Below are 288358 nucleotides of genomic sequence, written 5' to 3' on the forward strand. Positions count from 1 at the left end.
TTTACAAGCCCATTGTTTAAAAATTAACAGTAACAATCTCTACATATTAAAAAAATGCAGTCCCTAAGGTAACTATTTATGTATTTTTTTTAATTTGTAATTTATATATATATATTTTTTTTTTTTTAAATGCCAAAAAAATTGGGGTGCTTATGGGACAGTGTGGGAGGTAAAGTGTTAATTTTAAATGTATTTGTGGGTCTTTTTTTAAATATTTGTGTGTAGATGTAGTTTTACTATTTGGCCACACGATGTCCTTGCACATTTCTTCCTATTGTGTCTCTATAGTATGCTAAATAGGGAGTAATGCATGCATGAGTTCTGTCGGTAGTAGACAAATGATTGCAGCATCACTTTGATGCCTGCGATCATTCGCACTGGGACAGAGATTAGTGAATGGGAACTACATACCCATTCATTAATCTCCTGTCTAACGATCAGCGATGATAACGAGCACGTGGTCATGTTACCCATTAGTGTTACATGGTCTCAGGTGTGAATGAGGAGCATGTGTGTTAAGTTTGGTGTTATCAATCTTACACTCTCTCATACTGGACAGGTTCCACTCAGAACAGGCCTCACCATGGTTGAACAAAAAAAAAATGAATGGTTCAGCGTCATATTCAGAGGTTGTCTTTTACAAATAGAGTACAATTTTTACAAATACAGTATGATTACAGGCAGCATTGCTGAAGAGGCTGAAGGGGTGGGGATTCAGCCTGTCAGTGGTCAGACCATACGCTGCACACTGCATCAAATTGGTCTGCAAAGTAGCTCAAACTGATTCACAGTCCCTAGAAGCCCAATGGAAGACCATTCCCTCCTTAGCAAATAGAGCTCTGAGAAATAAAGCCAGGACTGAGTGAGACCTCCTGCTCAGTGAACAGTTCAAAAAACAACTCAGTTGGCAACTTCAGTTCTACTACTTTAATGCTAACAAACCCCTGACTATGCTAGCACGCAGGCTTAAGAACACCACCAGTCACACCTATTCACAGAATACAAATGCAATTTGGGGCAGTCACGACTAATCCTAAAACGGTCACTGAAATCTTCTCCTCCTTCCTGAAAAACCTATACACACAAGAAGAATCCTTCCCATGTGAAAACCTTTTCTCCTCTATACCATCTACTCCCCTCTTGCCAGGGAGCATAGAAGTCCTTAACTCTGAAATATCTCTTTCAGAAGTCCTTCAAGTCATTAAAACATTGAAGCCACACAAAACCCCAGACGGGGGTCCAGACGGATTCTCAGGCCAATACTACCGCCAGTGGCATAACAATCAGGGCTGCAAGGGATGCAGCCATGGGAAGGGGGGGGGGGGGGGGGGCTCTGGGTCCCATCCAGGGCCGTTTTGGGGGGCAAGAGGGGATGCAATGCATGAGGGGGAGCAATGCCCACACACAGTGGCGGGGAAGGGGGCCCACTCCCCCCTCCCTTACCTCGGCTCCCCCTTCAGCGCTCTCCCTCCAGCACAGACGGTGATCTGTCTGATCAGACATTACAATGACAGTAGCAAGCGGGCATGGAAAAGGGAAGGCGGACTTACTTTCGATTTTCACGCACCGGAGGTTCTTCTCTGTAAGTGCCCGACGCTACTTTCTGTGTATCAGGAAAGATCAGACCTGTATGTCCGCGTTCCCTTTTCCATGCCTGCTTGCTGCTACTGTTTTAATGTCTGATCAGACACATTGCCATCAATGCTGAAGGGGGGAGCCTATGGTGAGGGAGGGGGGAGAAGGACCCCCCCCCCCCCCCCGCGCCACTGTGTTAGAGCATTGCTCCCCTGTCATGCGCTGTGCCCCTGGGTCTGTGGCACCTAACTAGATAACTATACCTGGCTATACTGAGGGCACCTAAACCTGGCTATACTGAGGGCAGCTAAACCTGGCTATACTGAGGGCAGCTAAACCTGGCTATGCTGTGGAAACCTATGCCTGGCTTTACTGAGGGCACCTATACCTAGCTATACTGTGGGCACCCATGCCTGGCTATACGGGGGCACCCATGCCTGGATATACTATGAGCACCTATACCTAGCTATACTGTGGACACCCATGCCTGGCTATACTGAGGGCACCTATTCCTGGCTATACTGAGGACACCTATACCTAGCTATACTGAGAAAACCTATATCTGGCTATACAGGGGGCACCCATGCCTGTCTAAACTGTGGGCACCCATCCCTGGCTATACTGCAGGTACCCATACCTGGCTATACTGGGGGCACCTATGCCTGGCTATACTGTGGGGAACCTATACCTAGCTATACTGAGGGCACCTATACCTAGCTATACTGAGGGCACCTATACCTGGCTATACTGGGGGCAGGCACCTATACCTGGCTATACTGGGGGCGGGCACCTATACCTGGCTATACTGGGGCAGGCACCGATACCTGGCTATCTATACTGGGGTCACCTATACCTGGGGTGGGGGCTAGGGAGGGCCATCCAGAGTCTCGCAGGGGGCCCAGTGACTTCTAGTTACGCCCCAGACTAACACAAATTTGTGGACCTCCCTGTTCTAGTCTCTTGTTTAAATGCCTTATGGGAGGGCCAAGAAACCCCAACCACTATGTTACAGGCTACAGTCTCAATGATTCAGAAATCTGCCCAGCCCATCCTACAACCTTACCAACTTCGTCCGATCTCTCATAAACAATGATCTTAAGATCCTTGGGAAAGCACAGGCCCAAAGACTGAACTCCTTCCTCCTCCAAATCATTCACAAGGACCAAGTGGGCTTTGCACTGGGTAGACAAGCCAACGACAATACCATGCGGGCAGTGCATCTCATCCACATGCTGTTTGTTACATTGAATGTACGACTGTAGACATAATGCTTAGTAGCTGTTGAAGTGCCCTTTGTGCCTTTGTTATCAGAGTCTATCGTCTTATGTACGTATGTTTACATATTCTTTTGTAATTTTTGAAACATTCAATAAAAATATTGAAACCAAATTGGTCTGCATGGCTGTCACCCCAGAACAAATGTTCCTCTAAAGATGATGCACAGCAAAGGTCCCAAACAGTTTTCAGAACACAAGCATACCAAGGATTACTGTAACCATGTTGTGGTCTGATGAGACCAAGATAAAAGTATGTGGTTCAGGTAGTGTCCGGCATGTGATATTGTGGTGAAACCCCTCCCACAAGAAGCTCTGAGGATCGCGGTGCTCCTGGCAAACTGCCACAATGGAACAATGTTCAGAGACAGGAAATACAGCGGTCTCTAACGGCCAAAACAGCTAGCAGCAGCTACATAACCTGCCCACAGTAAAAATGTCACCATGTGATAAATGTCAGAATGTAAATCGGGAAAAGGAAAGATTTTACAATGAGCAAACACTGACTAAATCATTTGTACATAATTATTATAAAAATGAAGCACTTTTTTTATCACATTATTTTCACCGGAGTTCCTCTTTAACTCAAGTTTGACTGGCTTTGCTGCATGTTTGTTTCACATCAATGATCTCTACTGATGCATGAAAGACCAGCATGTTGCCAGACAACTGGTAATGCTTAAAACGAAATAAATATGGTAGCCTCCATATCCCTCTCACTTTAGGTGTCCTTTAACACACTTGCTGAGTAGTTATCCACTACCACTTGGCATGTTCATTCCAAAGACTGTGCAGAGGTGACGGATAAGAATTTCAGATGTTTGCAAAGGTGCCCATACATCTACTGATTCTGATCAACCATCTGATTTGATAATCAGATGAAAATCAGTGCCGCAATATGTCTGCCCAATCAATGATTTCATACATTTTGGGTTGAAATTGCTCATATGCATTGTTTGGAAATGCTGGAAATATCTCGGATGAAAGTTTTTTTTATCAGGTGCATGGCAATAACAGTGTTAGATATCATGATGACCAACAAACCTGATGGAAACCGGGTACTGTCCCCTTAAGTGAAAAATGTTCCCCCCTCCCCCTGGTGCTCATGGAGTGTTAAATCTCACCTGTCCCACTGCCGAGACTCCCGACCTCATCCATGTGACACCATGTGACACCAGGTGCAGGGCCGGATTTAGGCCAAGGCCGCCTAGGCCATGGCCTAGGGCACAACAGGAGGAAGGGGCACCAAAGTAGGAGGCTAAACTGGTGCAGCATTTTAAAGCTTGCAAATGCTGCAATGCAGGGAGATCAGGAGAGCGCCTGACCGCTGTACTCTGCTGCTAGCCACCTGTGCAGCAACCATCTTGCTCTCTGTGCACGTTTGCATTGTGGCCAGCAGTTATGGACTTGGGCAGCATTGGAGACGGAAAGGAAGAGGAAGCTTCTGCACTGAAGATGAGTGGAGAAATGAGTGACACTGATGGCTGCTGCAGTGTGAAGGCGAGCTGGCTACTTATACTGAAAGGGGGTGGGAAACGGAGGGATTCAGGGAGTCATCTGTCTGCCTATACTAGAGGGAAAGGGGGGGGGGGGGAATAATCTGGCTACATATACTAGAGAGAAGGGGGAGGGGTCATCTAGCTACCTATACTGGAGGGATAGGGGTGAGGAGTCATCTGGCTACCTATACTGGAGGGGGTCATCAGACTACCTATACTAGAGAGAAAGGGGGAGGGGTCATCTCGCTACCTATACTGAAGGGGGGCGGCTGGTGACAGTGTCCTAGGGCGGTAAAGAGTACAAATCCGGCCCTGACCAGGTGCGTGTGTGACGTCACACGCATTTACAATTGAGAGGCGACCAGGTAGGTGGCGAACACGGCATCGCTGTGCCCATTCCTGATAGATTTCATGCTGAAATCTGAGGATAGTAAAATGTTCCATATACCTTTCTGATATAAGAACAGGAGGAGGGGGTGGCTTTTTAGTGCAAACCTATCTGGGCAGAAAACCCACTCCCAATACACCTCCAGTCACACCAACACCTCTACTTAGTGACACTTCTATCACTTCTACCATCAGGCATGAACAAAGACATGTCTTCATTATTCCAGTCACACTTAACCTTTTCTCCCTTACTAATCTTTCTTTATATTAGCAGCATTTAGAGTCTGGACATAACATTTAGCATTGTAGGCCTGATGCCCTATGCAACCATAATGTTGCTGTGCGCAGGCAGTGCATGCCAATTTTATTGTTACTAATGGCCCGTACTCACGGGCTGCAGAAGTGGCCTGTCGCCAGCACACGTGAGCGTGTGGGCGACAGGCCGGCGACAGCTCCTCGCCAGGTCCCTCCGCGTACACACGCGGAAGAGGGACCAGCGGCGAGACGGAAGCTGTCGCCGACGTTCCTCCTCCCCCCGCCGGAAGCTCCATTTACCACAATGGAGGTTGCTGTCGCTAGTCCGCGTACTCACGCGGACTAGCGACAGTTGCGGGGGAGGTGCGGCGGCGACTGTCGCCTTGCGATTGAAACTTTCAATCGCATGGCGACATGAGCGACGGGCGACAGTTCGGGGTGCGGGCGCGCGCGATGGCCCATACTCACGGGCGACCTGTCGCCGCAACACGTGCGCGCCGCGTGTTGAGGCGACAAAAGTCCCTCGTGAGTATGGGCCATTACACTAACAGTGTGTGTGTGTGTGGGGGGGGGACCGCCCAATATCCCATTAGTGCACTATGCATTACTAGGGTAATGTGCCTGTTCCCATAGCAACACATACGTTAATGTGCATGGCAACTTTACCATAGTGCTTCAGGCCCGCTGTGACAACTTTTTTAGTAGTTGAAAAACATTTATGAATACAGAGTTGTATATCTTGCCAAGAAGAGAAGATTAGAGGAGTAAAGAGGGACAGTTGTGAGCTTCCATCCCATGCTCTTCCATCATGCAAATTCTGCTGGTCTCACACTGCTACTTCTACAATGTGTTAGTAAGATTGCTGCCTTTATTAATTGCAAATTCCGTAGCTCATTTATCACCATCAGCAAGAAGCTTGCGCTTCTATGAAGATGGATGAAGAGAATGATTCCTGCAAAAATGCAAGTTAAAGTCATAAAATCTGCACCTGTTCCCAAGTGATTTGATTATTGCAGTGCTCAAAGTTGTCAGAGCTTCTGAGATTATGCGTATCAATATTAAAATGGTTCTCATATATCTGTGGGCATAATTATGTAACTGTAAAAGCATAGACACTGATTTGACATCATATTTATGGAAAGTAACTTGAAAGTATTAAGTATACCCCCCCCCCCCCTTCTCCCCATTACCCTTTGTATAGTCTGTTCTCCCCGTCCAAGTACTTTGGTCAATTTATGAACAGAAGCTATTGTTATTTCCAAGTTATATGATCACTCTGTCATTCATGATCACCCTATGTACAACGTTTTGTATTATATGAGCTCTGGGGGTTTTTACCTTCTTTCCCTCTTGTTATCCGATGTTCATGTAAAATTTTCAAAATTTTCAATAAAAACTTTGAAACAAAAAAAAAAGTATTAAGTATACTTAAAATGTACCTGAGATGACATGTGATGTGATGAGACAGACATGTGTATATACAGTGGCAAGCATACATACACCTGTGCTGTGCTCTTTTTCTATTTTCCCTGTCTGTAAGTGATAATATTTAGCTATGAAACTTACAGTCAGGTCCAATCGGGCTACAGCATCCCTCACTGATAAAGTACAGCTATAAAACAATTTCCGAAGCAGAGAACTGGGCTTCTGACAGAAAGGGAGAGATAAAAAGGTGAATAGTTAATTTTTTTTCCGCTCTGGGACTCTTGAGACACTGCAATTGAGCAGAGACAATAAAACATTAAATCTGCTTTGTGTATGTTTATACATAAAATAAAAACATGGGATATCTAAAAAAAGGTCATTTTTATGAGTAGGAAGATAATTTAGGTTGTTTATCTCATCAATTTATTTTCACCTCGGGTTCACATTACGTATCTTGTCTGAGTTCAAAATTCATAGTCACCTTGTTTTTCTAATAAAGGTACTAGTGGGGTTGATTCACTAAAGGGAATAGCATGAGTAACCTTCTGTTACGCACGCTATTTCTGTAGCGTGCTTTAAATGTAATGTGCTGGCCGAATAGCACGCGTATACACAGGAGCGCATGCTATGCAGCTATGCTGCGGGAAGTGCTATTAATTTAAGCCTCCTTGCAGGAAATAAGAAGTGCTCCTCTTCTCCCGCCCTTCGCCCCATTGCATCCAATCACTATAAAGGATGTGATACCCGCACTCTGATTGGCCCAATAGGCTGCTTGTCAAGTGACAGGCAGCCTATTGTGCTAATCAGAGAGCGGGGATCACGTCCTTTATAGTGATTAGACGCGAAGGGGCGAAGGGTAGGAGGAGAGCTCCTTATTTGCTGGAAGGATGATTACATTAATAGCGTTCGCTATGCTGCACTATCCACAGCTTAGCGTGCGCTCCTGTGTATACGCACGCTATGCGGCTAATAGCGCGCGTAGCGTGCAGCCCATTACATTTAAAGCACGCTATGGAAATAGCGCAAGTAACAGGAGGTTACTGGCACTGTTTCCTTTAGTGAATAAACCCCACTGTGGTACTAAAAGCACAACTTTAGACTGCATAACCATACTTGCACAGTGCACCCTGAATTAGCTATGCTAATACCAAGCTAACACAGGAAGTTGTTAATCAGGTGATACCATTTATTGGTCAACTTGAAGGACATCCGATGTAAAGACAGTGGGACAATGTGGTTCAGTGTCCCACTGTCAGCCCCGTTATTGGTTAGCAGCTTCTGCACATGTGTGGGCATGTGCATGTCATTTGCGGTCATACTTCCACTGACAGGAGCATTCTACACATGCGCAGTGCTACTCTGCAAGAGGCTCGTGCATGCCCAGAAGCTGCGATCCACTATAGGGCTGACATCGATACCCTGAAACACAGCGGAACTGCGACGAGGGACACATGGGGCTTGATTCACTAACCGGCGCTAAGCCGGTTAGTGTGCCTTATCTGAGGTTAGTGTGCCTTATCTGAGGTTAGTGTGCCTTATCTGAGTTAGTGTGCCTTATCTGAGTTAGTGTGCCTTATCTGAGTTTGTGTGCCTTATCTGAGGTTAGTGTGCCTTATCTGAGGTTAGTGTGCCTTATCTGAGTTAGTGTGCCTTATCTGAGTTAGTGTGCCTTATCTGAGTTAGTGTGCCTTATCTGAGTTAGTGTGCCTTATCTGAGGTTAGTGTGCCTTATCTGAGGTTAGTGTGCCTTATCTGAGGTTAGTGTGCCTTATCTGAGGTTAGTGTGCCTTATCTGAGGTTAGTGTGCCTTATCTGAGTTAGTGTGCCTTATCTGAGGTTAGTGTGCCTTATCTGAGTTAGTGTGCCTTATCTGAGTTAGTGTGCCTTATCTGAGTTAGTGTGCCTTATCTGAGGTTAGTGTGCCTTATCTGAGTTAGTGTGCCTTATCTGAGTTAGTGTGCCTTATCTGAGTTAGTGTGCCTTATCTGAGGTTAGTGTGCCTTATCTGAGGTTAGTGTGCCTTATCTGAGGTTAGTGTGCCTTATCTGAGGTTAGTGTGCCTTATCTGAGTTAGTGTGCCTTATCTGAGGTTAGTCAGAATCAGAATCAGAATCAGAATCAGAATCAGAATCAGTTTTATTTCGCCAAATACAGCAGAGCTGTAGTCGGAATTATTTGTGGTACACATGGCATAGGTGACGTAGGCAGACATACAACACATACAGTTATAAAAATGCAGTAGACAGATAAAATAAAATAAAAATAAAATAAAATGCTGTTTAAGGGCCCCGAGTCCATATTCGGATAGGAACAAGGCAGGCAGCGTCCGGGGCCGGCTAACCCGGCAGTTAGAACAGCAGGCCGGGCCGGGGGAGGTTGGAGTTCAGTGACCGTACAGCTTGGGGGAAGAAGGTATTCTTCCGCCTGGTGGTTTTGGATGGAATAGTCCTATAGCGACGTCCCAGTGGGAGGAGCTTGAAGTAGTGGCTGCCAGGGTGGGAGGGGTCACGGGAGATCATGGAGGCCCTCTTCCTCAACCTAGCGAAGTGGAGGAGATCAAGAGGCGGAAGCGGAAACCCGATGATTCTCTCTGCATCAGTTATGACTCTCTGCAGTTTCTGTTTGTCGCTGGCCGTTGCGCCCCCGTACCAGACAATGACTGAGGAGCAGAGGATGGATTCTATAGTGGCAGTATAGAAGCTGGTCAGCAGTTCCTTGGGCATGCCGAATCTCTTCAGTTGGCGCAGGAAGAACATCCTCTGCTGGGATTTCTTCTGAATTTTGGTGGTGTTGTGCTCCCATTTCAGGTTGTTAGTGAGAGTCGTGCCCAGGAACCGGACCGATGACACAGTAGAGACTTCCGTTCCTCCAATGATGACCGGACGGAGGGGGGGGGATTCCTCCTGAAATCTACCACCAGTTCAACAGTCTTTGCTGTGTTAAGAACTAGGTTGTTGTCTCTACACCAGTTGTCTATTCTCTCGACCTCGCTACGATATTCCTGCTCCCCGTTGCTTCCAATTAGGCCAATGATAGTGGTGTCGTCTGCGAATTTTATGACCTTCACAGAGTCAGTGTATGAGATGCAGTTGTTGGTGTACAGGGAGAACAGTAGAGGTGACAGAACACAGCCTTGTGGAGCCCCGGTGTTGGTGGTACGTACGCTGGAGTAGTAGTTGCCAAGCTTCACCTGTTGCGTTCTATTTGTCAGGAAGTCCTTGATCCATGCTCGGAGAGTAGGATCAACTCCAAGTTGCATCAGATTGGTGATCAGGATGTCTGGGCATATCGTATTGAACGCCGAGCTGAAGTCTAGGAACAGGATCCTGGCGTAGGAGGCCGGGCTGTCCAGGTGCTCAGTGATGTATGCCATGCTGACATTGATGGCATCCTCCACGGATCTGTTTGCCCTATATGCAAATTGGAGCGGGTCTAGAAGGGCGTCCGTGGACCCCTTAAGGTGGGCAAGGACCAACCGCTCGAGGAGCTTCATGATGTTAGAGGTAAGGGCCACTGGTCGGAAGTTATTGTGCTCAGTACTGCCTGTTTTTTTTGGAACTGGTACAATTATAGACCTCTTTAGGCAGGAGGGAACTGTACCGTCAGATAGTGACTGCCTGAACAGGGAGGTGAGCACAGGGGCTAGCTGGTCGGCGCAGGTTCGCAGGCAAGTAGACGACACACCGTCCGGGCCGGAAGATTTCCTGGGGTTCAGCTTCCGGAGGTGCCGGAGTACAGCCGATTCCAGAACAACGCTAGGAGCCAGGGCGCCGAGTTCGCCAGAGGGAGGGGTCGATGCTGGATGACCCGCGGGCTGGTTGTGGTGTTGCTCAAACCTACAGTAGAACTCATTGAGCTCCTCCGCCAGTCGTTGGCTAGGGGTCGCCGATTGGGATGCTGGTTTGAAATTCGTGGCTGCTCTCAGGCCTTTCCATACCTCCCGTGTGTTGGTAGACTGGAGGCAGAGCCCCAGCTTCTCGGCATAGGCCCTCTTTGCCGCTCGCAATCCTTTTTTCAGGGTGAGCCTAGCCTCTCTGAATTCCTCTGGGGAGCCAGACCTGTGCGCTTCCTCTTTGCGTTTCCGAAGTCGGCGAAGCTTGTCGTTGAACCACGGCTTGTTATTGGGGTAGACTCTGAAGGACTTGGATGGAATACATGCATCTTCACAGAAGCTAATGTAGGAGGTGATATTCTCAGCCCATTCATCAAGGGTGGGTGCCTCCAGAGTTCCCCAGTCGGTGGTTTCAAAGCAAGCTTGGAGCTCCAGTTTGGCATCTGCTGTCCACTTTTTAATAGTTTTGGTGACGGGCTTTGATCTCTCCAGGAGCCTCCTGTAGGTGGGGATCAGGTGTATTGTGTTGTGGTCAGAGTTCCCCAGGGGGGCTCCTTGGATGGCCTTATAAGCGTTCTTGTGGACCGTGTAACAGTGGTCCAGGGTGTTACAGTTCCTGGTAGGGCAGGTGATGTGCTGCTTGTAGAGGGGCCTCACGTACCGAAGGTTTGCCTTATTGAAGTCGCCCAAGATGATGAAAAGGGCCTCAGGGAGGGCTGTTTCCCACCGCGAGATACAGTCGTTGAGTACTTGCAGGGCAGTCTTTGTGCATGCGTCAGGGGGAATGTAGACCCCAACGAGGACAAGGGAGGAGAACTCCCTCGGGGAGTACCGAGGCCTGCATTTTATGGCAAGGAGCTCAACATCTGGGGTACAGGCCTTGTGGAGAGTGGTGGTGTTGGAGCACCAGGAGGTGTTTATGTAAAAGCAGATACCTCCGCCTCTCGTTTTCCCTGAGAGGGCTGCATCACGGTCTGCTCTTTGGAGGTCGTAGCCAGGTACCTGTAGGGAGTTGTCAGGGATGCTGTCGCACAGCCAGGTCTCGGTAAAACAGAGAACAGGGGTGTTCTTGTTGATCTGGGGTTTGCTGCCGAGTAGGAGGAGCAGCTCATCCAGTTTGTTGGGGAGTGAGCAGACGTTAGCTAGTAGGATGGCAGGGACAGGGGAGCTAAGGCCTTTCCTTTTGAGTCGGACCTGGGCCCCCGCCCTCCTTCCTCTGTGGCGGCGTTTGCTAGGTGCACACTTGGCGGAGAGATCTTTGATGTGTGCGGTGACGGCATTCCACAGGGAAGAGCCTGATGGGGGGTACTGGCTGGCCGGGGGTTCCCATTTAAGAAGGGCTTCTCTGGAAAGGATGGTAGTCCGTACTGCACCCATGGCATACTTTCCCCAGTACATAGCACAGTGTGCGGGCCGGTAGGTGGGATGAAACAGGCAGCACAGTATATGAAGCAGCCAGTAGATGTGATGCGAGGCAGGCGGTGGTATGGTGCAGCGGCACGGCCCAGACTATAGCACAGATAGATGGTATGGAGCAAGCAGAACGGCACAGTGGTGCGAGGCAGGCGGTGGTATGGTGCAGCGGCACGGCCCAGACTATAGCACAGATATGGGTAGCACAGGTAGATGGTATGGGAGAATAGCAAACAGAACGGCACAGTCAGTGGCACAGGTACATGGGAGGGAGCGGGCAGTACAGCACGTGCTAAGGCACACAAGATGGTATGGAGCAGGCACAAGGTGGTGTGTGGCAGGCACAGATGGCATGGAGCAGGCACAGATGGCACAGAGCAGGCACAGATGCATAGAGCAGGCACAGATGACATGGGGCAGGGACAGGCACAGATGACATGGAGCAGGCACAACACAGCACAGTCTATTTCAGTCAGAGGATGGGGGGGACGAGCGTCAGAAGCACACCCAGGGCAGAACTCACCAAGGAGAGGCTTGTGGCATGGAGTCCTCCAGGCGGGCGATGTGCTGTCCCGGAGGCCAGGTTGATGGTGTGCAGGCCGGTGGAGCGGAGCCCTTCCTTCCCCTCTAGGCGGGATGCAGCTCCAGAGTTGCTGGTGTGCAGGTCGGCCCACGTGGTTGCTGGTGTGCAGGCCGGCCCGCGTGGATGCAGGCCAGGCCACGTGGGTGCAGTAGGGGGGGGAACGCTCCCACAGATGGATGGGGAGCAGGCCAAGGAGGTGCTTGTTTGTCCGGGAGGCAGCCGAGGGCGGCGAGCAGGTTGCTGGGGCCGCAGGGCAGTGTCGGGATCTAGAAGCTGGCAGTGCTGCGACAGTCCGGGAGCCAGAGTGAGCTGGGGATGCGGCCTTTGGGAGCGCAGCGGGTTTCCGGTGCAGCGGCAGGCTATGTGGGCGGACACCGAGGAGCAGCGGGCACGTTGCAGGAGGCGGGGGGTGCCGACAGCCAGGATCCGGAGAGTAGCAGCTGGGAGATCCACTGGGTGCAGCGACGGGCTGTGTCCAGGAGCCGCCGGGAGTCAGGAAGGAGCCACCGAGTGTCGAGAGCCGGAGCGCAGGAGGTACCCGGTGCAGTGGGAGGCTATGTGGGCAGCCAGAGGAGCAGCGGACAGGTAACAGGAGGCTGGGGGTACCAACATCCAGGATCCGGGGAGTTGCGGCCGGGAGACACTGGGTGCAGACCGAGAGCCGCCGTGTGCCCGGAGGCGGGAGCAGAAGCGGCAACAGGTACCAGGAGAGCCTGTGGCTAAAAACTGCTAACTAAAGCTAAAACTTAACTAACTTAAGATAAAAAGTATCTAAAAACAACTAAAAACATCTAACATTGTCGGAGCCATGTGACCGAGGCGACCTGCGTGGGCGCCATCTTGGTAGTTGCCTTATCTGAACTTAGTGCCCCTTTAGTGCACATTAAAAGATGCACAAAGCTACATCGCGCACTGCATAACATCGCAAAATAACATCGCACCCACTATACTGTACATGATGCGACCTTAACCCATTCAGGTTCCGTCGTTTTCACGTTAGAAATGTTCACGTCATTCATTAGCCTATAACTTTATCACTACTTATCACAATGCACTGATCTATATCTTGTTTTTTCCGCCACCAATTAGGCTTTCTTTGGGGGGTACATTTTGCTAAGAGCCACTTTACTGTAAATGCATTTAAACAGGAAGAATAAGAAAAAAATGGAAAAATGCATTATTTCTCAGTTTTCAGCCATTATAGTTTTAAAATAATACATGCCTCCATAATTAAAACTCACGTATTGTATTTGCCCTTATGTCCCTATCACAATGTATGGCGACAATATTTTATTTGGAAATAAAGGTGCATTTTTTCCATTTTGCATCTATCACTATTTACAAGTTTAAAATAAAAAAAAATATAGAAATATTTCATCTTTACATTGATATTTAAAAAGTTTAGACCCTTAGGTGAATCTTTACATTTTTTTTTTATTATTGTAATGGATTTTTTTTTTATAGTAAACATTTTATTTGGGTACTTTTTGGAGGGTGGGAGGTAAACAATAGATTTATAATGTAAATGTGTGTTAATTATTTTTTTTTTTTCAGGTGTAGTATTACTTTTTGGCCACAAGATGGCGGCCATGAGTTTGTTTACATGACGTCACTCTAAGCGTAGAATGCGCTTAGAGTGACACATCGGGAAGGGAACGGCCAGAAAAGGCGCAGCTTCCGAGAGAAGCTGTTGCTTTTTCAGCGGGGGAGAGGAATCAGTGATCGGACTCCATTGCCCGATACATTGATTCCTTGGCTACCGAATCCGCGGCCGGGAGTGCGCGTGCACGCGCACAATCGGCCGCGGTTGCATTGTTCCTGGACGTAGAAACTACGTCCAGGAACCAAAATAGGTTAAAGTCGCATAGGATGCGACCTAAACGGCGCATCAGTGCACAGTTATCGTTGCATTCTATGCAACCTTATGGTCGCATCATATACAGTATAGTGGGTGCAACGTTATCGTCGCACCGCACGCAAAGATCGACGCATTACGCTGTGCGCGCTGTTCAGTGTGCGATGTTGCTTTGTGCATCTTTTAGTGTGCAAAAAGCTACTTAAGGGGAACTAAGTTCAGATAAGGCACACTAACCTCAGATAAGACCACACTAACTCAGATAAGGCACACTAACCTCAGATAAGGTTAGCGCTGTAGTTTGTGCCCACTAAGTGATAAGGCACACTAACCGGCTTAGTGCCGGTTAGTGAATCAAGGCCCTGGACTTCTGAGGGCTGGAAGAAGCCCCAAGTAAGCAAAGCTGTATATACTGTCTTCATCTCTGATGTCCATTAAATGAAAAAGTGTACGTTTTCTACTAAATAGCCTTCTTCACGCACAGCTTACATACATTTGAAAATCAGATGGAGCGACTTAGATTTTTATTTTTACAAATATAAATGTCATTAAGATGCATTAATTACAACGTGACATAAAAATGTGGCTAATAGGCTGTTTTCCCCAACAGAACAGAAGACAGAACTTCACTTCCCCTGTGACACTGGTCAGCTTGTCAATAATTCACTCATCAGAATATTTCCCTGTGACACGAGGGCAGTGGGAACTCCTTTTTGCCTCAGGTAATAAGATTATCCCTACCTCCTCCCCATTGCTGCTATGTAATTCTATCCACTCCCCAAGTACTTTATTTTCAAGGTTAAAATTATGGTCATGTGACCATGATGGCTATGCCGTCTAGGTGTATGTTACCTCAAGCAAGCTATTCATAAAAAGACATTCAATCTTACATTGTGCTGTTAGTGCGTTTACAATTTATGGACGTTTCATAAAGTGCATGCCGTGATTTGCACACATAGCATAGTATGCACCCAATGCTAATGATACTTCTTTTATATGCATAATCACTACAGGTAATAGGGGCAGTGTATGTGTTGGGCGCGTACAGCTCTTACGCTATCTGTGTAAATAGCAATACGCAGGTTCCCTAATGCCTGTTAAAGCTTGCCTTGGCTGTTTTACCAATGGACTTTGAGGTGTAGATGTTTGAAAAGGATAAGTGGATATCACAGTACAGCTTTGCTGCAAGCACACCAAATTTCAGCAAGCCATATATTTATTTAATCCATAACAATCATCAAATCCAATATCCTATAACGGCTCATTTCAATGCAATAGACAGATAAATAGAATTAGCCATGGCCAATGCACTCACAACTATGGCGATGTGTACACTGCAAGCGGCTGGTGAATATTGCTGAAAATCTATATTTGGGCATTCATTGTGACCATGTAACATAAATCTCTCCCTCTTTTGTTCCCTCTGGCTCAGCCTAAGTGATTAAGTGACCACATGACACAAGATCAAGACATACATGTAATAAAGGCACCTGAAAAAAAGGGTGCCAGATATTACCGCTAGTAGAATGCCAGTAAAATTACCGATATTCTACTACATAATTACCATAGTAAAATATCGGTAATATTTTACTATGACCTAACCGTACGCTCACACAGAACCCTCCCTCTACCGATATATAATACTTAACCAATCCTCTACCAATGCCTAACCCTAAACCCCCCATGGTGCCTAACCCTAACCCCTCCTCCTGGAGGCACCTAACCATAAAAAAGAAACCTGTGCTTAACTCTTAACTCCCCCCCCCCCCCCCCCTGCAAGACCGTGATTAGCAGCAATGAGTGGAAATGTGAGCAGTTGAGGTGTCCGATAAAATAAGGGTCTTTTTTTTTTTTTGTGGCTTTTATTGTTGCCGTGTGTGGCAGTGCCCTTGTTTCCAGGATTCCTTGGGTGCCCTTTTTTAGCATTTGAAAGTACCATTCTTTCACTCTGTAGTTCTGGTTTCTGTTCCTAATAAAAAGGTAACGATTGTGGGCCACTGAATGGACCTTATAGACACCTTTATTGACCCACGTTTCCCCAAAGAGTTTCCAAATGCAAAAGTAATCCTAAAGCTAAATCTGCTACACATCAAAAGAGCTGAACTAATTTTAAGCGTTTTACTCACCACTAAAAAGAAATAACAGCTCTCTATATATAAACAGATGTGTTTATGCATTGTGGCTGGGAATACCCTAATGTATTTTTAGAGACAGAGGAAATTGGATAGTGAGCTAGGTTCTTGGTGCATGTTATAAATGAATAGCTGTCTGCAAGATGGATGCCTGGGTATCGGAAACTGATATATTCCTCTCCCTGGTGTTCATGTGCTACTAATCAATGTGACACAGAATCTCATGTGCTCAGATTTTCATCCACAGCCATTTCTCTGCATGTTTGCCATCTGATCCCAGATATTGCTATTAAAGTACAAAGCATGTATAATGTATGTGCAGTGCATGCAGCTGTTTTCTGTTAATGTCATGTGATTGCTAGAGACAGGTAGTCTCAGAATAGCATCATTTTATTAGTTTATGTGTTTTAAACCATTTATGTTGGACATGTGACCTGTGAGCCCTTCATTGATTTCCATAGTGGATCTTCTGCCCTTAAAGCTGAACTCCATTTCAGTAACAATAACAGCAAGGCGTTACTTCGTTATAAGAGCAATTATTTACGTAACTCCAAGTCAGCATTTCTGTAATGATCGATAAGATCTTACTTACTTACATGTATTGCTTGGCAGTGCTTCCTCCTAAAGAACCCACTACCAGAAGAAATGTACATTCCTGTAACTAGTGGGGGCCCCCAATGTCTTACTATCCCTCCAATACAGGGTTTACATGACATTCCCCAGTAGGGCTGTGCTCACATCTGACTCTAAGTTCTCCAGAGCTGCTCTGTAAACATGCTGCTTCTCCCTCCAAAGTCAACTGTAGCAGGGAAAGAAAGGAGGCAGTGCTGTGAGCTGCAGGATACCGGCAGACATTCTGGTGTCTCAACTTGTGCCTGACCCCAGACACTGCACTGGCCCTGGTCTGAGTGGGGATTCTGGGCAGCTGTCTGCGTTTTCCTTTGGATTGAATGTACCCAGTGGTGGAAGGTAGTATACACACTCCATGCTCTGCTCGTCATGAATGAAAATGAGATTGTGCTAAAAGGTAGGCTCACAATGGCTGTTTTTCTTTTTTTGTCTGTGTGTGGGGGGGGTATCATGATGGCCAGACTTGTTATGGTAAAGAATAATAGTTGCATCTGTCATGGGGGAGAGACGGAGGGGAGTCATGGTGGCTGCATTGTTAAGGGGGTCATGGGGGCAGGACTGTTATGATGGAGATCTTGATATCTGTACCAATTCTTGTGGGGGTAGGGGAAGCCTTCAAAACCATTAGTGATGGCAGAAACATTCACCCAAACAGTCACCGTTCGTCATCTCGCCATAGACGCTAACAGAACAGGCCGTTCGTGCCCGCCCTATACTTTCCCATAGGGCCATTTTTTGACTCTTCACCCTAAAGTCAGGTGACACAGGATGGTCAATCTGACCTGATTCCCGGCGGCTATTTTCACTCTTCCTGTAGTCAGTGTAGGGAGAGGAACTGTTCCTTGCTGTGCTGCAGATACAGGAACAGTGCTAGATAGACTGTATTGTTATATTGTGCTGTTTGGCTTGGCTGCTTCCTATGTGCTCTGCAGCTCGCAGTGCACCAGCTAGGGACCCCCAATAGTCCTTTTAAGGGACTCATCCTGACTAGATAGGCTGCCACCAGCTCCCCCCCCCCCCCCCCCCCTATAATCCTTTTGAGGACTCATCATGACCACAAAAGTAATCCTGTGTACTGACATTGACCCTGCTGTGTGCTGTACTGATATTTTGTTGCATTTTGTGGTGTGTGTTGTAGTAACTCACTGTTGTAGCGTCACTGTTATAGCCCACTGTCACTGTGCATAAGTGATTAATTGTCACTTACCCCCACACAGTGTCAAATTTACCTTCTGTGCATTACTTTCAGTGATATATCAGACAGTCAGTGTGTGGTTAAAAAAAAATTGACAGTGTTACGGACATTTTTGTCACTTACTGATTGTAGATTAGCATACGTTGCTACACCAACACACCCTACTGTGCGTTACTTTCAGTAAAATATTAAGCAGTCAGTGTGTGGTTAAAAAAAAAATTACAGCGTCACGAACATTTTTATCACTTACTGATTGTTGATTAGCATACGTTGTTACAACAACACAACTTACTGTACAATGCCTGATTTTCAAAGTAATAACCGTGGCGCCCCAACAAATGATAGGTGCAGTGCTGCTGTGTGAGGACGAATCCTTGCATCCAAACAGTCAATTGTATAAAGTAAACACAGCGCTACTGTACTCTTCTGGATAGTTGATATGTTTCTCCACTCCTCCACCTGTATGCACTCAATGTGCAGATAGAGCAAACAGGGAGGCTTTTTAATGGAATATACACAACTTTTATTTCTGGATAAAAAGGCACATACAGGCAGTCCGAGGATAGGCACTTACTTTAAGAGGGTCCCAATCCACTTAGGACCCTCTCTGGATGATAGCGCTTCCCACTCAAGGTGGTACTTAGGCCCCTCAACTCGATCCTGTGTCTCTATTGCCCGCTCCTGTCCCGACTAGTTTCGGCTATTGCCGTCTTCAGGGGATAAATAGCTCCTACTGTGGAGGCAACTAACAATGTTAAGGGCTGGTTCACACTTGCAATAAAAATGAATCCGTTGGTATGCTTTTTGGAGCAGACAAAAGAATATGAACGGATCATAATGTTAAAAATATTGGCAATCTTGACTCAATAAAAACGGAACTGTTGGATACGTTCCTGAAAACTGAGGAGAGAGTCCAAGCTTGACTCTTTTTTCCGGGGAGTGGATCCTCATGGAGGCAATGAAAGCCAATGCAAAAATGGATCTTCTGTTCCCGCAAGCCAATGCAAAACTGGCTCTTCCGTTCCCGCACAGAACTGCACACAACTTCCCGCACAAATCTGCACACTGCACACATTTATGCCAAAGCAGATTGCCTAAACTTCCTGCTCCTCTCCTCAGGGCTCGAGCAGGACTACAAACATGCCGACCAAGCTTTTTTTTTAATGTGAACCCTCCCAATCATACGGGGTTGCAATGTGTTGTTCAGAAGATGCACTACCAAATCGACTCCCAAAACCCTCCCAAGTACATTGAACAAGGCTTTATATAGTTAAAAATCTGCTTGGTACAGCATAACCACTCCCACGTTCTTCCTATTGGTCAAAAAAATCCATTACCATGATAGAAACACCCATAAGGAAGTGCACATTTTTGCCATTTGTTTAAATGGATTGGAAACGTGTGCTACAAAAGCACAAGATTGTGAAAAACGGATCAGTTTTCAAAAAACTGGTTCCGTTTTTAAATGCACCCGTTTTGATGCCCTGCAAGTGTAAACCGGCCCTTACTCTGCCACATTCTTCTGGCCCATGCTACTGACTGCAACTAACATGCCATTAGAGTGGAAACATGTTGATGACATAAAATTTTAATTGTTATAGATAAACTGGCAAAACCACATATTTCAGGCCTCTCTGAGGACTGGAGTTCTTTTCTGTCAGGCAGGAAGGATGGTGTGGCTGTAGAGTAGAGATGTCGCGAACCTCCGATTTTCGGTTCGCGAACCGGGTTCGCGAACTTCCGCGGAAGGTTCGGTTCGCGGAAAAGTTCGCGAACCGCAATAGACTTCAATGGGGAGGCGAACTTTGAAAAATAGAAAAAATTATGCTGGCCACAAAAGTGATGGAAAAGATGTTTCAAGGGGTCTAACACCTGGAGGGGGGCATGGCGGAGTGGGATACATGCCAAAAGTCCCGGGGAAAAATCTGGATGTGACGCAAAGCAGCGTTTTAAGGGCAGAAATCACATTGAATGCTAAATTGCAGGCCTAACGTGCTTTAAAACATCTTGCATGTGTATACATCAATCAGGGAGTGTAATTAGAGTACTGCTTCACACTGACACACCAAACTCACTGTGTAACGCACCGCAAACAGCTGTTTGTGTAGTGACGGCCATGCTGGACTACTACACAACATGGCGAGATTGCTCTTCCTCACTCAGTGATGTCAGGTAATGTGTGACTTCCTTCTCAACTTTCCATGGCATTGTTAAAAAGCTTACGTTTTGTTTTTAAATTACATTTTCTACTTGCTGTGTACTTGTTCAGTACCGCTACAATGAGAACCCTGTGGAGGCGGGCAAGTCTGCCATTGTGACCCCGGGTAATGGCCGGGGAATAAGGGGTTTGAATCCGGTGTGGAGCTTGAGCAACGGCTACCACTACACATCCAAGGAGGGCAGCGGGAAGGCATGCACGCCCGCCCGCCCCGAGGTAGTGACCAAAAATAACAATACAGGAGGAGGACTTTCGAGGCCCTGCTGTGTATTTGAAATGAATGTACTTTAAATCCTTTAACGAGAACCAGTTATGGCGGGCAAAGATGACACCACATTCCTTTCATGAGAATCATATGGAGGCGGGCAAGTCTGCCATTTGTGACCCCGGGTAATGGCCGGGGAATGAGGGATGGAATCCGGTGTGGAGCCTGAGAAACGGCTACCACTACACATCCAAGGAGGGCAGCAGGCAGGCATGCACGCCCGCCACGAGGTAGTGACCAAAAATAACAATACAGGAGGCGGACTTTCGAGGCCCTGCTGTGTATTTGAAATGAATTAACTTTAAATCCTTTAACGGGAATCCATTATGGAGGGCGAGTCTGCCATTGTCACCGCGGGGAATGAAGGTTGGATTCCGGCCCGAAGTGGGAGCCTGCTGAGACCCATGCTGTAGCTGCCCTGACCGTGCTTTGCAGACCAGGCATCTGTGGTCAGATGGACCCTTGAGCCAGCGGAAGACAAACCAAGTCGAAAGCATTTGCCAAGAATGTTGTACGGAGGGCAAGTTTTTTTGCCCTTTTTATACATTTTTTGAAAATGATAGATGGTTGTATTTTTAAATTGTTTGAAAGTTTAGATGGTTGTATTTTTAAATTGTTTGAAAGTTTAGATAGTTGTATTTTTAAATTGGTTAAAAGTGTATCCATTCTTCCTCCCCCCAGCCACGAACAATACCATGGGAACGTGGAGCAGCAGAAGCCCCCTGTGACGGCTGCCGCGGTTGTTCTCCGCGGCTTGTCTTTTGAGGGGTGCTGCTTTTCCTCAGGTGTTCTTGCCATAGCTGTTTGTGCCTTCTCTCCAGGTGCTTTCGTAAAGCACTTGTCCCTACGTGACAGTTGGCCTTTCCACGGCTCAATTTTTGCTGGCAGAGACAACAGATGGCTTTGCTCCGATCTGAGACACACACGTGAAAAATTTCCAAACCGCTGAGCCCCCCTGGGCTGATGGCGCTACGGTGGCATCAGCAGCTGACGTTGAAGGGCATGTTGGCTGTCTGGCCATAGCGGGCGATACATGACGCCGGACACTGGCCGGAGTTGGAGCCTGATCAACGTCTACCACCACACATCCAGGCAAGGAGGGAGGCAGGCAGGCATGCACGCCCGCCCCGAGGTAGTGACCAAAAATAACAATACAGGACTCAGGAGGACCTTTTGCGGCCCTAATTGAAATGAATTAACTTTAAATCCTTTAACGGGAATCCGTTATGGAGGGCAAGTCTGCCATTGTCACCGCGGGGAATGAAGGTTGGATTCCGGCCCGAAGTGGGAGCCTGCTGAGACCCATGCTGTAGCTGCCCTGGCCGTGCTTTGCAGACCAGGCATCTATGGTCAGATGGACCCTTGAGCCAGCGGAAGACAAACCAAGTCGAAAGCATTTGCCAAGAATGTTTTACGGAGGGCAAGTTTTTTTGCCCTTTTTTTAATTTTTTGAAAATGATAGATGGTTGTATTTTTAAATTGTTTGAAAGTTTAGATGGTTGTATTTTTAAATTGTTTAAAAGTGTATCCATTCAAGTGCAAGTTATGCACTGACTGCCAGATATAATGTGCAGTCACAGATGCAGTGAAAGGTATGCAGTGACTGCAAACAGCCGTTTGTGTAGTGACGGCCGTGCTGGACTGGTGCGCACCATGACGAGAGTGCAGGTGATGGTGGCTTTTCAGCCCATGTGCTCGCCCGGCTGATGTAGCTGAATGACAGAACAGTGACTGTCCAGCTAATCAAATTTGGTCTGACCACAATGAAGCAACGACCTTATTATCTTTTGTGTGCCACCCCCACCCGAGATACTCAAATAGCCAGCGGTCATTGCTTCATTGTGATGCGCAAGCCCCTTCACCGCGGCAAGGTAATGATCACGAAGGGGGATGGGCACATGTACACGCACCAGAAAAATTAGTGTAGCGGCCGCTGCTAGCAGCGGCCTTAAAAATTCAGGAATCCGCCTAGAGTCCTGGACCCTGTTGGTGGTGGCGGAGAAGGCAGTCAAGCGGCCTGCAGGCAGAGATGCTGTGTGTGGGGACTGACTTAGTCTTCGGTCATGCAGTAGCCCACCGTGATCCATTCCTCATTCATTTTGATAAAGGTCAGGTACTGAACACTGTTGTGACTTAGGCGACTTCTCTTCTCAGTAACTATGCCTCCAGCTGCACTGAAGGTCCTTTCTGACAGGACGCTTGCGGCAGGGCAAGAGAGAAGTTGTATGGCAAATTGGGACAGCTCTGGCCACAGGTCAAGCCTGCGCAACCAGTAGTCCAAGGGTTCATCGTCGCTTTTCGCAGAGTCTACATCCACACTCAAGGCCAGGTAGTCGGCTACCTGCCGGTCCAGGCGTTGGTGGAGGGTGGATCCGGAAGGACTATGGCGAGGAGTTGGACTAAAGAACGTCCGCATGTCCGACATCACCCTGAGATCGCTGGAGCATCCTGTTCTTGCCTGCGTGGACTTGGGAGGAGGAGGGTTACTGCCAGTGGTACCTTGATTGCGTTGTGCAGCCACATCACCCTTAAATGCATTGTAAAGCATCATCGACAGCTTGTTCTGCAAGTGCTGCATCCTTTCCGCCTTTTGTTGAGTTGCTAAGAGGTCCGCCACTTTGTGCCTGTACCGAGGGTCTAGTAGCGTGGCCACCCAGTACAGGTCATTCGTCTTGAGTTTTTTGATATGGGGATCGCTCAACAGGCTGGACAACATGAAAGAGGACATCTGCACAAAGCTGGATGCAGACGTACTCTCCATCTCCTCTTGCTCTTCCTCAGTGACGGGACACAACTCCTCTTCCTCCCCCCAGCCACGAACAATACCACGGGAACGTGGAGGAGCAGAAGCCCCCTGTGATGGCTGCCGCGGTTGTTCTCCTTCTGCCGCCTCTTCCTCCTCCACAGAAACACCTTCCTCATCATCACCATCATCAGAGTCTGACTCCTCTCCTTCCCCACACGACTACTCTTCTTCCTCCTCCTCCCCCCTCTGTGCTGCCGCCGGTGTTGTGGAAACATCGGGTTCGTGTGTAAATGGCTCCCACGACTCCTGCTGCCCTAACTCTTCTTGTTCACGCTCCGCCACAGCTGTATCCACCACTCTAAGCACGGCACGCTCCAGGAAGTAGAAGTAGGGGATCAAGTCGCTGATGGTGCCCTCATCGCGACTCACCAGTTTGGTCACATCCTCAAAGGGCTCCATGACCCTGCATGCATTTCGCATCAGTGTCCAGTTGTTGGGCCACAACATCCCCATCCTCCCAGATTGTGTCCTTGTACTGTAATGATACAGGTACTGGGTGACGGCTTTCTCCTGGTCTAGCAGGCGAGAGAACATCAGCAGGGTGGAATTCCAGCGAGTCGGGCTATCGCAAATCAGGCGTCTCACCGACAAGTTGTTTCTACGCTGAATTTCCGCAAAGCGTGCCATGGCCTTGTAAGAGCGCCTGAAATGCCCACACAACTTCCTGGCCCTCTTCAGGACGTCCTCTAAGCCTGGGTACTTGGACACAAATCTTTGCACGACCAGATTAAGCACATGTGCCATGCAGGGTATGTGTGTCAGCTTTCCCAAATTCAACGCAGCTATGAGATTGCTGCTGTTGTCACACACCACGTTGCCGATCTCAAGCTTGTGCGGGGTCAGCCATTGCTTCACCTGTTTGTTAAGAGCAGCCAGGAGAGCTGCTCCAGTGTGACTCTCCGCTTTCAGGCAAGACATGTCTAACACTGCATGACACCATCGCACCTGGCATGCAGCATAGGCCCTGGGATGCTGGGGCTGTGTAGCTGGAGAGGAGATGGCGGCACGAGCCAAGGAGGAGGAGGAGGAGGAGGATGACGACAGCGAAGCGGTGATAGCAGGTGGAGAGGAGGTGGCTGGAGGCCTGCCTGCAAGCCGTGGAGGTGTGACAAGTCGGTCCTCTGCGCAGCCACGTACTACCTGCTTGCTGCCATCAGTCACCAGGTTGACCCAATGGGCTATGTAATGTAGTGGCCCTGCCCGTGCTTGGCAGACCAGGCATCCGTGGTCAGGTGGACCCTTGACCCAACTCTGTGTGCCAGAGATGACACCACTTGCCTCTCAACTGCACGGTACAGTTTGGGTATGGCCTTTTGTGAAAAATAATTGCGGCCTGGTATCTTCCACTGCGGTGTACCAATGGCCACAAACTTACGGAAAGCCTCCGACTCCACCAGCTTGTATGGTAATAGCTGGCGAGCTAATAGTTCCGCCACGCCAGCTTTCAGACGCCGGGCAAGAGGGTGACTGGCAGACATTTGCTTCTTACGCTCAAATACTTCCTTCACGGACAGCTGGGTACTGCTGTGGGCAGAGGAGAAGGAACCGCTGAAGGGAAGAGGTGGTGTGGAGGAGGGTGGCTGTGAAGGTGCAAGGGAGAAAGTGGATGAAGACGATGCACCTGAAGGAGGAAGAGGAGAAGGAGGGTGGCTTGTCTTTTGAGGGGTGCTGCTTTTCCTCAGGTGTTCTTGCCATAGCTGTTTGTGCCTTCTCTCCAGGTGCCTTCGTAAGGCACTTGTCCCTACGTGAGAGTTGGCCTTTCCACGGCTCAATTTTTGCTGGCAGAGACAACAGATGGCTTTGCTCCGATCTGAGACACACACGTGAAAAAAATTCCAAACCGCTGAACCCCCCTGGGGTGATGGCGCTAGGGTGGCATCAGCAGCTGACGTTGAAGGGCATGTTGGCTGGCTGGCCATAGCTGGTGATACATGGTGCCGGACACTGCCCCCAGCTGTTTCTGAGGACGAGCTCCCTCTGCTTCTATCATGGAGTTGTCTCCTCCTACTCCTCTCTGACTCCTCCTCTGAACTTTCCCCCTGGTCATCTCCTCTACCGGGAACATATGTGGTATCGGTATAATCGTCATCATAATCCTCCTGGCCAGCTGCGCTTTCCTCAGACACCTCCTCAAGTGCACTAACTTCAGGTGGTCCACCATCATCCCCATCCACACACGTTACGTCCATACTATCGCCACCTAACTCAGACGTATGAGGTGCTGTACCTGCGCCTTCTTGTTGTTGTTGCAGTAGTGGCTGGGAATCAGTGATTTCATCACCACCACCAAATAACTCCTGCGAAGTGTCAAATGCAGCGGATGTGGTGCTTGTTGTAGCGCTGGTGGCTGCGGGAGATGAGGTGTTCTGTGTTAAATACTCAATCACCTCTTCATGATTTTGGGAAGTGATGGCACGTGCCTTCTTCTGAGCACTGTATTTTGGGGCAGGTCCTGCCGGTGCCTGGTGGCCTTCCTCTGGGTCTGCCTATACCTCTTCCTCTACCTGGTTTGTCCATTTTGTCCATCTCGGGGGTATGCTAGCTATATGCAGTGAGGTGGGTTCTCACTCAAAACAACAGGTAGTTAGATGCAGTGAGCTGGGTTCACTGAACAGTAAAGGTACTTAAGATGCAGTGAGATGGGTTCTCACTCAACACAACAGGTAGTTAGATGCAGTGAGGTGGCCAGCAGGTGGGTTCACACTCAACACAACAGGTAGTTAGATGCAGTGATCTGGGTTCACTCAACACAACGCTAGGTATATGCAGTGATGAGGTGGGTTAAGTAAACACAACAGGTACTGGGTAGTTAGAGGCAGTGAGCTGGGTTCACTGAACAGTAAAGGTACTTAAGATGCAGTGAGGTGGGTTCTCACTCAACACAACAGGTAGTTAGATGCAGTGAGGTGGCCAGGTGAGTTCTCACTTAACACAACAGGTAGTTAGATGCAGTGAGCTGGGTTCACTGAACAGTAAAGGTACTTAAGATGCAGTGAGGTGGGTTCTCACTCAACACAACAGGTAGTTAGATGCAGTGAGGTGGCCAGGTGGGTTCACACTCAACACAACAGGTAGTTAGATGCAGTGAGCTGGGTTCACTCAACACAACGCTATGTATATGCAGTGATGAGGTGGGTTAAGTAAACACAACAGGTACTGGGTAGTTAGAGGCAGTGAGCTGGGTTCACTGAACAGTAAAGGTACTTAAGATGCAGTGAGGTGGGTTCTCACTCAACACAACAGGTAGTTAGATGCAGTGAGGTGGCCAGGTGAGTTCTCACTTAACACAACAGGTAGTTAGATGCAGTGAGCTGGGTTCACTGAACAGTAAAGGTACTTAAGATGCAGTGAGGTGGGTTCTCACTCAACACAACAGGTAGTTAGATGCAGTGAGGTGGCCAGGTGGGTTCTCACTCAACACAACAGGTAGTTAGATGCAGTGAGCTGGGTTCACTCAACAACACAACGCTAGGTATATGCAGTGATGAGGTGGGTTAAGTAAACACAACAGGTACTGGGTAGTTAGATGCAGTGAGCTGGGTTCACTCAACACAAAGCTAGGTATATGCAGTGATGAGGTGGGTTAAGTAAACACAACAGGTACTGGGGTATATGCAGTACTGGGTAGTACAATGTGCAGCTCCCTGTCACACACACACAGGTAGTCACTGAATGTGCTGGGCTGCTGGCAGTGGCACACACAATATCAATTAGCAAGGCTGTGCATGCAACAAAAGTGTCAGTTTGACACACAGAAAAAAAAATGTACAGGTTTAGCTCTGAAAAGAGTTGTTGCTGGGTGCTTTACAAGCAATAATAATCAGTCAGGAGCAAGCAAAGCAGCCTAGAACCTAACTAATCTGTCCCTAGGAGAAAAAGTCTGCAGCAGCTGTCCCTTTCCTCTCTCTAGCAGGCACACGAGTGAGTGTAATGGCCGCCAGACCCTGCCTTATATAAGGGGGGGGGGGGGCTCCAGGGCTTAGTGGAGCCTGAATGGCTACAATGTGCCTGCTGACTGTGATGCAGAGGGTCAAAGTTGACCCTCATAGTGCATTATGGGGCGAATCGAACTTCCGCAAAAGTTCGCCTGGTGCAGGCGAACGCGAACCCCCTAAGTTCGCCTGGAACCGTTCGCCGGCGAACCGTTCGCTACATCTCTACTGTAGAGTGGCTTTTCTCGCACCACACATTTTTCAGGCCTACAGTGGATGCAATTACAGTGTTGTAATAGACCCCATTTGACATGGCATATTTAAAACAACAAATTTGGAAGACATACAATTTTTAAAAATCGAATACATAAATTAGGAATGACAATTTCTTCAGGCGTCTCTGAAGACTGGAAGGATGGTGTGGCTGTGTAGAGTGAAGTTGTGAAAAACGTGGCACGTTCAGTTGAAATATTTGAAATGTTGAAATTTTAAATTTCACAGAAACTTTCAAACTGTAGTAGACTGGGTACCAGCTATAAGTGTAGGGGTGCTGGGTGCAGGTACTGGGTGTTATATGGGTGTAAATACTTGGTGCCATGCCTGTATTGGTTGCTGGCTTTGGGTGGGCATTTTGTCATGTGCAGGGCCGGTTCTAGACTTTTTGCTGCCTGAAGAAAACTTGTGACGATGCGGCCCTTCCCCCCCCCCCCCTTGACTTGTAATGATTACACGGCACCCAACAATTGACACATCGCTTTATCGCTGCCGTGGGGGGGAGTTTGAGGGCAAAAAAACACCCTCCGTATAGGTAAGTAGCCAGGTATAGTTGTCCCCTGTATAGGAATCCAGATACAGGTGCCCGCAGTATAAGTAGCCAAGTATAGGTGCCCCGGTATAGGAAGCCAGGTATGGGTGCCCCAGTATAGGTAGCCAGGTATAGGTGCCCCCCCCTTATAGAAAGCCAGATATAGGTGCTCCCAGTATAGATAGCCAGGTGTAGGTGGCACTTGGTGGGAGGAGGTGGGTGACACTGCTGGGAGGGGGCCGATATCATTCCTCCATCCCTCTCCATGGGCCCCCTCCTGTGTCCGCTGGAAGGGATGGCTCAACGATGCGTTTTGTAAATTTCTAGCCTGCTCCATGCAATGTGTCCATGCTTCTTGTCTGTCGGCCCCACTATGGCCACTAGATCTCTGTATGACACTTGTAATCACGCGTCATGCAGGGAAACAGGAAGTGGAGAGGATCCAGCTGCTGGAGCGGACACATCATCGCATGGAGCAGGTGAGTCATTTACAAAATGCACCGCAGCGCCAGCACTGCAGGGGGACACAGGAGGGGAACCCATGGAGAGGGAGGGAGGAATGCTGTCTGCTCCCCTCCCCAATTCTTCTGGGTGAGTGTCACCCCGTCCAAGCCTGCACCCCTGCTCACAGTGCCACTGTCCTGGCTCTGCCCCCAGGTAATTGCCACCTGAAGAAGGTGCTTCAGGCTGTGTCATGGTACATTTCTCCTGGTCATGTGGGTTCTGAGTGCAGGTACTTCAGGTGTGGGTACTGGTTCTGTGGGTGCTGGGTTGTGTTCAGGTGTGCGTACTGTGTGCCATTTCAGGGCTGGGTGCAGGTACTGTGCCATGTGGGTGTGAGTACTGGGTGCCGGCTATAGGGGAAGGAGTGTGGGTATTGGGTATTATGTGGTTGCTTAATGCGAGTACTAAGTACCATATCACTAGCGGCCATGCTAGTGAAGTATCGCGGTAGCCAATTAAGGCATCGGCCGCTGCTAGGTAACAAATGCTACGTTGCCACTAGCGCACGTAGTGTGCAGGGAGAACTCATTAATTCCCAGTGATTGACTAGCACGTGTAACAGCAGCTTACTTGTGCTGTTACGCTGCCGCGCTATCAATAGTGAATCAATCGGGTTGTTACACCTGTGCCAGTTTGAACAGTAATAGCTTTTGAGGAAGTCCCTGTATTTAGACAATAGTTTAGTGGTCTGACATGGGAGGTACGTCTATGATTATAGGGAATCTAATATGACACGTGTGGGGAAATGACAGATGTTTCATGCTTGCATTTTGAAGGCAAGGCAAGCATAAAAAGAGATTATTTTCGTAGCCCATCTGTGTCAGAGTGCTGCAGCAGAAGATGCGAAACAAATAATGCTTTGCCACTGACAAAGAATCTCAGTCTTGTGACTTACAGATAACACAAACTAAGTATGGTACGGAGGTGATAGGAAAAACTGCAATGTTATAAATAGCAGATCCAAAATGTGTGATTAGTTTCAATGCAAATCACTTCTGTTCTATGGGTTTTTCTGCTTTTCAAGTGAAATGTCACATTTATTGAAAAAGAAAGCATTACCTTTATTTTAACTGTATATATTTCAAGAATTAATTACCTAGAAGTTTAGTTTCAATGTAAAGCTATTCCAGTACTCCTAATAGAAACTGTATTTTGGGTGTGTTAAAGTCATTGGCCAGTTAGATATGTAGAAGCAAAGGATTTACACTAGAGGGGTGGAGACAAAGCTCTTTACTGACTTTCAGAGCAGCGGAAGCAGAGCGTGATACTTTACCAACTTCCAGCAGTCCCAAACCAAACCCCCTACCCCCCAAGATACAGCAGAGCAGCAGCTGAGTGTAATACTTTACCTGCTTTCAGTGGCAGGACTGGTCCTCACTCCTCTCTTCAGTGCACCTCCATACCGTACAGTCTATCTACAGATAGGCTGTATGGCACAGAGGTACATTGAAGAGAGGAGTTAGTTCCTGTCATGCTGCTGGAAGCAGGAAAGGTATCACACTCTGCTATTGCTCTTATACTGTATTTCTTGAGGGGTAGGTGGTTTGGGAGAGACAGTGGCTACGCAATAACATGTGCGGTTTTGAGGAAGTGGGAGACAAGGCTACCCAATACACCTATGGGGACGGGTAACTGCTACTTAATGCTGCTATTCTGGTGAGGTGGTGCACAGAAAGTCTACCAAATACTGACAGGGGGGTCCAAAAAGAATATTTAATAATTACCTCTGGAAGGGGAGCACAAACATTATCTAATGCTGAGAGACTAGGTGGGTGGGAAATTGGGAATCTATCCAAAATGTTGCTGAGGGCCCAGACATTTCTAGTTACGCCCCCTAGTAGAGGGCACTTCTCCACTTGAAAAAATGCAATCAGATTTTCAAATTGTTCCTGATTTGCTGATCCCGAGGGCACCATGGTTAACATAGCAATCATGGTGCCCTTTTCCCACTTCAATTTGTGTTTACATTTTTACCTAAACTCCAATGCAGTGCATGCTGCATTTTTCATGCATTGGCATTAACCTCCCTGGCGTTCAGTTTCTGCTGGATTTCTGAGCAAAAAGTAATCCAATTAATTTTCATAACCTTTTGTCCTGTAACTTAAAATGCATCAAGCTGGGGTTGTAGGGTGACAAGGCGTCCTCTTTTGCCCGGACAGGACCACTTTTTCTGACCTGTCCGGGGCGTCCTGGCGGGTTTTTGAAATGTGCTGCCAATCTGATTCCATTTGTGGGGAAATCTGTTGCCAATCTCATTGCATTTTGTGGGGAAATCTTCTGCGGATCTGATTGCATTTTGTAGTCGGCCGGCCCTCCACCATGTGGTCTGGGGAAAAAAAAACGGCCCTCCATGCCCGCGAAGTTGGACAGCACACTGCTAAGGTCTTGTATATTTGGCCCCACCCATGACCACGCCCACATGCTGTTGTGATTGTTCCTTTTTTGGAAATCAAAGTATGATCACCCTAGTCTAGTGTACATTTTTAGTCCAATAAAAGCTTGAAACACAAAATCTAAACTACATTTCAAAATTACTCCCCAAAATCTTTGATCATTTATACTTCCAAGCTGCAGCTGCTCAACCTGCACTAATACAATAGAGATGATGGGCAAATTCGACCAAGAGACAGATCTTTATCTAATCAAATCTGATTAGAGAGAGATCGGTCGGCTGCTCATACTCCACAGGTTGATTCCCGATAAATTTCAACATGAAATCACTCGGAAATTGGCCGCGCCTGTTGCCTCGTCGCTGCCCCCCCAATGTAAAAATGTACTCCCGTGTGTGCATTTATACATTACCTGTCCTGAGTCTCACACCGCGTGATGCCCATCTGTCTTTTGAAATCCCCCGCAGATTATTGTAGGTAAGTAGCCATGTCTAGGTGACCTCAGTATAGGCTAGGTAGGTACAGGTGTCCCCCAGTATAGGCTAGGTAGGTACAAGTGTCCCCTAGTATAGGCTAGGTAGGTGCAGGTGTCGCTCAGTATTGGCTAGGTGGGTGCAGGTATCCCCCAGGATAGGCTAGGTAGGTGCAGGTGTCCCCCGGGATATGCTAGGTAGGTGCAGGATCCCAGGATCGACTGGTTAGGTGCCCCCCAGTATAGGCTAGGTAGGTGCCCCCCAGTATAGGCTATATAGGTGCCCCCCAGTATAGGGTAGATAGGTGCCCTGAAGTATACGGTAGATAGGTGCCCCCAGTATAGGGTAGATAGGTGCCCCCCAGTATAGGGTAGATAGGTGCCCCCCAGTATAGGGTAGCTAGGTACAGGAGCCCCACAGTATAAGTTAGCTAGGTGCAGGGGCTCTCTGTACACTATAGGCAGCATAAGGAATGTAAGGCTTAGTTCCCCCCCCCCTAGTACCCCCCAATGCAGCCGCTGCCCACTAGATACATACTGAGCCTCTTTTAAGCGAGTGACCCAGCCGGTCTGCACAGCTCCGCATATCTTCCGGTATGCGGAGGATCAGGGCTGAAGTCATGTGACGTCAGTACACATCCTCTGCATACCGGAAGATATGCGGAACTGTGCAGATCGGCTGGGGCGCTCGCTGGAACGAGGCTCGGTATGTATCTAATGGGTAGTGGCTGCATTGGGGAATATTAGGGGGGGATCGGGGGGCGGGGGGAACTAATCCTTACATTCCTTATGCTGCAGATAGTGTACAGGAACCCCTGCACTTAGTTACCTAATACTGTGGGGCTCCTGTAGCTAGGGAAACCCCTGAGCGGCATGCCTGACACTGTGTCGAGCATACCGCTTTCAGCAAGAATTCCTTGCCCCACACAGTGTCGAGCATACCGCTCAGGAGGTTAAGGTCAAGTCAATGAGAGCGCAAGAACATTGATTTGTATTGCTATAAAATGGAGAAAAGAGGCAATCAACAATGGAAGAGAGATAGACCACTGTAGCCATCCTGCCAACATGGCTATTCAGTACCCACACAAAGTGTTTTCTCTGTGTGATCATATCTGGGATTTGTAGATCTATGCAGTGGCGGACACAGCCAGCAGTGGGCCCCTGTGCAAAATTGTAATTGTGGGCCCAAAAACAGGTGTGGACAGAACCTGCGGCGCGTAGCGGCGCGGCAAAAAAATGGGCGTGGCAATGACCGGATGTAACTTAAAGCGAACCCGGGGTGAGGGTTTATTTCCTTTTAAACAAAGGAAATATTGATCTGATCAATTTGGCTGCAGTAATAAACTGAATTACACCAGCAACAAGCATGCAGCTAATCTTCTCAGTTTTGACAATATTGTCAGAAACCCCTCACCGGCTGCATGCTTGTTCAGGGTCTATGGTTGAAAGAATAAGAGGCAGAGGACCAGCACGGCAGCCAGGCAACTGGTATTGCTTAAAAGGAGAGAAATATGGCAGCCTCAAGATTATTCTCACCTCAGGTTCCATTGAAAAGTGCAACGCAAAGACAGTGGGCCCAAGTTTTGGTGACCCTTTCCCCAGAAAATTCACATAATTGTGCAGGTTTTCTCAAGAAAATACACATCATGTCGGCAGATATGCCCAGAAAATACGTGCAATCATGTCGGCAGATATGCCCAGAAAATACGTGCAATCAAGTCGGCAGATATGCCCAGAAAATACGTGCAATCAAATTGGCAGATATGCCCAGAAAATACGTGCAATCAAGTCGGCAGATATGCCCAGAAAATACGTGCAATCATGTCGGCAGATATGCCCAGAAAATACGTGCAATCATGTCGGCAGATATGCCCAGAAAATATGTGCAATCAAGTCGGCAGATATGCCCAGAAAATACGTGCAATCAAGTCGGCAGATATGCCCAGAAAATACGTGCAATCAAGTCGGCAGATATGCCCAGAAAATACGTGCAATCATGTCGGCAGATATGCCCAGAAAATACATGCAATCATGTCGACAGATTTGCGCAGAAAATACATGCAATCATGTGGCAGACCTGCCCAGAACATACACCTGCTAATATAAATAAAAAAACAAAAACATTTACTCACCTGCAGCAGCAGACCTCCTGTCCCAGCCTTCATCCGGCGCACAGCTCCCATGGGTGGTTGAGTGGATAGGTAGCCTGGTGGGTGGGTGAGTGGGTGGGTGGTTTGGTAGCCTGGTGGGTAGGTGGGTAGGTAGCCTGGTGGGTAGGTAGCCAGGTGGGTAGGTTGGTAACTAGCCCGGTAGGTAGGTAGGTAGCCTGGTGGGTGGGTAGGTAGGTAGCCGGGTGGGTGGGTAGGTAGGTAGCCTGGTGGGTGGGTAGCCGGGTGGGTGGGTAGGTAGCCTGGTGGGTGGGTTGGTAACTAGCCCGGTAGGTAGCCGAGTGGGTGGTTAGGTAGGTAGCCGGGTGGGTAGGTAGGTAGCCGGGTGGGTGGTTAGGTAGGTAGCCGGGTGGGTAGGTAGGTAGGAAGCCTGGTGGGTGGGTAGGTAGCCGGGTGGGTAGGTGGGTAGGTAGCCGGGTGGGTAGGTGGTTAGGTAGCCGGGTGGGTAGGTAGGTAGCCGGGTGGGTAGGTAGCCTGGTGGGTGGGTAGGTAGCCGGGTGGGTGGTTAGGTAGTCGGGTGGGTGGTTAGGTAGGAAGCCTGGTTGGTGGGTATGTAGCCGGGTGGGTAGGTAGGAAGCCTGGTGGGTGGGTAGGTAGCCGGGTGGGTAGGTGGTTAGGTAGCCGGGTGGGTAGGTAGGAAGCCTGGTGGGTGGGTAGGTAGCCGGGTGGGTAGGTAGGAAGCCTGGTGGGTGGGTAGGTAGCCGGGTGGGTAGGTAGGTAGATAGCTGGGTGGGTAGGTAGCCTGGTGGGTGGGTAGGTAGCCGGGTGGGTAGGTGGTTAGGTAGCCGGGTGGGTAAGTAGCCTGGTGGGTGGGTAGGTAGCCGGGTGGGTGGTTAGGTAGTCGGGTGGGTGGTTAGGTAGGAAGCCTGGTGGGTGGATAGGTAGCCGGGTGGGTAGGTAGGAAGCCTGGTGGGTGGGTAGGTAGCCAGGTGGGTAGGTGGTTATGTAGCCGGGTGGGTGGGTAGGTAGGTAGGTAGCCGGGTGGGTAGGTAGCCTGGTGGGTGGGTAGGTAGCCGGGTGGGTAGGTGGTTAGGTAGCCGGGTGGGTAGGTAGCCTGGTGGGTGGGTAGGTAGCCGGGTGGGTGGTTAGGTAGTCGGGTGGGTGGTTAGGTAGTCGGGTGGGTGGGTGGGTGGTTAGGTAGGAAGCCTGGTGGGTGGGTAGGTAGCCGGGTGGGTAGGTGGTTAGGTAGCTGGGTGGGTGGTTAGGTAGTCAGGTGGGTAGGCAGGTAGCCCTTTGAGTAGCTATCCGGGTGGGGGGCCCGACTCCTATCCTCCCTCCCTCCCTTCCTTCCTCACCTCGGGGGGGAACCCCTCCCGATATGCGCGGCGGGAGAGCGAGCGGCAAATACAGGAAGTCTTCATGGCTCCAGGCAGACGCTTGAGGCCCAGCCGCTTGGTCTCCAATATGTCTCCAACTCTGTCGACATATTGGAGACCAAGCGGCTGAGCCCTCTAGCGCATGCCTGGAGACCCGGATTTGCCGCTCTCCCGCCGCGCATACTGGGAGGGGGGCCCCCGAGGTGAGGGAGGGAGGGAGGGAGGATAGGAGTCGGGGCCCCCCGGGGGAAAAAAATAATAAAAAAATAAAATAAAATATATTAAAAAAAAAATACTGGTGCCACAGGTGACTCGCAAGCAAGCCGACTCCCCAACTTTTGACCCCCTTTTTGGGGGTCAAAAATTCGGCTTGCTTGCGAGTATATTCGGTATATATCTAATAATCCAGCTTGTGTCATCTCCCTACTGCTGCTCTCCTGAGTGAAGCTCCTTGTGGATTACAAATATTGTATGAGCTCTAATATCTATGAGCTCCAACTGCCAGCCTACTACTTACATTAACACTGGCCAGTGTTTGGGGAAATTAGCTTAAATGTTTATCTGAGTTTGATTATAACCACACCTACGGGTGTGCTACACCATCATAATAATAAAAAGAGATATCTCAGAAAAAGTCAAGGTGTTTGAGAGTACAGTCTCCTTCACCATCAAAAGGCCGGAGGTGGCTTCAAACTAAACCCAAGGCAAACCTTGACTAAAAAAAAAACAGATACTTATCTAGGTGTAGGGAAGCGATCTGGTTGACCAAAAGTCACAAAAGCATCAGGAGACACGTTTTTGACAGTCACAAGCTTGCATGATAGGTGGCTCATGCTACCACAGCTTCAAGCATAGCCTAATAGTTTTAATAAGAAACTCTCGGTTTCAACAGCAAAAAGAAGACTGTGAGATGCAAGTTTGACTGAACAAGCAAGAAGCCATTGCTAAGACATCAGAATAAAAAAGAGGCTTTCCTGGGTTATTGAATACCACCAATGGACTACTAAAGACTGTAAGAAAGTGTTATGGGCTGAGAATCAAAAGTTGACATTTTCAGTTAATCATTTTTGTATGCCCTAAAGTAGGCAAAAGTGTGGTTCCTCATTGTGTGACATAAACTGTAAAACATCGCGTAGGAAATATGATGGTCTGGGGCTGTTTTGCTGGATGCAGTGTTGGTGACTTGTACAGAGAGAGAGGCACCCTTAGCTACCACAGTGCCATGCAGTACTCTCTGATATACACCTAGCTGGTCAGGGGTTCATCCTACAGCAAAATAATGCACCAAAACATAAGCCCAAGCTATGTAAGAACTAGCTTAGGAAAAAAGATGGTAACCTTGTAAACGTGAAGTGGCCAACACAGTCTGCAGACTTAAAGAGAGTCTGAAACCTTAAAAATCCACTTTTTTCTTGACATTTATGTTAAGCAATATGTGCAGAGCTAAAATGCTTCATTCCCAAGGCAGAATGATGTAATTAAACCCCCCAAATCCCGGGGCAAAATTTGGGGCTCCTTCCTGGTAGAGGCTAAGCTTTGTGCAGTAGCTCTGCCTCTACTCGTGTCAATCTCTACGAATCTCTGCCTCCTCCTGCCCCTCTCAGTCTTCTTTCACTGAGAGGGGTGGGGAGAGGCAGAGATCCATGGAGATTGACGCGAGTGGAGGCAAAGCTACAGCGCAAAGAAGCATCCTAAAGGTGCCACATATTTATGGGAAATTTTGCCCTCGAGTTGGAAAGAACTTTTTGAAAATATTCGATTTCCATTGTAGAAAGAATGCCACAATTGTATTCAGCAGTTATATCTACCGCAGTTGGTTACTTTGATGAATCAAAGCTTTACACATTTTGATTTATATCTTGTTTTGTATAATAAAATGCTCAAGGGCATTTGTGGATTCCTTTCCTTGTGATGCCCCAGCTCAGCTGACTAATAATCCTACACCCTTGGAAAATTTGGGTCGAGTGGTCTCTTTTGTATATTTTGAGTCATACATGGATTCCATTTTTTTTATTTCAATGTTTATTTGTTCTATGCTTTCATTTCAGAGTACAAAGAGACATTGAACTGCTTGAATTTAAATAAAAAACTAGAAGTTGGGATGTTCTTAAAATCTTTTACCAACAGTGTATATGTATAGCGATTTTTCAGCAAAAGCAGACTTTTACTTTAAAGGATAACTGTATCCTGTAAAACACAAAAACTTACATACTTACCTAAGATGAAGGAAGGCTCTGGATCACTTAGAGCCTTCCCGGTCCAATCTTGGACTCCTCGTTCCCCTTCCGGGCCCCGGGTTCTAAGCAATCTACAGCATTCCTTCTTCTTAGGTGAGTGTATCGATTTTTTTCCCATAGCTACAGGTATCCTTTAAGGATGGATGGGTGGTGAGCAAAAAGTATGTTTGTTACTTCCTGTATTAAAGGCCAGCTCAAGGGGGAGCACGGTAATGTAGTTGTGGAAAGGATTTACAACCTCGTCTACAGTTTTATTGCTGTCTCTGTCCCTCACTTCCTGTTTCTGAAAGCTTTAGGGACATCCATGAATGTAATGGGATTGGTGGACCCACCCAAGGAAAGGAAAATAAGGGTCAAATACGCACACAATAACCATTTATTATGCTAATTCTGGTCACGGCTTGCCTCAGAAAAGCCTCAGTTCTATGTCATTAACTAAATCACTGAAATCACATTTTTTCCCCCATTGTGGTGTTTGATGGAAATATTAACTGAAGCTGCTGACCTGTATTTACATACTTCTAGGAATTACATTGCTGCCACATGAATGCTTGATTACATAACGGCATGAATAATTAGGTGTTCCCAATAAAATGGCCAGTCAGAGTAAATATCATTGGGGTAAAGTAATAGCTTCTCTTGGACTGAGCAGGAAGGCTGATGACGATGAAGGACACAAAATAGAGGATTAATGCAGATATTTTTTTCCTGTAACAGCAGCACCTCATCATAATATTATAGACAAAAAGCAGCATCATTAATTTACTGGACAGGGAGGCTGATGAAGAATAACAATGAGATAAAATAAAACCGTGTTATGGATTTCTCTCAGAGTAAAGCAGCAGCATCTACAATACATCTTGATGCAGGACAAGCAGACAGGGAGGCCGTAGTGGATGATAGCTGTGATACTAGACACTGCATTCACATTCAGGCCAATAGTGACACTGTGTGTTTTCTGTTCTGTGTAACTGGCAATATGTATGACCATCCTAGATCTGGGCTTTATATATGTCTTTGCAGCTCATATTGCTTGAAAGGAACATGCATACCTTTCAATCTGTAACCTCTTGTTTAGCTAACTAAACAAGGACAAATCATTGATTTAAGTATAAACCAGGATATTATTATGGTTCTCTTCCCATTATAGTTCAGCTAATATTGGCTCCCAAGCCTTCAGCTCTACCGCCATACTGGCCCCCCTGGCAACCTGGTTCCTCCACCTGCAAAGTGCACATGTTAGCGGTGATTAATATATCTACCTTTCCTTGCTCCAGACACTGTAACTATAATTTAGCTAAGAATTGCCACCATATTACAGCACTTAACTTCAATGATACTTTAGGGTGGTGGATGCAGTAGTGGGCAGCGGGCAATGGGTGACTGAATACTTGAGTTCCATGAGCTGAAGTGAGGAAAGATAGCTATACCCATCACCCTGGCACACTCTTTATGAATGCTGTGCAGATGGAGTGGGGTCCAATGGCAACTGTCGTGTATTTTTTTTAATGATTTTGGTGGTGGGAAAAAAATCTTATTTTATACTCAAATATACACAAATCACATTTTCACTGTTGTCCATAAAAGGTTACACTCTTGGACAGTCTGCGAGCAATGCAGGATTCTTATCTGCTTACAGTAAATCTTGAAATAAATCTGCAGTGTGTCTACTTCCTACTTTCAGGGAAGCAGACAAAGGGTTACAATCCTGTGTTTACATATTAACTGTGCTGAAGACTGTCGAATTTCTGTGCTGACACAGCTGAGAGATCAAATTTCACTTGCGATTACTTGAAGATGAGGGGGAACTAGACAGGCTCTTCTCCGTAAAAACACACAGGGTTCATTTGTCTTTGTTTTCCTTGAGTCCTGTGCAAGAGTAACATAAGAAGGGTAGTTGGTAAAGCCACAATGTAAGAACAAGGAGACATCCGTAACTATAAGTTGCATAAACACCAAGCTGCTTATGAATAATAGAATGATAGATTACTCCAGTGGACAGTTATGCTGACTGCTGCACTTGTTGCTAATGTGACTATCAAGGCAGGCTGACGATAAAGCCTTAGAAATATAATTAAAGGAGAAGTTAGATAAGAAGGAGGATCAGCATGGGAAAGGAAGGAGTTTTGGATTTGGGCTTGTTGGGTCCCAGGCTCATTGGACTCATCACTTGCCATTGCATGTTACTGTGTGAGGATTCTATGGGTCTCTTACAGTCAGAGAACTCCGGGATCGAGCAATGACTTGTTTAGTTGCTGTAAAAAGGTGAGTAGCCACTAGCCAAGATTTATTGAGATTTGTTCAGCTCTAGCCTCAGCCGGGATCTGGTAGATTAGGTGCCATCATTTCCTGACTTTGCCATATAGACAAATGTGCTCTACTTAAACAGTGTTTTACATAATCTGTGCCTCGTAGGCTCACAATCTAATCCCTAATGCTGGGAATACACGTTTCGTTTTTGCCTTCGTTTTAGCCTTCGATTCGTTCAGTAAACGAATCGAGTGTTGAAAACGTATGTGAAAATAGTCATAATCTCATTATAGTTTCGATTAATAGACCCTAAAAACGAACGACTGGTGATCGAACATGTTTGATATTATCTCTCTTTATCCATCTAATCGAGCTATTGGTAGGCTTGATGGCTGTTCAGATCGATTATATGTTCGTTTATGTTAGTCCGTCCCTGTAAAAAGGGATTTTCGTTTCGTTTCTTTGCAGCCTTCGATCATTGGAAAAACGAAACCATCAGAATCGAAAAAAAAAAACGAAACCGTGGGTGGTGATATTAACCGTACGTTCGATTATTTCAGGAACGAAAAGGACAAAAGGCACAATCGAAACGAAGGCTAAAAGGAAGGCAAAAACGAAACGTGTATTCCCAGCATAACATGTTTTGGGGATGTAGGATGTGCATGAAAGAGCCAAGCAAACACAGGGAGAACATACAAACTTCATACGAATAGTGTCCCAGTCCTAGGAGCAGAGGGGACACTTTAGGGCAGCCAAAGAGCTGCCTGTAGGCACAAGCCTACAGTGCCTATAGGTAAATCCGTCCCTGACATCAGTGCTATCCGTCCAGAAGAGTGCACACTCATTTGAAAAAGCAAATGTTTTGTTATACATCTATCTACAAGTGTCCCTATGTGGTTGGCCTCCACGCCAGTGATTTACCAGGGGGATCCCTCTCACCTGACCCCTATTGTTACTGGTACCTCAAAGAAAGTTCCCTTACCAGCGTGCCAAACACACATCCTATCTCTGCCGCTCCACAGAAGGGAACACAGTGCTTGGCTGGTAGCTTGAAAGTATATCTGTACAGTTGAGTTCTCATTCTAAAACTTCTGCTTTTTGTCAGAAATGTTGAAAAAGTAAGTTTAATTCTTCTCCTCACAAATCCTTATATGTTACGTTACAGGACTTACTCCCACACAAATGAGTTATTTTTAATATTTGCTATGTTTCTGATAAAACAATACATCAATATATCTTTGGTACAGAACAGAATATGTAAATAAGAAAATATGGTACAAACACTATATGTTCATATTCCCACACCCTATCTCCCATGGTGACCCCCACAGCCTTGGTACCCTCTGTCTGGGGGAATATGAGAACTCTGAAAACCATGGCCCCTTCCATAACAATGTGGCCACTATGACTCCCACACCCATAGCAAGTGTGGCTACTACAATAACACCTGTTCTGGAAAGCAAAGCCTTGTATCGGATGGAAAATAAGAAGCTGAGCCTCCCCTCCTCCATGGCACTGGCCTCTACCAGCAGTTTACCCTTCTTATTCCCTTTCTCTCCTCCCACTGACAAGTTCATACAAGGCCACCTCTTGTCCACATTCAGTCTCATGTTTGTGAGCACACACATGGGGATACCCCCACCCTGACCCCCCGTGTTTGACCCGCCGCCCTATACATCATTATTGAGCTAAACTTTGACCTCTTACCTCACAGTCAGCAGACACATGGCAGCCAATCTGCTACCAGTAGCACCCCATCCTGGACCCCACCCCCTATCAAAAAGCAGTTGTGGTGGCCATATTGGATTCATTCTCTGCTGGCTGCTGACTATTAGTGAGAGCAGGGTCAGACTTGCTGCAGATAGGTAGGGAAAGCATTAGCTAGGCCTGTGTTCTTGTTCCTCACTTCCTGTGAAAGCACCCCAAACAGCCCTTTTGAGGGCTAGCACATCGGTCTCCTATGTTTTTGTTGTGTGTGTGAGACACTCCACAGCCCTCTGACACCCAGAGCTGTGTGCAAACTACTGCTGCTGCTACATTAAGTTGCACGCACAGTACCACTCCAGTGCATTATTATTTCACTGTATTCTGATAGTACTATTGCATTTTTCTGTGTGTGACACTCCACAGCTCACACCCAGAGCTGTGTGCACAGTACTGCTATTGTTGTTGCCTCATTAAGTTGCATGCACAGTACCACTCCTGCGCATTATTATTTCACTGTATTCTGATAGTACTATAGCATTTCTCTCTGTGTGACACTCCACAGCCCACTTACACCCAGAGCTGTGCATAATGTGATTTCTGCCCTTTAGGGATTAAAACCCTACTTTGCGTCAACTCTCTTGACGCAAAGTTCTCTAAATTTTGGTGGGACTTTTGCCATGGATTCCCTCTGGCATGCCCCTGTCCAGGTGTTAGACCCCTTAAAACTACTTTTCCATCACTTTTGTGGCCAGAAACAGTCTTTGTAGGTTTTAAAATTCGCTTGTCCATTCAAGTCTATGGCGGTTCGCCAAATTCGCCTGTTCCCAAACATTTGCCGAAGTTCGCGAACGGAAAACTTGATGTTCGCAACATTTCTAGTGAAAGGGTGACAGAGGACAAGGAGTGAAAACAAACAACGTTTTGGCTTGCATTCTGTCTACAGTATATTTTTGTTGCCCCTCCGATATTACATGTACAATTGCAAACCTAAATTTTTTGGATTTACAGTCCGCCTCATCAAAGTCCTGCCATGGTTGTATATTGTTACATTATTAAGTAGCGGAACTTTCATTAACTGCTTTTCTAAGGTCTCAATATACCCCTTTCACAATGAATTATGATGTGTTCCCCGAAGGCGCATAAATCCTCTTTTAATTACATGTTTTTGGAAATGGTGACAGAGAGTTTAAATCAGATTCTCCTCTTTCCCAATCAACAGCTGCAATTTTAAATAAAAACGGTAAAATTCTAAAAGATGTGACATTTTCAGACGCATTTTTCCATCTGGGTACTAAAGGCTGCGATATGATAAATAATGCCTGTAATTTAGACGTTAATGGAGACCGGGTATTAATAATGGATACGGGAGATGGAAAGAAATAACACATCTCAAGTTCAGCATAAAATATGCAATGATTTAATCTGTCAGCCCAACTTAATAAATGCTGTCAGACTAGTTAGACTAATTTAACTAATTTTATGCTGAGGAAACAATTGTGAAATGAGCCGTGCACACAGGTAGCCTTGCAAGTTGTCAGATCAGAGCTAAATTTGTTTGGATAGATGAACACCATAAAACAAGTCCCTAAATTGTGTTGTTAAAATGTTTTATTGTCACATTCTGGTGTGGCTGCGATGGTAAATCCTTACCAGGGCCGCAGATTTTTTTATATCTCCATATATTTGGGTGATGTGAAAGGGCTGGAGCGGATCCATTTGCCAATGTTGATTCTTCTACAGTCATTTCAGTGCAGGTCATTTGATTGCATTGGGATAGTCTTAATGATACTAGGCTCTGGCTGTGTGCAGGTCGAGGCAAGCAAGGGGGCATTTTACCCCCCACCCTGGAAAGCTGACCACTTACTGCTATAGCTAGCCAGAAACCTTGGGATCTGTCATAAGGGCATGTTTATCAAAACCAGTGCAAGGAAATTGGACAAGGAAAAGGATAAGCCAGTTTAGCCCATCAGTCAGTTATTTTATATCAGACATTTCTGGAGAGGCTGTCATCTAAATGACTATCTGAAAGCCCAGGGAATGTGAAAGGCCATCATATGAATGGAGCAGACACTGGGGACTACAGACCATGTGATATGTGTGAGCTTGTGTCTGCTCTAGTAGGGGACTGCTAAGTATCTTGAGACCAAGCTTCCCCTTCTACTGCCTCCTCTGGGCCCACAGATTCCCTGTGTTAATGTCCTCTTTACCCAAGTAGTGTAGCTCCAACTCCAGGCCATAGTTGTGTTGTTCCCTTCCTTTAACTAGTTTGTTAACCCTATTTTTGCTGGAACTGTATGCAGCGTGTTTATTTAAAAGCATTGTGAGGAAAAATGGGCGCAAGTTATTGTCCGTAGTAGAATCTCGAAAATTTTACTGATATTCTGCCATTATCTGTTATTGATCGTATAATATTATTAGTATTGTTATTATTGATTTAGATAGGGCCAATATCTTGCATGGTGCTGTACAATAGAATGCAAGGTATAACAATACAACATAAACAATACAACAGTTAACAATACAAGACAATGGTGAATTACAGCTGATGCAATGAACAAATGAACTACAGATTTTACATAAGGGTAGAAGAAAATGGTAAAATGGTGGCTAGGGCCAAAGTGTTTTAGGTAAGAGAGTATACTTGCCTGAAGAGGTGCATTTTCAGGTTGCGCCTAAAAAGAGTAAGTGAAGGTGAGTGACGGATGTGTTGAGGGAAGAAGTTCCAGAGGAGGGGAAAGGATCGAGAGAAGTCTTGTAAACGGGAGTGAGAAGAGGTGACAAGAGAGGAAGACAGGAGGATGTTAGTAGTGCGGAGATTGCGTGTAGGGTGGTATGTGGAAATAAATTCATTTAAATAAAGAGCTAGGCTGTAAAGAGCTTTGTAGGCGAGAGTCAGGATTTTGAATTGTATTCTTTGTGTAACTGGCAGCCAGTGAAGGGACTGCCAGAGCTGTATAGGGCTGGGGAAGCAGGGGGGGAGGTGGATGAGTCGTGCAGCAGAGTTCATGATGGATTGTAGTGGGGCCAATTGGATAGCGGGTAGGCCACAGAGCAGAGAGCTGAAGTAGTCTAGTCGTGAAATAATCAGTGCATGCACCAAAAGTTTGGTATATTGACCTGTGCGATAAAAGGGCAGATGCGGGAGATGTTTTTTAGGTGGAGAAGACAGTAGGAGGTTAGTTTGTCAATGTGTGGTTTGAATGAGAAACTCGAGTTCAGTATTACACCTAGGCAGCGTGCCTGGGCGATGGGGGTTATTGAAGTGCCTTCAACAGAGATTGCAATGTTTGGCAGGGGGCGTTGAATTGGGAGGTGGAAAGATTACCATTTTAGTATTGACCATGTTGAGTAGTGTTACTGACACTCTACTATCGGCCTATCTTAGCCTATTCTCACACTAACCTTCCATGCAATCTATTCTCACACTAACCTTCTTTGCATCTATGCCCAACACTAACCTCTGCCCTATTTTTGTCTAATATTAACCCCCCATCTATGCCTGCCTAACACTAGCCCACCTACCTACACCTAACAATAATGTTGTACTACCTATACCTAACTTTAACACTGCTGTTACAGAGTTTGGCTTCATGGCTTTACAGACACTATGATGCTTGGTGTTCTTGCTACAAAGTTCCAATGCAAAGTAGCAGAGATTCCCTGTCACTATCTCCTCCTTAACACCTTGCCCCAGGTGCACAATTGTATTGTTAGGTGGGAAAAATACTTGTGTCGATCAAGTCCATCACGTTCAACCTTTTAAGCCTCTCAGTACTAGTGTTGGGCGAACATCTAGATGTTCGGGTTCGGGCCGAACAGGCCGAACATGGCCGCGATGTTCGGGTGTTCGACCCGAACTCCGAACATAATGGAAGTCAATGGGGACCCGAACTTTTGTGCTTTGTAAAGCCTCCTTACATGCTACATACCCCAAATTTACAGGGTATGTGCACCTTGGGAGTGGGTACAAGAGGAAAAAAAAAATTTAGCAAAAAGAGCTTATAGTTTTTGAGAAAATTGATTGTAAAGTTTCAAAGGAAAAATTGTCTTTTAAATGCTGAAAATGTCATGCTTCTTTGCACAGGTAACATGGTTTTTACCGCCAGGCAGTCATAAATGTAATAAAGATAAGAGGTTCAATAAACAGGGACCGGTAACGCTAACCCAGCAGCAGCAGCAGCACACGTGATGGAACAGGAGGAGGCGCAGGAGGAGAAGGCCACGCTTTTTGAGACACAACAACCCAGGCCTTGCATGAGGACAAGAAGCGTGCGGATAGCATGCTTTTTACCGCCATGCAGTCATAAATGTAATAAAGATAAGAGGTTCAATAAACAGGGACCGGTAACGCTAACCCAGCAGCAGCACAGAGCACACGTGATGGAACAGGAGGAGGCGCAGGAGGAGAAGGCCACGCTTTTTGAGACACAACAACCCAGGCCTTGCATGAGGACAAAAAGCGTGCGGATATAGCAATGCTTTTTGCCGCCATGCAGTCATAAATGTAATACAGATGAGAGGTTCAATAAACAGGGACTGGAAATGCTAACCCAGCAGCAGCAGACGTGATGGAACAGGAGCAGGCGCAGGAGGAGAAGGCCAAGCTTTTTGAGACACAACAACACAGGCCTTGCATGAGGACAAAAAGCGTGCGGATATAGCAATGCTTTTTGCCGCCATGCAGTCATAAATGTAATACAGATGAGAGGTTCAATAAACAGAGACTGGAAACGCTAACCCAGCAGCAGCACACATGATGGAACAGGAGGAGGCGCAGGAGGAGAAGGCCACGCTTTTTGAGACGCAACCCAGGCCTTGCATGAGGACAAAAAGCGTGCGGATATAGCAATGCTTTTTGCCGCCATGCAGTCATAAATGTAATACAGATGAGAGGTTCAATAAACAGGGACTGGAAATGCTAACCCAGCAGCAGCAGACGTGATGGAACAGGAGCAGGCACAGGAGGAGAAGGCCAAGCTTTTTGAGACACAACAACACAGGCCTTGCATGAGGACAAAAAGCGTGCGGATATAGCAATGCTTTTTGCCGCCATGCAGTCATAAGTGTAATACAGATGAGAGGTTCAATAAACAGGGACCGGAAACGCTAAACCATCCCAGATGTTCATTGGTCATGTTACTTGGTTGGGGTCCTGGAGTGTTGCGTAGTCGTTTCCAATCCAGGATTGATTCATTTTAATTTGAGTCAGACGGTCTGCATTTTCTGTGGAGAGGCGGATACGCCGATCTGTGACGATGCCTCCGGCAGCACTGAAACAGCGTTCCGACATAACGCTCGCTGCCGGGCAAGCCAGCACCTCTATTGCGTACATTGCCAGTTCGTGCCAGGTGTCTAGCTTCGATACCCAATAGTTGAAGGGTGCAGATGGATTGTTAGACACAGCTACGTCATCTGACATGTAGTCCTTGACCATCTTCTCCAGGCGATCGGTGTTGGAGGTGGATCTGCACGCTTGCTGTTCAGTGGGCTGCTGCTGCATGGGTGTCAGAAAATTTTCCCACTCCAAGGACACTGCCGATACCATTCCCTTTTGGGTACTAGCTGCGGCTTGCGTTGTTTGCTGCCCTCCTGGTCGTCCTGGGTTTGCGGAAGTCAGTCTGTCTGCGTACAACTGGCTAGAGGAGGGGGAGGATGTCAATCTCCTCTCTAAAGTCTCCACAAGGGCCTGCTGGTATTCTTCCATTTTGACCTGTCTGACTCTTTCTTCAAGCAGTTTTGGAACATTGTGTTTGTACCGTGGATCCAGAAGGGTATAAACCCAGTAATTGGTGTTGTCCAGAATGCGCACAATGCGTGGGTCACGTTCAATGCAGTCTAGCATGAATTGAGCCATGTGTGCCAGAGTCCCACCAGAATCCTCATCATCCTCTTGTGAGCGTTGTGATAGTTGTTGTGATGCATCATAGTCGTCACCTTCCTCCTGGTCTGCTTCTGCTGACCATTCGCGTTGAATTGTGGAAGTCCAACGTGCACCGCTCTGGCCCTCGTCAGTGGTGGCATGAAACTCCTGCTCCAACTCCAGCTGTTCCTCCTCCTCTTCTTCGTCATAGCTGCTGGGGCCAGCGTTCCCTGAGGCGGATGGCCTGATGTTGGTACCATCACGCTGATCGTTTTCTCCTTCAGATTCCCCCAGTTGCATCATGACAGCTGTTTCCTTGATTTTTAACATCGACCTCTTCAGTAAACACAGCAGTGGTATGGTAATGCTGACTGAAGAGTTGTCACTGCTCACAAGCAACGTGGATTGCTCAAAATTTTGGAGGACTTGGCAGAGGTCCAACATGTTGGCCCAATCGGTTCCACAGAAGCTTGGCAGCTGGCCGGATGCGCCTCGGTATTGCGCCGTCATGTACTGGACCACTGCACTCTTCTGCTCGCAAAAGCGGGCTAGCATGTGCAGCGTAGAATTCCAGCGCGTAGGGACATCACACAGCAAGCGATGGTGGGGGAGATTGAAGCGCTCCTGCATCTTGGCGAGTGCCCCCGAAGCAGTACTGGAAGTTCTACAATGTTTGGCCACTCGACGCACCTTCAACAGAAGATCGGCCACGCCTGGGTATGTCCTCAGGAACCGCTGAACTACTAGGTTCATCACGTGCGCCAGGCAAGGGATGTGTGTCAGCTTAGCCAACCTTAAAGCGCGAATGAGATTACTCCCATTATCACACACAACCATGCCGGTTTCAGGTCCAGCGGTGCCAGCCACAAATCCGTCTGTTCCTTTATTCCCTTCCAAATTTCCTCCCCTGTGTGCTGCTTATCCCCAAGGCAGATTAGCTTCAGCAACGCTTGCTGACGCATGCCAACAGCTGTGCTGCACTGCTTCCACGATCCTACTGCTGCTGGGTTAGCGTTTCCGGATGAGGTACAGCTTTGAGATGCGTTGGAGGAGAAGGAGTCAGAGAGGTAGGTGCTGCTGTTATCCAGTGTGAGGGACGGCGGTGCAGCTGTTTGTGGCGTGGGCAACACCCGTGCCGTAGCAGGTGAGGAATCGCTGCCAGGCTCCACAAGGTTCATCCAGTGCGCGGTAAGGGAGATGTATCGACCCTGGCCGAACGCACTCGTCCAGGTGTCAGTGGTGAGGTGAACCTTGCAGGCAACGGCATTCTTCAAGCTTCGGGTTATTTTGCTGACCACGTGCTCATGCAACTCAGGCACTGCAGAGCGTGCAAAGTGGTAGCGGCTGGGAACCACGTAACGTGGGATGGCCACTGACATCATGCCCTTGAAGCTGTTTGTCTCCACCAATCGATATGGCAGCATTTCGCAGGCCAGAAGCTTGGCTATGCTGGCTGTTACTGCCACGGCCCGGGGGTCATTTGCTGGCAAATTCCTCTTGCGCTCAAACATCTCCGACACAGACAACTGAACCGTAGCGCTGCACACGGAAGGGCTGTTGGTTGTTGTGTTTGATGAACACTGGGAGACCTCAAGAGCACTACTCCGGAAAGTGACAGTGTCAGCGTCGTCTGATGTTTGTGAATGTTGTGAACCACGCAATGGCTGGGCTACTGCTGCTGCTGAGGCGGGTCTGGTGAACCCAAGGGAGGCAGTGTTGTTTCTGGTACCCTGTCCTGACGCGTTTGCCCAAAGAGTGGGATGTTTGGATAGCATGTGACGGCTCATGCTGGTGGTGGAGAGGTTGTTAATACTTTTCCCCCTGCTCAGGCGGGTCTTGCACACCTTGCAAATCGCCATGGTAACATCCTCAGTGCAGTCTTCAAAGAAAGCCCAGACTTTGGAGCACCTGCCTCCTTGCTGGCGATTTCTGTTTGCTCCTCTTTTGCCTCTCACTTGAACTTCCACGCTTGTGGTGCCTGAAATTGCGCGCCGCCTACCTTGTGGCACAAGGCGAGCTCGTGCAGCAGTGGGTTCTTCAACAGACTCATCTGTGCTGCTGCTACGACGGCAATGTTCTCGTTCACAAACAAAATCTGGGTCTCTGTCCACATTGTCCATACCCTCCTCTTCCATCTCCTCAAACTCGTCATATGTCATTGTGGGCCGCCGCCGTGGAGTAGAGCTCCCCACAACAACCTCTGCGCAGCACACTCCAACGTCGTCTTCCAGATCTTGTCGGCCGACCTCCTGCAATTGCAACCCCTCCTGCCCAAATTGCTCTGGGATTTGGGTTTCCGAGTCCTCTTCGGACTCGCCTTGTATTTCAGTGCGCGGTGCATTTCCCACAGTTAACGGTTGTGAATCCAGGCACAACATTTCTGGCTGTTCCTCCATTGACCTTTGAAAGGTGGAAGTTTGTTGGGCTGGGAATAGCTCCTGCGAATACCCCATTGTGTCCTGAGGTAATTCATCGGACTGGTTATCTGGCAGTTGTGTGCGTGGTGTCGCTGCCGGTTGTGTCAGCTTTGTGCCCACTGGCTCCTTGTAACTGGCTGAGGACTCGGACCTCGTGCGTGATGTGCTGGTGCTGCTTAACCCACTGCTGGACGCTTGAGAGGTCATCCAAGTAATTATCTGGTCCTGTTCTTTTGGATTTGTGAGGGTTGTTGTCCTGGACAACATGGGCGGTATTGAGTGGGTTTTCTTGGGTGCTCCCCTGTGGCCTGTACGTGAACCGTCAGGGGAAACACCTCTTCCCTTGCCCCTCCCTCTTTCACTGGATTTCTTCCTCATTTCACTTATCCTTACAGTACACGCTGACTGGCAGCAGTACAGTGGCAGTACAGAAATGCTATACAGTACCACTATTCCCAGCAGCGACACAGAGCACAATGCTATACAGTGACGGGTGAGCGGTGTACCACTATTCCCAGCAGCGACACAGAGCACAATGCTATACAGTGGCGGGTGAGCGGTGTACCACTATTCCCAGCAGACACAGAACAGTACACAGAATGCTATATAGTGTGGCTGAACGAGCGGTGTACTACTGTTCCCAGCAGACACAGAACAGTACACAGAATGCTATATAGTGTGGCTGAACGAGCGGTGTACTACTGTTCCCAGCAGACACAGAACAGTACACAGAATGCTATATAGTGTGGCTGAACGAGTGGTGTACCACTATTCCCAGCAGACACAGAACAGTACACAGAATGCTATATAGTGTGGCTGAACGAGCGGTGTACTACTGTTCCCAGCAGACACAGAACAGTACACAGAATGCTATATAGTGTGGCTGAACGAGCGGTGTACTACTTTTCCCAGCAGACACAGAACAGTACACAGAATGCTATATAGTGTGGCTGAACGAGCGGTGTACTACTGTTCCCAGCAGACACAGAACAGTACACAGAATGCTATATAGTGTGGCTGAACGAGCGGTGTACCACTATTCCCAGCAGACACAGAACAGTACACAGAATGCTATATAGTGTGGCTGAACGAGCGGTGTACTACTGTTCCCAGCAGACACAGAACAGTACACAGAATGCTATATAGTGTGGCTGAACGAGCGGTGTACTACTGTTCCCAGCAGACACAGAACAGTACACAGAATGCTATATAGTGTGGCTGAACGAGCGGTGTACCACTATTCCCAGCAGACACAGAACAGTACACAGAATGCTATATAGTGTGGCTGAACGAGCGGTGTACTACTGTTCCCAGCAGACACAGAACAGTACACAGAATGCTATATAGTGTGGCTGAACGAGCGGTGTACTACTGTTCCCAGCAGACACAGAACAGTACACAGAATGCTATATAGTGTGGCTGAACGAGCGGTGTACTACTGTTCCCAGCAGACACAGAACAGTACACAGGATGCTATATAGTGTGGCTGAACGAGCGGTGTACTACTGTTCCCAGCAGACACAGAACAGTACACAGAATGCTATATAGTGTGGCTGAGCGAGGTACACAGTGGCAGTAAACAATGCTATATATAGTGTGGCTGAGCGAGCGGTGTACTACTGTTCCCAGCTGCGACACACAATGACTGGGGGGGACCCTGGCTAGCGTGGCTGGAGCGCGAACTACCCTGCCTGCCTACCCAAAGCTAAACCCACAGACAAATGGCGGAGATATGACGTGGTTCGGGTATTTATTTACCCGAACCACGTGACCGTTCGGCCAATCAGAGCGCGTTCGGGTCCGAACCACGTGACCCGTTCGGCCAATCACAGCGCTAGCCGAACGTTCGGGGAACGTTCGGCCATGCGCTCTTAGTTCGGCCATGTGGCCGAACGGTTTGGCCGAGCACCGTCAGGTGTTCGGCCGAACTCGAACATCACCCGAACAGGGTGATGTTCTGCAGAACCCGAACAGTGGCGAACACTGTTCGCCCAACACTAGTATGCAGTGGCGGGTTCACTGAACACAACAGGTATGCAGTGGCGGGCTCACTGAATACAACAGGTATGCAGTGGCGGGTTCACTGAACACAACAGGTATGCAGTGGCGGGTTCACTGAACAGGTATGCAGTGGTGGGTTCACTGAACAGGTATGCAGTGGTGGGTTCACAGCACAGGTATGCAGTGGCAGGTTCACAGAACAGGTATGCAGTGATGGGTTCACAGCACAGGTATGCAGTGGCAGGTTCACTGAACAGGTATGCAGTGATGGGTTCACAGCACAGGTATGCAGTGGTGGGTTCACAGAACAGGTATGCAGTGGTGGGTTCACAGCACAGGTATGCAGTGGCGGGTTCACAGAACAGGTATGCAGTGATGGGTTCACAGCACAGGTATGCAGTGGCAGGTTCACTGAACAGGTATGCAGTGGTGGGTTCACTGAACAGGTATGCAGTGGTGGGTTCACAGCACAGGTATGCAGTGGCAGGTTCACAGAACAGGTATGCAGTGATGGGTTCACAGCACAGGTATGCAGTGGCAGGTTCACTGAACAGGTATGCAGTGATGGGTTCACAGCACAGGTATGCAGTGGTGGGTTCACAGAACAGGTATGCAGTGGTGGGTTCACAGCACAGGTATGCAGTGGCGGGTTCACAGAACAGGTATGCAGTGATGGGTTCACAGCACAGGTATGCAGTGGCAGGTTCACTGAACAGGTATGCAGTGGTGGGTTCACAGAACAGGTATGCAGTGGTGGGTTCACAGCACAGGTATGCAGTGGCAGGTTCACTGAACAGGTATGCAGTGATGGGTTCACAGAACAGGTATGCAGTGGTGGGTTCACAGTACAGGTATGCAGTGGTGGGTTCACAGCACAGGTATGCAGCCAGCCAGGAACAAGTTAAGCCTAACTAATCTTTCCCTGAGAGACAGTCTGCAGCAGCTCGCCCTACTCTCACTAACGCAGGCAGCACACGAGTGACCGTAATGGCCGCCGCTGCCTGCCTTATATAAGGGGGGGTGGGGCTCCAGGGGCTAGTGTAGCCTAATTGGCTACACTGTGCCAGCTGACTGTGATGTAGAGGGTCAAAGTTGACCCTCAAGGTGCATTATGGGGCGAACCGAACTTCCGCAAAGGTTCGCCAGCGGGACGCGAATGCGAACCACCGAAGTTCGCGTGGAACCGTTCGCCGGCGAACCGTTCGGCCCATCTCTAACAAATACCTGCGGAGCAGTGGACTGTGCAGGCGGCTGCTGTTCCAGCTGCTTCAGGGCCTCCTCTCCCAAATCTACCAAATCGCCAAGTGCCCTGTCCAGCAGACAAACAAAGGGCACCCACTGGCAGAGGTATGCCCGTTGTTCACTCACCAGGTTGGTTCCCTGCAGGAAGGGAGCCAACACCAAGCAGACCTGCTGCATCTGCCCCCATTGCGCGTTGGTGAGGAGTAGTGTTGGGCGAACATCTAGATGTTCGGGTTCGGGCCGAACAGGCCGAACATGGCCGCGATGTTCGGGTGTTCGACCCGAACTCCGAACATAATGGAAGTCAATGGGGACCCGAACTTTTGTGCTTTGTAAAGCCTCCTTATATGCTACATACCCCAAATTTACAGGGTATGTGCACCTTGGGAGTGGGTACAAGAGGAAAAAAAAATTTAGCAAAAAGAGCTTATAGTTTTTGAGAAAATCGATTTTAAAGTTTCAAAGGGAAAACTGTCTTTTAAATGCGGGAAATGTCTGTTTTCTTTGCACAGGTAACATGCTTTTTGTCGGCATGCAGTCATAAATGTAATACATATAAGAGGTTCCAGGAAAAGGGACCGGTAATGCTAACCCAGCAGCAGCACACGTGATGGAACAGGAGGAGGGTGGCGCAGGAGGAGAAGGCCACGCTTTGAGACACAACAACCCAGGCCTTGCATGAGGACAAGAAGCGTGCGGATAGCATGCTTTGTACCACCATGCAGTCATAAATGTAATAAAGATAAGTGGTTCAATAAACAGGGACCACGCGGCAACGCTAACCCAGCAGCAGCACACGTGATGGAACAGGAGGAGGCGCAGGAGGAGAAGGCCACGCTTTGTGAGACACAACAACCCAGGCCTTGCATGAGGACAAAAAGCGTGCGGATAGCATGCTTTGTACCGCCATGTAGTCATAAATGTAATAAAGATAAGAGGTTCAATAAACAGGGACCACGCGGCAACGCTAACCCAGCAGCAGCAGCAGCAGCAGCACACGTGATGGAACAGGAGGAGGCGCAGGAGGAGAAGGCCACGCTTTGTGAGACACAACAACCCAGGCCTTGCATGAGGACAAAAAGCGTGCGGATAGCATGCTTTGTACCGCCATGTAGTCATAAATGTAATAAAGATAAGAGGTTCAATAAACAGTGACCACGCGGCAACGGTAACCCAGCAGCAGCAGCAGCACACGTGATGGAACAGGAGGAGGCGCAGGAGGAGAAGGCCACGCTTTGTGAGACACAACAACCCAGGCCTTGCATGAGGACAAAAAGCGTGCGGATAGCATGCTTTGTACCGCCATGTAGTCATAAATGTAATAAAGATAAGAGGTTCAATAAACAGGGACCACGCGGCAACGGTAACCCAGCAGCAGCAGCAGCAGCAGCAGCACACGTGATGGAACAGGAGGAGGCGCAGGAGGAGAAGGCCACGCTTTGTGAGACACAACAACCCAGGCCTTGCATGAGGACAAAAAGCGTGCGGATAGCATGCTTTGTACCGCCATGTAGTCATAAATGTAATAAAGATAAGAGGTTCAATAAACAGGGACCACGCGGCAACGCTAACCCAGCAGCAGCAGCAGCAGCAGCACACGTGATGGAACAGGAGGAGGCGCAGGAGGAGAAGGCCACGCTTTGTGAGACACAACAACCCAGGCCTTGCATGAGGACAAAAAGCGTGCGGATAGCATGCTTTGTACCGCCATGTAGTCATAAATGTAATAAAGATAAGAGGTTCAATAAACAGGGACCACGCGGCAACGGTAACCCAGCAGCAGCAGCAGCACACGTGATGGAACAGGAGGAGGCGCAGGAGGAGAAGGCCACGCTTTGTGAGACACAACAACCCAGGCCTTGCATGAGGACAAAAAGCGTGCGGATATAGCAGCAATGCTTTTTGCCGCCATGCAGTCATAAATGTAATACAGATGAGAGGTTCAATAAACAGGGACCGGAAACGCTAAACCATCCCAGATGTTCATCGGTCATGTTACTTGGTTGGGGTCCAGGAGTGTTGCGTAGTCGTTTCCAATCCAGGATTGATTCATTTTAATTTGAGTCAGACGGTCTGCATTTTCTGTGGAGAGGCGGATACGCCGATCTGTGATGATGCCTCCGGCAGCACTGAAACAGCGTTCCGACATAACGCTGGCTGCCGGGCAAGCCAGCACCTCTATTGCGTACAATGCCAGTTCGTGCCAGGTGTCTAGCTTCATGCCCGGTTTCAGGTCCAGCGGTGCCAGCCACAAATCCGTCTGTTCCTTTATTCCCCTCCAAATTTCCTCCCCTGTGTGCTGCTTATCCCCAAGGCAGATCAGCTTCAGCAACGCTTGCTGACGCATGCCAACAGCTGTGCTGCACTGCTTCCACGATCCTACTGCTGCTGGTGCTGGGTTAGCATTTCCGGATGAGGTACAGCTTTGAGATGCGTTGGAGGAGAAGGAGTCAGAGAGGTAGGTGCTGCTGTTGTTATCCAGCTGTTTGCGGCGTGGGCAACACCCGCGCCGTAGCAGGTGAGGAATCGCTGCCAGGCTCCACAAGGTTCACCCAGTGCGCGGTAAGGGAGATGTATCGACCCTGGCCGAACGCACTCGTCCAGGTGTCAGTGGTGAGGTGAACCTTGCAGGCAACGGCATTCTTCAAGCTTCGGGTTATTTAGCTGACCACGTGCTCATGCAACTCAGGCACTGCAGAGCGCGCAAAGTGGTAGCGGCTGGGAACCACGTAACGTGGGATGGCCACTGACATCATGCCCTTGAAGCTGTTTGTCTCCACCACTCGATATGGCAGCATTTCGCAGGCCAGAAGCTTGGCTATGCTGGCTGGCTGTTACTGCCACGGCCCGGGGGTCATTTGCTGGCAATTTCCTCTTGTGCTCAAACATCTCAGAAACAGACAACTCAACCGTAGCGCTGCACACCGAAGGGCTGTTGGTTGTTGTGTTTGATGAACACTGGGAGACCTCAAGAGCACTAGTCCGGAAAGTGACAGTGTCAGCATCGTCTGATGTTTGTGAATGTTGTGAACCACGCAATGGCTGGGCTACTGCTGCTGCTGAGGCGGGTCTGGTGGTGAGTCTGGTGAACCCAAGGGAGGCAGTGTTGCTGGTGGTACCCTGTCCTGCCGCGTTTGCCCACAGAGTGGGATGTTTGGATAGAATGTGGCGGCTCATGCTGGTGGTGGAGAGGTTGTTAATACTTTTCCCCCTGCTCAGGCGGGTCTTGCACACCTTGCAAATCGCCATGGTAACATCCTCAGTGCAGTCTTCAAAGAAAGCCCAGACTTTAACTGGCTGAGGACTCGGACCTCGTGCGTGATGTGCTGGTGCTGCTTAACCCACTGCTGGACGCTTGAGAGGTCATCCAAGTAATTATCTGGTCCTGTTCTTTTGGATCTGTGAGGGTTGTTGTCCTGGACAACATGGGCAGTATTGAGTGGGTTTTCTTGGGTGCTCCCCTGTGGCCTGTACGTGAACCGTCAGGGGAAACACCTCTTCCCTTGCCCCTCCCTCTTTCACCGGATTTCTTCCTCATTTCACTTATCCTTAAAGTACACGCTGACTGGCAGCAGTACAGTGGCAGTACAGAAATGCTATACAGTGGTGGGTGAGCGGTGTACCACTATTGTCAGCAGTGACACAGAGCACAATGCTATACAGTGGCGGGTGAGCGGTGTACTACTGTTCCCAGCAGACACAGAGTGGAAGTAAACACAATGCTATATAGTGTGGCTGAGCCGTGTACACAGAGTGGCATTAAACACAATGCTATATAGTCTGCTATATAGTCACCCCGAACAGGGTGATGTTCTGCAGAACCCGAACAGTGGCAAACACTGTTCGCCCAACACTACTGGGAGGGAACGCAGATTTTAGTACCTAAACACACGATACAACATGTTTTCCGGGGTCGGACTCTGAGGCACATACAGATGGTCCCGATCATCATCCTCATCATACAACTCTTCTCCTGAGTCTGACCCACCCACCACCTCTGCCACCCCAACATCCCCAGACACAGACCCCTCATCGTCCTCAACATTAACTTGGGATGCTGGCCTGAGCCAGACCTCCTCCTCCACATCAGGCCCCATCATCTCCTCAATGGCAGCCCTCATTAATCGCTCTGGCGACGGACTGATGGACACAACGTTCTCCTCCGGGGAGGGCTGCTGCTGACCACTGGCTGCTGGGGTGGATGTTATAGCTTGCGTGGGGCGTTGGCTGTTGCTGTTGTTGGGAGTGCTGCTCACAGCGGAGGTCTCTGGGGAACTCATGTTGAGCTCATATAGTGGTTGACGGTGAGTGGAGTATTACTGATCCCAGCAATATACACACTGACTGGCAGAGTACGCAATGCTATATAGTGTGGCTGAGCGGTGTACACAGAGTGGCAGTAAACACAATGCTATATAGTCTGGCTGAGCGAGCGGTGTACTACTGTTCCCAGCAGAATCAGAGTGGCAGTAAACAATGGTATATAGTCTGGCTGAGCGGTGTACATAGAGTGTCAGTAAACAATGGTATATAGTCTGGCTGAGCGAGCGGTGTACTACTGTTCCCAGCAGAATCAGAGTGGCAGTAAACAATGGTATATAGTCTGGCTGAGCGGTGTACATAGAGTGTCAGTAAACAATGGTATATAGTCTGGCTGAGCGAGCGGTGTACTACTGTTCCCAGCAGAATCAGAGTGGCAGTAAACAATGGTATATAGTCTGGCTGAGCGGTGTACACAGAGTGTCAGTAAACAATGGTATATAGTCTGGCTGAGCGGTGTACACACAATGCTATATAGTCTGCTATATAGTGTCAGTAAACAATGGTATATAGTCTGGCTGAGCGGTGTACACAGAGTGTCAGTAAACAATGGTATATAGTCTGGCTGAGCGAGCGGTGTACTACTGTTCCCAGCAGAATCAGAGTGGCAGTAAACAATGGTATATAGTCTGGCTGAGCGGTGTACACAGAGTGTCAGTAAACAATGGTATATAGTCTGGCTGAGCGGTGTACACACAATGCTATATAGTCTGCTATATAGTGTCAGTAAACAATGGTATATAGTCTGGCTGAGCGAGCGGTGTACTACTGTTCCCAGCAGAATCAGAGTGGCAGTAAACAATGGTATATAGTCTGGCTGAGCGGTGTACACAGAGTGTCAGTAAACAATGGTATATAGTGTGGCTGAGTGGTGTACACAGAGTGTCAGTAAACAATGGTATATAGTCTGGCTGAGCGGTGTACACAGAGTGTCAGTAAACAATGGTATATAGTCTGGCTGAGCGAGCGGTGTACTACTGTTCCCAGCAGAATCAGAGTGGCAGTAAACAATGGTATATAGTCTGGCTGAGCGGTGTACACAGAGTGTCAGTAAACAATGGTATATAGTGTGGCTGAGTGGTGTACACAGAGTGTCAGTAAACAATGGTATATAGTCTGGCTGAGCGGTGTACACAGAGTGGCAGTAAACACAATGCTATATACTCTGGCTGAGCGAGCGGTGTACTACTGTTCCCAGCAGACACAGAACAGTAAACAGAATGCTATATAGTGTGGCTGAGCGAGCGGTGTACCACTATTCCCAGCAGACACAGAACAGTGAACAGAATGCTATATAGTGTGGCTGAGCGAGCGGTGTACCACTATTCCCAGCAGACACAGAACAGTAAACAGAATGCTATATAGTGTGGCTGAGCGAGCGGTGTACCACTATTCCAAGCAGACACAGAACAGTGAACAGAATGCTATATAGTGTGGCTGAGCGAGCGGTGTACCACTATTCCCAGCAGACACAGAGTGGCAGTAAACAGAATGCTATATAGTGTGGCTGAGCGAGGTACACAGAGTGGCAGTAAACAGAATGCTATATAGTGTGGCTGAGCGAGCGGTGTACCACTATTCCCAGCAGACACAGAACAGTGAACAGAATGCTATATAGTGTGGCTGAGCGAGCGGTGTACCACTATTCCCAGCAGACACAGAACAGTGAACAGAATGCTATATAGTGTGGATGAGCGAGCGGTGTACCACTATTCCCAGCAGACACAGAACAGTAAACAGAATGCTATATAGTGTGGCTGAGCGAGCGGTGTACCACTATTCCCAGCAGACACAGAACAGTGAACAGAATGCTATATAGTGTGGCTGAGCGAGCGGTGTACCACTATTCCCAGCAGACACAGAACAGTGAACAGAATGCTATATAGTGTGGCTGAGCGAGCGGTGTACTACTGTTCCCAGCAGACACAGAACAGTACACAGAATGCTATATAGTGTGGCTGAACGAGCGGTGTACTACTGTTCCCAGCAGACACAGAACAGTACACAGAATGCTATATAGTGTGGCTGAACGAGCGGTGTACCACTATTCCAAGCAGACACAGAACAGTGAACAGAATGCTATATAGTGTGGCTGAGCGAGCGGTGTACCACTATTCCCAGCAGACACAGAGTGGCAGTAAACAGAATGCTATATAGTGTGGCTGAGCGAGGTACACAGAGTGGCAGTAAACAGAATGCTATATAGTGTGGCTGTGCAAGCGGTGTACTACTATTCCCAGCAGACACAGAGTGGCAGTAAACAGAATGCTATATAGTGTGGCTGAGCGAGGTACACAGAGTGGCAGTAAACAGAATGCTGAGCGAGCGGTGTACTACTATTCCCAGCAGCGACACACAATGACTGGGGGGGACCCTGGCTAGCGTGGCTGGAGCGCGAACTACCCTGCCTGCCTACCCAAAGCTAAACCCACAGACAAATGGCGGAGATATGACGTGGTTCGGGTATTTATTTACCCGAACCACGTGACAGTTCGGCCAATCAGAGCGCGTTCGGGTCCGAACCACGTGACCCGTTCGGCCAATCACAGCGCTAGCCGAACGTTCGGGGAACGTTCGGCCATGCGCTCTTAGTTCGGCCATATGGCCGAACGGTTTGGCCGAGCACCGTCAGGTGTTCGGCCGAACTCGAACATCACCCGAACAGGGTGATGTTCTGCAGAACCCGAACAGTGGCGAACACTGTTCGCCCAACACTACTCAGTACCCTAATCCAAAGGAAAGAACAGCCACATGGGTACATTTTTCTTACTGCCCGGATCAAAGCTGTATCCTAATAATGATGGCTGTGGATGCTCTTCAAAGTAAGGAAAGTATCCAATCCCCTTCTAAATGAAGATTTGATGTCCCTATTTCCTTTGGTAATATACAGTATGTAACATCCTATGCACTTTTACAGTAAAAAACAAACAAACAAACAAACAAAAAAACTCTCTTTCTAAACAGGTGGCAAAATTCCTTTCCTCTATAAGCAGTTTCTGTTCTTATGTCCTTTGTACACGTCTAATGGTGCCCATACATGGTACAATTTTTTTTCATTCAATCTTACCATTTGTTTGTAGTATAAGGGTAAATTAAGTGGATATACTGAAAGGATAATTAGGCAGTTCCCTTATATTACATAGGAATGGTAAGATTGGATGAAAAAAATTGTACCATGTATGGGCACCATCAGAGTAAAAATCTTATTTGCTAAGCATTTGTATTGCCCTGGAAGTATTCATACGTCTTAATTAGATTGCCCGCATGTCAAGTTTTCCCAAGCTAAAAACGCCCTTTGCTTTTTTTATTTTCAAACTCATTCCAAAATTTGATCTGCTTTGGCTGAGGCTGATGAGCATTGATTATGGTTCCTCAACCTAATATTAATCAGTACTTTTATCATGTGCTTCTCCAAGTCCTTTGTCCCTAACTGCATCCCATTTCATTTCATGTTTCGACATTACATTTTCATCTGCCATTTATGTATCTGTATAACTATAATTTAGTATTTTCTACAAAGATATAATTGTTACTTTATATCTCATTTTCTAGTTCATTGATAAATACATGGAAGACTAATGGCCCTAATACTGACTCTTGTGGGAACCCACTGTTAACTTTTGACCGTGTTGAATATCATTTATTACCTTCTATTCTTTGCCTTCTGTCCTTTAGTTGGTTATTTATTCCTGCTTATTAGTAGGAGGGCTTTTCGGTCTCTTTTATCCCCTTATACATTCCTAGTGGTTTGGGTCACCCCGAGCTGCTTGGTTACTCTGTTATTTATTCTTGTAAACACATTCTTCTCTAGTCCCAGCAACCTCAGCTTCTGATCCAGCATTTTGTGGGGATCAATATCAAAAGGTTTATCAAATTCCTTGTATTTTATGTCCAATGTTTTCTTAATATCTAGATTTGCATTTTCCACTTCATAAAACCTGAGCATATTGGCCAGGCAAGACCTATCTTTAGTAAACCCATGTTAATTATGTGAAATGTGATTATTCTTTGTTATATAATTTGGTAACGCATCCCTTGAGATACCTTCAATCAGTTTACACACAACTGATGTTAAGCTTACAGATCTATAGTTTCCTTATCTTCATTTTTTCCCTTCTTGAATAATAGGAAAACATCAGCTGTCTGCCAGTCACATGAATCTGACCCACTTAAAAGATAGTCACAGAAATTAAGATGAAGTGGCCTTTCAATAACTTCATACCTGGGGATGGAGGCCACCTGGGCCAAGTCTCGTATTTATCCTTAATGTATAATCATTAAAATGGACAAGTACACCGTATTACATACAGCAATTAATGTTCAAAGAAGAAGACAGGTAACAACCTACAGCTTTCTAGTGAAATGAATTTGGCACCTTTATACATACAGCACAGCATTCAACCTACTATTCACATACCGTAAGTAAATGTGTTAAACTCTAAATTGTGCTCCAATTTATTTATAATGCCAGTTTCATTCAATTATTTCCACCTACTTTAACACTAATGGTAACCAAGTCTCAATCCTAATATTTCCTAAGCATTCAAAGTCAAGAATATTTACAGTTCTTCACAAGCAGTAATTTTAATTATTCACTTGACACCTTGAAAGAAGAAACGTGGCATCAAACTCTGCTTGGAGAAGAGAAAGAGGGGAAGAGGGCAGATTGCATACAAAATAGATTTAAAAGCTGGGGAGATTGAATGTACAGGCATCAATACAAAGCCCTCATGACCTTATCCAGATGTAAAATGGAGACCATTAACCACCTTAGCGGTATGGACTAGCTCAGCTCTTCCATAACCGCCGCGGTGGATTGCTCAGCCCCTGGTGGGTCTTTTTTTACAATTTTTTTTTTGCTAACTGCGTGTTTAGTTCGATTGCCGCCGCTCGTCACCGATCCACCGCTATGTGCCGCGAAAGAGGGCCCCCCAGACCCTCAGCGCAGCCTGGCCAATCACCTCCAGGCTGCGCTACGGGGTGGATCGGGACTCCCCCTGACGTCATGATGTCAATGATGTCATTCCGATCCTCGCCATGGCGATGAGGGAAGCCCTAACAGGAAATCCCGTTCAGAGCGGGATTTCTTGTTGGGTATGATCGCCGGCGGCGATCGGAGGGGTGGGAGGGATGCCGCAGGGAGGGGGAATCATGTAGCTAGCGCTAGGCTAGCTATATGATAAAAAAAAAATTGGTTAAAAAAAACCTACCCGCGGCCGAGAGCCACAAGAAAATAAACCTGCCAGGGTGGTTAATTGTTGTCCATCATTGACAAAGGTGGATAACTCTGTGCAATGAGTAGAGCAAGCAGCACTTCACAGTCACACTTTGCCAAAAAATTAAGTAGGTGAGAGCAAAATTTTTTCTCCAAAAGGTCAGACATTTAGGGCATCATCATGGATCAGATCCCAAAATATGTTATACACAGCCAAATACTTAACAAATTGAAGATCGACTGAGGATCATCTTGGATGCTGAATGCCATAAAAACCAAAAGAGAGACGAGAGAAGAACACTGATACAGGCTTTCCTCACCAAACTCCTTGTTGACTGACCTATGGTATACTGCAAAAGATATAACAACAACAATAACAATTCTATAATGCTTTTATCCCTTAGGACTCAAAGTGCGTAGGCTCTCTCAGATTCAGTAATTGGTAGTAGGATATATGGTCCAAAGAACCCTCTGCTAGTCTCAGTGTATGTTAAAGCCTAAATCCTCTGGAAGCTCCAGTGATGATGCAGTGTTGAAGCTTTTGACCATGGTCCACTTGTACTGTGGTAAAGAGTTTCTACATCACTGTAGTGACCAAGCCTCCTCCACTGCATTCTGACCTGGGGATGCACACCACTCCTCCTCCATACCATATTGTAGGTGGCTATCACTTGCCCAAACCACCCACTCCCTCTGTGGTGAATGCGGGTGGCATGTCTTTAGATTGGGTGGGACATGGCCAGAATGTGGCATTGAGGCTCAGCAATTAAAGGTATGTGGCACAGATAGGTGAGGCAGGTCCAGGGCCGGATTACTGACCAAACAACAAAAGCAATCGCTTGGGGCCCCATTCAGAGTCAAAGGGGCCCCATCAGCACATAAACCAGCCCTCGCCATCCTGTCAGCGGTGGCTGGATGGTATAATGGTTAAAGGGACTCTGAGCAGTGTAGTAACTATGGAAAGATGGATATCATTTTAAAGCTCTCTTTCTCCTCTTTCCAATGATATATAAACTGCCCTACGCCTTTTAGTTTTCGCTATTTTCGCAATCGAAATTGCGACCATGGCAATTTCGATCGCGAAAATAGCTAAAACTAAAAGGCGTAGGGTGGCAGTTTATCTATCATTGGAAAGAGGAGAAAAAGAGCTTCAAAATGATATGCATCTTTCCATAGTTACACTGTATTACACAGGACGACTTTCCTCCAAAGTCAGCAGCTCGATTCAGCACAATGCAATGAAATATAAGGAACCCAGCGGGATATAATTGCAAACATCATGCTGGTAGGTGTGAGGATGTAATTAATTAGTTGTGGGTATGCTTAAAGGCATACCCACAGGCACTGCCCGGAGTCCCTTTAAGGGCTCTGCCTCTGACACAGGAGACCAGGGTTCGAATCTCGGCTCTGCCTGTTCAGTAAGCCAGCACCAATTCAGTAGGAGACCTTAGGCAAGTCTCTCTAACACTGCTACTGCCTATAGGGAGCGTCCTAGTGGCTGCAGCTCTGGCGCTTTGAGTAGAGTTGGGCCGAACCTCCGATTTTAGGTTCGCGAACCTGGTTCGCGAACTTCCGCGGAAGGTTCGGTTCGCGTTAAAGTTCGCGAACCGCAATAGACTTCAATGGGGATGCGAACTTTGAAAAAAAAAATAATTATTCTGGCCACAAAAGTGATGGAAAAGATGTTTCAAGGGGTCTAACACCTGGAGGGGGGCATGGCGGAGTGGGATACATGCCAAAAGTCCCGGGGGAAAATCTGGATTTGACGCAAAGCAGCGTTTTAAGGGCAGAAATCACATTGAATGCTAAATGACAGGCCTAAAGTGCTTTCAAACATCTTGCATGTGTATACATCAATCAGGTAGTGTAATTAAGGTACTGCTTCACACTGACACACCAAACTCACCGTGTAACGCACCGCAAACAGCTGTTTGTGTAGTGACGGCCGTGCTGGACTGGTGCGCACCATGGCGAGAGTGCAGGTTTTGGTGGCTTTACAGCCCATATGGTCGCCTGGCTGATGTAGCTGAATGACAGAACAGTGACTGTCCAGCTGATCAAATTTGGTCTGACCACAATGAGGCAACGACCTTATTATCGTGGGTGTGCCCCCCGAGACACTCATCTAGGCGCCGGTCATTGCTTCATTGTGATACGCAAGCCCCTTCACCACGGCAAGGTAATGATCACGAAGGGGAATGGGCGCATGTACATGCCTTTTCTTTTGTTGTTGCAGCTGCCCGCAGTGCAGCCAGAAAAATTAGGCAGTCATGTACACGCACCAGAAAAATTATTACAGCGGCCGCTGCTAGCAGCGGCCTAAAAAATTCAGCAATCCGCCTGGAGTCCCGGACCCTGTTGGTGGTGGCGGAGAAGGTAGTCAAGCGGCCTGCAGGCAGACATGCTGTGTGGAGGGACTGGGAGCGACTTAGTCTTCTTGGGGCAGGCCAGGCAGCCAGTCACACGGCGTGCAGGCAGAGATGCTGTGTGTGCGGGGACTGACTTAGTCTTGGGGCGGGCAGCAGCCCTCCGGGATCCATGCCTCATTCATTTTGATAAAGGTGAGGTACTTAACACTTTTGTGACTTAGGCGACTTCTCTTCTCTGTGACAATGCCTCCAGCTGCGCTGAAGGTCCTTTCTGACAGGACGCTTGCGGCAGGGCAGGAGAGAAGTTGGATGGCAAATTGGGACAGCTCTGGCCACAGGTCAAGCCTGCGCACCCAGTAGTTCAAGGGTTCCTCATCGCTGTTCACAGCAGTGTCTACACTGGTTCACAGAACAGGTATGCAGTGGCAGGTTCACTGAACACAACAGGTATGCAGTGGCGGGTTCACTGAACAGGTATGCAGTGGCGGGTTCACTAAACAGAACAGGTATACAGTGGCGGGTTCACAGAACAGGTATGCAGTGGCAGGTTCACTGAACACAACAGGTATGCAGTGGCGGGTTCACTGAACACAACAGGTGTGCAGTGGCGGGGTCACTAAACAGAAACAGTGGCGGGTCCACTGAACAGAACAGGTATGCAGTGGCGGGTTCACTGAACAGGTATGCAGTGGTGGGTTCACAGAACAGGTATGCAGTGGTGGGTTCACAGCACAGGTATGCAGTGGTGGGTTCAATGAACAGGTATACAGTGGCGGGTCCACTGAACAGAACAGGTATGCAGTGGCAGGTTCACTGAACAGGTATGCAGTGGTGGGTTCACAGCACAGGTATGCAGTGGAGGGTCCACTGAACAGAACAGGTATGCAGTGGCGGGTCCACTGAACAGAACAGGTATGCAGTGGCGGGTTCACTAAACAGAACAGGTATACAGTGGCGGGTTCACTAAACAGAACAGGTATACAGTGGCGGGTTCACAGAATAGGTATGCAGTGGCAGGTTCACTGAACACAACAGGTATGCAGTGGCGGGTTCACTGAACAGGTATACAGTGGCGGGTCCACTGAACAGAACAGGTATGCAGTGGCGGGTTCACTAAACAGAACAGGTATACAGTGGCGGGTTCACTAAACAGAACAGGTATACAGTGGCGGGTTCACAGAACAGGTATGCAGTGGCAGGTTCACTGAACACAACAGGTATGCAGTGGCGGGTTCACTGAACAGGTATACAGTGGCGGGTCCACTGAACAGAACAGGTATGCAGTGGCGGGTTCACTGAACAGGTATACAGTGGCGGGTCCACTGAACAGAACAGGTATGCAGTGGCGGGTTCACTAAACAGAACAGGTATACAGTGGCGGGTTCACTAAACAGAACAGGTATACAGTGGCGGGTTCACAGAACAGGTATGCAGTGGCAGGTTCACTGAACACAACAGGTATGCAGTGGCGGGTTCACTGAACAGGTATACAGTGGCGGGTTCACTAAACAGAACAGGTATACAGTGGCGGGTTCACAGAACAGGTATGCAGTGGTGGGTTCACAGCACAGGTATGCAGTGGTGGGTTCAATGAACAGGTATACAGTGGCGGGTCCACTGAACAGAACAGGTATGCAGTGGCAGGTTCACTGAACAGGTATGCAGTGGTGGGTTCACAGCACAGGTATGCAGTGGTGGGTTCACAGAACAGGTATGCAGTGGTGGGTTCACAGCACAGGTATGCAGTGGTGGGTTCAATGAACAGGTATACAGTGGCGGGTCCACTGAACAGAACAGGTATGCAGTGGCAGGTTCACTGAACAGGTATGCAGTGGTGGGTTCACAGCACAGGTATGCAGTGGTGGGTTCACAGAACAGGTATGCAGTGGTGGGTTCACAGCACAGGTATGCAGTGGTGGGTTCAATGAACAGGTATACAGTGGCGGGTCCACTGAACAGAACAGGTATGCAGTGGCAGGTTCACTGAACAGGTATGCAGTGGTGGGTTCACAGCACAGGTATGCAGTGGTGGGTTCACTGAACAGGTATGCAGTGGTGGGTTCACAGCACAGGTATGCAGTGGTGGGTTCACAGCACAGGTATGCAGTGGTGGGTTCACAGCACAGGTATGCAGTGGTGGGTTCACAGAACAGGTATGCAGCCAGACAGGAACAAGTTAAGCCTAACTAATCTTTCCCTGAGAGACAGTCTGCAGCAGCTCGCCCTACTCTCACTAACGCAGGCAGCACACGAGTGACCGTAATGGCCGCCGCTGCCTGCCTTATATAAGGGGGGGTGGGGCTCCAGGGGCTAGTGTAGCCTAATTGGCTACACTGGGCCTGCTGACTGTGATGTAGAGGGTCAAAGTTGACCCTCCATGTGCATTATGGGGCGAACCGAACTTCCGCAAAGGTTCGCCTGCGGGACGCGAACGCGAACCACTGAAGTTCGCATGGAACTGTTCGCAGGCGAACCGTTCGGCCCAACTCTAGCTTTGAGTCCGCCAGGAGAAAAGCGCGATATAAATGTTATTTGTCTTGTCTTGTCAAATGATGCCACGCGCTGCTCATTGTCTTCAGAGCCAGGCTCTCCTCCTAGGTCCCCCTCCTGCTACTGTGCGCTCTGCCGCTGCACACTCCTCCCTCCCTTCCAACAGAGAACCACAGCTGCAGCAAGAATGATAGCAGCAGATGGCAAACGCTCACTCACCTATCCATGATCCAAGCGGTAGAGATCCCGTCATCTGAAACCCATCTGTCTCTACTACAGTGCAGCCGCTCGCTCTGAACCTCCTGATTCTCAGATCAGACGAAGTAGGAAGTAGTAATAGTAGAAGTAACAGAGCGGCAGCACTCTAGAGGAGAAAGATGGGCTCCGGATGATGGGACCTCTATTGCTTGGATCGCAATAGGTGAATGTGAGTCATCTGGTGCTGTCATTCTCCCCCACTGCGGCTGCCTTCTCTGCTGGACTATCGTATTCACTGGGATAGAGGCTGCATGGTGGCTGTCTAGTTTGGGAGGAAATCGGTTGTTCGGTGGTGGGGGTGGTTATGTAATTCTGTCTGGGGAACGGCTTCCGGTTTGGCGGTGTCCAGAGCTGTCTGCTATTGCCAGGCTGGAGATGCAGGGGGAAAGAGCTGCTGCTGTGATATCTGGCGCCCTCTTCACAGGGGTACCCCAGCCCCTGAGTGCAAATGTCCCAGCCATTCATCTCTCACTCTGCATTTTGCCGCTGCTATTCCCTGCATTGTGCACCCACAGAGGAAAGCGGGCTGTTGCCCATAGCAACCAGTAGCTCGGCTGCCCCGGTGTGTGCGGCATGTCGCTGTGCAGCTGCATCTTCTAAATCTATTACGACATGATGAGGGGGGGCCCAAGTCAGTTACTTTGCTTAGGGCCCCATTTAGCCTTAATCCGGCTCTCCGGTTCTGGGCAGGTCTAGGATGACTCTCAATATCCCTATGTGAGGAAGGATGTATGCGCGGAAGGATGATAGGACAAAAAATGGCCTTAAAGTGAACCTGAACTCATAACTTCCTCTCTGCTCTAAAACATACGCAACAGGATAATAACCTTTACAGAAACATTCATTGTTACAACTGATACAAATTCTGCAATAAATCTGTAAAGTTTGTCTACTTCCTGCTTTCATGGAAGCAGACATATTGTTAACATCCTGTGATTATCAATAAGCTCCCTGCTGTGACAGAGCTGACACAGCTGAAGAGATCAAATTACAACTTATGATTAGTCACAGATGAGGGGGAATTAGACAGGCTAAACTCTCTAAATACATACAAGGTGCATTTCTCTATATTTGCCTTCTGTCCTGTGCAGGAGTTCAGGTCCACTTTAAAGTGGATCCGAGATAAACTTTTACTCATTGCATAATTGTGTTCCTTTCATATAGTTTATAGGGCATTCCTCAAGCCAAACACTTTTTTTTTGTTTTGTTTTAATACTCTAATTCTATATAAACTAAAAAAGCCTCGCCCACAGCTTCTCCAGAGAGCCTGGGCACTTTGACCCTTAGTAGCAAGGGCTTATGGGAGCTCAGTCTGGGCAGGAGGAGGAGGAGGTTACTAGCCAGAGTTTTCAGAGGAGGAGGGAGGAGGAGACAGGAGTGAAGTTTTCACAGAGTGAGGGCTGGAGATGCTATCAGCTTGCCTGTGTGTAATGAAGACAAGCAAAACATGGCTGCCCTCATTGTATCACACGAATAAATAACCATAAACTGTTGAAGCTGTTTGCAGCTAGATTTGCTGTGTAAACTATCTAAACTTTAGATAAGATATATAGACAAGTTACTTGTTATAGTCAGTTTTTCATCTCGGATCCGCTTTAACAGGAATTGGGCAAACGTATACCTGTTTGCCCAGTTCCTTATTTGCACTGGTGTAACAATAGGGGATGCGACCCCTGCCGTCGCTATAGGATGGATAGGGGATGCGACCCCCCTATTGCCCGCTCAGGGACTTTTGTGGGGCAGGAGGGGTCGCAGCATAAGAGGAGAGCGTGGCTGCAGATTCAGAGGGGGTTCAGATTTTTTTTTTTGCAGGGGGGCCCGGGGATTTCTAGGTACGCCCCTGCTTATTTTTTCAAGATTCTATTACTTGTTTATTATCCTGAAATCTGTACAGATTAATACTGCATCTTTATCACAGTTTTTCTACACACTTTACTTCCGTAAAGGACCACTATCGCAAAAATCGTAAAATTTTAAATACACGTAAACACATACAAATAAGAAGTACATTACTTCCAGAATAAACTGAGCCATAAATTACTTTTCTCCTATGTTGCTGTCACTTACAGTAGGTGGTAAAAGTCTGACAAAACCGAAAGGTTTTGGACTAGCCATTCTCCTCATGGGGGATTCTCAGAGTTTTGTTTTCTTTATTTTCAAAAGCACTTGGTGAATGACAGTTGCTCTGTCCAACTGTCAAAAAAGTGTGCAGCAAGCAGGGATGCTGGCCAGCATCATTATATAAATCCTTTTTAGGTAGTGTCTTTATAAAGCATACAAGCCATGCTGAGAATCCCCCATGAAGAGATGAACTAGTCCAAAACCTGTCGGTTCAATTAGAATTCTACTACCTACTGTAAGTGACAGCAACGTAGGAGAAAAGTAATGTATGGCTCATTTTACTCTGGGAGAAACAAATTCCTAATTTACATGTGTTCACATGTATTTTAAATTTTACCATTTTCGTGATACTGGTCCTTTAAACAACTGTCTTTGTGTTTTAACTCCTCCGGGCAGCAACAGTGAGTTGGTGACACCTCTAACACAGTTAACAGAACACATCTTACTCTCTCATACAGACCACACATGCCTTAAATAATTTCAAGGACAGAATCCCTGGGTTATTGATGGGCAGACACACCATTTTCTAGAGGCATCTTGCAAAGCTATTGATTGAACAAGCTGTTAAGATGCTTCCAAGTCGATAGGAATAAATTTGAAAATCCCCTGTCCTCTTGAGACGGTTTAGAAAACACTCTTTCCATTTAGAAATTCAGTTTTCCCCTTTCATCATCCTAACCACAATTTTCACAGAGAAATTACACGCAAGATATTAGCTGAGCTGAAACATCAATAGTTATTCATTTTTCGACTTACACTATGGTCAGTTTTCTACGGAGTTGTGTTTTCATTGCTGCAAAACACTGCCTTTGTGGTTTAGTCCAATAGATTTAGTTATTATAAAGAAATCGGTGCACTAGATAGGTGAATGGAGTGAAAGTAGGTCATTTCGGTGTCAGTGAATTTGGTGCCATTATTTGTTTATAAAATAGCTGGGTGGCTAGGGTGTATGTAATTCTTATCGGCATCACTGCCAAAGCTCCAAAAATAAATAAATAGCTAGGGTGTATGGACTTGATACTAGCTACCAGGATGAGTATAGGTTAGGCTTAGAACTTAGGGTAATTTGTCTTTTAGAGTGGTTAGTGCTAGGGTAGACAAGACAAATACTATTTATATTGCACTTTTCTCCTGGCAGACTCAAAGCGCAAGATTTCCAGCAACTAGGATGTGCTTTATAGGCAGTATAGAGCGCATCCTAGTATAAATTACCTGGATGGACTGAGGGTGGTACACCTGAGGAAGGGCACCGCCCGAAACGTTGTGTTATACTCCAATACAGCTTGTTGCTGTTCACAGCCCTCTGAGTGCCATGTCTTTTGTTAGCATTGTTGCCATTACTGAACAAGAGTGGTGTACCTGTTGTGTCTCTATAGGCAGTAGCAGTGTTAGTGAGTCTAGCCCGAGGATTTCTTACTTAATAGGTGCTGGCTTACTGAACAGGAAGAACCAAGATTCAAAACCAGGTTGCCTGTGTCAGAGGTAGAGCCCTTAACCATTACACTATCCAGCCATTAGTAGAGGGTACAGAGAAGGTTAGGTTCAAATGTTAGGCTTAGGAAGCTAGGGATGAATGTCAAAAAGGGCACAGAGTGAAATGTTAGTGGTATATGTCAGAAATATGCTATCTTTTGGGGCAATATGAGTTAGATTTCAGGAAAGGAGGTTAGTGTCAGGGAAGCATTAGCTTAGGCATAAGGAAGCTGTTGAAGTTGAGGAGGTAAGGAAGGCGTTACCGTGTTATGGCTCTGAATGAGGAACAAGGAATGGCCACAGTTTGCAGGAATACTGCCCAGAGACCAGGAAATAAGGTGCAATAAAGTGTTAATTGCAAAACAGTAGATAATCCCCTACTCGTCCAGTCCCTCCAGTCCATGGGCATTCACGATCTCGCCTTGACCTGGCTTTCATCCTACCTCTCCAACCGCTCCTTCACGACCTTCTTCAATGAGTCCTCATCCACCCCCAATCACCTCTCGGTGGGAGTCCTCCAAGACTCGGTCCTTGGCCCCCTACTGTTCTCCCTATACACATCCTCCATTGGCATGGTTATCTCCTCCATGGGTTTTAACTATCCTCTGTATGCAGATGACACCCAAATCTACCTCCACACCCCTGACATATCCACCACTACCATGGAAAAGGTCTCCTCCTGCCTTTCAGCCATCTCCTCCTGGATGTCCGCTAGGTTCCTGAAACTAAATCTAGACAAAACAGAATTTATGATCTTCCCACCCCGGCCTTCCCTGAACCTCCCAGATGTGCATGTCACTGTTAACCACACTACCATTCGCCCTACCTCTCAAGCCCACTGTCTGGGTGTCACCCTGGACTCTGCACTCTCCTTCACTCCCCACATCCAAAACCTCACAAACTTTCACCTTCGTAACATCTGTAAGATTCGCCCTTTCCTGACCTCTGCCACCACCAAACTCCTCATCCATGCCCTCATAATTGCCCGCCTCGACTACTGCAATGCCCTTCTGTCTGGTCTCCCTATGACCCAAATAGCCCCACTGCAGTGCATCATGAATGCAGCAGCAAGAATTATCCACTCCTCCCATCGCTCCACTAGGACGGCTCCCCTCCGTGAATCCCTCCATTGGCTTCCTATCCAGTCCAGAATCAGATTCAAGATATTGTGTCTGACCTACAAATCTGTCCACAAAACCTGTCCAACCTACATTTCTGATCTTACTCAGAGGTACACACCTAGCCGCTCACTCCGCTCCTCCAATGAACTTCGCCTGACCGTCCCCCGCATCACCCAGTACCATGCACACCTCCAGGACTTCTCAAGAGCTGCTCCAACACTATGAAACTCCCTACCTCCACCCATTAGGGCAGCCCCCTCCTTCAGCATCTTCAAGAAGGCCCTCAAAACTCACCTTTTCACTCTGGCCTACCACCCCTCACAATTGCTCTAAACCCACAGCTGAACTCTGGTCCCCCACCTTTCGTGTCCCTACCTCTCCCTCTACATTGTAAGCCTTTGGGCAAGGTCCTCCTCCTTTTGTGTCCTACCTGATCATGCACCTCCAACACTGTAAACCCATGCTATGCATTTGAGTGAACATAACTTGCCTAATCTCCATGCCCCCCTCCAGTGACACACTAAGCATTACCTTGTACTCATACTGTGCTGTGTGATCTGGTTTTCTTGTATTCCTGTATTGTCATATTGCTGTATGTCACCCCTAAATATTGTCTGTAACCTAAATTAATGTCCAGCGCTGTGTAATATGTTGGTGCTTTATAAATACAATAAACAAATTATAAATAAACCAGATTGTGCATACAAAAATAACAATGCAAATTAAAAGCAACCACATGCATTGTATTTGGGTTTTGTGTGTAGGTAAAGAGTTTTAGAAGTGAGATTGTCAGTTAAAGATAAACCGTAACCAAGAATTGAACTTCATCCCAATCAGTAGCTGATTGGATCAGTTCATTTCGGTGCGCGGCTCTGAGAGCCGAGCTCCGAAACTGGGCGCCGTCATAGCAGCAATGCTATGATGCGCGCCCCGCGTAGCGGCAATTCGGGGCTCTGGCGACCGCCAGACCCCGAATTACATCTCCCTCCGAGTTGCGACAACTCAGAGGGGGAATAGTATTTAAAGCTGCCTTGGATTTTAGCGGCAGTGGGGAAAGCCGTCATTCGGCTCTCCCCGTGCCGAATTGAGCGGCGCCGACATAACATGCACCCGTAGCTAATACCCCCTTTCCCAATTAAAATCTTTACCTTTTCGCAGATGGATCATCGGGGGGCTCTGTATGGCTGATATTGTGGTGAAACCCCTCCCACAATGTGATGTCAGGACCATGGTTCTGACATCACACTGTGGGAGCCTTGTTGCATTGTGGGAAATAACAGCTGTTTCCAACTGCCAAAAAAGCAAGCAGCATCTCCTTCCACTGACATCACCTGCCAGCAGTAAAAATGTCACCATGTGATAAATGTCATAATGTAAGTCAGGAAGAGGAAAGATTTTTCAATGGGCAATTGGGAAAACACTGACTAAATCAGTTAAACATCATTATAGTAAAAATGAATTACTTTTGTTATTACATTATTTTCACTGGAGTTCCTTTTGTAAGGTTAGGTGAGTAACAAGAAGGCATAGTGCTAAAATACTGATGAAAACAGCATTGCACAACTGAAGCACAAAAATACTGGGAATACGTTATACCCCTATGGAGGACTCTTTAATTCTGGTCAAAAATCCTAATAGGGCTTTACGTAGTTCTGCTACATAAGGGGTTAATAGACCAGAACCTCACTAATAAGGGAGCCCAAAGGAGAAAGTAGACAGCATTTGTGAGTGTGAAGGTAATGGGATTCCATGGGACTCTCACACAGGTTGAGCTTTAAAGATTATGTTTAACCATGGGCACATGTAATAATCTGAATCCTCACTTGAGCTCAGTCAAGTGTTCAAAGAACAATTTGTGAATTTAATTTGCTTTTATCATGAGAGGAATCTGAGGATGTGTGAGGCAATGTTTCCTGAGGACAATACTTTAACCCATACCTGGAGTCAATGTTTATATATCAAAGGGAAGCGTGAAATAAAGCTCACTATTTTTAAAGGGAAAGCACAATGCTATGGTTGGATGTTACCACCAACATGCTCTAGATTGTAAGGGCAGGGACCTCCTCATAGTGCTTCAGATTCTGATTTAATTTATCATATGCACATAAACAAGTATTGGTCCCAAACCACACATCAACAATGTATGTATTTGTATTGCTGGATGTCCTAATTGTATATGTACTCATGCTCCCCACTAGTTGTTTTGTACTATGTACAGCGCCAAGTACAATGGGGGTTCAACCTAGAAATGTTTTTTGCACATAAAGGGTGGTGATGGTACAATAAAAGAAAACATATAGCTCAAGTACAGTAAAATATACATAAAGTAGTTGTATACAGAACACATTAAAGTGTAGCTGTTGCGCATAAATTGAAAAATCAATTCTGTATTTTTATCTGGTAAACAAGTAATAAGGATGCTAATCAGACAATGCAAAAGTTAAAAATCACTCTTACTTTTCTTATCTATAAAACAACATTCCCCAATTTCCCTGGCTCCTATTTGGTACACCTGCCACACAAATGAAGTTGCAGGGCATGCTGGGTTGTCTGCTTTGCTTCTTTACCTTCCCCTCAGATTTAACTAATGCAGCCTGATTGGCTGAATCCTCTTTCCCTCCTGTTTTCCGCTCCCACACATCTGTTTCTCTCAGATAGGCCAACATTTCTCATGCTGAGACTATGCACTTTCTATTGCAGAGCTGGGTGGGAGTGCCTGAAGACTGGGAGGAGGGTCCGCCACTAGCTATGGGCTCCATCATCTGTCCACATGCGTGCCCTACATGCGTGCAGGTAATACATATAGTGCACTAGGCCCCCGGGGTCGGGTGTTGGTAGGCATATTGAACATTAGGGGGACAGCATCGGGCCGGCGACACGTTGGATGGGGCATCACAAGGCTGATTCTGAATAAACTTCAGCATGAAATTGATCGGGAATCTGCCTGTGGTGTATGAGCAGATGACAGATCTCTCTCTAACAGGGCCGGATTTCCCATAAGGCACTGTAGGCACGTGCCTACAGGCGCCTTACATTCCAAAGGCGGCTCTCCTCCCTCCCCAAATGTGTGCCTCCATATGCAGTCGATCTAGTGGAGCGCAATGTCAGTCACCGCTGCTCATCAAGGCAGCCGCATAGCCAGCGTCCCCGGCAACCATGCACTCCAGTTGCGTAGCGTTCGTGTGCAGCAAGGGGCGGCACGTGCTAACATCTATTTGGTTTTTTTCCTGCTGCAGCCGCAGGAACTTGGGGGATTGGAGTGTACCATGAGGGCTTTGGAAGGGTGGACAGGGAGCGGAGCTAGGCTTTCAATGCAAAATGCTCTGCTCCCCGTTGTCACAGGGTCTGGTCTTGCTGGCTAGGAGGAGCGGAAGAGGAAACATTTGCAGAATGAATGGGGCCACCCCAGGATCGGCCCAGGACGGAAGGAGGCAGAGAGAGAAAGTTTGCAGCGGCAATGCTGCATGGGATGCCTGCCAGGAGGAGAGGACAGTGAGGCTATTGGAAGGTGAGGTGAATGCTTCCTGAACACTCTCCCTCTCTTTGAGTTCCTCTTTCCATGTTCCCTTGTCACCGTAATGTCTATCACTCTCTCCAGACAAGTGGGGATTCACAAGCCTCCTGCTGCTGGAGCCCGCCCCCCACAGCTTCAGGTTTCTTTGCCTCTCTCGTACACACCGCTGATCCCTGCCTGGTGGATGAGAGAGAGAGAGAGAGAGTGTGTTTGTTTGTGTGATGTCTGTGTGTGAGACCCCTGTGTCAGTGTGTGTGTGTGTGTGTGTGTGTGTGTGTGCGCACGCGTGAGACCCCTGTGTCAGTGTGTGTGCCTGTGAGACCCCTGTGTCAGTGTGTGTGCCTGTGAGACCCCTGTGTCAGTGTGTGTGCCTGTGAGACCCCTGTGTCAGTGTGTGTGCCTGTGAGACCCCTGTGTCAGTGTGTGTGTATGTGACCCCTGTGTCAGTGTGTGTGTGTGTGTGTGTGTGTGACCCCTGTGTCAGTGTGTGTGTGACCCCTGTGTCAGTGTGTGTGTCTGTGAGACCCCTGTGTCAGTGTGTGTGTCTGTAAGACCCCTGACTCAGTGTGTGTGTGTGTGTGTCTGTGAGACCCCTGTGTCGGTGTGTGTGTGTGAGACCCCTGTGTCAGTGTGTGTGTGTGTGTGTGTGTGTGTGTGTGACCCCTGTGTCAGTGTGTGTGTGTGTGACCCCTGTGTCAGTGTGTGTGTGTGTGTGTGTGTGTGTGTGTGTGTGTGTCCCCTGTGTCAGTGTGTGTGTGTGTGCGCGCGGCCCCTGTGTCAGTGTGTGTGTGTGTGTGTGTGTGTGTGTGTGTGTGTGCGCGCGCGCGCGACCCCTGTGTCTGTGTGTGTCTGTGTCTGTGTGTGTGTGTGTGTGTGTGCGCGACCCCTGTGTCCTGGTGTGTGTGTTTGTGACCCCTGTGTCGTGGTGTGTGTGTGTGACCCTTGTGTACTGGTGTCCTTGTGTGTGTGTGACCCCTGTGTCCTTGTGTGTGTGTGACCCCTGTGTCCTTGTGTGTGTGTGACCCCTGTGTCCTTGTGTGTGTGTGACCCCTGTGTCCTTGTGTGTGACCCCTGTGTCCTGGTGTGTGTGTGTATGTGACCCCTGTGTCCTGGTGTGTGTGTGTGACCTCTGTGACTGTGTGTGTGTGTGTGTGTGTGTGTGTGTGTGTGTGTGTGTGTGTGTGTGTGTTTAACCTCTGTGACCGTGTGTGTGTGTGACCCCTGTGTCCTGGTGTGTGTGACCCCTGTGTACTGGTGTGTGTGTGTGTGACCCCGGTGTCCTGGTGTGTGTGTGTGTGACCCCTGTGTCCTGGTGTGTGTGTGTGTGTGTGTGTGACCTCTGTGACCGTGTGTGTGTGACCCCTGTGTCCTGGTGTGTGTGTGACCCCTGTGTCCTGGTGTGTATGTGACCCCTGTGTCCTGGTGTGTGTGTGTGTGACCTCTGTGACCGTGTGTGTGACCTCTGTGTCCTGATGTCTGTGTATGTGTGACCCCTGTGTCCTGATGTCTGTGTATGTGAGACCCCTGTGTCCTGAGTGTGTGTGCGACACCCCCGTGTCCTGATGTCTATTTGAGTGAGACCCCTGTGTCCTGGTGTGTGTGTGTGTGTGTGTGTGTGTGCATACAGTGTGTGTGTGTTTGTGAGAGAGACCCCTGTGTCCTGGTGTGTGTGTGAGAGACCCCTGTGTCCTTATCTCTGTGTATGAGAACCCTGTGTCCTGATGCCTGTGTATTTGAGACTTCTGTGTCCTGATGTGTGTGTCTACACACAAGTGCCCCCTAACCCCCACTTATTCCTAACCCTAATTACCCCCACCAACTTTTAACACTAAAAACCAGTGCCCCCACTATTTTGGGGACATAGCCACTAATTCATTGTAGTGGCTATTTGTGCCTTACGGGGCAGAGGCAGCTCCCTGAATGGCCCTATATACTTCAACAGTAGGAAGCGTAATGTTACTATCACCCCCCGCGGCCCGCCCCATCCTGCCAATGATCGCATCGCCCTTCCCAACCAGCCCCACACAGTGACAGGCTAGTGTCCTACCCCCCAGTGGCCATCCACCGCATTCAATCATGCTGCAACTATAGCTGGGTGCATAGGCATCTGGGAGCAGCGCGTTTTGGTTCGGTCTCTGTCTACTGGTGCTGGGAACCATGTGGGAGAGAGAGCAGAGGTAGGCTGCTGATGCAAAAAAAACAACCTGTAGGCTACAGCTTTGCCTCCACCCCTCCACACGTGTGTACTGGTGCAGCCTGATGCAAGCGACACAGTGCATGCAGGCCATCAAATTACATGCCTACAGACAGTACAGCCACGAGTCATCAAATCTGGGGACACTACCAGATGGTCAGCATCAGCGGGATGTCAACAGATGTCACTACCTGCCGCCACTACAATGTACCCATCACTACTTGCGGGCAACTGCAATCTGCCTGTCACTACCTGTTGGCCGCTACAATTTTTATTAATATAATGTCCTTGTTATTTGTATTATTATCTGCTTGTTGTCGGTAATATCCGCCTTTATTTGGTAAATTATAGGTCATTGGTAATATCTGCACATTGTTGATATTCTCTACTTGTCTTTGGTAATATCTACATTACTTCGTGTAGCTTTATTTAATAAAGGGGGTGTGGCTTGGGGTGTGGTCTGTGTTAAGGGGCGGGGTTTAGGGCGCTAGCACTTAAGTGCCTATAGGCTCCTGAGCTCTAAATCCGGCCCTGCTCTCTAATCAGATTCAATTCGAGAGAGATTTGTCTCTTAGTCGAATGTGCCCATCATCGCTAGATGTATGGCTACCTTTAGAATCACTATAAGATCAACATCAGATTGGAGATTCAAATTGTTACAACCCTGTGTGTGATAAGTTTAATGAAAAAGTAAAGTCACAATCAGATATAGAGACTGGTAGTAAGAGTGTATTCTAAGCCATTCCCCCAAGTGGCCTCATGGCACTTTCTGTGGTGCACAAACAAGATTTCTTTGCAGGTTCATTCTGAATGGATTTCTTTGCCCTATTTTTAAAACGTTCTACCTTCAAATGATCTCTTTTTGATAATTTGAGGTGGTCTTATATGAAGCAACCATTCCCCTGAATGATGTGAACCAAATCAAGGAGGTTTATAATGATCCTATAAATACTTTTGTATTCTTGACTTGGTATATTTTATATATTATGTGGCAGATCAAATATTCAGGTTAGAATTAAGTCCCACTGATTTTCTTGTATTGTTCCTTAACCACTAGCCGCGGCAATATATCTACGCTCCACAGGAAGACTGTTCCCATCCCAGGGGCATAGATCTTCGTCTATTGCCTCCACTGGCTCCTGCTCGCTCTCGCAGTTTTCATTCATTGAATAATAATAGTAAACAAAGAAGTTGCTACTAAAATGTATACACCAGTACTTAGAAGCACTTCCCAAACAATTCCTGTGTCAATTGAAAAAAATATGTGAATCGATAGTATTCCTTTAAGAGAGTACTGTGTATTAGGCCCAGTGCACACCAAAACCGCTAGCAGATCGTCAAAACGCTAGCGGTTTTGGGAGCAGAGAGCCGATATTTGCTGGGTGCACACCGAGCGGATTTTGTATGAGATCCGTCGGACACATCCGCATCAGCATCTGTGTGGCTAATGTATCTCTATGGGCTGGTGCACACCGGTGGTTTGAGGTGTTTAGCAAACCGCAAACGTGCAGCAAGAGGCACGTTTGCGGCTTGGTAAAAACCTCAAACCGCCGGTGTGCACCAGCCCATAGAGATACATTAGCCACACAGATTTTCAGGCGGATCCGCCCGGTGTGCACTGGGCCTTAGGCCAGGTGCACATCAGAGGAGTTTTTCTGATTGTTTTGAGTTTTTTAATCTGCTGCTAATGTTATCCTATGTGTCTGTGCACACTGGAGCAATGAGGTTTTGTAAAAAAAAACCATAGCGTTACATTGGGAAGAGCTTTTGAAACCTTTCAAAAGCTCTTCCCAATGTAATGCTATAGGGTTTTTTACAAAACCTCATTGCTAAAGTGTGCACAGACACATAGGATAACATTAGCAGCAGATATAAAAACTCAAAACGCTCAGAAAAACTCCTCTGGTGTGCACCAGGCCTTTCTGTTAAATGCACCTTTATTTCCAAATAAAATATTGGCGCCAAACATTGTGATAGGGAAATCATTCAAATGGTGGAATAACCAGGACAAATGGGCAAATAAAACAACATGTGAGTTTTTATTATGGTAGTATGTATTATTTTAAAACTATAATGGCTGAAAACTGATACGTAATTTTTTTTCAATTTTTTTCTTATTATTCTCGTTAAAATACATTTAGAATATATCTATTTTAGAATGTGGAAGAGTTGCAACCCTTATCAATATCAAGCAATCCGTGGTACTTTCTGTTTAAATTTGCAGCATTTTGAAGCAAGATAATAATTTCCAGAACTTATCAGAAACGATTAAAGCGTAACTTTTACTTTAATACATAAAAAGATTCTAATTATGAAAATGTATTACAAATCAGGGCTGGATTGTATTTGTACACTTGATCATAGAAACCTACTACTAGACAGAAATAGGATATTCTATGATCACAACCCTAAACCCTGAATAATTGGCTGATTTACTTCCTTACATATAAGAAAAAGACCCCCCACCAAACCAACATGTTTCAACCCCTCAAAATGGAGCCGTCGTCAGGGCAAAGTGTAAAGTGCTAGGGTGCTAAGTGCATCATAGAAAGAAAATCAGAATTATAAATACATGTCAAGAAAAATAACAAATGAGAGTGTTCGCTCTCTAGTAAAGTCAGCAGCGAAATGACCATGCTCTGAGTTCAGCCTTAAATACACTTGGGGAGGGGTGGGAAAGGGAACAAGTACCTCCCATTTTTTATTTTTCCCCATTGGTCAGAATCGCCTTCAATCAATTTTGCTGCATGGCTATTGGTTAGCCTATCTAGCTCCACTATATTTCAAAAGTGCCTTAAACATGTTTTTTTACATTCCTAGTTCACTAGGAATAAACTCTTCTACCTACGGATTATATTCCACCCACAACCGCCAACAGGGCTTGCTTCTAAATATGAAAATGCCGTCCTATATTCCTTTTCCCATAGAGAGACACTGGGAGCCTCCCATTGGTGGATTCACAGCATGTGATCGGAGTCCCATTCACCACCTCTCCAACCACGATGCAGAACGTCATTCGTTTATTTGGTTGCTATAGCAACCCCTCGCACTGCCGCATATTAGCGTTAGCTTATCCAATCAAGGATGATTATATACGCGGGCAGCCTGTCATTATCCACTGCAAGCCAGGCACCACCAAACCACCTCACTGTCATAGCACTGTATACTGGCAGACCACTCCCCCATAGCCGGGCGAGATCCAACTCCGCCCCTTCATTGCCTCCTATGCGACGATTGCGTTTCATTACTTCCTATGTGATGGGTGCGTTCCAATCAAAATTAAATACTTTTGGAGATCATGTAAACCAGCCAACAGTGTACTCTGTCAAGTGTACAAATACAATCCAGCTCTGATTTGTAATACATTTTCATGATTACATAGTTACATAGTTATTTCGGCTGAAAAAAGACATACGTCCATCGAGTTCAACCAGTACAAAGTACAACTCCAGCCCGTCCCCCACATACCCCTGTTGATCCAGAGGAAGGCAAAAAAAAACCCACCAGGCATGGTCCAATTAGCCCCAAATGGGAAAAATTCCTTCCTGACTCCAGATGGCAATCAGATAAAATCCCTGGATCAACATCATTAGGCATAACCTAGTAATTGTAGCCATGGATGTCTTTCAACGCAAGGAAAGCATCTAAGCCCCCTTTAAATGCAGGTATAGAGTTTGCCATAACGACTTCCTGTGGCAATGCATTCCACATCTTAACCACTCTTACTGTAAAGAACCCTTTCCTAAATAAATGGCTAAAATGTTTTTCCTCCATGCGCAGCTCATGTCCTCTAGTCCTTTGAGAAGGCCTAGGGACAAAAAGCTCATCCGCCAAGCTATTATATTGCCCTCTAATGTATTTATACATGTTAATTAGATCTCCTCTAAGGCGTCTTTTCTCTAGACTAAATAAACCCAGTTTATCTAACCTTTCTTGGTAAGCGAGACCTTCCATCCCACGTATCAATTTTGTAGCTCGTCTCTGCACCTGCTCTAAAACTGCAATATCTTTTTTGTAATGTGGTGCCCAGAACTGAATTCCATATTCCAGATGTGGCCTTACTAGAGAGTTAAACAGGGGCAATATTATGCTAGCATCTCGAGTTTTTATTTCCCTTTTAATGCATCCCAAAATTTTGTTCGCTTTAGCTGCAGCGGCTTGGCATTGAGTACGATTATTTAACTTGTTGTCGATGAGTACTCCTAAGTCCTTCTCCAAGTTTGATGTTCCCAACTGTATCCCATTTATTTTGTATGGTGCTAGACCATTGGTACGACCAAAATGCATGACTTTACATTTGTCAACATTGAATTTCATCTGCCATGTATGTGCCCATATAGCCATCCTATCCAGATCCTGTTGCAATATGACACTATCTTCCTGAGAGTTGATGATTCTGCACAATTTTGTATCATCTGCAAAAATAGCAACATTGCTCACTACTGCATCTACTAGGTCATTAATAAATGAATTGAAGAGCACTGGACCCAGTACAGACCCCTGTGGGACCCCACTGCTAACAGTCTCCCATTTTGAGTACGATCCATTGACCACAACTCTTTGTTTTCTGTCCATTAGCCAGTTCCCTATCCATGCACACAAACTCTTCCCCAGTCCTTGCATCCTCAACTTTTGCACCAGACTTCTGTGGGGAACAGTGTCGAAGGCCTTTGCAAAGTCCAAGTATATCACATCTACAGCATTCCCAATATCCATATTAGCATTCACTACCTCATAAAAGCTGAGCATGTTAGTCAAACAGGACCTGTCTTTAGTAAACCAATGTTGATGCTGAGAAATAAGATTATTTTCTACTATGAAGTCATGTATAGTATCTCTTAGTAACCCCTCAAATAGTTTGCATACAACTGATGTTAAGCTTACAGGTCTATAATTTCCTGGATCAGATTTTTTGCCCTTCTTAAATAATGGGAAAACGTGGGCTGTACGCCAATCCACTGGGACTCTGCTAGTTGCAAGAGAGTCACAAAAGATAAGATAAAGGGGCTTAGCTATAACTGAACTTAATTCTCTTAGGACCCGAGGATGCATGCCATCCGGGCCAGGTGCCTTGTCTATTTTTAATTTATTTAGTCTTGCCTTTACTTCTTCCTGCGTTAAGTATTTAATATTACAGTTAGAAGATTGAGACTCTTCTGCCTCTGTAATTTGCAACAGTGCTGTTTCCTTTGTGAAGACAGAAGCAAAGAAAGCATTTAATAACTCTGCCTTACCTTGGTCGTCCACCATTGAGTTCCCACCCTCATCCTTTAGGATTCCTATACAGTCAACCTTTCTTTTTTTAGAGTTGATGTACTTGTAAAACTTTTTTGGGTTAGATTTGATATCCCTAGCGATTTGATTTTCAGCTTCGATCTTTGCCAGCCTAATTTCTTTTTTACAATTTTTATTGCACTCCTTGTAATTGCTTAGTGCAGCCTCAGTCCCCTCCTGTTTTAGGACCTTATAGGCATTCTTTTTCCTCTTCATTTTATCCCTAACCTTTCTATTCATCCATAGAGGCCTTTTTTATTCCTAGACATTTTGTTTCCATATGGGATATACATACTACAATATTGATTGAGAATACGTTTAAAAGCTTGCCATTTCCCTTCAGTGTCGTCCCCTTGTAGTACATTATCCCAGTTCACCAAACTTAGTGCCTGCCTAATTTGATTGAACTTTGCTTTTCTAAAATTCATAGTTTTAGTGGTCCCGCTGCCCCGTGGCCTATCAGTCACCAGATCAAACGTTATCATGTTGTGATCACTATTTCCCAAATGTTCTTGAACCTGCACATTTGATACATTATCTGGTCTATTAGAAATGATCAGATCCAGTAACGCATTCCCCCTAGTTGGTTCCGTTACCATTTGAGTCAAGTAATTGTCCTGTAGTGCTGCAAGAAATCTGCTGCTTTTACCAGAATGGGTAGCCTCAATACCCCAGTCAATGTCTGGAAAGTTGAAGTCGCCCATAATTATGACCTCGTTTTTACTTGCAGCTTTTTCAATCTGCTGTAGTAATCGCAGTTCTGCAGCTTCATTAATAAGAGGTGGTCTGTAGCATACCCCAATAAGCAATTGGCAACTTTTATTTCCACCATGAATATTTACCCAAACGGACTCCACATCTTCGCAATCTTCCTCCATCTCATCGTTGAGGACAGCTGTAAAAGAATTCTTAACAAAGAGACAAACCCCTCCACCTTTTTTCCCTGTTCTATCCCTCCTAAACACATTGTATCCTTTTAAATTAGCTATCCAGTCATGGCTTTCATCCATCCATGTCTCGGTTATTCCCACAATGTCATAGCCTTTGTCATTCAGAATGAACTCTAGTTCGTCTATTTTATTTGCAAGGCTCCGAGCATTGGTTACCATGCACTTTATATTTTTACCAACACATTTACCAATTTTGTTTACACGAAATGGGCTACTTGAAGTTTTACCAACCTCCTTAATCTTTACACTGTCTCCACCCCCCTCTCCACCTCCCATAATGTTAGGCTCCCACTGTCTTTTTACCTTATCTTGTCTACATATTGAGACTTTATCCTCCCGCTTCCCCCCAGATCCTAGTTTAAAATCTCCTCCAACCGTTTAGCCATCTTCTCCCCCAATGCAGCTGCACCCTCCCCATTAAGGTGCAGCCCATCCCTGCTGTAGAACCTGTAGCTGACTGCAAAGTCTGCCCAGTTCTCCAGGAACCCAAACCCTTCCTTCCTACACCAATTTCTCAGCCACTTATTTAACTCCCTAAGCTCCCTCTGTCTCTCAGATGTAGCGCGTGGCACTGGCAGTATTTCAGAGAACACCACCTTGGAGGTCCTTGCTTTAAGTTTATCTCCAAGTACCTGAAAATCATTTTTGAGGACCTTCCATCTCCCACTAACTTTGTCATTTGTGCCAATGTGTACCATGACAGCTGGGTCTTCCCCAGCCCCACCCAATAATCTGTCAATTCTTTCCGCTACATGCCGAACCCGAGCACCCGGGAGGCAACAGACTGTACGGCATTCACGGTTTCTTCGACAGATTACCCTATCTGTGCGCCTAATAATTAGAATTAGAATCTTTTTATGTATTAAAGTGAAAGTTACGTTTTAATTGCTTCTGAAAGGATCGTCACTTGTGTATGCTATATAAATCAGATTTGTGTATTAATTTCCAGAAGTGTCAGAAAGCTGAAAATACACTTCTTGGCAAACTTAGCAAAAGCACCTGCGTTGTGTTACAACATTGTATTCTTCCCAGGCCCTAACCAGAAGAGGCACTGGAAAAACAAAAGTGCTCCTTGCGTGCATAAGTAATTGTACAGGACCTCACCTGCAGTAAAAAGCAGCTCACCTTGTTATTTGGTGGCTAAAAGTGTCAATATTGACAAGTTAGCAAAGCAAGCTTATCATGGTACCACCACATAATCATACTGACTTGCATCTGAAACTGAAAACTAAGAGCCAATGGAGTGAATTAATAGACACTTTATACTCTGTAAGCTTTGTAATCATTGTCATCCTCCTCTGATCAAAAAGAGGTTGAACTTCGAGAAACGTGTCAGGTCCATGTATGCTTTTCCTTATTTATTTCACATATGGGCCCTAGCAGCTTGTGATTCATGTAAGTTCTACCTAGAGTGGTTCTACCTAGGAATCACTCTTGAGAGCTTGGAAGCTTCCTCTTTGTACAGTAATGTTTCCCTGGATCATTGTTCTTCCCACAGATGTGATGATCAGATGCAAGATGATACGCTCAGGTAGTGGTACTGCTGTTAAAGTGGACTCAAATTAAAAATACAAGATTTCAGAAATAAAATTTATTTCTAAATTATAATAATAAATAGCAGCCTTTTTTCAGCTGCATGATGACAAATATAAAATATTTTACATTTATTGGAGGAACCCCTCCCTTCCTTTCAAATTGCCGGGACAAAATCCAGCAAACTGGTGAAGTAGGTGGTGTCTGGCAATGGAGGAATTGCTAATGGCTGCCCCCAGGGTAATCCTAGTTATGAAAAGAGAAGGGTGAAAAGCATGCACTGAAATGCTCATAGGCTTGAAGAAGTGTTTATTTATCTTTGTATGTGTCAGAGTGGTGCAACTAAATATTTTTAATTAAAAAAAATGTTTAGTTTGGGTCCACTTTAAGCCTTTTAGCCACCAAGTAAGGTGAGCTGCTTTTCACTGCAGGTGAGAACCTGTATAATTACTTATACACACTAGGAGCACTTTTTTGTTGTTTTTTTACAGTGCATCCACATTTTGTGGTGCCTAATACACAAACAGCTGCCTACCTGTGTCCCTGGATTTAAACCCTCCCAAGTGTGATTGTAGTGAGCAGTGGCATAATTACAATTGTTGGGGCCCCCCAGGGAAGCTTTAATGCCCCCCCCCAAATATTCACCCCCTCCCTTGCCTCAACTTGGTGCCCTTCACAGTATTGGGGCCCATAATACAAGGGTCATAAAACAAAGGTGGCCACCATGATCTTCTTCTTCACACCCATAACAAGTGTAGTCACAAAACACCTGATCTGAAGTATAGCCCCCTGTATATGAAGGGAAGGTTTAGTTGTTGAGGGCCCCCACAGCTCTGCCCGCCCCCTTCCCCCGCAGGGGCTGTTCCCCTCTAGTTATGCCCCTGGTAGTGAGTTCCCCAGTGGACTAGGGGTTTAACTTTCCCGTTTCAGGCCCTAACATGAAAGCATAGGCTACCATGTGGAAGTCATTTAAGCATTACATCACACATCCTGTGAGGTGCAGGGAGAAAGTAGTACAATAATGTGGCCAAGATACAGGGTGGTGGCAGAAAAGTCCCCATACTACCTCTATATCCTCCGATGAGCGTCTGTAAGTTTTTCACCCTCACCATTCATCATCTGGAAAACAGGCCACTGCTCCTCTCCTGTGCATGTCACAAAGGGGGAAGACATCTTGCTGTGGTTGCTGATGTCATGTTTACCATCAGACTAGGCAAACTGGTAGCTAAAACTGAAGGTTACATGTATACTGTATCTTCTATTTATATGTGATATGAAATATTCAGATTTTAATTGCCATAATAAGCTTACTTGTTGACTTCGTCTTGTAAGTCTTTCAACTGCTGATAGGTCCTTCTGAACTGTAGGAATGATATGAGGAAATGCCAGATCCTTTTGTTTATTTAAATGTTTCGTTTTTATTCATTTTCAATTGAAACATTTAACTACTTCCCGACCGCCGTATAGACAAATGGCGGCCGGGAAGCAGACGCCGCAAGGACCGCCGTATTGACAAAATGCGGCGGTCCTTGTTTGGGCATGGGCGGAGCGATCGCGTCATCCGTGACGCGATCCTCCGCCTCCGCCTGTCACCGCTCACTCGCCGCAACATCCCGCCGGCCATACGGAAGCGCCGGCGGGATGTTAACCCAACGATCGCCGCATACAAAGTGTATAATACACTTTGTAATGTTTACAAAGTGTATTATACAGGCTGCCTCCTGCCCTGGTGGTCCCAGTGTCCGAGGGACCACCAGGGCAGGCTGCAGCCACCCTAGTCTGCACCAAGCACACTGATTTTCCCCCCCCCCTGCCCCAGATCGCCCACAGCACCCATCAGACCCCCCCCCTGCCCACCCCCCAGACCCCTGTTTGCACCCAATCACCCCCCTAATCACCCATCAATCACTCCCTGTCACTATCTTTCAACGCTATTTTCTTTTTTATACCCCCCCCCTGCCCCCTGCTCCCTCCTGATCACCCCCCCACCCCCCAGATTCTCCCCAGACCCCCCCCCCAGACCCCCCCCCCCATGTACTGTATGCATCTATCCCCCCTGATCACCTGTCAATCACCTGTCAATCACCCGTCAATCACCCGTCAATCACCCGTCAATCACCCATCAATCACCCCCTGTCACTGCCACCCATCAATCAGCCCCTAACCTGCCCCTTGCGGGCAATCTGATCACCCCCCCACACCAATAGATCGCCCGCAGATCCGACATCAGATCACCTCCCAAATCCATTGTTTACATCTATTCTCTCCTCTAAACACACACTAATTACCCATCAATCACCCATCAATCACCCCCTATCACCACCTGTCACTTTTACCTATCAGATCAGACCCTAATCTGCCCCTTGCGGGCACCCAATCACCCGCCCACACGCTCAGATTGCCCTCAGACCCCCCCCCCCCTTATCAATTCACCAGTGCATTCATTACATCTGTTCTTCCCTGTAATAACCCACTGATCACCTGTCAATCACCTGCCAATCACCTATCACCCATCAATCACCCCCTGTCACTGCCACCCATCAATCAGCCCCTAACCTGCCCCTTGCGGGCAATCTGATCACCCACCCACACCATTAGATCGCCCGCAAACCCGCCGTCAGATTACCTCCGAAATGTATTGTTTACATCTGTTATCTTCTCTAAACACCCACTAATTAACCATCAATCACCCATCAATCACCCCCTATCACTGTTACCTATCAGATCAGACCCTAATCTGCCCCTTGCGGGCACCCAATCACCCGCCTACACGCTCAGATTACCCTCAGACCCCCCCCCTTATCAATTCGCCAGGGCATTATTTACATCTATCCTTCCCTGTAATAACCCACTGATCACCTGTCAATCACCTGCCAATCACCTATCACCCATCAATCACCCCCTGTCACCCCCTGTCACTGCCACCCAACAATCAGCCCCTAACCTGCCCCTTGCGGGCAATCTGATTACCCACCCACACCAATAGATCGCCCGCAGATCCGACATCAGATCACCACCCAAGCGCAGCGTTTACTCTCCTCTAAACACCCACTAATTACCCATCAATCACCCATCAATCACCCCCTATCACCACCTGTCACTGTTACCCATCAGATCAGACCCTAATCTGCCCCTTGCGGGCACCCAATCACCCGCCTACACGCTCAGATTACCCTCAGACCCCCCCTTATCAATTCGCCAGTGCAATATTTACATCTGTTCTCCCCTGTAATAACCCACTGATTACCTGTCAATCACCTGTCAATCACCTATCAATCACCCATCAATCACCCCCTGTCACTGCCACCCATCAATCACCCCCTGTCACTGCCACCCATCAATCACCCCCTGTCACTGCCACCCATCAATCACCCGCTGTCACTGCCACCCATCAATCAGCCCCTAACCTGCCCCTTGCGGGCAATCTGATCACCCACCCACACCAATAGATCGCTCGCAGATCCGACGTCCGATCACCTCCCAAGTGCAGTGTTTACATCTGTTCTCTACCCTAAACACCCACTAATTACCCATCAATCACCCCCTGTCACTGCTACCTATCAGATTAGACCCCTATCTGCCCCTAGGGCACTCAATCACCCGCCCACACCCTCAGAATGCCCTCAGACCCCAGCCCTGATCACCTCGCCAGTGCATTGCTTGCATCTATTCCCCCCTCTAATCACACCTTGAGACACCCATTAATCACCTCCTGTCACCCCCTAGCACACCTACCCATCAGATCAGGCCCTAATTTGCCCCGTGTGGGCTCCTGATCACTCGGCCAAACCCTCAGATCCCCCTCAGACCCCCTTCCGATCACCTCCCCAGTGCATTGATTGCATCTATTTTCCCCTCTAACCACCCCCTGAGACACCCATCAATCACCTCCTGTCACCCCCCTAGCACTCCTATCCATCAGATCAGGCCCAATACAACCTGTCATCTAAAAGGCCACCCTGCTTATGACCGGTTCCACAAAATTCGCCCCCTCATAGACCACCTGTCATCAAAATTTGCAGATGCTTATACCCCTGAACAGTCATTTTGAGACATTTGGTTTCCAGACTACTCACGGTTTTGGGCCCGTAAAATGCCAGGGCAGTATAGGAACCCCACAAGTGTCCCCATTTTAGAAAAAAAGACACCCCAAGGTATTCTGTTAGGTGTATGACGAGTTCATAGAAGATTTTATTTTTTGTCAAAAGTTAGCGGAAATTGATTTTTATTGGTTTTTTTCCACAAAGTGTCACTTTCCGCTAACTTTTGATAAAAAATAAAATCTTCTATGAACTCGTCATACACCTAACAGAATACCTTGGGGTGTCTTCTTTCTAAAATGGGGTCACTTGTGGGGTTCCTATACTGCCCTGGCATTTTAGGGGCCCTAAACCGCGACGAGTAGTCTAGAAAACAAATGCCTCAAAATGACCTGTGAATAGGACGTTGGGCCCCTTAGCGCACCTAGGCTACAAAAAAGTGTCACACATGTGGTACCGCCGTACTCAGGAAAAGTAGTATAATGTGTTTTGGGGTGTATTTTTACACATACCCATGCTGGGTGGGAGAAATTTCTATGTAAATGGACAATTGTGTGTAAAAAAATCAAACAATTGTCATTTACAGAGATATTTCTCCCACTTAGCATGGGTATGTGTAAAAATACACCCCAAAACGCATTATACTACTTCTCCTGAGTACGGCGGTACCACATGTGTGGCACTTTTTTACACCCTAAGTACGCTAAGGGGCCCAAAGTCCAATGAGTACCTTTAGGATTTCACAGGTCATTTTGCGACATTTGGTTTCAAGACTACTCCTCACGGTTTAGGGCCCCTAAAATGCCAGGGCAGTATAGGAACCCCACAAATGACCCCATTCTAGAAAGAAGACACCCAAAGGTATTCCGTACGGAGTATGGTGAGTTCATAGAAGATTTTATTTTTTGTCACAAGTTAGCGGAAAATGACACTTTGTGAAAAAAAACTATTAAAATCAATTTCCGCTAACTTGTGACAAAAAAATAAAAACTTTTATGAACTCACCATACTCCTAACGGAATACCTTGGGGTGTCTTCTTTCTAAAATGGGGTCATTAGTGGGGTTCCTATACTGCCCTGGCATTTTAGGGGCCCTAAACCGCGAGGAGTAGTCTTGAAACAAAAATGACCTGTGAAATCCTAAAGGTACTCATTGGACTTTGGGCCCCTTAGTGCAGTTAGGGTGCAAAAAAGTGCCACACATGTGGTATCGCCGTACTCGGGAGAAGTAGTATAATGTGTTTTGGGGTGTATTTTTACACATACCCATGCTGGGTGGGAGAAATACCTCTGTAAATGACAATCTTTTGATTTTTTTTACACACAATTGTCCATTTACAGAGGTATTTCTCCCACTCAGCATGGGTATGTGTAAAAATACACCCCAAAACACATTGTACTACTTCTCCCGAGTATGGCGATACCACATGTGTGGCACTTTTTTGCACCCTAACTGCGCTAAAGGGCCCAAAGTCCAATGAGTACCTTTAGGATTTTACAGGTCATTTTGAGAAATTTCGTTTCAAGACTACTCCTCACGGTTTAGGGCCCCTAAAATGCCAGGGCAGTATAGGAACCCCACAAATGACCCCATTTTAGAAAGAAGACACCCCAAGGTATTCCGTTAGTAGTATGGCGAGTTCATAGAAGATTTTATTTTTTGTCACAAGTTAGCGGAAATTGATTTTAATTGTGTTTTTTCACAAAGTGTCATTTTCCGCTAACTTTTGACAAAAAATAAAAACTTCTATGAACTCACCATACTCCTAACGGAATACCTTGGGGTGTCTTCTTTCTAAAATAGGGTCATTTGTGGGGTTCCTATACTGCCCTGGCATTTTAGGGGCCCTAAACCGTGAGGAGTAGTCTTGAAACGAAATTTCTCAAAATGACCTGTGAAATCCTAAAGGTACTCATTGGACTTTGGACCCTTTAGCGCAGTTAGGGTGCAAAAAAGTGCCACACATGTGGTATCGCCGTACTCAGGAGAAGTAGTATAATGTGTTTTGTGGTGTATTTTTACACATACCCATGCTGAGTGGGAGAAAGATCTCTGTAAATGGACAATTGTGTGTAAAAAAATTAACAAATTGTCATTTACAGAGATATTTCTCCCACCCAGCATGGGTATGTGTAAAAATACACCCCAAAACACATTATACTACTTCTCCTGAGTACGGCAATACCACATGTGTGGCACTTTTTTGCAGCCTAACTGCGCTAAGGGGTCCAAAGTCCAATGAGCACCTTTAGGCTTTACAGGGGTGCTTACAATTTAGCACCCCCCAAAATGTCAGGACAGTAAACACACCCCACAAATGACCCCATTTTGGAAAGTAGACCCTTCAAGGTATTCAGAGAGGGGCATGGTGAGTCCGTGGCAGATTTCATTTTTTTTTGTCGCAAGTTAGAAGAAATGGAAACTTTTTTTTTTTTTTTTTTTCTCACAAAGTGTCATTTTCCGCTTACTTGTGACAAAAAATAATATCTTCTATGAACTCATTATGCCTCTCAGTGAATACTTTGGGATGTCTTCTTTCCAAAATGGGGTCATTTGGGGGGTATTTATACTATCCTGGAATTCTAGCCCCTCATGAAACATGACAGGGGGTCAGAAAAGTCAGAGATGCTTGAAAATGGGAAAATTCACTTTTTGCACCATAGTTTATAAACGCTATAACTTTTACCCAAACCAATAAATATACACTGAATGGGTTTTTTTTAATCAAAAACATGTTTGTCCACATTTTTCGCGCTGCATGTATACAGAAATTTTACTTTATTTGAAAAATGTCAGCACAGAAAGTTAAAAAAATCATTTTTTTGCCAAAATTCATGTCTTTTTTGATGAATATAATAAAAAGTAAAAATCGCAGGAGCAATCAAATAGCATCAAAAGAAAGCTTTATTAGTGACAAGAAAAGGAGCCAAAATTCATTTACGTGGTAGGTTGTATGAGCGAGCAATAAACCGTGAAAGCTGCAGTGGTCTGAATGGAAAAAAAGTGGCCGGTCCTTAAGGGGTAGAAAGCCCTAGGTCCTCAAGTGGTTAACACAAAAAAAATGTACATGAAAATCAAATGTATTTTAATTTATTCCTTTTATTTTTCCTACAATTCTTTGGCAGCTGCCAAGATGGATAACGTTGTGCGAAGGGATGCTCTTTGTTTTTACCATATATTTAAATAAAAGCAGCAGAGATCCTGATGCTCCCTTTTTTGTTATTTCAGTAGCGATAAAGAACCGTTCCTAGGCAAGATCACTGCTTGCATTTGGTCTCTTTACAGCTAACTGTCTTTATTCCTTATATAAAATAGTTACTTAATCTAGATTTGTAGATAGATTTCAGTGAAACATGTAGTTGCCAAGACAATGAGGTTACTTGAGAATTATTATTTGATATTTCTATTACTGCCAAGTTCCATCAGGGTCAAAAGGTATATAATGGATATTCTTAAACACACAGTTTTATATCCTAGCAACCAATTCTGACACGGCAATGATATTTTTCGAGCGACACAGAGCGCATTGCACACTGGAGGCTAAATAGCTCATAACAAAATCACAGGCTTTCATACTTCCAGTACTTATAAAGAATAGTAGCAACATATAACCCACCCAGTGGGGTGATTTGCTAATGGAATGGCAAACGGAAGAGCCATGTAGTTGCACGGCTTTCTTTAAACACCCAATCATCACACACAGAGAAGATCATATTTTTTAAATTTACCTGACTGGATGTTTTAAATCAACAGAACAAAACGACACATTTTTCATTTTATGATTTGTATTTAAATCGGTCCCCAGTGTCTTATAGGACCAGGGTTTATTTTTCATATCTGAGACCTATGTAGCCATGCTAGGCACTGAGCAATCAAAGAATAGGAAGTTCAAACCCCTCCAATTTGTTTTCGTAAATTGCCCCCACCACAAACTGCTTTTCAAGGGACACAACCCTTTCTCTTTAGGAAGCCACTGACCTAATGAGCCCAGCTCCTGAAGCTGTAGATTGCTGTTTTCTCATTTTCTGCCCTGTTACTTTCTCAGTGGGATCAAATTTGAACTTTGCTATGTCAAAATCCGTTTTGCTTATACCAATTAGAATTTGGGATTGAGCAAGTTACAGATCAGGTGTGCCTGTTCAGCGTAGGAGAGGACAACATGTGCCCTGCAGATCAATCCTGTACTTCAAAAGTATTACACATGCAAAATCAATGAGAAAGTTGGCACATATTATAATTAAACTTTTTATGTTTCACAACATAGTATTTTGAGATCAACCTCGTCCCTTCATCAGGGCAAATAGCATTGAAGCATTATTCTGTAAATAAAACAGTGAACAAAATAGTTAATTAGTCAACACATACACACTGTGCTCAGGTGTTGTGCACACTGGTATATAGAAGGGGGCATGCCTATGGAAAGAAGTACCCCAAAACCACCAAGGTAAACAGCTTCTCATCTGAGAGGAAAAAGCACCCAGCATCAAGCATGGGAGTACTAAAGGAACTACTAAGCCCAAGAAATAAGTCATCAAAATCAGCCAAAAGAATAACAATGAACAGAAATTGATGTGACCTTGTATCAAAACCAAGGCTGGATTTATAGTTTTTCCACCTATAGGCAAAGATTGTTGTGGTTCCCCTCCATGTGCCCCCCCCCCCTCGTCCTTGTGCAGCCCCCTCTTCCATGTCTAGCCTTCATGTACAGCAGCCTCTTCAGTTATATACAGATCTCTTAAACAGCAGCACCCTATGTCCATATGTTGCTCCATATTTGCAGCTTTCATATCCCATTTGCAGCTTCTTCTTCCATATGTAGCAATACTTCATCCATGTCCAGCCTTGGCCAGCTGCCACCCAAGGATCGGGCCTTTGTGGCCTTTGCAGAAAATCTGGCCCTGATCAAAATTGTCAGCTAAGGCCAACAGAAATTGACCATCATAGGTTAAATCCTAACTTGGCAAACTCTTACCTCAGAGTCCGCTCACTTACCTGTGCTCAGTTGCCTGTTTGAAGTCTACTTGCCTCTAAATTATGTAATGCAGCTTAATGTAGTGTTCTTGAATTAGACCCTATAATTGTTGCAAACATATTTGTTATAAACCATAATAGAGTGCAGTGATTAAAAGTTCACTGTAACTTAAACTTTCTTTTTACTTTTTAAACAATGTCATAACAGAGCAGACTTTTCTAGTTTAATAGATATCAGAGGCTGCCTCATTTCAGATTCTTATTGAACTAAACTAGAATAGCTATGTACTGAATTGTAGAGCACACTGGTTAATTTAATTGGCAAATTTTCCAAAGTGCAAAAATTTGCTGCCGTCGCGACTCCTGCAGTTCACAATAAAAATACAGTAGCCCATCATCTCAGACTTTCTGGTGAGTTTTTCTCGAATGTAGATCTTCATTAATAAGAACTAATCGTGTTTGTTTTTATTTACTTTAATTAATGAATTTAATATCTGTTCTAGAGATGAAGGAATCAATTTGCTTGAACTGGGATCTGACCTGAATCTGTCATATAGGCTGTAAGTAGAAATTTGTGAAGTTTTGGCAGTTCACTCAACAAAGATCTGAAACAGTTTTTGCTCCACAGTACAGTATTAGAAAAACTACTTCAGTGTACTCCAAGCCTCTCTTGTGTCTGCCTAGCCCATGGAACAGCCAATCAGAAAACTTGATGTCATGATGTGGTTAAAGTGATACTTAAATCAAAACAAAGTAAAGAGATAAACAATTGTATCTATCCTCCTACTCCTAAAAATGACTTTTAGATATCCCCCAGTTTTATGTTATGTTTAAAAACGAAAAAAAAAAACCACAGAATTATTGTTTTGTCTGAGCTGAATGTAACAGTCTGTCTTTGTGTCTCAGAGTGCTCAAATATATGAACTATTGACCTTGTTTATCTATCCTCTCCTAGCAGAAAACTGGGATTCCTAGAGAAAAGTATTTTATGGCTATAATTCATTATCAATAGTCTGACTGGGTCCCTAATGGAGAAAAACTGTCAGTTGCTCAGTAGAATATTAACTCTTACAAGCAGAAAAAGAAGAAAAGCATTACATCATATTTGTGTGATATGCGCTGTACATACAAATGTCTATCTCATCATGTCACATGTCACTTAAAGCGTTATTGTCACCATAAAAATCAAATTTCAACAGCAACTGGTCTGAGTGTATTAAGTGATAAAGATGCTAATTCTGCATTCAAAACTTTTTTCTGCTGTTCTGGTTTGGAGTTATCACATACTTTAGGAGCACTGGCCCTAGTGCCAAACAGTGCCAAAAAGTTGAATGCTGGGAGTTTTTTTGAATGCTGGGAGTTATTTTTATCTATAATATATTCCTCCTCCTCCATTTATTTCCCTGCCTAGCTGATCACTTGTGTTTACAAGCAAGACTGAGGTGACTCAGTGATTGGATGTGTAAATAAAAAAAGACTCTGGGAGGAGGGCAGCTAATGAATACACAATGAGCAAGAGAAAGGAGGGGGAAAACAAGAGTCAGGGAGGATATGATGTCAGCATTAGCTTGGCAAGATGGCCACTGCCTAGAAAAGGATTTTCTGCTTTTCCTTTGTAAAATTCACAGGAATCATTACGTGGATAGCAGAATACATCTGTTATGTAAGTATAAGTAGTATTTATCTACTTATATATGTGTTTTTTATTTCTAGGTTAGCATGGGTGTCGCTTGTTCTTTAAGGTTTCCCCTAAAGCGGACCTGAACTCAGAACATCCTCTCTGCTCTGAAAGATATGCAACAGCATAATAACCTTTCAACAAAAAAAAAATTCTTTGTTACAGCTGATACAAATTCTAAATAAATCTGCACAGTTTCTTCTTCCTGATTCATGGAGGCAGACATATTGTTTACAGCCTGTGCTTTCAAATGAGCTTACCTGCTATCTCAAATTGATCAAATTACAACTTGTGGTTAGACACAAATGAGGGGGAATTAGACAGGCTAAACTCTCTTAATACATACAGGGTGCATTTCTCTATGTTTTCCTTCTGTCTTGTGCAAGAGATCAGGTCCACTTTAAAGAGGAACTCCAGTGAAAATAATGTAATAAAAAAAGTGCTTCATTTTTACAATAATTATGTATAAATGATTTAGTCAGTGTTTGCTCATTGTAAAATCTTTCCTCTCCCAGATTTACATTCTGACATTTATCACATGGTGACATTTTTACTGTGGGCAGGTTATGTAGCTGCTCCTAGCTGTTTTGGCTGTTACAGACAGCTGTAAACAGCCATTTTCTGTCTGTGAACATTGTTACATTGTGGCAGTTTGCCCAGAGTACCGCGGTACCAGAGTTTCTTGTGGGAGGGTTTTCATCACAAAATCAGTCATACAGTGCCCCCTGATGGTCTGTTTGTGAAATGCAATAGATTTGTCATGTAAAAGGGGGTATCAGCTACTGATTGGGATAAAGTTCAATTCTTGGTCGGAGTTTCTCTTTAAGTACATCCCCGACATAGTAAATTGCACACAACAGTTGTATCTGTTTTCAGTGTACTCACTTTTAGAGATCAAGTATTACTGCTTTTCAGATGATACTTATGTTCCTTTCCTCTGCAGCCTTGCTGCCCGGGTGGTGGGCTCCTCTCCGGTGTATGCGGCGACTGATGAGTTCTTGCACTGTTGGTTTGGACATCGGCGTGTCACATCCGCATATCAGCATCGCGGAGACTTCAGTATGTCATGTACGGGCATCATGTGATGGCGTTGAGTGTCACCCGGCATCAATCACGACTGGCATGTGGTACGGCCCTTGACTTTTTAAAGGATTCCGGGGGTTGGGGGGCGTCTTGTACGCCGGAGGATACAGCTTTTCCTTCTTTCTTTGGTCTCTTTCTCTTTTCCCCTTCTTTATTTATTCCTATGTAATATTTAAATTTGACTGGCAAATTCTGATTGGCAAACATGATGAGACTTTATGCCCAACACCAAGAGCGTGGTGATAAAGCCTATCACTATGGTTGGGCCTTCATAAACCATGGCTAGACTCTGAGCCAATCAGATAAAAGAAGAAAAAAAAAAAAGAAAGAAAGAAGGTGACACAAAAGATAATTTTATGTTTACATATGCCTAATCTTAGGGTTCGCTCGTTTTCCTACTAGTATGCTTTTGGGTAACTGGAGAAATTAGGAGCACTTGAACAATATCCAAATAAATATGGAGATGGAATATGCACAGATCTTAGGTGATATTCGAATTTGGGATGCTGATGGTGGAAGGACTACACCAGCGAAAAAAGAAAGCATGTAAAATCTGACAGAACCGACAGGTTTTGGACTAGTCCATTTCCTCATTAAGGATTCTCAGGGTTTTCTTAAGTTTTCAAAAGCACTTCTTGAATGGCACAAAATAGTAAGATACCAGACAGCCTCTCTACTCCCTTGCACACTATTTTATCAGTTAGACTTTGCAACTCCTCTCCAGGAAATGCTGTTGAAAACAAAGAAAACCCTCAGAATTCCCCATGAGGAGATGAACTGGCCCAAAACCTGTTGATTCTGTCAGATTTTAACTGCTTACTTTTTTCGCTGGAGTGGTCCTCTAAAGGCAAGAGTACCACTATGATTTATGTTATTTTTGCCACTCCCTTCCAGTTTAAAACTGCCTGTACTCTGTTAATACCACTTGGATGCGTAGTGGAGTCACTTTTACAATAGACATTGACGCTGGCCTCTTATCCAGAGTTCGCTGGTTTGCTGAGAAGTAGTCAAGATGGTCTTGATTGGCACTGGGCATTTTCCTGGAGGACAGTCAACTCATTACTTAAAGTCTAGGAACACAACAATGGCTGTGATAAATTCCTTCTGGACACATAGAATGGAAATCTCCTGGTCTGTAGACAGTGTACTGGGTGACATAACCTTATGTAGGTTATAGAGGTGATCTTTCTGTGGCTTTATGTTCCTGTTCTGTCAAATGTTGAGAAATATTTTTGTAATCACAGGTCTGAACTATGAAGTAGGGGAGTTGCAGCAATAACTTTAGTAGCTGTCTGTTTAGGAAGCATCACTGAGGTAATTTTTTCTTTCCATATCTGTGACATGTTTCATTTATCCAAGTCAGGGTATATTAAAAATGTATCTTCAGCTGGACACCTTTCATTAATCGAGTAGACTTTTAATCAGTCCTTTAATCACCTTAAAGCGGAATATAACCCTGCATTTCAACTTTGCTCTAAAACATTATTTACAGTATATTATATGCAACCAGCATTTTTTTTTTACTAGACCAGCATTGGAAGGCTTACACAGGGCTTTAAAGTTCCTGGAGATTTCTGCAGACGCATCCGAAGCTGAAATAGATACATTTTGTTCACATAAATGTATCTAAGTGTTGAATGTGACTCATCTCTCTGACTGAGAAGGAGCTTGGAGGACAGCCAAAGAGTGTGTAACATTTATCAATAGATACATGTAACTAAATAGAATGTATCTATCTGAACTTCTGCATATCTCTCCACGGAACTTTAAACCTCTGTGTTTAACCGTTCCAATGCTGGTCTAGTAAAAAAAAATGCTTTTTGCATATAATATGCTGTAAATAATATTTTAGAGCAAAGTTGAAATGCAGGGTTATATTCCGCTTTAATACAACTGAAAGTTTTTTTGGGTATCTAAAGGAGGAGAGAGATCATTAGCCCAATGGTGCTGTATCATAGGGGGAGTTGGTATAAGTAGATATATAAGAAATATACTCTAAAAGGTGGGTTGGAAGAACTTGCATCCACCGTTAGTTCCTGTGGCAATATAGTAGTGAGGACTGCAGGATTCACATGACTATATACCCCCAAGGGTATGGACTATGTTAAAAGCACTGGTTAGTGGAGGTGCCCTTGATGATAGACAACGGTTTGCCGGCGAACGGTTCCAGGCGAACTTTAGGTGGTTCGCCGGCAAAGGCGAACTTTTGCGGAAGTTCGATTCGCCCCATAATGCTCTATTGAGCATAATGCTCTTTGACCCTCTACATCACAGTCAGCAGGCACATTGTCACCAATCAGACTGCACTCACTCTTGGAGTCCCACCCCCTCTTATAAAAGGCAAGGTTCTGCAGTCGTTTTACTCACTCGTCTGCCTCCAGTAATTAGTTAAGGGACATCTGGTGACAGACTCTGCTAGGGAGAGTTTAGTTAGGATCTTGTAGGTTTGTTCTGAGCTGATTGTTATTCCTTATACTCCCTCACTCCCTCCTACAATTTCGTGGATTAAGCAAGCTAATTTTTCTCTTGGATTGATCATAATGGTACATGCTAGGCTGGCTTCAGCATGTAGTGTGGTTGGTGGTATAGTGGTTAAATGAGTTACCTACCGCACACTGAGACCTTGGTTCAATTCCCAGCCCAGCCTGGGTTCAATTCCCAGCCACCGTATGTAAGCTGGCTTTTGATATAGTACAATTCCGTGGATTAAGCAAGCTAATTTTTCCTCTTGGATTGATCATAATGGTACATGCTAAACTGGCTTCAGCATGTAGTGTGGTTGGTGGTATAGTGGTTAAATGAGTTACCTACTTCACACTGAGACCTGCGTTCACTTCCTAGCCCAGCCTGGGTTCAATTCCCAGCCACGGTATGCAAGCTTGCTTTTGAAATACTACAATTCCCTGGAAGATGAGACCCTCCTCCCTACGGGAGGAGGGAGTGAGGGAGGAGGGAGAGAGGTATTCCTGATGTCATAAAGCAGTGTAGGCCTGAAATTGAATTCAATGAGATTTCTGACCTTAAAACACTGCTTTGTATTAAATACAGATTTTTTCTGGGACTTTTGATGTGTAATTTACTCAACGATGTCTTCCTCCAGGTATTAGACCCCATGAAACATCTTTTCTATACTTTTTCCAGTCAGCAGAAATTTTTTTAAATATTTAGGTTCGCCTCCCCATTGAAGTCTATTGCAGTTCGCGAAAGTTCGCGCTCTTTGAACCTCCCGTGAAAGTTCGCGAACAGTGTTCGGAAACCGAAAATCGGAGGTTCGCGACATCTCTATATGGGTGATACGTGTAATGTTTTACCTTCTCAAAAGATAGAAGCAATAATAAATGGAAAAGGTATTTATTCATGCACAATAGACAATACATATCACATGTCTCGGTCCGCTGCATCAGGTCAATAAAAGTACCTGAAATGCATTATTGTTTTTTCCTGTTGAGAAGGTAAGACATTACACTTCTCACCTACAGTATATAGTAGCAGCACGGTGGCGTAGTGGTTAGCTCTCTCGCCTTGCAGCGCTGGGTCCCTGGTTCGAATCCCAGCCAGGGCACTATCTGCAAAGAGTTTGTATGTTCTCTCCGTGTCTGCGTGGGTTTCCTCCAGGCACTCCAGTTTCCTCCCACATTCCAAAAACATACAGATAAGTTAATTGGCTCCCCCTAAAAAAAGTGGCCCTAGACTACAGTACTTACACTACATAATATATAGACATATGGCAATGGTAGGGATTAGATTGTGAGCTCCTTTGAGGGACAGTTAGTGACGAGATATATATATATATATATACACTGTACAGTGCTGCGTAATATGTCGGCGCTATATAAATACTAAATAATAATAATAATAATAATAGTTGTTGTCTATCATTAAGGGCACCTCCACCAGTGATTTTAGCTTAATACTACTGAAGGGGGAAGTGTGTGTGTGTGTGTGTGTGTGTGTGTGTGTGTGTGTGTGTGTGTGTGTGTATGGGAAGGGGGTAGCAAAGGCTGCAAATTGCAATAGTATACAATTAAGATTTGAAAAGCTAGTGGTGCAGTTAATATTACACAGAGTTTCTGCCGAGCTTCTTCAGTTTTCCAAAAGCTGCATGATGCTGGAAGGTAAGGTGTCATTCTTGCTGGACTGCTACATGGTCACTGAGAACATCACCTATTTCTTTCCACCTGCCTAACAGTTCCTCTTCTGCCTCCCACCACTGTAAGAAAAAATATTGAGCATTATGAGCAACAATACTAATTCTGTTCCACCTACAAAATACCATACAGTGTTTAGTTCTAGTCAGTTTGAATAGACATTGATTTAACTTCTTTACATTGTGCAGTAAGGACAAACCAAAGTTGATGTAGCTGTAACTTTTCATGGGATTTATCCTAACATTATAGTCTTGACAGCAAACATTTCCCAAAAACCTGTTGTGAAAACATGGCGGCAAAAAGGATCGTTTTTTCCCCCATATGATGAGTAAGAAAGTGAAAACTAGGCTGGTCCCAAGAGGGGAGCTGGCTTGGCTGCACAGATGTAGAGGAAGAACGGGAATAAGTTACTAACTGTAGCTTATACACACTAATGCAGAGCAGCAAAAACACAGTACATTAAACATACCGCCAGTGAGTAACTCTATCTATCTACTAATATATCCAGTATATATTACAAGTTCAAGTTTTTCTAATATGCTTCTTAGCTCAACACAGGGGACATAATATGGATTAAGTAGATAACAGCTTCTAGCTAATCCAGTTAACCAGCAGCTGTTTTAATTCCCAACAATTTGATAGTCCCAAGTAGCCTTTCCCTGGAGCTAATGAAGCTTATTTGCGTGTTAGGAGACTTTTTGCTCATTATTAATGAATTTGACAGCTGGTTCCCAGTTCATTTGTTTATCCTACAACTCTTGATTTTGTGTGGGGGTTGTCTTTAAGTGACAATATTCCCTCTAAGAACAGCCATTGTCTACTAGCATTGGATACTTTTTTTTTACTTAGTCAAAATTAAAGAATCTCATACTCCTCTGCTGTCAAAATGGCTTTCTGACACAGCATAACCTTAGAGTTCAAATCAGGACTCTGGCCATGCCAGCCCAGAACTTTCATTTGTACTTCAAATCAGGAATCTGGCCAGGCCAACTTTCATTTGTTTCTTCTCAGCTAATGCATAAGCATAAGTCTACATTGCTGTACTGCCTTGTTTGTCAGACAGAACAGAAATCTGCCTTCTTTAAACAGAAAGTATTTGTGATTATTCATGTTGGATTGAGCATATGAGGTGTCCCACAATGCATCACTGCTGTATATGCAAATTATCCTGTTGAGTTCTAGTTCACCATGAGCTTTGATGGGCAATCTGTAACTTTCTCAGACAGAAAGATTGTAGGTTGGGACCTGCTTTCAATGTGTCTAATGTCTTCTAATGTTGGTCTCAGACTCCAGTTCCATTTGATTGTAATTGCTTAACCTATTTTGGTTCCTGGACGTAGAAACTACGTCCAGGAACCATGCGCGCTCCCGCGGAAGATCGCGCGCGTGCACGCGCACTCCCGGCCGCAGATTTGGTAGCCACGGAATCAATGTATTGGGCTATGGTGCCCGATCACTGATTCCTCTCCCCCGCTAAAAAAGCGACAGCTTCTCTCGGAAGCTGTGCTTTTTCTGTCCGTTCCCTCCCCGATGAGTCACTCTAAGCGTGTGTTACGCTTAGAGTGACATCATGTAAACAAACTCATGGCCGCCATCTTGTGGCCAAAAAGTAAAACTACAACTAAAATTTAAAAAAAATTAAAAATAACACACAATTACATTATAAAACTATACTTTACATCCCACCCTCCCAAAAATACCCAAATGAAATGTTTAATATACAAAAAAAACATTACAATAAAAAACAAACAAACATGTAAATATTTACCTAAGGGTCTAAACTTTTTAAATATCAATGTAAAGATGAAATATTTCTATTTTTTTTTTTATTTTAAACTTGTAAATAGTGATAGATGCAAAACGGAAAAAATGCACCTTTATTTCCAAATAAAATATTGTCGCCATACATTGTGATAGGGACATACCGTATTTCGCGCCGTATAAGACGCTCCGGAATATAAGACGCACCCAGGTTTAGAGGGTAAAAAACAGGGGAAAAAAATATATAAACTAAACCTGGTGCGTCCATATTTCAGGAGTGTCTTATACATGACCTCCCCCAAATGGTGTCCTCCTGTGTACCTCATGTGCCCTCTTATCTCACCCTGTCTACCCTAAGTGTCTTGTGGTCTCCCCCCTGTGCCCTCTGGTCCCCCCGTGTCCTCTGGTCTCCCCCCTGTGCCCTCTGGTCCCCCCCCCTGTAGTTACCCCCCTGTGGTCTCCCTTGTACCCTGTGGTTGCCCTCCTGTGTCCTCTGGTCCCCCCTGTGCCCTGTGGTTTCCCCCGTGTCCTCTGGTCCCCCCCCTGTGCCCTGTGGTTGTCCTCTGGTCCCCTCCTGTCCCCTGCGGTTGCCCCCCTGTGTCCTCTGCCCCCCTGTGGTCACCTCCGTGTCCTCTGGTCCCCCTGTGATTGCCCCCGTGTCCTCTTGTCCCCCCCCCTGTACTCTGTGGTTCCCCTGTGTCTTCTGGTCCCCCTCCTGTGTCCTCTTGCCCCCCCCTGTACCCTGTGGTCACCCCCCTGTGTCCTCTGGTCCCCCCTGTGGTCGCCCCCCTGTGTCCTCTTGTCCCCTCTGTACCCTGTGGTCCACCTCCTGTGTCCTCCTGTCCCCTGTGGTCGCCCTGCTGTGTCCTCTTGCCCCCCCCCCCCCCCAGCGTCCTCATGTGTCCCCGCTAGCCTGGCCTGCCCCTCGCTTATGTCTCCGGTCCCCCCCGCTTATGTCTCCGGGTCCCCTGAAGTCAGCGGCAGCTTACCTCCTCCATGTGTCCCCGCTGGCCTGGGCTGCCCCCCGCTTATGTCTCCGGTCCCCCGCTTATGTCTCCGGGTCTCCTGCAGTCAGCGGCAGCAGCAGCTTACCTCCTCCATGTGTCCCCGCTGGCCTGGCCTGCCCCCTGCTGATGTCTCCGGGTCCCCTGCAGTCAGTGGCGGCAGCAGCAGCTTACCTCCTCCATCTTGCCCGCGGCGATTGAAGACATCCGGCTTCCCCGTGCGGCTTCCTATAGTGCCGGCTTCTAATGACGCGTCATCAATGACGCGTCATTAGAAGCCAGCACTAGAGGAAGCCGCAAGGGGAAGCCGGATGTCTTCAATCGCCGCGGGCAAGATGGAGGAGGTAAGCTGCTGACGCTGACTGCAGGGGACCCGGAGACATAAGCTGGGGGACCGGAGACATCAGCGGGGGGCAGGGCAGGCCAGTGGGGACACATGAGGACGCTGGGGGGACACAGGCAGGGAATCCCCGATGGCGTCGAGTCGGCGGGTCTTATCGGCGGGCGCGTGGAAGTCGGGGATTCCCTGCCTTTGCCGTATAAGACGCAGGGACTTTTTCTCCCCATTTTCGGGGGAGAAAAAGTGCGTCTTATACGGCGAAAAATACGGTAATTTTAACGGTGTAATAACCGGGACATATGGGCAAATACAATACGTGACTTTTAATTATGGAAGCATGTATTATTTTAAAACTATAATGGCTGAAAACTGAGAAATAATGTTTTTTTCCATTTTTTTCTTATTCTTCCTGTTAAAATGCATTTACAGTAAAGTGGCTCTTAGCAAAATGTACCCCCCAAAGAAAGCCTAATTGGTGGCGGAAAAAACAAGATATAGATCAGTTCATTGTGATAAGTAGTGATAAAGTTATAGGATAATGAATGGGAGGTGAACATTTCTCAAGTGAAAACGACGGAACGCGAATGGGTTAAATAACCTTACTGCTTTTTCAGCTCTAGACCTTAAGAATTTTGGTAGAAAGTTTCAATAAATTACACTCTTGCCCTGACAAACATTTCCAGCATTATTTGTCTTTACTTGAAATCATTTCAATAAAAGCTTAATGCAAATTATTTTTGAATCCTGCTTTTTCACGGACATCTCCTGTGCACTCTGCATGACCGCTCTCAACAACAGCCCCAATACATTATATCACTATGTTACATAATGTCATTAACCATATGTGTTGAATCTGGTACTTCCTATAAATTTCTGTTTGGCCTGTCAGTGTGCTTTCTTCTCCTGTCTGATCAATGTCCTCAGGGGTGTAACTATAAATCATGGATCCCACCAGTCAAATGTTGATGGGGCCCACTATATTTAGCCTCTTGGAAATTGAGAAAAGAAGGAGAAGAGGTAATTCAGCACACACAGAGACAGGTAGCTAGGAAATCACCTGCTTCCATGCACCACATGTCTCTGCTCTCATAAGATGCTACCAAGGAAGCTTTGCAGGAGATGTTCTTCTAGCAGAGGGACGGTAGTTATGGAGTTGTCCCCAGGGTGCTCCCCTAGTAGTTATGGCTCTGAGTGTGTTCATGACTCAATGGCTTCCAACAGTAATATGATTCTACCAGCCTTTGCTGTTACTTTAAACATGTAGGCAGGAAGCAGTGACCCAGCAATATCTTGGCATGGGAGGAGAACCAGACATTCTAGGCTAGAAGAAGGAAAACACTGGCAGGACAGGTGGGCTAACATTTCCACCCCACTCCTGTTTAATTCTGTATTGTTGTGGGCCTGTCTGCTTGGCTAGGATGGCATCTAGTGTAGAAGGTGTAGTTGGCACCACTACTTACAGAGGGCTCCAGGAAGGGCACTATTTACAGGGGAGCTACAGGAGAGTAAATAGCTAGCATGGGACATTTATTTACAAGGGACTACAGGGGCACTGATACTTACAGAGGTCTAAGGGTAGGGCAACACTTATGGAGTGGCACTGTTTATGGGGGGTTATGAGGAGAGCACTTACACTTCTTACAGGGAACCACAAGAGAGGAACCACCTGTGTTGGATACAGGCAGGGTACCACTTAGAAAGGTGTATTACTTACATCTATGGGGCCATTTGCACTCATCACAGAAGACTGGGGGTTTACTACTGGCACTTCATAAGGGGGCGGGGAGAGGACATATAGAGCAAACATTCTAATGTCTGTGGTTGTACATGGCTGCTTAATCCTTATATCTGGGGTTGTAAACAGCTGCTTAATTCTGACCTCTTGGGGCATACAGATGATTAAATCAGATATCATGGCTAGCATAGCTTATGAATAATTCTGATTACTGGGAGCCAATGACTATTCAATTTTTATATCTGGGGGCACATGGCTGTCTGTAACCATGGGAATAGATGATTAAAATCGATGATTAAATAAAAATTAATGACAGAATTTGGCATATCTATTATTGTAGTGCAGTCTGCAGAGATGACAGCCAAACAGCCTCTGTGCCCCACCCTTGGATCTGAGTTTGACATATCTGCCCTAAAGGACTTCTCTTGTTTGTGAGATGATTCGCATGTTAATGTAAAAAGCCGAAAAAGGGAAAAATGATTTTGGTGAAGCCTTGTACTTTTTATGAGCTAAGGGACTTCTTTTAATGTTTTTAACATTTTTATCCTGTTGAGCGCTTCTGTTTCACCTTTAGTAAAATAACATTGTACTCACACTTCTTTATATATCTATGTTTAGCGATCAAGAAGGGCAGGTTTGAAGATCAACCGTTTACAATGGTAGAATGTTTAATTTATAGAATTCACCTCAAATTCTCAGCTTACTGCATTAGTAGCTGCATAGAGCAGAAAGATCTTTTTGCTGAAGGGAATGAAAAGATTGCAGTAGGATGATAGCATAACATGTGCTTGTATATGCATGGGAAATCAAGGCAAGGGATTAAAATAATCATTTGTTGAAATCCTTTCAAAGTACAGCATTGATTTCCTAAAGTGAAACCCCACTTAAATTAAAAAAACAAAAAACAAACCAAAAACACGTTTGTCAGTATTACACAAGTCATTTTATAATTTAGTGTAATTAGCTATTGTTTGCATTTCAGTTTACAGGCTGATGTACATAACTTTAAGTGCCTGGATACTCAAATAATTCCATTTTACAAACATGGAAACTTTGCTTCTTATTGCTTTGTGTGAAATACAGATTTTGTGTTCAGAAATACCCCTGAAACTCCCTTCTTTCTGCATAAAAGGAGGGGATTGCTTTTTTATTGACAAAATTAGAATATTGGGATCACTTCCAGATCAGGTGTATAAAATGCAAGGCCATAATGCATCACTTTGGTATATGGACAACACCATGCAAACCATTCCTTTCTGCCTTTGTTGGCAAGACGTGTCCAAAGCCACTGGGGTACTGAGGGAAAGCAGGAAAGTTGGGTGTCTGGGGACTATTTGGCCGCTCCATAGGCGCTAATGCAAAAATATTGGCTATTGGCCGGCAAAAGCAGAAATATGGGCACCTGGTAAATAGCTGGCTCCAGGCCTGTCCAACGAAAATGTTTAATTTTGAGAATTATTGGTTTGAAAATTATTATTTTGAAATTTGTTTTGAGTATTATCAATTCATAAATTATCATTTTAAAATGTACAATTTTTTAATTTACATTATTTGCGGTGAGGAAAGGAGGTTTAAGATTAGGCGTCAGAAAAGGGGAGCTTTAGGGTTAGGCGTCAGGAAGAGGGGTCTCAAGACTAGGCATCAGGAAGGGAGGTGTTAGGGTTAGCCGTCAGGAAAGGGAGTTTTAGGGTTAAGCCCCAGAGGAAGGAGGGCTCTGTGTGAGAGTAGGGTTAGGTTTAGTTGTAATAAAAGTGTTTTTCACCCGCGCCCTTATAATACCATTATTTCATCATATTTATTAGTCTAACAGAGACAGTCATGAAAAAAAAAACATAAAAAACATTGTTATTTACAATTAGAGTTGGGCCGAACGGTTCGCCTGCGAACGGTTCCATGCGAACTTCCGTGGTTCGCGTTCGCGTCCCGCAGGCGAACATTTGCGGAAGTTCGGTTCGCCCCATAATGCACCATGGAGGGTCAACTTTGACCCTCTACATCACAGTCAGCAGGCCCAGTGTAGCCAATTAGGCTACACTAGCCCCTGGAGCCCCACCCCCCTTATATAAGGCAGGCAGCGGCGGCCATTACGGTCACTCGTGTGCCTGCATTAGTGAGAGTAGGGCGAGCTGCTGCAGACTGTCTCTCATAGGGAAAGGTTAGTTAGGCTTACCTTGTTCCTGGCTGCATACCTGTTCTGTGAACCCACCACTGCATACCTGTACTGTGAAACCACGACTGCATACCTGTTCATTGAACCCACCACTGCATACCTGTTCAGTGAACCCACCACTGCATACCTGTTCAGTGAACCTGCCACTGCATACCTGTTCTGTGAACCCACCACTGCATACCTGTTCTGTGAACCCACCACTGCATACCTGTTCAGTGAACCCACCACTGCATACCTGTTGTGTTCAGTGAACCCACAACTGCATACCTGTTCTGTTCAGTGGACCCGCCACTGTATACCTGTTCAGTGAACCCGCCACTGCATACCTGTTGTGTTCAGTGAACCTGCCACTGCATACCTGTTCTGTGAACCCGCCACTGCATACCTGTTCTGTGAACCCACCACTGCATACCTGTTCTGTGAACCCACCACTGCATACCTGTTCAGTGAACCCACCACTGCATACCTGTTGTGTTCAGTGAACCCGCCACTGCATACCTGTTCTGTTCAGTGGACCCGCCACTGTATACCTGTTGTGTTCAGTGAACCTGCCACTGCATACCTGTTCTGTTCAGTGGACCCGCCACTGTATACCTGTTCAGTGAACCCGCCACTACATACCTGTTGTGTTCAGTGAACCTGCCACTGCATACCTGTTCTGTGAACCCGCCACTGCATACCTGTTGTGTTCAGTGAACCCGCCACTGTATACCTGTTCTGTTCAGTGAACCCGCCACTGTATACCTGTTCAGTGAACCCGCCACTGCATACCTGTTGTGTTCAGTGAACCTGCCACTGTATACCTGTTCAGTGAACCCGCCACTGCATACCTGTTGTGTTCAGTGAACCCGCCACTGTATACCTGTTCTGTTCAGTGAACCCGCCACTGCATACCTGTTGTGTTCAGTGAACCCGCCACTGTATACCTGTACTGTTCAGTGAACCCGCCACTGTATACCTGTTCTGTTCAGTGAACCCTCCACTGCATACCTGTTGTGTTCAGTGAACCCGCCACTGTATACCTGTTCTGTCATGGTGCGCACCAGTCCAGCACGGCCGTCACTACACAAACAGCTGTTTGCGGTGCGTTACACGGTGAGTTTGGTGTGTCAGTGTGAAGCAGTACCTTAATTACACTACCTGATTGATGTATACACATGCAAGATGTTTTAAAGCACTTTAGGCCTGTCATTTAGCATTCAATGTGATTTCTGCCGTTAAAACGCTGCTTTGCGTCAAATCCAGATTTTTCCCGGGGACTTTTGGCGTGTATCCCACTCCGCCATGCCCCCCTCCAGGTGTTAGACCCCTTGAAACATCTTTTCCATCACTTTTGTGGCCAGCAGAATTTTTTTTTCTCCAAAGTTCGCCTCCCCATTGAAGTCTATTGCGGTTCGCGAACTTTTCCGCGAACCGAACGTTCCGCAGAAGTTCGCGAACCCAGTTCGCGAACCTAAAATCGGAGGTTCGGCCCAACTCTATTTACAATATTTTGAAATTTTGGCTTCACCCTGCGTCCTTTTAATACTGTTAGTTTAACATATTTATTATTCTAATGGAACTGCACCCTTATTTAACATATGCGATACTGAGATACTGAGGAGCCTAGAGTCGGACCCTTTTTACTTAAAGAGAACCTGTACTGAGTAAAAATATTTAAAATAAACACGAGGTAACTTCAAATGAACATTACATAGTTACCTTGCCATCAGTTTCTCTCAGAAGCTCAGCATTTTCTTCTGACAATAATCCCTTCCAGTTCTGACAATATTTTGTCAGATCTGAACTATATCAGTTGCTGTTAGTAAAATATCAGTTGCTGTCAGTTATAGCTGAGAGGAAAACTGATGTACCAGGCAATGTCCATGTTTCCCTATGGCTCAAGTGGGCGATGTTACAGTTTAACTGTGTGCTGATCAGAAAGCTGTTATGGGTAATGGCCATTTTCAAAATGGAGGACAGAAAATTCCCTTGATCACAGTGAACAAACAGGATGCGGGACAGGAGAAAGACACTGAGGAGTAGACTACATGGAAGGTAAGTATGACTTATGTATGCTTATTTTGACTTTTAATTTTCAGTTCAGGTTTTCTTTAACAAAAGTGCTATATTGGTTTATCCTCATAAGACCTTATTTTAGGAACTTATCTGCTTGTTCATGTTTTACCACAAAACAAAATGTGTTCTCTTTGATTAAACAACGAGTGAAATGGATTTTTCAAAATGTCTTATTTTTTTTTGATTGGTACAAAAAAAGTATTTCTCATGCTGCAGATAATTTCAAGTAAAAAAAATCTATACAGCAAGCCAAGGTTGGCAGGGCTTTATACTGCAGTAATTTTTTTTTCTTATTTATGTATGCTATTATTATATTTGTACTATACGTTGTTATAGGCTATTTTATCACATGTCGAATAACTGCTTGCTGTTAATATGTCTAATAAAAAAAAGCATTAGACAATGTCACTGTCACTGAACTGCCTAATAAAAACTGATGAAAAATATAGATTTTACCTTGTAGCTTAAATACAGGGAAGAATTAAATGTATGCTCCATGTTGTATAGCAGTATAGAGCTCATAAGTTTTATTAGGTTACTGTTCTTTCAAGGTCTGACCTTCTGACTTTCAGCTAGTCGGTGTCTTTTGTCTGCAATATTTAACGTGACCCCTTTTCCATTAAATGTATCTCATTTCATAGGTCACTTTGATAATATATTACATTAAACCTTTAGCTTATTGTCTGAACCTCATATGCCCTCTGTGCCTTATCAGTTTATTCTCTTAAATAATGGCCATACTTAGGTCAATGGAAGCATTTTAAGGTGGATGTATGGTATGTGCATTAATATGATCCCAGCAATTATTGTTCACTGGGCCTTGAAAAGACAATATTCTCAAATGGCAAATAGGCTAAAAATGAGATCCCACTATACCAGAAGCAACAATAAGCGTAAAAGAACTGCAATCTATCCTGATTGAAAGGTGTTTACAATATGCATCAGCCAAGATGAAAAGTTTAGAGTTCCTAATTACTCTTTATGATAAATATTTTACCTTGTCCTTAACCACCCTGGCGTTCTGATTAAATCGCCAGGGTGGCTGCGGGAGGGTTTTTTTTAAATAAAAAAAAAACTATTTCATGCAGCCAACTGAAAGTTGGCTGCATGAAAGCCCACTAGAGGGCGCTCCGGAGGCGATCTTCCGATCGCCTCCGGCGCCCAGAATAAACAAGGAAGGCCGCAATGAGCGGCCTTCCTTGTTTTGCTTACATCGTCGCCATAGCGACGAGCGGAGTGACGTCATCGACGTCAGCCGACGTCCTGACGTCAGCCGCCTCCGATCCAGCCCTTAGCGCTGGCCGGAACTTTTTGTTCCGGCTACGCTGGGCTCAGGCGGCTGGGGGGACCCTCTTTCGCCGCTGCTCGCGGCGGATCGCCGCAGAGCGGCGGCGATCAGGCAGCACACGCGGCTGGCAAAGTGCCGGCTGCGTGTGCTGCTTTTTATTTCATCAAAATCGGCCCAGCAGGGCCTGAGCGGCAGCCTCTGGCGGTGTTGGACGAGCTGAGCTCGTCCAGACCGCTCAGCAGGTTAAAGGACAACTGAAGGGAGAATAATATGGAGGCTGCCATATTTATTTCCTTTTGAACAATACCAGTTGTCTGGTAGTCCTGCTGATCTATTTGGCTGCTGTACTGTCTGAATAACACCAGAAACAAGCATGGAGCTAATCTTGTCAGATCTGACAATAATGTCAGAAACACCCGATCTGCTGCATGCTTGTTCAGAGTCTATGGCTAAATGTATTAGATGCATCAGCAGGACAGCCAGGCAACTGGTATTGCTTAAAAGGAAATACATATGGCAGCCTCCATATAACTTTCATCACAGTTGTCCTTTAAGGGAGATTTTAATTGTTGTGTCTTGTATTGGTGTTCATGTATGCGTTTAATTGGTACAATACAATAATACAATACAATACAATACAATAATAATACAATAACATTTGTAAAGCGCTTTTCTCCCATAGGACTCAAAGCGCATCCATAGGACTCAAAGCGCATACAGCTCAGGTTCTTGAGTAGACCCTCTGAGCTGCAGAATTTCAAAAAATTGATTGCGTGCCCACAGCCAGAAGTGCTATTGTACATGCGCGTGACGTCATACGCATGCGCAACAGCACTCCCTGCTGTGGGCACGTGATCGAGGATGGACGGCTGCCGGGAAAGCATCTGCACTGTAATGGGGATGCAGGAAAACAGCAAAGTGACCCTGAGGTCATTCCCCATGGACTGTTCTCTGTAGAACAGTGGAGAACCGTTCAGGCCATCTCTAAAAGTAAGTAACATAAAAGAAAAAAAAATCACGCATAGATATTACGATAGTTACATGTGTTTGCAAATCCACAAGTCAAAGGGAGGGCGTCATGCTTCTTGTGTGACTCTGGCACCCTTAAAAAGTAGGATGTGTTTTTGCAACACAAAAAACAGAGGTGTAATGGCTTCCTAAGTCTGTATCTGGCATGTTACCTGGCATGTTATTTATAGCAGTGAATAGCTTGCATATTAGAGCGCTAAAGTAGATACAATATGATGAAGTACAAAGGAAGGTTGATGCTAATTTTATGACTTATCATGTAATGCAAATATTATATTTAGAACAGCAGATTTTTCTCCCTTTATTTGGATTGCTGAAAATGTTAGTTTTGGTTGTCAAACCAGCTCTGGTTATGAGCATGCCCACACAAAATCTAAGCTCATACTACATGCATCACAATATTAATTACCGTACCTGAAAATAGAATCAAGAGTAAATTATTAGAACATTGTTAGAATAGATTTAGGAGGAAACGATCTAATTTCGGTAAACCTCAGATATGTAGTTACATTTGCTCTTTTTTATTAAAGGGAATCTAAAGTAAAATACACGTATGATATAATGAATTGTATTTGTAGTACAGCTAAAGAAATGGAACATTAGTAGCAAAGAACAGTCTCATATTGTTTCCAGTAAAGGAAGAGATAAGAAACATCAGTTGTTATCAACGCAAAAAAGCTTCTCTGAGCTCTCCGACCCAACTTGGGTCAGAGACAGTCCTCTTTTCTGAAGTACTTATACATCAAAGAAACAGTGAGAGGCAGCTACAGATAATGTTTTACTGCAGGAGAGTGCAAAAGGTCATTAGCTCTGCTGTGTTTCAAATTTTAAGATACAGTGGGCCATATGCAATTCCTTTTCTTACCTGAGTTTTCTCCCAGGTGATATTTTCACAACTTGTAAATAAAATGACCTTTAAACCACCAGCAAGCAAATACTCAAAATGATTTTTATAGTACTTTTTCGCCTGCTTTTGGTACTTTTTCCATTGCAGAGTGGTAAGAAGTTATTTTAAATAGAAGATGAAAAATTGTCTCCTAGGAGAAAACTCAGGTGAAAAAATGAATTGCACATGGGCCAGTGTGGGGTTTGTAATTGCAAATATGACAGAATGATGCAATGTTATAAACATTAAAAAAATACATAACTGAAAATCTAAATCTGAACCTCTTTTCATTTCATTTAAGTATTTGGTATTGCTATGTCTGGACTGAAAGAGCCCTCAGAACTTCAGGTTATAAATGCCTACACGAGTCTACAAGTAAGAGATTTTAACAGATCACCAAAACACTGGACATCAATCATTAAACTGTCCATATTAACCCTCAAAGTCCTCGCAAGCCTGCATCCTCACTGTGGCACCTCATGGAGGATCATGGGGAGGGGTATACCCTAGACTGGTAATGGCAGAGCTACCTCAAATAGGGAGAGGTATGATCCAGGCTCCTGCATGCACCTGATGAAGGACCTGTGAGTCCGTAACATGTAGTGTTTCTGTTCCACAATACATGCATTATCTCCAGCCAGTGTTGTGTTACTTCTACATTGGTTTGTCCAGGACCGTTTGAGCAATCCGGTCGAGGCTTGGCACTGGTCCTATTCCCAGGTCAGTACCTGAGGTGTTGACTCTGTGGAAATCTATTTCGTTATCGGTATGACCCAGACTCTATCTGACAAACCAGAATGGGAGAGAAGAGAGGGAGTGTGGTCACAAGACTGCTGTTTCACGAAATAGTTAAAAATCTCTTCTTCCACTTTTCCTGGAGACTTTTCATGTAACTGAAATGGCAGTGAGCTATTGTTACAGATGCATCTTTTACTCACAGCTCTGATTTAGGCACCCCTTGTCTCCCAGTCTCAAGTAATTTCACCCTCTGATGTTTGCCTCAGATGGGGAAGATGAGTCTCTATGTGAAGATTGTGTCTTTGACTAAAAAATCAGTTTGGCAATTAGTGCTTTTGTTTGTTTTACATTTTTACACCGCACAATCACTCGACAATGCATCATGGGAGGTCCCTCTTGCTCACATAGAGCTGAACACTTGCAAATACCTTGTGTTTTAAGAAGATGAATTTACATTTAGCGTTAATTTCTGGCTGGTTTTACACCTTTCCACTGCGTTGCCGTGCGATGCTCCGGCCCATTGCATTGCACCGCAAAATAGAAAACATCATTCAATATGACCCTGCGGCAGAGTGTGCGGACAGGGTCATATGTATAGCCCCGCCCCCTCTGCACATGCATTGCTGCCCCTTACCCAGTGACGTACTCCCTGCTGGACAGGAAGTACGTCACTGGGATTCCTGGGTTTCCCTATAGTATTCACGCTGTTCCATGCTTGCTCACCGCACCGCCAACATTTTACATTTTCTGCATCGCTTATTTACTTTTATTACTTCTGCCATTGCTGAGTTGAAGCGAAAGTCCAATAGTAATGCGCTGTTGTCTTTGCGGTGGTCACTTGAGAACTTCTGGTGCTACGTGACTGTGTGTGCTAGGCCCCATTGCCTTGCATTGCATTGTGTAACCTGCCAGTAAAACATGCTAACGCAACTCACACTTAATTAAAAGGGGCCTCAAATGAGAGTGCAACATATTTTGAGTTTTGTAAACAATTTTTATTGAAGAGGAAATAGAACAAAATTGTAATTTAACAATTTATAATTGCCAGTGCATATTGTGAGGAAAGCAAACATTACTGTAGCACAAATAACGTAGTGACATCATCTGGAACTGTCACCTATCACCTCATAAGATTATACATCTTGCACAAGAACATTAGAACCAACCAGTCAGAGCCTTAATCAGCCACCTACTATGGCACACGCTCAATTGTCCCTTGGTTGCCTTATAACTATGGGGGGTGGTCACCCAAGAGCTCTCTCTAAATACCATTGCATTTAATGCAATGATTTAAGAATTTGTTCTTTGATAGACTTAGATAATGTGTCCACAAAACTTTTCCATACTTCAAAAGTAATTTAACTATAAATTATCTTTTTGTTTTTAGCCAATACATTAAATACTTACTGTATTATACTTGTATAATTACTTTTTGAACTGAGCAAGCATTGGCAGTGAAGGCGAAATCCAGTTTTGTAGGATTGTTTTTGTTGCTACTGTTTTGCTACCCCTAGTGAACTTTACACCCTCTAACTCTGAGATCCCCCAAACAGTGCCCAGTCTGGGGTAAAACCACCTTTCTCCCAAAGGCTTTGATTGTGCTTCAGTGGCAAAGGCAATGGGTCAGGTCTGCATGTGGGGAAAGGCATTTGAGGCACATATGCAAATCAGACAAATTCATTTTAAACATTGGTCAAGTGAAATCATATTTATTATATAATGTTTATTAAAAAAAAATACATTAAGAAACTAAGAGAAGCCTCTGAATTCGTATCTGAAGTCTACCTCAGTAATTGAAAGGAACAGAGCAGTGGTCACCAAGGAGATGGAGCTGACCTGTGGGGATTGGTGGAGATGGGGTACTGAAGCTTTGGCACCATTGATATGTGATCTGCTATGCTTAGAGTGCCAAGTGCTAAGAGTTAGGCAGTCTTGGAGCTGGCCATCGTCCTGATCAGCTGAGGCTAGGTGACTGGCACAACACTAAAGCTAAATACTCACCCAATGACCAAGGAAGATGGATCCCAGCAACGCTCCTCGACGATGAGCAGCCTGCGATCCATCTTTCAGCGGGCAGGTACATGTGACGTCATGCGATGGCACATGATGGGCGCAAACGGGAAGTCAAGTGATTGTGGTACTTTGTGTGGAGTCATGGGGGATCTTAAAGATCCGATTCACTGTGACGGTCATTATCGCCGGGCTTCATCAAATTGCAAAACAAAATTTGCATAGTGGGTACAGGCCTTTAGCTGTGGGGGTATACACACTGCTTCCATCTGGGAGAAAGGCAGGGTTAGTTGTGACAGATGCTTCCTAGCTTGTTTACCCTCACAAGCCCAGCTCCCTCTGAACGTGAAGTTAAAATTGACTGCCACCACAGCCACCATGTGCACAATAACATGGAGTCATTGTGCTCTATACATACATAGCTGGCGTTACAGGTGGGTAGGTTTATTATACAGTATGCGCAGTAAGACCTTGGGAGACAACTTTTTACTAGGTTAGACCATATTCTGCTTCAATACACACTCTAAATGTGCATACATATGAATTAGCCTAAATGAAATGAATGTGATTTCTTCTTGAAATAAAGTTTGATGCAGCAAAACACACATTAAGCTGTGGAAAAAGATGGACAAGTGAGAATGGGCCCTAAGCAATGGAAATAACTGTATTTGGATGATTGTGCTCATGCAATTTAAAAGTGGTAAATGGAAATTCTCTGTGTTGCTGAACAGAAGGAATAGAAAGAGTATGATAGGTGACATCCACATAAATTGGAAATTCCTTTTAAGACAATTTCTTGCATCAGTGATCGGAACTTGCATTTTAATTACATTAAAACGAATGATATTCATAAATAGTAACAATCTGCACGAAAGAAATCAATATCTGAGTCTGCACAAAAGGACACTGCCATGCACCAGCAGAAAACTTATTGTTAGCAGATGTACCATGGGACAAAATGTATTATCTGCAGCATTAAAGTGAAATTGCACTTTTGTTAACAGAATGCGCTAAGCATCTATCAGAGCTGCTTAAGGTTTTTTTTTTGCAATGTAATATTCTTTAAAATTAGTTTTGTTTTCATTACCATTTGCAGCTAGCCATGAATTTCAAAACCTTACCATAAGCTCTAACTGCTAACAAGGCAAGTGTACTCAGAGCAGTCAATGATAGTGATGGACCGCCCACTATGGGAACTGTGGCTACAAATAGCGGGTGTGCATTTTTGGCCATTGGGGGTTATTAGTTGTCGGGAATGGGGCAGGTTATTAGTTGCAGGGGTTATTAGTTGCCCAGTGAGGAGGGTTATTAGTTGCCTATAGGAAGGGTTATAAGTTGCCTGGGGGGAGGTTATTAGTTGCCTTGGGAGGAGGTTATTAATTGCCCGGTGGGTAAGGTTCTGTGTGAGAGTAGGAATAGGTTAGGTCATAGTGAAATATCTGCAAATATTGCTGCTATTTCACTATATATATCACGCTGTAGAATATCAGTAAAATTACCATATTTTACTACCGCAATTAAATTGTAAATGATCAGGTCTTTTTTTTTGTTTAACGTCACACCTAAATTAGCACACTGCGTTTTCAAATGTATGCTGGGCACTGCCTTTAGAGTACAGTGTACCTGAAATTCCCCATCTCACTGTATAAGTAATTAGCAGGGCAGAGCAGGATTTCTTGCTAATCAGCTTACATTGCAGGCTGTGCCATTCCGATTTGGCAGTTTCCAGTAGAAATGTTAAGGAAAGCAAAACTGTACTCGCTCTTGTTTAAGGAGGAAACCAGGGCAGAGAGGATGAATTTACCTGTATGGCTACCTCTTGCCATGGCACTCCATTCTCCCAAACAGCTTTACCAGCTGACAGCACTGGAATAATTGGCTACTGTAATGCTGGGGAGAGGCATACTCTCTGTTTGTGCTCAAGACTATGTAGCTGGGTAATGGAAGAGGCTCCACAGATGGACACAGGAGTAATGAACAAGGGAGCAGGATTGGCCAGAGCAACTGCAGCTCCAGGTCGCCTATCAGGCTAGATACTATGTGATTAAAAACACAACAGACGTAGTCGGTAACAGGCTTGGGTCATACACGATAGATCAGATGGCAGTAATACAGAAGGGCTAGGCAAATTCGTAGTCAAGAGGCAGGCAAGTGTCGGAACACAAAACAATATTCAATATTACAATAAAACAATACTGACTGACTAGAGTACATACATATCGTGCTGATGCGCAATATATGAAATGTAGCTCTCAAATAACTCACTAGCTAAAGCACAAGTAATGACAATTAACAAGACAGACAACAGACAGACAGACGGAATGCTTAGCCAATCTAGTCGCTGCTTCAGCGATGGCAACATTCACACTAAGATAGACAAGACTAACAGGAAGGAGTGTAACTAATGGCAACCGCTGCTTTAGTTTGTCCTCAAGAACAAGGCAAGAACAAGGCAAGCAGGAATACTACCAATCACTAACGTGGTGCTGGCAGAATCCAAACTATCAGGATCAGAAGGACTTTACTGACCCCCGCAGGTCAGCAAACGTCCAGCAGGCATGGAAATACAGAGCAAGGCATTATACAATTTACAATAACAACTTTCACAGCATGGACCCAACGTCAACTCAGAAAGCTGAACGCTATGTCGGGCGGGGTTTGATATGGGAGGCAGACTTTTATGTTGGCATCAGCCAATGGATGCAGGCATGCAAATTCCCACACAGCTGAATGGTAATTATGCAATCCTGAGCCAGCTTGATCACAAGCTGCCAGCTAAAAGACTCTCATAACAAATACATGCAATACTATGCAACGACATGCATGTAGGAAATCCAGGGATATCTGGCTGCAGTTCAACTGCAGCAAGCAAAAGGAGGAGTTTTGACAACATTCAAAGCTGCTCTGAACAGCAGAGTGACTGCAAATTACAATGAGACTCATTGTGAATGCGCAACCGAATGCAAACAGACAGCAGACGCAAGTCAGAACTGCCCGGTTGCATTCCCACTGCAACCGACAGAACATGCTACAGGAGAGATCCTGACAGCTACACAGAGGAACGGAAAGACTATATACTATCTGGAGACTTCCCTATACTTAGCTAAGTAATAAACCTGACATGAATTTCTCACTTAAGGTTTGCTTTAAGATAGCAAAGGTTGGTAAGTGCTGAACAAATTGTGGGAGGAAATTCCAGTCAGGAGTTAAATGTGAAAAATCATGTATGTGAGAAACAAAGGCGACAAGAGAGGATGAGAGGAAAATGTTGTCAGACATTAATCCTTGCTGGACTGAGGACTGAACTAAAGGAATAGTTTATTTTCTGCTTATAACAGATGCCTGTTAGTTTAGATGCTGGGTGATACACATAGTAAGAATGTTGGTGTTCTGCTGTTACTGGTATTCTACTCTTGGCTTTGTGATGGTACTTTTGCTAGGGTTTTGAGCATTGTTACTTGTCGTTTGACTCTCATTGACTGACACCCTTGTCCTTCCTAATGCCTAACCCTAATCTTCCCTCAGTGTATCCCCCTTCTAATTTATCCCTAATTCTACCCTTACCCCAATGTAAATCCCTTCCTGATGCCTAACTCTATTCCCCTCTTAATGCAATCCCCTTCTTAAAGCCTAACCCTAATCTCTTAATTCTAAGTGTTAAATCGTACCTCTCCCATTGTCACGCTTGGTGGTATATCCTCCACGGTCAGCATTCAATGAAGATTCTGATGTGAAGGAGGTACACACGCTAGCACAAGGAACCAGGATATCCCCAGTTTAGTGGAGGAGAGGACTGACTCCAACAGGAGATATGGCGCACAGAGCAGGCGTAGATCCGAACAGCCACAAAACAATCCTTCCACTATAGTGGCTCAGCGCAAGGTAGCGCTGAGCGCAAAAACCAAAACTCAAAAGATCAAGACAGGAAACAGAATTACGTTTGCTTAACTAGTCACTGCTTAAGTGACAGCAAACGTCCAAGACAAGACAGACTGGAATGAGGCAGCCAATACGATTGCAGCGGTGGCGTGCCTCACAAGGACAGGACAGGATAGTCAGGAAATAGAGTTCAAAGAAGGCAGACGTAATCCACACAAATATACAATAGGTATGATTTCCTAGCGTATTACGATTACAGCTATCAATGAACCACAAACGACTAACTGACATATGTATATATCGGCGATAAACCGATATATGACATAAGCAAGGAACACTGACTAAGAACTGGAGCAGGACTAGGATCAGGACTGAACTAGCTAAGCACGGGTGATCACGATACGCGCAACCTACCAAAACGTGCTGGAAACTAACTGACTGAACACAGGAAATAAACAGTGCGAGTACATATATATCAGTGTCACTGATGTATTAACGTAACACGAATACAAGGAAAATAACAAACACGCTAGTATGCGTATATATTGGCGATGAACCAATATGTGATGCAAGACTAGCAAAGTAACAATTTCTGATAACAAGAGCTGAACTGAAAGGACTCACTGACCCCTTCGCAGGAGTCAGTGCAGTCCACACTAGATCTAGAAACGGAGGGGGCTCGGACAGAGTAACAGACTGAATCTGAGACCATGATAGCCCATGGAGCACTGCAGGAAGCAGTCCTTTATACTGAGGTCATCCAATGGGAGCAGACATGCAGATTCCCACACAGGTGAATGGTAATCAATCACAGGCTGACAGCAGGAAAAGGCAGACAAAGCTATGCAGCCTGCAAGAAAGAGATCGCAGCCCCCCTGCAACAGACAATGTTTGTTTTCACAAAAGCATATTAAACAGTCATTAACTTCAGAGTGACTACAGATGGAATCAGCAACTAGTTTGAGTGCAAACCAAACTATGCAAGCAAATGCATGTAATGACATCAGAACTGCTTGGGTTGCAATACCACTGCAGCCAGCCGTAAATGCTGCAGAAGCGATCGTGACACCCATTGTATCATCTATCCCTAGTTCATATTCATCTTCCATGGTCCTTCCTTCTCTAGTGCTTAGTTCATGCACCAGTATATGGCTATTGTATAGCCAGGGACTGGCTATTATTTTTCATAGACTTTAGGCACCCCCATAGACTGCAATGTAAATCAGCGGCTATGGTGCACGGAGCAATTAAATTGGGCACCAGAGTTCGGCTTTTATTAGCTCTATGATTTACCTATTATAAAGCCAAACTATGGCTATCAGCAAAGCATGTGGCAGGGATGACAAAACAGCACCAGAGTTCAACTATAATGTAGCAGAACTAGTCCGTATCAGATTTGGTGTAGGTATAGTTATGTTATTGAATATATGTTTAGCTGAGTATTGCCATTGGCGGCAAAGGAGTGTTATCGACTGCATCAATTAGAGGCTAAGTGTAGTGTTAGGTGATAGGGTTAGAGTTAGAGGGTAGGGTAATGGTTATAGAATTTTTTCTGAACACTGTTTCTTCCCACTTCTTATACCAGCACCTTCACTATCTCTAAAGAAACATCAATATATGGGAGATCAAGCAACTAATTAGCTCATCTCTCCTATTAAAAAAGCGACCACAGCAAATATACAGTATAGGGAGTTCAGAGCTAGTAATAGTATTCCTTAATAGTAAAATGTACAAAAAGCACCAGACAACCACTGATGTACAACAAAAACCCACACCTAGAAACAAATGGAGCTAGCAAATGGTCTATAAAGAACTGATCTACAAGTCTGGAAATGTTCAAACATGCCCTCACAACACACATGCTCAAACAAGCCAATCATTTGCTATAGCTTTAACCATTTCCCCTCCCCCGTCCCTGCAAACTGCCATAACTCTGTGCAGGGACGTAGGTACTACGTCCCTCCCGCCACGCCCCCCGCTCGCCCCCCGCGCTCGGTACCGCCGCTCATTACCGCCGATCGCCCGCCGCTAGATCAATGAATGGGAAAACAAATCCCATTCATTGATCTAATTCCCCGTGTGAATGGCTGCAGCCGTCTATACAGACGGCTCGGCCATTCATTAATTCTGTATGCGTAGTGCTTCCGTTTCCGTACAAACAGTACGGAGCTGAAGTCACTACTGAGGACATCTTGTGGCCAAATTGTAATATTACATTCCCCTTTTTTTTCAGTTTATTATCCCTAGTTACCTTTTTTATTATTATTATTAACCCCTGACCTCCCACACTCCCCTAAAGTTACCTTTTTTTTTATTTTATTTTTTTAATAAAAAAAAAATTACAAAATTAAAAAAAAATACATAAATAGTTACCTTAGGGACTGAACTTTTTTTAATATGTATACAAAAACTGTATACTACAATTACTTTATAAATTATTGGCCTGTAATTGGGGATAGACGCAAAACTTAAAAAATGCACCTTTATTTCCAAATGAAATATTGGCGCCATACATTGTACTAGGGAAAAAGTTTAAATGTTGCAATAAACGATACAAACGGGAAAATAAAATGTGTGGGTTTTAATTACGGTAGCATGTTTCATTTTGAAAATATAATGGCTGAAAACTGAGAAATAATGTTTTTTTTTTCAATTTTTTTCTTATTCTTCTTATTAAAACTGAGTTAGAAGAAAATAATTTTTAGCAAAAAGTACCCCCCAAAGAAAGCCTATACAGTGGCAAAAAAAAAACAAGATATAGATTGTTTTGCTGTAATAAGTAGTAATAAAGTTATAGGTGAATGAATGGAAGGAGCGCTGACGGGTGAAAACTGCTCTGTTTTTTTGAGCAGAAAAACCCTTTGAGGTGAAGAGGTTTCGAAGCTCACAGCCTCATCTGCTAACCCCTTTATCTACTCCTCCAATGTCTCCACCCAACTACCTTCTAGATTGTAAGCTCGCAAGAACCTCCCCCTTTTGTTTCCTGTTTTTATGCATTTTTTAAAATGATCATCTAACAGTATTGATGTTTTTCAAACTACACATCAATTGTTGGTTTCTTGTATCATCAGTTGTTCTGATTGTACAGTTTGTTGAACTGGTCATGGATCTATGCTCCCCATTATTGTATGTTTTGGTTCATTGCACCGCATCACAGAAGATATTGGCACTATATAAATAATGAAAAAAAAATAAGAGGGCGGGGCGGTATAGATTTGATAGTGTGAGCAGGTTAGTGTTAGAAAGCGACAGCAATGACAGCACACACATTCTCTACAGGCTAAGCCTTCGTTTGAAATTATTAACAATATTCAAAATGATGGCAATCCTGGCACCCAAATTAACACGTGCCTCTTTTGAATGGACGCCTCTACTCTACTGAAATCAATTAACTACTTTATTAGTCTTTTTAGCAATTTTATTTATAAGAAAACAATAGAAAATGAGGCAGAACAGGCACAATAAATGGAAAGGTAGGGATTTTCTGCAAAGTTTGTTACATTTCTGGCAATGCACAGAATTAATCTGGTTAGTACTGGTTTCTTGTCAGAAAAAGTAGACTTGATATTCACAGTATATGGGTCCTGGTGGTATGGCTATAAGTCACTGTCTTATTAAAATGTCTTGTTGTTTTGTTTCACTATTAATGACCTTATTAAAGATTATAGTCTTATTGACGTTTGTGAGAATGTTATACTTTTAATATTGATTATATGCTTATTTGAATTCATGTCAGACATATATCTTGTGTTTTATCAATTAGATTGTAAGCCCCTCTAAGGGATAGTTACTGACATGAATTGTTCTGTGTACACTGTAAAGTATTGCAGAAAATTATAGCGCTGTATTGGAACATGATAATAATACCTTATCATAAAATTCCTATCGTGAGTTCTGCATCTCCAGTTCTTATATCATGGCCAGATTATGACTCAGCCACTATGCTTTACAGTTCTGTAATGACCAAACCAATGTAAGCACATTTTTATTTCAGCAATTCCTTGTTTAGTATAAATATATCCAAGATAAAAATGCAACAAGACATAAAACAATGCTTGATAATAATTCAACTAATAAAGGATTACTTACCAATTCAGTTGGGATGAAATTTTCTCATCTTTACATACGATCACTTAAAAAGCCCACACAAATAATAATTTATGCCTCACTAATCTGGCAGAACTTCAGCTATTTTTTATGTAGGCTACAAAAGTCTAAATGAGAATCCTGCAGCAAAAGAAACAGAAAGATTATGTTTATAAAGGGAACATTCAAAGTAATACAATTAAAGGAAAGGGATAGAGATTTAGTTGCTTTTTATTTCCACTATGATTGTATTTCCGAATTATCATTGAATTGTTTTTAATTACTTTTTGCATGTACAGTGGTGTGAAAAACTATTTTCCTGATTTCTTATTCTTTTGCATGTTTGTCACACTTAAATGTTTCTGCTCATCAAAAACCGTTAACTATTAGCCAAAGATAACCTAATTGAACACAAAATGCAGTTTTAAATGATGGTTTTTATTATTTAGTGAGAAAAAAAAACTCCAAATCTACATGGCCCTGTGTGAAAAAGTGATTGCCCCCCTCATGTTAAAAAATAACTTAAAGGTGGTTTATTACACCTGAGTTCAATTTCTGTAGTCACCCCCAGGCCTGAATACTGCCACACCTGTTTCAATCAAGAAATCACTTAAATAGGAGCTATCTGACACAGAGAAGTAGACCAAAAGCACCTCAAAAGCTAGACATCATGCCAAGATCCAAAGAAATTCAGGAACAAATGAGAACAAAAGTACTGTAATTGAAATCTATCAGTCTGGTAAAGGTTAAAAAGCCATTTCTAAAGCTTTGAGACTCCAGCAAACCACAGTGAGAGCCATTATCCACAAATGGCAAACACATGGAACAGTGATGAACCTTCCCAGGAGTGGTCGGCCGACCAAAATTACCCCAAGAGCGCAGAGAAAACTCATCCGAGAGGCCACAAAAGACCCCAGGACAACATCTAAAGAACTGCAGGCCTCACTTGCCTCAATTAAGGTCAGTGTTCACGACTCCACCATAAGAAAGAGACTGGGCAAAAACGGCCTGCATGGAAGATATCCAAGGCGCAAACCACTTTTAAGCAAAAAGAACATTAAGGCTCGTCTCAATTTTGCTAAAAAAAACATCTCAATGATTGCCAAGACTTTTGGGAATATACCTTGTGGACCGACGAGACAAAAGTTGAACTTTTTGAAAGGTTGCGTGTCCCGTTACATCTGGCGTAGAAGTAACATCGCATTTCAGCAGAAGAACATCGTACCAACAGTAAAATATGGTGGTGGTAGTGTGATGATCTGGGTTTGTTTTGCTGCTTCAGGACCTGGAAGGCATGCTGTGATAGATGGAACCATGAATTCTACTGTCTGCCAAAAAATCCTGAAGGAGAATGTCCGGCCATCTGTTCGTCAACTCAAGCTGAAGTGATCTTGGGTGCTGCAGCAGGACAATGACCCAAAACACACCAGCAAATTCACTTCTGAATGGCTGAAGAAAAACAAAATGAAGACTTTGGAGAGGCCTAGTCAAAGCCCTGACCTGAATCCTATTGAGATGTTGTGGCATGACCTTAAAAAGGCGGTTCATGCTAGAAATCCGTTTAATAAAGCTGAATTACAACAATTCTGCAAAGATGAGTGGGCCAAAATTCCTCCAGAGCGCTGTAAAAGACTCGTTGCAAGTTATCGCAAATGCTTGATTGCAGTTATTGCTGCTAAGGGTGGCCCAACCAGTTATTAGGTTCAGGGGGCAATTTCTTTTTCACACAGGGCCATGTAGGTTTTGAGTTTTTTTTCTCACTAAATAATAAAAAACATCATTTAAAACTGCATTTTGTGTTCAATTATGTTATCTTTGACTAATAGTTAACGGTTTTTGATGAGCAGAAACATTTAAGTGTGATAAACATGCAAAAGAATAAGAAATCGGGAAGGGGGCAAATAGTTTTTCACACCACTGTATATTACTTTGTGGGGTATTGCATATCAGGCCTTCCATATTTACATAATATATACAGTGGGTTACATGTACTTTTACTAAGTAATTCAGCAGAAGTTTCTCTCATCTTGGGAACGTGTAACTGATAGGAACCAAGTGCTAAAGGTGGCCACACACCATACAATTAAAAGATCCAATTTTTCACCAATTCGATAATTTTGATCGGTTGTCCTGAAAAATCAAGACCTTTTCTTTGTTTCCGATCGATAAATCCGATCGAATTTCCCATTTTTTATTTTTGGAGCTCGGACATGTTGGAAATTTCAGACCAACTTTATCAAGAATTGTATGGTGTGTGATGGATTGTCAATTACTTGATGTACGGTTCCAATGTATTCTGAGCTTTCAATTATTTTATTCATGATTGGGTAAAAAATGAACATGGGTGTGTGGTACATTGGTCAGATTTTTTAATTGTTACAATCAGTCACAAAAATTGATTGCTATTCTTGAATTGAACAGATATTTAAAAAATTGTATGGTGTGTGGCCACCCTATAGGTCTTGATTGGCAGTCTTGATTGGACCCTGTTTTCTGAAGGAGAGCACCACCTACTGGATATATTAGGCAAATGTAAAACATTCTAATTTAATAATTCACATGTTAAATAGATATATACGTTTAGCTATTTTTAAACACAATTTCAGATGTCCTTGATGTCCTCCAGGGATCATTTATTTATTTATTTTTGGTTTCACTTTGCTTCGTGAAAATTTTCGGCTAATATACTAAACTGTATAGTCTCCAGACACTGTGCTCACATATACTCCAAAGGCAATCTCAGCGATGTCGCTGAAAGAAAAATAAAAAAGACCATAGCGTGATACTGTATTGACACTTTGCCACCTTCCTATAACACCAGTGTTTAGAAATGATATTCGTGCCTGCACCACTAGCATAGGTCTCACAGCTCCTCACCATATAGTGTGGCTGCCAGGTCACAGACAGCAATAAAGCACTTCACACACAGGAATCCCGCACTCTCCCCTGTGCACCGATCACAATCACACATGGCCTCTCACCGTATGTATTTGCCATCCAAATTATAAGACAGCTCACTCGTTTTATTTCTCCCAGCATATGCCTCAGCAGTTGGATCCCCAGAAGAGCAGCAGTCTTACTCCAATCTAGTGACTAAAAAGCTCACCATTGTTACGATTCATACTGTATCATCTCCTGCCTGCTGGTGGTGGTATTGAGTTGGACTGCCCTGGACTTCCACTATCCACCAGCAGGTGGCTTATCATTACATTTAAGGACTTGCAGTTCTTTGTATGGCCTGCAGAGGCCTCTAATGTGTCTCTGAGCAATTACCACCAGATGCTTCCTATTACATGGACTATATAAGTCTGCCTCTTCCTGCAAGTCATTGCCAGAACTTCCTTGTTACAGGTCTGAGTCTCTGGTCACCCCTGTTCCTGATACCTGGTTTCTTGTACCCTGCCCTGTGATCTGATTATCTGCTACTGAACCTCTGCTTGTCCTGACTCTGCTTATGCTTACTCCTCTGTACCTTGTATGTATCTGATTACCTGTTGCTGACTTTATTCCGTTTTGACCTGTCTTTGCCTGCTCCTTTTGATACCGCGTTGTTGTATATCATTGCTTGTACATATATATCTCGTGCACACCGTTTGTAAATAGATAGTTAGATAGTTAGGTGATATATATATATATATTTTGTCACTGCTTCCCGGGTTATTTGTGTATATATTGTGTGCTGTGCATATGTGGTATGGTATTTACATTCACGCTTGTATGTATGCTTGCATTATTGCATTTGCAATAAAACATTATTTTTGCACCTTAATTCCTGGTTCCAGTGTCTGTATACTGCAAACTGTGGTCAAACCCTGTTTCTCCGTTCAGGCCCCTGACAGTAAGTTCTGGCCATATATACACTGACCACTGCAGCTATACTGCACACTGATACCTGGCTGTTCTGTCCAAAAATGGATCTGCAACAAATTGATTATTATGCATTGCTTGCTGATGAGGATGAAGCTGAGTGTCGTGCAGATTTTGCTGATTTCTCTAAAGCTGAATTGCAGCAGTTGATTAGCCAGACATATAGTTATGTCAAATTAGGAATAATTCGTACAGAAGATATTGAAAGTTTAGCCAGGATCTGGAATGATCTTGCATACCCCAAAATGACAAATATTTGCATGCAACCTGATTCTGACCAAGGTATAGTCAGTGATTATGATCCACCTTTTGACAATTATGCCATAGAAGCTCTGATTAACTTGTTTGAGGATGACAGGGAATATTTTCTTGATCATTACTCAAACAAAGGTAAACAGACCGTGCAGGCTTGCATAGATTCCCTCCAGTCCCTGATCACTCAGGGAATATGCAAGTATGGGAAAGCCTCCCTTCTGTTAAACGCTTGGCAGAAGATTATCTCTGCAGGTTCCACAACCCTTACCTCACCTGTTGTGAATCCAGTTCAGGTTGATTTTACCTCAGAACAAGTGAACATGTATTTCAATTATTTAAAGAGAGACAAAAATGCCTTTTTTGAATTCTATAAAAGACAAAGCTTTGAGTTTGTAAGGGGGTGTAAATGTGCAGTCGAGAATCTGTTGTCTGACAGAAAATGTAAGCCTGAGTCAGCCCATGCTTTGATCAATGCATATTCAGAAATCTTGTTATTATGCACACCTCCTGTTAACCCTCTGAATGCCACTCACTCCCAGTCCACTGCAGTTAAACAGCTGCAAAGTCAGTCTCCCAGCAAAGAAGAATTTAATTTTATTTTTGACTCTGAACTGATTGATGATTTGTTTGATTTTCTGAGAAAGGATAGAGAAGGATTTATTAAGTATTACTGTGACAAAAGTGAAGGTTTTGTGTCTGCCTGTATACGTGCAACTGAGACATTGATTGCGCATAGGCTTTGCAAGTATGAATCCGCTTCTGCCTTAATTGCTGCCTATTTAGAAGTCCTGCAAGTAATAAATTCTTCAGTTAACCCTCCGAATGTCCGTCACATTCAGAATCCTCAGTCCACAGCCACTAAACAGCTTAAATGCCAATCACCCATTACAAAACAATTTGATTTCATTTTTAACTCTGATCAGATTGATCACTTATATGGTTATTTAAAGAGAGACAAACAAGGGTTTTATGAATCTTACTTTGAGAAGGGGGAATTGTATGTGTCTGCCTGTGTTCGTGCAACTGAGTCATTGATGCTGCATAAGCTCTGTAAGCGTGAATTTGCTTCTATGTTGATTACTGCCTGGCGTGAAATCCTTTCTTCCTGTTTCCACTCTCCTCCTTCTGCTCATTCTCCATGTATCTCTTCTTGTGTCCAGAACTCAGAACCTGCAATAGTTAAAAAACCTGTAAAATCAGCACCCTTGCAAACCGCTATCAGGTCCACACCCTGGTCCTGGCAGTATCCAGCTACATCTAATAAGCCTGCTGTTGCTCCAGTTTCCAGAGTGATCACCAGGACTAGACGCAAATACTTTCCTACAGCTTCCATTACTCCAGTCATCTCACCTCCTGTGCAGCCTCCAGTCATCACACCTCCTGTGCAGCCTCCAGTCATCTCACCTCCTGTGCAGCCTCCAGTCATCTTACCTCCTGTGCAGCCTCCAGTCATCTTACCTCCTGTGCAGCCTCCAGTCATCTCATCTCCTGTACAGCCTCCAGTCAACTCATCTCCTGTGCAGCCTCCAGTCATCTTACCTCCTGTGCAGCCTCCAGTCATCTTACCTCCTGTGCAGCCTCCAGTCATCTTACCTCCTGTGCAGCCTCCAGTCATCTTACCTCCTGTGCAGCCTCCAGTCATCTTACCTCCTGTGCAGCCTCCAGTCATCTTACCTCCTGTGCAGCCTCCATCCAACTCCTGTCTGATGCAGCCTCTGGTTAATGTTTCGGTGACACCTGTTATACAAACTCTTGCCTTCCTCTCACAGCTCTTGCAGACTTGGTATGCTCCAGAATCCAGTCCAGCCGTGTGTTTGTCTACAGAGCCTTACCTCCAGCCTGCAGAGACTTTGCCTCCATCTGCAGAGCCTTGTGCTCAGTCTGCAGAACCTCACTTCCAACCTACAGAGACTTCAAAACAGCCTGCAGAATCCTGCTCACAGTCTGCAGAGCTTTGCATCCAGTCTGCAGAACTATGTTCCCAGTCTGCAGAATATTGCCTCCAGTCTGCAGAGACTTCTAGTCAACCTGCAGAATCCTGCTCACAGTCTGGAGAGTTTTGCATCCAGTCTGCAGAAAACGGCATACAGCTTACAGAATTTCAATCTAGTATCCTGCCCACTCAGTTTCAGTTCCAGCTCGCACAGGCCCAGTCCGCACAGTCTCAGTGCCAACTCGCACAAACTGTATCAGGGTCTCAGCCAAAGGTCCAGTCAAGCGCTCAGCCAACGGTTCAGCCATGCGCTCAGCCAACGGCCCAGCCAAGTACTAAGCCAAAGGTCCAGATCCATGAAGTTATGCAGTCTGTTGCCCTGCCTGAAACTACTGAGCCTGTTGCCCTGTCTGAAGTTTCCCAACCTGTTAACCTGCCTGAAGTTTTCCTGCCTTCTGTTTCACCTGATGTTATGCAATCTGCTGCCCAGCCGTCACAGACTTTTGCTGCTGCCCAGTCTCCACAGACTTTTGCTGCTGCCCAGTCTCCACAGACTTTTGCTGCTGCCCAGTCTCCACAGACTTTTGCTGCTGCCCAGTCTCCACAGACTTTTGCTGCTGCCCAGTCTCCACAGACTTTTGCTGCTGCCCAGTCTCCACAGACTTTTGCTGCTGCCCAGCCTCCACAGATGTCTGCTGCTGCCCAGCCTCCACAGATGTCTGCTGCTGCCCAGCCTCCACAGATGTCTGCTGCTGCCCAGCCTCCACAGATGTCTGCTGCTGCCCAGCCTCCACAGATGTCGGCTGCTGCCCAGCCTCCACAGATGTCGGCTGCTGCCCAGCCTCCACAGATGTCGGCTGCTGCCCAGCCTCCACAGATTTCTGCTGCTGCCCAGCCTCCACAGATTTCTGCTGCTGCCCAGCCTTCACAGACTTTTGCTGTTGCCCAGCCACTAGAGACTCCTGTTATCAACGCTCCTGATGCTTCCAAGACTGCTGTCTGCCCTGTTGGTACCAAGCCTGCTGCAGCGCCTGATGTCTGCCAGTTTCCTGCTCTGTCTGAGACCTGCCAACCTGTTGTCCACTCTGATCCTGTCCAGTCTCCTCCTCAGCCTGATGATGCATGCCAGTTTCCTGCCAAGCCTGTTGGTGCCTGCCAGTCTCCTGTTCAGCCTGATCTTGCTCATTTTCCTGCCAAGACTGATGATCCTGTCCAGTCTGCTGTTCAGCCTGTTTCTGTCCAGTTTCCTGCTCAGCCTGATAATGCCTGCCAGTCTCCTGCCAAGCCTGTTGGTGCCTGCCAGTTTCCCATTCAGCCTGATCCTGTCCAGCCTTCTGCTCAGCCTGATGATCCTGTCCAGCCTTCTGCTCAGCCTGATGATCCTGTCCAGCCTTCTGCTCAGCCTGATGATCCTGTCCAGCCTTCTGCTCAGCCTGATGATCCTGTCCAGCCTTCTGCTCAGCCTGATGATCCTGTCCAGCCTTCTGCTCAGCCTGATGATCCTGTCCAGCCTTCTGCTCAGCCTGATGATCCTGTCCAGCCTTCTGCTCAGCCTGATGATCCTGTCCAGCCTTCTGCTCAGACTGATGATCCTGTCCAGCCTTCTGCTCAGACTGATGATCCTGTTCAGTCACCTGCTCAGTCTGAAGATCCTGTCAAGCCTGATGATACCTATCAGTCTCCTGCTCAGCCTAATGGTCCTGTCCAGTCTCCTGCCAAGCCTTATGCCTGCCAGTCTCCGGTCCAGCCTGATACCTTGTCTGATATCCTCCAGTTTCCTGAGATCCTGTTTTCTACATTGCTCTCTGTCCAAAAGATGCTGGTCTGGATTTGGTTGGCATTATTTCCCTCCCTGCCCACCCAGGTTTGCCTTTTACTGCCTCCTGTATTTGTTGCTGCTTTTTGGGTCCTGCCTGATGTTGTACAATCTTTTATCCAACTTGCCATCCTGCCTGGACGTTTACAGCTTATGTTACATCATCCAAAGACCAAGTTTTTAAAGTGTTTTCCCTCCCTGCCCTCCCAAGCTTGGCCTCTGCGACCCACCTGGCCAATGTTTGGGTTGTCTGCCCTCTTGTGGGACCCTGGTGGACATTTTCTAAAGACACTGTGGAGCGTCCTGAGGCCGCTCCTTCAGGGGGGGGTACTGTTACGATTCATACTGTATCATCTCCTGCCTGCTGGTGGTGGTATTGAGTTGGACTGCCCTGGACTTCCACTATCCACCAGCAGGTGGCTTATCATTACATTTAAGGACTTGCAGTTCTTTGTATGGCCTGCAGAGGCCTCTAATGTGTCTCTGAGCAATTACCACCAGATGCTTCCTATTACATGGACTATATAAGTCTGCCTCTTCCTGCAAGTCATTGCCAGAACTTCCTTGTTACAGGTCTGAGTCTCTGGTCACCCCTGTTCCTGATACCTGGTTTCTTGTACCCTGCCCTGTGATCTGATTATCTGCTACTGAACCTCTGCTTGTCCTGACTCTGCTTATGCTTACTCCTCTGTACCTTGTATGTATCTGATTACCTGTTGCTGACTTTATTCCGTTTTGACCTGTCTTTGCCTGCTCCTTTTGATACCGCGTTGTTGTATATCATTGCTTGTACATATATATCTCGTGCACACCGTTTGTAAATAGATAGTTAGATAGTTAGGTGATATATATATATATATTTTGTCACTGCTTCCCGGGTTATTTGTGTATATATTGTGTGCTGTGCATATGTGGTATGGTATTTACATTCACGCTTGTATGTATGCTTGCATTATTGCATTTGCAATAAAACATTATTTTTGCACCTTAATTCCTGGTTCCAGTGTCTGTATACTGCAAACTGTGGTCAAACCCTGTTTCTCCGTTCAGGCCCCTGACAACCATAGCGTAAAACTGTACATTTATTTAAAATATTTAAAAAGTGCACTTAATGGTTCCAAAGTAAACAAGCGTATAACATTAAAAGTCCCTCCACGCCAACTCTCCTGCGCCCGTAGCCCGTAGGGGGGGGGGGGGGGGAGAGGTTGTCATGAGGAAGAATCAATATACTGAGGAATTAGCCAGCATAGTAAGGGCCTGTTTCCACTACATGCAGATTGGATGCAGAATGGATGCAGAAAAACTGACTCCAATGAATGTCTATGGGCCTGTTTCCACTAAACGCTATTTTTCTGATGCAGATTTTCCCATAGGCATTCATTGGAGTCAGTTTTTCTGCATCTATTCTGCATCCAATCTGCGTGCAGATAATACCACATGATTTGGGATTACAGGCGGTGGAAAGGGCCCTTGTGAGAGAGAGGTTTTTTTTCCTTGCCGTGATTGTGTGGGATGCAGCGAGGCGCATGCACACAAGGATAAGTATTTTGTAGGCAAGGTGAATAATAGAAACTATGAAATACGAGATTGCATTACCTGTAATACCAGTCATGGTGTGTATATGTGCTGGTGTCCGTGTGAGCACCAGTACATTGGGAAAACTACCAGGAGACTCAAAGAGCGTATTGGGGAACATGTACTTAATATCAAAAAAGGGAATGTTGGGTATAACCTTTTTTGAAGACATTTTTCTGACTATCATGGGCGGGACCCTGCGGGAATGAAATTCTGTGGGATTGATAGATTGAGACAGAAATGGAGAGGGTGTAATAAGGTTAGGGAACTGTCTAGGATGGAGTCACGTTGGATTTATGAGTTGAAAACCCTGAACTCGGGAGGTCTTAATGTTGAATTCGACAGTTAGCGAAGCACATATACGTGTACCCCACAGATTGTTTGGAGTGCGGGGATTTTTTCTTGTTTCCTCTTTTTGATGAGTATTTAATATATTGTTGTGGGCAGTTGCTTGGCAACAGTAATGGCCAATCATAGGGCCGATGGATCGGCATGAGCATAGGCTACGAGATGATGCAATGGGTGGCGTTCGCTGTGACTGGACACTGACGAATGGGTGTCCAATGGGAGCCCGGGAGCCTGTCTCTGATAGGCGGAAGCGGTATGCCTGCCCAATCTGACGTGGCACTTTTTCATAGGTCAGAGGGATGCGGAGATAGAAGTATGTTTGAAGGAAGGGTGGAAGTTGGTAGCGGCCATTTTTGATTAGGGCAGAGTGCCCGATTGGATAGTGGATAGGGCAAATTGTTTAAAACACGCCGGCATACGGGAAACCTCCAGCCCCTGATGAGTGCGTATGCACGAAACGCGTAGGGCGGAGCTATGGGCGCAGGAGAGTCAGCGTGGAGGGACTTTTAATGTTATGCGCTTGTTTACTTTGGAACCATGTGAGTGCACTTTTTTAAATATTTTAAATAAATGTACAGTTTTACACTATGGTGAGCTTTTTAGTCACTAGATTGGAGTAAGACTGCTGCTCTTCTGGGGATCCAACTGCTGAGGCATATGCTGGGAGAAATAAAATGAGTGAGCTGTCTTATAATTTGGATGGCAAATACATAAGGTGAGAGGCCATGTGTGATTGTGATCGGTGCAGAGGGGAGAGTGCGGGATTCCTGTGTGTGAAGTGCTTTATTGCTGTCTGTGACCTGGCAGCCACACTATATGGTGAGGAGCTGTGAGACCTATGCTAGTGGTGCAGGCACGAATATCATTTCTAAGCACTGGTGTTATGGGAAGATGGCAAGGTGGCAATACAGTATCACGCTATGGTCTTTATTATTTTTCTTTGAGCGACATCGCTGCAAGGAGATTGCCTTTGGAGTATATGTGAGCGCAGTGTCTGGAGACTATACAGAGACTACATCATATGCTTGGTGATTTGATGCTGCGATCCATGGATTAATAGCTAAGTGGATGGACCTTTAGTTATGAACTTTTGATCACTATTTGAGAATTATAATGATTGATTATTGTATATTTTTATTCTTTTTGAGCGCACATATACATACGTTTGGTAATATACGAAACTGTTTAGTCCATACTCAAATCATGACTGCTAGATCAGTAAGAAAATTCTTACATCAAGTAGACTGTAATTAGCTAGGCTATTATTTCAAGACCAGACCATATTTGTTTTACCTTTCAAGAGGGGACTTTTCTAAAAAAAAAATAAATATTAGCAATTTGCTAGGAAATTTGGGAATTAGAAGTGCCTCTGCCCCAATGACCCAAGTAAGGAAACTACTGAACTGTAGTTTATCCTAATACAAGGAATATAATAAAGTCACAAACACATTTTTAAAGCCAAATCAGATTAGTAAAAAAAAGTATTTTTTTTAAAAATTACAAGATATCCTCTATCTTGTCTAACCTCAATGAACTGCAGTGAAAATGATGCAATGAGAAAAGTGCTTCATTTTTACAATAATTATTTATAAATGATTTAGTCAGTGTTTGCTTGTTGTAAAATCTTTCCTCTCCCTGATTTACATTCTGAAATTTATCACATGGCAACATTTTTACTTCTGGCAGGTGTTTCACCACAACATCAGCCATACAGACCCCTCTGATGATCTGTCTGAGAAAAGGTAAAGATTTCTCATGGGAAAAGGGGTATCAGCTACTAATTGGGATGAAGTTCAATCTTTAAAGTATTAAAGTATAATATTCTGGTAGATTTCTGAAACTTAATACCTGACACTGAAAGAAGACTTATTGGATTAGATCCAATTCACTTTTTCTCCTTAGTTTTCGCCTAAATGATATTTTCACATTATAAATACAATGGGCCATATGCAATTCACTTTTTCACCTGAGTTTTCTCCTAGGTGATATTTTCCCAACTTCTAAATAAAATACCTTTTACTCCACCAACAAGCAAACAAATACTCAAAATAATTTTGGCAGTACTTTTTAGCCCACTTTTTGGTACTTTTTCCATTGCAAAGTGCTAAAAAGTTCATTTAAATTAAAGATGAAAAATTATCTCCTAGAAGAAAATTCAGGAGAAAAAGTGAATTGCATATGGGCCAATGCCTTTTAAGTTATTTTAAATAAATGATGAAAAAATATCTCCTAGAAGAAACCTTAGGAGAAAAAATGAATTGGACGGGCCCATTGACTTAAAGCAACTGCTAAAAAAACCCCATGCAGTGATTACAGATGATTTGGTTGCTTTGTCAGTACAGTTATGAAGAAACGTGACACAAATATGTTAGAGTTGCCTACCTCAACCAGTCAAAGAGAAACACTGGTGTTTTTATTATTGATTTATTTAGTGCTGTCTAGGGATGGTGAGATGCAAATAACTTTGAGTTGATGCAGCATTATTAAAATTTTGTATGCAAATGTATCCAGCTTGAAAATGAATGAATCAAATCCTGCCAAGGTAAAATGTGATTGGTCCATTTACAAGCTGCATTCATATAAAATTTGCATACACCTGCATCAATTCAGAATTATTTGCATCTCATTGACCATCTCCAATACCATCATCTTTCATAGATCTGTTCAATGTAATTACAATACATGGGTGCATGAAACAAAGAAACTACAACGTAAGTATGACAATTACTTAAAAATTATTGTCCAATAAATATATAACAGCTGCAAGCAGTGGCGTAGCAATAGGGGGTGCAGAGTTTGCGACCACACCGGGCCCTTGGGCCAGAGGGGCCCTCCCTCAATCACAGTATTAGCTCTCTATTTGTCCTGTGCTGGTAATAATCACTTTTATAGATGCTTAAAACAGGGGTGGAGGCAGGGCCGGAGCTACCATAGGAAAAAATGAGCAATTGCCCCAGGGCCCCAGAGCCTGTAGGGGCCCCCAAGGTGTCCCTCCCCATCTTAACTGTTGCTCCCCAGGGACTCTGCAGAGTCTGTTAAGTTAGGAGGTAATTGGGGGAGGGTCAGCAGCCAGCTCAGGGGCCCAGGAGGGAAATTTGGCTGCATTAAAGGGTCTCTAATGGTGCTTTTTGGTCGGGGGTGTCTGTTGGGGGGCCCCCAGGCTAATTTTGCCCTAGGGCCCAATTGTTACTTGAACCGGCCCTGGGTGGAGGCTCCCAATGCATAAAAGATAGGCTAATAAGCTATTAATATTATAAACAGAGAGGAAATCTTACCTCTCTTGAAGAATTTGGACCAGTTTATTGAAAAAAATTATTTTTGTTCAAGCACATAAAATTGACATGCCTGCTTCTTCAAGTCAGTGAAAAAAAAAACAGTTGCCTTAACAGCTATGGCTGTGTAGCAAGCATGAATGCCTCTCTGTCTAGACAGAGAGGCGCTCTGTAAGATCTTGGCGCTCCTGGCGGCAGAACACCGAGAACCACACTTAGGCGCAAGCCTCTGGGTCTCAGCGAAGCTCTGATGTCAGTGGAGCGCATGACGCTCAGTTCCCATTGGCTAAGCGGCGGACGCGTCCTCAGTACGCGCTCCGCTGCCGTAAACAGTGACAGCATGTATGCTGACTGGTTACGCCGAAATGCGTCGTGACGTCATACGGCTCCAGTGCACCAGGCTCCGCCTACCACAATTCACCCCCGCCGACACCACCGCTCCCGCTGCCCCGGCCAGGCACAGGAGCAGGGAGAGAACCGCCAGCAGGCCTGACAAGCGCTCATTTATTCTACACATTGTAAGTGTATCTATGTTGCGTGTTTTTTAAGATTAAAAAGTTAATGCACCAAGGAGCGCTCCTTTGTTTCTTCTATCTGCTACTTAGGATCACTGGCGACCACCCAGTTAAAAGAGCAGCACCTGTAACCCTTCACAGTACCAGGACAGCGCAGGTCACTTTTTACATTTGCATCGCCCGTGATAGCCTCTGCTGGGCTGGTTGCTGAGACTGTGCTCACAAATGCTGATCTAGTGCTGACCTTGTCTGTATCTTGACCAAGCTTATTTTCAGATTGATCTCCTGTTGCCGACTCTTGTTTGTTCCTGACCACACTCTATGTTGGATTACCTGTTGCTGACTCGGCCTTGTTCCGGGATTGCTGCCTGGATCGACCTCTGCTTGTTTAATGGCAGTGGTGCTCACCGCCAGGTCGTGATCACGCTTACGCGTGGATTCACGACCATTTTGACGCATTCCGCCTCGGACACGAAAATCCGTGAATAGATTTTCAACCACGAAAATCTACTTCGGCTTCGCGTGAATGCGGACAGAAATCCGCATTCACGCTTGTGAAACCCGGTGCTGAAGTCGTGGTTTGCGGAAATGCGTCAAACTATGCGGAAGTGACACATTGCAGGCCAATCAGAGTGCCCCAGCCAGGCCCTAGCAACCAATCACAGGAGGGGAGCTATGCCCTCCCCTCCTGAATATAAAGCGGCGGCCATGATGGAAAAGCTCTGTCCTTGCTAGACTGTGGTGCTGAGAGGATTATCTCCAGGCCATTGTTGTTTGAGCAAGTGCATTTATTGTGTTAAAAACAAAGCGTTTTTTTTGCTAACACTGCTCTTATACTGTACACAGTTAGCTAGTCAGTGAGTGATTGCTGTAGTTAGTTGTAGTCAGTGTAGTGTAGTGGGAGTGTGGGAGTCTAGTGATTATTTAACTGTGTGTAGTGCTGTGCAGGCAGGTTCAGTGCTGCAGTGTAGTGGGAGTGGGGATTATCTGTGTGTAGAGTGCAGGCAGGCAGGTTAGTGCAGCTGCAGTGTTCACTTGTATATTCCAGTGACAGTTATACACTTGTACTATTTGCAGGCAGCCAGTCACACCGCCGGCGCCGCCACTCTCTGCCAGCGCTGTTCATTCATTCTGTCAGTGACCTTGTGCCGTGCCCAGTGCCCACTGCTCGCTCGCTCAATGGCATATGAGCATCTCATTACACAGTGTGACATCCTTGTGTGCCCACTGCATCCTTCAGTGACCTAGTTGTATATCCAGTGCCCACTGCTGTGCCCACTGCATCCTTCAGTGACCTTGTACTGTGGCCACTGCATCCTTCAGTGACCTAGTTGTATATCCAGTGGCCACTGCTGTGCCCACTGCATCCTTCAGTGACCTTGTACTGTGGCCACTGCATCCTTCAGTGACCTAGTTGTATATCCAGTGCCCACTGCTGTGCCCACTGCATCCTTCAGTGACCTTGTACTGTGCCCACTGCATCCTTCAGTGACCTTGTACTGTGCCCACTGCATCCTTTAGTGACCTTGTACTGTGCCCACTGCATCCTTCAGTGACCTAGTTGTATATCCAGTGCCCACTGCTGTGCCCACTGCATCCTTCAGTGACCTTGTACTGTGGCCACTGCATCCTTCAGTGACCTAGTTGTATATCCAGTGCCCACTGCTGTGCCCAGTGCATCCTTCAGTGACCTTGTACTGTGCCCACTGCATCCTTCAGTGACCTTGTACTGTGCCCACTGCATCCTTCAGTGACCTTGTACTGTGCCCACTGCATCCTTCAGTGACCTAGTTGTATATCCAGTGCCCACTGCTGTGCCCACTGCATCCTTTAGTGACCTTGTACTGTGGCCACTGCATCCTTCAGTGACCTAGTTGTATATCCAGTGCCCACTGCTGTGCCCACTGCATCCTTCAGTGACCTTGTACTGTGCCCACTGCATCCTTCAGTGACCTTGTACTGTACCCACTGCATCCTTCAGTGACCTTGTACTGTGGCCACTGCATCCTTCAGTGACCTAGTTGTATATCCAGTGCCCACTGCTGTGCCCACTGCATCCTTCAGTGACCTTGTACTGTGGCCACTGCATCCTTCAGTGACCTTGTACTGTGCCCACTGCATCCTTCAGTGACCTAGTTGTATATCCAGTGCCCACTGCTGTGCCCACTGCATCCTTCAGTGACCTTGTACTGTGCCCACTGCATCCTTCAGTGACCTTGTACTGTGCCCACTGCATCCTTCAGTGACCTAGTTGTATATCCAGTGCCCACTGCTGTGCCCACTGCATCCTTCAGTGACCTTGTACTGTGGCCACTGCATTCTTCAGTGACCTTGTACTGTGGCCACTGCATCCTTCAGTGACCTTGTACTGTGCCCACTGCATCCTTCAGTGACCTTGTACTGTGCCCACTGCATCCAGTGATTCATTACTAGCAACATGTCTGGCAGGGTTTCGCGGGGTGAGAGGAAAGGGAGTTCAATTGCCTCAGCCACTTCTGGGACTGCTCCACGTCCAGGGAGAGGACGCCCAGCTGTACGTGGTCGTGATGCAGCAGAAAAGGGGGCAGCAAAGCCTGGGCCGAGTCAGCGGACGCCATTGTCCAAATATTTTAAAGTTTCTGGTCCCCGTGTGGTGGTTGAGCAAATGGAACCTGACGTACTCATGGACATCATGACTTCCTCCCAGACCTCTACTGTGAGCACCACTCCAAGCAGTAGCAGCAGCAGCCAACATCCCACGCTTGTTGTGACATCCACCCCAGCACCCACTGGTCAGCAGCCCTCCCAGGATGACAGCGTTCTGTCCCTCAGTCCGGCATCTGGGAACCTGCTGATGCAAGAAGCTCAGGACTTACTGGGGACTGATGTGGCAGAGATTGAGATCGGGCCACAATCACAAGCGTTGTTGAGCTCTGGTGATGAAGAAGAGGGGTCTGTGTCTGGGGATGTAGGGACAGAAGAGGAGGCGGGGGAGTCAGAGGAAGAGCTGGATTATGATGATGCTGCTGATGATGACGACGTTGTGGACCCTAACTATGTGCAGCCTGCTGAGTCCGTGGAAGAATGGTCAGAGCAGGATGACGAGTCACCTCGGCCTAGGCAAGGATATCGCCATATGTCAGGCAGGGGCAGGGGCATCGGCAGCAGTGGGCGTGGAGGAAGTAGACAGGACACTGCTTCAGCCGGCACCACCACCATGCAACCCCCGGCAACTACTACCACACATTGCTCCGCTGCACCCTCTGCTAGTGGGGGCCGCAGTAAATTAAAGTCACCAGTGTGGGATTACTTTGAGGAATGTACTGATGACAAAAGGTATGCAGTGTGCAGGTTATGCAGCAAAAGATTGAGCCGTGGGAAAAGTCTGAGCAAGATGGGTACCTCATCCCTCCAGGGCCACCTGAGAAGCCGCCACTGCCGCGAGTATGCGGACTTTAAGAGGAAGCAGGCACTGCTGGCAGGGGTTCCTGAGAGCAGAAGGCCCACCAGCGCAGCAGCATCCTCCCTCCCTCAGGGTCGTGAATCCCCCACAGCAGCAGCAGTAGTAGCACGCAAGCGCTCTTCCACCTCGGCTGCTCAGGACACAGACATTGAGGCTGGCAGCCAGTGTTCGTCTCTCTCCTCTGTCTCCCCTGCATCCCAGCGTCGTCAGACCCTGCTGAGCGACACCTTTCAGGGTCTGACCAAGCCTCTGCCTTCAAGCCACAGGCGGATCCGCAAACTAAATGGCTTGCTGGCCCGGGCCATGGCATCACAGCTGCTTCCCTACTCCCTGGTGCAGGAGGGGAGCGCCATGCGGACGCTGCTCCAATTTGGCATCCCCGAGTGGCAAGTCCCCAGTCGCCACTATTTCAGCAGGAGCGCGATCCCAGCACTCCACAAGTTTGCGGTGGAAAACGTGGCCCGTTCCCTGGACTACTCTGTGGGCAAGCGGGTCCACGTGACCATGGACTCGTGGAGTAGCAGATTTGGGACAGGTCGCTACCTGTCCTTTACGGCCCACTGGGTGAGGGAGGACAAGAGCGCATCAGCCCAGCTAGTGGTGCCACCACGCGGGATCAGGGGGGATGCAGAAGGGTCCTGTCAAGACACTCCCTCAGCACCCGGAAAGCAAGCCCGCCTCGGCAGCAGCAGCGCCAAGCCTCGGCACTGCCAAGCCCTTTTAAAATTGGTGACCCTGGGGAAGGAGAGGCTTACGGCCACCAACGTCCTGGCCGCCCTCAGGAAGCAGGAGCGGAGGTGGCTGACCCCCAGAGGCCTGGAAGTGGGGTATGTGGCAGCCGATAACGGGGCCAACCTGGTGGCAGCAGTGCAGCAGGGAAACCTCCAGCACATCCCCTGCTTGGCCCACGTGCTCAATCTTGTGGTGCAGCGCTTCTTGCGCACCTACCAGGGGATGAGCGAGCTGCTGCAGGATGCCCGGGCGGTGGTACGCTTTTTCCGCCTGTCAGCCACTGCCTCTGCACTCTTGTCCACCTTACAGCAGCAGTATGGAAGGCCACAACACCGGCTGATCATCGACATGCCAGTTCGCTGGAATTCGACTCCGGCCATGTTGGAGCGGCTGTGTCAGCACAGGCTGGCTCTTAGGGCCTACATGCTAGACCCAAGTGTCCCCAGCAACCAGCAAGTCCCCATGATTACTGCCACTCAGTGGACACTGATGCAGCAACTATGCCTGGTGCTGAGTCCCTTCCTGGAGGCAACCAAGATGGTCAGTGAGGAGCGGGCCTCTGTGTGCCAGTGGGTGCCCTTGGTTTGTCTACTGGAGCAGGTAATGGACAATTTAATTGAGCGTGGGGATGAAGCCCTGAGGCAGTTGGAAGAACAGGAGCAGATGGCAGCACAGTCCAGCTCAGAGGAGGGCTCACAGCAGGTAGTGGAAGAGTTGGAGGTCCCTAACCTGAATGAGGAGGAGGAGCAGAGTGCAGCAGGCGTTGTACGTGGATGGCGGTTTGAGGAGGACAACGACATGGCACAGGAAGAGGACAGGCATGCGTTCTGGGACAATGGCGAGGACGAGGAAGATCTTGCTGGCAGGGCCCACTTGTTTCCCATGGCTGTGCACATGTTGCGCTGCCTTCGCAGGGACCCCCGGGTGATCCAGATGCGTTCAAGGGAGGACATCTGGATTACCTTGATGCTTGATCCCCGTCTGAAGGGGAAGCTGGGAGACTTAATGACGCCATCCACCACCGAGCAACGCACAAGGGAGTTGAAGGAGGCCCTTGTGCGCAGACTACTGGAAGCATTCCCCCAGCCTTCCACCCCCACTGTAACTGCTCTGCCAAGCCAGCAAGAGGTGCCTGCCATTGCCACTAGCAGCACAACAACAACCACCAGCAGCAGCAGCAGCAACTGGCGCCCCGGAGACCTGAAGAGCCTAAGCAAGAGCCTGTATGCAGTGCAGCAGCCCAGAACAGAGGTGCCCGCCACAGCATCCATCACCAACCAGCACAAGCAATGACTGACCACCATGGTGTCTGACTATATGGGGTCATCCAGCGGGCTCAATGACACCGACAGCCCCGTGGACCCCTTGGAGTACTGGGTCAAGAGACTGGACATCTGGAGCGAGCTTTCCCAGTACGTCCTGGAACTCCTATCCTGCCCTCCTTCCAGTGTCCTCTCAGAGAGATGCTTTAGTGCGGCCGGTGGCGTGGTCACAGAGAAGCGCTCTCGGCTCTCCCACGCCTCTGTGGACAAACTCACCTTCCTGAAAATCAACCAGGCTTGGGTGGAAGGTGAGTTCCTGGCCCCTGTTGTCGGACACAGGGGGACATGAAGTGGCTGCTGCATGTGCTGTTGTTAACTATGCCTGCCTTTATAAAGACAGTTACTACCTGCCTAGTGCCTACCTTGGTTAATTTTTTGGTGTTATGGTACTACTACCAGTAAGTTGCCATGGTCATCCTTCTGAGCTGCTGAACTGACCGCCCGCTTTGTCCTCCTGACTCAGTCGCTACTACACTCTGCGTTCACACTGCCCGGGTCGCCGGGTGCATTTAATTTTTTGGCCAGCACTATGACGCTGTGCTACTACTACTGTGCTGCTGCTGCTGAACTGACCGCCCGCTTTGTCCTCCTGACTCAGTCGCTACTACACTCTGCGTTCACACTGCCCGGGTCACCGGGTGCATTTAATTTTTTGGCCAGCACTATGACGCTGTGCTGCTACTACTACCACCAGTATGTTGCCGTGGTCCTTCTGTGCTGCTGAACTGACCGCCCGCATAGTCCTTCTCCTGACTCAGTCGCTACCACCACTGCACTCTGCGTTCACACTGCCCGTGTCCACTGACAACTCTGCTGCGATGTCATTGCTAATTGCTGCAAAAAAAACAAAAAAAAATTACAAAAACCTCTCTGGAGCCTTTTTGCCATCAGCCACTCATCCTCCTCCAGCGGTACCTTCGCCGCCAAGTGCCATTGGAACTCGCCTTCACCTCTTTGACTGCTTAACGCGTATATCCCTTTTTAAAACCACTTATTACCAATTAATAGCCCCATTTAAAGTGTTGATTTCACTTTAAAATCCATTTTCTCTAGAAAAAAATTTTTTGGGGGAATTTTTTATGTTGAAGTTATGTTGCCCCTTATCACCTCGATAATCCATGCTATTTGGGGGACTGTAGCATGTATGGGGGCTTTGTTATTAACGTTAAAAGAAAATCCGCCTACGGGCGTAAATCCGCGCATGATTACGCCATTCACGGGAAAAAATCCGCGTGGTTGCGTGGACGCGGACGAAAAATCCGCATGCGGCGGGGCCGAATGCGGATTTTTTTTTGCAACCACGTGGATTTCCGAATTCGTGGATGAGGCACATCCGAGCATCCCTGTTTAATGGACTATTCTTATAAACTATGTCTGGACTGACTCAGATTGTACTGACCACGTCTTCTGGAAAGGGTGAATCTATCACCAGCTTGTCATACCTCGGCTATCGTCTGGACTGCCTCCAAACATCAGGCCTCAGGTGACTATATCTGAGTTCACTGTGCTTATATTACTCATACTGCTTTGTTTGGTGAATATATATGTCAGTCTGTATTCTACATCTGCCTGCAGGGTATTGTAGAATTGTATTAGGTAGAAGCTTTGTGCAGGTGTTACGGGCTGGGTTATAAGTCAGTCATATGGGCCTGAGCTGTAGTCATTGACCAGGCAAGCCTGACACGGGCATGCTTGCTACACAGCCATAGCAGTTAAGGCGCCTGTTTTTTTCACTGACCTGAAGAAGCAGGCAAGTACCTGTGAAACACATTGTCAATTTTATGCGCTTGAATAAAATACCTTTTTTCAATAAACTTGTCCAAATTCTTCAAGAGAGGTAAGATTCCCTCTCTGTTTATAAGGAATATCTTATTAGCCTAACTTTTATGCATTGGGCGCCTCCACTCCTGTTTTAAATGTCTTGTCATACCTCTTTTAGAGGTGATAGTTTTTTAGTTGTCACAGACCTAGGAAACCGAGCGGGACGGTTAATTTACCGTCTGCTCTGACGGTGGTTGCAAGGATTTGCAACCCGCCTTTGTGAGTATATATACATCCTTAGCAATTAGCAATTTGCTTTCTTGAATCTTACACTATTCTGCACCATTGGGCTCCTGGTCTCCTTTTGTCTTTTAGATGAACCTGGGGTTGTTGTAATCACAGGAACCATCGACATAAGCTAACTTCTAGAGATGCTTTAAATAGCTGTGATCATAAACAAACTGTTCCCTATCTCCTGCTTTCACACTGCAGCTGTCCTTGGCAGGTTTTAATGTGCCGTATCAATTGTTATGTATGTAAAACTTGCACCGGGGCCATAGCTTCTTAGCTATATAGGATACACACACACACACATAGGGTTGAGCCGAAATTTTCGAAATTATGGTAGTGTAATTGCCATTAAAATCTTAATTAATAATACCGTAAGCGTAATTTCCAACGCGTAATTTCGCGTTTCGTTCATAACGTAATTTCAGGTTAAACCATTGCTCAACTTCCTGTTGTTTTTGTTCGCATTAGCCAATCAGAAGCGAATCAGCGGTAGTCAGACGAACGCTAACAAATTTTCCCATATGAACGCTTTTTCGCGTTAAATAATGTAAAAACTAAGCATGCGCAGTTCAAGGGTGTATTGACAAGAATGTTTCTACGCATAGAGCAAGCTTTTTCGCAATAATTACACTGTGATCAATGAGAGTAATATGAACTATCGCGAAATTACGTTACGTAACTACGCTTACAAACGTTTGCATGCAAGGCAAACGTAATTTCGCGATACCCACTGTAATGCGAAAGCTACGCGAAAATGACGCTTAAGCGGAATTTCGCGAAATCCTTCTTCATTACGATTATGTACTTACGCCCATAATCGTACTTACACTAATAACGCGAAATTTCGCGAAATCGTAATTAAGTCATTACGCTCACCTCTACACACACACACACACACACACACACGTACACACACGTGTACACACACACACACACACACACACACACACACACACACACACACACACACACACACACACACACACACGTACACACACACACACACACACACACACACACACACACACACACACACACACACACACACACACACACACACACACACACACACACACACACACACACACACACACACACACACACTGTATAATTATAGTAAAGGGTGGCCTTTCTTTGCGAACTACAGTCTTATGGGATGGGGAGGACACACAAAGTGACATTGTGAGCAAGCTGTTTGTCTATGTTTTTGTTTTGTTTTTTGGTAACTGTATTACTGTATATTCTGGCGTATGAGACTTTTTAACCCTTGAAAATAACCTGAAAAGTCAGGGGTCATCTTATACACCAGGTGTAATTGATGCCGGGTGATACGCCCTATCCTGTTACCGACTCTCAGATCTCGCTGCTGAGGACTATAGTGAAGTGGCACAGGTGCACATGTGCAAGATCTGAGAGGGCGTGTTTTATGGGCACAGCATCATCTATTCTTCCATACCGCTCTGATAAACAGGGAGAGCTGACCAATCCACTTAGGGAGAGGAAGAATTGACCAATCCAACCAGTCAATCGCCTATATATGGTTGTATACTGGGTACCACATACAGTACAGCACCAGTATCTGTTCATACATACCAGTATATGATGTTTTTTTAATTTTTATTTGGTGTGCGTTGGAAGAGGGGTAGTCTTATACGGCGAATATATCCCAAAACTCTACATTTTAACTGGAAAAGTTGGGGGGTCGTCTTATACGCCGGAATATACGGTACTTTAGTTTTAGTTTCCTCTTCACGTGCTTTGAGAAATCAGATCCTATGTATTTGTACATTGGGTTTTAGATACTTTTTGTTGGAGATGTAGAACAAAACACAATTAAATGAATAGCCCAACTAAGCAACTGCCTAGCAATACTACCACTTAAAGTTTTATATATTTTTTGTCTTATTTTGATTATAAAAGTGACAGCAGGAGCTTCCTTTTATCTACACTGAAATCCTTCGGAGACTGCTCTGAACAATGGTAAAGAAGAAAAACAAAAACAGCAGTAAGTAAAGATAATCATGAAATAGTTCTTGATTATTGCAGTTTATTTGTCCTTCACTGTCTCCTATGGTTTTTTATTATCCTAACCCCATTATAAAATACCAAAGGTGACAGATTCAGAGGAAGAGGGATTTTGAATATAATGACAATGGAAGTGAACAACACTTCAATGACTTCATATCTTTTAAAGTAAATTGTAACAGCACTTTTCCTTAATGATTGCATGTATTCCTACATTCTTATCATCAAGTATACTAGCAGGTTGGAAATACTTGCTTGATAACCTTTCCATATTTTGTGATACGTCACTGCAAAGACTATTGTAATTTTACTATTAATAATTTTACTTGCATGCAAATTTCATAAAAATTGTTTGCAGCTTTAAACTGAATCGGTCACACTCACTTCCTGTTTGTATGCCACAATTGTGAGTACAGCTATTGCCAAGCAAAAGTGCTATCTTTGCTTGCTGATTGGTGGACTACTGAGGATTGGCACCTGCAGCATAGGCACAAATCCATGGAAAGTGATAGAGGCTGCATGAAGTATATGTGGTCCAACATCAAGTTGCATAAAATTCGCACAAAATTTGCATGCAAGGTGGAATTATTAACATATGAATATCCATCTCTAGTGGACAAAACGAGCAGAAGGAAAGGTTTACGTGCCATCTTTCTGCCCTTTCTTTTTTTGTTGTTTCTTGTCTCCTCCCACCTAATCTTTTTGATCCTCATTTTCTCTGTACTCCACACTTTCATTCTCTCTCTCTCTGCACCCATTTTTTTCTGCATTGCCACCCACCCCCATGTTATCTAGTTATCCTCTTCTGTTTCCTCTTACTTCCCCATCCGCTCTTAGTTCTACAAACACAGAACATTTATATTGCGCTTTTCTCCTGGCGGACTCAAAGCGCCAGAGCTGCAGCCACTAGGACGCGCTCTATAGGCAGTAGCAGTGTTAGGGAGACTTGCCCAAGGTCCTGGTCTGTAAGCCCAAGGCTTACTGAACAGGCAGAGCTGAGATTCGAACCCAGGTCTCCTGTGTCAGAGGCTGAGCCCTTAACCATTACACTATCCAGCCACTAGTTCTAGTTCTAGATCCCTCCTGTGTTTCACCATCACACTTCTTTTCTCCCTACTCATGTTTTTGTTCTGTTTTACATTGTGTTCACCTCACATTCTGACTTTTAAAGTGGAAAAAAAAGAGAGCGAGAAGAGTAAACATTTAATAAATAAATAAACCTAACAGCACTTTTCAAAGATGGTAAAATCAGATTAAAATGCATGTTTACATTTAACAGTTTAACTTACTTGGGGCTTCTTCCAGCCAGATCAGCTAATTATAGCACTAATAGATTTAGGTGTGACTATCTTTTTAATGTTAATTATCGGTTTTGTAATTTTTCATTAAACTTTGCAAATGCTTGGGCGCTGTTGCGAAATATCAAAATTTTAGGTAAAACGATAAAGTATGATTGATAAATAGAGGTTTGTAAAGCTAAATCTAGACTTAGTTTCATTGTCTGATATTGTGTATGTTTATTATGATATTTGACGATGATATTGATATATATGGATTATATCAATGTATGTGACATTACCATAAATAAAGATGTGTAATAATGTAATTACGGTAATTAACAATTATATATGTCTTTAAGATGTGTAATGATGTAATTACAATAATAGGTCATTATATGTAATGATTTATTTACGATAATATGTGTTATTATGATATTATCCTTTCTATGTGTAAAAGGGTGTTTATGCAGGGGAAGTGGTTAGGGTTAGGCACCACCAGGGGGTGGTTAGGGTTAGGCACCAACAAGGGGGTGGTTAGGGTTAGGCACCAACAAGGGGGTGGTTAGGGTTAGGCACCAACAAGGGGGTGGTTAGGGTTAGGCACCACCAGGGGAGTTTTAGGGTTAAGCACCACCAGGGGAGTTTTAGGGTTAGGAACCATGAGGGGGTCTAGGGGTCAGGGATAGGTACAGGGAGTGTTCTGTGTGAGAGTAGGGTTAGGTATAGTTAGGGTTAGGCACTAACATGAGGGTTGGTTGGGGTTAGGCACCACCATGGGGTGTTAGGGTTAGGCACCACTAGGGGGTGGTTAGGGTTAGGCACCACCAGGGGGGTGGTTAGGGTTAGGCACCACCAAGGGAGGGTTCTGTGTGAGAGTAGGGTTGGATTAAGCTGTATTGTTGAATTACATTACGATATTTAACGTTAATATATTTTCGTTATCAACTTCAATCTGCTTTAAAACGGCATATTTTGTTAATGAATTTTGTTAACGTACCAGTAATAATCGGAATTAACGATTTTACATTACAAATACCTTTATTTATCGATAATTCTAAATTACCGCTAATTTTATTTTTGCCAGTAAATTGTGGCCACATTTTACCACAACTTTTTTTTAAATGTACCCCTTTGAGCCCCCTCCAGCTGGCCTGTGCTCCCACCATCACTGAGCCATGCTCCAGTCCCCTGCAGCACCCCTTTCTCGGCCAGAGAACTCAGCGAGTCGATGGTCATTGGTCACTGGGCATGCACACATCCTTGATCTCTTTCCCATAGAAATGTTCCCGTACTGTGCATGCCCAGAGCACTCCCATTCAGGAGGCATGCGGACTAGAAGAACGAGGAGCACTGCGGGTGACGCGGGGCACATGATGGCTGCAGGGAGCTGGTAAAAGCCCCAGGTAAGTTAAACAGTTTTTTTTTTCATTTACTTTAGGTTTCCTATAAAAAACGTTATAGATATCTATCACAGTAAATCTTGGAGGGTTGGAACCAAGAGCATCCAAGTTATCGAAAAATACAGAAAAGAAGAAACCTGGAATTGAATCAAGAAAAGTTCTCACACTTTCCTGGCTGAAGTACTAGTAAGTTGCAACCAATTTTAAGACTTGCAGGAGAGTCTTGCCCCCGTAAGGGGTTCGGGTTGATACCCAAAAGTTAAACTCCTGCTGAAGTTCCTTGAAAAAGACTGTACTAAAATTGCAGAGATGTAAAATTTCCATTTTGTCCTACTTATGACTGGCTTTTTTTCAGGAAAGGTAAGCCAACTACTGCAGGCCCGTAAACGTACTAGATTAAAGTCAGCTGAGGTGACCGATAATTACCTCCTTTACAAATAATCTGGCATGTGTACAGTTGAATTAGAGTGCAAAAAAGTGAGTCCACCAAGTTAAGGTGCAAAGTGATCTGGTGTGGCAAGGTTCTCACCCCCGTACTTAGGGGTCACAAACAATATAGCCTTCAGAGACCGGCACCACACTGTAAACTCAATTACTTTTATTAAAGCATTGAAAAAAGCAGTGACAGCAATAACAGCCCGCTGTTTCAGCCCTCTAGGCCTTTGTCAAGTTGCCCAATAGTCAATATAATAAAAAATGTCACCTTTCAGGGCTGCTCATGAACAATCATGATGGGGGAACAGTGTGAACCTAAAAGACAAGTAAGGGAGGAGCGCTCCATAGTGTGTTAGCTTTTAATAAATTAAAAATGTGCAAAAAATACATGCACTTACTAGATAAAAATCAATGGCAAGCATCTGGTTTGGCATAAAAGCCCAGAAGAATACGTGCCACCAAAGGAGCAACCTGAAGACTGCAGTGGCCAGCAGCAGTGGGGGTCCGGATGGAATGGTGACACGAGGTGCCCAGGCGGGGTAGTCGTGTGCAGGTGACATTAAACCGCATTTTGGCGTGTCCATGCCTTCGTCAGTCAACATCCCCTGCACGCACACGAGGATTAGCTTTATACGCTGAGTCTGTACTATAACTTCGGGGGTGATCCAGAGGTTAATGAGGGGCTGGTGCCTGAAGGGTGGATCAGAGGGACCAAGTAAACAAATTGTATATGCACACACCTGCTGGTGAGCAGGACTGGAAAATGTATATATGAATAGCAGGATCAAAGAAAGGATCTGGGCAGGTAGCCCTGGATCGGCAGCAGGGGTATGGCATACCTTTTATTGTGGCTAACAGCGTTCAGGCACTCTGTTAGCCACGATAACAGGTATGCCATACCCCTGCCGGCGATCCAGGGCTACCTGCCCAGATCCTAAAGCTGAACCTCATGTGCATGCAGGGGACGTTGACTGACGAAGGCGTGGACACACCGAAATGCGTTTTAACATCAACTGCACAAGACTACCCCGCACCTCGGGTCACCATTCCGTCCGGACCCCCCACTGCTGCTGGCCACTGCAGTCTTCAGGTTGCTCCTTCGGTGGGACGTATTCTTCTGGGCTTTTATGCTAAACCAGATGCTTGTCATTCATATTTCTCTAGTATGTGCATGTATTTTTTGCACATTTTTTATTTATTAAAAGCTAACACACTACAGAGCGCTCCTCTCTTTCTTTTTTTTCTGCTCCAGTTCACTTACAGCCGAATGCTGAGAAGGTGCTAGAGTGTGTTCAAACGCTTGTGTGTTTTCATATGGTCCTTGAGCTTCAGCAGCACAAGATTTCCCACCTTTTGCTGAACAGTGTAGACCTGATGGGGATGGGGAACTGATTACACATCATCACAAGCAATAGGCATAAGGCATTTCAAATATGCACTCACCAATCAGGTCAAATGTATGGAGTGGCAACCACTGGACCAGTACACAAATCAGCAGCATGTGTCGGCACATCACTCCCCCTGCCACCTCCGCAATGGGGAAGTGTCCAGAATTACATCACGGTCGGGGGCCAATCCTCTGCGGTGCACCACCGGCCAATAGCAGTATAGACCAGCTCCAGCTTTAGAGCGATGGAAGGTAATGTATGCACACGCGGCTAAATGCTGAGGCCTGTCTACGTAACTATGGCAACTGGCCCTCTTCACAATAAACAAAAGCCACAGTATACTTACAAAACCTCCGCTCACTGGCCATGAGAATGTCGCTCACTCGCTCACTCCGCTTTTGCTTCTCCTCCTACTCTGACTGCATGCTGTAAGTGTAAACACATTACAAACATGCAGCCCCTGTAATCTCTGTGCCTGATGCAAGTGTTTCACCCTGCTTCATGAGAGAACCTCTGGATTAAGCTTTCTGTTTGTATTTATTTATTTTTTATATGAAAATGATATGTTAAAAGATTTAGCATATATAGGGAGTTCTGGGAAAATCTATCTTTTGTGTGTGTCAGATGTAAAGCCTCACCTCAGTGTCATTTTCTTCTTATGTTGTTGCCAAGTTCATTTACTTTCTCTGTCATATATGTTATTCTTTATGCAGATTTCTTTTCGGTGTGTGAATGACTAGTTCCTGTACAACTATTTTAAATCCATAAAAAAATTGCAGAATCATCAGATTAGTAATTCAGGACCAAAATAATGTTCAGCAAACAAACATAAAACTTATATGATTTTTAAAGAATTATTTTTAGAGTGAAATTCAGTTACATAATAAAAAAAAACTCAACACACTGTTCTCAACAACTAAAGTTCATGTTAAAATTTTATGTGTACTGCCTGAAGCAATACAGAGTTTCTTTTCTGCAGTCAAAGAAAACCACATGTCAACTGTCCTTACAAGTCTCTTTCATAGCTTACTGTCTAGTTTACAGCACTTTCTTTATGCTACCTCACTACTAAAGTTATTCTGTATATCTGGAGAGCTGCAAAGCTGAATAGAGCACAAAAGGAGGGCCAGGATGAAAAGTTGATAATGCCAGCAACAAAAAAAAACTTTAGGCCCAGTAAATACCTGTAACTTTACCAGCCTTTAACAAGCATTTGTGATTGTTTTGGGTGACCTTACAAATATGCTGTTCAACCCTGTTCTGCTCCATGAAGAGAGGAGAACAAAGAGGAGCAATTTGGTGAGATTTTCTGGCATACCTGATTAGTAACAACCAGTCTGTAGATCATGTCAAGTGGACACCTCTGGAGAGGCATCTGTAAAGGTACTTGGAGAACAACAGTGTAGCAAATAAAACACTGGTTTGGAAAACAGCACAGTATAAAATAAAAAAAATAATAATAATAAAAAAATAACAACAAGATAATTAATTGCCATGAGCACAACCTCAGTGGTGGGGAGTATCAGTCTTGACTATACTACATGTGTTTGTTTTTTTCCCAAGTTCAGTGCACCTCTATTTTGGAGAGATAAGCTTACATCATTGCTCACTAAGAAAAATAGATTGGCCTCAATTCACGGAGCATTATCAAACGTTTATCAAACACTTTATCAAACGTTTGATAATTTACTTCATGGGTAAAATCTCATTTTAAATTCACTAAGGTGTTATATATTTATCGAATGTTTTACCGATAAAACGTTCAACAAATATATAACACCTTAGTGAGATTTTACCCATGAGGTAAATTATCAAACGTTTGATAAAGTGTTTGATAAACGTTTGATAATGCTCCGTGAATTGAGGCCATTGAGTGGTGAAAAAAATACAGAGAAAATGAAAGAAGAAAAAATTAGATCGAGCCATTCAACAAGGGAGAAGGCTCCATTTGGCAGGATAGAGAGGGTCAAGAACTAGAAAACAGATGAAAGGAATATAATAATGTAGAAGCAATTCAGAAGGAAATTAGAGAAGGTAAGTCAGATAGTTCAATTACTTTTGTTCCAAGAGTCAATCTTCTCTTGGTCCAAGTCTTTTAAATGAGAGAAAATGTAATCCATTTGAGTTTAAATTTACTTTTAATCATTGATGAGGAATATTGTGTCTTTAGGGCTTCTAAAAAGGGGTTATGTTGAACAGAAAAAATTAACACATCTGTTTTTCAAGATATTACCCCTAGCTGCCAGGAGGATCAGGTCAACCATCAGAGAAACTGAATCGTTAGGCATCAGGCTCCGATCTTCTTCTGGACGGATGGATAGCACTGGGGTCGGGATTTGAGAATTGACCTGTTTGGTTACAGTATTAATAAGGCAGAATACATTATACCAAGTAATCTTTATCAAAGGGCATTCCCAAAGCCCATGAAGTAACTTGGCTCCAGAAATCCCACATTTTGGACATTGAAACTGTAGTATGGATCTTTTGCGGTATGTTGTTGAATCCCATGTATGCACAGTTTACAGCTTTTAAAGAACTGAACTACTACATGTAGTTGATCACCGTCTTACATGATTTCTGGACCTGATCAGACTAGTGAAGCTCATGGTCTAGATTTATCCACTGCCTCTGTTCTGGAAGATGCTTGGCTAGAAAATGTAGATATGAGGTCAGAGGTCTGGGATGAGCGCTGTGCTCACACACTAGACATCTTGTCTTCTGAACTGAAACCACAGCTTCAACCTCCCCGAATCCTACTGTCAGGAGGAATAGCATAGTCCATTTTATAGACCAGTTGGCACTACATGTTACTTCTGATGCACAGACATACTTTCTCACTTGACTTTTGTTGCTGGGAAGCAAAGACTGCTTGTTGCTTTGCTTCCACACCACATTATATTCACTTCTGGCTTCCGCCCTAGCTGACTATTCCACCCATACATTATTATAGTTAATCTCTACCTCTCAAACTACCCTCCATTATCAAACTGTAACTGCCATGCTAGAGGCAATTATTATTTGATTCATCCATAGCAAGTTCATGTACGTATTCTGTAAATTGCCCTATTCTTAGCTGTAATTGATATTCAGAGAAATGTACCAATCAGTAACAATAAAGAGCTGACAATAGAGTCATTAACAATATAGAAAAGTCCATTGTCAGAATTCAAGAAAGTGTTTGAGTGAACACAAATGTAAATGTGAACATGGATGTTTCTGAGAACTTGCTTTATTAGTGTCAGGATGTTAGAAACCTTTTTTGGTAGACTGTTGGAGAGATGAGGGCTTAGCAATTCAAGGTGAAGAATCATTTCTTGCTTCCAGCTCACCTGATTTGTTAGTTAATTGACAAAATATGATGACTGCACTGAAGACGTCCACCAGTGGTCCTGGCCGCTAGCCAAGCAAATATCTATTTTTAGCAAAAGAACAAACACCCGAAGAAGCTTCTGTTTCTATGGTTATTACGACATAAGAATATTATGATAAATGAGAGAAAAAATGCACATCTGCGTGAGAAGCTGAAAATTCTTGCTCTGGTAAATCAAGAAGACACATAAAGTACATTTTAAAACATATGAATTTTTAAAGATATGCATAGTATTTTTTTGTTTTTGTTTTATTTATTTATGTGGCTTAGTTCCTAAAATAGATGTGTTCATTTTTTTCAACAGGAAGCACTGAAAGCATCGATGGATACAGCTTTAAATTCTCATTGATATGGTGAGAGGAGGAGGGACACGAAATAGACAGCCCCATAATTCGGTACTGCATGAAGTGATTCAAAATAGAGTTCAAACAGTGCTTTTGGCAGTTTGATCAGTTCTTACAATCTGATCGTAATGATGTGTAAAGTGGTAAATATATTACTGCTCCTGACTGATTTCCAATGAAGAAGTAATTAATTTGTTGTTGGATTAGACCGCTGTTGATTTATTACTGGATCTTTCTCTGCTGGTTTGAATTGCAGACTGTGTATACAGTATTATAATTTAGTTTTACTGCTGTGTAGTACAGGCAATAAACAATGAACAGTACAGACAACTCCACAAAAAGCAAAGCCGAAAGGAAAGCTTTGCTACCAATATTTAAAGTGTACACGAGGTGGTTTTCAATATAAAAATGGATGCTTGGGCATGTTCTCTTCTAAAGGACATGCCTCTGTGTGCACTCCGAGCCACTGACAGCCCCCCCCCCCTTGTGCTGCGCTAACCCCCCTGCATCTGGCAACATTGATATTGTCGACAGAGTAATGAGGAAGGGGCGTCCATTGCAGAAGAAGAACTCCTGCATAACGCACCTCCCCTGTCTCTAAGAGCCTCTCACTGGCTCTTCTCTGTCTGCTCCCAGCCACTCCCCCACACCCTGCACCCCAATCTCTGCTCTGAGCTGCTTCTGCAGAGCTGTGACCCCAAAGATCACAGAAGTGAAACTAAAGAATTGCAGGAGATAGCAGCTGCGTGGAGAGGCGGCAATGGACACTACCTGATCTGGCCACCCTCCTGGATCAGGTAATAAGCTTTTTTTAATTTTATGTCTGGCTCGGGTTCTCTTTAAAGAATGTAATCGGTGGAGGAAATACACTAGTATATCAATGTGGGGCACAGGAAATGATGAACTGTCCATATCATACAGCTAAAATATACTGTATGTACCATATTTACACCATATGTCCAATATTTGTACATGAGTAGTGTAGTAAAAAAATAAATATTTTTTGCAATGATTACAATGATTAAGTGTTAAGAGTAACCTCGTCCCCCCACAGTGAGGAGTTCACTATTATCAAAGTAGAGCAAAATATATCCACATTTCTTTCTTTTTAGTAAAAAGTAATATTTGTTTTTTTTTTTATAAATATGGTGATATCAAAAATACTCATAACTAAAACCAAATGTGTAATTACAAAATTATGAGAACTCACAAAAGAAAAATCAGATCCTTAACATTAACAGTGACATTTATCAGCCAATGAATGCCAAATTATCTGTTTGCTCCATTCTAAATAGGATCTAAATGTACTTGCTGATAACTGTATTCCTGAGAATAAAAGGGTATTACATCAGAAAAAAAAATCACCTTTCAATTACTGTACTCATTTTTATGTGGAATTTAATGAACATGATATTTGGTAATAGACAAAGTCCCTACTTCCCTATTAACCCGATTATCTGCTCACAGCACTATGGTGTAGGTAAAGGGCAACTGTAGTCAGAGGGATATGGAGGCTGCCATATTTATTTCCTTTTAAACAATACCAGATGCCTGGCTATCCTGCTGATCCTCTGTCTCTAATACTTTTAGCCATAGACCCTGAACAAGCATGCTGCAGATAAGGTTATTGACATCATTGTCAAATCTGACAAGATTACCTGCATGCATGCTTGTTTCTGGTGTGATTTAGACACTACCTCAGGCAAATAGATCAGCAGGGATGCCAGGCAACTGGTATTGTTTAAAAGGAAATAGCAGCCTCCCATTCTTATCACTTCAGTTGTCCTTTAATTACATGCTTTTAACATTTATACATTCCTCATATCCTCCCAAATTCAATCATTTTCTTGATATTAATCAGTTCCTATTTCTGTTTTACAAATAAGGAACCATTCTTTCATTTTTTCCAACACTCCTTGCATTTAAATTATTATTTTGTTCCTATTTACCTGGATACAGGTCCTTTCCTGATGCTGCATTCCTGGTGCTAGGATGCGTGCCCATTCCTTGTTGTGTTCTTGTGATGGCCTGAGGTTTTTGCTTCTAAGATATAATTTGGTAATTCATTTTATCTGCCAGTGCTTACATGACATCACCACTTAGCAGAGGACTTTGAGCTATAGATATTCCTGGCACACAGGCTTCAGCTCAGTACAAGGCTCACTGGAGTGTGATAGAAGTGATTAATATAGCTAGAAGTGTAAAAACACACACACAAATGTCTAGATGGATGCAATTAAGAGCTGCATCACACACACTCTTCACCTCATCTGCTTTAGAGTAGTGACAACAGTACCCAATTGTTCTAGTGGTTGATTTTCAGGTTCATAGTGTTTTGAAATGATTAAATACTCTCTTTATCCTGTTTTCTTTGAAAGGGTCCATAAATACATTTGATATACAGTTAAGCTTCATTGTTTTTATAGCAAAGTATATCGCTAGTATACCATGCAATCATTGGTTGTAGATATCGTAATAAAATATACTGTATATTACTCAGTTAATGATAATATATAATATTGCATACACTGTGTACAGCAGATTGATTGTCAGAAGGATCAGAAGGCTAGATTAGTATTTACTGTAATAGGCTCTCATTTCTTATGTAATATGTTAACTCTTTAGCAGCAAATTTATTTTGAGGCTTGCAAGTGCTCCAGGTCAATTCATTTTTGGACTTTTTTTTTCTTGTTACATTTTCCTGCTTCTAATTAGTACTGCTGTCATGTATATTTATGGCCACTTGTCACTAGGGGGCGGTGTGAGACAATAACAGAGGACATCTGCTTTCAGTTTTTACATTTTCTGCTAGTCGAGAGAGAGAGAGAGAGAGAGAGAGAGAGAGAGAGAGAGAGAGAGAGAGGGAGATCAAAGAAATTCCAAGAATGTAAAGGTCAAGTTCTGCCGACTGAGGTCAAAATTAGATAACTCTATTGAAGTTGCTATTGGGTTAACCACTTGAGGACTGCAGGGCTAAACTCCCCTAGTGACGAGGCCATTTTTAGCTAAATTGGCCACTGCAGCTTTAAGGCCAAGCTGCAGGGCCGCACAACTCAGCACACAAGTGATCCCCCCCCCCTTTTCTCCCCACCAACAGAGCTCTCTGTTGGTGGGGTCTGATCGCTCCCCCCATGTTTATTTTTTTTAAATAAATATTATTGTTATGAGATTTTAGGGAAAAAAAACTGTTTCTTAAAATTTATTCCCTCCCTCCCTCCCCACAGCTGGCCAATTATGGCGATCGGCTGTCATAGGCTTTTGCATCGCAGCGCTGCACAGTGTAAATAGACGGCATAATCGCCGTCTAACAGTCTCCGAGCGGCAATAGCCGCTCGGAGACTGAAGGCGGGGCGGAGCTCCGCCCTCCGAGCATGAGATGCGCGCGCACCATGCGCGTGATCTCATGCTAAACAGAGCCCCAGGACTTTACGCCAATTGGCGTTAGGCGGTCCTGGGGCTGCCGCCGCGGCCACGCCTACTGGCGTGACGCGGGCGGCAGGAGGTTAAGGATGTAGCTATAGTGAGAAAATACAAAAAATTGTCACTGGGATAAACAAATTGTAAATCATCAAAAATGTTTTAACTTAATAAACATGCATGGTCATTTGTTTTCCTGTGTTTTTTTTCGCAACGCACAAGCATACTTTCCCTGGTCTTTTTATTTGGAAACAAAAATTATAATATAGCTGATTAGTGAGAGGGATGTGGAGACCGCTATATTTAAATTGCTTTAAATAATACCAGTTGCCTGGCTGTACTGCTGATCTCTATGGCTGCAGTGGTGTCTGAATCACACACCAGATACATGCATGCGGCTAATCCAGTCAGACTTTAGTCAGAAACATCTGATCTGCTGTATGCTTGTTCAGGATCTATGGCTAAAAGTATTAGAGGCAGAGGATCAGCTGAACAGCCAGGCAATTTGAATAGTTTAAGGGAAATAAATAGTGCAGCCTCCATATCCTTTTGCACTTCAGGTACACTTTAAGACCGATCTATTGTAGATCTACATCGTGTTAGTGAACAGTACTTTTTGAGATGACGCAGATTTTCATTGCAGTGGTCCTACTGTCCCTGTGCCCCTGATACTCACCCCTGTTTTAGATATCCAATGGATATCCAATTTTACTAAGCATGGTTTGAGAGTGTATTACTGTTATATTTGCATATGTGGGCTTGTAATTAGTGATGATGCAAAACTGAAAAAAGCACCTTTATTTCCAAATAAAATATTATCACCATACATTGTACTAGGGACATCATTTAAACATTGTAAACAACTGTGCAAATACAGTAAAATATGTGGGTTTCATTCATAGTAGCACATTTTATTTTCAAACTATAATGGCCGAAAACTGAGAAGTTATACATTTTTTTCAATTTGTTCTTATTATTCCTGTTAAAATGCATTTAGATGCATTCTTAGCATTATGTGCAACCCAAAGAAAGCCTAACTGGTGGCAAAAAAACAAGATATAAATAATTTTGTTGTGACAAGTAGTGATAAAGTTATTGGCGAATGAAAGGTAGGAACACTGACAGGTAAAAATTGCTCTGGTCCGTTAGGGTAAAAATCCCTTGTGAGTGAAGTGGTTGAGCAGATATTGTGATATACAGTACATGTGAACACAACCCAGTCAGATATTCCTTTTTTGGAAAATGACTTTATAAATTCAAGTTTCAAGCCAGATCAAAGAATAGTAAGTGCATTTAAGTACTATTATCCCTATAGTACGTAAGGAAGATACTCACAGGGACCAAATCTTATCAATCCTTTCTGGGACCCCTCTAGCCGCCTCATAAGTGGCTTTGTATACTGGCAGGGCATTGTTTATCAAGCATTTCCACAGGTTTAAGTCAGAAGGTCTTTCCATCTTCCAGTGTCGGAAAATGCCTTTCCTAGCCTGAAACAGTGGTGGTCTTCAAAGGATTTTCTCATATGTTTATGTCAAACACATTCATCAGTGCTGCCTGTCTAAGAAATTATGTATAAAGTCTGTAATCTGGGACTGGTAATTTTTTTTTTGCAGTTTCTGACAACACAAGAATGTGTGCCTGAAGTCTCCTGGGGAGAAATCGCATTTAAAGCAGCTGTCATCTTCTTTTCTGGACATTTTATAGAGTCTGTCCAGCATGTAATACACTTGATGTAGTGTTTCACTTTTATAATCCTATCTGCTGAGGCTGTTACTGTTTTTATATAAAATTTCACAATCATCATCTGTAACCCCCGGAAGCTTCCCCTGCCATTGCAATTTTGTCTTTGTTGCTTTACTACTTTGCCTTTTTTTCCAAAAAATACATTGTGGAACTGAAATTAATTTCTTAGTTTTTTTTTAGCTAAAAATAATTTTTCAGAAGTTGTGTTTCTAAGCTGAACATTTTGAAGACCTGTTTGCCACTTCATAGTTTGTAATCAGGGCCAGATTTACCATAAGGCACTGTAGGTGCCTCCCATCTGCCTTACCTATGAAGAGTCCCGAGTGGCGTGTAAATAAGAGGTTACTCACCCGGGTCTAGGCATTCCACTGACCAAATCTCCCTTCAGTCAGGGGGAGGGGGGGGGGGGTGCACCTCTAGCTACTTAATATTGAGAATACTTCTGGCTACATAATACTGAGGGGCACCTGTAGCTACCTATGATGGGTAAGGGAGAATTGACAGCTGGGTCAGCCAGCACACTTGTGATGCGGTTCAGTGGAAGTTTGTAAGTTCATGGATTGCGAAGTCTGAGGTGCCAGAACATCTGTGCCTATAAGCTCCTGTGAGGTAAATCTGGGCCTGGTTGTAATTGAGCATGTCTTAAACACCACTCTCGGTCAATTAGGTATTCAGTACCTGATTTAAATGTATTATCTTGAAATAGTTTGAGTAGATATTTCATCCCCCTGGGGTGCTCATCTGGGGAGCACTGAATTTTCTTCAGAGATGGACTACCCATAGTAGACTAATGAGGAACAAAGCTATATTTTTTGATGGAAACACATGTGAAACTTGATGACATAACTTAAGAGAGTTATTAATCAGTTCTACGCCTAGACTATATCCAAAATGTGCCCATATATTGGCTGCAACTGTGACACTGGTGTCTCTATATATGGGGCTGGCGAGCAGGATACAGGAGATGTTGGAGTGGACTGCAGTAGTTGTAAAGGTTCCATCTCCTGCTTCAATAGCTTTAGTCCTCATTGCTGCTGAAGGTAGAAAAGGTTATGGTCTTTCTAAACCCCTAGACAAAGACACGTGACTTTCCCAACTAATCATGTGATACTTTAAGGACCGATTTAAGTTCCAATTAAGGTTGTCTGAAGTTGCACTGAGGGAGTTCCTGAATCTCTAGAAGATCTTATATAACATTCCATTTAGTTCAGTTGCAGGATCTTTACCTATACCCATCCAGTGGCGGATCTAGAGGGGTGCAGGCAAGGCTTGTGCCATGGGAGCCCATGCAGCATGGGCGCCATGCCTGCCCCAATGCCACCTCGCCACTGCCGTCTGCCTCCCCTCCCCGTGGCACCCCTGTCCCCGCCGCCTGTCCCCGATCATCTTATCAAAGTGACATACTTCAGATCGTGGCAACTGCAGAGTCAAAGCCCGTGCACGCTACCCGCACTGAACTTTGTCCAGATGCGGAAGTGACGTCATTGACCTATGCGGGCTGTAACTCTGCAATTGCTGCGATCTGAAGTATGTCTCTATGAGAAGATCGGGGACAGGCGGCGGGGACGGCACCAAGAGACAGCATTGATGTGGTCGCCGTGATCTGAAGTCTATCTCCATGACAAGAGGATAAGGGACAGGGTACGGGGCGGCACCAGGAGGAGACTTAGCACTATCCTACATGGATCGGTCGCCGCAATCTGAGGTCTGTAAGAGCACCCAGCCTGCACCCTGTCACTGCACCCAGCCACCAGCATGTACCCTGTCCCTGCACCCAGCCACCAGCCTGCACCCTGCCCCTGCACCCAGCCACCAGCATGCACCCTGTCCCTGCACCCAGCCATCAGCATGCACCCTGTCCCGGCACCCAGCCACCAGCATGCATCATGTCCCTGCAACCTGCCACCAGCGTGCACCCAGCAACCAGCATGCATCCTGTCCCTGCATCCTGTCCTTGCACTCAGCCACCAGTCTGCACCCTGCCCCTGCACCCAGCCACCAGCCTGCACCCTGTCCCTGCACCCAGCCACCAGCCTGCACCCTGTCCCTGCACCCAGCCGCCAGCATGCACCCTGTCTCTGCACTCAGCCACCAGCCTGGACCCTGTCCCTGCACCAAGCCGCCAGCATGCACCCTGTCCCTGCACCCAGCCACCAGCATGCATCCTGTCCCTGCACCCTGTTCCTGCACCCAGCCACCAGTCTGCACCCAGCCACCAGCCTGCACCCTGTCCCTGCACCCAGCCACCAGCCTGCACCCTGTCCCTGCACCCAGCCGCCAGCATGCACCCTGTCTCTGCACTCAGCCACCAGCCTGGACCCTGTCCTTGCACCAAGCCGCCAGCATGCACCCTGTCCCTGCACCCTGCCACCAGCATGCATCCTGTCCCTGCATCCTGTCCCTGCACCCAGCCACCAGCCTGCACCCTGTCCCTGCATCCAGCCACCAGCCTGCACCCTGTCCCTGCACCCTGTCCCTGCACCCAGCCACCAGTCTGCACCCTGCCCCTGCCCCCAGCCACCAGCCTGCACCCTGTCTCTGCACCCAGCCACGAGCCTACACCCTGTCCCTGCACCCAGTCACCAGCATGCACCCTGTCTCTGCACTCAGCCACCAGCCTGGACCCTGTCCCTGCACCAAGCCGCCAGCATGCACCCTGTCCCTGCACCCAGCCACCAGCATGCATCCTGTCCCTGCACCCTGTCCCTGCACCCAGCCTCCAGCCTGCACCCTGTCCCTGCACCCAGCTACCAGCCTGCAACTTGCCCTATAACCAGCACCCTGCCTGCCCCAGCCATCAGCCTGCATACTGCCCTAGCAAGCACCCTGTCCCAGCCACCAGCCTGCACACTGCCCTAACCAGCACCCTGACCCAATCTGCACCCTGCCCCAAACAGCACCTGCTGCAATCTGCCACATCCTGCACCCTGCTGCAATCTTCCCCAATCAGCACCCCGCTGCAATATACTCCAACCAGCAATCTGCACCCTGCTGCAGCGTTCCATAGCCTTCACCCTGCCCCAACCAGCACCCTGCACTCTGTTGCAGCTTACTCTCTGCTGCATAATAACAAAAGACATATATAAATGCATTAATAGCATGTGTATTGTGCAGGTACCAACACTGGTAACAAAGCAAACCAACCAAAAACAAGAAGCACAAACCAGTATATGCTGCTCAAACTGCACTTTATTGAAAAGATATTAATTTATAAAAATACACACACACTGTATTTCAAGTATGTCAGAAAGTAGACTGACGTAAATATTATTGCTAATGCAGTTCATTACTCTCTGCTGCAGCTTGCTCTAACCTGTACCTTGATTCACCCTGCTGCAATCTGCCTCAACCTGCACCCTGCCCCAGCTAGCACCCTGGCCTGCACCCAGGCAGCAATTGCAGGACCACTATGGCTACCAAATATCTAGGGGCACATTTTGCTACCTAATACTGATATATAAGGGCAAATAGCTACCTAATTATTTTATTTGGTAAACGTGGCTGTTTAATTTATGTATACAGGATGGACTTGGCTTCTAAATTGTTTTATCTTGAGGCATCTGTCTATTTAATTTGTTTATTGTGAGGCACCTGGCTACTTAATTATTTTATCTAGTTGACTGTTACAACTTTACTTTTATTGGGCAGCTTGTGACTACTTGATGAATTATCTGATGGCATGTGACTACTTGAATTATCTGATGGCATGTGACTACTTGATGAATTATCTGATGGCATGTGACTACTTGGTGAATTATCTGATGGCGTTTGACTACTTGATGAAATATCTGATGGCATGTGACTACTTGAGGAATTATCTGATGGCATGTGACTACTTGATGAATTATCTGATGGCATGTGACTACTTGATGAATTATCTGATGGCATGTGACTACTTGAAGTATCTGACGGCATGTGACTACTTGAATTATCTGACGGCATGTGACTACTTGAATTATCTGATGGCATGTGACTACTTGAATTATCTGACAGCATGTGACTACTTGATGAATTATCTGACGGCATGTGACTGTGATGTGTGTGTTTGGGGGGGGGGGGCACAATTTCAGTGTTTGCCATAGGCGCCGTGTTACCCAGATATGCCTCTGTACCCATCACTTACACCAAGGATCTGTCCTATACCCATCCATAATTCCCAGTGCTGCATATCACAGTTCCACGCCTCAGCCACATCTACTGTTGCCATAGAATAAGATGGGAGGGATAAAAGGTACTATAACAGCCAAGACTTCCTCCAGTGGAGAGGGGGAAAGGGCATTGCAGGAGACCAAGCTACTGCAATTACATCATATGGAGCTTTAACCTTTTTTTTCTATTTTTAGGGTGTTTTGGGAAAAGAGAGGGGTGCTTTGAGGAAATGCACAGAAGGAAAAAAATCACCTCCCATCCGTTTTAAATTAGCCTGCTTTTATATTATAGTGAAATCTGACTCATTGCTAATGCTAACCAATATCATTTTCTTTAGATAAGATTATGCAGTAGAATAAAGCGTGTTCTGAGCAAATTGAGGCTTTCGGTTTCTTTCATTAGTACTTTTCTGAAGAGTCAAGGAAATTTCGTAGACCTGAAACTGAGCAAAATAGCCTGGCTGGAAAATTAATGGAAGCATTGAAGAGCTCTCTGACTACATTGGCCTTTTTACGTGTTGTTTCATCTGAAAACATTATTGAACATGTCACATAACAAGAAAGAAAAATTAACCTGGAGATTTCTGTTAACACTACAATTTGTGCTTCGCCGTGACGCTGTTTTCCATTTCTTTTACCACCTCGGCGACATGCCTGGCCAGAAAACATTACTAAGTGGCAAAACATCAAGCGGTTAGATATGTAGTGTATGAACACATATTAACCTGTCAAAATAAATAAAAAAAAGTAGCAATGAGTAAATGCGCACTAAGTGGTTATAAAATGCATCAGTAAGCAAGCACATTAAACTGTTAAAGAATATAACAAACTTGCCAGTTTGTTTTCATGTAGACATTAGTCTTTTTTAGTCTAAGGTAATATAACGTATAACCTTCCATAAACCTACAAGCTTTATAAAAAAAAAAAACCGGCAATGTACAAAAAGTGCAATAAGCCCCAGCAACGCATCATTAATCATCTTTTATGTTACTCAGCAGAGTCCAACACCCAAGTTCATCTAACTGATAGCCACCAACTGGTTAAGTCATCATGGGCAAAATAATTACATAGATTTGAGTCATGGGCCCGGTCCACCCAGCTGCTGTGGTTCAGTTCAGAATTACAAGCACCACTACAGTAGGTGCACTACCCAGGGTGGATGCTTGCAAAGATCAGGCATCATTTGGCAGGAAGGTTGCTGACTGCCTGGAAATGGTCAGAGTGTGGCTTCTTACACAATATCTTCCAAGGCATCTCCTAAACTTGATTATATAATAATGCTGGAGATGCAAAAGAGAGTGCTACTTTGACCTGCATCAGCTTAAAAATGGTCATTGATCAACAACTTTATTGCCAATCTGTTTTTATTCCCAGAAGAACCCTGAGAGCTATATATCAAGAATAGTAGTAGCAATAGAGTATATCAAGAAAGTATAAAGCAAGCTGCATAAAAAGTAGGAAAGTTGTCCAGAGTTATGCATACTGAGATATATCATTGCCATTGATGTGGCTATTAGTGTTGAGCCAAAATTTGCGTAATTTCGTGTTTCCATAATTACGGATGAGAATTTTGCCACTTATGTCGCAAATTTGTAATTTCTTAATTACCATAAAAACCGTAATTCGGAATTCCATAAAAAATTTCTATCACATAATTTCTCGTTTTGGCGCAAATTCGCGTTCAACGCGAAATTTCATAATTTCGTGTTTTCTATAAAAACATTTCTTTTAATTACGAAAATGGACGTAATTTCATTTTGAATAGTAATTATGTAAATTTAAGTAACTACTAAACTCAGAAAAGTCACTCACTGATTGCAATTACTGATAATGCAAAGGTCCCTGCACGTGCTGTCGCTTTAAATGTATCAGGAGGCTCTACCTGCAGCCACTTCTAAGATAAGTGCTCTTTGCCAAGGTGCACTTAGTGGTCATGTATGCTGAGACACTTGGTTTTTATGCCGTGCAATATCTGATAATGCAAAGGTACCTGCATGTGTTGTCACTATAAATGTATCAGGAGGCTCTGGACTGGAACACAATTTTGAGAATGGATGAATTTCCGCGTTAAACACTAAATTCCGATTCGTTTCCATTACAAAAATGATCGTAATTACAAAAACGATCTTAGTTATGAAATTCTGCACATATGCGAAATTTAGCATTTTTTTTTAATTACAAAATACAAACAAGTAGTGGTATTAACATACAAAAAGCTACAGCAGACAAACGGATAAAGACTATCATACATTTTATTTATTTTTTTGCCTAAGTGTAATGCAGAATTCAACTTCTATTCACAGAGGGCATTTCAACAGCCAGGACATTTCGATAGTTACATTATGTAGATGTCAGCATAATTCTGGTAATAGATAAAAAGGTTAGAGGGTAAACACACAAATAAGGTCATGCAGTGTTATTTACACAATAATTTATACTGCCGTAATAAATAGCCATGGTGCAAATAATCCAATATGTGGCATTTTGCCTGAGATTAACATATAGTAAGGACATTATTAAGTCTTAATTTGACTTAAATGAAGATTTTATGAATTGTAGACATTCTCAGCATAGTGTTTGTGAATATATTTATTTTTTGCCATAGGTCATTCGTGTTTTACTCAGTAATAAGTAAAATGTGACATTTCCCTGCAATACTGAAACGACTGTAAAAGAGTGTTTGGGGATGGGGAGGGTAAGGTATGTTTTGCAGATTTAATGGTGGAATTTAATGCTTAAAGCAACACTATTGATTAAAACAACTTTTTTAAAATGCTGTATGTTAGGGAACACATTACCACGAGTACCATACTAGAAGCAATTTCTTTCCTCACTCAGCTCTGCCTCTCAGCTGTAAAATCATCCTATCAGTTCCAGATACAACAAGTGTTGGGCTTTGCAGGACTAGACCATGTTTCTGGACAGGGGGGGTTGCTATCAACACCTCAGTGTATAGTTTATAAATCACTTTGGAGAAATAATCTTATTCAGATGGTGTCAAGATGAACAGAGGTGCCAACAGGATAAAATAAGATAACATTTTTAAAACATGGAGGTGGTGGGGGTGGACCTTTGGAGTGGATAAGGGTCCACCCCCACCACCTCCATGTTTTAAAAATGTTATCTTATTTATCCTGTTGGCTCCTCTGTTCACCTTGATACTGTTTCGTTCCTCCCTTGGTGGAAGGGCTGAATTCTTCTATATTTCTTCCCATCTACAGAGAGCGACTTCTTAATCCTGAGTGGTGACAGGCTTGTTCTCCTAACCTGCCTATACAGTGGTTGCCTAAGGGGTAACCCTGGTTTGTGAGTATTACTATACTTACTTTACTTATTTCCTCACCACTAATATGTACTACACCATATTAGGCTCTCGGTGCCCCCCCCCCCTCCTATATCTTATTCAGATGGTGGTAAGGAGTTAAGATTCCAGCAATGTGTGTTTATTGTCTTCACTTCTCTGACTGTTTACAAAGGCTTGATTCACTAAGCTGCGCTGCTTTTGAGCTGAAAAAATCCCCAGCCCATGCTACGAGCAGGAGTGTTGAGTAGATTGCGCTGCTAATTTACGTGCGCTCCCTGTAAAGTACCGGACGCTCCTATAAGCTCACCCCCAGCCCCATCCGGTCCTGTGGATTTGAAGGATATGATCCCCACACTTTGAATGGCCCAATACGCTGCCAATCAAGTGCAGGGATCACATCCTTCAAATCCACAGGACTCGATCAGGCTGGGCTTATAGGAGCGGCCGATACCTTACAGGGAGTGCGCGTACACGCTAGACGGGAGTGCGCAGGGCACGCTACTTAGCACTCCTGCTCGTAGCGTGCGCTGGGGATTTTTTAAAGTTACGCTGCTCAAACTAAGCAGCGCTGCTTTATTTACTATTCACTTTTTTTATCCTGAATTTTCTCCAAAGAGATCAGTTTTCATCTTCTGTGTAAAATAACTTTTCAGCAGTCTGCAATTGAAAAAGTACCAAAGAGTAGGTGAAAAGGTAATGTCAAAATTATTATACAGTGGCAATAAAAAGTATGTGAACCCATTGGAATTATATGGATTTCTGCACAAATTGGTCATAAAATGTGATCTGATCTAGTCACAACAATAGACAATCACAGTCTACTTAAACGAATACCACACAAATAGTTAAATGTTTCCATGTTTTTATTGAAAGCACCATCAAAACATTCACAGTGCGGACTGAGATGGCTGCTCGATCTCAGCGCTGCGTGACAACGGGAAGATCTATCGCGGATACCACTGCTTTTAACACGCTGACATCCCCGCCTTTGGCATTAACACCCGGGGGAAGAGTTGCTGCACAACCTGAGCTATGGCTCAATGCACCAGGAACAGAACTGGGATGAAGGGACAGCAAAGTAAGGCCGCTACGGAGGAACTTAAGATGGCGCCCGCTGCCTCCCCGGAACACGAGGCCGATACCAACCCTGATGACGGGCTAGAAGGCAACTCACAAGCACTGCTTATCGATAACCCAACCTCGCCTGCAGAACAGATTACCCTGGACAAATTACGTTCCATCATTCGCGAGGAGGTGACCGGGGCAACGAAGAAATTAGGATGCGAGCTGCTACGCGAGATTAGGCTGCTAGGCCAGAGAGTTGCTGCTACTGAAAGCCACCTGGATAAGGTCACAACAGTATTGGAGGGGCATGAGGAAGATATAAGCTCGGTACAAACTGAGGTACGTGAATTGCAAGATAAATGGGAAGACTGGGAGAACAGATCCCGCAGAGAAAATATCAGGATCAGGGGAATCCCAGAATCGGTGCAAGACCTCCAGGGGTTTGTTACAGCGCTCTTTCAAGAGCTTCTGCTTAATATTCCTATAGAGCAGCTGGAGATGGACCGCGTCCATAGAGCACTCTCCAGCCCCACCACTAATGGCCCTCCACGGGACATCATATTAAAACTACACCACTACCTCACTAAAGAGAAACTCATGCAAACTGCAAGAAATAAAAATGACCTATCCTTCCAGGGATACTCTTACCAGCTTTATGCAGATCTGGCACCTGCTACACTGTTAAAACGCAGGAAAATGCGCCCATACTTGAAAATTCGGAGAAATAAGGAGATCCGTTATCGTTGGGCCTTCCCCTTTCAGCTCATCTTCACATGGCAGGATCAACAGCACGTAGCACGCGGCCTTGAGGAGATTTGGGACTGTTTTTGCTCTCTTGGTTTCTCCCTTCCCCCGCCAGAAGCTAAGGAGAAGAGCACAAACTCCCCAGAACACACGCCTAACCGGAGCCCCGACAAGCCTGCTTCCCCTAAGGAGCAACGTGTTCGCACAAGCCGTTCGCAAATCTTGAAGCAGCTATTCAGTGCATCCTTCCTACTACTATATCCTTAACCTTGGAGGCCCTCCTTGGCTTTTCTGCCAGGATTTACCTGGTATGCATAACAGGATCCCTGATGACCTTTACATGTTGCTGCATTCTGCACTGTTAAATGTTCACCTTTAGACTGGTCGTTATGGTCGAACGCTTTCCTAGCGTAACCTGGAACTTACTCCGTACTTTACAGGAGGCCGCAGGTCGCAACAGCCTATCGTTAGCCCTTAGGCAAAAAAAGAACTTACGTAAGCAGACCTTGTTGTCCTGCTGTTACCCTTCTAAGTGCGTCTATGATGACATTATGTGTGATTCTTGTTAGCGTATACCCCACTCTAAGTGACTGTTGCTAAGTTATATGTATATTCTAACGTTATCAAAATCCTCCAGTTATCCCCTACCTCCCCATCCTCTCTCCCTTTCACCCCTCCCCTACCCGTTCCCCTCTGATAAATCCCTGGGTATATTGGTTACATGTACATGTTTGCTTTTGCAATTTTGCCATTTCTTAGTAATGATACATGCGGTTGAATGCTGAACATTATTTAAGTAGAAGATAATGACTGATTGCCGGATGGAACTAGCCTACTCATCACTTTTAAATTATGCATCATATTGAAGTTTCCCTTTAGCTCTGCCATCCAGTGAGCAATGCCTATGGCAGACCCCAATATAGCCCTATAAACCTCAACTTGATATGAAGCCCCCTCTAGAACTTGGATCACCGTTTCCTGTCGCAAAGAAACGCGAAACCCCCTAATAACTGTTGATGCGCTGGTTCCTGAAGGCGGCCCCTTTTTGAAATGTTAAATGTGTTACGCAATATATTGCTGTGTTCCGAGCGATTCTGATGCCACATTATACCACTCTGTCATGCCAGAGGCTTACTGTTCAATAAGTTCTGTTTTACTAAGAAACCCTCTTTATGCAACTTCTTAGACACATTTAAATATCCCCCTTAGAGTGGGAGACATTGCTTCTACCTAATTACCTGGGGACTTGGTAGCTTAGTTACCTCTCCCCTTGATCCCCCTACCACCTTCCCTCTTCCCGGATGCCGCTTCATAACGGTAGCAGTGGTCAGTAATACCCATGCTATATGTAGCTTCCCGCCACACCATGTGCTCCGCCTTTGCACCCAATGGGTACCATTTACTTGCTGCCCCGTGGGAGCAAACCGATGCCTTTGTGCATCTCCTCTTACATACAGAGGGTTTCCCTTTTTCAGGTTGCCCTCTTCTCTCTCTCCTTTCTCTTTTTTCTTCCCCCTCTTTACTCTTCCTTCTTTGACACGGCTAGCTTGCCTGGCATAGCCTCAAGCAGGAAAAAGAGGAGAAAACAGGAGCAGTTGACCTTGGAGCGGGCATACTCTGAAGCAGTGGATCAATACAATAGGGACCCTGCCCTAATGAATAAGCAAGCCCTCTTTAAAGCAGAGGAAGCCCATAACCTCTTCCTCTCCAGTGCAGCTGAAAAGCACCTTAGATGGAGCAAGTATAAATTTTACGTCAATTGTAACAAGCCCTCCTCAATATTCACTCGCAAACTACGGCAACTAGATCCTCATTTTAAAGCTCTTAAACCGCACACAGGAAATAATACCTTCACCTGCAACCCTGTAAAAATTACAGAAATCTTCCAAAAAGGCTTAGCAAAGGTGTATCAACAACCACCAACAGACAACAGTACACTCAGGAACAATATACTTGGGTCCCTCCCACTACCCCTGATTGCAGATGAGATACGCCCGAGATTAGATCGCCCCATCACAGAGGAGGAAGTTCTTCTTTCCATAAAATCGCTCAAAATTAACAAGGTCCCCGGCCCGGACGGTTTCTCAGCTTTATATTTTAGGAAATTCGCCAATATCCTTGCAGTCCCCCTGGTTAAAGCATTTAATAGCATTCTAGAGGGCAACCTCCCGGCCCCCGGGGACTGAATCTCTAACGGCAGGCATAAGCATGATTCCGAAACCTGGCACAGAGCCTACCATTTGGTCTAACTACAGACCTATCTCTCTACTAAATGTGGATATTAAATTATTAGCTAAAATTTTGGCATCCAGATTAAATGACACTATCAATAATCTAGTGGGAATGGACCAGGTGGGCTTCATGCCACACAGACAAGCGGGAGACAGTATTAGGAGAATATTACATCTAATCTCATCTGCTTCCAGCAACGGTACTCCCATGATGCTGTTATCACTGGACATACAGAAAGCGTTCGATACAGTATCATGGGACTACCTGTTCGCTCTCCTACAGACCTGGGGTTTTGGACCTAATATACTGACCTGGCTCAAAGCTCTTTATCACTCCCCTGCAGTATTTGTTCAGTACAGTGGATATAGGTCCCCTACGTTCCCTATTCTAAGGGGCACTGGCCAGGGGCGCCCCCTTTCCCCCCTATTATTCGCGTTATCGATGGAACCTCTGGCGATCATGATTTATCCTCATGAGGAGGTTAGAGGGGTGCCCCTGGCTGGCCAAGCCCATAAACTCTGCTTATACGCGGACGATATCATCCTCACCATCACAGACCCCCAGGCCTCTATCACCAACCTAGCTGATATACTACTTAATTTTGAGGATATCTCAGGGTTAAAAATCAATAGCTCTAAATCCAAAGCTCTTAACATATCCCTTCCACCAATTGAAGTCACTAAACTCCAGACTTCTTGTGAAGTTGCTTGGGAGCCTCTGAAGCTGAAGTACTTGGGCGTTTATCTAATGAACTGTTATAAAGATATGTTTGACGCAAATTACCCTAAACTCCTCCAGGAGATCACACAACTTCTCGAGTGCTGGAAGCGATACGCCATCTCTTGGATAGGTCGTATTGTCGCCATCAAAATGATGGTCTTACCTAAATTGCTTTACGCTTTCAGAGTTCTCCCAGTGCACATTCCCCCTCCTTCCTCAGAAAAGTACAAGCTATTACACTTTCTTTCATATGGAAGGGCTCGGGTCCCAGAATAGCTAGAGCGACACTCTATAGGTTGCAGTCGGATGGAGTCCCCAATATTGCTGAGTATTACAGGGCTGCTCAAGTATCCCAAATGACAGCATGGTTTATTGACCTCAAACCTCCCTTGTGGTGTACCATAGAGAAAGCACTATGACGCCCAGTTGCTCTCCGCAACTTACTCTGGTTGGAAACACAGCAAAGGAATAAAATAAAGGATCCAATCATTTCTCACTCCCTAAAAATATGGAATCAATTTAAGAAAAAGGGCAACTTGGCATCACCTCACCTACCCCTTCTTTTCCTTTCTGGGTCACCCTTTCTTCCCCTCGGGTCTGCACAATCACTATGCGTATAAGTGGTGGTAGCAGAATAACCTTACAGTAGTCTATAATTTAGTTACAGACAGCGCGGTTAAAACTTTTGCCTCATTAAAAGAACATAGACAGATTCCTGATACTGAACGCTTTAGATATCTCCAAATTGCCCACTTTATAAACAAAGTGCTGAACCACCGGTCATCACTACTGACTAGGACCTATTTAGAGCACGTATGTTTCACAGATCCCACTTCCCCCGGGCCTTATCTCAGTGATATACAGATGTGTACTTTCCCCAACCCCCTTGCCTAAACCACAATACATTTTAAAGTGGGAACAGGATCTGGTCACGACCATTGAGACAGAGGACCTGAGCGACATCTGGAAGTTTTCCCCCAGGTGTTCTATTAGTGCATCCTTGGTCGAAACGCAATATAAAGTCCTCCTCAGATGGTATTTAACACCAGATTGCCTGGCGAGATTCCAGTCGGGCGCCTCGGACTTGTCCATCTCTCAATACAAGATTCTCCAGCACATACTTCTGGCCGCGAAGAGGGTGATAGCCCGCTCGTGGAGATCCCCCTCTTTGGCTTTTGATATCTTCAAGTCAAATTTGAGTGCCGCGCTGTGCTTTGATAGGATGAAGGCCATTCTGGATGATACTCTCCCTAAGTTTGAGAAAATATGGAAGCCTTATTTTCTCAATTATTCTCACTGGATTCCACAATATATCACAGAAGTCTAGGTTGGGAAGAAACTTTTTGCTCGTCCAGCACTTAGAGGCCCCTGTTGATCTTCTCCCTACTGCATTGAAGGCAGGCTGGCCGTGTCTTGCCTACTCCTCTCTACCTTCCTTATTTCCTTCTTCTCTTTTCCTTCTTACTCCCCTCTTCTCACCCCAATTTTACTTCTCCTCCTTCTTTGCTCTCTTCTCTGTCTTAAATCCCCCCCCCCCTCTACCTTAACCTGGTTACACTCAGACAACCTGTAGTCCTATAGCTGCTGACCCGCCACCTCTGCAGGCGGCTCTCTGTAGGAATGTGTCCTTGGCAATACGTTTGGACAAATAAGGGTGCTGGTACCTATTGCCTCTTGCTGCCAGCGAACACTTGAACTTTATGTGTGAATTAGTCGCTTCGGCGGCTATTATAAACGCCAGGTTGTATCCTCCCCAATAGTAACCCCAGGAGATTTGGTATACTATGTTTGAATAATATAATATATGTCTTGACATGTATTCGATATGATGCATATCTCCTGTACCCTGTTTCTTTCTGTCTTTTATTGAAAATAATTTAAAAAAAAATTTGAAAGATAAAACATTCACAGTGCAGGTGGAAAAGGTATGTGAACCCTTGGATTTAATAACTGGTTGAGCCTCCTTTGGCAGCAATAACTTCAACCAAACATTTCTAGTAGTTGCAGATCAAACATGCACAAAGGTCAGGAGTAATTTTTGACCATTCCTCTCTACAGAACTGTTTCAGTTCAGCAATATTCTTGGGATGTATGGTGTAAATCACTTTCTTGAGGTCATGCCACAGCATCTCAATCGAGTCAAGGTCAGGACTCTGACTGGGCCACTTCTTCTGTTCAATCCAATCTGTAGTTGATTTACTTCTATGCTTTTGGTGGTTGTCTTGTTGCAACACCCATCTTCTGCTGAGCTTCAGCTGGTGGACAGATGGCCTTAAGTTCTCCAGCAAAATGTCTTGATAATTTTAGAAATTCACTTTTCCTTCGATGATAGCAATCCGTCCAGGCCCTGATGCAGTAAAGCAGCCCCAAACCATTATGCCCCCACTTCCATACTTCACAGTTGGGATGAGGTTTTTTGATGTTGGTGTGCTGTGCCTCAATTTCGCCACACATAGTGTTGTGTGTTTTTTCCAAACAACTCAACTTTGGTTTCATCTGTCCACAGAATATTTTGCCAGTACTGCTGTGGAACATCCAGGTGCTCTTTTGCAAACTTTAAACGTGCAGCAATGGGGTTTTTTTGGACAGCAGTGGGTTCTTCTGTGGTATCCTCCCATGAACTCCATTCTTGTTTAGTGTTTTACATATCATAGATTCACTAACAGGGATGTTAGCATATTCCAGAGACTTTTGTAAGTCTGTAGCTGACACCCTAGTATTCTTCTTCACCTCATTGAGCATTCTGAGCTGTGCTCTTGCAGTCATCTTTACAGGAATGCCACTTCTATGGAAAGTAGAAGCAGTGCTGAGCTTTCTCTATTTATAGACAATTTGCCTTACCATGGACTGATGAACAGCAATGCTTTTGAATATACTTTTATAACCCTTTCCAACTTTATGCAAGTCAACAATTCTTAATCATAGGTCTTCTGAGAGCTCTTTTGTGTGAGGCATCATTCACATCAGGCAAGGCTTCTTGGGAAAAGCAAACTCAAAACTGGTTTGTGTTTTTTATAGGGTAGGGCAGCTGTAGACAACACCTCCAATCTCATCTCATTGATTGGGCTCCAGCTGGCTAACAACACCTCACTATAATTAGCTCTTGAAGATGTCATTAGTCTAAGGTTTCATATACTTTTTCCACCTGCACTATGAATGTTTACAAGGTGTGTTCAATAAAAACATGGAAACATTTAATTATTTGTGTGGTAATAGTTTAAGCAGACTGTGATTGTCTATTGTTTTTGACTTAGATGAATATCAGATCACATTTTATGACTAATTTGTGCATAATTCCAAAGGTTTCACATACTTTGTATTGCTACTGTAGTATTTTCGTGTTTGCTGGTGGATTAAAAGGCATTTTATTAATAAGGTGTTAATATATCACCTAGGAGAAAACTGAGGATAAAAAAGTGAATTAAAAAAGTACCTCAAGAGAGAAAATTACCTGTGGGCTGGTGAAGCACATTTTTCAAGGAAGACTTCACAGTGGTCCGTTGCATAGTGCAAGCATTTTAATGACTGTGAACTGCAATGAAGACTGGAGATAGACTTTAATACAAAGCCTGCATGCAGCAAGTATAATGCAATCCTTTACAACACAGTACTGTGAACAGGCCCAAAGAATTGTATGGGCAGTGAGTTGGCATGCATAATTATTCTGCAATGCAACTGAACACTGTGAACTAGTCCTAAGTGTTGTGGTTACTCCAGGGAGTGGTATGTATGATTTGCAACATGCATCTCACTATGCCACACCTATCTCAGGTTTCAGCAATTCAGCTTGTATTGGAGCGTACAATTAACACACTACGGGCAATACGCAATTACATTTTTCTCCTAGGTGATATTTGAATCTGTAACAAAAAAAGATAGCCCCTTCTCAGATCCTAATTAGGATTCCTCTGTCCTCTTCACCATCCAGGATCTAACGTTGGCAGCCCCCGAAAAATCAGCAGACAAGCTTGTCGGCAGCAGTGCAGGCGCAGTAGCGGCTGCAATATTTACCTACCACGCTTCTGCGCAGACGCAGTAGTGGCTTTCAGAAGGGGTCCAGTGGAAAAAGCTGAGCCCAATCACAAGTCGTCTGTGCCTGTGCAGTAGAGCAGACCCGATCGGGCTCGGCTATTTCTGCCAGAGCCCATTGGAAAGCTGCTAATGCGCCTGCGCAGGAGCACGGAAGGTAAATATTTACATGGCTGCTGTTTGTGGGAGGCAGCACTGGATCCCGGAGGGTGAAGAGGACAGGGAAGCATCATTAGGATCCAGAGGCTTCCACCTCCCAAGGTAAGTAAACCCCCAGGGGCTGTTTAAAAAAAAAAAAAAAAGATTTTATTTAAATAACCTGCCACCAGTATGGAATTTCATAAATAATAACATTATTTAAGTTTATTATAAGTAACATTAAAGTATACCTTAATTAAAAATACAAGATTTCAGAAATAAAATCTATTTTCTAAATTATAATAATAAATAGCAGCCTTTTTTCAGCTGCATGATGACAAATATAAAATATTTTACATTTATTGGGGGAACCCCTCCCTTCCTTTCATATTGCCGGGACAGAATCCGGCAAACTGGTGGAGTAGGTGGAGTCCGGCAAAGGAGGAATTGCTAATGGCTGCCACCTGTATATCTCTAGTTATGCAAAGAGGAGGGTGAAAAGCATGCATTGAAATGCTCATAGGCTTGATGAAGTGTTTATTTATCTTTGTATGTGTCAGAGTGGTGCAACTAAATATTTTGAATTAAAAAAAAAGTGTGGGTTGGGTCCGCTTTAACATTAGATATATATATATATATATATATATATATATATATATATATATATATATATATATATATATATATATATATATGTATATATATTTATTTTTTACCGAAATTGGGGAGTTACTCAGAATGTCTCCTTCTAATAGACTGACAAAAAGCACTATGCTACAAAAGCATGTATACTGTATAACAAATGATTCTTTATCATCATGAATAATACAACATGTACAGCAGTGGAAATTTTTTTAATATTAATTTTGTCACTAAGAAGTAGGTTCAACCCTAAAGGGAATACAAGCCAAATTAAATAAAGGAACGCAAATCAATACTTTCAATCGTACCATAAGGAATTATGCAATTAAAATATCTGATGCATTTTGCATTTACTTTCTGTAATAGCAATTTGTCTCTATTAACCTCTCTTGGGTTGGTGCAGCCATGTCAATAACACACCATCATGATCTAACATGGCTGCAGCATTACTCAATTGCACATATTGTCGGGAGATGGGAGTGTTGTAATCTTTACTACCCAAAGAAAGATTGATAATACTCCTTTAACACTTCTGTACCAAACATGTACAACGCATTCCAAATTATTATGCAAATTACATTTTTCTCTGATTTTCCTAAATGGTCAATCCAAGTGGCAGTCAGCATAATTTCTAAAACATCAACCAGTAGAGTATAATTTGAATGTTACTAAACAAACTTCCTAAAGATAATGTAAAATGCACTGTTCCAGATTATTATGCACAACAGAGTTTCAAAACATTTTATAGGTTGTAAAGAACTGAAAATTGACATTTGTTGAATTTAAGCATTAGGAGGTCATATTTATTATTTACTGAAATCAAAAGCTTTTTCAATTATTATTATTATTTCAATCAAACACATCTTAACAGGTCAAGTTACATACTTCAATAAAAACCAGTATTTCATAGCAGCTTCCCAAATCAAGCATCTATTAAACATTAAAAAAAATGTTTGCAGGATTTCAGACTAACCTCCAAGAGCTGCTGTTTGGATGTAAACTGCCTTCCACCTTAACCAGCTGAGCGGTCTGGACGAGCTCAGCTCGTCCAACACCGCCAGCGGCTGCCGCTCAGGCCCTGCTGGGCCGATTTTAATGAAATAAAAAGCAGCACACGCAGCCGGCACTTTGCCAGCCGCGTGTGCTGCCTGATCGCCGCCGCTCTGCGGCGATTCGCCGCGAGCAGCGGCGAAAGAGGGTCCCCCCAGCCGCCTGAGCCCAGCGTAGCCGGAACAAAAAGTTCCGGCCAGCGCTAAGGGCTGGATCGGAGGCGGCTGACGTCACGACGTCGGCTGACGTCGATGACGTCACTCCGCTCGTCGCTATGGCGACGATATAAGCAAAACAAGGAAGGCCGCTCATTGCGGCCTTCCTTGTTTATTCTGGGCGCCTCCGGAGCGCCCTCTAGTGGGCTTTCATGCAGCCAACTTTCAGTTGGCTGCATGAAATAGTTTTTTTTTTATTTAAAAAAAACCCTCCCGCAGCCACCCTGGCGATTTAATCAGAACGCCAGGGTGGTTAATAGATCTTCTACTCTACATGGGGCCACACCATGAGTTTCTCTCATTTTACACCAATAGCAGCCAATGATGCGAAGGTATTTCTTGCAGCAGAGGTGGTGCATTGTCACGGAAAGCATGGTTCTTTAACGGAAAGCATGGTTCTTCTTTATGTACCATGAAAGAAAGTGGTCAGTCAGAAACTCCACATACTTTTCAGAGGTCACTTTCACACCTTCAGGTGCCCCAAAGGGGCTGACCCGCTCTCTCCCTATGATTCTAGCCTTCAACATGACTCCACCACCTCCTTGCTGACATGGCAGTCTTTTTGGGACATGGTGGCCATCCACCAACCATCCACCACTCCATCCATTTGGACTATTCAGGGTGTCATGCCATTCTTCAGTAACTGAGACCATTCAAAATTAGTCTTCATGTAGTTCTGGGCCCACTGCAGTCATTTCTGCTTGTGAGCATTGGTTAGGAGTGGCCGAATAGAAGGTTTATGTATAACTGCAATCTACTGGAGGATCACGCATCTTGATGTTCACAGACTCTAGAGGCACCAGCAATTTCAAATACATGCTTGCTGCTTTGTATTGGCCTTTTAGCAGCTGTTCTCTTAATCCAATGTATTTACCTGGCAAAACATGTTCCATAATAATTTGGAGTGAGTGTTGTAATGCGTTACCTGTATGTTCCAATACAAGATAAATTGCTAAATCCTGTGGTGTGCTGTCTCCTTTTTATTTCTGTTGTGACTTTATGGGATATAAGTAGTACTTATGCTGATTAACTGTCACTGGCTGACTGCCTTCGGAGTAGCTTCACTTCCAGGGGGAAATCATTAGTTCTGCTGTTTCACAACCCTCCTATGTTAGTATATAATCACTGAATGGTATGAGCACAAGCTATTTTGTCTTCACTATGTATTATTTGGTTGCTTAACCACTTCACCCCCAAGTGGTTTTTACCCTAATGGACCAGAGCAATTTTCACCTGTCAAAGCTCCTCCCTTTTATTCCCTAATAACTTTATTACTACTTATCACAACAAAATGATCTATATCTCGTTTTTTTTTCGCCATAAATTAGGCTTTTTGTGGGTAGTACATTTTGCTAAGAATTTTTTTATTCTAAATGTGTTTTAATGAGAAAAATAAGAAAATAATGGAAAAAATCTATTATTTCTCAGCTTTCGGCCATTATAGTTTTAAAGTTAAACGTTCTCCTGTGGATAAAACTGACAAATTTTATTTGCCCAGTTGTCCCGATTATTAAACCATTTAAATGATGTCCCTATCACAATGTATGGCGACAATATATTCTGTGTAAATATAGATGTTATTTTTCTGTTTTTTGTTTTTTTTTGTCCAGTCCATAATTACAAGCCCCTATGTAGTAAAGTTATAGTAATATTCCCTCATAAAATGTAGATTTAAAAAAAGAGTCCCTAAAGCAACTATTTATGTATTTAAACTGATTTATTTTTTTTAAACCGGAGGGGGCTTTGGAAGTGTAAGTTATTAATTTTAATTAATAATGTATGTGTAATTTTACCTTTTGGCCACAAGATGGAGCTAGTGAGCACACTCATGTTTTAGAGGAAGTGTTCACTTTTTTTTTACATTTTACTGAACTGTGACGACTTCCTGTTTTATGAATTGACGTGGCCGCTGATCACAGTCATGTCCATTCATTCCAGGCATTATGATTGGGTAGAGGTCCGCTCGTTCCTCTTCCCCAATCAAGGAATATGGAGACCCAAAGAGTAAAGGTGCCGGATCATCGGCGGGAGCGAGCGACTTATTAAAACGTCCTGTTGCCGTTAACAGAACGTTTTAATAAGTCAGTTTGCCATTAACTGGTTAATATTTGAGTGCCACATCATATGTGCGCTGGATGTCACCTGGGGAAAAGTCCCCAATAGTCCCCTAACTCATCTGCTCTTACCAAACCATCACTGAAGCCAAATTCTTGCCCCACACTTTGCCCATTGCCGAACCCAGATCTTTCCACTTATCCTATGATTAATACTAACCTTAACCCTTCCTTATTCCTACTCTCTGTTAGCCTTAAACCAAAGCTAATGTTTGTACTTACACTCTTTTGTACTGAAATGCTCATTCTGGCCTAATGGTCCTTCTCATGACACTAGCTTTGGTATAAACCTAGTAAAGGATAAATAACAGTAAGTTACAAGCTAAAGTATTGTTAACCTTAACCTAAGATGATGCTACCCCTCAAATCTAAGTGATTACCCTAGCATAACCATAATCTGAACCTAACACTCCCATAAACCAACCTCCATTAGTGTTAACCTACTCTAGCCTTCTTAACCCCAAAACTGTTAAAAATCTCTTACAACAACAAAACATTTGTATGTTTTGCACTGGTGGCGATTCTGATACAACTCTGCCTTGATTGCTCTGTGCTTGCATTTCCAAAAGCGACGCATGCAGGATTTCAGAAGCGATTGTCATTCCTCAAACAAGAATTGCAAATGCAAATTTGGCTGCAATTTTCAGTGTAAAACAGCCCTAAAACTCTTTACTCCCATAGGACCCAAAGCGCCTACTATCATGGGAAAACCCGATACTTGAATCCTCTTGGTGCACATGAGTAAGACATAAGGAAAGCAGAGGTAATTGTTTTGCCACAGAAATAAAGCCATTGCTCTATGTGAATCCTACTAATATTATGTTTGTATGTTTGTTACTCGATCACGCAAAAATGGCTGAATGGATTTGAATGAAATTTGTCACACACATAGTACATTACCTGTAATAAAGTATAGGATACTTTTTATTCCCATAACCAAAAAAATTGGCGGAGACAAATACAAATTTCACTGGGAAAATGTAAACTGCAGCCATTCTTACACTGTTAATAGTAGGGTTCTCAAACTTTGCACAGTTGGTCGCTGTGTGACTAGGATTAATATTCAGAAAAGTAGGTGGAGCCAATAAAAGCCAATCAAAATTCACCTATTGATTTTCAAGGGGAATATTTACATTGCTGCCATTCTTGCACTGTTAATGGCACAAGCCTCAAACATTGTACAGTTGATCATTGGGTGACTGGGGTTCAAATTCAAAAAAGGGGATGGAGCCATACACAGCCAATCAGATTTGTTTAATTTCAATGTAAATTATTAATGCCAAAGACCGCCAAGCTCACAAACTTGGTCATTGAGTAATTTATTAATTGTGTGTTAGGGTTAGAAAAAGTGGGTGCAGCCAACACCAGCCAGACACATAACTGAGCTACAACGGGTCATCAGTGGACAGAGACAAAATACAAATTTCACTGGGAAAATGTAAACTGCAGCCATTCCTACACTGTTAATGTTAGGATTCTCAAACTTTGCACAGTTGGTCAGTGGGTAACTGGGATTAATATTCAGAAAAGTGGGTGGAGCCTACAAAAGCCAATCAAAAGTCACCTATTGATTTTCAAGTGGATATGTAATTGCTGCCATCCTTGCACTGTTAATGGCACAAGCCTCAAACCTGGTTCAGTTGGTCATTGGGTGACTGGGGTTCAAATTTAGAAAGGGGGGTGGAGCCACAAACAGCCAATCAGATTTGTTTTACTCCAATGCTACTTATTGATGCCAGGCAAACACCACAAAGCTCACAATCTTGGTAATTGAGTAATTCGTTAATTGTGTGTTAGGGTTAGTGGGCACAGCAAACACCAGCCAAATACAAGTGGGCAATGCCATGTCATCAGTGGTTGGAGACAAATACAAATTTCACTGGGAAAATGTAAACTGCAGCAATTCTTACACTGTTAATGGTAGGGATCTCAAACTTTGCACAGTTGGTCACTGGGTGACTGGGATTAATATTCAGAAAAGTGAGTGGAGCCTACAAAAGCCAATCAAAATTCTCCTATTGATTTTAAAATGGAATATTTGATTGCTGCCATTCTTGCACTGTTAATGGCACAAGCCTCAAACCTGGTACAGTTGGTCATTGGGTGGCTGGGGTTTAAACTCAGAAAAGTGGGTGGATCCACAAACAGCAAATCAGATTTGTTTTATTTCAATGAAAATGATTGATGACAAAGACCGCAAAGCTCACAAACTTGGTCATTGAGTAATTGTGTGTTTGGGTTTGAAAAAGTGAGGACAACACCAGGCAAATACATTACCGGGCAACACCTGGTCATCTGTGGACAAATAAACATTTCATGGAGAAAATGTAAACTGCAGCCATTCTTACACTGTTAATAGTAGGGTTCTCAAATGTTGCCTAGTTTGTCACTGAGTAACTGGGATTAATATTCAGAAAAGTGAGTGGAGCCTACAAAAGTCAATCAAAATTCTCCTATTGATTTTCAAATGGAATATTTGATTGCTGCCATTCTTGAACTGTAAATGGCACAAGCCTCAAAGCTGGTACAGTTGGTCATTGGGTGACTGGGGTTCAAACTCAGAAAAGGGAGTGAAGCCACAGCCAATCAGATTTGTTTCATTTCAATGCAAATTATTGATGCCAAAGACCACAAAGTTCACAAACTAGGTAATTGAGTAATTGTGTGTTAGGGTTAGAAAAAGGAGGGTGGAGCTAAAACCAGCCAAATGCATACCCGAGCAACACCGGGCCATCAGCTAGTTAAAAATAAATGCCAATAACACCAGCGTAACCTCAGCTTGTCATGCATCCTATATAATAAAACCCCTGACCCTGCATCCTCATGTGTCCCTGTGTCCATACGTATGTTGTGCCTGGCATGCATGAGCAGCACGCGGGTGGACTTTGGACAGTGTACGTGGATAGGTGCGCACGTCCATGCACCTGCGAGGGTCACAACCGTGCATGTGTATCTCGGGTCCATGCGCATGAGGGTGACACGTAGCAGGCAGGTGGGGGGGGAATGGGTTGTTTTTGTACTAGTACAGATAATATCTGACTCTGCAGTTTCATTTATTGCAGATATTTACTCGCTTACATCATCTCATCACCTGCACCTCAAGAACAAATCTTGCACCTGTGCCTTCCTCATGCAGGACACAAGTAAAAGCTGGCGTGCATTCTAATCTTATACAATTATCATAACACCCTGCTCTGGGCCTACCAACTAACACAGTAGCATATTTTTAATCCATACTGAATGCTACTGTTCAACTCAGGGGTGCCTCTAGCCTTTTTGTCACTCCAGACAAGAAAACCTTTGGCCCCCCTCCCCCCTTCCCCAAAACACCCACAAAAAAAACAAAAAAAACCAAGACCATAGTAAGAATTTTAGACTATAACTATGGTAGGATATCAGGCTATGATTATGACATGATTAGAGTGTGAGCTCCTCTGAGGAGAGTCAGTGACACGACTATGTACTCTGTAAAGTGCTGCGGAAGATGCCAGTGTCACGGAAGAGCCGTGAGAAAAGAAAACGCAATCGCAATCGGTTTTCTGCAACGATTGTCGTCAACAGGCCAGATCAAAATTTGATGTTTAGGGCCTAACAGACTTCAGCCTTGGGGGTCTTCCCTTTGGGAATCTGCCCTTTCATAGCTGCTAGCAGAGTTCTTTTCATGAGATAGATTTGTTTAATTACCTGGTTCAAAAGGAACAGCAACCCCAAATGGTAAATGTTGCTGGCTCTCTTTATGGACAGGATAAACACAGCAGGGAGGCCTTTTCAGGATCTGGCCCTGTAGACACGACATAGCCATTCAAATCTGCATTGAGAATAAATGGAATATGTGATTTTAGCTTGTTTAAAGAATATCGTTTATATGAGAGGTATGAAAATTATTTAATTCCGCTGGTCCAGATCTAGTGAATATTTTGATATTAAATGGGTGGCGCAGACACCTCCAGAACTTGAGGTATTCAGCTACTTTATGCCAGAACATGCAGCACCAACTGAGTTTGATGTCATATGAACTGTCATATTCTGAGCATTCTGAATCTGTGACTGTTATGTGTTTGCGGGAAAAGTAAGCTGAGAAATGAAAAATGTCATATTTGGTGGACACAGGAAACCCACCCAGAAGGTTAACCGCACCCTGTCCAGCCCCTGGGCTGAACCTGAGACCCCACCCAAAAATGTGGGTCATTGAAAAGAACGTGACACGGGCTCCTCCCCCAGTCCTCCAAATTCCATTGTCACGAAGGCATGCTGTTGCTCTGAGGACTGAGCAGCGGCCATTTTTGTTTGAACTTTGCTCTGGAAACAAAAGAACTTAATGTGCATGCCCAGAAGGACATTTTCACCTGAACCTAAGTATCTGTTTATTTCTTCCCTTACTTTTATTTTTATACTGCGCTACTATTGACTCCATAATTGTTGATTTTAATGATTTTCTGTATATATTAATTATTTATATTGCATTTAAAAATAAAAGACTTCTAAAAGTCATTTATCTTTCGGGTACCGCTACTATTCAGCCGAACACAGAAAGAATCCTAGCCTTCTGAAGATTCGCTACTGAGAATTGTTGTTATTAGTCAGAACAGGGTGTGTTTTAATCGTTTTATTTGCAGGTACTAGTATCAGGCATATTGGGCTTCTCTTCCCATTAGAAAGAGATGGTGGCAGCCTAGAATTTTGTGTTTTATAGATCGCACACCTCCTTCTAGTCGGTCTGCAGCCAAGTTCCAGCGGTTTCTGCGCACCGATTGCGACCACGAGATTGCATGGTCTGTGTGTTGAAACCAATTGGAAGGCACTGTGCGGTCCGGCCACTACAGGGCATGTGACAGTGTTTGGCAGCGTTTGGGATATCTGTGTTATGCTGAAAGTATATCAGATAGCGTTATCGAATTAGCCCTATCGAGAAATGAACCAATTCATTAGTTGTTAGCTGAATGCAATATATTTTCTATATATACAGAGAGACTGTGTAGCCCAGTACCCCTCCCCAAAAGTTTTTATTTTATTTGGCATTAAAATGTCCAGGAACTACAAGAACATGCACCAAGCAGATCTGGAAAATGTATGTCAAGCAAGGATCATCGACATCCTCCGCAAGACAAAATCGGACATGATAAGAGACTTGTTTTAATGGGATACCCAGGAGTAGGATGTGTCCACCGAGAAGGGCACCAGCCCATCTGACTCAAGTCGAGGGGAACCAGAGACTGAAGATCCTGAGCATACAGTGGTTGAGCATCCTGAGGGCCCTGCTACAACGACTACGCAGGAGACTGTCAGTATGGACACCGGTCTCAGAACTCCTCCAAGCACTCGCCCGGAATCAGCCAGTACTGGACTGTCCATTTGTGCTGACCCTGTAATGCAGCAGGCATTACAAAAGCTAATGGACACTGACCCAGTGAAGTACTTTCAGTACATGCAAGCGCGAGAGGAGCGGAAAGCTGCAGAATGCCAAGCACGTGAGGAGCACCAAGCTGCAGAAGCGCGTGAGGTGCGCCAAGCTGCAGAACGCCAAGCAGAGAGGGATGCCACTGGAGCGCCAGCATCAGCATGAACTGAACATGGCCAAAGTGCAACAGTCCAGCCGGAGTTCATTGCCCAGCCTCCCTGCTGAAGCAGCTGCATCACCTGTAAGTGTAAAGTTTATTTGCTACTATTGAAAAAGACACTGATATTGACTTGTTTTTGCGATCTTCAGTCTCTGGTTCCCCTCGGCATGCCAGTATCGGCTGTCCCAAGACCAGTGGGCCAGACATCTGACACCTTTGCTGTGCTACAAAGAGCTTGATGCTTTTGCAGTTACCTGTGGAAAAGGATAATGATTATTCCACTATAAAAGACGCTATTATTGCCAATTATCAGCTGACGCCAGAAGCCTATCGCAAAAAGTTCAGGTCCTGAACCTACAGACTCTTAACCGGATGTTTTCAGCAGTTTACGCACCACATGCCACCAGTGGACTCTAGGCCTCACCAAAGGGTCTTATGATTTCCTGGAGGACTTGATCGTACTAGAACAGTTTCTGAACATTTGCCCTGCTAATGTACGACAGTTTGTGCTGGAGCGGAAGCCTGAGTCAGCGACTACTGCCGCAGACCTCGCTGAGACATTTGTGACTACCCAGGTGCCTGACACATGCAGAAATGCACCATCTAGCTGGAGAGGAGGTCAGCCCAATACACTGGCAGACCCTCCTGCCCCTGTGAGCCGTCCGCCACAGAGGCCTCCCAGTGCTGCTGCTGCGCCCAGGCCTGGGCCACCTGAACGGGTCACCTGTCACTACTGCTGCAAGCCCGGACAAATGAAGCTCAACTGTCCAGAGTGGAGGCAGACCCTGGGAGTCAGGAAACAGAACATGGGAGGCAGCCAGGAAACAGAAAAGCTTCCATGTCAACATGCTGAAGGCCCACCATGACAGGGCCAAATATGTGTTGCCATTGTGCAGCCGGTTAGAGCAGGGAGAGACAGACCCCCTTTTAGATATGCTGACATACAAGAGTTGGATGGTGACATAAATGTCAACCTGCCACTCTTTCCATCCCGGAAAGAACAGCTACAGGAGGTGCTGGCCCCATACCAGCATACATTCTCAGGGATCCCAGGGCAGACCCGTCTGGCAGTTCACCAAGTAGATGCTGGAACCCATCCCCCCATCATGCAATCCACTTACCGTGTCTCTTCAGAGGTGCAAGCGATATTGCAGAAAGAGTTGAGGGAGATGCTAGAACTAGGGGTCGTTCAAAAGTCCTGCAGTGCATGGGCAGCCACAGTTGTCCTGGTCCCCAAAAAGGACCAGACAACTCGGTTCTGCGTGGACTACAGGAAATTGAACGCCATCACCACTACAGACTCCTACCCCATGCCTCGCATTGATGAGTTGTTGGATATGCTGGCAGACGCCAGGTACCTTTCAATCATGGATCTGAGCCAGGGGTACTGGAAGATACCGCTTGCACCCGACGCGAGGCAAAAGTCGGCCTTCATTACTCCTTTTGGCCTCTTCAAGTTCATGATGATGCCCTTTGGGATGAAGAACGCCCCCGCCACATTGCAGCAGGCCGTAAACTACCTGCTGCAGGGAATGCAAGGGTTCACTGTAGCGTACCTGGATGACATTGCGGTGTTCAGCCCCACCTAAGAAAAACACCTCAAACACCTGTCCCAGGTACTAGAGAGGCTGGCCGTGGCCAATCTGACAGCTAAGCGAGTAAGTGTCAGATTGGCATGACCGAGGTGCAGTACTTAGGTCACCGGGTGGGGGGGTAACACCCTGAAACCTGACACGGGAAAGGTAGACGCCATCCTGGCATGGCCTCAGCCTATCACGAAGAAGAAAAAAATTCAGAGACAGACTGAGACTACAATAGTCAGAGACTGTTAACATATGAAGCGTATTGCGATTGTGAACACGATTTGGTGTACAAAATTTTGCCTTTTTACCCCGCTTGATTCACATTCAATAGAATAGGAATCACAACACAATCACCCCTAAATCTCAAATGTTGCAGTGACCATGTGGGATACATTATCAGCAGTACTTTGCTGATTGCCAGCGATCAGCATAGCGCAGCCAAGTGAACCAGCCCTCAACAGTACTGCAGCCAGCATCACCTCAGATACACACAGCATGATTGATTGATGCTGATTATAATCATCATCATCATCAGTGTGCTGTTCTGCATCACTCATCACATGCAGGGCCTAGGGGGCACAGCAGAAATCACAGTCTGGCTAGCGGCAGGCTTGCTTGCCTTGCAGGGAGGTGGAGTTAGAGGTGGTGCCGCACGAGGTAAACAATGTACCCGTGCGGCTGCTGCTATAGAGAGAGGGCCAGGCGGCTAGCGAGACTGGAGGAGGCGGAGTGGAGGAGTGGCTACTTGGGAAGAGCAGTGTGTTGTGTACAGGGCCGGATTTACCATAAGGCACACTAGGCATGTGCCTACAGGCGCCTGATTGGACAAGGGGCGGGAGTAAATCATGTCCCTTTAAGATGAAAAGGCTGAAAAAGCAACACTAATGCCAGCGCCGCCCGCCTCCCTCTCTTTGCATAATGATCCGATGGCCACGTGTGCGGCCGCAACTACAGTGAGGGGCGGGCGGCTAAGTGACACTCGCACACACAATTATGTGCCGCTCTCCCCGCCCACCGGCCGCCGTATTTATGTCTGCACGCAGCGCTGCAACTAACAGCAGCTGCTGCGTGCATAGGCGGCGGGGGGCGGCACGATTGTCTGTCCCTGCTGCCCTGGAGTCTGGAACTTTGATAAACCACGTGGGCGGGAGAGGCGGGGCTGAATGATCATCACTTACCAGCGAAAATTATCCTGCCGGTGCGATCATGGAAGGGGGACAGTCACAGAGAGGAGGGAGATGAATCCAGTAGCACGGTTAGGCAAGAAGCTCCGCCCCGCCGACCCCTCTCCTGTCCATCAGCAATCAGCACGTGTTTTCAAGTAACAGGCGGGGAGGGGTGCGGAGGAAACAGCCCTGTAGGTAGGACTCATGACTGACTGATAGCCCTGCACTTTATAGTTACAACTTCGCCCCGCCCCATGTGTATACTTTTGGGGGCTTGAGGCTGTCTGTGGCTGTGTGACTGACGCAGTGCCCTGGCTGGTACCTGGTGGAGAGGGGACACACTTGCTGGAACCTAGGATGTACAGAGAAAAATGTATGCAGCCAGTCTGCTGGTTGTGGAGTGAGTGATTGTGTGTTTGGATTGTGTGTTGTGTGTGTATTGTGAGCTGTGTGTGTGTGCACATTGTGACCAGCCAGGGTGCACTGCATTTGCTCAGCTGCCTCAGCAGCATATTCCTGTGAGCCGAAAAAGGATCACCCCTATGGTAGCCGGCTGATCAACTCTGCCCCGCCCCTCCCCCCTTTCAATAAGCTGAATCAGTGCATGAATGGAGGAACAGGTCCAGTGGCAGCATTGTGCTCAGGTGAGGGGGCACAGAAAACTGATGCAGCCAGTCTCTGCTGACATTGGTGAGAATGTGTGTGTACTGTGAGCTGTGTGTTTGTGTACTGTGAGTGTGTGTACTGTGTGCATTGTGTGTGTGTACTGTGAGCTGTGTCTGTACTGTGAGCTGTGTGTGTGTGTGTATACTGTGAGCTTTGTCTCCCTGTGTGTGTACCGTGAGTTGTGTGTGTGTGTGTGTGTGTGTACTGAGAGCTTGTGTGTGTGTGTGTGTGTGTGTGTGTGTGTGTGTGTGTGTGTGTGTGTGTGTGTGTGTGTGTGTGTGTGTGTGTGTGTGTGTGTGTGTGTGTGTGTGTGTAGGGTGTGTGTTTTTTTTAAGTGTTATTGAGAGCATTAATACTGAAGCGTTGTATACTTAGTTGGGGCTTGTTTTAGTCCCATGTAGGCTTTGAGCTTCCTCGCTGCCCTCACCAGTCGCTCCGTTGTCACATCCGGTAAATTGGCCAGTTACGCTTCACAACACATGTACAACCCTGCTGTGTACGCACCCCTGTCACACTCCTGCAGCTGGGAGTGTTCTCTGCCTGGGGAGGACACACGTGCAGAGGTGACCAGGGGACAACCGAGCAGCCCCAGAGGACAGGGATGAAGCCCATGGCCTACATGGGGCTGGAGGAAGCCCCAGGTAAGTATAAATCCCACAGTATTTAACCTCTCAAGTTTACTTTAAACAAGCATGCTTTATTGCGTGGGGGAAGGGGGGGGGTAATGGAATGGCTATTGTCCAGGCTGCAGTTTGCCTGGGGGGATTGTATTAATACCTAGGCCAGGGGCTGTTTGGGCAAAATGACCTGGGAAGGGTGGTCCTTGTCTAGGCTTTAAAGGGGTCATCTGGCAAAAATATGGGTCTACCGCTCTACTTACGTGGGGTTTCCTCCAGCCCCTTGCAGATGACACGCGACACCACAGCTCTGCGCTCAGTTTTCAGCCCGAGGTCCTCGCCAGTGCAAAGGGTGACCTCGAGGTTGTCTCTACTGTGTATGCGCCACTGTCAATCTACGGTGTATGCGCCACTGAACTACTGTGCCGGCACAGTACACCATTTACAACATGAACTTGATTGACAGCAGTGCAGACGCACTAGAGAAGGTCGCCGTCTTCACCCGCAGGGACCACAGGCCAAAAACTGAGCGCGGAGCTGCGGCGTGGGACGTGTCTTCTGCAAGGTGCTGGAGGAAGCCCCGGGTAAGTAGAGCGGGGGACTCATATTTTTACCTGATGACTCCATTAAGGGGGCTTTATAAAGGTGTGCACAAAAGACTGTTACCTGTCATGTGCATGAGTTTACAGGCAGACTCTGGCCAGTCCCTGTGCACCTTTCGCTCTATCCCTGTCGTGTGCCCTGCCCAGCTTTATTAAAGCCTGTGTTGCCTGTATTTGCTTCTGTATGAGTAATGATCTTATACACACATGCAGGTGACACAGGCTTCAATAAAGCTGGAGAGGGCACACACAGCAGAGACTGAGCAAGAGATGCACGGGGGCAGGCTGCCCAGCGTGTGCCTATATACTTGCCTTTATGACAGGCAACTGGGACGATCCTTTGTGCACCACCCTGTACTTTATAAAAGGGTTTGTTGCCTAGGCCACAATTTATCACTGCTTGTCATCTGTTACCTGCTACCTTCTAAATTAGGGATGATCAATGAGATGCAAATAGTTCAGCGTTTATGCATGATTATGTAAATATATGCAGCTTGAAAAGGAACCAATCAATTTAAACCTGGGTGGGAATTGATTGGTCCATTTTCAAGCAGCATAACTTTGGGGGTGTGGCCTTTGCTGAGGGGCGGAGTTTAGGGCGCCAGAACTTCTGTGCCTATAGGCTCCTGAGCTGTAAATCCGGCCCTGGTTGTGTAGTGTCGAACACTGCTGTTGGCCGGGCCGCGGGGGGAGGGGCGTGTATATAGGAGGCTGGGAGGTGTTTGAGAGCCCGTGGTGCAACGACCGTCCATGCCATGCAAACAATAAATAAACAAACTTTGCACTGTACAGAGAAGGTAGTAGCAGCAGGTGGCTGCGGTCCCCCCGTGGCTGTGCCTTTCCCCCGCTCCAAGCAGTCGCCTTTAGTGCCAGGTGCTAGAGGCGCGCGCTGGTTCAACTCATTTAGCTCTCTTCTTGTTACCCAACTACTGCTACTCTCTGGTAAGCTCTTCATGGGCTGCAAATTACCTAGAAGATCCACTTCAAGTTTCTAACTATTGCCTATCAACCTCACCAGAGTCTTTCCTTCATCATTTTCTCACTAATTGATAGACAACGTACCAGTTTCAGCCTCTGCTTTGCTAACAACTTTCTTCTGTTCTCCTCAAAACCGCCTCTTTCCGTTTGTATTTTCAGGACTTCTTACAAGCTTCTCTCCTCTGGAATTCCATTCCAAAACACATTTGTCACTCTCCAACCCTAGAAACATTGTAGTTCACCCCCAGAGAAGCATAAAAACTGACCTAGAGTATTCCCTTCAGTCTTGGACTTAGCTCTGGTGTTTCTTGCAAAATCTTACCTAGGAATTCATTGTCACCAGATAATCAGCTTACTAGTTGTTTTACCTTTTGTTTCCTCTCTATTCCTTTACATTTTGAGCTTGCAAGGGCAGAGTTTATCCCTTTTTGTTTCTTGTAACTGCAAGTTTTGTTAGATATGCTGTGGAATGTATAGTGTGTTCCACCTGTATATTATGTACCAGCATCTGTATTATGCACCTATGGCCTTTTATTACTTTTCACAGTGCCACATAAGATGATGGTGCGCTATAAATCAATAATAACATTATTTTTCTCTCACTTCATGAGATAAAATCGTAAATTTATCATTGCCAAAACAAAGACTGCCAGAGCAACGTTTTCATAATCTAGTCTCTGAAACCCAACATTGATTTTTTTTTTTTATTTCATTATCATATGTTTTCTTCTACTTTCCATTTTGTAACAATAAACCAGTAAAATACAATGTTAATTACAAATATGTGGGTGGCCAATAATTCATTCAGGTCACATCTGTTCTCAGCTCATTTCATGCATTCTGCTATACACAGCCTGCCTCTTTTTTTGATTAACCTGCCCTGTAGTTGCCATTGGCAGGTTTTGGTGCACTGTATCAATTGTTATATATAGAGTGCTTGGGGGGCCCCAATGTAAAACTCGCATCGGGGCCCACAGCTCCTAAGCTACACCACTACCTGGGAGTAATGAAAGGTAAGTATTTATGGTTAACATTAAAGAACATTAAAGGACTTTTTTGTGGTTGCATTTCTATTTCATTTAAACTTTTTGGCCTCAATTCAGTAAGGTTTATCAAACACTTTACAGAACGTTTGATAATTTACCTCATGGGTAAAATCTAATGTTGAATTCACTTAGGTGTTATATATTTATCTAATGTTTTATCGATAAAACATTCAATAAATATGTAACACCTTATTGAATTCAAAATTAGATTTTAGCCATGAGGTAAATTATCAAACGTTTGGTAAAGTGTTTAATAAACTTTAGTGAAGGCACCATGGCTTGTACAAAGGCTCTGGAGGAGAGAGGGAGGCTTGGCCGCCCCTCTCTTCCAGCTCCCCCATACCATGAATTTTCAAAATTGAAACTACAGTGTCTCTTTGAAAATACCCTGCACTTTTGGTGTTTCTAGTATGTATGGAGGCTTTGCTTTGCCAAAGTCAGCGGCCATTGACTTCAAACGTTAGATGTGAACATGGATTTTGGACACAAAAATTGGTGGTCAATGCAAACGGGCAAAAATTTGTTGTCCGCCTGGAACAAGTTCGTCCATCATCCATCATCCATCACTATATATACAGTACAGATCAAAAGTTTGGACACACCTTCTCATTCAAAGAGTTTTCTTTATTTTCATGACTATGAACATTGTAGATTCACACTGAAGGCATCCAAACTATGAATTAACACATGTGAAAGTATAGTACATAACCAAAAAGTGTGAAACAACTGAACTGAAAATATGTCATATTCTAGGTTCTTCAAAGTAGCCACCTTTTGCTTTGATTACTGCTTTGCACACTCTTGGCATTCTCTTGATGAGCTTCAAGAGGTAGTCACCTGAAATGTTTTTCACTTCACAGGTATGCCCTGTCAGGTTTAATAAGTGGGATTTCTTGCCTTATAAATGGGATTGGGACCATCAGTTGCCTTGTGGAGAAGTCAGGTGGATACACAGCTGATAGTCCTACTGAATAGACTGTTAGAATTTGTATTATGGCAAGAAAAAAGCATCTAAGTAAAGAAAAACGAGTGGCCATCATTACTTTAAGAAATGAGGGTCAGTCAGTCCGAAAAATTGGGAAAACTTTGAAAGTGTCCCCAAGTGCAGTCTCAAAAACCATAGAACGCTACAAAGAAACTGGCTCAGGTTAACAGCAGGTTAACAGCAGCTCAGATAAGAGACCAGGTCAATGCCACACAGAGTTCTAACAGCAGACACATCACCAGAACAACTGTTAAGAGGAGACTGTAACGGTTGGGTGTAGCAACTCAGATGTCTGATTATATGGTGATCTGCAGAATCACCAATAATGCAGACGCTATACCCGATTATGTAGTGATCTGCAGAATCACCAATAATACCGGTATAGCTACAAGGATGCTAAATGTGTAGTGCTTGGTGCAACCGTAACTCAATAGTTTAGCTGAACCTTACCAGAGGAGCTGGTAAGGTACTATCAGTACTGGAGACTGTATAGTTGGGATAGGCCTTTCCAGAGGGGCTGGGAAGGCACCAACAGAAACAGTACAATAACAAGGAAATCAGGAGAAACCTCTCCAGAAGAGCTGGAGGGCACTTGCAGTAATAATAACTGGATAGTTTGGCAAAGCCTTACCAGAGGAGTTGGTAAGGCACTATCAGTTAAGTGACAATCTAATGTGAGCAGACCTTTCCAGAGGGGCTGGAAAGATATAAGCAGAAGTTGTGACTGTATAGTTTCACTAAACCTTACCAGAGGAGCTGGCAAGGTACTATTAGTCACTAAAGGAAGAGTAGCAATACCACACCAGAGAGCTGGTGGTTAAATACTAGCACACCTCACCAGTGGCGAGGGCCCACTGGTGAGTAGAATGGTCAGACAGGCTAAGTTCGGCAACAGAGAGACAGTATCAGTACAAAAATCGGAAGGCAGAAGAGTAATTAGGCAAGGGGTTCAGCAACTTTAGGCAGATAGGCAAAAGTACAGAAACGTAAAGCAATAGCAAAGTCAGAGGTTAAGCCAGCATTATACGCAGGTAATCAATAACAATAACAAATCCTAGTCTGGTGTGAAGTTCTTGGTTTCAACACCTGGATACTAGTCTAAGGTCTGAGCGCTAACACGTAAGTATTCACGACGGCATACAGAGACTGAATGGCAAACGAAGGCTTATGAGGAAGAGGGAGACTCTCAGCCACTCCCACCTCGGATTTCCGCCAATCCGAGCGGCGAGAGTCATCCCTGACGTCAGCCGACCGGCAGGTCAGCTGACGCGCCTTTGGTTAGCATAAAGGTTCTGTCTCCGCACGCGCCCGCGCGAGACAGACCCCCTGTGAGCCGCAGACAAGACCGTTACCGGCGTACTAGATGCCGACGGAACGGAGAACACTTGAGAGCCAGGGAGGGAGGCGGCTGAAGACACCCCCTACGTGTCAGCAGCCGCCGATTCACAGGTTGTTACAGAGACTGTGTGAATCAGGCCTTCATTGTACAATATCTGCTGGGAAACCACTGCTAAGGACAAGCAACAAGCAGAAGAGACTTGTTTGGGCTAAAGAACACAAGGAATGGACATTAGAGCAGTGGAAATCTGTGTTTTGGTCTGATGAGACCAAATTTGAGATTTTTGGTTCCAACCACCGTGTCTTTGTGCTACGCAGAAAAGGTGAACGGATGGACTCTACATGCCTGGTTCCCACCGTAAAGCATGGAGGAGGTGTGATTGTGTGGGGGTGCTTTGCAGGTGACACTGTTGGGGATTTATTCAAAATTGAAGGCCTACTGAACCAGCAAAGCTACCACAGCATCTTTCAGCGGCATGCTAGTCCTTCCGGTTTGCGTTTAGTTGGACCATCATTTATTTTTCAACAGGATAATGTCCCCAAACACACCTCCAGGCTGTGTAAGGGCTATTTGATCAGGGTGAAGAATGATGGTGTGCTGCGCCAGATCACCCCGCCTCCACAGTCACCAGACCTGAACCCAACCGAGATGGTTTGGGGTGAGCTGGACCGCAGAGTGAAGGCAAAAGGGCCAAGTGCTAAGCATCTCTGGGAAGTCCTTCAAGACTGTTGGAAGACCATTTCAGGTGACTACCTCTTGAAGCTCACCAAGAGTGTGCAAAGCAGTAATCAAAGCGAAAGGTGGCTACTTTGAAGAACCTAGAATATGACATACTTTCAGTTGTTTCACACTTTTTGGTTATGCACTATACTTCCACATGTGTTCATTCATAGTTTGGATACCTTCAGTGTGAATCTACAATGTTCATAGGCATGAAAATAAAGAAAACTCTTTGAATGAGAAGGTGTGTCCAAACTTTTGGTCTGTACTGTATATATGAGCGTGTGTGTGTATAGGTTATACATATACTGTATATATATATATATATATATATATATATATATATATATATATATATATATATATATTTACATGTATATTTATTTATTTCCACACATATGCCCCCTCCTGCACAACACGTAGCTGAGGTCACTTGTCTATATCTCCCTCTTAGGGTAGCAAATATGAGCGGTTAGCTTCTTAACTACTCCAACACTGGGTCAGATCTGTCCTCCTGCAGACATTTGCTGTTCCTCACATCCATCCTGGCCTAGCATCGTCATGTGACAAGCAGAGGAACAGGAGTGAGGTGAGGGAGAGAGCGAGCAGCTGAAGCAGCGGAAAATTGATTATATCAATCGTATCAGGTGGTGAAGAAGAAAAGATACTTCACTAAAATGAATTATCTTTAGGCTAGACATGTACAATACTTCACTCTGTGGCTGAGTAATGGCAGAAAAACTGGCACACATTTTCTGAGGGAATATTGCCATTTTCATTTTGGATTTTTTTTGCCATTCATTTTATCAAATTTCCTATTAAAAAGAAAACATGCAACTAAAATATTCACCTGATCCATGGTTATACACTTTACGAGATCTAATCTACTCTACTCACTGTGTTATTTTGGCTGGATTTTTACTGCTATAGTAAGGACTGATTCACACTACAAGAGCTTTTAAAAAGCTAAAGCACTTGCTAATGCAATGCTATGGGGGATTGTCACACAATCACATCACTCTAGTAAGAACACACATAGGATAACATTAGCATGAGCTTATAAAATCACAAAGCACTTAGAAAAGCTCTTGTGAACAAGCCCTAAGTCAGAGCTTTAGCAAAAGAGGAAAAGTGCAAAAAAGGCATCATTTTAATTTCTGTTTTAAGAAAGGTCAACTTTTACAGTGAGAAAAACAGAAAAAAACTGAAACACAGCCTAGTTTTAAGTAGGTCTGGGTCTGCACATATACATGTTTATCTCTTCACGCCATATCCCTTCAGGTACACATTCTCACACATAGAGACACAAGACTAGAGATGGCCCAAACGGTTCGCCGGCGAAAGGGTCCTGGCGAACTTCCGGTGGTTCGCGATCGCGGAGAACCGCAAACTTTTCTGGAAGTTTAGTTCACCCCCATAATGCACCATTAGGGTCAACTTTGACCCTCTACATCACAGTCAGCAGGCACATTGTAGCCAATCAGGCTACACTCACTCCTGGAGCCATTCCCCCCCTTATAAAAGGCAGGCACCGCCGGCCATTATACTCACTCGTGTGCCTGCAGTAAATAGAGAAGGGACAGCTGCTGCAGACTCTCTCATAGGGAAAGATTAGTTAGGCTCTTGTAGGCTTGTTAGCTTTCTCCTTGCTGATTCTTATTGCTAAAATAGCACCCCACAAAAGCTCTTTTGAGAGCTAATCTTGTTCTTGTGATCTATTTTTTTTTCTGTGTCCCACTGACACTTGTGTTGCATAGACAGCCTTGATAATTCATACTGTGTGAGTGCCCCTGCCAGGCCCAGCCCATTCAGTGACTACCTGTGTGTGTGACAGGTGCACATTGTAATACCCAGTACTGCATATAGCTACCTACCTGTTGTTCACAGTGCACCCACCTACCTATGTGAGTTGAGAGCATGCAGTGTCACTGTGCCTGTCTGCTACCTGTCTGTGTGTGACAGGTGCAATGCATATACCTACCTACCTGTTGTTCACAGTGCACCCGTCCTACCTACGTGAGTACACGCAGTGTCACTGTGCCTGTCCGCTACCTGTCTGTGGGTGACAGGTGCACATTGTAATACCCAGTACTGCATATATCTACCTACCTGTTGTTCACACTGCACCCACCTACCTACGTGAGCGCACACAGTGTCACTGTGCCTGTCCGCTACCTGTCTGTGTGTGACAGGTGCTCATTGTAATACCCATTACTGCATATACCTACCTACCTGTTGTTCATAGTGCACCCACCTACCTACGTGAGATGAGCGCACGCAGTGTCACGGAGCCTATCCGCTACCTGTCTGTGTGTGATAGGTGCACAGTGTAATACCCATTACAGCATATACCTACCTACCTGTTGTTCACAGTGCACCTACCTACCTACGTGAGATGAGCGCACGCAGTGTCACTCAGGATTGCCAAGCGTCCGTCAATTCACGGACAGTCAGTAAAAAATTAGGCAAAATTGTCCCATCCGTACTGCCCGTATTTTTGCCCCTTGTGTCCGTTCAATTTAGTATCTGTGGCCGCGTCACCTTTAAACCGCAGCTCCTCCCCCTCTTGCTATGACACATCCGGCATCAGCCTTCACTGCTTCTGCTTGCCGCCAGATATCTTTCTCTCCCTTCAAGACTCCTCTGGCTCTTCTAGCACGTCAGGCTCCACCTCCAGCTGCTTTCATCCCCTCGCCTGTAGCGTTCTGAATCTGATAGGTGTCCATGCCATCCCAGCTAACAAGTAAGGAAAAGAGTCACAGGCTCGCTGAACTCCATGGCAGCAGCAGGCTCTGTAATAGCTGTCCCTCCCTCATCTCATGTTTTATGAGGGCTCGCCTCGCTCGGTCTGACAGCTGGCTGATTATGACCACAGGCCACCAGGTCACAAAGTTCATTCATGCATCATGCCTGTATTCAGCAGGCTATGCAGAGTAAAGGGACTTCCTCAGTTTTCTGCTACACTGTGAGGTGAGGGGGGGGGGGGGGGGGGCAACATAGTTCTTTCATTCCTAAAGTGTTTGTGTGACCTGAACAGGACAGAAGGGGAGTATGTAGAAATGCACCCATATGTATTTACAGAATTTAGCCTGTTTAATTCCTCCTCATTTGTGTCTATTTATTATTATATAGTATTGATATAGCGTGAAATCTTATGCAGCACTGTAAAGAGTACATAGTCATGCCACTTAACTGTCCTCAGAGGAGCTCACACTCTAATCCCAACTGTAGTTATGTGTCCTCCATCGTGTATGTCAATACAATAGCGTAATTTTAGGGGAAGCCAATTTTTAGTTATCTGTATGTTTTTGGGATGTAGGAGAAAACCAGAGTGTCTGGAGGAAACCCACGCAGTCACACTGAGATAACACAAACTCTGTGCCATGGCTGGGAATGGAACCAGGGACCCAGTGCTGCAACCACTACACCACTATGCTGTCCACAAGTTGTAATTTGATCTCTCTCTGTGTTACCTGACTGCCATGGCAGATAAGCTCATTTGAAACCACAGAATGTTAACAATATGTTTGCTTCCAATAAAGCAGGAAGTAGATGCACTCCAGATTTATTGCAGGATGTGTATCAGCTGTAACAAAGAAATGTTTTTTCTTTAAAGGTTATTATGCTGTTGCTTATCTTTTAGAGCATAGAGGAAGTTCTGAGTTAAGGTCTTCTTGAAAGGGAACCTAAAAAAAGCAAGAGTAACTTATCTGGGACTTTTACCGGCCCCCTCCCTCCAGCCGCCCTGTGTCCGACTCAGTCCGCGCGGTCACAAACCGATCCTCTGGTCCCCTGCAGCGCCCCACTTTTGGTTCCAGCGACTCAGCGGGTTAATGGGCCACTGGGCCTGTGCAGCCAGACAGGGTCGCACAGGTGCATTCAGTGATTATTAACTTGCTAACTAAGTGCCGGAACCAAAAGTGAGGTGCTGCAGGGGGCGTACGTTAAAAAGGGGCGCTGGGAAAAAAGGGCGCCGGGTTTTAAACGATAAACATGGATAACGTTTAAAAATATAATGTACTATATTTCGTTTAAAAATAATGTTTTATAAAGTTATAAATCATTAAATAATGTGCATGAAATTGGCAATTGTGAAAACGTTAATCTTCCGTTTAAAAAGTGAAACGTATAATAACGTTTAAAAAAAAATAGTAAGTAACCCTCCCTGTACCTACCCCTAACCCCTAGACCCCCGTGTTGGTGCCTAAACCTAAGACCCCCCTGGTGGTGCCTAAACCTAAGACTCCCCTGATGGTGCCTAAACCTAAGACTCCCCTGGTGGTGCCTAAACCTAAGACTCCCCTGGTGGTGCCTAAACCTAAGACCCCCCTGTTGATGCCTAAACCTAAGACCCCCCTGGTGGTGCCTAAACCTAAGACCCTCCTGGTGGTGCCTAAACCTAAGACCCCCCTGGTGGTGCCTAAACCTAAGACCCCCCTGTGATAAGCATTAATAACGTGTGAAAAAAATATTGTGCTGTTTTTCGTTTAAAAATAATGTTTTAAAAAAGATTGTACTGTTTTTCGTTTAAAAATAATGTTTAAAAAATTATAAATCATAAAATAATGTGTAATCATGAGAAGCAGTTATAAAACAGTAAAAGTCTCCGGGCGCCGCTTATAAAACGTTATTTTTCTCCGGCGCCCTTCTTTCCTGTCGGGCGCCCATTAAACGATATTTATTATGGGAGTGAATGGCGGCGCCCGATTTGTCCACTTGCCTCAGGCGCCCGAATTTACTGTTACCCTGCAGGGGACCAGAGGATCTGGCATGTTCTTCAGCACTTTACAGAGTACATAGTCGTGTCACTGACTGTCCTCAGAGGAGCTCACAATCTAATCCCTACCATAGTTATAGTGTAATGTCCTACCATATTATTATTATGTATTTATAGAGTGCTGACATCATCTGCAGCACATTGCAGAGTACATAGTCATGTCACTGACTGTCCTCAGAGGAGCTCACAATCTAATCCTACCATAGTCATAGTCCAATCTCTTACCATATTATTATTATGTATTTATATAGTACTGACATCATGTTTCTTTTATCGGGAAACATGCCTTCTCAGTTCAGGTGGGCTGTTTCACATGAGCCGTATGCGGTAATCACCTGCTCCAGCTACAGTATGTTTCTTTCCTCCCGAAATTCACAAGAAGTTCCCTAAAAAGCCCGCTACTGACTCCGCCCCTGACCCTGCCCCCTGTCCGTCCAAAATTTGGGGTGTCCAGATTTTTTGGCAATTTTGTCCAGGAAAAATGAGGAATTGGGTTGGCAACCCTGGTGTCACTGTGCCTGTCCGCTACCTGTCTGTGTGTGACAGGAGCACATGGTAATACCCATCACTGCATATACCTACCTGTTGTGTTCAGTGCACCCACCTCATCACTGCATATACCTACCTGTTGTGTTCAGTGCACCCACCTACCTACGTGAGTGCATGCAGTTTGATATACCACTCCGTGCATACCTGTTAACTGCACCTGTGTTACTGCACCTGTGTGACTGCACATTGTATGGACACAACAGACAAAACAGGCAGAGGTAGAGGCAGACCCAGAGGAAGGCCACCTGGCAGATCTGTGCGAGGTCGTGTTGATGTGATTTTGTGCGGCCCTCGACCAAAGTACAGTGTTCAGTAGAAGACACGTCCCATCAACTCCCAAGATTGTCAGGACGTGGTTGACTATTTAACACAGAACACCTCATCTTCCACAGCCACCAGCACTACTACAAGCACCACATCCGTTGCATTTGACACTTCGCAGGAGTTAATTGGTGGGGAATTAACTGATTCACGGCCATTATTGTTACAACCAGATGAAGGCGCTAAGTAAGTTACACCATCTCATATGTCTGAGTTAGGCAGCGACACTATGGACATAACGTGTGAAGATGATGAAGTACCTGCTGTTGGTGCAGTTTTCGAGGTGTCTGAGGCAAGCGAATCTGGGCAAGATGATTATGATGATGACGATGATATGGATCCCACGTATATGCTCCCAATAGAGGAGATGAACAGGGGGACAGTTCAGAGGAGGAGTCATAGAGGAGTAGGAGGAGACGAGTTGCTGAAAGAAGCAGGGGGAGCTCGTCGTCAGAAACAGCTGGTGGCAGTGTCCGGCACCATGTATCGCCACCTATGGACAGCCAGCCAACATGCCCTTCAACGTCAACTGCTGATGCCACCATAGAGCCATCACCCCAGGGGGGCTCAGCGGTTTGGAAATTTTTTAATGTGTTTGCCTCAGATCGGAGCAATGCCATATGTTGTCTCTGCCTCCAAAAATTGAGCCGTGGAAGGGCCAACACTCATGTAGGGACAAGTGCCTTACAAAGGCACATGGAGAAAAGGCACAAGCTGCAATGGGAAGAGCACCTGAGCAAAAGCAGCACACAAAAGAAAAGCCACCCTCCTTCTCCTCTTCCTCCTTCAGATGGAGCATCTTCAGCCGCTTTCTCCCTTGCACCTTCACAGCCACCCTCCTCCACTCTGCCTCTGCCCTTGAGCGGTTCCTGCTCCTCTGCCCATAGCAGCCAGGTGTCTGTGAAGGAAATCTTTGAGTGGAAGAAGGAAATTTCTGCCAGTCACCCTCTTGCCCGGCATCTGACAGCTGGTGTGGCGGAACTGTTAGCTCACCAGCTGTTACCATACCAGCTGGTGGACTCTGAGGACTACCGTCAATTTTTGGCCATTGGGACACCGCAGTGGAAGATGCCAGGCCGCAATTATTTATCTAAAAAGGCGATACCCAAACTGTACCATGAAGTGGAGAGGCAAGTGGTGTCACCTCTGGCACACAGCGCTGGGTCAAGGGTCCACCTGACCACGGATTCCTGGTCTGCCAAGCACGGTCAGGGCAGGTACATAACTTACAAAGCCCATTGGGTCAACCTGGTGACCGATGGCAAGCAGGGAGTGCGTGGCTGTGCAGCGGACCAACTTGTGACACCTCCACAGCTTGCAGGCAGGCCTCCTGCCACCTCCTCTCCTCCTGCTACATCCTCTTCGCTGTCATCCTCCTCCTCCTCCTTGGGTGAGTGGCAGTTCAACTCTACTGGTGCTGCAATCTCCTCTCCAGCTACACAGCCCCATCTCCCCAGGGCCTATGCTGCATGCCAGGTATGACGGTGTCACGCCATCTTAGACATGTCTTACCTCAAAGCAGAGAGTCACACTGGACAAGCTCTCCTGGCTGTTCTTAACAAACAGGTGGATCAGTGGCTGACCCCGCACCAGCTGGAGATCAGCAACGTGGTGTGTGACAATGGCAGCAATCTCCTTTCCGCTTTGAATTTGGGAAAGCTGACACATGTACCCTGCATGGCACATGTACTGAATCTAGTCATTCAAAGATTTGTGTCAAAGTACCCAGGCTTAGAGGACATCCTGAAGCAGGCCAGGAAGTTGTGTGGGCATTTCAGGCTGTCTTACACGGCCATGGCATGCTTTGCGGACATTCAGCGGAGAAAGAAGTTGCCGTTGAGACGCTTGATATGTGATAGCCCGACCCGCTGGAATTCGACCCTGGTCATGTTCTGCTAGAAAAGGAGAAAGCCGTCACCCAGTACCTCTACAATTTCAGTAGAAGGACACAATCTGGGGAGATGGGGATGTTCTGGCCCCCGAACTGGACACTGATGCGAAATGCATGCAGGCTCATACGGCCGTTTGAGGAAGTGACCAACCTGGTGAGTCGCAGTGACTTGATCCCGTACGCTTACTTCCTGGAGCGTGCTGTGCGTAGAGTGGTGGATCAAGCTGTGGAGGAGCATGAAGAGGAACAGTTACGGCAGGAACAGTTGTGGGAGCAATTTACATCAGAATCAGATGTTTCCTCAACACCTGCAGCAGCACAGAGGGGGGAGGAGGAGGAGGAGTCATGTGGGGAAGAGGAGTCAGACTCGGATGATGAGGAAAGTGTTTCTTTGGAGAAGGAGGGGGCGGCGGCAGAAGAACAACCGCAGCAGGCATCACAGGGGGCTTGTGCTGCTTGACGTTCCCATGGTATTGTTCGGGGGGAAGAGGAGGACTTACCTGACATCACTCAGGAAGAGCAAGAGGTGATGGATAGTATGTCTGGATCCAACTTTGTGCAGATGGCATCTTTCATGCTGTCCAGCCTGTTGAGGGACACCCGTATAAAAAAAACTCAAGGGGAATGAGCTGTACTGGGTGGCCACGCTACTAGACCCTCGGTATAGGCACAAAGTGGTGGACATGTTACCAACTCACCAGAAGGCAGAAAGGATGCAGCACATGCAGAACAAGCTGGCAACTATGCTTTACAATGCGTTTGAGGGTGATGTCACAGCACAAAGCAATAAAGGTATCACTGCCAGTAATCCTCCTCCCACGTCCACGCAGGAAAGGATAGGATGCTCCAGCGATCTCATGGTGATGTCGGACATGCAGAAATTCTTTAGTCCAATGCCTCACCTTACCGCTTCCGGATCCACCCTCCACCAACGCCTGGACCGGCAGGTAGCCGACTACCTGGCCTTAAAGTGAACCTTAAGCCAAATAAAAAAAATAGTTTTCCTCACCTGGGGCTTCCCTCAGCCCCCTGCAGTTGTCCGGTGCCCTCGCAGCCTTGCTCCGATCCTCCTGGACCCGCCGGCGACCACTTCCGGTTTCGCAGTCAGGACCCGACAGGCTGGGAACGCGAGTGATTCTTCATGTTTCCAGCCACAATAGCGCCCTCTATGTTGCTATAGCAGCCCTCTATGCTGCTATAGCAACATAGAGGGAGCTATTGTGGGCACCGGACAGCTGCAGGGGGCTGAGGGAAGCCCCAGGTGAGTAAAACTCATTTTTTTTTATTTGACTTAAGTGCATGGATGTAGACACTGTGAGCAGCGATGAACCCTTGGACTACTGGGTGCACAGGCTTGACCTATGGCCAGAGCTGTCCCAATTTGCCATCCAACTGCTGTCTTGCCCTGCCTCAAGCGTCCTGTCAGAAAGGACCTTCAATGCAGCTGGAGGCATTGTCATTGGTAAGAGAAGTCGCCTAAGTCACAAAAGTGTTCAGTACCTCACCTTTATCAAAATGAATGAGGCATGGATCCTGGAGGGCTACTGCCCACCCGAAGACTAAGTCAGTCCCCACACACAGCATCTCTGCCTGCACGCCGTGTGACTGGCTGCCTGCTCCAAGACTAAAGGCTTGATTCACAAAGCGGTGCTTACCTAGTTAGCACGCCTAAAGATTTTTGGGCGTGATAAGCATTGCATTAAGTAGGTTAGCACCGTTTTGAGGAAAAAACTTGCGCGCAAAGTCCGGTGCGCGCAAAACATCGCATGGGGTTTAATGGCGTTGCGCACCTAAACTTTACGTGCGTCAAACTTTATGCGCAAAACTTTGCGCGCAAGTTTATTTTATCAAGCCTGAACTGAGTTTAGGCGTGATAATGGGCTTTTCACCAGCGTGCTAACAGTTAGCACGGCTTTGTGGATCAAGCCCTAAGTCGCTCCTCACACAGCACCTCTGCCCGCAGGCCACTTGACTGCCTTCTCCGTCACCACCAACAGGGTCCAAGACTCCAGGCGGATTCCTGAATTTTTAAGGCCGCTGCTAGAAGCAGCCGCTATAATAATTTTTCTGGTGCGTGTACATGCCTGCCTAATTTTTCTGGCTGCACTGCGGCTGCAACAACAAAACAAAAGGCATGTACATATGCCCATTCCCCTTCGTGATCATTACCTTGCCGCGGTGAAGGGGCTTGCGTATCACAATGAAGCAATGACCGACGGCTTTATGAGTGTCTTGGGAGGTGGCGCACCAAAGATAATAAGGTCGTTGCTTCATTGTGGACAGACCAAATTTGATCAGCTGGGCAGTCACTGTTCTGTCATTCAGCTACCTCAGCCCATCGACCATATGGGCTGGAAAGCCGCCATCACCTGCACTCTCGTCATGGTGCGCACAAGTCCAGCACGGCCGTCACTACACAAACAGCTGTTTGCAATCACTGCATACCTTTCACTGCATCTTTGACTGCACATTTTATTATACCTGGCAGTCAGTGCATACCTTTCACTTGAATGGATGGCAGACTTGCACTCCATAACAGATTCTTGTTAAAGGTAGTACAGTCTATCAGTGTCATTTACAGCAGGACCTCAAAGTCCTCCTATATTGCTTTTTTTGGTCACTCGGAATGGCAGACTTGCCTTCCATAAAACATTCTCGTTGCAGGTACTGAACAGCAAGCAGAACAAGTATTTAAAAAAATAGATGTAAGCTTTAACAATGGTAGAGAAAGAACCATGATAAGTTGATAAGGCAGTCAGACATTACCTGACATCACTGAGTGAGGAAGAGCAATCTCGCCATGGTGCGCAACAGTCCAACACGGCCGTCACTACGCAAACAGCTGTTTGCGGTGCGTTACACAGTGAGTTTGGTGTGTCAGTGTGAAGCAGTACTCTAATTACACTCCTTGATTGATGTATACACAAGATGTTTTAAAGCACTTTAAGCCTGCAATTTAGCATTTAGCATTCAATGTGATTTCGGCCCTTTCTAGTACCGAAGTTTTCGCAAACCGAAAATCGGAGGTTCGGGCCATCTCTACACAATACTACAATAACAAATTATCCAAAGCTAAAATAAAGAAAACAGAGTTTCCAGTTATAAATGAAAAGATAAATCTTAGTCTTCGAGGTATCTTTCCTTTTTAATAAATTTGAGAACTCCTGACCATGTTTTCAATGACAAGTTAGAAAAGGTATTTTCAGTCTTTAATGGCTGTTTTGTGCTACGTGTTTACTTGAAAGTAAATTGTTATGAAAGCTTGGGATTATGGTCGCAATACAGAAGGTATTGCACTTCGAAAGAAAGGAGTTTCTACAATATAAAGGTAAGATGTTTCTGGTAAAGCAGGTTTGGAACTAAATCTGTTTTCATTAAAGCTAGCTTACTTGTTTCATGATATATTCTCTTTATATGAAAGCCGCCCTGATTTACTTCTTGAGCTTCAACACACTATCAAAGGAATGTCAGGAGCGGGAAGAAGTAAAGGGACAGATGTCAACAGGGACTGCTATGTAGGGTGAAATGCCTTGATGCCTTCTATGAAAGTCAAAGCCATGATGAAGGCAGGCCTTTCTTAGGTATAGCAGTCTTCCATGACCTATCAAATATTAAATGTTATTTAATGTGTTTGAGATATATCGCACAATACAAATAACACTGCTGACTACTGGTCACTAGAAAGTAAAAAACAGTTTCAAACCATACCTGAAGAGAAAACAAACAGATGCAATGCACAATTGTATTCATCTATAATCCTAATCCTAAATAGAAACTTACAGGAATTCCATGGTCTTCTATAGGAATGCTCATTTGGAATTTGCAGAACTGAAATTTCCGCTTTTCTGATCGGAAATCGGCATTTAAGTAAAAATACAGAATTACCACAACTTTGTAATTTTAGCCCAGTCACAGAACTGGGAAGCAGTGGACCAATCAGAGAATGCAAAGTCAACTCAAACGTATTTGGCCAATCAGAGGATGCAAAAAATGGCCAAGAAAAAAACTCATCGGTAATGGAATTTGGAAATCCGGGAAATCTGTAATTGGCATTGCCAGAAATTGGAATTTTTGCAGAATCAGAAATTAGCATTGTCGACTATCTCCAATCTTAAAAGAATACAAATCTAAGGTTAATGTTTTGACTGCTCTTTTTTTGGGGCACTTCATTTTTCAGGGACGCCTCCCTTCTGGCTTTGGCTTTGTTTATAGGCAAATGACTTGCTTTACTGTTGTCATAGACAAGAATGTAACATTACTGATGATGTGTAGCAAAGAGATGCAAACATCCCGTCATATGAAGAGAATTTCCTGTGTTGATCTTTGCATACACATGATTGGATGCTTGAAGTGAGCAGAGTAGACTCTTCCAAGTACCTTCGACCTCCACTAAAATACCTGACTGCTTTTTAATGCTGTAGTGAGGTGGACCAGCACCCAGTGGGGAGAAGACGTGTGCTAAGCGGAGGAAACCTTGTAACCGTCTGTCTATGGCGATCTTTCAATTTTTATCACAACAAAAGAGCTTTAACTACTGATGTGGTGCTGCGGACTTCTTCGTTCACTGCTTTTTAATGCTGGGCATTAGACATGAGCCTGAATTTTAATCAGTCATTTTTGCATTGAAATCGAAGACTCAAACTTTTTCGCAAAAAGATTATGGAATTTGGCAATATACACATTTTCATGGATGCCTTCTGGTTGAGCCATGAAGCATTCTGGAATTAATTACTGGTTATGTTCTAGTAAATCTTTGGCTTGTCTTAATTTATGTATATTCCTATCCCCGTTCTCCTTCAAGGATAGTTCATTTCCATCATTTCTTTTTAGCTGCATCTCTTGCAGACCCTCCTTCATCTTAACTTCCATTTAAGAACTGGAGGCCCACATAGTTGGAGACATGTCTACCTTATGCTGTCCCAACATTATTGATATTGCATAATTATTATTATTATTATTATTATTAATCCTCTTCATTTTGACATGCTGACAGATTCTCCATATTCTAGTAGAGCTGATAGAGTGGGTTGTGGGCTGATCCTCAAACATTCCACTAAAACCTACCTATTATGACTGAAAGCTTGAAATGCTTCTGCTCTCCACCCCTTACCCCTCCACCATCCGAGCATTAAGAAAATTGTGATCACTATACCTCTGCATACCAGTGTATGGGAACTGTTTCTTATGACACAGCCAGGGCCGTTTCTTGCCCCGTTCAGCCGGTTCTGCTGAACGGGGCGCCGATGAGAGACGGATGGGGGGGGGCGCCAGGCAGAAGCAGAAGGATGTGACAGCTAGGAGCCGGTGACGCGCGGATGCGGTGCAGCGAGAGGCAGGAGGAGCTGTGCGCACCAGCGCGATCACCGGCTTCAGTTCGCGTATATCGCGTACCCCCCCCCCCCGTGTGCCTCCCGTTGCTGCCTGCCTCTCTTGCAGACCTCAGCGCTGGCGGCGACCCGACCGGAGAGTGTCAGAACAGAGCGCACACCCGCAGACAATGCACATGCAGAAGTGATGTCATTGACCATGACCACTTCCTGCATGAAGTGATGCTGGTGGTAGTGTGCGCTCTGCTCTGCCGTTCTCCGGTCGGGTCGCCGCCAGCTCTGAGGTCTGTGTAAGCCCTGCATAGCACCCTGCACAGCCCCCAGCATCCCGCCCAGCAAAGCACCCTACAGAGCCCCCAGCATCCAGCCCAGCAAAGCACCCTGCAGAGCCCCCAGCATCCCACCCAGCATAGCACCCTGCAGAGCACCCAGCACAGCAAGGCACCTTGCACAGCCCCCGGCATCCAGCCCAGCATAGCACCCTGCAGAGCCCCCAGCATCCAGCCCAGCAAAGCACCCTGCAGAGCCCCCAGCATCCCGCCCAGCATAGCACCCTGCAGAGCCCCCAGCATCCCGCCCAGCATCCAGCCCAGCAAAGCACCCTGCAGAGCCCCCAGCATCCAGCCCAGCAAAGCACCCTGCAGAGCCCCCAGCATCCCGCCCAGCATAGCACCCTGCAGAGCACCCAGCACAGCAAGGCACCTTGCACTGCCCCCGGCATCCAGCCCAGCATAGCACCCTGCAGAGCCCCCAGCATCCAGCCCAGCAAAGCACCCTGCAGAGCCCCCAGCATCCCGCCCAGCATAGCACCCTGCAGAGCCCCCAGCATCCCGCCCAGCATAGCACCCTGCAGAGCCCCCAGCATCCAGCCCAGCAAAGCACCCTGCAGAGCCCCCAGCATCCAGCCCAGCAAAGCACCCTGCAGAGCCCCCAGCATCCCGCCCAGCATAGCACCCTGCAGAGCCCCCAGCATCCCGCCCAGCATCCAGCCCAGCAAAGCACCCTGCAGAGCCCCCAGCATCCAGCCCAGCAAAGCACCCTGCAGAGCCCCCAGCATCCCGCCCAGCATAGCACCCTGCAGAGCACCCAGCACAGCAAGGCACCTTGCACTGCCCCCGGCATCCAGCCCAGCATAGCACCCTGCAGAGCCCCCAGCATCCAGCCCAGCAAAGCACCCTGCAGAGCCCCCAGCATCCCGCCCAGCATAGCACCCTGCAGAGCCCCCAGCATCCCGCCCAGCATAGAACCCTGCAGAGCCCCCAGCATCCAGCCCAGCAAAGCACCCTGCAGAGCCCCCAGCATCCAGCCCAGCAAAGCACCCTGCAGAGCCCCCAGCATCCAGCCCAGCAAAGCACCCTGCAGAGCCTCCAGCATCCAGCCCAGCATAGCACCCTGTAGAGCACCCAGCCCAGCAAAGCACCCTGCAGAGTCCCCAGCATGCAGCCCAGCAAAGCACCCTGCACAGCCCCCAGCATCCAGCCCAGCAAAGCACCCTGCACAGCCCCCAGCATGCAGCCCAACATAGCACCCTGTAGAGCACCCAGCCCAGCAAAGCACCCTGCACAGCCCCCAGCATGCAGCCCAGCAAAGCACCCTGCACAGCCCCCAGCATGCAGCCCAGCATAGCACCCTGCACAGCCCCCAGCATGCAGCCCAGCAAAGCACCCTGCAGAGCCCCAGCACCCAGCATAGCACCCTGCACAGTCCCCAGCATGCAGCCCAGCAAAGCACCCTGCACAGCACCCAGCCCAGCAAAGCACCCTGAACAGCGCCCAGCATAGCACCCTGCATGCAGCCCAGCAACACCCTGCACAGCCCCCAGCATTCAGCCCAGCAAAGCGCCCTGCACAGCCCAAAGCCCAGCAAAGCACCCTGCACAGCACTCAGCCCAGCAAAGCACCCTGCATTCAGCCCAGCAAAGCACCCTGCACAGCACCCAGCCCAGCAAAGCGCCCTATTGCTGCTATTAGTGTGTGTGTCTTGCCCTTGCTGCCGCTGCCCGCTAGCACCTCTGGCTCCGTGGTCCCCCGCCCGGACCCCCACCGATCCTGGCCTGGCGCCTTCTTCCAGGACCAGAATCCAATTCCACCTGCCAGGATGGTGGACAACATCATGGTAAGTAGGCAGGCAGTCTATGTACTGCACTGCCTCTCTCTTTCTGACGTGGCTGTTGGGGGAGGGTGGCACTCTTTTTGCCCTGGGCTGTTGGTCAGACCACCATACCACCATGGTCTGATTTTGACTGTGACTCCCTGGCTGGACTGTTAAGTTATCTAAGGGGGTGGCTGTGGGGTCAGGCCAGTGGGATTGCAACATGCACTGGGAGGGGGGCTGTGGGGTCAGGCCAGTGGGATTGCAGCATTAATATTATTTAGGATTTATATAGAGCTGACATATTACGCAGCGCTGTACAGAGAATATAGTCTTGTCATTAACTGTCCCTCAGAGGAGCTCACAATCTAATCCCTACTATAGTCCTATGTCTATGTATGTACAGTGTAGTGTATGTATCATAGTCTAGGGCCAATTTTTTAGAGTGAAGCCAAATAACTTATCTGTATGTTTTTGGTATGAGGGAGGAAACCGTAGTGCCCGGAGGAAACCCACGCAGACACGGGGAGAACATACAAACTCCTTGCAGATGTTGACCTGGCTGGGATTCGAACCGGGAACCCAGCGTTGCAAGGCGAGAGCGCTAACCACTATGCCACCGTGCTGTCCCATGTACTGGGAGGGGGGTTGTGGGGTCAGGCCAGTGGGATTGCAACATTTCTCTCAATAAACCTTGTGTTAAGCATAAGTAAAAAAAAAAATGGTGAGTTGGTTTCAAGAAGCCTTTTGACATGATTTCACTTAGCAGCTCTGATTTTGGGGAAGTAAGGGGGGGGGCATATTTTTTGACTCTCGAACTGGGTGAAATTTAGCCTAGAAACTGCCTGGACACAGCCTCCAATAACAGGCTTTGAGATGAAGCGGGAAGCCATGGACTAGATGACCAGCCATGGAAGGAAGCAAGGCACAGTCCAGAGCAGTCACCATTAATTAAACTTGCCATGATCCTTTTGGAACAAAGGTCTCCACATGTCTGGTTGAATTTCATTTAATATAAATTGGCTCATTCACTTTCACTGGTAAAGTGAAAGCGTAGCAATCAAGAAAAAGTCATGTATTTTTTAATGAAGAACACATTAACAGACACTATGTCTTTTATAATGTTCCCTTCCTCTGCACAAACATGTAAACAGCGTCAGCCTTTGTCATCCTTATAAGTGAAAACAGTGGGCTGCGACAGAGTGAAATTGTTTCCACACATTCCATTCACTAGTCTGAAAAACAAGACCTTGATTTGTCCCTGACACCCAGATAAATAAGCATAGGACTTGTTCAAGAAAGATAGGTATTGGATGATGCAGCCTCTTCACACTGCTATATAATAAGATATTTGTGCAGTGGGAGGAAGATGGAAGAAAATATATTATAAACTATGATTGCTACAGATTAGTAGATGCATAAAGGAGCATAGCATAGAATGAGGATGAAGCTAGACACTGGTGTTATAGCAACAGAGATATGAAAATTAACAGCGTCTTACCACACCCATGATAAAGCATGGGAAGATGGTGCCATCTCAACAGGTTCAGAACTTCAGAAAGAGTTATTGGGACTGTTAGCATAGGTAAACATATTTGTGTGAGTTAGAAATGTCAGGGAAGACTGTCTGGGACATTGTTGTAGGCCTCAGGATAGTATTGGGATAGAAAAAGGGTTAATGCTTTATTTTAGGAGATGGTATTGGATCAGATTTTTGTTATTTACAGATCTAGTAAGGTTGAGCTCTGCATGAATGGCTCCATGCTATTCCGCATGCGCAGATCGTACTTGCGCAGGTGCATTTCAGCCATACTCTTGACGGGTTTGCTTATGGAGTCTTAGCATGGGATTGGGAGGGGTGGGTTTTTTGGGTGCTGGGGGAAGGCTCAAGACTATTCAGAGCCTTCCTACTTCTAATGGAGGTATCTAATTTCAAAATGTCACTTCAGGTTCACATTATGGTTATCAAAGTTATCAGGGAATAGTGGTAAGGATTTTTTTTTTTTCATTCAAAGGACAGAAGAAAAGAAAGGGAAGTTCGGGTTAGGCAAAGGTTAGAGGGTAAGGTTAGATGTAGGCTAGGTAAGGTAACCTAGATTAAGAGATATCAGTTAAGGCCACCAAAAATCCAGACATTAAAGTTACTGCCAGGGTTACAAACTTACATACAAAGGCCATGGTCCTGGAGGTGGCATGATAATAATCTTGATACAAGAATTTTTGTCTTGCTGACTCTCAGGGCACTTCTTGAGATATCAGACCAATGGGATATATTAATTGATAGTCATGCACACACATAATAATTATTTAGAACTATTTCAGATGAGCTGTACTGGTAAGTTGCTCTTCTCCCTACCTACATGAGCAGCACGGTATACCAGAAATCCTAGCCAATCAAAGCCTTCTCACCTCTGAATACAAAAATGTGCAAGTTGGAGGCATCTTCTGAAATCATTGATGCAGTGGTGGTTGACCACAGAAAAGGAGGAGTTAGATTGCAGGGGTGTAACTAGAAATCACTGGGCCCCCTGCAAAATTTTGGATGGCCCCCACAAACACTTTGCACCTGTGTCTTCAGTCTAACCTGCAGTGTTTCCTCCACACCCGCCCCCTTTAAACGCCTCCTGTGTGAATGTCAGGTGCTTAACCCCATTAATGTGCCGACTACTTCTTATGCCCCTGTCTCACACCACCCCATCTCCTTCAAGCCTAACTGCAGTCTAGACCACACCCTGACCCCCTCCTTCCTTTTGATTACCTGCAAAGACAATGCATAATTTGTGGCTGTAATTCACAGTAGCGCCTCTCATCTGCATGCACGCTTGCTCTCCTGCCGCAGCCCCTGTGTCCACTCCTTCACGTAATGTTAAGACTTTTTGGAGGATGGCCCGGCTGGACAACAAAGAAGCCACTTCCCTCCCAAAAAAAAAACCCACCAGGAACAGGCTGATATTTTGCAACAAGTACAGGCTCCTTTCTTTTTTTCTCAAGTGTTTTTTATTCTTTTTCCAAGCCATTTTGGTCATTGACCATAAGAAAATACAAACAGGTGATGTGCAACATGCACTATATGAGTAGAATAGAAAAAGATTCAACCCCCCCCCCCCTTCACCCCCCAACAGAGCTACCCTCCCACCCTCCTCCCTTTACCACTCTCTGATTTCCCTATCTAGTTCCTCTTGAGTCTCCATATCAAATTTGGAAGACTGTATGTCCAGATCTGTTTTATATACTAATCACCAAAGTACAGTTGTCCTAAAGTATTGGCAATTCGTCCTCTGAGATACCATGTAGTATACTTGAAGGGGGTCACCACGTTTTGTATTTCCTCCTTTGACATAGTGTCTATTAGAAAAGGTTTCCACTTCTTAAAAAACTGTGTAGTGCCTTTATCTTTGTTCATACTGGCATCGAGTTTTTCAAGCATCATCAAATGCCTTAGTTCCTCTTTAAGATCCCAAAGAGATGGTAGGGAAGAGTAGGTCCATCTATTATAGATTACCTTTCTGTCAGCAATAAAAAGTACATGTATCAGATTTGTTATCTTAATTGCTATCTTCCCCTTCAAGGGTAGAGTTGAAAAGCAGAAGCGTAGGGTCTTTTAATAGTGTACATTTTCCAATTTTATTGACATAGCCTATCACTTCATCCCAATATGTTTGTATTTTCGGACAACTCCATGTACAATGTACCATGTCAGCTCCAGGTGACCTGCATTTGGGGCAGTGATCTATGTGATCTGGTCTAGGTGTCTTGCAGGCTCCTTTTAAACATTGGGCTTGATTCACTAAACCATGATAACTCAAATATCACACCTTATCAAAGATAACACACCTCACCAGAGTAGCATAGCGAGCGCTACAAATTTATGCCTGCTAATTGGCAATGGCACTCATCATGCCCTGAGCCCCTGTGGGTCCGTAGCACTTGCTATGCTACTCTGATAAGGTGTGTTAACTTTGATAAGGTGTGATATCTTCGATAAGGTGGGATATCATTGATAAGGTGTGATATCTTTGATAAGGTATGATATTTGAGTTATCACAGTTTAGTGAATCACCGTAAGAGCCTACCGCAACGCATCACACTGCACCGCACTATTACATGCTTTGGTTCTTTATGGCAGACTGCGCTGGCAGGGAAATTGAAGTGATGCCACCCAGACACATCAGAAGAGGTATAGCTAAGGATTTGAGTCCCTGGGGACAAAGACAGTTTTTGCGCCCCCTCTGGAAAAAATGAGTGTGGCCACGCATCAGAATGCAGCTGTGGTCATGGGTGGAGTCAATTGTACAAATGCTATTTAGATAGCCAGATGTGCCCCCTTCCCTGTATAGATAGCCAAATGTCTCCCCTTCAACTGTTCAGATAGCCAGATGTGCCTCCTTTTAAGTAGTCAAATATGCCCCCTTTAGATAGCCAGATGTGCCCTGCTTTTTCTGCTGCTGTTAACGCTTCTGCAGTCCTCTGTATAGGGAGGGCAGCCAGTGAGCCACCTGTCACGCAAGCGGGGGTTCAGTGGCTGTGCTGAGTGCCCTCACAGTGCTGTGCCCGGGGACATATGTCCTCCCTTGCCCCCTCATAGCTACGCCTCTGCAAGTCAGATGTCAGAAACGTCTTACCTCTCAGTCACATGCACACTGCTGAACAAGTAATGAGTAATCTGATTTTCCCCATCTCCGCACTGCATTAATATCGTGAACAAATTTTTGCATTGCTATTGACTTCCATTGCTTCCTGTACCACGCACATCATGCGGCAGTGTGCTGCAGCCTCTGTGTTGGCTACTTCAGTCTCTATCTCTATCTCTGGTTAATAGCAAAGTTCCCATATGTGCTAGAAACACCAAATGTGCAGGGTATGTTAAGAAGGACAGTGGGAACAAGAGGCAAACAAATTCTAAAAGATTTTGTAGTTTTGGAGAAAATCAATTTTAAAGTTACGATAAGAAAAAAGTACAGGATCTTCTCAAAAAATTAGCATATTGTGATAAAGTTCATTATTTTGTGTAGGTGCCAGGTCGTGCTGAAAAATGAAATCTTCATCTCCATAAAGCTTTTCAGCAGATGGAAGCATGAACCCACTTTTGAACCAGAAACAGCGGCAGAAGCGCCTCACTTGGGCTACAGAGAAGCAGCACTGGACTGTTGCTCAGCTGTCCAAAGTACTTTTTTCAGAAGAAAGCAACTTTTACATGTCATTCGGAAATCAAGGTGCCAGAGTCTGGAGGAAGACTGGGCAGAGGGAAATGCCAAAATGACCTGAAGTCCAGTGTCAAGTACCCACAGTCAGTGATGGTCTGGGGTGCCATGTCAGCTGCTGGTGTTGGTCCACTGTGTTTTATCAAGGGCAGGGTCAATGCAGCTAGCTATCAGGAGATTTTGGAGCACTTCATGCTTCCGTCTGCTGAAAAGCTTTATGGAGATGAAAATTTCATTTTTTCAGCACGACCTGGCACCTGCTCACAGTGCCAAAACCACTGGTAAATGGTTTACTGACCATGGTATTACTGTGCTCAATTGGCCTGCCAACTCTCCTGACCTGAACCCCATAGAGAATATGTGGGATATTGTGAAGAGAAAGTTGAGAGACGCAAGACCCAACACTCTGGATGAGCTTAAGGCCGCTATCAAAGCATCCTGGGCCTCCAAAACACCTGAGCAGCGCCACAGGCTGATTGCCTCCATGCCACAACGCATTGAAGTAGTCATTTCTGCAAAAGGATTCCCGACCAAGTATTGAGTGCATAACTGAACATAATTATTTGAAAGTTGACTTTTTTTGTTTTAAAAACACTTTTCTTTTATTGGTCGGATGAAATATGCTAATTTTTTGAGATAGGAATTTTGGGTATGCCAAAATCATCAATAAGAAAAACAATAAAAGGCTTAAACTACTTCAGTTGTGTGTATTTGAATTTAAAATATATGAAAGTCTAATGTTTATCAGTACATTACAGTACATTACAGATAATGTATCAACCTATCATTAGTGTAAATTTACATAAATCAAAAGAAAGAAGAGTGAATTCATGACTGGTTTTCTAGTACTGACCCCCTGGAAACCCCATAGAAAATGTGGCAATGCTTTGGTCAGGGATCGCTATACAGCTGCAATATGGCTATATTGGGATCTTTGGCAACGGAACCTATTTTTTGACCATTAAAATGTTTTTGTTCAGAGTGTGGAAAATCAAAACAAAGAAAAAATGACATGGGGTCCCCCCACCCAAGCCTCTTTAATTCCTTGTTCTCCATACAGACTGGGATAGCCAGAATGTGGAGCACCGGTGCTACACCAGCCCACATGGTCCATGGTATGGGGGTCTCCCCCTCTCCCCCAGAGTATTTGTCCAATCCACGGACATGGTGCTCTTTCTCAACTCCAGTGCCCTAGGAGGAGGTGGGGCCAATTCTGGCCTGGGGGATCATGGTGGCATCTGGGAGTCCCCTTTAAGAAAAGGACCCCCAGATGCCTGCCCCCTCCGCAGGAAAAATGAGTATAGGGGTACATAGTACTCCTTACCCATTTCCACAAATAAAAGCACAACGAAAAAAGTATTTTAATATTCTAAATTAAACATGAATACTTACCTTTCAAAAAATTTTCCCACGCCAATATCCTCAGAAATGCCCAATGCCAATATCCTCTGTTAACTTGATTGAAGATCTCCGCACACCCGCTGCCACACATGCTGCAACTCTAGGTATACTAAGTATAGCTAGAGCATAAGCATCTTTAAATTTCCCTGCGAGGCTCCCCATTGGTCTATTAACAGACTAATGGGAATCTGAAGCTGCTACCCAGTGGCCATCTAAAACATGCCACTTCTGTTGCTTTATCAAGCATTGCAAGCTATTAGTGGAGAGTGCTGTCTATGCACAGTCACTACCAGCTTTCCGCACGAGTTGTTGTCAGTTACTATAACAGCTTGCATACACATAAAATTTATGCGCCAATGCCCCAACACTAAAATGCGTAATGACATTGGAGGTACGCAGGAGCTAAGACCCTTCCACCGCTGCCGAAACCCCAAAGTCTTGTCCACATGGACACTGACACTGCTGTCCATGGCGCTGAAAGAGGGAAAGTACCGCATAGTGTGAGTAGATGGATCCTGCTCCACAAAAACCCTATTACATTTTTCTGACTAGAGGTCAAGGGGGGAATGGGAGAACAGTCCTTAAGGAGACAAAAAACCCCATAGTAAGGGGGAGGACTCTGTTATGATAATTGATAAAGTTAACTGTACAGAGGAAGTTATTGAAGAAAAAAAAATGTCTCAAGTGTAAAGACAAACAAGGTTTCAGGGAGGCCTAATTCCTCAAAAAAGGATAAATTATTGATGATCAAGGGGAGGAGGAAAAAGGGTGTTATTTCAAAGAAGAGTGCCAAAGATACATTGAAGTAGATAAAAAAAGGAAAAAAAAAGTTAAAATCCTTGGCATTGAATTTGGTCCAGGTGATTATGATCACCAATATTGGTTAACAGACTGGAATGTCCTGAGGCTAAACTGGAAAGATGGCAATTGACTTTTCGAGAAAGACTTGACCTTATCAAAACTTTTTTGATACCAATTATGTTATACGTCAGTTTTGTCTGTATTTTTGTCAGTTTCTTTTCACACAAGAATCTACAGTGTGTTTTTCCAAATGCTCTGGGAAAAACAGGTAGAACATCACCTGTCAATCCAGGCAGGAGGGTGGCTTAGGCATAGTCAACCCAGTGGTTTTCTTTTCCTTGTTATTTGCAATGAACAATTTTGATAATATGTATGGAGAGGAAATGTCTGGATGGATGGGTATTTTCCAAATCTTTGTTTGTGGTTCGGTAAAGAAACCAAGGGATGGCATTGGCTATCTCCAGGCGTATGTTGCACTTTGTCTTAAAGTGATCAGGATATGGGGGATGTGGGGATTTATGAAGGAGGATATTATCTCGTTCCCTAGGAAAGTCCTGGCGTAGAGGGTGATTGAGTCTGTTTTTTTAAGATCCATTGGCCCTGAAGGGTTTCCAAACCCAAATTATGAGGGAAGGTTTGTGCTCACTTTGTTCTTCTAGGATTCCTAACCAATTCAGGGCCTTGGCTTAGCTCTCCTTTCATGTTAGGCTCTTTGTTAGGGTACATTTGAAGTTCATCAATTTGGTGGATCATGTTTATCCTCATAGGTGAGGTTGGGAACATTCGAGGTCTTGAGGTGGGTAGGTTCAGTAAGGATGATCAAGTCTCCTTTAATTTTGACTATGTCTTGTTTGGGTGAGCTAACAATTCCTGAGGTATGGCTTGCAAGCATAGGAGGTGAGTAATTGCTTAATCTTTCTTACTGTAATATGTGAATACTGTTGACATTATATAGTGTGCTATTTAAAGAGACACTGAAGTGAAAAAAAATGATGATCTTATGATTTGTATGTGTAGCACAGCTAAGAAATAAAACATTAAGATCAGATACATCAGTGTAATTGTTTCCAGTACAGGAAGAGTTGAGAAACTCCAGTTGTTATCTCTATGCAAACAAGCCATTAAGCTCTCCGACTAAGGGCTGGTTCAGACGGACGTCTGTGCAGCGTTTTTAAACGCCGCGTTTAAACGCCCGCGTTTTTTGCTCCAAGAATGCTAGCGTTTAAGCGTTCAGCTTTCAATGGCTTTTGAAGGCGTTTAATAGCTTTCAGCCAGAAGCGTTTTGTGTGCGTTGCTTTTGCTGGCTTTGACAGGAAGGTGGGGTTTGGGAAAGGAAGTGGGCGTTTTTAAAGGGAAAGTGCTTGTTTACATAGGGAAAGTGATTATGGAGAGGAAATGGGTTTTTTTAAAGGGAAATTGGGGGGTATTTAAAGGGAAAGGACTTGTTTAGAGGAAATGGGTGTTTTTTGTGACCTTCAGGAAGCAGTGCACATTGAACAAACAAACACATTGTTCTTTGAGAAAAAAAAGTTTTTTTATTACAAACGTAACAAAATAGAATATTAAAATATATAAACGTTAACCGTACAAATGTACATTTCAAAAATCCAAAAGTGCAGATGCAGACCCACTAAAAAACTCTAAAAAAAAGAAAATGTACATATTTTTAAAGTGAGGCACATAGCACCCAAATACTACATTCTACTTACATTGGACAGTGAGGCACAGGAGGAGAGCCTCTGAGGAGGCTAGTGGCGGATAGGCCCAGAGGGCACATAGCACCCAAATACGACATTCTACTTACATTGGACAGTGAGGCACAGGAGGAGAGCCTCTGAGGAGGCTAGTGGCGGATAGCCCAAGAGGGCACATAGCACCCAAATACTACATTCTACTTACATTGGACAGTGAGGCACAGGAGGAGAGCCTCTGAGGAGGCTAGTGGCGGATAGGCCCAGAGGGCACATAGCACCCAAATACTACATTCTACTTACATTGGACAGTGAGGCACAGGAGGAGAGCCTCTGAGGAGGCTAGTGGCGGATAGCCCGAGAGGGCACATAGCACCCAAATACTACATTCTACTTACATTGGACAGTGAGGCACAGGAGGAGAGCCTCTGAGGAGGCTAGTGGCGGATAGGCCCAGAGGGCACATAGCACCCAAATACTACATTCTACTTACATTGGACAGTGAGGCACAGGAGGAGAGCCTCTGAGGAGGCTGGTGGCGGATAGCCCGAGAGGGCACATAGCACCCAAATACTACATTCTACTTACATTGGACAGTGAGGCACAGGAGGAGAGCCTCTGAGGAGGCTAGTGGCAGATAGGCCCAGAGGGCACATAGCACCCAAATACTACATTCTACTTACATTGGACAGTGAGGCACAGGAGGAGAGCCTCTAAGGAGGCTAGTGGCGGATAGCCCGAGAGGCCAGATAGAATTGTGACTGAGGTAGAGAAAGTCCATCACCTCATGGGGGACCCTCTGCCTGTGGCCTGGGGAAGACCGAGCCTCACCCCAAGACACATACAGATGGTCCTACCATGGGGGGATGGACCATCTCCACCTCAGCCACACATGCTGTAAAGAGTCATATATCATCTATGATAGGTGTTGAACTTCTTGATTGTAGTTGTAACGAGGCAGATACAGCCTCTGCTGTGCTGCGCTCTAAGCTTGCGACGGTGACAGATGAGGAACTGGCCTGTCCCATTCCTTGACCCTGCGTTTTGCAAGTTTGTGGCATTTGGGAGTAGGGGTACCAGCTTTGTTGTGGAGGTACCATGTGGCTGTAACCCCCTGTTGCATAATACGGTGGCACCGGTTCCTGCAATACGTTTGTAGCCCAACTCTCCCTAGGAGGGACACTAGAAGTCTTCATGTTCATGACTAAATTAAACAGTCGTTGTTTCATCTCGTCCCATTTATCTCTGGGAACCTCCCGTGCTTCCTTTTCTAGTGCCCTAAAAAAAGTGCTGAGACTGTCCGCCGGTTGAATCAGTTGCGCAACATTCGTTTCAACAGTTTTGATCATAGCCAACACATCCACATTTGCCTCTGGTTGTCTGACATTTCTGGCCCTGTTTCTTCTGGAGGTGGATACTACCGGTGATCTTGGCCTTTGACCACTGCATGATGTTGCCACTGTGCTCTGTGTATTATTTCCGGTGTCTTCCAGGGAGTCCTCCTCAGTATCCAGGGTCTCAGTGGAGGATCTCACAGAAGTGTTGGCAGATGGAACACTTAAGCCTTCTTCCTCCTCATGTTCCTCCTGTGCCTCACTGCGTTGGACATTTGTAGTGGTTCTGCAAGGGCAACATAACAAAAAAGAATATAGTTTAATAAATTATCAAAAAAACATGCTCTACTCCAACAATTGCCATATCATGTAAGGTTCTGTAAACAACTCTAAACTTGGATGTTAAAAACTACCAGCCAGGTTAATTGTACTCAACCCCGCAAACTGCCAACCTGACTGCTGTCCAGAAGGGCACACAAAGACATTTATTTACGAATAGGCTGTTCCCAGAGTGCTGTATCAAGGCACCTCAGTGGGAACTCTGTGGGAAGGGGAAAGTTTGAAAGAAATGCTGTACAATGACAATACATGACCGGAGTCTTTGGAAAAATGGGCAGAAGGACCGATTGTAGAACTTTGGGAACTACAAAGCAAGTATTGAATTTGAATGAACATAATTATTTGGAGTTTAATTTTTAGCACTTTGTTTTCATTCCTCAGATACAATTTTTTTTTTTTTTAATAGAAAGTTTGATTGCTCGCTATAATCATAACTATTCAATGTGACAGGTCATATTTTTCTTTTTTTATTACCTTCTGCTCTCCATGGTGCTCCTCAGGAAACTCAATTCAGCGAACAGTGGATGGTACCTATAAGTACTTGGAGCCTGTCCACTTCTGCTTTGTCTGCTCTCTCGTAGATCCTTTGAATAGCGATAACGGATTGATTTCCATTTTTTTTCACCATTTTTACTGGAATACAAAAAAAAAGAAAAAAAATTACAAATGTGCTATCATACATATCTACATAGGCGGTACAATATATTGAGCGGACATGAGGGATTACAATGCTTTCACTGGGCCTGAGGTGTGGTACAATGCACATGCAGTGGAGCACATGGAGGCCTGAGGTGTGGTACAATGCACATACAGTGAGGAACATGGAGGCCTGAGGTGTGGTACAATGCACATGCAGTGGGGAACATGGAGGCCTGAGGTGTGGTACAATGCACATGCAGTGGGGAACATGGAGGCCTGAGGTGTGGTACAATGCACATGCAGTGGGGCACATGTAGAAACCATACAATCAGAGCATACAGAGATCCACAGTGTACTTACAAATGTTGTCTCTAGTGGATGCGCTGAACTGAGCGTACTCTTCAAAAAAATGAGTGCAGACAGCGTCCCATGCTCGAGCTTTGCGGACATTATTACTATAGTCCGCGCTGCTGCAGTCCCAAATCGCTGGATGGGCATGGATTTGCTCCACGAGTTCCCCAAGCTCAATCCTGCGCTCTGCTGCTGCCGCCATTGCTGCCATGTGACAGTTCCTGTCGCTGTGCATTCTGGTTCCTTCTTCCCAGCCTCCTTTTAGCCTCCCTGGCCCCTCCTCCAGACGCCTTCACAGACTTTCACTGGCTTTTGCGTGCTTTTGATCGCGTTCGAACGCAACGCGACCAGACGCAACCGCCTGCCAGAAGCAGCATGTAGCTTTCAAGTCTAGACGCGACGCGGGGATCTACCGCCAGGCGTTTATGAAAGCTTGCAAAAGCTTGCCATAAACGCTCCCATTCACTTGCATGGGAGGGCGGTAGATTCCAAAAAACGCCGCGTTTGAAACGCCGTGTTAAACGCAGCAAAAACGTCCGTCTGAACCAGTCAGTCCTGGAGAGGGCTGTTATCTGACTTTTATTATCTCAACTGTTCCTGGACTATTTACTTTTCCTCTGCTAGAGGAGAGGTCATTACTTCACAGACTGCTCTGAAAGACTCATTTTGAATGCTGAGTGTTGTGTAATGTGCACATATTATAGAATGATGCAATGTTAGAAAAAACACTATATACCTGAAAATAAAAGTATGAGAATATTTTCTTTGCTGCTAATCTTCTAGTAATTATTCATAGTACACAACCAATTCACTATATCATATATTTTTTTTCGCTTCAGTGTCTCTTTAAGAGCCAAGATGCCTTGAGTTTTTCTTTTGTGGTTGTTTCTTTTCCTTTATGACATATGAACTTTATTTTAATATGGACTTTATGATCATTTATTAAGAATAAGGCAGAAGGCCTAATGGTTTATGTTCAGGTATGTTCAGTGGCGTAGCTATGGAGCTGTGGGCCCTGATGCAAGTTTTACATTGGGGCCCCAAGCACTCTATACATAACAATTGATATGGCGCACCAAAACCTGCCAATGGCAACCACAGTGTCAGAGGTGCAAGAAGGGGATGGGGAACAGTTTGTTAATGATTACCACTATTCAAAGTATCTATAGAGGTGAATATTATGAGCACAGGACCAATAGAGAGCTAATGCTGCAGTTGAGGGATGGCCCCTCGGGGCCCTCTGGCCCAAGGGCCCCGATGCGGTCGCAACCTCTGCAACCCCTATTGCTACACCTCTGGGTATGTTTTACTATTTTGGTTCTTTTTATATTTTTGATATAAAACAAGGTGCTGGATTCTTTAATAAAATAATGTATGCTGCTTCTAATTCCACCTGCTGCTGTCATAATTTCATTTAATTACTGATGGGGATGTCTGGGTTGAAAACTGTGTTGTTCCGAGTTGGGGCAAGTGCCAAACTGTGACTTCAAGACTGCTGCCTGGAACCTCCTGTTGCTGAAGATGATATAATTTTATGTGAATACTGCTGTGATCCCACCACCTGTTTCCACGCCTTACTATGCTACCATCAACTCCTGCTGCAGTTATAATGTCATTGGATTCATGCTGTGGTCCCACCAGCTACTACCACGTTCCACGGCCTATTCGGCTACCACGTTATCAAGAATCAAGTGTGCTCATGCTAATATTATATGCAAAAGATGCCAACTTACATGCCAAAGAAAAGCGTTAGTCATCGTGATCAAAAATCAAATGTGTTTATGCAAATGTTACATGCAAAAGAGGAAAATAAGAAGCAGTCATCATCAAGGCAATTTGCATTGTTTAAGGATAAAAATGGGCCAAATGCTGTATAGATGCATCACTAGCCTCCAGGCTAGAAATGCATTCTGTTGCTTTGGAGGAGGAGGATAGAGGGGCAAAGAACTGGAGAAGAAGGGAGCGAGAACAATGGACATTAGTCTGGATCTCTAACTAACTAAAACACACTAGATTCTTGACAGAGGCATCCCTGAACAGCCACCTCAGGTGAGAACCATCTTGCGTGTGTACAACACATTAGTGTTCTAATATATGAAGTCATAAGAGCCATCAGTTATCTAATTGAGCCTAGATTGGGGCATAAGCTTGAAGCTATGTGACTCTTGGAGCAGTATGTAGAAGGAAGAATGCACATCACTGTTGCAGGATCAATGTGCCAAGACCCATCTGAACAGCACTCCAGCCTTACTGATCAAATGCAGTGAAGAGAGGTCAGCACTATCAAGTTATATATACCGCACATACAACAATGTTTCAGAGAGTCCGCCCCTTTATAAATTGTGCTATGCTCAGTCTGTTTGTAAGCACAACTTAATAAAGGAGTGTATCTGATGTAAATGATGCATTCTAAATAAAGAACATAATTAGACTCATTTGGGTCTCAGTATCGAACACTTCCATTCCAGTGCAGGAGATTTGAGTGGGACGGAGCAATTGCTGGAAGCTGGATTATTTAATTCCCCACCATCCTTTGGGGCCTAGAGGGGGAATAGTATTTAACGTCTCCAGGAACTTGTGCAGGAGCAGGACAAGCCATACTGGCTGTATCCTGCGCCCAAGTCTCCCAGCGGCGATTCCTCTCGTACTCCTTAGCATTCCACTGACCAGATCTCCCTTTAGTCGGGAGCACCTTTAGCTACCTAATTCTTGGGAGAACCTCTAGCTACTGAATATGGAGGATAGCTCTGGCTACCTAATACTAAGGGCACCTGGAGCTACCTATGATGGGGTAGTGAACTAAGGGAGAAGTGACATCCGGACCAGATAGTACACTTGTAAGTTCATGGATGGTGAAATATAGGGTGCCAGGAGATCTGTGTCTATAGGCTCCTGTGATGTAAATACAAGCCTGAATACATGTAAAGGATTCAAAGTAGTGTGTAAAGCCATTTGAAATATGTCACATTGCTTTACACTATATAAAGCAGAAAAGGTACTTACGTATTATCCCTTCTGGAAAGTTTAGCAGCTTTTTGTTAAAGCTAATGGGACCTAAACTGAAAAGAAAAGAAACCAGATACTTACCTAAGGAGAGGGAAGGCTCCGGGTCCTAATGAACCTTCCCTCTCCTCTCCTAGTGCTCTTGTTCAGGCGGCAGCTCCTCCATCCAAATCCCCTGCTGCGGGAGACTTCAGAAGTCTTCGGGAACCTAGTCCTCCCAAAGACAGGCAGCTCCATATTGCCAGTGCGTGAGAGAGGGCGCTCATGCATGAGCAGTATGGAGCGGCCCATCTTCTCTTCAGGAGCACTCGGGCCCCCGAAGACATTCCGAAGTCACCTTCGTCTGGTGGAAGTAGCAGTATTTGACCAATTTAGTCAAATACTGCTCCTGGCCCCTGGGACAGCGCTGCACCAAGGGCAACAGAAGAGGAGGGGGAAGGTTCATTAGGACCCAGAGTCTTCTCTCTCCTTAGGTATCTGGCTTTTTCTTTTAACCCCCGGGTCCCATTCACTTAAAGTTCTGCTTGATCTCCCAGGAAGCTCTGATGATTTTTGGAAAGCTGAAAGTCCCGGTTTTCTGTTGCACCAGGTCCCGAGTCGGTATGATGCTCAGTTCCCAAGATATGAGGTTTTGAAGGAGGGGTGTCCCCTGAACTTGGCTGCAGAAAGTGCAATTACAGAAGTACGGGACAAACCTGACATGATGATAAGCGGCACACCTGGTAGGTCTTCTTCTTCCTTCACAGCATAAATCTGTGTGTTCACAACTTATTTCAAGTGTCCTGGGTCTCTTATTACAGATAAAGGTGCAGCGCAGCTATGCACCCTCGTCACTTCTCTGTCTTACTGGCATGGGCAGGAGACTCAATTCCACTGTGCTCTCTGCAGCAAAATGCAGGGGACACCCGTCCCTCAAACCCCCTTAACTTGGGAAAGGGGCATTGCATTGATTCGGGATGCAGTGCACAGGAAAGCCGAGACTTTCAGCTTTCCAAAAATTGTTAGAACTGGCTAGGGGATCAAACAGAACTTTAACAAAAAGTTGCCAAACTTTCCAGATGGGATAATACGTAAGTACTGCAGAAAATAAATAAATACAAAAGTAGATGCATGTAATATACTGTATGTACAATACCTTGTGAGGTATTCTGTTCAACATATGCAGTACCTTATTTGTGTACTCATCATCTACGTGATATGGGATTACAAAAAAAAATCTTCTGCACTATTTCTTTTTTATGTCTGAGTTTATATGCGGTGTATGGTCCTCTTTGTCAAGAAGACTGTCACTTTCCTCCTGCAGTAAACCTTTTGTATTTTTTTACAATTCTGGCTTAAAACATAAATGCCCTTGACTCCAATAAATAAGGTGAACAGGAAGTAAAATGGTGGTGGAGGTTTGTCATAAATATTACAATATGAAACGAAGAATAGAAATATGAAAATGAAAAATAACCAGGTAAGCCATGGTGAAAATTGAGAAAGAAAAACAAAATCGAGGCTACAATATAAACAATTCTCTAAGGAAGATAATAGGCAGCATATGTAAAATTAATTTAAAAAAAAACAGAACAGTAAAAGTGAAAAGTATAAAGCACCAATTATAAATGTATATCTTATTATCATTCCTATTGTTGTTAATGGCTTATGGTTCCAGGACATAGATTCTATGCCCTAATTAGTGCTGTTGTAGGTTTTAGGATGTAGAATATATGACCCCCATTAAAAATCCCCTCTCCTGCCACAGGTGCGCGTGTATGCCCACGCCCATGTGCCCTCCCGCATGTGCATGTGATCGTACACGCTCGTGCATGTGATCGTGCATGCTCCTGCACATGCACAGTCCTGTGGATGATTGCTGCTAGCAAATGACAACAATCATTTAATAAATCTATATGTAAGGAGACAAAAACAAAAACGGGAGCCCCCAATAGTGTATTATTGGTGATGGGATGGATATAGTAAGTTGAGAAAGGATGTATACTCACAAACATGGGTTGCCAAGGATCAGGCAACCACTTATATCGCAGGTGGGGATATTGGACCTGTCCCCACTCAGGTTAAAAAGTCGCTCTCTGTAGTAGGAAAAAAATGGGCGTACACACCCATCCACCAGGTGGATAACAATATGTAATAGACAACAGAGGCGCCAGTAGGATAAAATGAGAAACCGTATTAAAATCAATAAAATAAAGGGGGGCAAGGGTGGACTTACCTCCCCAAAATAACACAACCACTGTGATCAAATGGTAAAAACATTTAATCTGAACTCCAACCATAAAGAACTTCTTTATGGTTGGAGTTCATTTTATCCTACTGGCGCCTCTGTTGTCTATTACATTTAATAAATCTAGGCCAGAAAAAAAGTTTTAAAAGTGTTTGTTTTTTTTAAATCCCAAGTAAAGTTTCAACCCCAGCTTAGCCTATTAACCCGCTGTTCACCCTTGCAATACCTATACCTATACCTGTTTATTAACTTTCGATGACTGCCGCCTGTAGTGATTGGATGTAATCTCTAGGGCGAAAGCTTGGGGCCCCAATGCTCTACAGATGTTCCGCTCTGCCTTTGCCTAACAAAGATTCCTACAGGCGCACTGGCTAGGGATAATGGTCTACCACATGCGCAGTTATTAAAAAAATATGGCATATGGGGCTGGGGCAATCATTTTAACTGGAAAGGGACAAAGAATTAATTTTATCTGTGGGATAAAATGAATATAACAAGAAGGGCAACAAATGATAAAATAGCTATTTTCTGCATTTACTCCAAATTTTTCTGCATAAAATTACTATAGATTAACCACTTGAGGACTGCAGGGCTAAACCCCCCTAGTGACCAGGCCATTTTTAGCAAAATTGGCCACTGCAGCTTTAAGGCCAAGCTGCTGGGCCGCACAACTCAGCACACAAGTGATCCCCCCCCCTTTTCTCCCCACCAACAGAGCTCTCTGTTGGTGGGGTCTGATCGCTCCCCCCATGTTTATTTATTTTTTTATAAATATTTGTGTTGTCACTTTAAAAAAAAAAACCCTCTTCCTTTAAATCTCTTCCCTCCCTCGCTCCCTCCCTCCCCACAGCCGGCCAATTACGGCGATCGGCTGTCATAGGCTTCTGCCTATGAGAGCCGATCGCTCTCTTGTCCCCCATGGGGACAACCGTGTCACACGGCTGTCCCCAGTGCAGCGCTGCTGCTCATCGCAGCGCTGCACCTAGTAAATAGACGGCGTGATCGCCGTCTGACAGTCTCCCGAGCGGCAATAGCCGCTCGGAGACTGAAGGCGGGGCGGAGCTCCGCCCTCCGAGTATGAGATGCGTGCGCACCATGCGCGCGATCTCATGCAAAACAGAGCCCCAGGACTTTGCGCCTATCTATCTATCTATCTATCTATATATATATATATATATATATATATATATATATATATATCACTAAGGTGGTATAAGTAATTAAAAAGTTAATACTGTATCAAAGCAAGACAGCTTAAAGAGGAACTCCGGTGAAAATAATGTAATAAAAAAGTGCTTCATTTTTACAATAATTAGGTATAAATGATTTAGTCAGTGTTTGCCCTTTGTAAAATCTGTTAAATCCCCGATTTACATTCTGACATTTATTACATGGTGACATTTTTACTGTGGGCAGGTGAAGTAGCTGCTGCATGCTTTTTGGGCAGTTGGAAACAGCTGTAAACAGCTATTTCCCACAATGCAGCAAGGTTCACAGACAGGAAACCGCCAAGAGTACATACTCAAAATTTCTTTTGTGGGAGGGGTTCCACCACAATATCAGCCATACAGCGCCCCCTGATGGTCTGTTTGTGAAAAGGAAAAGATTTCTATAGTAAAAAGGGTATCAGCTACTGATTGGGATAAAGTTCAATTCTTGGTCGGAGTTTTTCTTTAAGGGGACCGGGGCAAACAAGTAGCGGAATGGATAATGCAAAGCGGTTATTGGATCCAGCATGGACATACCGGGTTTACCTTTGGCTGGGGAAGCTATACTTTAAAGAAATCCCCCTAACTGTATGTAAACTTGCCTTACACTGTATTCAAGATTATTTGCAAAGTTATGGGCTATATGTTCCCAAATTCAATTCATTGATTTACAGATATGTACTGGCCTATCAACTGGACATTGTGGTACTGAACAAGATAAGACACAGAACATTTTTTCCTGGCGGACTCAAAGCACCAGAACTGCAGCCACTAGGGCACACTCAGTAGGCAGTATTAGGAAATCTTGCCCAAGGTCTCCTTACTAAATAGAAACAAGGAACACCAAGAGCCCCAATAGTGTAATATGTACGGGTAAATGGTTACTAGATAGAGTAAATATTAATACTCACAAACCAGGGTTACCATTAGGCAACCACTGTAAAGGCAGGTGGGGAAGTTTTCTGACCCCACTCAGGAATAAGAAGTTGCTCTCTGTAGATGAGAAAAAGGGGGTTCAACCCTCCACCCAGGGTGGACTCAATATTATGCAGGAGAACAGAGGTGCCAAAAGGATAAAAGGAAGCTAAATGAGCTTAAAAACCAAATTCTTGGTAAATAGACGAGGTAGTGGTGGACTTTCCTCCTCCAAGTAGACACACAACAACTGTAGTAAAGACAGTCAATATATTTTATTTATGAACTCCAAATATGCAACGCATTTCGCAGGTTTGATCCCGCTTCATCAGGCAATAACAACGGAGCAATAGCATATGTGGTCAGTAGAAAAGCCAGGCACCTCTGTAGACACCTAGACAGAGGTGTCTGGCTCTTCTACTGACCACATATGCTGCTGCTCCATTGTTATTGCCTGATGAAGCAGGATCAGACCTGCGAAATGCGTTGCATATTTGGAGTTCATAAATAAAATATATTGACTGTCTTTACTACAGTCGTTGTGTGTCTACTTGGAGGGGGTGGGTCCACCGCCACCTCCTCTATTTACCAAGAATTTGGTTTTTAAGCTCATTTAGTTTCCTTTATCCTTTTTGGCGCCTCTGTTCTCTTGCATATTACTGAATAGGCACTGGCTTACTGAACTGTAACAGCCAAGATTGGAACCCTGGCCTCCTGTGTCAGAGAGGCAGAGACATGAGTTGTGATAGACAAATTACAGCAACATCAAAGGAAGTATGAGGTGCTGAGAAGTACAACAATCTGAAAGAGAAAGAAAGTGATATGAAGTCCAAAGTGGTCCCAGTGGTGGTAAGAGCACTCATGCTGTGATCCTTCAGCTGGAAAATGGTCTCAAACAGAAAACAGGAGCAACATCAGAACTCTCTATCAAGTATAAGGAGCAGTTTTAGATTCTTTTATCAATTTTTTTTTTAGGCTGAGCCTCAGTGCCTCTTTGTATCTCTTCAGTATTCATATTCTCTTCATATTGCAAAAATGAAGGCGCCTAATCTTCCAGCGCTAATTCTTCATATCAGCTTTCATCACATCACAACTAGACTATTGCAATGCCCTCTATTCAAGCCTTCCAACTCAGGACCTACACCGCCGCCTGTAGCTGGTACAGAATGCTACAGCAAGGCTGTTAAAAAGCCAACCCCACCATTGCCACATAACAACAATCCTTTGCTCACTCTACTGCCTGCCTACCCATAAAATGGAGAATTCTCTTTAAAATTGGCATGCTAACATTCAAGTGTCTACACTAGCTAGGATACCTGAAGAATTTATTGCAACAGCGTCACACCTCCCGCAACCTCAGATCAACAGGTTCTACCAACTTGACGACCTCCAGAGTCCAAATAAAAACCTTTGGAGCCACAACTTTCTGTTATGCTACCCCAATTCTTTGGAATGCCTTGCCACACCCAATCAAGACAGCTCCAGCCCTGGAGGCATTTAAATCAAAATTAAAAAGATACCCATTGCATTTATGATCACATAATGTTTCCCCTGTAACACATTACTATGTACTGATCTGAAACACGCCTATGTGCTTTGGGTCCTACAGGAGAAAAGCGCTTTACAAATGTGTTGCTATTGTGATAGACTGTAAGCCTATCTTCACCAAGAATGTTTATTTGGAGTGTTAAGTGGTTACCGTATATACTAAGCTAATATATGCCATATAATATGCTAAGTCTTTAAAGAAAACCTGAACTGAAAATTAAAAGTCAAAATAAGCATACACAAGTCATACTTACCTCCCATGTAGTCTACTCAATCTCTTTCTCCTGTCCCGCGTCCTGTTTGTCCACTGTGATCAATGGAATTCTCCATCCTCCATTTTGAAAATGGCCATTACACCATAACAGCTTTCTGGTCAGCACACAGTTAAACTGTAACATCGCCCACTTGAGCCATAGGGAAACATGGACACATCAGTTCTCCTCTCAGCTGTAACTGACAGCAACTGATATATAACTGACAGCAACTGATATATTTCAGTTCTGACAAAATGTTGTCAGAACTGGAAGGGATCACTGTCAGAAGAAAATGGTGAGTTTCTGAGAGGAACTGATGGCGAGGTAACTATGTAATGTTCGTTTGAAGTTACCTCATGTGTTTATTTTAAATAATTTTACTCAGTACAGGTTCTCTTTAAGTGAAGTTGTGGATAAGTCTTTAAGTAACCTATAAAACAATCATCATTTATCCAAATTTACATGATGTTATTAACTAATTATAAGAACGTCTGAAGTGTAATATATCACAAACATATGCTTGAGCTGAACCTTTCGCTCTGCTGGTTCTGAGTCTTCAGCTGAATATACATTAATCGACAAATAACAACATGGTTAGCACACCACCTGTTCATCTGTACTGAGTGACAGTGCAACCAGAAAGAACAAGATGACAGTTGTGTGTATATGCATAATGCATAGTAAATAAAGATGTGGAGGACCAAGGAGAAACACACAAAGAACTGTACAGCAACTTGACTGACAGGTCAAATATTCTAAGTTTATGAATGCAGTACAAACAAAAAAAAGACACTGCTCCCTAAGGGCTACAAGAGTAGAAACTTCCCCAATAGGCAACAGATGGAAGGTATCCAATTCAAACACGATTGCAGTAGTTGGGGAAAAAAAATATTCATGCTTTTTCATCCCTGTGGAAAGAAATGACAGCACCCAAATGTAACAAAATGGCATGGAAAATCTACCACATGTCTAAGGAGCATGCTGATATTTGGAATGAGGCAGAAATGTGTACAGTGGAGGAAGGTTTCCATTCTAGGCAGCTTCAAGAGCAAGATGGGAAAGGTAAAAACCCTTCAAATTACGGTTTTGAGGGAATGTTTAATGTAGATCATTTTACAGAACCCCTAAGGCTCTTTTCTGGCACACTAACACACAGCACACTAACACACACTAACACACACTTAAATCCCAGCATAATGAAGCACAATAAATAAAATTGGCAAACATAAATAGGGGTTTCTACTTAAATCCCCAATTATAGACAGAGCCAGCCTAAATCTCCATAATAGAATTAGGCATTGTGCCTATTTGTGTTTGGAGTTTTAAGGGACACACTGCCTAGTTATGTTTGGGTATTTGGGAAAGGAGGCTGCTTAATTATCATTTGGTGTGGGCAATATCTGCCCAGCCCAATTTTGATTTTGGTATTGTACTGCTAATGTTTGGGAAGGCTCTGCCTAAGTATATTTGATGCTTATGTGAAATGCTGTCTAATTATGTTTGAGTGGACAGGCTGCTGAATTATGTTTTTTTTATGTGTGTTTGTTCTTTTTTGGTTGGGGTGAAGGAAATATTGTCTGATTTTTTTTTTACATTTTTTTTTTGTGGGAAAAACTTTGCCTAATTGTGCTTGGGGAAGAAATGCTGCCTTATTATGTTTACTTAAAAGAACCCTGAGTACAGCCAACGTTTGTTAAAATACACATATCGATGGATGGCATGACAGCCTGGTACAACAGTTGCACCAAGGCTACTAGAGAAGCTCTGCAGCGAGTTGTTAAAACAGCAGAAGCCATTATCAGCACTGAACTACCATCACTGGAACTTTTGTATAAGACTCGCTGTATGAGAAGGGCCAAAAACATTATCAAGGACAACTCTCACCCTGGAAATGCCTTGTTTGAGCTCCTTACATCAGGTAAACATCTTAGATCAATCCGCATACAAACAAACAGTCTGAAAAACAGCTTTTTCCCATCCGCCATAAACTTGATGAACTCTGAATCCTCTCTGAAATAATTAACACTGTTCAAATTGTTTAAATATCTGTAATACCTGGCATACATGTATAATTTGTTACTATCACTATGCTCCCTATATGCACCATGGGGTTGTCATAAAAAGTAATTTTGTTGTGTTACACAATGACAATAAAGTGTTTGAATCTTGAATAGCTTGCATCCTTCTTTTTCATGTGGTGCAAGAATCCCTTTCCCCAAGTCCTCAATTTGCCTTCGGTTTGTGAAATAAAACTGTGGCCGCCATATTGGATGTGTCAGCAACCATGGTACTGCTTCCGGGTCAGCACTTGTCCGCATACACTTCTGAATCACTGCAGGAGGTGCCGTGCACACGCGTGCATGACAATATGACACGGCAGAGGGGAGGAGGAAATTGAAGGAGGAGGAAGCCTGGAAGCATGCGCATGCGCAGACAGGACCCGCAGGCTTCTGGTTCCCACGTCACATTGCCACTTCAATTTAACTAAGAAAGGGCACACCGGGAGTAGGAAAGTTTAGGAAAGGGGCCGGTGAGTCTATGAACATTCTCAAATATACGTGGGTATGCTTAAATTCATACCCACAGTGTCTGCTCAGGGTCCCTTTAAAGAAACACTTAAGTCAACCTAAAAAAAATAGTTTTACTCACCTGGGGCTTCTACCAGCCCCCTGCAGCTGTCTGGTGCCCACGCAGACTCGCTCCAATGCTCCTAACCTCGCGGGCAGGCACTTCCGGTTTCGGCGACAGGCACCGACAGGTTGGGAACGCGAGTGATTCTTCATGTTCCTGGCCGCAATAGCAGTAAAGAGGGCGCTATTGCGGGCAAAAATGCGAAGAGTTACTCGCGTTCCCAGTCCTTTCGGCGCCTGTTACCGAAACCGGAAGTAGCTGCCGGCGGGGCCAGGAGCATCGTAGCGAGTCTGTGTGGGCACCGGACAGCTGCAGGGGGCTGGTAGAAGCCCCAGATGAGTAGAACTAATTTTAAAAATGTCACCATGTAATGTCAGAATGTAAATCAGGGATTTAAAAGATTTTACAATGTGCAAACACTGACTAAATCATTTATACACAATTATTGTAAAAATGAAGCACTTTTTTTATTACATTATTTTGACTGGAGTAAGTTCCTCTTTAATCTCTGCTTGAAAAAATTGACTTCTGGAGGAGGTTGAATTTTCAGACAGGAAGAGGCAGGCGTTCTGTGATGTTCCGCCTTATCAACTTGCCATTCCTGATTCTAAAAACAAGAGAAGACACAGAACATTTTTATTGAGCTTTTCTCCTGCTGGACTGCAGCCACTCGTGTGCGCTCTATAGAAAAAAGGCATGCAAAATCTCATATAATGGGACGTGCAAAAATTGCGTTGGTGTGCGTTTCCCAATGTGATTTTGTGTGCTTTTTAAAATTGCACATCAAGTTCCTTCTTCGCATATACAATGTTTTCCTATGGAGACACAAATATATACGTTTTCGTATGAGTTTTAGCATGCGTTTTATATAAAAAATAACCTAATAATTCAATTTTGCTCCCTTTTGAAAAGGCAGATGAATAAAATTGCAAAACAGAAACACAAATGCAGGCAAATGCAGCAAAAGACCACTAACGAAGGTGCCAGAAAATGCCTGGTTCACTGCACAGTAAAGCGTGCTCTAAGCCTTATGATGTAAAGTAGTGCTATATTTGCAGCTGTGTGGTCCCATTCTTTGTACATAAAAGCCTTGCTTGCTGCATTCTAAGGCATTTCTTTCTTTATAATTGGATGGGATCTGAAAACACAATTGCATAGAAAAATGCACAGGAAAAAAGCGTTTGAGTTTTGTGCTGTTTAACAAAAAACTACCCTTAAGGGCATACAATTTTTTAAATATCTGTTCAATTTAAGAATTGCAATCAATTTTTCGGATTGATTGTAACATTTCAAAAATTTGACCAATGTACCACACACGTATTTTCAATTTTTCCCCCAATTATGATAAAAATGATTGGAAACTCTGACAAAATTGCTAGGGTGTGTATATTAATAAATTGTCAATCCAACACACACCATAGAATCTTTAGAAAGATTAAAGAAACATATCTGGCATTCTGGATCGATTAAAATCGAAGAAAACGGGAAATCCGATCAGATTTTTCAGTCGAATGAAAAAAAAGCTTTCGATTTTTTCGGGAAATCCAATCGTTTTTATCGAATTACTGTAAAATCGGATCATTTTATTGTATCGTGTGTCGCCACCTTTAGGCTCAGAAAACAAGTGTTATTCAATAGATTTAGACATTTTCGTGTTTGGAATGCAAGCCATTATGGTGAGCGGAATCACTGTGGGGTAGAGTTGATGGTTTATATATGAATGCTGTTGTGATGATCCGCTCAGCTGGCTGCACGGGCAGACAGCTGTTTGTCCATTCCTCTAGTCTGTGGGCTGCAGGTCTCTGGAACAGAGACCTGTCTTTTCATTGCAAGTTTCTGTTCTGTTCTCTTGCTGGGGAATTTGCATACATTCGTTATGCAATTCCTCTACCTGCCTTCTTTGATGACTGGCACTATAAGAGCTTTATGTTTCCCAGAATGCTTTGCTGGTCATTTCCCTTCCTTGCTCAGTTCCTGATGGACACTGCTGGAGTGTCAGCCATTGCTATCTAGTATAGTTAATTCCTGGGGGTTGCTTTTGGCTCCCCTTCTAGCCCAGTCAGGTTGTATTATCTGTATTGCCTGTTCTGTCTTGTCTTGCCTGTTTGCCATTGTCCTGTCCCTATGGTGGTTGACAGGAAATGGTTCTGATCTATGTTCTTGGAGTATAGGTGGTGCAGTGGTTGCTACCAGCTATCTCTTCTGTTCTGTTTCCTGGGATCGCGCTAGCTACTTTGTGCTAGCGCTGGGGATCCTTCTGTTCTGTTTCCTGGGATCGCGCTAGCTACTTTGTGCGAGCGCTGGGGATCCTTCTGTTCTGTCTTGTCGGTCGCGATTGCGCTGTCACCAACGGCGGTTGATAGCGAATCGTTCTGTCTTGCTGAGATCGCACTAGCCGCTAGCGTTAGCGGCTGTGGATCTTTCTGATCTATGTTCCTGCTTGGATCACACTTGCTCTGGCGGAAGAGCGATGGATCCTTCCTGCCTAGTTCTTGTTTTTCGTGTGTCTGTCTTGTCCGCTGCGCTTGCTACAGGCTCGGTGAGGTAACCGTTAAGCAAGCGCTCGCGTCCCCTGTTTCATGTTTGTCTGTTTATGGTTAGTTAGGCGTGCTTGTCTCTATTGTGCTTATCACGTGGAGATCGCGCATAACCGCTTGCGAATGAGTGCGGTGTTCGCGGTTACCTAGCGGTTGTTGTTTTCCGTATCTCCTTATTGTATTTGCTGTGCCTTTGCTACCCTTGTATTCTATTCTGTTCTGCCTTGTGTCACGTCTCGCGATCGCACCTCTCGCGATCGCGTTCCTATTTTGTATCTGCTGTTGTGTGTGCGTGGTCGCGGAGTGGCGACTGGATTGGCGCACACACATACAACCTATCCCTTTTGCTCAATCTCATTCACTATCGCCTCTCTTGCGATTGCATTCTGCGCTTCGTACAATTCCTGTCTGGCACTTGTGGAGGTACAGAGGATTGGTTCCTCTGCACTCCCCAGCGCCATCTGCCGACAGGAATTTCCCTCTACAGGTGCGTAGCTCCTTTTGCTGGGTTCCTGCAAATTATACGCTTGTGGAGGATCTCCGCCGTGTCAGCGCACGCGTTGTGCGCTGATCACGGGGAAAGTTCCACAATCGTGATAGAATGACCAGCCTAACCCAAAACCCCAGTGTAGACGGAATTTCCGTTTTGTACGATTTTGTCGAATATGGCTCTTGTACCTTTAAGAGATTTAAAAAACTTGAACCTGAATCAGCAGACGAATTTTTGTCTGAGTGTACGAAACTGTTAGCGAACCCTGAATTCCAATGCACCCCAGTGTCTACCTGGGCCCCCCAAATGGTCTACATTCTGTTGGGGGGCGAAATGTCAATGTGGGGTTATGATGTGTTAGATCATACCACCCTGAGTCAAAGACCCCTGGAATTCTTGGCCTTTTTAATTCACAATTGGCTGAGATTACCTCAATTACCATACCCCCTTAATGAGTTGTTGTCAGCAGCTCAATCAGCTGTTCCATCTACTCTTTCATCCATAAAGCAGCCATCCAAAGCCTCTAAGTCTAAACGTAAAAGATCTAGGAAGGCTTCCCAGCGGAAAGATCCGTTGCCCATGGCAACCACAGATAGAGAGGTTATTTCTGTCAAGTCTGAAATGGGCAAAACCATGCAGTATGATAATGATGTTTATAATGCATCTGCTGATCAGTTTCCAGGTTTTTTGCCCCAATCCAAAGCTTATGTGGATCCTGCTATAGGTAGGATCGCACACTATATTAAAGCAGTCAAAAAATCTGTACTCGTTCCTGATCCCCACCCATATGGAGATTATTTAGATACTGGGTTGTTCGAACCGCCATTTGCCTCATGGGAAATCGGGGCCTTGGTGGAGGAATTTGATTTGGATTGGAAAGCCTTTTGCAATTTTTACATCGCAAAAAGCGCGGATGTCCTGAACGATTGTCTTGACTCTGTGTGCCTTTTGATTGATTCTGATGAATGTGACAAGTGTGTTGTGGATCTGGTGATGTATGTGTGGCAGATCATTTTGGATGAATTACACACACACCAATTAATTGATCCCAATAAAGAGGTAAAAGATTCCCGTTCTGTTCCTGCTCCAGTTCCATCTGTAGACTGTGCGCACTATGATTGTTCATCCTTTGTTAAGTGTGCATGGGAGCCCCCGTTTGAGAAATGGGAGATCGAGCTCCTGGTCTATGAATTGGAATGTGATTGGAGATCGTTTTGCAATCAATACCGTTCTAAAAACGAAGCAGTTTTGTATGCGTGCATTGAGTCTGCGTGCACTTTAATCAAGACTGGTGAATGTATCTCTGACTTTGTGACTCCGCTGTTTGACGTGTGGAGAATGATTTTGGATGAACTACATGCGCTTCAATCTGCTAAAAACACATTGTCAGCGGACGATTGTTCCAATCCTCTGGATTTAAAGAAAGTGAGTTTTGAATGCATTCCCTTTCCCAAAGCAACTGAGTGTTTGAAGTCTGAGTGCAAGTCGTTCAGAGCAGTTGCTTGTGTGGAAGTTGAACCAGTGCGGTCTGATGTCGCCACCGCACGTATGGCTGCAAAAGGTCTGTGTGGTCCTGTGTCTAAGGAAGACAGATTTTTTTCCCTCAGGATCTCTAAGATCGTCCGTTTGTGAGCCTGCCATGGGGAAAATTCCTAAGTTATGCAACTTTAAGAAAATTATTGATGTGTCTAATAAAGTTTCTCCTGTTGTTGTCGCCACTTCTTTTGCAAATGAATCTATGTCTTATTCTGTTCGCACCTGTGCAGGCCTGTTGCCTGATGACAGTTGCTCCAGTGTTTCTGTCCTAGATGCCTTGCAGTCTGCTCCGCAGATCGTGGAGGTTTGCGATATGGAAGCGTCAGTTTCGCAACCTAAAGCGATCGTGGATCTGCAAATTTTGCGTTCTGACTCCTCGGATTCGACCTTGTTAGCCGAATCTAAGAGTGAGACAGCGCTTCGGTTTTGCGAATCTGATGCTGAAGCTTCTTTGCCTTGTCCAGAGAAGCTTTCTCTGAACCTGCCCTGTACCATGAATGAAGGCATGATGTCCACTTGCATTGACATTTGCGAGTCTGATTCTGAAGAAAGTATTGACTCTCCACCCAGTACTCTGGATGAGTCAATATTGCCTTGTACAATATCTCCTGCCCTGCCCCTAGAGGCTCGTCTAGGTATTGCTGCTATTTTTACCTGTCTTTCTGCAGTTTTGGAGTTGCAAGCTAGTTTGATTACTACGCAGAGTTCTGGGTGCAGCGAGATTAAAGTTAGAGAGTCAGTGTGTGGTCCAGTGAATATTCCTGTACGTTCCACTCATGATGATGAAATTCAGTCTCAGTTTATGGTGGAACCTTCCCTGGGACATCTGCCCTGTTCTCAAAGTAAAGTTCCAGTTTTGCCCTGTAACATGGATAGTACAGAATCCTTCTTAGACAACTTGAAAAATGATGTTCCTGAGGTCTTGTTTGATGATCTGAAGGTCTCCGAGTTCCTCCCAAAGGGTGCAGAACTTGAAGGAGATGTCTCCTGCCCCCCAGGTCCTTCTGAGGTGTTGCCCACTTCAGTAGGCATTGCTGCCTTGCTGACTACTTTTGCAGCTCTTGTGGAGCTTCATTCATGTGTAGTCAATGATGATATTACAGTTACAGAAAATTCTGAATTTGAGTCTTCTTTTGAAAGACCAGTACCTGTGACCTTTACTCGTGATGATTTTCTGCCCGGTACTGGTTTTGGTCTTGTCGTGTCGGACTCTGAGGTTGGCAGTTCCCCGACATGTCCTGAGGTTTCTCCTGTACTAGTGTACCCCGATGTGCTCTGTGACCCAGAAAGCCCAAGTGTGCCTCGGTTACCAGCGTACTCAGATGCTTCCTCAGTGGAGACATGTTCTGATATAGCCTGCCTGCTTGCATGCCCAGAAGTGGTCCCTGAAAGTCCTGATCTTGATGGGTGTCCTGCTAATTTTGAGTCTGGAATGATCATAGGTTCCATAGGGGTTCTTGGTGGTTCTCCATGTGAGCCTGGTGAGCGTTCTGGCTTCTTGGGATCTCTGCGGAGCTTCAAGGCGTTCTGGGAGATTCCGGGAAAGGTTTTGCTTGGTGCCCTGAATACGATCAGCAATGGCTTTGGTGTTGTAAGGGACACTTCGAACAGGTATTGCGGCAGGTTTGGTATTCTTGGACGCTCCTTGGAAGGTGGTGGGTATTGTCTGGAGGGTGTCGATGGCTTCTTCTCTGGTGTCCACAGTCCTGATGGGTGTTACGCTGAGACTTGTGCTGATGGGCATGTTTCGGTGGCTTCTGCTTCCGATGAGGTCGGTTTCGGATGGACTGACTCTGGAATTGGGCCTTGTCGGGCTGTCCTGACCTTCATGAGTCTTCAGTTAGAGTTTTGTGATGTTACCAGTCTTGAGGGATGTCTGGAATCCATCCCTAGTACTGTGATGATCCGCTCAGCTGGCTGCACAGGCAGACAGCTGTTTGTCCATTCCTCTAGTCTGTGGGCTGCAGGTCTCTGGAACAGAGACCTGTCTTTTCATTGAAAGTTTCTGTTCTGTTCTCTTGCTGGGGAATTTGCATACATTCGTTATGCAAATCCTCTACCTGCCTTCTTTGATGACTGGCACTATAAGAGCTTTATGTTTCCCAGAATGCTTTGCTGGTCATTTCCCTTCCTTGCTCAGTTCCTGATGGACACTGCTGGAGTGTCAGCCATTGCTATCTAGTATAGTTAATTCCTGGGGGTTGCTTTTGGCTCCCCTTCTAGCCCAGTCAGGTTGTATTATCTGTATTGCCTGTTCTGTCTTGTCTTGCCTGTTTGCCATTGTCCTGTCCCTATGGTGGTTGACAGGAAATGGTTCTGATCTATGTTCTTGGAGTATAGCTGGTGCAGCGGTTGCTACCAGCTATCTCTTCTGTTCTGTTTCCTGGGATCGCGCTAGCTACTTTGTGCTAGCGCTGGGGATCCTTCTGTTCTGTTTCCTGGGATCGCGCTAGCTACTTTGTGCGAGCGCTGGGGATCCTTCTGTTCTGTCTTGTCGGTCGCGATTGCGCTGTCACCAACGGCGGTTGATAGCGAATCGTTCTGTCTTGCTGAGATCGCACTAGCCGCTAGCGTTAGCGGCTGTGGATCTTTCTGATCTATGTTCCTGCTTGGATCACACTTGCTCTGGCGGAAGAGCGGTGGATCCTTCCTGCCTAGTTCTTGTTTTTCGTGTGTCTGTCTTGTCCGCTGCGCTTGCTACAGGCTCGATGAGGTAACCGTTAAGCAAGCGCTCGCGTCCCCTGTTTCATGTTTGTCTGTTTATGGTTAGTTAGGCGTGCTTGTCTCTATTGTGCTTATCACGTGGAGATCGCGCATAACCGCTTGCACTGTAGCGAATGAGTGCGGTGTTCGCGGTTAGCTAGCGGTTGTTGTTTTCCGTATCTCCTTATTGTATTTGCTGTGCCTTTGCTACCCTTGTATTCTATTCTGTTCTGCCTTGTGTCACGTCTCGCAATCGCACCTCTCGCGATCGCGTTCCTATTTCGTATCTGCTGTTGTGTGTGCGTGGTCGCGGAGTGGCGACTGGATTGGCGCACACACATACAACCTATCCCTTTTGCTCAATCTCATTCACTATCGCCTCTCTTGCGATTGCATTCTGCGCTTCGTACAATTCCTGTCTGGCACTTGTGGAGGTACAGAGGATTGGTTCCTCTGCACTCCCCAGCGCCATCTGCCGACAGGAATTTCCCTCTACAGGTGCGTAGCACCTTTTGCTGGGTTCCTGCAAATTATACGCTTGTGGAGGATCTCCGCCGTGTCAGCGCACGCGTTGTGCGCTGATCACGGGCAAAGTTCCACAATCGTGACAGCTGTGTTTTACAGGTGCACAGGTATTCCTTGGTTTGGCTTTGGGGGTCTTGTTGCAGTGTTTACAGAGGTGCCCTATTAAGCATTTTATTTCTTCTTTTTATAATGAATGCTGACCAGACATCAAGGCGAAGACCTTTCACTTATAAGGAGTATGAATAACATATTTTTATATTGCAGAGGCTTTTATGCAGTTGATTGGAAAGGAGACTCTTGAATCCCTGTCAATTTAACACAGCTATTTCAAGCAATGCTGAAGTTAAAAATAAAATAAAGCTTAAATGCTTACCTAAGTAGTGGAAAGTGTTTGGATAGTTCAGAGGCTTCCAGGATCTCACCTTTCCAGCGCGGGTTCCTGTGCGCAAGTGCTTTCTCCCATTGGGCATGCATCAACCATCAGTGTTGCTTGCAAATTTTCACCACAGTCATTTTCGCATCACAAATGTTATTTTTGACTTCAAAAATATATTCTTCAAAATACAATGTATTTGCAAAAAAAATACCAAATTTTACCAAAATTGCCAAATAATCCTTTTATGATTTTTCACATTTTTTGTGTTTTTTTTTCTCTTAAAAATGTGCAATATTTTGCTATTTTTAGCTTTAAAATGTAATTTGCTCTTAATTCAGCAATGGCAATTTAGGCCAAAATGTTGGCAATTTTGGCCTAAATTGTCATTGCTAAATTAAGAGCAAATAAACCATGAATTGGGGCAGGAACATAATCTAAGTTTTGTGCTAAATGGTTTAAATAGCCAAACAAAATGTGTGTTTTTATTGACAGTTGTGCTTTTTAAACAAGAATTGGTAAAACTGAAAATAATGTGTTTTTTTCTATTTATCCCCTATTTCTCCCATCAAAATACATAGAAAACAAAATTGTTTGAGGGGAAAAAATGTCCTACAATGAAAGCCTAGTTTGTCAAAAAAATAAACTATATATATATTTCATTTAGGTGTCATAAGTAGGAATAAAGTTATTGTTGATTAAATAGGCACATAGCTAAAATGTCAAAACTGGTCCATAATGGGGAAACAAGGTCTGGATGTGAAGTGGTTAAACATGTGTCATTTAATTTAGCAGCAAGAAATCAGGGCCGATATGTAATTCACTTCTTCTTCTGACTTTTCTCCTAGGAGATACATTTTTATCTTCTATTTAAAATTACTTTTCAGCACTCTGCAATTTAAAAAAAGTACCAAAAGTAGGTGGAAGGGAACTATTAAAATTATTTTGAGTATTTTCTTGCTTGCTGGTAGTTTAAAAGGCATGGAATGTATAGATTATACAGTATATTCACACTAAAAATCTACTTCTGCTGTTCATATCTACAGTGATGACCAAAATTATTCATACCCCTGGCACATTTTGACTTAAAGTTTCTTTTATTCAACTAGCAAGTAATTTTTTGTCGAGAAATTACATAGGTGTCTCTCAAAAGATAATAAGACAATGTACTGGAGGCATTATTGTGGAAAAAAAATAAATTTCTCAGCTTTTATTTACATTTTTAGCAAAAAGTGTCCAGTCCAAAATTATTCATACCCTTCAGGTGGAATGCTTTGCCAATCTAGTCGCTGCCTCAGCGACGGCAACATTCACACTGACATAGACAAGACTAACAGGTAGGAGTGTAACTAATGGCAACTGCTGCTTTAGTTACGTCCTCAAGAACAAGGCAAGAAGGAATACTACCAGTCACCAACGTGGCTCTGGCAGAATCCCAGCTAACAGGATCATAAGGACTTTACTGTATTACTGTATCCCCATGGATACAGCAAACGTCCAAGCAGGAAGCAAGATGAAATTAATGCAATATACAATTCACATGAATGACCCAGCCACAACTCAGAGAGCTGAACGCTATGTCGGGCGGGGTCTGAAATGGGAGGCAGACTTTTATGTTTGCATCAGCCAATGGATGCAGGCATGCAAATTCCCACACAGCTGAATGGTAATTACACAATCCTGAGCCAGCTTGATTACAAACTGCTAGCTGAAAGACTCTCATAATAAATACATGCAATACTATGCAATGACATGCATGTAGGAAATCCAGGGCTATCTGGCTGCAGCTCAACTGCAGCAAGCAAAAGGAGGAGTAATGACAGCATCCTGAGCTGCTCTGAACTGCAGAGTGACTGCAAATGACAATGAGACTTATTGCGAATGCGCAACTGAATGCAAGCAGATAAGTCAGAACTGCCTGGTTGCAGTCCCACTGCAACCGACAGAACATGCTACAGGAGAGATCCTGACAGACAGTTTGTGAAGGGTATGAATAATTGTGGACCGGACACTTTTTGCTCAGATGTAAATAAAAACTGAGAAATGTTTTTTTCTTTTTCCCACAATAATGCCTCTTGTACATCGTCTTGTTATCTTTTGGGAAACACCTATGTCATTTCCCATCAAAAAATTACTTGCTGCTTGAATAAAAGTAACTAAGTCAAAATTTGCCAGGGAGTGGACATGAATAATTATGGGCAGCACTGTATATATCTGAATGTAATGTGCAAATATAATTTCAGATGTGTCCACCATGAATGATAAGGCATGGTACCAGTGCCATACAAATAAAATTAGGAGCTGTCACGGACGGTTGCGGGGCCGCAGGCGCGTCCTGGAATCGCCCGTGAAGAAAAGAACGATCACACTCGATTCCCTGCATCGATTGCGCTTCAGATCAATAGAACCAAGATTTGATGTGTAGTATCCCTCTGCCTAGGAACAGCTGGGGGATCTGTCTTAGCTGAGTGAAAGCCTGGGGGGAGGTGTTAATTAGCTTGGACATATTCCTGTGGAAGGCACAATTCCCCTTTCTGTTCTGGGAACCAGGTGACACCTAGCTGATCTCATGTAGATGTTAATTAACCAAAGGGTGATCAGGATGCCTAGGTGCAGCCAGGCAGGCTACGAATCCTCGGGAGGTCTTGACACCTTGCTCTCTGGTAAAGATCAAAGGGAAGTCAGCTGTTAGCAGCTAGAACACATCCTGAATAAACCTGAGTCTCATAGCATAATCCATAACTTCCCAGATCTGTCATATTTCTGGGGTTCCTGAGATGGCAGCTTCGCCAAACGTGGGGGAAGTGTAGCATGAGTTCCGATGCTGGTTCTGAGGAAGTTTCAGAACATTCTGCGGTAAGGACTGCCAGTTAGGCAGTTTGAAAGTGCCCTGATGATACCACAGGGGTCCCACCCCTCATGTCTGGTATCAGGGCGCTGGGTAAATCGAGGCAGACCTGAAAATATTAGTAAATCTGCCCTGACCTGTACGGTTCTGTGAGATAGAGCCCATATATGGTTAAGGCATGATTTCTGGTCCCCCAGGACAAGGGGAGGACTCATCTCATGTTCTAAGGGGGTGTGTGGGCCCGCCCTCACTCCCTCCTACTGAATCAGGGGCATAAGAATGGCAGAGGAGCCAAACTCAGTGTCCTCCACAATGAAAAACATCTTAAACTCATCGGTGCCAGCTTGAGGATATGCTGGCATCCACCTGGTCTGAACTCTGAACTTTGATTGAAACCCAGAACTCTGTTTTTCCCACAAAAAGGACATCTTTCCAGGAACTAAGTATTTTTCTCCCTTCTTTTATTTTTTATACTGGCTATTACTGTTTTAATAATTGTTGATTTTAATAATTGTCTGTATATATTAATTATTTATATTGTGTAAATAAACGACTTTCTCCAAGTCATTCACTGTCCGCTACCCTGCTTATCAGCACACACAGAACTGATCCCGGGTCTCTGAAGATACGCTACTGTTTGTTTGTTGTTGGCTAGACAGAGTACCGTGTGTTTAACCGTTTTATTCGCAGGACTAGTGTTGGGCGAACAGTGTTCGCCACTGTTCGGGTTCTGCAGAACATCACCCTGTTCGGGTGATGTTTGAGTTCGGCCGAACACCTGGTGGTGTTCGGCCAAACTGTTCGGGGTTCGCCCGAACTGTTGAATGCATGGCCGAACAGGGCCCCTGTTCGGCCGAACAGGGCCCTGTTCGGCCGAATACTGCCCCCCTATGGGGTCGCAGGCATAAGGGGGGAGCATGCCCCCGTCGCGGGGGGGGTCGGAAATTCCCCCCACCCCCTCCGCTAGCGCTCCCCCCTCTGCCCGCTTCCCCATAAAAAAAGTTATAGTACCTGGTGCCTGGTGGCTGGCAGTGGAGTGAGGAGGAGGAGGAGGAGTCCGAGTAGCAGAGTGGCGTTGAGGCCGGGCAGCGGGCGGTTCGGGCGGTTCAGCGCTAGTACCTTGTGGTACTTCCGCCCTTTCTCTGACCTCACGTCCTCTGCGTGATGACGCATACGAGGGTACGCGTGATGCGTACCCTCGTATGCAGAGGACGTGAGGTCAGAGAAAGGGCGGAAGTACCACAAGGGTACTAGCGCTGAACCGCCCGCTGCCTGGCCTCAACGCCACTCTGCTACTCGGACTCCTCCTCCTCCTCCTCACTCCACTGCCAGCCACCAGGCACCAGGTACTATAACTTTTTTTATGGGGAAGCGGGCAGAGGGGGGAGCGCTAGCGGAGGGGGTGGGGGGAATTTCTGACCCCCCCCCGCGACCGGGGCATGCTCCCCCCTTATGCCTGCGACCCCATAGGGCCCCCATGTTCGGGGGTCCCATTGACTTCCATTGAGTTCGGCGTTCGGGCCGAACATGCCGAACATCTGGCCCATGTTCGGCCTGTTCGGCCCGAACCCGAACATCCAGGTGTTCGCCCAACACTACGCAGGACTAGTCAGTCAGTTAGTGGGCTCCACGGTCCCATGGTAACCGCGGTGGTGGCAGTTTACTCTGAACCAGTGGGTGAAGTTGTAATCACCCGTGTCTCACAGGCTCCCTTCTGAGTTGTCTGCGGCTAATTCTTAACGGTTCCTGCGCATTGACTGCGACCAGAGTTCGCACGATCTGTGCACTGGCACCGTTTAGAAGGCTAAGTGCGGTCAGCCACTAGGGCTCCTGTGACAGGAGCCCTTTACTTTTTGTAAATTTTTGTTAATATTTAAAATGAAGTTTGCAACAGCAAATGGACATGTCAGAATATTCATGAATCATCAAGGGCAAGACATCGTAGAATAAAAGAGATTTATTTCAGTTGCTGTGCCAGAGAAACAAAGGTCCTTTAAAGGAAATCATATTTTTTCTTAATCAGAAGACACTTCAAGATTGTAGTTTCTTGCTCATACAGAGGTCATTGATCATCTGAAGAGTGGACTTTAATTGTATTAGAACAGCCTGCTCATAGATCAACTTGTCATTGGTGTGTCCACTTTGTTATTGTAAGGATAGGAAATATTTTACCCTTTCTGTATGTTTTTGGATTCTTGAGCATAGGAAAGTTTTCCTTTTTTACATTTTTATTCATCATCTACTGCCTATTTTATATTTGGTGTAGAATGAGCTCAATTCATTTTTAAGTGCATATTCATAATAGAACAGTTTCCAGCACCTGTGTACTCCCTTTCTTTTCTCTTCATCATTGCAGAAAAAGAATTCAGCATTTTGGTTCATCTTCTCTTGGCCATTTTTATGAAAACAGTACTCAATCGTTTTTTTACAATTTACTGGAGCCATGTGATGTATATTGGATAATTGAATTTCTATGATATTTGGTACTAGAGTATCGGCCACCAACACCTGTGATCTGATTTAAAATTCACCTCTTTGTTGTTCACCCCATACTCAGTACATTACCGTAGTTAATGAGAACTCCTCAGTGGCTTGTAATCAGAAAATTTCTGTAGACTTTGCAGGTCTGATTACTTGAAATGGATACTGCAGGGAGTCACTCATCAACCTGGGAATCTGCTACAGCTGTGCAACTTTAAAAAGTATCTCTCTTACATAGGTAACGTAAATGTTATACTTACCTCACTCTCCTGATCCAAAATACTAAACATCATACTCTTAAAGAGACTCTGTAATGAAAAAAAGTCCCCTGTGGGTTCCTTACCCCTGCCTCTGGATCCTAACGAGGCTTTCCCCATCCTCCTCCGTCACACGGTAGCAGCACTGGACCCCCACAAAACAGCAGCGGACAATTTGTTGTGCTGTGGTGCAAGCGCAGTAGCGCCTGCAATATTTGCCTTCTCCAGCTCTAGCGCAGACACAGTAGCGGCTCCTCGATGGGATCAGGCGGAAATAGCATACCCCAGTTGGGTCGACTTGCACCTGCGCAGTAGAGCAGACCTGGCTTGGATTGGCTATTTCCGCCTGATCCCGATCAGAGAGCCACTACTGCACCTGTGCTGGAGTCGGGAAGGTAAATATTTACATGCTCGCCATTCTAAGGCTTCTAGCACTGCCACCGTGAGACAAAGGAGGACAGGAAAGCCTTGTCAGGATCCAGAGGCTTCCCCATCCCGAGGTACCCCACAGGGATATTTTTTTGTTACAGATTCTCTTTAAGTAAATAAAAGCCTTGTTATTATTATTTATACAGCGCCAACTTATTCCACAACACTTACACAGTGTGTATATACATTTAGAGAAGTTCACAATTTGAACCGGTGACCCAGCGCTGCAAGGGGAGAGTGCTCTCAATTATGCCACCGTGCTGCCCATGGGCCAAAGGCTTGAAAAGTCCTAACTGATTAAGTGTATCAAGTGACCTAACGGGGTCCTACATAAATTATCCATGGTATATGCATGCTAAACCATAAACACATCACATTACGCACATTCATTTTATCTATATGGCTTTATCATAGAAGCAGGACCATGTGTACTGAATACATTATCTACTTAAAATATGTGTCTGTATGATTATTAAAACCCCATTCAGAGAGAGTGCATTATAACCTGCTAAAAATATATTAATGTGCACAAATTAATAAAACAGAATATAAACCTGAGAGCCACTGTTCAAATTTTAATGCTCCATGAGAGATAACATAAAGTAAGAGTCTTTTAAAACTGTCCTTGTCTTAAAAACACTAGATCTAGTGTAGATCAGTTAGTAGCAAGAGATCATAGCCACATCAGGTGCCCAAATGAACACTTGACCCAAATAGCCTGACAATCGCACCATGCGAAGGACCTGATTCAAGGGGGTGAGGTACCAAGCCTTTGCACTCTTGAAATAAAAAACAAACTGAAAAATGTTTCCTTGAAATACTAAGGTTATCTTCAAGTCAAGATAAAAAAGATAATGGCCACAATTCACTAAGCTTATCTCTTGTCTTCAATAATGATTCTGAGCTATTTCTAATATTATCACCATGATGAGAGAGGAATGCAAGTGTTACCAATTCTAAAGTGTATGAGGAATTATCACCTGGCTTCATCTGTCTTCAAGTGGAGTGTTACTAGAGACTGCCCTGTAAAGTGGAGTTTTCTGACTGACTGAGAGAGAGAGGAAGAGAGAGACATCAAGCATATGTATATACAGCCACAAAGACACACACACACACATTCTCCCTCTCTCTCCTTCCCTGGCAGCCATATACGGGTTCCCTCTGCAGGCTAGCTGTAACCTTTCTGGCAGAGACGTCAGCAGGAGGGGCAGAGCTATATCCTCCCTACATGTACTCCTTGCCTCCGTATCTACTACATGTAAGAATACCTACAGAGGTGATAACTTAAAGAGGAACTCCAGTGAAAATAATGTAGTAAAAAAAGTGCTTAATTTTTTACCATAATTATGTATAAATGATTTAGTCAGTGTTTGCTCATTGTAAAATCTTTCCTCTCCCAGATTCACATTCTGACATTTATTACATGGTGACATTTTTACTGTGGGCAGGTTATGTAGCTGCTCCTAGCTGTTTTGGCTGTTAGAGACAGCTGTAAACAGGTAATTCCTGTCTGTGAACATTGTTACATTGTGGCAGTTTGCCCAGAGTACCGCGGTACTCAGAGCTTCTTTTGGGAGGGGTTTTAGCACAAAATCAGTCATACAGCGCCCCCTGATGGTCTGTTTGTGAAAATCATTATATTTCTCATGTAAAAGGGGGTATCAGCTACTGATTGGGATAAAGTTCAATTTTAGGTTGGAGTTTCTCTTTAAGGGCTGGAGTGATAAGATAAGACCAACTCTGTGAAAATGTATCACTCCATGTTAACAAGGTAAGCTTATTTAGTGAATTAACACTTAAAATACTGATCAGTGTGTGGTGATAAGTTTTCTCTTTCCTTGATATCACTTGCATGATCTTAGTTAATTGTGGCCAATCCTAAACTGCAATGTCTCCATGTTAATGCTAATGCCCAGTTGAAGCTAACAACTTTAATCAACACCACAGTAATAAAAGTATTACCTTTAAGACTGGCGAGAGAGGCCCACTACTTTGAAAAGTATTATTATTTTTATAACAGCAGAGAAGATACATTACAGAGTGTGCTTTATCAGCACAACTGAAATCGTATCAAGAGCACAAATCAAAGGAATAAAAGAGATTTATTTCAGTTGTCACGTCAAAGAAACAGAGGTCCTGTAAAGGAAATCATATTTTTTTTAATCAGAAGACACTTCAAGACCATAGTTTCCTGTTGATACAGAGGCAGTCAATCACCTGCAGAATGGAATGTAATTGTAATAATACCACTGTCAAAAAGCATCCTGTCCTTGGAATGTCCATTTTGTTTTTGCAAGTATAGGGACGTTTTTCTACAGTACTTTTCATTGCACCTTTGGATTTTTCATATGTAGAGCATGGGGTTTGATGTTTGCCTTTTATTTTCTTTTTATTATTGTACCTCAACACATTATTTACTGTCCATCCATTTAACCTCTAATGCAAGATGAGCACCATTACTTCCTAAGCACATCATCTCCTATTTTTCCTGTGGGTCCAGAAGAACTTTTTTAAAGCCTGTGAACATCTTCTCCGAACCCTTTTAATGTAATGGTGCAAGTAAAGCGTTTAGCATTTAGGTGCATCTTTTCTTGGCCATATTTGTAATGTCTTGTTGATGTGACTGAAGCCATGTAACATAAACTGGATAACTTGCTTTCTGCAATATTTCTCACTGGAGGATGGCTCACCACCATCATCGCTGATCCTCTAATTTATAATTCTGTTTCCTGTAGCTTCTCCGCAGCCATTGCACGTGGGTTAATGAGAACTACTCAGCAGTATGCTAGTAATCAGGAAATCCCCATAGATGTTTATGGGGCTGACTACTTAAAACAAATGCTGTAGAGTGGAGCTTGTTAACCTGGAGGTGTGCCACAGCTGTGCAAAAGCAGCAGGAAGCCGGACTTTAGAGAACAAGTCTCTGCAAAAGAGGCCATTTCTACGTTTTACTCAACTCGCCCTCCAGATCCAGAAAGTGAAACCTCTTGAAGTTCTTAAATAAAAGATATAAGAAATCCTAATTGATTGATTAGTACATCAAACAACACAGCGGAGTCCTGTGTAAATTACCAACTATAAATAAACCACATTACAAATTAATTTATCTATATCCTAGGTTCTCAGAACATCATACACTTACCCCAGAGGGTACTTTAGTAAAGCTCAGAGGGTACTTGAACTTGTCATAGTCAAGTCATAATTTTAAGTTCCGAAAAAAATATTAACAGAACTGAATAATAATATTTATAGATAATTAAAAGCATCAATAAATATTGCATTACTCCAACCAAATATATACATATGTTGAGATACTTGAGAACATTTTGCCCACAATAGGGGGTACTTGGCCAACACAGTCATTAATAAAGGTATAGATGTTATAATAATGTTAAGAAACACTGATGTCTATGACTTCACAATGGGAAAGCATGGTATTATGTGTCTACAGACCATGAGATCTACCATGAGTATTTATACAGTCAAGTAATCCATTTACATAGTCAGTTCAGAATGAAAAGCCTACACAAACCCTATGTTAACAGTAAATATTAATCTTGTTTCCCATCGCTTGGATTTTTTACCCTCAGAAGTTTATAATTCGAAAAATCAGCTTGAAAATGTTCAAACCACAGGAATCATGTACGTGTTAACCTCTAATGTCAACATTATGAACTAAATCCTTGCAGCTTATGGCTGTGCTTCACAGGAAAAAGCCATCTTGCCAATTACATGACAGATTGATGCGCTGTATGCTTGGATGTTACATTATTCATGTTATAGAACCCTTGATAGGATAAATACAAATTCAGGGGAACCTCTGCATGGTGTATGTGACTATGCAAATAATGCATTTTTTTTGTGTGCAAACTAAGACGTCTGCTTTTAAAGTGGATCCGAGATGAACTTTTACTTATTGCATAATTGTGTTCCTTTCCTATAGTTTATAGGGCATTCCTCAAGCCAAATACTTTTTTGTTTTTGTTTTAAGATTCTACTTCCCTATAAACTAAACAAGCCTCGCCCATAGCTTTTCAGAGAGCCTTGACATTTTCAGACAGTAGCAAGGGATCATGGGAGCTCAGTCTGGGCAGGAGGAGGGGGTATTACTAGCCAGAGATTTCAGAGGCAGAGGGGAGGAGGGAGGAGGAGGGGGATTAGGTTTTTTTCACAGGCTGAGTGCTGAAGATGAAGATAAGCTTGCCTGTGTGTAATGATTACAAACAACATGGCTGCTGTCATTGTATCACAGGAAGAAATAATCATATTCTATTGAAGCATGTTTGCAGCTAGATTTGTTGTGTAAACTATCTAAACTTTAGGTAATATATATAGACTAGTTACTTGATATAGTTAGTTTTTCATCTCGGATCCGCTTTAAGTTAGTTTAAGGCATAGTAGTGGTTTCTGAATGGTTGATCTGCATTCTGCATGAGTATTTGCATGAGTGGAAAAAGGGTTAATTGATTTTGCTGTTTGACCACTCCCCCTTTAGCACCCCCATTTACCTTACTTAAGTGTCGTTCTTACTTATAAGTTAAATATACAGGTCTACAACACAGTGGCGATCTAAAGTGGACTCTAAGGGCCTGATTCACAAAGCGGTGCTAACTGTTAGCACGCTGGTGAAAAACCCTTTATCATGCCTAAACTCAGTTTTGGCATGATAAGTTTAGGTGTGATAGGTTTAGGTGTGATAAGTTTAGGCATGATAAGTTTAAGCACCAACTGGGTTAGCACCGCAGTGCACAGCCGATCAAAAGTTTTGTGCTAGCAAAGTCTGGTGCACTTAGCATAGAGTTTAATGGCGCTGCTTTGCGTGCGGGACTTTGTGCACGATCTAAACTTATCTAAACTTAGCATGCCTAAACTTATCACGCCTAAACTTATCACGCCTAAACTTATCGCGCCTAAACTGGCTTTTCACCAGTGTGGTGCAATGGTTATCACGCCTAAAGTCTCTAACTGGGTTAGCACCGCTTTGTGAATCGAGCCCTAAATGTACTGTATACATTTTTCCATTTTATTCCCAGTTGATTTGATCACTCTGATCGAATCTCCAATGAATCTATTGCACCATCATGTCTGCTCAGTTTAATTCCTAATTGAGCTAAAATAATTTGGATATATCAATGGGACCGGATGGAAAATGTAGGTTTATTGGAGTGCGGGGCAGGACCAGTGGTCAGTCTAGGGGCCACAGCACTGTACTTCATTGAAGAGTGCAACCCTGTGGTTTGATTGGTTTTCAATAGGTTTCCTGCAGTAATATATTGAGAATTGGTGAGCTGTGTGGGGAAGAAATTGATCCCTCTCTGATTAGGTTCTGATGGGAGAGGAACAGACCATTTTTCCACATAGAAGGGAAATTAATGTGTGCATTGGGCACCTTAACGCAATTCTGCTATTTCCACTTCAGCAGCCTATTCTTAGTTCCTGAGTTCAAGGAGGATGTGAAAGCAGTAGGAGTAGTTCAGTAAATAAACGGATTTAGTTTGTTGTTAGCTCTGCAGTTTTCTCATATCTTCTTTTAGGAGTAAAATGAGTATTGTAACGTATTTCCATTATTGATCAAGAGCTCTGTTCAAAGCTTCCAGCAAAGAAAAATATCATTATCTGAAACACTTTGCTAGGTCAGTCAATAAAACAACAGTTAAGCTTTGAAAACCAATATTAAGAATATTCACTAGTGATACAAAGATTGAACCCTCCTAGCTAGAAATTTACTCAAATCATGCTGGTCTTCATAAAGCAGATATGTGCTATGAATTGTAATCTGCTGCCTGCTGGTTGATGTGCTTATCAGATGAAACCGTAAAGTGATCTACTGATTATCAGGAAAGGCAGTGCTCCATCTCACTGGCTGTGGTGGTGAGGAAGAGCAGGAGGAACAGGCTTCCCAGGTTGCTTCTCACTTCAGAGGACCCTGTTTTTTTCTGTGGCTGCGGGGAACAAATCGTGGTAAAGAATGTTTCCCTGGTTGAGGAAAATGAGCTTGAGTCCTCTCCCTCAAACTTCATTAGAATGGGGCAGCTCATGCTGACGCGTCTGAGGTTCTCCATATCAAAACCATGAAAGACACTGACTGATCTGTACTGGGTGACAACTTTATTAGACCCCAGTACAAACAGAAAATGGTGGAGATGCTACCACAGTCACAGAGGGTGGCCAAAATGCAGATTGTCATACTAAGCTGATACAGATACAGTATTCTGCTTTTCAGGGTGGTGGTACTGGGAGAGTCATTAACAGCTAAAGAGGTGCTAACAGTAACATTCCCCCAGCCTTCAAGAAGATGGCAAATTTCTGCTGAGGGTGATGTGCCAATCATGTCTAATATGAGGTCCTTCTTCTGTGCAATGCCTCAACAGGTTGCTTCTGGATCCACCTTCAGGGAATGCCTCAACCAACATGCACGCAACTACCCGGGGTTAATGATTACCTTGGGCACTCTGAGTAGGGATGCTTTATTCTGATTAAACGGGATTGAAATTTCTAAATGTCCAATCGGAAATCTGAATTTCCGATCGGAATTCAGAAAAACGGAACTCGGAAATCGAATTTCTGCAGAAATACTGCATTACTGCAATTCGGTAATTTTAGCCCAATCACAGAACTAGGAAGCAATGGACCAATCAGAGAATGCAAAGTCAACTTGGAAGTATTTGACCAATCAGAGAATACAAAAAAATGACCAAAAAAACACTACTCAGAAATTGGATCGGAAATCCGTGGATTTGGTATTCGGCATTGGCGGAAATTGGAATTTCTGCGGAATCGGAAATGGGCATTTCTGACTTTCCTTAACTCTGTGGATCAAGAAACCTCTGGACTTCTAAGTGTGCAGGCTTCACCTGTGGCCAGAGCTGTCACAATTTACCATGGAGTTTTTGGCTTGCTCCACCTCAAGTGTCCTGTCAGAAAGGACATTCACTACAGCTGGCGGAATCGACAAGCGAAGTCGCCTAGCACACAGCAGTGTTAATTACTTAACATTTACAAAAATGAATGAGTCATGGATCTCAGAGGGCTACAGCACCGATGTGTGATACGATTATTATGCATTGTTACCCTGGCGCATGCCTGTTATTTCTGACCTCATATCAACCCTGGCCACAGGCACGGCTACCCTGCACCACCACCAGCATGGCACACAGTATGTCAATTGGTCCTACTGTGGTTGGCTATACTCCATGGCGCATAACAGTTAGTTCAGACCTGTCTCATACAGAGGCTGAAATTCAAATATTGATTTGGCAGGTAATTGCCCAATTTGTATGACCCGTGTCTAATACAGAGGCTGAAATTCAAATATTTATTTGGCTGGTAATTGCCTGATTTTTATGGCCTTGTTTTAGGTAGGTAATTGCCTGATTTTGCAAAATTTTTCAGGCATCTCAGACACTGCACATAATTATTTTTATGCAGGTACACATGGCAGGCATTTTAAAGACCTTTGGTTGAAAAATCTTTAAAAAAGCCTCTGTGTAAAATACGTATACGTACGGCTGCAGAGGTTTTTGATGTTCGCTGTCATTAAAGTCAATGGGGCTCACTGTGACTTTCCAGTTTGCATTTTTTTTCACTGTAAAATTGTGTCTGTATAGACTTCCGGTTCCGGCGCCCGCGAGGTGGATGTGAGCGGCTAGAGCTCCGGCAGACCGCTCTCCACAAAGGCCGCGTTAACGGCAATCAGCCCGCCCACGGATCCGCAAACACTCGTGGTGGCCCAGGTGACTCTCCCTATACCATACCCTACTCGATGGAGCGCTATCTCACGCGCTCGGAGACAAAAACGCGCGGAGGCCAGGTGAGACAGACACCTAAGATGGCGGGCGGGAGAACAAGCAAAAAATCCGCGAAGGCAACTGGAGATGTAGATGCCCAGTCACAATACCAATCCTCAGAAGCGGACTCAGGAGAAGAGTTTGCGGGGGACACTGAGCAGAGCACGCACATTCAAATAAATTACAGAAGACTGGCAGAGGAAGTAGGCAGAGCTCTGATGCCCGAACTGCAGGCCACAATTCAGGATACAATAAAGAAGTCCCTGCAGGGAATAAAGCAAGACCTACAGCAGCATGCTAAACGTCTGAGGGACACTGAACAGCGGGTAAGCAATTGGGAAGATGACCTTGCTAAGGCTAAAGACCAGATTGATTCTCTTACTAAAGACAATGCAATTTCACATGCTAGAATTGAGGACCTTGAAAACAGGTCCTGGCGCAATAATATCCGCCTGGTGGGCCTTTCAGAAGACGTCACTGACAGCCAATTGATGTATATCTGCTGTACGGAAATACCAGCTGCTTTGGGCATAGACTCCCCGCTTAAAGTCGAGAGAGCACATAGAGTGGGACAACTGAAATCAAAAAGAAATCGCACACTCCCCAGGATGATTATGATACGCTATCTGGACTTTGCAGACAGAGCAAGGTTGATGAAAGCCTATCGCACACAAGATCATACCATGGAGCTTCACAACTCCACGATAAGGCTCTTCAACGATTATTCAGCAGAAGTGTCCAAGCGAAGGCAAGAATATGCGCCAGTTTGCAACGCATTAGCAAGCAGAGGCTTTAAGTTCATGCTCCTCTACCCTGCAACACTCCGCGTCACGGATGCTGAGGGAAAACAAGCCTCATTCTTTTCACCCAAAGATGCCCAGAAGTTCCTTCAGAGTGCCTCAAGTCCTGCAAAATCTTCATCCTCTCCAGCTTCACGTCAGGGGTCCCCCCCCACATGCTTCACATGCTCCCCATGCTCCCGGGACGAAGGTGACTGATTGAGTATGCATCATCCCTATTTTGAGATATTACAAGCGCCTTAAGTTTTATCACAGGCCTAGTGGATAGGTTTTGACGGAGCCCTGAAGGAGGTCAGAAGACACCACCGGGGAAGAATTGAAGTTCACTCACGGGAAATGTACTGTATTTTTTCCTTTCTTAGATACCTAGTTGCTGTTATCATATGTCTCCCTGAAGCAAGGGGGATTGTTCTTAGGGGAAGGGGGGTAGGGGTTTTAGGGGGATGGAACGAGTCACTCTGGTGCCTAGGCTATTTTGGGTCTGAATGTTTTATATTTATGTTTAAGTTGATACCTAGCTTGTCTGCCATGAGGTTCAAGCCGTAACATGCGAATTATATCCTGGAATGTGAAAGGTCTCCAATCCCCGGGCAAAAGATCAAGAGTCCTTAACCACCTAAAAAAATTAAACCCCGATATTTGCTTTCTACAAGAGACCCATCTGGAACAAAATCAGTTTAATTACATGAAAAAAAAAATGGGTGGGAGAGGTTTATGGAGCCCCGGCTATCCAAAAGAAAGCAGGAGTCTTAATTCTTATCCATAAACGTCTGCAATTAGAAGTATCAACATGTGAGGCTGATCAACATGGCAGATGGGTAACACTTACAGTGAAATTAGCAAATGACTCGCTAGTTTTATGGAATGTATATGCCCCAAACGAACAAAACCAAAGTTTTTTCAATAATATACTCTCCAAAATCTCTAAAATTACTTCGAATAATCTTGTTATCGGAGGGGACATGAATTCAGTCATAGAGGTGGATGAGGATAAATCTAGCAAAAGAGGGCAAATTAAAGTACACAATAAGAGACTTGTCCCCTTGATGGAAGCCACCAATCTCATAGATCCTTGGAGATTTTTAAACCCATCACTGAAAGAATACACTTTCTACTCACATAGACATAAGACCCACTCTCGCATAGATCTCTTATTGATAAGGGAAAGCCTTTCAACAAGGCTACAATCTGCGACCATAGAAGACATGGTTATATCCGATCATACACCAATTACTCTACAGTTGACTGATATTACCCCGAGAGGTACGGACATACTATGGAGATTCCCAGCGAAATTATATCACGATGAAAATTTTACTAACTTAATCAAGACTTGGTGGCTTGAATTCATGGGCGACAATGCTCAGCATACCAATAACCCTCTGCTGTTATGGGAAACCTCTAAAGTAGTCCTTAGAGGTAAAATTATTGCCTATTTAAAAGCGAAAAAATATGAGACGAACAAGCAGTACGAAAATGCAGTAAAAAAGGTAAGGGAAGCCTATAAAACCTACAGAGCAAATCCAACGGATATAAATCGCAAAGAATGGGTAAAAACTAAATTAGAGGGAGACACTTGGTTCAGGGTGAGAGAAGAATTCTATAGGCCCTACAACAGCCTTTATTTTTATAAACATGGAGAGAAAATAGGCAGACTATTGTCTTCCTTGGCAAAAAGTAATCTATCTGTCAGAAAGCCCATTATAGTAAAAGACAAGACAGGAACCTTACTACACCATCCCGCTAAAGTATGCGATCTCTTTGCTGAATACTACCAGAACTTATATTCCTCCAAAAATAACTCCCAGGCAGAATTAAATGCCTTCTTAGACCGGCTTAAATTGAAAGTTCTCACACAAGATGAGCGTGACTCCTTGAACGGAAATATTACCCTATCAGAAGTTACTATGGCCATCACTTCACTAGCTCTAGGTAAAGCCCCGGGCCCTGACGGCCTATCAGCTGAATATTTCAAAATGTTAAAACCAGATATAGCTCCTACTTTGGTTCAGGTATACAACAACATTCTACACACTGGAAGCTACCCCTCCACTGGTCGTCTGGCCCATATTAAAATTATTCCCAAGGGAGGTAGAGACCCTTATCAACTTGGCTCCTTTCGGCCCATCTCATTAATAGATCTAGATGTTAAATTATTATCCAAAATACTAGCAAATAGGTTGGCAGATATTATGCCACGGCTGATACACCCCAACCAAGTTGGGTTCACACGATGCAGGGCGGCAGTGACCAATATCCGCAAACTGCTCGCAGTACAAGAGCAGATTAAGGCCTACCCAATAACACACAAATCAGCAGCCCTGTTGAGTATCGATGCCGAAAAGGCATTCGACCAGGTGGAGTGGGACTGGCTTTTCGGGGTATTGACGCGTCAAGGCTTTCATGGACCGTTTGTAAATGCAATCAGAGCAATGTATACAAAACCAAGAGCCCAAATATCTCTCCCAGGCTTCCTCTCCAAAACGATAGATCTAAAACGTGGAACGAGACAGGGGTGCCCCCTGTCCCCATTATTGTTCAATCTGGCCCTAGAGCCCCTAGCAATATTGCTCAGAAAAAGACTTAAGGGCATACAAATTGGGGAGGTTGAAGTCCAACAAGCTATCTTCGCGGACAACATCTTACTATTTTTGTCCGATCCAACTACACAAATTCCTATAGCTCTACAAACTATAGAAGAGGTGGGCAATTTTTCTGGTTTTACAATCAATTGCTCTAAAAGTGAGCTAATGCCCCTTTCATCTAAAGCGGACACCACTTCTTGGACTTCCCTGGGTGCCAAGTTAACTAACTCAACGTTAAAGTACTTGGGAATCACCTTTTCCAGAGACCCCACTCAATTGTATAACTTAAATTTTACACCTCTAATCAGAAGCATAAAAGCTCAATTGGAGAGATGGCATAATCTGCCTCTTGGATTTGCGGGTAGGGTAGCATTGGTTAAGATGGTCTCTATGGGGAGGCTTCTTTACCCACTGCAAACAATCCCGTTGCTTCTCAAACATCAAGATGTAACCTTAATTAATTCCTTGTGGTCAAGATTTATTTGGCGCTCAGGGAAAGCTAGAATGTCAAGAGCCAAACTGTCACTCTCAAAAACACTAACGGGCCTCAACCTTCCGTCGGTAAGAGAATATAACCTGGCCTCTCTTCTGCGCCATGTCCACGATTGGGTCACAGGGAATCAGAATTACTCAAATACAAAATTGGAAGGGGAACAGGCCCTCCCTTGGTCACTCACAGGCTTGTTACATGCCCAATTTAAAAACCTACCGCAGCGTTTAAAGCACAATGCAATTTTCAGAGATACGATTGCTACCTGGAAGGCTGTACGAAAAAAATGCTCTCTCCCATTTAAAATATCAAAATATCTTCCAATCTGGGGCAACCCTAATTTCCCGATTAGTATTCAGCAAAGAGAATTTGCAAGATGGGATGAAAAGGGGTTGAAAAATCTAGGTAACATGTTTGACCTTCACAAGGGCGAATGGCTAACTTTCAGGGAGTTGAGGGAGAGATTTGGACTGCCTAAAGGCGATTTTTTGTCTTATGCTCGAATCCGATCCATGGTCTCTCATAATTTGTGTTTACCAACAGCACTAATGATACCTACTAAATTCGACACAATTTTTAAACCAGGATGCGCGACTCAATCACTGGCAGAATTTTATCGGGCTCTTAAAGATCTAGACAGTAATTCCACAGCTGAGAAAGCCATGAAAAAGTGGGAAAGCATCTTACAGAAAGAAAGGATAGGGGAAAAGGTTTTAGCAGGGAACATGGTAGTAAGAAATGTTATCAAAGATGAGAAATGGAGATCATCTCATTTATTGTTTATCCATAGAGGTAAATTTGCCTTTAACATTAAATATAAAAACCCACCTACTCACTACAACCCCTGCTGCCCTAAATGCAAGTTGAAAGATGCAAGCCTATACCACTGTATGTGGGAATGCCCTCATATACAGTTATTCTGGGATGAAGTTGCAAAATATGCAAATAAGATATGTAAAAAACAGATTGTAAAGGACAATATCCTGTTTTTGTTCAACTACCCAGATCTTAAATAAATGGCTGGACTCTTTGCCTCCAGATGTAAACTTACTTACTAAAGAAATTTCATATGTCTTTCTCATGGAACGATTAAATACCCTCCAAGCAAAAGAACAACGGACAAAAACTTTTTTCAAGGTTTGGAGAAAGTTTATCCTTCATCACTACACTTCACAGCAGATTGAGGCTCTTATGAGGGACTTTATGTATACCTCGTGGTACTGTCTGGAAGATCTAGGGGACAGCCTAGGTCCATTAAAAGTGCCATCCACAAGATAAGCCCTGGCTAAGACTCAGAATATTTATTTTTCTTTTGCTTAATCCTGCACAGATGTGACTCGTAGGGTGGGGGGGTTAGGAAGGTAGGGGGGAGGGAGGGCTCTCCTAGGGGCCGATCGGGGTTGAAAATGAGAAATCCAATAGTTTGTCTCTAGTACCTTGCTGTTTTTCAATTTATGTTTTTGTTCTTTCATCTATTGAGCAAACTAAATAAAAATTGTTTGAAAAAAAAAAATTGTGTCTGTGAACACTACATCGCAATGTTCTACTTCTAGCAACCAGCTATGTCTTTTTAAGGCTGACCTTAAAGCGGAATATAACCCAGCATTTCATCATTGCTCTAAAACATTATTTACAGCATATTACTTTATGCTTATATTTTACTAGACCAGCATTCGAAGGGTTACACACAGAGCTTGAAAGTTCAGTGTAGTGAAATGTGGACGCATCAAAAGTTGTAGATTATGTTATCTTGTGTTTACTTAAATGTATCAAGTGAGGAATGTGACACATTCTCTGACTGTGGAGAAGCAGCTGGAGACAGAGAGACACTGAAAGCATGTCTGCCTTCTCTACATAATGAATAAAACCAGTTATTAATAAAATGCAAAGTCAGCTCACAAAGCAAAAAACTGTACTTTTGGGAACCTATAGTATCTAAATGAATAATAATACTTATACACAAATGCAAATATGATAACCATACGGTATATAAAAAGTAGGAAAACATGTTTTTACTGAATATTATGTCAGGGTTTTAAACCGCTTTAAGTACAAATTGCACTTGATTTTAAACATGAAAAGTACAGACTTCCCACGTATTTTTGTACTTCTGTCAAGAATATTTTATGGCACAAAACATGATCAAGTATTGCTTATTATCCACACCTGCACCGATTAAGAGTTAATGGCAGGAATTCTGACACTTTTATCAGACGATCTCTTTTAGGATCACTGTGGAATGGCTATGGGTTCGTATACAAAAATAGAAGAACAGCAAATCAGTTAATATTTTCCATTAATCCTAGCAATATATAGCAATGAACTAAAAGGAATTAATTTACTTGTTTTGCTGCATTTTCTTTCAGATCACTCGGCTCTTGGTTTAATAATGAAGAAGCAACTGTGACCAGAGTAACATTTTCCTAACTAGGGATGATCAAAGAGATGCAAATACTTCCACATGTATGCAAATTTTATGCAAATATATGCAGTTTGAAAATGGACCAATCAATTTAAACCCAGAAGTATTTACATCTCTTTGATCCTCCCTACTCCTAACACACATATCTCCCCTGACCAGGCAAGGACTTCAGTTAAGTCAATTAAAGTCTGCAGCTGCTGGCCAATTAACCAACTGTACCACCTACTTGGGTGCCAGTTAGTGTTGCTCAGATGCCCCCGATCATGGATTCGAATAAATCCAGCCACGGCAGTCCCAAAATCAGGATAAGCCGTGATTGTGATCCGGATTTGAAACTGACTGAAAAATTTGACTCAGATTTTATCTGTGATTGCCTGTAAAATCCGTGATCACGGCTTAGACTTTAACATTAATAGCAAAGCTCCCATACATGCTACAATCACCAAAATTGCATGGATTATAAAGGTGATCAGTGGTTACAACTTAAAGAGAGTCTGAAGCGAGAATAAATCTCGCTTCAGACCTCACAGATAGCAGGGGCATGTGTGCCCCTGCTAAACCGCCGCTATCCCGCGACTTAACGGGGTCCCTGATCCCCCAAATCCCCTCCGTAATGCGGGGGAGCGCTTCCTGGTTGGGGCAGGGCTAACCGCCGCAGCCCTGCCCCACGCGCGTCTGTCAGCAAGTATCTCCGCCTCTCCCCCGCCCCTCTCAGTCTTCCTTCACTGAGAGGGGCGGGGGAGAGGCGGCAATGCGCCGCTGACAGACGCGACTGGAGGCAGGGCTGCAGCCGTTAGCCCTGCCTCCAGGAACGACCAAGTCTCAGTGTCGCAGTGGGGGGTTTGGGGGTGAAGGGACCCCCGTTTAGCGGTGCTATAGCGGCGGTTTAGCATGAGCTCTGAAGCGAGATTTTTTCTCGCTTCAGAGTCTCTTTAAAAAAAAATTCAAAAAGACCTTATAGCTTTTGAGAAAATCGAATTTAAAGTTTCCAATGAAAAAGTATTGGTGAACAAATACAGACAAAACCCACCGACTTTAGCAGTTAATAGCAAAACCCCCTTACATGCTATAAACACCAAATTTGCAGGATATGTTAAGTAGAACAGTGGGAACAAGGCAAAAAAAGACATTATAGTTTTTGAGATAATTGACTTTAAAGGTTTAAAGTAAAATAGCATACATTTAAATGTGGTAAATAACAATTGATGTATTTACCGCATTTACATGTATACTTTTTTACTTTGAAATTTCCTTTGAACCTTTAAAATCGATTATCTCAAAAACTATAAGGTCTTTTTGAAGTGTCTTTTTCCCCTTGTTTCCACTGTTCTACTGAATGTGTCCTGCAAATTTAGTATACATTTAATCACCTGTTGGTTAGTGCTAATCATTAGGCTGGATTGGATTCTGGTTGACTTTATTTCCTTGACAAAGAGACGCTCAGACATACCGAAATAAGGGATTGACAATTCTGCAGTTATTTAATTTGCAATTTAGTGTGCCAAGATTTGGTTTTACTTCTTGTGGTGGTGTTGTTGTACACCGTCCTGTTTGAGCACCCAACCTATATCTGGCCCATACTCTAAGGTGTGCAGGATCATACCCTAGCATTCTTTCAGGTTTAAACTCCTGGGCGATAATCCCGAGCTGAGCTCGGGGTAAGCCGCTGTGGAGCATTTCTCAGGCCCTGGTGGGCTGATTTGCATTTTTTTTGTTACACGCAGCTAGCACTTTGCTAGCTGCGTATACACACCGATCATAGCCGCTCCGCACCAATTCCCCACTATCCACCGCGTTAGAGGGCCCCACCCACCGATACCCCGTGCGCATCCTGGCCAATCACCGCCAGGCAGCGCTAAGGGGTGGATCGGGACTCCCTTCGACGCCATGACGTTGATGACCCCGATGACGTCATCCCGATCATCGCCATGGCGATGGGGGAAGCCAAACTGGAAATCCCGTTCTGAACGGGATTTCTGTTTGCTCTGATCGCCGGAGGCAATTGGAAGGGGTGGGGGGATGCCGCTGCACAGCGGCTATCATGTAGCTAGCGCTAGGCTAGCTACATGATTAAAAAAAATAAAAATTTAAAGTGCTGCGCCGCCTCCCTGGCAATTTTATTGTATTGCCCAGGAGGTTCATTAAAAGTGATTTTTTTTTTATTTTAACCACTTGAGGACCGCGGGCTTTACCCCCCTTAAGGACCGGCCACTTTTTTTCCATTCAGACCACTGCAGCTTTCACGGTTTATTGCTCGCTCATACAACCTACCACCTAAATGAATTTTGGCTCCTTTTCTTGTCACTAATAAAGCTTTCTTTTGGTGCTATTTGATTGCTGCTGTGATTTTTACTTTTTATTATATTCATCAAAAAAGACATGAATTTTGGCAAAAAAATTATTTTTTTTAACTTTCTGTGCTGACATTTTTCAAATAAAGTAAAATTTCTGTATACATGCAGCGCGAAAAATGTGGACAAACATGTTTTTGATTAAAATAAAAACCCATTCAGTGTATATTTATTGGTTTGGGTAAAAGTTATAGCGTTTACAAACTATGGTGCAAAAAGTGAATTTTCCCATTTTCAAGCATCTATGACTTTTCTGACCACCTGACATGTTTCATGAGGGGCTAGAATTCCAGGATAGTATAAATACCCCCCAAATGACCCCATTTTGGAAAGAAGACATCCCAAAGTATTCACTGAGAGGCATAGTGAGTTCATAGAAGATATTAATTTTTGTCACAAGTAAGCGGAAAATGACACTTTGTGACAAAAAAAAAAAAAAAAAAGTTTCCATTTCTTCTAACTTGCGACAAAAAAAAAATGAAATCTGCCATGGACTCACCATGCCCCTCTCTGAATACCTTGAAGTGTCTACTTTCCAAAATTGGGTCATTTGTGGGGTGTGTTTACTGTCCTCGCATTTTGGGGGGTGCTAATTTGTAAGCACCCCTGTAAAGCCTAAAGGTGCTCATTGGACTTTGGGCCCCTTAGCGCAGTTAGGCTGCAAAAAAGTGCCACACATGTGGTATTGCCGTACTCAGGAGAAGTAGTATAATGTGTTTTTTTGTATTTTTACACATACCGATGCTGGGTGGGAGAAATATCTCTGTAAATGACAATTTTTTAATTCTTTTTACACACAATTGTCCATTTACAGAGATCTTTCTCCCACTCAGCATGGGTATGTGTAAAAATACACCCCAAAACACATTATACTACTTCTCTTGAGTACGTCGATACCACATGTGTGGCACTTTTTTGCACCCTAACTGCGCTAAGGGGCCCAAAGTCCAATGAGTACCTTTAGGATTTCACAGGTCATTTTGAGAAATTTCGTTTCAAGACTACTCCTCACGGTTTAGAGCCCCTAAAATGCCAGGACAGTATAGGAACCCCACAAATGACCCCATTTTAGAAAGAAGACACTCCAAGATATTCCATTAGTAGTACAGTGAGTTCATAGAAGATTTTATTTTTTGTCACAAGTTAGCGGAAAATGACACTTTGTGAAAAAAACCCAATAAAAATCAATTTCCGCTAACTTGTGACAAGAAATAAAATCTTCTATGAACTCACCGTACTACTAACAGAATACCTTGGGGTGTCTTCTTTCTAAAATGGAGTCATTTGTGGGGTTCCTATACTGTCCTGGCATTTTAGGGGCCCTAAACCGTGAGGAGTAGTCTTGAAACAAAATTTCTCAAAATGACCTGTAAAATCCTAAAGGTACTCATTGGACTTTGGGCCCCTTAGTGCAGTTAGGGTGCAAAAAAGTGCCACACATGTGGTATCGCCGTACTCGAGAGAAGTAGTACAATGTGTTTTGGGGTGTATTTTTACACATTCCCATGCTGGGTGGGGGAAATAACTCTGTAAATGGACAATTGTGTGTAAAAAAATCAAAAGATTGTCATTTACAGAGGTATTTCTCCCACCCAGCATGGGTATGTGTAAAAATACACCCTAAAACACATTATACTACTTCTCCCGAGTACGGCGATACTACATGATTGGCACTTTTTTACAGCCTAACTGCGCTAAGGGGCCCAAAGTCCAATGAGTACCTTTAGGATTTCACAGGTCATTTTGAGAAATTTTGTTTCAAGACTACTCCTCACGGTTTAGGGTAAATGACAATTGTTTGGTTTTTTTTACACACAATTGTCCATTTACAGAGAGATTTCTCCCACCCAGCATGGGTATGTGTAAAAATACACCCCAAAACACATTATACTACTTCTCCTGAGTACGGCGATACCACATGTGTGACACTTTTTTGCAGCCTAGGTGCGCTAAGGGGCCCAACGTCTTAATCACAGGTCATTTTGAGGCATTTGTTTTCTAGACTACTCCTCATGGTTTAGGGCCCCTAAAATTCCAGGGCAGTATAGGAACCCCACAAGTGACCCCATTTTAGAAAGAAGACACCCCAAGGTATTCCGTTAGGTGTATAGCGAGTTCATAAAAGATTTTATTTTGTGTCACAAGTTAGTGAAAAATGACACTTTGTGAAAAAAAAAAATCAATTTCCGCTAGCTTTTGACAAAAAATAAAATCTTCTATGAACTCGTCATACCAGTGCTGGGCCGAAATTACGCATTAGCGTAATTACGCATCGTAATTCACTACAAATGCACCGTAAGCGTTACGTGTAAGGTTATGGTATTACGCGTAATTAATTACGCGTAGACCGTAGGTTACGTTATTACGCGTAACAAATTACGCGTAAGACAGTAAACTCCCATTGAAATTACACAGTCTGCCGTAATCGCGTAATATTACGCTCCCGTATAATATAAAAAAGCAGCCGACTTTAAGGGTTAATAGCTAAGAGCCTCAAATTTGGAGAATATATTAAGGAGATCAGAAGGAATAAGAGGAACAAATTTTTTTTCAAAAAGACCTTATAGTTTTTAAGAAAATCGATGTTAAAGTTTCAAAGGAAAAATATATACATTTAAAAACCCGCCGACTTTAACGGTTAATAGCAAAGCCTGCTTAAAATTTAGGAACACCAAATGGGGTTCCTTTAAATCAGAAGGAACCCCATTGGTCTGCTAAGGACCAATGGGGCTCCTTGGAGCCCAAATACAAAGATGCTTTAGAGAGCTCTGAGCTATATCCCGCCGGCTCCGCTGCCCTCCCCGCCTCTCCCACATGTCACCTATATACATGCTGGCACCCATGGGTGCCAGCATGTATATGGGTGACAGGTGTGGGCGGAGTGGACAGCGGGAGCCGGCGGGGACTTAGCGTGTATGCGGCGGCCGGCGGGTGAGCGGCGAGTGACGTCGGGTGCGGTGGAGTTACAAAGTAACAAAGTTGTTACATTGTAACAACTTTGTTACATTGTAACTGATTAGTATATTTCCGAGGATTTTGCGTGGGAAATGGCTTTTAAAGGGACAGGTAAGTATTAATGGTTAATTAAGAATATTAAAGGACTTTTTTCGTGGTTATGTTTTTTGTTCAATTAAAATACTTTTTCTATGTGTTTGTGATGTTAATTTACTTTTAACTCTTAAAGGAAATGGGTAAGGGGTACAAGTACCTCTATACTCATTTCTCCTGGGAGGGGGGGGTGGGCATCTGGGGGACCCCTTTTTAAAGGGGACTCCCAGATGCCACCATGAACCCCCCCCCCCAGGAAATCGCGGCCTCCACCTCCACCGCCCATTGGAGGTGGAGAAGAGCCCCTTGTCCTTGGATTGGACAAGGGCTCGGAGGGGGAGGGGAAAGCTTGGCTGCCCCTCCCCTTCCAAGACCCCCCAATCCATGGACCATGCGGGCTGGTATAGTCAGGGTGCGGAGCCCCACGCGGCCGGTGCTCCGCATTCTGGCTATCCCAGTCTGCATGGGGGACAAGGGGTTAAAGAGGTCTGGGAGGGGGGACCCCACGTCGTTTTTTTTTAATATTACCCACACTCAGAATGAAGTAAGTAAAACTCTTCCCACTTGGGGGAATCTATGAAAATAAAACACTATTGTTACCTGTGCAAAAAAAACTGACATTTTCCGCATTTAAAAGACATTTTTGCCCTTGAAACTTAAAAATCGATTTTCTCAAAAACTATAAGGTCTTTTTGAAAAAAATGTTTTTCCTCTTATTCCCACTGATCCCCTTAATATACCCTGTGAATTTGGTGTTCCTAAATTTTAAGCAGGCTTTGCTATTAACCGTTAAAGTCGGCGGGTTTTTAAATGTATATATTTTTCCTTTGAAACTTTAACATCGATTTTCTCAAAAACTATAAGGTCTTTTTGAAAAAAAAAAATTCCTCTTATTCCTTCTGATCTCCTAAATATATTCTCCAAATTTGAGGCTCTTAGCAATTAAGGGGGCTTTGCTATTAACCCTTAAAGTCGGCGGCTACCTAACATTGATCCATGCGTCAACTTTTCCACTTGGCAGCATGACCGCATTAATTGCTAGTAGGAATTTACGCGTAAGCCAATAACGTAATAACCTGAATTACGGTATTCTTACGCGTAATTGCGTAAGGGCTATGCGTAATTACAGACATGTACCGTAAATGAATGTCTACGCCGTAAGCGTAATTCCGTAATGCGTAATAGCGTAAAATTACGCGTAATGATCCGTAAGCGTAGTTTTTTCCATTACGCCCAGCACTGCGTCATACACCTAACAGAATACATTGGGGTGTCTTTTTTCTAAAATGGGGTCAGTTTGTGGGGTTCCTATACCGCCCTGGCATTTTACGGGCCCAAAACCGTGAGTAGTCTGGAAACCAAATGTCTAAAAATGACTGTTCAGGGGTATAAGCATCTGCAAATTTTGATGACAGGTGGTCTATGAGGAGGTGAATTTTGTGGAACCGGTCATATGCAGGGTGGCCTTTTAGATGACAGGTTGTATTGGGCCTGATCTGATGGATAGGAGTGCTAGGGGGGTGACAGGAGGTGATTGATGGGTGTCTCAGGGGGTGGTTAGAGGGGAAAATAGATGCAATCAATGCACTGGGGAGGTGATCGGAAGGGGGTCTGAGGGGGATCTGAGGGTTTGGCCGAGTGATCAGGAGCCCACACGGGGCAAATTAGGGCCTGATCTGATGGGTAGGTGTGCTAGGGGGTGACAGGAGGTGATTGATGGGTGTCTCAAGGTGTGATTAGAGGGGGGAATAGATGCAAGCAATGCACTGGCGAGGTGATCAGGGCTGGGGCCTGAGGGCATTCTGAGGGTGTGGGCGGGTGATTGAGTGCCCTAGGGGCAGATAGGGGTCTAATCTGATAGGTAGCAGTGACAGGGGGTGATTGATGGGTAATTAGTGGGTGTTTAGGGTAGAGAACAGATATAAACACTGCACTTGGGAGGTGATCTGACGTCAGATCTGCGGGCGAACTATTGGTGTGGGTGGGTGATCAGATTGCCCGCAAGGGGCAGGTTAGGGGCTGATTGATGAGTGGCAGTGCCAGGGGGTGATTGATGGGTGGAAGTGGCAGGGGGTGATTAATGGGTGATTGACAGGTGATTGACAGGTGATCAGTGGGTTATTACAGGGAAGAACAGATGTAACTAATGCACTGGCGAATTGATAAGGGGGGTCTGAGGGCAATCTGAATGTGTAGGTGGGTGATTGGGTGCCCGCAAGGGGCAGATTAGGGTCTGATCTGATGGGTAACAGTGACAGGTGGTGATAGGGGGTGATTGATGGGTAATTAGTGGGTGTTTAGGGTAGAGAACAGATGTAAACAATGCACTTGGGAGGTGATCTGACGTCGGATCTGCAGGCGATCTATTGGTGTGGGTGGGTGATCAGATTGCCCGCAAGGGGCAGGTTAGGGGCTGATTGATGGGTGGCAGTGACAGGGGGTGATTGATGGGTGATTGACAGGTGATTGACAGGTGATCAGTGGGTTATTACAGGGAAGGACAGATGTAAATAATGCCCTGGCGAATTGATAAGGGGGGGTCTGAGGGCAATCTGAGCGTGTAGGCGGGTGATTGGGTGCCCGCAAGGGGCAGATTAGGGTCTGATCTAATGGGTAACAGTGACAGGTGGTGATAGGGGGTGATTGATGGGTGATTGATGGGTAATTAGTGGGTGTTTAGGGTAGATAACAGATGTAAACACTGCACTTGGGAGGTGATCTGATGTCGGATCTGCGGGTGATCTATTGGTGTGGGTGGGTGATCAGATTGCCCGCAAGGGGCAGGTTAGGGGCTGATTGATGGGTGGCAGTGACAGGGGGTGATTGATGGGTGATTGACGGGTTGTCACGGACGATTGCGGGGACGCAGGCGCGTCCTGGAACCGCCCGTGAAGAAAAGAACGATCGCACTCGATTCCTGCATCGATTGCGCTTCAGATCAATAGAACCAAGATTTGATGTGTAGTATCTCTCTGCCTAGGAACAGCTGGGGGATCTGTCTTAGCTGAAGTGACAGCCTGGGGGGAAGGTGTTAATTAGCTTGGACATATTCCCTGTGGAAGGCACAATTCCCCTTTTGGTTCTGGGAACCAGGTGACACTTAGCTGATCTCATGGAGATGTTAATTAACCAAAGGATGCCTAGGTACAGCCAGGCAGGCTACGAATCCACGGGAGGTCTTGACACTTTGCTCCCTAGTAAAGATCAAAGGAAAGTCAGCTGTTAGCAGCTAGAACACCTCCTGAATTAACCTGAGGCTCATGGCATAATCCATAACTTCCCAGATCTGTAATATTTCTGGGGTTCCTGAGATGGCAGCTTCACCAAACGTGGGGGAAGTGTAGCATGAGCCCCGGTGCTGGTTCTGAGGAAGTTTCAGAACATTCTGAGGTAAGGACTGCCAGTTAGGCAGTTTGAAAATGCCCTGATGATACCACAGGGGTCCCACCCCTCATGTCTGGTATCAGGGCGCTGGGTAAATCGAGACAGACCTGAAAATGTTAATAAATCTGCCCTGACCTGTACGGTTCTGTGAGATAGAGCCCATATATAGGGAGATATGATTTCTAGCCCCCAGGATAAGGGGAGGGCTCATCTCATCTTCTAAGGGGGTGTATGGCTCCCCGCCCTCACTCCCTCCTACTGAAGCAGGGGCATAAGAATGGCTGAGGACCCAAACTCAGTGTCCTCCAGCCTGAAACATCTTGCACTCATCAGATGCCAGCTTGAGGATATGCTGGCATCCACCTGGTCTGAACTCTGAACTTTGATTGAAATCCAGAACTGATTTTTCCCACAAAAAGGACATCTTTCCAGGAACTAAGTATTTTTCTCCCTTCTTTTATTTTTCATACTGGCTATTACTGTTTTAATAATTGTTGATTTTAATAATTGTCTGTATATATTAATTATTTATATTGCGTGAATAAACGACTTTCTCCAAGTCATTCACTGTCTGCTACCCTGCTTATCAGCACACACAGAACTGATCCCGGGTCTCTGAAGATACGCTACTGTTTGTTTGTTGTTGGCTAGACAGAATATCGTGTGTTTAACCGTTTTATTCGCAGGATTAGTCAGTTATTGGGCTCCACGGTCCCATGGTAACCGCGGTGGTGGCAGTTTACTCTGAACCAGTAGGTGACGTTGTAATTACCCGTGTCTCACAGGCTCCCTTCTGAGTTGTCTGCGGCTAATTCTTAACGGTTCCTGCGCATTGACTGCGACCAGAGTTCGCACGATCTGTGCGCTGGCACCGTTTAGAAGGCTAAGTGCGGTCAGCCACTAGGGCTCCTGTGACAGTGTTAGGCAGCGGTTGGGACCTGTGTTGTGCTGAAAGTATCTACGATAGCGCTAGCGCTATCGAGAAACAAACTAATTCGTTGGTGTAGCTGGAAGGCAATATATTTTTTATATATACAGAGAGACTGTGTAGCCAGTACCCCTCCCCAAAAGTTTTATTTTATTTGGCATGGAAATGTCCGGGAACTACAAGAAAATGTGCCTGGCGGACCTGCAAAATCTTTGTCAAGAGAGAGGCATTGATGTCGGCCGCAAGACACACCGGGACCTGGTAACGGAATTGTTTCAATGGGATACCCAGCAACTGCGGGAGCCGGGGGTGTCCGCTGAAGTGGATACCAGCCCATCTGACCCAAGTCAAGGGGAACCAGAGACTGAAGATTCTGCGCATACGGAGGTTGAGCATCCTGCGGGCCCTGCTGCAACAGTTACGCCAGAGACTGTCAGTGTGGACCCCAATCCCAGAGTTTCTGAAAGTACTCGCCCGGAAACGGCCAGTACTGGACTGTCCATGGTTGCTGACCCGGTAATGCAGCAGGCATTACAAAAGCTGATGGAGACTGACCTGGACAAGTACCTGCAGTACATGGCGGAGCAAAAGCGAGAGGAACGGGAGCGCCAATCTGCAGAGGCGCGGGAGAGACGACAGCATGAGCTCAACATGGCAAAGGTTCAACAGGCCAGCCGGAGTTCACCACCCAGCCTCCCTGCTGAAGGAGCTGCAGCACCCGTAAGTGCAAAATTTAAATTTGCTAATATTGAAAAAGACACTGATATTGACTTGTTTTTGCGGTCTTTTGAAAAAGCATGCCGTCAGTATCGTCTGTCCCAAGACCAGTGGGCCAGACATCTGACACCTTTGCTGCGCTACAAAGCGCTTGATGCCTTCGCAGAATTGCCTGCGGAGAAGGATAATGATTATGCTGCTATAAAAGACGCTATCATTACTAAGTACCAGCTGACGCCAGAAGCCTATCGGAAAAAGTTCAGGGCCTGGCAGAAAAAGTCTTCTGACTCGTATCGAGATGTGGTCAGCAGCTTGCTTACCACACTCCGCCAGTGGACTCTAGGCCTCACCAAAGGGTCTTATGATGTCCTGGAGGACTTGATAGTCCTGGAACAATTTCTGAACATTTGCCCTGCTGATGTACGACAATTTGTGCTAGAACGCAGGCCGGCTTCAGCCACTGTCGCTGCAGACCTTGCTGAGACTTTTGCAACTACCCGGGTGGCTGATACCCGCAGAACTGTCCCATCCAGCTGGAGAGGAGGTCAGCCCAATACCTCAGCAGACCCTCCTGCCCCTGTGAGCCATCCGCCACAGAGGCCACCCAGCGCAGCTGCTGCACCCAGGCCTGCAGCCTCTGGAGAGGTCACCTGTCACTACTGCCACAAGACGGGACACATGAAGTTCACCTGTCCGGAGCGGAAGCAGACACCACCAGCACCTGGATCATCTGCATCACCTGCACCTCACCCACAGCAGAGGCAACCCGCCAGCGAACCACAGCCTGGATCATCAGATTTTGTCCTGTTTGCCCGCGGAAAGGAAATCCGCGACCGAACCGACCAGCAGCAACTTGTTAGAGTGAACGGCAAAGTTGTCACCGGATTCCGAGACACCGGAGCTGACATCACGTTAGTTCACTCACACCTTGTACCAAAGGAGAGCATCAGCTCCAGCCGATCCCTTGCCCTTACTGGAGTAGAGGGCACCCTTTTCCACATAGCCCACGCAAAAGTGAAGCTGGATTGGGGAGTGGGAGGAGTCCAAGAACGGGTTGTTGGGGTTATGAAGGATCTCCCAGTCCCTGTGTTGCTAGGGACTGATTTAGGCAAGCTTGTGTCCTACTATGAACCTGCCACGACCGCCTTGTCGCTCACGGAAGGAGACGGACTCTCCACCCACCACCAGGTACTTTATACACTTGGGGGAGCACCAGGGGGAGGTGGGTTGAATGTGCCCAGTTCAAGGGTACCAGGTTCAATAGTGCCTGCTTCAAAGGCACCTGAGTTTGATGTACAGACTGTCTGTTGCGATGATGCTGTAGCTGTACCTGAGTTTACTGTACAACCTGTCTGTAATGAAAAAATGTCTATACCTGTCAATGTCATTACTGCATGCAATGATGATTTGAGTAATGTCCGTCTGTGCCATTCTGACAGTGTACCTGTGCTAGCAGTACCGCGCAGCTGCACTGCTCAGAACTCGAGCTCAGAACAGGTGGAGGGGGTTCCGGCCTCCTCCCCCTCCTCTGACCGCAGGGATGAGACCTTTCAGCCGCTGGCCTCGTGTGACATGAGCCAGTTGGCTGAAACTGACAGCGCCATATTCTCAGCCGCACTACAAAGTGACCCAAGCCTGGAGGTGCTCAGGCAGCAAGCCGCTGAGCCCCTCGCAGACGGGGCCGCTTTCAAGGTGTACTGGGAAGGTGGGAGACTGTACAGTGAGTCTGTACAGCCCCCTACAGGTAGATCCCACGCGAATACCAAGTGGCTTGTGGTCCCGAGTGCGTTCAGGGGACATGTGCTGAAATCCGCACATGGTAATCCTCTGACAGGGCACTCGGGTGTCCGCAAGACACTCGCCGGTATTCGGAACCAGTTTTATTGGCCCCGGATGAACGGGGATGTAGCAAACTACTGCAGGGCATGTGCCGTCTGTCAGGAGCTGGGAAGGTCCAGGGATTCCCGCAGGGTTCCCTTAGGTCCACAGCCACTCAGCAGGGGAACCCTGCGTGGGCTGGCTGTTGACCTAACCAACCCACTGCCCGTTGTCAGCAGTCCCGGCAGACACCACGTCCGACTGCAGTGGCGCAAACGCCCTGTCCAGAACGGTCCATGTTGGGTCAACCCTGAGGGTAGCAGACCGCGACCGGTCCGGGGGAACCGAGCCACAGGCTCCAATAGGTTTTCCCGCCGTACCGGCAACTCGAGGCCCGTCAGCCAGGTTAGCGGCGCCGCCACACATCTTGCGGATGAGTGGCTGAGCCGCAGACAAGGGGGAGGGCTGTCACGGACGATTGCGGGGACGCAGGCGCGTCCTGGAACCGCGGGTGAATAAAAGAACGATCGCACTCGATTCCTGCATCGATTGCGCTTCAGATCAATAGAACCAAGATTTGATGTGTAGTATCTCTCTGCCTAGGAACAGCTGGGGGATCTGTCTTAGCTGAAGTGACAGCCTGGGGGGAAGGTGTTAATTAGCTTGGACATATTCCCTGTGGAAGGCACAATTCCCCTTTTGGTTCTGGGAACCAGGTGACACTTAGCTGATCTCATGGAGATGTTAATTAACCAAAGGATGCCTAGGTACAGCCAGGCAGGCTACGAATCCACGGGAGGTCTTGACACTTTGCTCCCTAGTAAAGATCAAAGGAAAGTCAGCTGTTAGCAGCTAGAACACCTCCTGAATTAACCTGAGGCTCATGGCATAATCCATAACTTCCCAGATCTGTAATATTTCTGGGGTTCCTGAGATGGCAGCTTCACCAAACGTGGGGGAAGTGTAGCATGAGCCCCGGTGCTGGTTCTGAGGAAGTTTCAGAACATTCTGAGGTAAGGACTTCCAGTTAGGCAGTTTGAAAATGCCCTGATGATACCACAGGGGTCCCACCCCTCATGTCTGGTATCAGGGCGCTGGGTAAATCGAGACAGACCTGAAAATGTTAATAAATCTGCCCTGACCTGTACGGTTCTGTGAGATAGAGCCCATATATGGGGAGATATGATTTCTAGCCCCCAGGATAAGGGGAGGGCTCATCTCATCTTCTAAGGGGGTGTATGGCTCCCCGCCCTCACTCCCTCCTACTGAAGCAGGGGCATAAGAATGGCTGAGGACCCAAACTCAGTGTCCTCCAGCCTGAAACATCTTGCACTCATCAGATGCCAGCTTGAGGATATGCTGGCATCCACCTGGTCTGAACTCTGAACTTTGATTGAAATCCAGAACTGATTTTTCCCACAAAAAGGACATCTTTCCAGGAACTAAGTATTTTTCTCCCTTCTTTTATTTTTCATACTGGCTATTACTGTTTTAATAATTGTTGATTTTAATAATTGTCTGTATATATTAATTATTTATATTGCGTGAATAAACGACTTTCTCCAAGTCATTCACTGTCTGCTACCCTGCTTATCAGCACACACAGAACTGATCCCGGGTCTCTGAAGATACGCTACTGTTTGTTTGTTGTTGGCTAGACAGAATATCGTGTGTTTAACCGTTTTATTCGCAGGATTAGTCAGTTAATGGGCTCCACGGTCCCATGGTAACCGCGGTGGTGGCAGTGTACTCTGAACCAGTAGGTGACGTTGTAATTACCCGTGTCTCACAGGCTCCCTTCTGAGTTGTCTGCGGCTAATTCTTAACGGTTCCTGCGCATTGACTGCGACCAGAGTTCGCACGATCTGTGCGCTGGCACCGTTTAGAAGGCTAAGTGCGGTCAGCCACTAGGGCTCCTGTGACACGGGTGATTGACAGGTGATTGACAGGTGATTGACAGGTGATCAGGGGGATAGATGCATACAGTACACAGGGGGGGGGGTCTGGGGAGGGGTCTGGGGAGAATCTGAGGGGTGGGGGGTGATCAGGAGGGGGCAGGGGGCAGGGGGGGATAAAAAAATAGCATTGACAGATAGTGACAGGGAGTGATTGATGGGTGATTAGGGGGGTGATTGGGTGCAAACAGGGGTCTGGGGGGTGGGCAGGGGGGGGGGTCTGAGGGGTGCTGTGGGCGATCTGGGGCAGGGGGGGAAGAAATCAGTGTGCTTGGGTGCGACATAGGGTGGCTGCAGCCTGCCCTGGTGGTCCCTCGGATACTGGGACCACCAGGGCAGAAGGCAGCCTGTATAATACACTTTGTAAACATTACAAAGTGTATTATACACTTTGCATGCGGTGATCGCGGGGTTAACATCCCGCCGGCGCTTCCGTATGGCCGGCAGGATGTTACGGCGGGTATGCGGAGACAGGCGCCGGCGGAGGATCGCGTCACGGATGACGCGATCGCTCCGCCCATGCCCTTACAAGGACCGCCGCCTCTGTGGGTGAGCTGGTCCTTGCGGGCTCCACTTCCCGGCCGCCCCTGTGCGTTAGGCGGTCGGGAAGTGGTTAAACTATGCACCCTCAAAGGTTTCATAAATGCCAACATTATTAATAATTAAAAAAACCTTTTCTGTAATAGGCAAATGATGAAGATTATGTAGACTACTGTGCTCCCTCCTATGGTCGTTGGAAGCCTGGTTGTCCATATCCCATCGGCTCCCATCGGGCACAGAAGGAACTTGGATAACTGGCCTGGACATGCCACCTTCAATTAGGAGCTGTATGAGGCTTGGCGAGTCACAGATCTAGCAACAATACTGCTATCAAGTACTATGGAATGGTCACTGAATATCATCCTTGGCCACAACCCCACATTTGGTGTTGTGGGAGGTGGGGTTAGTGGCATGATTAGTCACACCTGTTTCCTTGAGACACTATGTAAGGTTAAGAGGTGCCATAATGATGCACCAACCTAAGGGAGAAAATCCTAAGCTAAGAGAGAACATTTTCTGCATCATGTGCCCAAAGGCATTAGGAGTGTTTTTTCTTCTTCTTTGACAAAGTGTTGTTTTTTATTTTACCTTAGAGGTGGGGCATGGGAGGATCTTAAATTAAAATTATTCCTAGAGATCTGATGTATGTCCCCAGTATAGTAGACTTCTAGTGATGTTATCTTGACCAGTTTGTGTGTTGTACAGCAGCACATAGGGAAGCAGTTCAACTTCAGCAGCTATGATCAACTCTCTTAATGACTCTATTAATAACTCTTCATCATGTACTGGCAGTGGGGGCACCAATGGTTTTTATATAAGCTCTTACACTTGACAAACTCGTTTTCTTCAATTCGCAAAAAGTAAATGCTTTGAGTGTTTTTGTCATCCCTTCGTGTTTCTTTTATACCAGAGTTGTATGTGAAGCAGAGATTTTAGAATTGTATTGTCGAAGCTATTGATCTCTCCCTTTATTTCCTGACAGCTTGGCAGACTCTGATGTCATCTTTAACCAAGGATATATAATTGTTGATCGATACATATCTGACGAATTTCAGGAGCCTCATAGAAAATCCTATAAAATGTAATTTTAAGAGCAATTTTCAAGGAAACTGAAGAGCTGGTTAATTATATCCTGACCATGTTATAACAGAAAGAAAAGATCTTGTCAAATGTGGGAATAGTGCTGAGGTTAGTTTCAGAGTTTCCAGTGTGTGAATATATAGAGGGTTTTTTTTATCATTTTACTTGTGAGTAATGCTGGAAACATCTTTCACAATGTTTTAGATTTTATTTTTTTTAAATGGACTGGCAGATTCTCTCCCTAGTAACGCTATAGATATACCCTGGAGAAATAATGGCATTTAGCTGCCTAGAGTCTATTGTTTTCAATATGCCTGAGCAGACTGAAATATTCAAAATCCCCAAGGCCCATCTTACAGGATATCGTTCAGATTTTGTCTACCGAAATGATCAATTTGTGTTAATTTTTGGGTGAACATCTTCAGCTTGTACAGCTTTGGCCTGCAAAATGCTGGTACCCCCTCTGGTGATCCAGGAAAATGAATCACGACAAGTAAAACAAAAACAAATGTATTTTAATAAATACTTTAGTTGCCATTAGGCTGAATCTGTCTGTGATCAGACAAGCACCTGTATTGTTCGATGGTGGCAGATGCTTCACGTGTTAGTGTCGCTCTGGCCACATGTGTATGCTCAATACCGATAGTGGTGGGTGACGCAATGATCTCTCTCTGAATTGCTCATGTCCAACTCCCACATGGAATGTCAGTTAGCTTTGAGTAGAAAGTCCAGGTGGTGATAATACACATTTGCTGTCTGTGAGTCGGGGCATCTATCATAAAGGGTGAGTGTGCTAGTCATTTTTGGAGAGTGTGTTGTGCTCTTTGCACAAGGTGAAGGCAGGTGAACGGATAACAATCACAGGTGGTTACATTGGGGAGTAAACCCCCTTCATCGCTGTTACAACAATCTGCACTAGGATGTTGTTTTTGTCTGATTTTCAAGAACAATGTATTAAAAGAAGACATGATGAAAACAATCATATATGGTCTGAGGAGAACATTCTGAAGAAGATTTCCTTTTAGGGTGATAAGCATTGTATAGCAAGTTCATTCTGAACCTTCTTTTGTATGTATGTTTTTTGGTGTAATGTTACATTGTTGGTGGCACAATGTAAGCACAATGTATTCTGGTATTGTATAGGTAGTGGAGACCAACGTTTCCAGGCTTAGCATTCCTGGCCAATACCAGTCCACATTGGGGATGAGTCATTTTTAAAATTCAAGTACCAAAAGTGTCTCTGTCTTTTTAAGTTGCGTGAGATATCTTTTTACCTAGATAGGGCAGGTGAAAAACCTTTCCATAAAACCTTCAATACTACTTAAATGAAAAGAAAGAAAACAATGCCAGACTAATAACTAAAGCTTCACATATTGAGCTATCTAACCCCTAAATCTGGTGAGATTTTGTACTGAATTAGGTCCCAAATCCTAAAATAAAATGCAGATGCAGATGTTTTGATCACATGAGGACTCCTGGACCAGAGGGGCATACCAGTATCCCCCCTTCAAATGTTGCACTAGCTCGGCATTGGTGCTGTGGTGGTAGTGTTCTCTATATATACTTTGAGTAGTAGTACTCATTGATAAGCTGCATCTCTCCCAAGTGCCCTTGGCAGGTTTTGGCGCTCTATAATATGAATTTTTATGTAAAAAACTGCTTGAGGAAACCCAATATAAAACTCATACTGGGTCCTATAGGACTTTAGATATGCTCCAGAAGCAGCTAATGTCTCAATTATTTAAAGAGGAACTTTAGCGAAAAGGAGAAACAAATATATCAATACATTGAAAGTGAGACGTTAAAAAGTAAAAGAGAGATCAAGAAATGATTGATATTCGCCATGTAATTTGTTCCTATTGTTTAATAGCACCAACTGCCATTACGTAAACCACCCTCCCTAACATTTCGATAGGCTAAAAGGTTATTTTATTTTATATAATATCAATATATGCACAAAGGGAGATACTGATTGCTTGGCAGTTGGAACCAGCTGCTATTTCCCACAATGCAACAAGGCTCACAGACAGGTCAAGACATCCCACAATGGGTTTCACCACAAAATCAGCCATACAGACCCCTAGTGATAATTAGTTGATTTTTCATGGGAAAGGGGGTATCAGCTACTGATTGGGATGAAGTTCACTCCTTGGTTACAGTTCCTCTTTAAGTAAAGGTTTGCTATAATAAGGTTTGCTTTAGAGAGGAGCCTTTAGTTCTGTTAGGCCAGGGGCCCACTACGGAACGGCCTTGCCATTTCAAAAACCGCTTGTGATTTTTGCATCATAAAGTACCACCAATTTAAACGTAATTCCCAGAACTATCATGATTTGACCCCACAGCCATTGAATCCGATTGCTCCAAAATGCTACAAGGGTTCCACTGTTGCATCGCTTTGAAGATATATACTTTATAGACAATAAAGCTAACAAAAAAACCCAGATGTAATCTATTGCTTAAAAATAAATAAATGTTTATATTTTCTATCTTCTCTGTAAGATTTCTTTTTATAAGTGAAGTAAGATAAAATGAGGAGAGTTAGAAGAACACAACATTTTTAATGCCTAGGTTACAGATAGACTATGTTCAGGGCAGAGATAGCATAGATGGTTCATTTTATGGACCACTGAAGCACAAAGCAAAGCCGGAGAGATATTAAAAAGGTTGTGCCCCTTTCGCTTATGCTGTATCTATCTGAACTCTGAAAGAAAACACATTTAATTTTATAAGACGTAGAACTGCGAATACTGTAAAGTGTGACTATATTTTATTACTTTGCAGTATTGGTTTTCAGCATCAGGTCCGGTAAGTTAATTTTATCTGAATCTGTCCATCATTCAGCCCCGTTTAATGCTTTGTTCTGCACCAGTTCTAGTACAGATAACAGCCAAAAAATAAATCTAAACAGCAATTCATGAGTGGCGAATGGAGCAGTTTTCTTTATTAGAATAACTACTCATAGTGTACTGATAAGCAAATTCACTCAATCAGACTTGAACTCATGTCAGATCTGACTCATCTCCAAAATATGAATATGCATTGAATGTTCGCTATTCAATCAAAAGCAATTTGAAACCATGACTGAATGAAAGTATCCTTACTTGATCTCATCATCGCTGGCCTGTTCTCCTTACCTAAACATTGTTTCACTTATGCAGAATGGCCTCCCGCCTTGCTGGCCAGAGCTGCAGAACGTTCTGTCTCTGTTCCATTGAGGTCGTCATCGTGCTTTCAGTAAATTCTGACAATTGTCTCTCCAGAGAAGCCGGCATTTTTAATTACCATTTGATAATTGGTTTGGGATGCTGAGGCCGGTTTCACATCGGCAACCAGCATTTTCAGTGTGGTGCGATTAGAGTGTCACAACGCACCGCATAAAACAAGCTTCGTAGACACCTGTGTTAATAAGCATTAATGTAATTGACGCCAAAACACACCATAAATGTGGCTCGCTACTGCTCTCTTCCTGTGGCGAAAATATGCATTGCAAGCAATATATTCCGTCGCAGAGCTAGATTATTTGTTCATTTGGCGATTCAAATTTTGTGGCCCATGTTCTGTGTGTTTGAAAAATGGCATGTTTATACTGTAGCTAGCAAACAGTTAGCGCATCATGAGAAAATTGGCGTGGCGTTCAAGCATGTGCACCACAACGCTAATGCCTAACAGTTTAAGATATCTTTGTCATCATTGACTTACATGACTTCCCGTCAATGTGCGACACCACAGATGCTGTGCCATAATGCACTGTTGACCTAACGTCAAACGGATACAACTGGCGCATCACACCGCATCCAGTATGAAATGTCCAAAATGCTTTAATTGCTTTATCGTCGGCCCATGTTAAAATTGGGTAATGCAACACATTGAAAACGTGCCAGTGTGAAAGGAGCCTTAAGGTTTATCTCTTCCTTTAAGCTCCCATTAAAAATGTGTGTTTACTATAAAGAGGCAGATCAAGATCCAACAGTGGGTCAGTGTTGTGGACTGTCAACTATTCAACTTTCATGAACAGACTTAAATTGACAGTGAGAAGATGAGCATTTCATGAAATCAGCATTAGATGTGCAAAGAAAGAGTGTGGGGTGCTGTCTTTGTGAAGGGACCTCGTCCATAGCCTGCATTTGTTAAAATTTTAGTAAGTTCACACTTTTAAGCATTGTTATTATGCATTGGTGTGTTTGCAGCCAGTAGGGAATCTGATGATGTGTAATGACTGACCCAAAAAGTGACTTTCCTGCCCTCACCAGCTGCCATTCAGCAAATGTGAAATACATAGACACTCTTCTATGTAAAAACACATTGCACAGGAAATGATTGCCATTTTTGTACAGTTAGTACAGGGAGAAGGAAGCGGTAAGGGGGTTGACCTAAAACACAATGGCAAATTGTAACTGTGTGTAGGAGCATGACATTCCCACCTGCAGGGTATGCAGGCACAGGGGGCCCCTGGGGGGTGAAGCCTGGTAAGGGGCCCACCCAGGGCCAGTTTGAGGTGCAGGAGGGAGCACAGGGCAGGAAGGGGGGGCAGTGGGCACACAGCAGCCCTGAGGGGGGCCTCCATCTTCTATGTCTCATTTCACTTCCTGTCAGCAGTGTTGAAGACATACAAGTCAGCAGCCCGCAGAGCTCCTCTTGCCACCTGGAATCAGGAAGAGGTGAGTTCCCCACCCACTGCCTCTAGAGGCGCTCATACCTGTCTGGACTTTCTAAATGCTCCTTGTACTGCCTGATGAAGCGGGATATCATGTTGTATATTTGTGGAGTTACTTTGAATAAAATTACTTTTTCAGTGACAACTGACTCTTGAGTCTATTTGTGGGAGGTAAGTCCACCACTACCTCCCTTTTTAAACGGTTTATAACCATTTTATTCTTACTTGGCACCTCTGTTTAAACATTTTGTTTATTTTGTGAGTCCACCCTTGGTGAAGGGTTGTTACCCCCTTTTTTCCACTTCTACGGAGAGCGACATCTTTTAACATTTTAACCTGAGTGGGGTCATCAAAGAAAAGGCAGGAGGGGCATCAAAGTTTCGCAGGGGGGCCCAGTGATTTCTAGTTGCGTCCCTGGCTGTGTGCAATGAGGGGACCCTGTTAAAACATTGGCCATTCTTTATCAGACCACTACAGGACATTACATTTAGTTTCAAGCCTGTGACACATTTTTATGGTCGAAGTTTTCAGTGTGAGAGCAATGCGGATTGACATTTGGAGAGGAAGTAACTTAGAGGTACTTTTTAAATTCATAGTTGCTGCTCTCTTTGAGGGCTTCCAGCCCAGGTTTGCTGGGAGATGGATGGGTTTAGTAAGGGCAGACAATCTATACTCCACTGGGAACAAAGTCGGAGAATTAGTAGAATTAGTGCTGTCTATGTGTTTAAGAGGACCAAAATAACCAAAATAACAATGTATAGAATTGCTTTTTTTCATTTTTATTTTTTGTACAATATTCATTTATCAATTATTTAGTCAGTGTTTGCCCATTGTAAAATCTTTCCTCTCCCTGATTTACATTCTGAAATGTATCACTGGTGGTGACATCTTTAATACTGGCAAGTCATCTCTGCGGAATGTTCATTAAGGCTCCTTTTTCACTAGCTGTGAACTGCTACAAAAAGAGGATTGCGGCCATTTATCCAATCGCAACAGGGAGGCAATTAACATGTAAATTGCGATGCACCCCCAGTGCGTGTTGGATTCACAAATGCCGGCCTGGGCGCTTTTTCATGTGATCATACCTGGGGAGTGGAAATTAAAGGAAACACGATCGCATTGCAGCGGGATTGCGCATGTGATCACGTTACCTTGTGGAAAATAAGCCTCACTGAGAGTTCTAAAGCCAGTACAAAACACATAGCTTGTCTCCCAGACTGCTCTGGGTGGGGGGAGAATTCAGCATAGTAAACAGCTTAGGCTAAGCCTCAGTGGGGGGCGCTACATACCAATATACACATGCTGAAACCAGGAGATTTAACGTAAAAGTGGGTATTCTGAATAATTTACTGCATTCTACTATATGTCACTACAGTTCCTCTTTCAGCTCTTTGTGAGATAAGGGGAGCAGTGTCAGTGCCTTCAGAGAGGACTTTGGCATTGTTGCACAAAACTTTTCTAATGAGTTATTTTGCCTTATCTTTTTCCACCTTAACTGTATAACACATTTTTAGCAGTGTTTAGAAGTGCTCAGAACAAGCTGAGAAAAGCAATTTCAAAGTTAAGTTAATTAGGAACAACTTATTGAATTTTTCTTTTGCTTGAAATGTACTGTAAGGTTATTTTTAAGATAAAGTGACAAAAAAGTTAAAAAGTACCTGGAGCTACTTCAGAATTATTATAATAAAGCTGTCAACCAGCATAACAATGAGTGTACTCACACAGCGCCTTATCCTGCTTCTTGTCCTCCTTAGTACTGAAATCGTATCTCATGTGTCAAAGTCATTTCAAACCCAGCTGTCACCTCACCCCATTTTCCTTTCTCCAGTCTTCATAAGCATAAATGTGTGCTGCAAACAGGGGCGCAACGCTGCAAACAGGGGCGCAACTGCAAACAGTGATGATCATCACGACCTTGTGACCACAGAACAGCCGTAATTCACAAGCATTTTGTTCACTGTCCGACATCGTGATCCGAATTGATGATCACCTCTCAATCACGGGTTCAGTTCCGAATGCACTCCTGATCGTGGCCCAAATCTGGCTCGTGTTCATGGACCACGGATTCACGACTTGATTTTCTCAAAAACTATTAGGTCTATTTTTAAAAAAAAAATGTAAGTTGAAGCCACTGATCCCCTTTATAATCCATGCAATTGGTGATTGCAGCATGTATGGGGGCTTTGCTATTAATGTTAAAGTCCTGTAATCACGGATTCTACATGTAATAATCACGGCTAAAATCCCAGTCGAATCCGGAGCTCTGATTCAAATCCTGATCATGATCACGGCATATCCAGATTTCGATGCTGCCGTGGACGGATTTACTTGAATTCGTGATTGGGGGATATCCGAGCATCACTAACTGCAAATTATGGGGCCCCCTAGCACATCTTTGATGCCTCCCACTCCCCCAATGTTCACACCCTTTTCCTTGACTACCCCTGGTGACTCTCACAGCCGGGAGCCCATCTTGCAAAGGTCATAAAACAAGTGCAGTCACAGGGGCTGCGTCCTTGTAGTTACGCCTCTGGCTGCAAAGGGAAGATGGGCATAAATTGCGTAAATTGCCCAAAGAGGGGGCATATCTAGGCGGAGTAATGAACATCTGGGTCCAGAATTGCTGGTTCCCACCATTGCAGTTTACAGAAACAGAAGAAAACGGGCACTGCTCACTCAGCAATCTGTGTATTAGTTCTGGACAAAAGCATAGAGGACGTTGTCTGGAAACTTGTGGGTGCCGAGAATCCATTTGGTTTCTGAACAGTTGTTTGGCAGATCAGCCACACAAGGTGGAAAGCCTGGATGTTAGGCATGTATAATGTATCTACCCCTGGAAAATGATCTTAAGAGAGCATCATTCAGGATTCAAATATGAGATGAGTATTAATACAAGTACAGTATAGCAGCATGTTTTATCTTTCTATAGAGTCCCATTCTTGCCAAGGTTCTTTAATATTGTGGTTTAAGGCACTGACTTTAGATGAGCCCAGAGTGCATCAGATTCTTTCTTTTGAGTTATTAATGACTTGATTTTTACTATTTTGGTATGGCAGCTGGCCTAGGGCAATCCATACTTCTCTGTTTTCTTCCATTGGATTCCCAGTTTAAGATGGCTTTGTTACACTTTCCAAGCTGATATACTGGATGTTCACAGTTTTTGTTTATCTCTTCCAGAATTTCTTTTGATCATGGCTTCACATTTAGGTTCAAAAATCAAATATCTAAGAAAAGGGAAGTGTCTGGAGCCTGTATAGGCTACCCACGCAGTCCTCTGGTCCCCCATTGCCACGCACGGATCTCCCAAATGAATCCGACAAGAGCTTTTTGCATTTCAAGCCCGTGACCATGCTTCTGAAGTGCGGCCCTACTGCACCTGCTCGAGCACAGCTGAACCTGTGCAGTAAGCAATAAAAAAGGGTGTGGTTGGGATGTGCAGAAGGGTCCCGGGAAACAACGGAGGTCTGTGGGAAGCCTCTGGAGGATCTAATTTTTAACCCAAAATTCTCCTCAGGTTTACTTAACATGTAGGGCCTTATTTGCTAAGATCCAATGTGAAGGTTAACTTTGCATCCCTGCACTAACCCTTTAGCAGCCAATTTGTTTAGAAGCTTGCAAGTGCTTAAGGCCAATTTATTTTAGCACATTTTTTTTTATTCTTTGTTATATTTCCATGTTAATAATTAGTACTTCTGTAATGTGTATTTATGGCTACTTGTCACTAGAGGGCAGGGTGAGACAATAACAGAGGACGTCTGCTCTCAGTTTCTGTATTTTCTGCTAGCAGTGAAAGATCAATGCATTCTAAGAATTTGCAGCACAACAAGTTCTGCCAACTGAGGTCAAAAACAGCTCCCTTATCTCAAACAAGATAACTCTATTGAAGCTGCTAATGGCTTAAAAAAAGATTGCAGGTGCTAGCTCTGATCACACTTACAAATCTTGAACTACAGTAATGCACATGAGCCCTTAGCTTATGTCTAAATTAAATCATTTCACATTTATTTTTTATTCTTATGCCTGTACTAGTAGTTTTTATTTAATGAATATGAACTCTAACCCTGAACCTAACCTTAACGTAATGAATTGAAAAACTTAAAAGTAGACCAGAACTCTTGCACAGCACACAATGCTTGTTTAGTCAGATCAAATTGTTTAATTAGCTCTTATCAGCAACTGTTGCTTGTTTCCAGAAAACATGCTTTACGCGGAATAGTTTATTATTATTATTATTATTCTTTATTGTATTTATGAAGCGAGCGCCAATATATTATGCAGTGCTGTACAAAAAATAGGGATACATAAATACATTGTAAAGAAGGGGTGACAGACAGAGAGGTAGCAAACAGTTATAAAACATACAGTAGCACAAGGTTATACATGCAATCAGGGTATAAAATGCATTTTACAGAGACCCAGAAAATCAAGTCCGAGTTAGTTCATGAGAAGGGTGTCATTGCTGGGGTAGCAAGATTAAAGGATACCCGAAGTGACGAGTTATGAGGAGATAGACATGTGTATGTACAGTGCCTAGCACACAAATAACT

At 44.9% G+C, this 288358-nt stretch overlaps 1 long non-coding RNA gene across 1 annotated transcript; it reads left to right on the plus strand.

Annotated features, from left to right (window-relative positions):
- Positions 1–5686: 5686 nt before the first annotated feature.
- LOC137538526 (uncharacterized) lies at positions 5687–147514 on the plus strand. The gene is made up of 3 exons (XR_011024818.1): positions 5687–5839; positions 14709–14820; positions 147432–147514. It is a non-coding gene; the product is annotated as an uncharacterized lncRNA (long non-coding RNA).
- The last annotated feature ends 140844 nt before the right edge of the window (positions 147515–288358 follow it).

Source organism: Hyperolius riggenbachi, chromosome 11 (assembly GCF_040937935.1).
Source record: "Hyperolius riggenbachi isolate aHypRig1 chromosome 11, aHypRig1.pri, whole genome shotgun sequence".
NCBI classification, from domain to species: Eukaryota; Metazoa; Chordata; class Amphibia; order Anura; family Hyperoliidae; genus Hyperolius; species Hyperolius riggenbachi.